The sequence below is a fragment of the Podarcis pityusensis genome (genome assembly GCF_964106645.2).
Source record: "Podarcis pityusensis genome assembly, chromosome: 17".
Lineage (NCBI taxonomy): Eukaryota > Metazoa > Chordata > Lepidosauria > Squamata > Lacertidae > Podarcis > Podarcis pityusensis.
In genome coordinates, this window is record NC_138042.1 from 3,546,132 (window position 1) to 3,833,213 (window position 287,082).

Below are 287,082 nucleotides of genomic sequence, written 5' to 3' on the forward strand. Positions count from 1 at the left end.
TCTTGACCCAAAGTTCAAAACACTGATATGCCTCATGAAGAGTAAAAAAGTCAACTTGGCTGCAACTCATGAACAACAGAGATGCTGGATGCTTCTGTGCGAAAAGCCACACGATGCTTGTTTATAACTGATTTCCAGTAAAGCAGTGGACAGTGAAGAAGCTGCTGAAACTTCTGCATCACCCTTTGCAAAACGTTGTGTACTGTTAAATGAACCCCAATCTCTGAGCAGGAAAAGGTTTCAGGAGTTCCAACATGTCCCTCAGATTTGGTTTCCTTAGAATGAAGGTCACTGGGCTGATGGCATTTCTGTGATTAGAAAGTTTAATTTACACATATACAGACTGAGCACAAACTGGAAGACTCATAGCATTAACATTCCAATAGACGCACGGAGATTTCCCACAGCATTCACTTCTCACAGAGAGCAAATAAGGCCTCTTCTGCCCCCTTTCACAGACACCATGATGACACTGCCTCCAACCAGGGGAGCAGAGAAAGACATTCCCCCAGCAATGTAATTTGTATGGCAACGCATGTGCACTTGGCCCTGTTTTTGTTAAGCAAAGGCCCACAAGGCTCAAACCCATGGCCCTGAGATTAAGAGTCTCATGCTCTACTGACTGAGCTTTGTTTCAACTTGCTCAACGGCAAGAGGTGCGGAATCTCTGGCCCTCAGACATAATCCGTTTGACCCTCAAGCTGTTTTAGGTAAGCCATGGGCATGGATCCCTTGGCTCCATCAGGATCTGGCATGTTTTGGCAGCACTGGAGGAAAGAGAAGGATCAGAGAGTGGGACAGCACAGGGGACACCCAGGGATGGAGGAGGGAAGTTCTCCCTTGATGTCAGAGCAAGTCTGCTGGCAGGAGGGACGTCACAGAACCACAGAGCTGGAAATCGAGTTAGGGAAAGTGGGGGGATGGGAACCTGCTCTGGACCTTAGGTTCTGGGCCAGCAGAGAAAAATGAGAGCCAACATCTGTTAAACCTCCAGCCTGCCACTTCATAATGCATGACCCCTATGGATTCAGAAAGAGACCTCCTTGAATAACCACTGCCTTTCCCTCAGAGGCATCACGTAAGAGCAACTGTAGCCTCTCACTGGGCAGGACACATTGAGGCTCATCCTGACCGCACAGCCTTGTTCGGTCTGTGCAGTAAATGGCTCAGGGTGGGGGTGGGGGCAGGGGTTCGAAGCTTATGATGCAGCCTCCCAAGCTGGTTCTAATTTGCGAGGTCAATTTGTTAGGTCAACCCTGCGTGGGGACTGGAAGGCGTAGCAGGAGCCTGAGCCAAAGCCAGCATTTGCTGCTGGCCCCTCTGACCTTCCCCAAACAGGAAGTGCCTTTGTTGTGATCCAGATCAGGAGGAGATTGTAGCTGCAAGCTGGGCATTAACTGTTCCCTGCTCTTGACGGGTCCCTCATGGGGCCCAGCTGTGGGGAAGGGAGAGGAGCACGTCAGCTGAGAGAAGAAATGCTGTATTGGGGACTGAAGGAACATGGGGCAAGGGCAGAGGATCCCCCTTGCCACATGGGATATGAACAGAGGTTTTGCAACACACACACACACACTTTTCTCTGTCTCAGCAAACCAGAAGCACTATCAAAGTTCAAGGACAAGTTACAGGCAGGGGAAATCACCCAAGGAGAACATGGAGAAGACAGAAGAGCCCATGTGTGGGGTGGGAAGAGAGGGCATGGCCTAGGGAGGGAGAGGCATGGCTTGGTTAGAGTCCTAACAAGGGCCAGAGATAGAGACCTGGAGAGCCACCCTGCCAGTGGGATACAGACAGATCCTTCATCAAATATAAAGCCTCCCTCCACTCTCCATAGGACTGTGGCATATTCCTCATCACAGCAAAGGCAAGTCATGGACGTATGGAGGGTGAGAAGGGAAAAGACAGCAGGGCAGCTAGAACAATGCGCTCAATGCTGAGGAAATACAAATGCAACACAATTATTGTTTGTTTGTTTAGCCAAAGCCATTACAAAAGATAAAATACACAAAACAGGAAAAAATACATTACACAGTTTAAAAAGTTATTAAAACCAGACATTTTATCAGATAAGAGTTGAACTTATGATCCCCACAAGCTTTTCTCCTTAGAATTGCCATTCTAAAGGCAAGGCAGACCACTTTTAAGAGGCGACTTGTCCCCTAATAAAAAGTTAATCAAATATCCAATCGATCTCCCTACTGGGAGATTTAAATCTTTGAACAAGTCTGCTGCTTAGTCCTTGTAGATGGGACAAACAAGCAAGTACTTCCACATGGGCAAACTCTCTCTTCATAGGGGATCTGGTGATAGCATCCATCCAGCTCTGGTTGAGTGCATGGACTGGAGCTGTAGAGCTGTAAAGTTTCTCTTCATTTGACATTTGTGATGCCGGTTAGCTATTGAGGGAGAGGAGTCTGAATGGGTCGTTGGGCATGCCAAAGGGCACATTGAGGCAGACAAATATTCCCTCACATCTTTGGGAGCCCGTTTCTGAGAGCTGTTCAACATTCCATTCCCCAAGGCCTTCTGTTAATACAGAGGAAAGCCTTCACTCCTAGTGGAATCTCAAAAACGGGAAGGTGCCTCGGGAAGATGGAATCACTGGAGAAGTGTAGAAAGCAGCCTGCAATTTCTGGGCCTCTGTCCCTGTAGCTCTGCTACAGAAATTAATAACAGTGGTCACTTCCTTGCTCAGTGGAATATTAGTATAGTCATTCCTATATTTAAGAAAGGCGATCCTAACAAAGCAGCCAATTATGGCCCTATTAGTTTGTTGGATGTATATACCAAAGTATATACCAAATACTTGTTAAAGAAATTACATTATTGGCTGTACTTTAGTGAGATGATAGCAGAAGAACAGGTGGAGCTCTGCTGTAATTGCGGAGGAAATGAGTGTCTCCCCCCTTTCTCAACATGTTCCTCCCTTCCCAGTGCCTTCGCTTCCTGCCATGTGCTGCGGTGCCTGATGTGACCAGCCAAAGCCTTGTCTGCCCCTATTAGCATCACCGACAGAAGCTGCTCCTCTTTCCTCAGGCTTCCTGCCCATCTGCTGCTCCAGGGCAAGGAGTGCTGGAGCAGCAGGGAGAGGCCTCTTCCAGCACCTGCTGTTGCCGCTGCTTTGCCTGTTACCACAGATAAGATGCGATGCAGCACTGAAGGCTGGGTCACCTGTTGGTCAACAGCCCGCAAAGGAGGAACCACCCACGAGACAGCTAGAGCTAATTTTGTGCCAAGACCCTTGCGCTTGTGTGTGCATGTGTGCCAGACAACATAGGGAGGAAGTTAGCAGGGAAGATGGACTCAGGGGCTTTAAACTGGGGGTGGGCAGAATCACAGAATTGTAAGGGATCCCGAGGGTCATCTAGTCCAACCCCCTGAAATGCAGGAATCTCCACTAAAGCATCCCTGACAATTGGCCATCCAATCTCACCTTAAAAACCTCCGAGGAAGGAGAGTCCACCACCTCTTGACGGAGTCTGTTCCAATATTGACTAGGAGTGCATTCTCAGGATCATTTAATATAAACTAGCCATGCCTTAGGATATCCTACAGATGCACTCTTTTTTGTACATTAAAAACAGATTGGAGGGCCATAGGGGATTTTAGTGAAGAAAACAGCAGACCACACAAGAGACTGAAATTAGCCTGGCCCTGTTTAGCGACAATCAGATTAGATGTGCCTGATTCCTGAGAGTGCCATGCCTGATTTCAAGATTCCAGGAAGGCTTAAAGGCCTGCTCTTGGATATAAACAATATTAAATAGCCGAGAGAGAAAAACAGAGTTTTTAAGAGCACTGCTTGGAGCTGCTTTTTAATATTTTGCAATAACTATTTAGTTAAAATCAGCTTTCTTGTTTATTGAAGCGAAGGGATATGTGCCAGCCCAGGCAATTATCCCCCCACCCACCCACTTCCTTGTCCCTTACCATATTTGATTTGAGGAATGCCCCCCAGTTACTGGGATCTGGACCTGATAGAGTTACTGTGAGCATTTTATGTGCATAATATATCTCTAGCTCTATTTATCTCTCTATTCACACATACATACAGAGAGAGAAAGAAGGGGAGGGAATCACTGAAGGCAGCAGGATTGGCACAGCAGCACATGGGGAAAGAAGTTAAGCCTTCCTCTCACACTTTGTTTCTGACTACCATTCTGCCCCCCTTAAGCTGCTATTAGCTCCAGGACAGGGGAGTTTCCACTGGTGTCAAGGGGACCAGATGCAAATAGCAGATTGGGGAGGGCGATTTTCATGGGGACATAAGGAAGGCTCTGCTGGATCTGGCCAAAGCCCATCTAGTCCAACATCCTAGTATCACAGTGGCTGTCCAGGTGCCTAGGGGAAATCTGAAAGCAGAAGCTGAGCGCGACAACACTCTTCCCACCTGCAATTCCGGCCACCAGCACAGTGATCATGGTTAGTAGTCACTGATAACCAGTAATGTCTCCCAGATATAGTTTGGCTCCCAGATATTGGATGTTGGGTCCCAGTAAGGGTAGCAGAATTGTAACAGGAGAGAGGTTGGATAATGGGGAACACTGTGCAGGTAAGTTCTCCCACAGAAGCTCCACAGAAATGAATGCAGGAAAATGAGCACACGATTTGCATACAGAAACTTCCATGTTCAGTCCTTCCTGCTTTGCAGTTGTAGTTGGAACACAAGCAAAACGTCACATGAATCGTGCTCGCTTCGGCAGCACATATACTAAAATTGCAAAACGTCACATGAATCTAAAAGTGAGCAAATGTGAAAACTGAGAATCTGATGGACAATCTCACCCCAAATCACTGCAGCTGTAGTCAGAGAGGAAGATTACTTAACACGGCACAGGAATTGCCTTTGTTCTTTACCAGGAAAACCAGCTTAGAGTGTTATGCAACTGGATGCCTTCAGAATATTTAATATCCAAGTGCACTAAAATATTTGAATTGTTATTCTAAAAACGTACTTGGGCTCAGGGAGACAAAAATGAATGTCTTGTGACAGAATAGAACATTTACACACACGTGTGTTACTTCTTGTTGTAAACCATTCATCACATTTGTTATAAATTTACCGTTCTTTTGGAAGAATGGCTCTTGTAGCTTGATTTTAAAGATTTTTGGAAGGTGCTTAACCAACCCATCCTGTCAGCGCAGGCATTTCCGCCCAGGCAACAGGACTACTTCATATTCTCTCTCTCTCTCTCCCCCACCCCCACTACACCCTGCCTGAATATGTTATAGAGGTAGAAGAAGCCCCTAGAACAGATTTAGGAGGAGCAGGAAGAGAAGGAAAATGTTCAGTTGTACAAGCAGAAATCCTTGTGCAAGCAGAAAGTTCATGAAACACTATGTCGGATACAATCCTTTGTTTTGCGTCTCGCCTGCCTGCCCAATGGGGTCAACAAGGCCACACACACACACACACACACACACACAGAGAGAGAGAGAGAGAGAGAGAGAGAGAGACTTTATTTATACTTTCAAAATTACATCCTAAAGGTTCTGAGTGGCTGAATCCCCAAAGCTCAGAATTTCTTACTGGGAGAAGTGGGTTGCAAGTGCAACTGCTCCACAACCTTTATTCCTCTCTAGCTGGTGGTGACTGGGTTTGTCACAGGTGCAGGAACTGTAGTTCTGTAAGATCAGCACCCTTAACAAACTACAGTTCCCAGGATTCTCCAAGTGCTGTAAAAATGCTTTCAATGTATGGGGCGGATGAGACCCCCCCTAGTCATCAAGTACCCCAGGAAGCCTGAAGCCTGTCCAAACTTCCACAGCCTCAAGAGCTGGAGTGTGTTGTTAACCCCTGTTTCCTGTTCTGACTCCAGCTGGGGAAATTCCATTCTCTTCTCTAAAACCACCCGCCTCCTTCTCTCACCCACTTTCTTGGTCAAGAAATATCCTGCACATCCTGTCCTGAATTCTTTGGGAAACAGAAATTGTGCAACCATGTGCCAGCTGCTTTCTTCTTCCTCACGGTATCCCAACATCTGAAAGGCAAACAAGAGAGAGGGGGATCCACTAGGCAGGGCTGTTTTCATATGCTCAGGTGTTTCTCTCTTAAGAGACGCGGTTTTGAGCTAGATATTACAAGAAATCTAGCTGCTGTTGCTGCTCTTTTCTCTGAAGTACATGCAAGAGCTGATGGGGTGCAGGTGAGGGACTTTAGAATGGAAAACAGCAGGGAGGCAAAGGGTTCTAGTAGCTGCCTTGGGTTTCCTTGTTTGCTTGTAACATGAAGTTGTCTACTTTTAGCCTGGAATCTGATAATGAACAGTCCACTCCTAGAAAGCACAGGTCCAAGCAGTTTCCTGCTTGTCCCATGCCTAGTCTGAGAGGTTTTGGCTACCAATTAGTCTCCGGGCCCAATTCAAAGTGCTGGTTTTGACCTACAAAGCCTTAAACGGCTCAGGTCCACAATACCTCAAGGACCGCCTTTCCTCATATAAACCATCCTGGACTCTGCGTTAATCATCCGAGGCCCTTCGGCGTGTGCTGCCTCCACGTGAGGTCTGGAGGGTGTCAACATGAGAGCAAGCCTTTTCTGCTGTTATACATCTTTAGGTACCTGGCAAAAACATTCCTCTTCAACCAGGCCTTGGGCTGATTAATATTGTACAGCCTTTTAAATGTGTTTGTGGGAGGGTGGATTATGTTTCGTTTTAACTATTTGTTTTGTGCTTTTAACTTGTGTTTTCATATTGTGAACTGCCCTGAGATCTACAGAGGAAGAGTGGTATTGAAATATACTCGGAGTCCTGCAGTGATTTCATGCTCTTTTTTGCAGCTTGTAAAACAGTGATTGAATTGCACCCCCCTCCAACCTCAGGCTTTTATATACATTATTTACACAATGAGTCCCTTCTAATTGGCTGATTCTGCTTCCCTCCTGGAACCTGATTGGTCTTTTCCTGCAAGCCAATCAGTTGTTGCATTCTAGGATCCTACTTGCCTATTGATCTAGGATCCAAGCTTAGTACATAACAGGTATATAAATTTAAATAACAACAACAACATCCCCCTCTCACTCTTTTGTCCTTCACTCCAAATGCAAAAGTCTATCAAACAAGTAAACATTGACAAGGCACACCCACACTCCTTTCTGTTAAGTTGTGGGTGAACATATCAGACGACACAGCGATTCTTCAAACAGCTCTTGTTTATTCACAGGCCAGGACAGAACTGAACTGAAGGGTTCAGTCAGCCTGCTTATATAGAGCTCCACTACAATGCAACAGTAACAACTTTCTAAAACGATCCAATCACTGAACGTCACTTTCGATCCCTTATTTGCATAACTATCTACAGTATCCCCCTGCTGGCCCAGGGTGAGAACTTCAGTACATAACACTTTCCACCTCTTTCCCCCCAGGAAACCCCTGGTTTAGCACTGGATGGGAACAAGCGGCAACAGGATTTCCCACAGGTTGCCATTTGTGGCGATTTAGTGTTTAAGAGCAGATGGGGGGGGTGGCTGGGCAAATTATTTATTATTTATTAATTTATTTATTCAACTCATACACCGCCCTACACCCAGAGGTCTCAGGGCGGTTCACAACAAGACCACAACATATAAAATCAAACCAAAAGCAGTAACCCAATAACCCCCCCCCAAAAGCCACATTCTAAAAGGGTGTTGGATGTCAAACAGATCAACCAAAGGCCTGGCTAAAAAGGAACATTTTTGCCTGGCACCTAAAGGTGTGTAATGAAGGCGCCAGGCGAACTTCCCTGGAGAGAGCATGCCACAGATGGGGAGCCACTGCAGAGAAGGCCTGTTCTCTTTTTGCCACCCTCTGGACCTCTCAAGGAAGAGGCACATGAAGGAGGGCCTCAGAAGATGATCTCAGGGACCGGGTAGGTTCATATGGGGAGAGGCGGTCCTTGAGGTATTGCAGTCCTGAGCTTTATAGGTCAAAACCAGCACTTTGAATTGGGCCCAGAAACTAACTGGCAGCCTGTGCAGTTGGGCCACGACCAGTGCAATCTGCTCAAACTGTCTTGCTCTGGTGAGCAACCTGTCCATCAAATTCTGCACTAGTTGAAGTTTCCAGAGGCAGCCCTACTTATAATGTGTTACAATAATCCAGCCTAGAGGTTACCAGAGCAGAGACAACAGAAGTTCGGTTATCCCTGTCCAGATAAGGGGGCAGCTGAGCCACCAGCCAATCCTGATGGAAGGCTCTCTGCGCCACTGAGGCCTCAAGCAACAGCAAAGGATTCAGGAGGACCCCCAAGCTATGTACCTGCTCCTTCAGAGGGAGTGTAACCCCTCTGAAGAGCAGGCCACCTCCCATCCAGCCAGCCTAGGGAACCTCCACTAACAGTGCCTCTGTCTTGTCTGGATTGAGCTATATGTGTAATGCAAAAGCTCCCGTGCTCCTGAACGGCTGAAGGCATAGCCTGTATATTTGCAGATACATCTGTGAAACCTTGAGAACTTGAAACATTGCCACTTTTTTAAAGTGAGGTTCTCAACTATATGTGTGCCTGTCTATGTATACATATGCCACACGTATTCTTCAGCATGATGAACAACAGGAGACAAATGGCATTGATCACAGCTGGCTGCATCTCAGCCTTGCCCAGACAGCTCTAATTTAAAGGACTGGGAGCATTGTTTCAACAGGTTCCAAAAACTGCAGTCCAGCTGTGCTTCAGCTGAATCAGAAATTGCGTCAAGCCCTCAGCCCTCTCTGCACCTCAGAGAACATGCAATTATTCCATGGAGTACCTGTAGTTCTGACCAGTACACAGATTCTACACATTTACATATCCATAGTTATAAACATGTTAAGGTGCCAGCTTTATGTAGGAGAAGGCTGCAGGGAACGTAAGGAGAGTTTGTTCCAAGAATGTGGACCTGCATGTGGACCTCCGCCCCAAATACGCATGCCAAAAGCCCAGATCCATTTCGGCGGGGAGGGTGGGGTGTGTGCAGACTGGTGTTCATAACATTGCTCTAGAGATTATATGAAGTATAAAAAGGTAACCACAACAAATGCACTTAAAATATACACAGCTCTGGGCAGGAAGCATTTTCATTTTGAATATATCCAAGAAAAGGCTTCCAATCTTTGCTGAGAACCTTGCTCACACCCCTCACTGAAATATGTAATGGTATTCTTGTGTGCAAGAAACATGCCAAGCAATGACAAGAGTGCTTGGGAGCATGTGCAGAGTGCCTGTTAAGTATTTTTGAGCACTCATAGCCAACACACATGCATCTGTGGTTGGGAGATGCAAGGGTTGTTCTTCTATCTAGGCATTTAATTAAGCCACTTTCCTGGCATGTAGTCCAATTTTGTCCAAGATCCGAAAACAGCAGTTGGGGACTCCTCCCCCTGCCAAAGCTCCTAGCCAGCAATATCAAAAGCAACACGATGGCCAGAAACAATTACAATGTGAAAACTTTATGAAATAATTCAAAACATCAAAACTAACAAACTGAAGTCTCTGAAAGTCTCTGAAAGTCCTTAAATGAACCACGGTGCCAGACTTTACCCGGCGGAGAACAAGCTGTGAAGCTTTGTATAATTAGCAAATGCCCAATTCTGATGTCCAACCCTGAACTCTGCTGAACAGTGTTTCCGGATAACAACTACTGTTTCATTGAATTCTTCATCAGCCAGTTAGATCAACATTTGTAAGTAGAAAGATATGTAATTTCTTCATTAACCAATCTTTTTTCGAATAGATATAATATACATGAGAATGAAAAATACTCTGCGATTATGCCAAGCAATGGGGAGGGTACCTCCATTCCAGCTGCAGTGGGGGAGTGAAGAGATAAGCCTCCCCAGATGCTGGCCTTCTTTGGACAAATCGGCTCCCCTTCCCTCCTGTAATTATTTTACCGAAGGACTGATTATGTAGCTGGACTAAAAGGTCATCTAGTTTGAAGGGGAGATTTAAAAGAAAGGAGGGAAATGGCCTGCCAGTTGCTAAAGAAGAAGTTGCTCCACAGCACAGCAAACTTTGTGAAGACAGGCATGGTAAGAGTGAAAAGGCCATTTTCTATAGCAGTTGCCTTTTAATGTGAAGTGAAAGTCAAACCACACCAAGTACAGACCCTCCAAGTGTCCCTATTTTACAGGGACATCCCTGATTTAGAAAAGCCATCCCAGGCCAATAATCATTTAACATGATAACTATACAAAGGTCTGGAAAGAAATTTAAAAAGATCTGCAAATTTGGAGTAGAATGCAATTGTCACTGTTGGGTAAAATCTCAGTTATTAAAATGAATATACGGTACTCCCGAGGATGCTATTTCTGCTTCAGACAGTCCCTATAGTGAATGAAATATGAAACTTTAAAGAATGGCAGAAAGATCTATCTAAGCTTATTTGGCCGGGGAGAAAACCCAGGATAAAACATAAGATTATTATCGATAGCAAAGATTAGTAGTGACAGATTGGTTAAGTTACCATCAATTGCATGCAACTTTAAATTACAGGTAGGTAGCCGCGTTGGTCTGCCGTAGTTGAAACAAAATAAAAAAATTCCTTCCAGTAGCACCTTAGAGACCAACTAAGTTGGTTATTGATATGAACTTTCGTGTGTATCTGAAGAAGTGTGTATGCACACGAAAGCTCATACCAATAACAAACTTAGTTGGTCTCTAAGGTGCTACTGGAAGGAATTTTTTTTATTTTGATGCAACTTTAAAGTTAGACAAAAAATATGGATTTGCGGCACAGAGTTCACAGTTTAAAAAGGTGGTATTAGGGTCCAGGGTCAAAATATTATTAAAAATGTGTAACTTACTACTTGAGTGGGAAACAATGGAGGAAATGGTTAAATCTTCAATGATAAATTGGGCTAGGGACGTGGGACTAAATATTGATTTTGCACTATGGGAACAATTGTGGAAAGTAAATGCAAAGTTTGCAGCATGTTATACACTAAGAGAAAACTTTATGAGGATGCTGGATAGGTGGTACCTGACACCAAACAGACGAGCAAAATGTCAAAATCAATAAAGGACAATTGCTGGAAATATAAGATAGCAGAGGGATCCTTTTACCACATGTGGTGGTCAGGTAGCATAATTAAAAACTACTGGGAAATGATCTATAATGAAATAAAAAAAATGTTTTAAAAAATCCTTCTCTAAAAACCCAAAAGCATTGTTGCTGGGGTTAATAACAACAGAAGTGACTAAAAAAAGAGAGAAACAGCTGCACATGTATTACTAGCCCCAGAAAGGAAAACAGATAAGGTACCAACAAAAGAATAATAATATATTAAACTATTAGAATATGCGGAGTTAGCAGGGATGACCACTAGAATAAGAAATCAAAATGATGAAAGATATAAGGACTGGATATTTTTTATTGACTATATGAAAAAGTATGATAAACACACAATTAACCTAGCAGGATGGTGATATTTTCAGGAGGGTAAGAAAAAACTAAAGTGTAGATAAATAGTTGTGATAGACGGTGAACCAAGAAAATGCGAGAAAAAGAGGAGACAAAAGGAACCATGGAAGGAGAAGGATGGGAAGTTGGTGGAGGAATGCTTTCTGGTTTTCTGTTTATTTTTCGATATCCTAAAATTGTTATTTCTTTTCTATTTCAGAGTTTTCTTTTTTGTGTCCTTTGCATTATTTCCGTTCATTTCTTTGACATGGAATTGTATCAGAAAACAAATAAAAATAAATATCAATTAGAGAGAGAGAGAGGGAGAAACCGTCCCAGATTCAGATTTGATCCCAGAATGTCCCACTTTTACTTAGGATGTCTCTATTTTCATTGGAGAAATGTTGGAAGGTATGGAGTTATCCGACCGAGCCGCCTGAAGGCAATCTTGTATAGGGAAGTTTATTTAATGTTTAATGTTTAATTATGTTTTTACATGTGTTGGAAGCTGCCCAGAGTGGCTAGGACAACCCAGTAAGGTTGTGGGGTATAAATAGTGAAATTATCATGATGGAATGGGACGTCCCTATTTTCATCGGATAAATGTTGGAGGGTAGGCCAGTGTACAGCAGCCCTGTGCAAAATTGGACTCTTAGTCATGGTGCTGGCTGGGAAAACTGGAGAGGTGGAGGAGTGGGGTGGGAGAGGGTGGGAGGGGGAGGTTTGGAAACTCCGGCGTCATCCTTAATCCCGGCCTCACAGCCAAAAAGACAGCAGCACTGTGAGAGCAGGAGGCCAATGACAACTTGGCTCCAAGACTTTGCCACCAGCCAGAGGCCCCAAATGGAACATGGAAAAAATGGCTGGGCTGTCTGCCCCTCCTTGATGCACACAGCTCAATGGGGCCCAGACAGGTTTTCAGTGTTATGTGGGGGTTTTTTGCATCGCATTGCAGACGCCAATGAAAAACCAAGAGGCAGCTGTTCCTGATGCAACAGGGTGCTGCTGAGGAACCCGAAAAACACAAGGAGCTGGTCAGTCTGCCTGGGGGGAAAAGACAAATTTTAAAAAGTATTCAGGCTTGGTTAAACAGTCTTAGGGGCCAACCACAATACATCGTGAAAGGGTTGCATTAATATCCCTTACACCAAAATAAGTTATCAGATGTCCCTATTTTCAGCAGAGAAATGTTAGAGGGTATGAGTTTTGCAGCAGGGATGGGGAAACCTTTTCAACCCGGGGCCACATTTCCTCCTTGGAGACTTTTTGAGGACCACATGCCAGTGGCAGGCAGGGCCAGAGGCAAGAGTGCACCAAGTCACAAATATAAAATTTGCTTTTGGACCATGTGCTAGTTTCTACACATGCTCTCTTATCCTTCACCCAGACTGGCAAGAGGCATCACTAGGGTTCGAGGGCAAAAATATTCAGGGCGCGAAGCAGGCCAGTGAGGGGCGAGGCCTGCGGTGGCACATCTGCCCCCTGGGCTTGACATTCGCCACCCGGTTATACAATTATTGATGGTGCTGAGAACAGCAATTCATGGAGAAGAGGGCGCTGGGAGGCAGCAAGGGTCAGGAAGAAACCAAATTTCTGACTGCTTGTTGTCGGTTGCGGAGAGTGGAGTCGGTCCTTGGAGCCACCCTCTTCCTTTTGTCCGCCTTGACTTGATTCTTGTAACCCAGAAAGCAGCCGTCTCTGGCTTGCATCTCACAGCAGCCCTTGCCATTCCTGCCCCTCACGTCCTGGGGCAGGGTGGGCGATGACGGCTGGGGAGGGGGAAGCAGTAAGGTAATGCCGTTTCCAAGGCACAGGAAGGCTGCAGCTGTGAAAACAGTGCTGCTTGCTAGGCTGGCCAGAGAAAAAGAGAGAGGAGAGCTGTGGGGAGGGAGAAATGCTAGGAGGAGGGGAGGCTGGTTGTAATCTAGTGGGCCTTTGCTCGTCTCTGTTCCTGGTCGTCTATGACCCCACCCCACTGGACTTTTTACTAACAACTCCCCCTCAAAAAAAGCCTGTTATATAACTGGATGGCTGAGCCCCTCCCTCCTTCCTGCAAACCCTTGTAGGCAGCTCAAAGGGCGGGGTCCCCTTACATCCTATTCCCCCCCCCCACCTAGCCTGCAGGTACACTGTCTCCCGCTGGATGCTAATCTCATCAGCCTCAGCTGCTCAGCCAGGTAGAAGAGGGATCTTGAAATATACTCGGAGTCAAGTGTGGATTTCATGCTCTTTATTCAGCTCAGAGTAGTGAGGAATGGAAGTTCCCCCGAAATGTCTGCTTTATATACATTATTTACACAATGGCCCCCACGTGATTGGCTAATTCTGGGATTCTCCTGTAGGCCAATCAGGTTGTGGATTCACTTCCACCCAGAGTTGGATTGGGTGGCTCCTGCGGACCAATCAGACTGCTGCATTCTGAATCCTATTGTTCTAGGACCAATCAGATTGCTGCATTTTGGATCCTATTCAACTCAGTACATAACAGATCTAGAAGAGGGAAGTGAAGCTGGGGCACAAGGGGGTGTATAGGGGTTTGTTTTTTTGTCACTGCCATGAATTGCTCTCTCCCTCTCTAAACTCATTCTCTCTGAGGCTTGGTTATCATAAACAGCCAATGAGGAGGCATTTCCTTCCCTTGCTTCAAGGGGGGGGGGGTGAGTCAGCCCTTCTGTGTTGTACAATGTACAGGCAACTCTCCATTTACGTGGGGGATACATTCCAAGGCACCACACATTCACGTGAAATCACATATACTTGAAACACCTTTGGAAAAGCCTGCCAATGCCCTCTAAACCTCTGCAAACCCTTGAAAATTCCTTTGAAAAATCAGCAGTACTTCCAGACACCAAAACTCCACCACAATTGCTCCCTCCAAACCTCCTTGCTCAAACTTCAACTCTCCCCAGGCCTCAATGGTCAGTGCAAGAGCTCCTGGCGTTGTACTTGCAAAGGCTCGTGGGATTGCTAGGCATTGTTTTCGGACCATTTTGCCATTTTTAAAGTTATTTACTGGTTCGTGCATGGTCAATTGGTCATTGCTTGTATAATAAAAAGAACACAAAAGACAGCAGATGTTTTTATAAAACAAAAACAAAGCAATACAGACTAGGTACCAATGGCAGACATCCATCAAGTTCTAAGTTATGGAAAATCATGAATTGAATATATACAAAATTATTCAGATGCTTATACAATGACATGCAGAAGAGCTTTAAGACCTCAATTAATCAACAGCTGCAAACTGGGCCAGCCCTCCCATGAGGCAAGGTGAAGCAACTGCCTCAGGAGGCAGGTTCCACAAGGGCAGCAAATCCTGATGGAGATATTTATTTTCTCCCTTGTCCCTGATGTAGATCTTCACTCACCCTTTCTTCCCTGGCCAGCAGGGGACACCATTTTTTGGTTCACTTCAGGTGCCAAAATGTATTGGAACAGCCCTGGTGGCAAATTGCAGAAAACAATTCACCAGTGTGATATGCTGTAAATGTGATGTAGTAGTGAATATACTCTGCAGCCTAGAGTCACAGAGAGAATTTGAAACACACGCACAACATTGGTCCAGATGCACATCAAAAGTTGAAGCTCTTCCCCAAAGTAAAAGTATTTGGAAAGCCAAAATTCAGAAACGTACTTTGCAATCCAAATTAAACTGCCATCTTACATAACTATACATGCTGTGAAAATGTGTTTAACAGACAATATTTTACTTTCAAAGCTACTGTGCTGGGGAGAACAGAAATACAAGGCTTGACTTTTTAAAACATTTATGTAAAGCGTAATCTCTCAAACTTTTTTCTCAATTGAAACTGGATGCATACTTCACCTAAGGATGTTTATTTTTTTATAATGTTGGAAGTCCTTATACTTGGAAAGGGACCATATGCTTTGCATGCATAAAACCCCAGGTTCAATTTGGAGCGCATCCCATTCAAAGGACAAGGTAGTAAGTGATGTGAAAGAGTGGAGTTCTTCCCGTTCATGAGATAATCAGATCCAGCCTTTGCAAACCTGGTGTGTCCTCCAGTTGTTTTGGACTACAAGTCCCATCAGCCCAGACTACATGTCTGGAACTTACAGTCATGTTGGCTGGGACTGATGTGAGTTGTAGTCCAAAACACCTGGAGGGCACAAGGTTGTCAAAGGCAGCTTTACTCAAAAACATTCTCCCAGCACACAAGCAATTCTCTTGCATCTGCACCGGGCATCCTAGGGCAGTTGCCAGGGCCTCAGAAGGGCTCCCCAGTGCCAAGGCCTTCCCCGGCAGCTCCACATCATACAGCTGGCTCTGTGAGTATTCATTTACACTTGCCATAAAACTCCCAGAGTGATTTAATACTAGAGTATTAAAACATCAGAGTAGCATTCAAGGACAGAGCCTGCCAACTTTCTACTGGATCCACTATTCTGAAGCCATGGTGACATGAGTTGTGCTACAAGTCCAGGTAGGGACTACCAAGAGTACTCCCCCCATGAACTCAGTGTTTGACCCAGGACATACAGGGTAAGGCCCAACTGAAGGTATCCTGGGCCCAAGCTGTTCAGAGCTTTGAAATGACCCAGCACTGCAGTGGGTGGAAAGCCACTGCCAGCACAGCTGCATTTCAAGCCATGTTTTTCATTGCTGTACACACCAGAGAGGGGTCAGGAAGATGTGCATTACCTGGTTAGTTTCCCTGCAGCTGCAAAACACCCCCCCCCCGCTCCCTTTCAATGAAGCCATTATCTGTGCATGTGCTGCTAACTGTGCATGTCCAATGGATGTTTGGAAGGTATACACCTCAGTGTAACTGCAGCTGACGGTTTCAAATCAGATGGAAGCTGGTTTGGGGGAAAATGCATCAAGCAGCAGTATTTCTCCAGAAACTGCAGGCAACATGTGGAGTGTGGCTAACGTTTTGTATTTTTGGCTCCAAACACCAGCAGTGGGAGTGCACTGGAGCTGAACTCTATTATAAACCCTTCACATTTATTCTAAGCTTTGAAATACAACTTTAATCTCCAACACAGGCATGTTTGATTCCAAGTGCTGACTTTTCAAATGCATCATTTCAAGCAGCAACCCCTCCCCCCAATCTTTTCCCTTCTTCTCCATCCATTCATCTCTCACACAGGTGCCCTTCACAGCTCCCTTTGGTTGCCTTTGAGTGCAATCAAAATGAGAGCCACCCACAGCTGCATCCCGGACTCACCAGGCAGATCTGTGTCCTTGGCAGAGAGGCGCACACTCAAGAGCAGAAAGACCCCAGCCTGAGCAAATGCAGTTGAGGCACATCTGGACACTATTACTGCAGAGGTCTTGTTGGGGGCAGCAGCAGTGCCAGCCTCCCCTTTGGTGCCTCCCACACCCATTGTCCTCTTCACAGCTCAGGATTTTGGTGGAAGCGAAAAGTCTCCCCTTCCTACTCTTCTACCTCTACTTGTGTAAAAGGCCCTTGATCACAAGCACAGAGTCTCAGAAGCCCCCTGACCACAGCCCAGGGGCTTCCCAGCAAAGGTAGCTCAGGAGACAGAGGGACTCTGCTGTTTTGCCCTTCCAGCACAGGAGTGTTTTGCACTTCTCACTTCCTTGTGAGGGAGGCAGGAGCACTAGAGACTCATGGCACATTAGTAGGATCTTTTTATTTACAAATGTATACTAGGTGGTGGTGGCGGCTGGTGGTGTTCCTTGGGACCAGTAGGAAGGCAGAGGCCAGCAGCTGGTGGTGCCAGAACCAGTGACAGAGGGTGGGTCCCTGCTGCAAAGGGGCTTGCAATCTAGAATTCAACAAAGAGAAAATAACTGAGGAAGGGGAGAGAATTAGAAAATGGAGGCAAGGTGGAAAGGAGAAGACTGTACTTCTATGGAACACACAGTTCCCCAACATTTCCAAAGATACAGTGGTACCTCAGATTACAGATGCTTCAGGTTACAGACTCCATTAACCCAGAAATAGTACCTCAGGTTAAGAACTTTGCTTCGGGATGAGAACAGAAATCGTGCTCTGGTGGTGCAGCGGCAGCAGGAGGCCCCATTAGCTAAAGTGGTGCTTCAGGTTACGAACAGTTTCAGGTTAAGAACGGACCTCCGGAACGAATTAAGTACTTAACCCAAGGTACCATTGAAGATGCTTTAGCGCAGGGGTGGTGAATCTGAGGCCCCTCAGGTCTTGTTGGACTACAGCTCCAACTAACCCTCACCATTGGCCATGTTGGCTTCTGGGGCTTCTGGGAAGAGGACTCCAAGAACACCTAGAGGGCCACAAGACCCTATCCTTAGGGCTTATGACTGAGGGGGGGGGGGATGAAGGAAGGATGGACCAGGCAATGAGTTTGTGTTTACTGAACAATAGTCGCCCCCCCCCCACCGTCGCTCTTCCAGCATTGCCCAGCAGATTGCTTTTATATTTGAGTGAGTTTCCAAATTAGTTGGGGGGTTTGGAGAGGGAAAATCTACTCATCAAAGATAAAAAATCCCACTGAGCACAGGGAATGCCCCGAGGCAGCCTAAAGTAGCTCTTTGGGGAGCAGCCAAGATGTGAAGATAATGAGAATGGCGAGTTGTTGCTTAACATTATTGGAGTAATATATGTGCTATTTCTTGCTTTTTAAAGTTTCCCTTAAAACATTCTCAAAAAAGCATTATGAAAAACTGTCTAGCCAAGGGGTTGCCAATGCAGTGCCTGTGGGTCTTCCTTGGCACCCACTGGGTCCCCTCCCTCTCTGAAATTAGGCTCAAGAAAAGCCATAGAACCTGTGTGGCTTGTACTGAGCTAAGCTCTAAGTAGATTCATTGAAAATAATGAAGTTAGGCATGCCCATTAACTTCAACGGAGTTAACTAGCACTGGATACAATTTTTTGTGTGGGCGTGATACCCACAACAGTTCTCCCTGTTTGGAAATGAGCCACAAGCCTTAAAAGGGTGATGGCCTCTGGTTTAGTCTGTTGAAATTGCAATGAGCTGCTCCCAAATCTTTAACTCAGTTATGTGTATCATAACTTCCATGATAAATGAATGCATACGTGATTAGCACTCCTTTTTTGCCTGCTCCCTTTCCAATCACTTCTTCACAAGCTGAAAGCCTTCTTCAAATATTCTTTACTCTCTAATTTTTGTACATCTTTAGCAAAAATTGGAAATGTTTAAAATTTAAATGCTCAGTTCTGGCAAAAGGATATATGGGGATGTATTGGGCAGAGGTGCTGGGTTGCCCCCAAGATTGGGGGGACAAGGTGTGTAACACGTGTGATGTCACACACACATCACGTGACGTCACACACGTCTCCTGACGCTGTGTAAAATGGTGCATATTGAGGAGGCTGAAGACACCTCAACCCCCCAGAGTTGGCACACCTGGTACTGGGGATGGGGATAGTGCTGTGACCCTCATGTTGTTGGTCTATTTTTAATTAATTAATTAATATTATTATTAATAATATAGCACCCTTCATCTGAAAATCTCAGGGTGGTTCACAAAATAAAACCCCCATCACCCTTGACCTTTGGCCATGCTGGCTGAGGCTGATGGGAGATGGGGTCCAGCAACATCCGAAGCAGAAAGATTAAGGAAGAGAGCTGGCTATATGAACCCTCCATATTCAGAGGCATTTACCACTGAATACAATAGCTGGGGAGCAACACCACAGGGGGGCTCTTCCTGTTGGCTTCCCATAGGCATTTTGTTGGGAAACAGGATGCCGACCGGGTCTGATCCATCAGGGCTCACCTTATGCTCGGATTGCTTCCACCCACCCGAATTTAGAGACATTCTATCCAAAATGACATTTCTCTGTAATTACAATGAAACAGTCCTGGCCAAGGCTGTGGGTGCGATTCCTCACGCCTGGTTTCCCAAAAGCAACACCTTCCTTTGAGGCCTCTTGTTTGGACCAAGGCTGTGTTAACCCACCCAAATGCAGCTCTTAGATTTGCGCCGCCAGGGGGGAAAAAGGCAAGAAAAAGCAAGAGAACAAATTTGGAGGAAGCTGGTGCAGCTAATTACCAAGGGGGAAAAAGGGCTGGGGAGGGGCTGAGCACTCCCAGAACGCAAAGAATGCAGAGCTGCTGCTGCTGCTGAGATAGACAGGGAGCAGAACCACACGGAAAGGGATCTGGGTGACTCAGGAGGAGGAGTTCATTTGCAACCTCAAACCAAACTCAGTCACTTGCCACCATAATGGTTAACTCTTTACCAATAGGGCTCGGCCCCAGTATAATCATTGTGCCATCCCAGGTGACAAGAAGTCAAGCAACTAGGTGTCATTTTATTCCATACAATCCCCCTACAGGGTGCTTCAGAGTTGCCAGGGAATTTCACTTATAATGCAATTTCAAGGGAGAATCGGGAAGTTCTTAATTAAAGAAAACATCTGAGGAATTCTGAGGAGAGGAAAAGGAAGGAACATTTCATGTGGGACATGGGGGTGGGGGCGCAGTGTCATTAGTTTGCCTGAGAGAACAGGAATGCCAGGTTTATACCCTGTAGGCTGTTCCTAACCTAAATAAAATTGGAGGGCTAACTCCCAGGCTCCCACCCCATTCGATTTCCAAAGCCCAGGAATAGATTCAAGCCCAGGTTGCATTTCCACAAGGACTTCTGCTTGTGCAATGCAACGTTCTCCGCCTCTTCTCCCTGCTCATGCTCTCTAACTCCATTCTAGGGTTTTCCCCAAACTTATGCAGAGAATATTTGAGAGAACATGGGGTGTGCATGGGGGGGAGAAGAGGAGGAAAGTCCTGTTGCATAAGCAGGATGGGGAGCAGGAGTTGAATACCTCCATATGGGAAGGCCACTCATGTAGGCTCATATGGGGTGGAGGCCCTGGTGGGCGGAAATCTTTATTTTGTCTTTCATTTCTTAGATTAAAATTATTTGCATAATTTATTACTTTTGTTAAATTTTCCTTTGTATTAAATCAATTCAGAATTAGTCATTTCAGATTTCAATCTGTATTTTGTAAATCATTATTTGCAACTGGACATGCACACACCTTACGGTGCCTGTGATTTTTAACTCTGAGTGGAATGATATTGGCAGGCTACAGGCTTTTCTAAGACAATGGTTCCTGAACTCCTCCCCACCCTCCCTAGACCGGTTGAAAATTGCTGATTGCTGAGGATCTTTGCAGACCACTTGGGGCAATTGTGATGCTGTACAATGTACACAATGGAGTTCAGGCTCGTGGACCACTGGTGCTCCCCTGACCACAGCTTGGGAACCCCTGTTCTAAGAGCATCATGCCTACCAAATGGGGCTGGGTAGGGGAGACAAGCTGAGGATGTAAGGAAGTGGTGTGGGTAGTTCCCTTCCTTTACGCCCCTTTTGATATTAAAAATAGACCCCAGCCCTTTATACCCGGAGAAGGCAGACACGTGAGGGGCAAGCGTGGCTGCCACCGTCACGTTTTGTTTGGCCTTGAAGCACCCCAATGCTGTTGTTAGTCTGCTCAACTCAAAACAGCAGTAGATTCATGAGGGATGTTCAGGAGGGGCAAGGCAAGAGGGATAGAGAATATCTTCATAAGAATATGAGATTCCTGGGGAATAAAGCAAAAAACCCTGCAGGGATCAAAGATCACATCAGGAATGTTCCTGCTGGCGTCATGTCCAATCTGGCCTACATTCCTGCAGCTGCTATCCAAACGCAGCTGGAACCAGCTCCCACAGTGAAGAAGAAGAAGAGGCCACCACAATGCATGCAAAGTCCAGAAAATATTGTGAGCTCTTATTATAGCAAGTTTGGGGGTTATAAAGCTATCCAGGGTTAGAATCTAATGAAGCTACTGAGCCTCTTGGGCTTGCTGATTGGAAGGTCGGCAGTTTGAATCCGCGCAACGGGGAGCGCTCCCATTTCTCTGTCCCAGCTTCTGCCAACCTAGCAGTTTGAAAGCACACCAGATAAACAGGTACTGCTGCAGCAGGAAGGTAAACGGCATTTCCGTGCACTCTGGCACTCTTTATGGTGTCCCATTGCGCCAGTCATGCTGGCCACATGACCCGGAAAGCTGTCTGCGGACAAACACCAGCTCCCTCGGCCAGAAAAGCGAGATGAGCACCACAACCCCATAGTCACCTTTGACTGGACTTAACTGCCCAGGGGTCCTTTACCTAATTAGCGCATGTAAAAGATAATTACATGAGGCACATTTCCTGGGTTGTGTATTGGACATGGTAATCCTAGCCAAATCAACAAGTGTCAATAAGTCAAACAAACTTCTTTGTGAGAGGACTGCCTGGGCGGATTAACTGTTAGGAGGGCAAAGCAAAAAGGAAGTAGGTGTCAGAATGCAAATGAATGGAGCCCTCTAGTTCATGGGTAGGCAAACTAAGGCCCAGGGGCTGGGTCCGGCACAATTGCCTTCTAAATCCGACCTGCGGACGGTCTGGGAATCAGCGTGTTTTTACATGAGTAGAATGTGTCCTTTTATTTAAAATGCATCTCTGGGTTATTTGTGGGGCATAGGAATTCGTTCATTTCCTCTCCAAAAAATATAGTCCGGCACCCCACAAGGTCTGAGGGACAGTGGACCGGCCCCCTGCTGAAAAAGTTTGCTGACCCCTGCTTTAGTTCCTCCCTCTGTAGATAAAGAGAGCATAGTTTAGGGAAGGGGAGTGGAAGTGATGTAACCAGGAAGCAGAGAGGAAGAATTTAGCTGGATGTGCCCTGTAGAGCAGGGGTCAGCAACCTAAGGCCCATGGGCCACAGGCCGCCCACGGGGGTCGTTTAACTGGCACAGCACGGCGCGGGGACTCGCTTCCATGGCACTGGAAATTGCGTCTGCGCATGTGCAGATGCCGGAAATCGCGTCTACACAGATGCTGGAAATCACGCGCCCGCAATCCGGCCCACAGAGGGATCTCCGCTGGAGTGAACCGGCCCAGGCAAGGTAAACCTTGTCGACCCCTGCTGTAGAGCAAGAGAGGCTGCAGAGAAGGGATGCTGATGTGATTCTGGAATAAGCTGGCCCTTTTTGGGATGCTGCTGCTGCTGCTGCTGTGAGCCCCTCCATAGGTAGGCTCAAGTTGTATATATGTAAATAAAACCATATATCATAAGGGCACCCTAGTCCCCATTGTGCCTCATTCCCCAAGGAAACACTAGCCCTGGGTAAGCATGCCTGCAACCCCTGGAATCTCAGAGATAAGGGTGGTGGGTAACCATATGTATGGGCAACAGCACACACATACGCATGATTTAGAAGATTGCCAAGGGAGATGTTAATGGGGCTGCTTTAAAAACCGCAAAGCCACCAACAAATCCAAAGCCTTCCCAAAGCCCCATTTCCCAGCCCCCCTTGCCTTGCCTCTGAACCACTCAACCCAGGGCTTCCAGAGATCAAAAGCTCTTGACCAAAAGAGCCCTGAACTCCCAGGCACACGGCTGTTCTAGGAATGCCCTCTTTCCACAAATCAAAATGAACTATAAACAAAGTCACAAAATTAGGGGGAAATGTTCTCAGTGGGGTGAAGAGCTGGTTTGTGAACAACTCATGTCCACAGCATCTCGTAAGACCCAGTGAGGATTTAAAAATTTACACACACACACACACACACACACACACACACACACACACACACACACACTGTAAGAACATCAGCTGAACAGGAGAAGGGGCAATGGGCCAAAATCACTTACGTAAACCTCTCTCACTCTGCACTTGACATTTGGTGGCAGATATTCCCACCCCCCATGGCATGTAGATCTAAATAGATATGGGAAGATAACTTATTTACATTGCATAGGCTTTCCCTGAGTGCATATAGAACTGTTTTATGTGATTCATTTTATTCATATCTATATCTATCTATCTATCATCTATCTATCATCTATCTATCTATCTATCATCTATCATCTATATCTATATAGACATACACACATAGATACATAATCTATTCTTATGTTCTATTTTTGTGTTGTTTGCTGTATTCTTTATTAGGCAGTATATACCTTTGTGTATGAATAAAATAAATATTTTATATTACATGGAGTAAGAGAAAGTATTTTCAACAAATCTGGCATGACACATTAAGGAATTCAGGAATTTAGCATCAAAATGTACAAAATTGCTTTTCTAATCTTCTCTCGGGACCAGTACGCAAACCTAAGCAGCTCCCCACCCCCACCCCCAGTGGCATGTAAACTGTTTCACAGTCTATGGCTGCCTACATACTATGCATTTAAAGCAGAAACTCCTGCAAAGAATCCTGGGAACTGGAGGTTAAGGGTGCTGGGAATTGTAGGTCTGTGAAGGGTAAACTACAATTTCCAGGATTCATTGCAGGTGGGAGTGTGCTTTAAGTGTTTGGTATACAGTGGTACCTCGCAAGACGAATGCCTCACAAGACGAATGCCTCGCAAGACGAAAGAGTTTTTCGTTTTTTGAGTTGCTTTGCAAGACGAATTTCCCTATGGGCTTGCTTCGCAAGGCGAAAACGTCTTGCAAGTTTGTTTCCTTTTGGCTTTTCAATGCATTCCTATGGGAAACCGTGCTTCGCAAGACGAAAAATTCGCAAGATGAAAAACCTCGCAGAACGAATTAATTTCGTCTTGCGAGGCACCACTGTATACACAGGGATAACTAGGAGTAGATTTCCATAGGTTCGTAGTAAGTTGCCTTATATTCAAGTCAGACAATTGATCTTTTTGGCTCTGATATGCAAAATAAATCCCTGGGCTCAGGATTATTTACAGTGGTACCTCGGGTTACATACGTTTCAGGTTACAGACTCCGCTAACCCAGAAAGAGTACCTCGGGTTAAGAACTTTGCTTCAGGATGAGAACAGAAATCGGGCTCTGGCGGCACAGCGGCAGAGGGAGGCCCCATTAGCTAAAATGGTGCTTCAGGTTATGAACAGTTTCAGGTTAAGAACGGACCTCCAGAACGAATTAAGTACTTAACCCAAGGTACCACTGTAATTCCAAATCTACTTCTTTTGCAACTAGCTCCAGGTGGTGGATCTTGGAGTTGTAGTAAAGAATAGAAGTAGATCTTGCAGACTTGAAGTTTGCCCACCCCTGGTTTAGATTATATGGGATAAGCAGGGACAAAAAACATAACATTTGCTGCCCTTTTACATTACCTGAGGGGATTCAACCACTGTACCTCATGGGAGGGTTCAGGGAGGACTTGCTTTCCCCTCCACCCTGTGCTATGGTTTGGTTGCTTCCGTCACCTGGAACTAGTTCCTCAGCAAGCATCTCTTAGCAGTTTCATGCCTGCTCTTGTTTAAGGACACCAGAAGGCCTTCTGAGTGGGGGCCTCAGGCTAGAGCACCTGCCCCCAGGTGCATCTGGCTTGATCGTAATATATATTTCAGCCACAGGTTAAGATGAACCTTCTCACCCAGGCCTTTGGGTGGAGGGAGGATACAAGTGTTATTCTCTGATTATAATTTTTTATTATTAAATTTTGATTGTGCTCTAGTACATTTGAATGTAATGTTTATAGTGATTTTGTCTGTCCCTTGTCCTAGGACCATAAGGTGAATTGGTGCATGGTTAGAAATAGAAATAACACATAAATAATACTGTAGTTTATAATGCACAGATTGCAGGGTAGGTGGGGGTGTGTGAGTAATTGCAGCGAGGGAATATATTATTTGGTCTCTTGATCTATTCTGTCCAGGCTAGGTGCAAGGCAGACTAGCTGGGAAAAGGCGAGCTTTGGGCAGGACTTTAGGAACATGGAGCTGGGATGTTTAGTTTATCAGGAAAAAACCTGACACTGAGCCTTACAGAGCAGCAGCAGCAGCAACAACAACAACTGTATCCTAATTGCTAGCCTTGCCCCCGCTGGGCCTAGCCCACTCTAAGATCTTATCCACGCTTACCTTTCCTCCACTCTTTCCAGCCACAATCTGTGCTTTAAAACTTTGTATCCGAGTGTCCTTTTGTTGCCACAGAGCTTTCCCCATGAAGACTCGCTTTTTAGCATACAATAGGAGCAAGCAGCAATCCACAGAAAACCCAAATTGACATTTGCTCTGATTGAGCACTAAGGTGCGGATTTTTGCGGGGAATGCTTTGTGGCAACAGCAGCAACAACAAAAACTGCTCAGACATGGAGCTTTTAAGCACAGACCTGTACTTGGAAAGAGGGGGAGGTAAAAGTCTCTCACTCTGACCTCTCTGGGTCTTCTGAAATGGAGTCCTCCAAGTTTGAGAATGGCTGTGCCACATCCTTGGGCTGGAGGGGCACTGGCATCAAAGGCTCATCTGATGCAAGCACTTCCATTGACCTGTTGTCTTGCTCCTCTTCAGCTGACAGCAAGCCACAGCGAAAGGTAACCTGAAAGGGCTGCTCTTTCACCCAGACATCAGCCAAATGGCCTGATGTACTCAACTGTAGTTGTACAGTGCCATTTTAGCAGTGATGGACCCAGCAAGAGGCTCTCCCGTGTAAGCCCCATTGAAACAAATGGGAGCTGTGCAAGAGCGCTGGTGTGGGAAGACCTCCTCCTCCTAAGGAAGGAGCAAGAGATTGAAAATAGGCAATTGCCCAAGATGTGGGCAACTTGCAATTGTACTCTTTGGGTCAGCATTGTGGTATGCTATGAACAGGGCAGGAAAATCCTTTAAACCTCCTGATTCTACAGCTTTCCCTGTCCAGTGTGTTCCATTCTTTGGCTGAGTCAGCCTTCTCAGAATTCCAGAATCGTAGAGTTGCAAGGGACCCCCAGGACCATCTAGTGTAACCCCTTGCAATGCAGGATTCACAGCCAAAGTATCCCTGACAGAGGGCCATCCAACCCCTGTTGGATGAAGGATCCCATGAAGGACCCACCACCTTCCAAGGGAGTCTCTTCCACTGCTCTGCTTATGAACTTCCAGATCCTCCAACTGCCCACAACTGGAAAAGGGCGGACACTGGCCCTACACATATTGATGGGAATAAAACTCCCATCTCCCCTAATGACTAGCCATGCTGGCTGGGACTGGCAGTCCAACAATATCTAGAAGGCCATAAATTTCCCATCTCTGGGATTAGACGGATCTGCAAACTGATCCAGCCATTCTTATCTCACATTCTCTCTGTCTCCCTCTAAAGCCATTCATCCATGGGCTATGTAACTGAAGAGCATTCCCCCCTCTCCCCATGTTTATTGATCTCCTTTATCCCCTCCTATCGCAATCTTGTTTCTCTGTCTCTTTGTCTTATTCTGCCCATTGTTTGTTCAGAGGTCTAAAACAGCATATGCCCAGTTCCTTACCAACAAAATGGCTTCCCCCCTTTCATCTTTATCGCTGGTCAGTTTCTTCCACTCAGGGGAAGACAAATATTTTGCATGGCCTTAAACCAACACAAAAGCCCATCCTCTCTGGCGCCACATAGTCAGAGTTTGGTGACCAAATCCTACCCTGCCCCCATTATTATTATTTTTTAGGGGGTGGGATGGGGTGTCAGTTTTGTTTCCTCACCACCCTCCTGGCCCACTCACTCATGTGGCTACTTTGAAAATAAGAACTGACAAGAAAGCCTGCCATTTTGGACAGAGGAGGGGGCGGCTGAAAACTTCCATCCTTGAGGCTGGGTGGTTTTCTCTCTCTTTTAATCCCCCCCCCCATCATTTTGGCAGGTGGTTGATGGAAACCACATGACGGTTCAGCCCCTGAAGTCATTTTTTGGGAGGGAGGGAGTGTTTGTGTGCGTAGAGAGCGTGCTGTACCTCATTGAAACCAGCTTGCCTACAAGGGAAGTCAACTCCTCTCCATTCCCTCCAGCGCAGCGCAGTCTCCTCCAGCCCCGTGAGAAGGGCTTGACACACACAGTTCCCGTCTGCAGCAAGGAAGAAAAAGCAAAACCCACAGAGTCAGGGAAGAGGAAGAAAGAAGAAGGGAATTTAAAGGCAGAAGGAAGCAGGCATTTGGCTAGAGAAGAAAGTCTGCCCCAGGTTGTGACACCCAGGACCACATTCTGACCCAAAGGTACCTTTTCTTTTCATTCTGCACCCCGCTCCCCCCATCCCCAGGGTGTCTGGCAAAGTTTTTCACATGGACTGTCCCTGTGGTGGTTGAGTTAATGAATGGACCACACAGGGATTGCAGTCGGGGGAATGAAAGCCATGAACTTGTGCTCTAGACTCCCTTGCTCTCACTAAACCTTCACTTCCAGGGCTCCCTTGCTCTAACCATTAGAACTTAATTCATGAAATCCCATTCTCCTCTAGGAATGTTGCCTTCTGAGTCTACCCTTACCATATTTACTGTTACTTCATTTACACCTCCCTAAAGCCCCAAAACCTTATACTAGTTTCTTTCTAGTGATGGGGAACAGAACCCAGGAGTCCTGGACGTCCCCTCCAACCACGGGAGAAGTCTTCTTGGCACCCTCCCTCTGCTCTAAGACTCATATAGATATGAATTCCACTGTAGTGTGTTTGTGTGTATCTGTCTGTCTGTCTGTCTATTACAGTGGAATTCTTATCTGCTGCCTGTCGCTGCCACTTCCCTCAACTCTGCTCCCCTTCCCCACAAGCTGATGAGAATTGGGCTGTTAACAGCTTGCTCTTAAACTCTCTAGTTCTCAGGTTTCCATTTGTTACTTTCATCTGCTTGGCAGCTGCCTAACCCTGCAAGAACAAGACAGGATTTCTTGGTTTTCACTCTCGTTCCCTCGAACAATCTTCAGGGTTCCCAGGCTGTTGCTGCTGGCTTTCTTCTCCTTGGTAGCGAAATTAATAGATGCTGGGGCCACATTCTGACCTCAGCCACAACAATCTATTGAGGTCTCCTGTTATTCTTGCACCATTACCAGGGTCTCCAAACTCCTTTGAAGGGGTGGTTCCCTTGGCGGGGTCTTCTCTTCGCTCGATATGCGGAGGGGGTCCTGCCACCATGAGGCATGGGGGGACCTCACACAGTGGATTTCCCCATCATTAAGGCTGGTGGAATGAGATCCAATATGCAGGGCCCAATCCACTGGAGAGCTCTCTTGCACAAAGCCCCATTGACGGGAACACTGGTGGTGCAAGAAGACAGTAGTGGGTTGGGCAACATTCCAGAGCCAGAAGGGTCCTTGGAGGTCATAAAGGAGGACTGTGTGTGTGTGTGTGTGTGTGTGTGTGTGTGTTTGGATTTTTTGCCAGCAACTGTGCCAGTCCTGTGAATATTCCTTAGGGTCCCTAGGTACATCTTTGTCAGGAGGACAAATGTAAACGTGCGAACTGGGTGATAATGGGCAATGCCCTTGGTCACAGCATTTGGCAGTATGGGAATTGTATCAGGGGTGCTGTTGCATGTTTCATGTGCCCAAGGAAACTTGAACCTGCTAGTGGGCAGAGAGGAAAATGTTTATTGTGTGCACGTTCCTAACGGATGGCTCGGTGCACTTCTACTCCTGCCTACCACAAATTAAAAAATATTGGGGTTAAAAAAAGGAGAAGCGAAGGTCAAGATTCTTAGGAAGCTCAATGCCACCAGACCCCCATCCCTCTGCTCCATGGACCTGTGGCACACACACAGCCCTCCTCCTCGACTCCTGCATCCTCAGCATCAACCTGGTATCACAAAAGATCATCATAAACAGAAGCTTGCTGGCTCAGGCTGGGTGGATCTAATCTAGCATCCTGTGGTCAGCCAAATCCCACATGAAGTCCATATCTCATATTCAGAGGTATGTTGCCTCTGGATGTGGAGGTTTCACTCATCTCTTGTGGCTCATTGCCACTAGTACCCTACATCGTGCATTTGTTTAATCCCCTTGTAAAGCTGTCTGAGCCATCACCACCACACTTCATGGGAGCAAATGCCTTAAGTTAACCAGAGGTTGTGCAGAAAAGTACTTCTGGTTCTGCCCATTCTGAACCTACCGCCTATCAGTTTTTTTGCATTGTCCTTTGTCCCAGGACTGTGCCTCGTTTTCCCATCCTATACTGCTAGACACTATCTCCTCTTTCAGAAGCTTTCATTCTCCTATTTCCCTTGTTGTTGACTATGGGGAATCCACCTCTCTCCCCTAGCTAGAGATAGAATCCTGAGGCATTTACAGCCCCTCCCCAATTCCCACCCCTCTTCTCAGTCTGCTAGCCTCAAAGACCCTCAAGTTCCTCATTCGATTGGATCTGGTGCCCACTGAAATCTGTGCCTGTGGCCCAGCAAGCCAACATTGCATTATTTTATCTTATTTTTATCTGAGCAAAGCTGTTAGTTATGGATGGCATAAGGTACTTGGTTGGCTTGTTTGTCCAAAGTGAGAATGAAACATGAGCAGAGCAGACTGGAAGAGCTTTTCATTCAAAGCCAGCATAAATGTTTGCAAACCGGGACAGCAAATCCTGCAACGTCTCCAGGAGCATCCAATCCCACCCTTGGAAGCAATTATATGGGGAGGCCCCAAGGGGGATAGGAAACCACAAAAACCGGCTAGTTTAAGCAAAGCCTCCTTGATCCTTTCAAAGAGTCCTGCGAAAGAGAAGATGCTAAATGCAAAAAAGAGGAGGAAGCTGGGTTATCAAAGGCTTATGCTTGTTAGGGAGAGGCATCCAACTAAACGGTATTATGAGAGAGTTGGTGGCTATCATCGAGTGGAGGAAACTGGCACTGGAGGTCAGAATTTTGCAAGGAATGGGGGGGGGCAATGGAAAGGGTTAAGCAGTCAATGTAAATGAGAGGCATCATGGTTCCTAACTTCATATCTGAGAGAGGAGGTCCAGCAGGCTAGGGCAGGGAGGGCTGGGAGAAAAACCCACACATGCTCATCAACTCTACCTCCTTGTGCCAGCCCCTGCCTGTGGAGCGTGCAGATTTCTTGGCACGCTGGCTGCTGAGCTGGCAGGCATGGCGCACTGCCGGCCACAGAACCACCAGCTTGGCTCCACATAGCCACAGATGCCCAAGACCCACAGGCTGCTCCCAGCCACGGAACATGGCATTCAGGCACAACCTCTCCTCACCACCCCATCTCTGAGCTGAGCTCAAATGCTTCTTAACCCTCCATTAGACATATGGCACGCTGTTGGCAAAAGCTTTGTCTGCGTTCTACCAACACCATGTGTGCAATCTATGTCACACTAGTGATACAGATATATCACACAGGGTCAGACAACCTGCTGATTGAGCTTCATCCTGATTTGTCTGCAGGGAGATTGGACAACATTGCTTTTAAATGAGCACCCATTTTGATTTGTTTGTGCGAAAGTCACATGACGTCGCATCAAAGCAAATGTTACCTCACACTTCCCAGCATTTTCCTGTCATTTTTAATATTGCAAAATGTTTGATCTTTTGGGGAAGTAGGTTTGTTGAATGAGACCTCCCAATCAACTGTAATTGTGCAACCCAAATTTGTTGGGACGTGACTGCACCTGAAAGCAGGGACAGTCTGGAAGTGCCTTAACGGCTGGTTTCATTAGCATCACAACTCTCAGTCGGCCTCTAGAGAGGCAGAATACCTATATGAACCCCACAGTCCACTGCACTTTGATGGGCCCTTTTGTCTGTTGTGAATCTGAGCTCCCTTGATTGCACTGGCTCCCCTGTTTCATACTTAATCAAATATACCAGGAAATACTATACACGAGGGAGGGCAGAACATCTGTCAAATAAAGGGGTCCTACTTCCACATGTGTGTTTATGTGTATGATTATGTAATCATGTTTTATTTCTAGGGCTTCTAAAATTTGCTACTAACAGTAACCGTTTGTACTGTGGTTTAGGATGTTCAAAGCGCATACATTGTATTGTAACATTTACAACAATCCAGTATGGCAGGTTGATATTGTGGGTGGCTAAATCTGAGCAACAGTGGCAAAGGCAAAGTTTGAACCAAAAGCTTCCCACCTCAAAATTGGAAGATGCAGTAGGCAAGCTGTCACTCAGGCTGTCACTCTTATTGGTGTTATCATTGAGGAATCCCTGATAAGCTTCCTGGGAACCACATGACTCTCTGAAACATAGACTCAGGGGACTGCCCACAGTGGAGTTTACTGTGTGTTTGCAGCTCTTTGTGTTCCCATTTAATTTGGATAGCCCACATGAAATTATTCTCAAACGACACCAATCTCATGCTTCCCACCTGAACATTAGGGTTTACCTGATATGGGGGTAATCCAATAAGTTGGGGAAAAGCAGGCGCCAAACCACGTCACTTGGGTTTTTCCAGTCTTTTGGGGTGAAAGGCTCAGTTGCCACTTTCTGCTATTCCCCTTTCCATGCCCACACCTTCCTCAATGCTTTCATTTCTTTTTTGGCTGTACTTGTAACTATTTCAGGGGTGCTATTGAATGGAGGAATAATTTTATTTTGGTCTGTCAGATTTGCACACAACCAGAAAACTGCACAAGCAAATTTACAGCTGTGTGTTTTTGCCTGCTTCTTGGGTGGGCTTTTTTTTTAAAACAACAACAACAACAACAGGGCACATCTGCAGGTCTCTATGTACATGCCCTGTTGGTACTTAATTGGCACAACAGAATCTAATTAGAAGGCAGGGACAAACACAAAAGGGAATGCCTGCTGGCATGAACGGGGAAGGCTATGCAAATTCAAATATACAAATTCTAATATGTGAGGGTGTGGACAACTTTGGTCTAATCTGAATGTGGGAAAAGTGGATTAACAGCTTGTTGTAGTTTAGTTGTTTAGTCATGTCCGACTCTTCATGACCCCTTGGACCAGAGCACGCCAGGCTCTCCTGTCTTCCACTGCCTCCCACAGCTTGGTCAAACTCATGCTGGTAGCTTCGAGAACACTGTCCCACCATCTCGTCCTCTGTCATCCCCTTCTCCTTGTGCCCTCCATCTTTCCCAACATCAGGGTCTTTTCCAGGGAGTCTTCTCTTCTCATGAGGTGGCCAAGGTATTGGAGTCTCAGCTTCAGGATCTGTCTTTCCAGTGAGCACTCAGGGCTGATTTCCTTCAGAATGGATAGGTTTGATCTTCTTGCAGTCCATGGGACTCTCAAGAGTCTCCTCCAGCACCAGAATTCAAAACCATCCATTCTTCGGCGATCAGCCTTCTTTATGGTCCAGCTCTCACTTCCATACATCACTACTGGGAAACCCATAGCTTTAACTATACGGACCTTTGTTGGCAAGGTGATATCTCTGCTTTTTAAGATGCTGTGTAGGTTTGTCATTGCTTTTCTCCCAAGAAGCAGGCGTCTTGTAATTTCGTGACTGCTGTCACCACCTGCAGTGATCATGGAACCCAAGACAGTAAAATCACTGCCTCCATTTCTTCCCCTCCTATTTGCCAGGAGGTGATGGGACCATGATCTTAGTTTTTTTGATGTTGAGCTTCAGACAATTTTTTCGCTCTCCTATTTCAGCTTCATTAAAAGGTTCTATAATTCCTCCTCACTTTCTGCCATCAAGGTTGTGTCCTCTGCGTATCTGAGGTTGATATTTCTTCTGGCTAATTTGAATGTGGGAAAAGTAGATTAACAGCTAAGTAATGCTTAAAGGTGAGCAAGCCCCAGGTCAGACTACTGTTCCATTAACTTCAGTATCGCCTGCTTTGAATGCCAGCTGCATGATAGGGGCTGCATCTAGACAAAGCATGTACAGTACTAGGTAGGAATGGGTGAGTTGGTCAATGTCAACATTCTCTCATTTGCTAATATTGAATTTGGTTCCCCATATTTCCACTGAAATTGCATTCTTTTGGGTGTGGGATTGTCAGCATTTCAGTGTGACCATCTCCTAAAAAACACATATTTGTATGCAGTTGTGACTAATAAAACACATTATTTCAAGTAATTCCCCCTGATATAATGTTTTTTGTATGCTATTTTCATGAATACATGCATTTTGATGCATACCTTCCCCTAATATAATGTATTTCTGTTGGAGATTTGCAGCTCCAAATTTGGACAAGTGCAAATTTTGAAGGCTAGTTGTGTTCGATTCACTTATCATTTCAAGAAATGCAAATTACATAGTTTCTTTTTAAAAGGCAAACAAAACTGAACCCCCCCCCCCCCAATATTGAGCAGTCATACTGATTTTTCACAATATTGGAGGTTATGCAATGTCACCATCAAACTACTTTCCATTGTAGTTATAGGAGCAGGAAGCAGATTTATTGTGAAAGAGTACTATTTAGTCATTATTATTTATTGCAGTGTACTCACTTCCTTTGTAGTGGATTAGGAAGATGAACTGCTATAGCTCAAAGTGCATATAATGGCATCTTCTCAAATGTGTGCAGAAATGGCCCAAAAGTTAAAATGTGAAATAGTAAAGTGAAAAATGGTCAGAGCTCCAGTAGAGCTCTAGCAGAAGTATCTCCTGTTCATTTTAAAACTGGAGATATCAGGAAATGAATCCAGCATCTTCTACATGCAAAACATGTGCCCTACAGTCGCTCCCCATTGTACTACATCACAGTCGCCAGGTTCATGTAGCACAGTAAGGCAAACTATGGTTTATTGGAAATGTTAAAACATGCTGGTTCCCATCAGGCAGCTTGCAGCGCAGCAGCTAAGCCAAGGTTCCTTAAGCATTGTCTGCAGCCAAGAATAAGCCTTGGCTATAGATGGCGGTTAGGGATGTGGGTGGCACTGTGGTCTAAACCACAGAGCCTAGGGCTTGCCGATCGGAAGGTCAGTGGTTCGAATCCCTGCGACAGGGTGAGCTCCTGTTACTCGGTCCCAGCTCCTGCCAACCTAGCAGTTTGAAAGGACATCAAAGTGCAAGTAGATAAATAGGTACCACTCCGACGGGAAGGTAAATGGCGTTTCTGTGCACTGCTCTGGTTCGCCAGAAGCGGCTTAGTTATGCTGGCCACATGACCTGGAAAAACTGTCTGCGGACAAACGTCGGCTCCCTCGGCCAGTAAAGCGAGGTGAGCGCCGCAACACCATAGTCGTTCTTGAGTGGACTTAACTGTCAGGTGTCCTTTACCTTTACCTTTTATAGATGGTGGTTAATGAGGAGAGAGCTTAAACATGATCTGAGGCTCTGATGACATGCTAAGCAAGCCTTGGCTTACTTAGCTGCTATGCTCCTCCAGCACATTCCTTTAAGGGCTCGCCCACTCTTTGCTTGTTCTGTGCCTAGAAAGCACAGCTCTGGGTGGCTTCCCACTTGTCCTTGGGTCCAATAGGTTTTCCATTTGCCGTAGCCCCAAGAAAACCTTCTCTCTACTGCAGAATCGGGTAAACTTCAATCTGACATTTGCTGTGATTCAACAGTAAAGAGCAGGACAAGTGGAAGTGTGAACAAGCCCCAGGTCATAATTTGGCTTAGTTTTATGTGAAAACGTGGCTATTGACTCTTAAATCTGAGATTTATATGATCATGGAACATTTTTAATTAGATTCCTCCTCTTATAAAAGAAATTTGATTCAGGAGATCTGAAATAGCAAACTTGACTTGGGCTTTCTTTGATAGCTTTTAGCCATCACAACCATGAGGGCTGGAAACCTACTTTCGAAAATATTGAAAGCTGGAATATTTAGGACTCTATTGTAGACAGAATCACTCAGAACTGCTCTTGGGATCTAGAGGGTTGCTTGATTGCAGGCTTATGTTGCACAATGTCCTCTCATTGGCATTGCTGTTAAAAATATAATCCCGTCCCAAAATGGTTACATGTTCGGACAGAAGCCAAATTACTTGCGGTTTAGAGACAAATGTAAGGCGTGGAGTTTTGATGCCTCCCTTTGGTAAAGGGGAGTGCAGTTTGGTGAGCTGAAAGAGTACGGATGACTGAAAGCCTGGTCTCCTACGTTTGTTTCATAAACAGCAAAATCTGGCTGGGTCCCAGTGCATGGGAGAATGCTGTAACACAGAGGGAGCTGTGTGGAGCTGTGCAGTTACATTTCGGGTAACTGTAAAAGTGCCAGGATAGGAGCACGGTCAGGGGTGGCGCAATACTTTTTTGTGGCAAGAAATCTAAATCTAGCCACAAAAGTTCTGCTGTGCCTCCGTGGTCAGAGATGATACGGTTCTGCATACCAGTTGGTAGGCAGGCTGGACAGCCTCTATGGACAGCCACTGTGAGAACAGACGGCTGGACTAGATGGGCCTTTAGCCTGATCTAGCAAGGCTCTTCCTAAATGCCACCCGCCTCTCTATTTACCATGAGGGCACAACCCATTAAGAAGTTCTGCAGAGCAAGTCTCATTGGGATGCAGTGGAGCTGTGAATGGGCACTGCTGTGGAAAATTAACGGGGTTAGATTGCAGGCTGTGAGTTAGGTCTCCCTCTTAGCCCAGGCTAAAAGTCAGAGAAACTTAATTCATATTTCTGCACAGCACAGTCTTTTAACATTCATCCATATTACTTTTCAGGTCAGAAGTAAAGCAAGCAAAAATGTGGAGAATTTTATATTGACAGTCATCAAGGCTGAAAAGAAGTTTCAGATCTTATTTGGTTTCACTTTGATTTTGTGGATGTAAAATGTATATTCTCAACATGCAGCCCGTATGGTTTGTTAGCTAATACACAAACCAGCTGAGTTCTTGCAGGGAGTTTCTAGACGAATGCAGCTGCTTCAAACCCTTAACTGCTGAATGGTAGCACTTGGGAAATTTCAAGGCCAAAATAAACACTGAGCAGATTGGGGAAGAAAAACAGGGGAGCAGAAAAGCAATCCTGCAAAAAGGTAGATAAATTAAGAGTTGCATAGTGCTTTGGATGGTAGAACTGGCAGGTTTTGTGGCTAACAGAGATAGGTGATATAGAAAAAATTAAGTGGGCCTCTGAGCATGTGTAGAGTGCCTTTCCTTCACTTCTGGTTACTTGCAGCCAGTGGTTAAAAACAGAGGTGCCCAGGCTACATGCTGCCCAGAACCTAATTCCTCTGATAACACTGCCCCACTCTCATTCCAGAGTGTATATAAATATGATATAAATATGATGAACAATGGGGGTGTTGTGGAAGCACATCAAAACACAGTGTATCACATGTACTTTCTCTTCTCCAGGACTGAGTTCAGGGAAAACCAAGTGAGCATGCTTGCAGCATGAGCCAACTGAGGGCTGCCCTGATTGATTAGAGCCTGTGATGTCATGAAAGCACTTCCTCCTGCCCCATCTTGGAGCAGTGTGATGTTGTAGCTGCATTGTCAGATTAGGACTGGGGAACCTGGGGCTCTTCCAGACTCACTATTTTTTAGTAGTATGCAATCACATACTGGCAAAGTCACGTGGCACTGTTATAGCTGATTGGGTGGTCTTGCGCAATACATCTGCTTCCTCCAAAAGATCAGTCTTTTTGGGGATAAGATGGGAGGGAGGGAGACCCATGTATGCTGCCTTGAGCTCCTTGGAGGAAAGATGTAAATGTATTCCAGAAAGAAAATAATAAATAAGTTGCAGGGCTGAAAGTTCTGGCACCGAAAACAGACTGGGGCAGGTGAGCCCTAATTTCTGTTATGCCCCGGATAGTGCTTTTTTCCTAGAAAAAACGGTGCAGGAATGCTGTCCTGTCCCTCCTGTTTCCGGCCAGCGGAAGAAGGAGGGCTGCTTTGTGAACAGCACAGCTAATGCGCATAGAAGCTTTTTCCCTGCATGTCTGCCCTGCAAGCTGCCCTCTCCCTTCTGCTCACTTGCACAAGCCAGAGAGAGAGAGAGAGCGTCTTACAGAGCAGAGGCAGGGGAAGCTTTCCCCGCACACCAGCTGTTAGCCCAGGAAGAGCCTCATTAAAGCCCTGGTGCGCCTCTGGCTCACCAGAAGACCCTCTCCAGTGCCCACAGAGGATGTCCTCTTTGCGCTCCAGGGAGAATCTTAATGTGAACCAGAGGCATGGGGAGAGGTGCTGGAACACAGTTCCGATGCGTTCCGGCTGAAAAAAAGGCCTGGCCCTGGAACAAAGTTCTACATTTCTAGGATTATTAGGTTGCTGGAGGGCATGAGAGGCACACTGGCTTCAGTCCCAACTGGAGTCGGTCTTTTTAGAAGTTTGTTTGGGTTTAAAGCTTATTTACCACATCCTGGGTGTTGGAGGTGGGTAACAAAAGCATACCTCCCAACAAGACGGAATAAAATATAATCACATTTAAATGCTTGGAAAGTCTCCCATCACCTCTCGGCATAAGCCCCTGACCCCCCCCCCAACCAGCCTCAAAATGCAGGAAGTGCTTCTAACTCTTCCAAAAGGTGCTCAGGCCTGGACTCTAGCCAGGCCTCTGGGGGGGGGGGTGAATTGCACAGCCTCGTAAGGCAGATGGAGGAGGCCATTTCAAGCAGCAAATGGCAGAGTAGCTGTTCCACCCCAGCCATTCCCCTCTGTTGGAAGGCAGAGTTGCGCATGCCACATGGCCAGTCCTCTGCACTCTAAGCCAACCTGTTGCCTCAAATGCAATGGAAGACCAGCGGCAGAGTGTCCCCTGCTTGCACCTGGGGATCAGGGCGCACTGGGGGCAGGTCGCGCAGCAGGAGCGACCCCTGCCCACTGCTGCAAAGCGAGGCATGTTCAGGGTGCCCCATGAGCCTTGTCGCTTTGCAGCGCTGCTTTTGGAAGGGGCGCAGGGCTCGCAAGGAGGGCACCGTGAGAAGGACGTAACAGCCCACGGTGCCCTCCCTGCAAGCAGTGCCCCTCGGAGAAGCAGCGCTGGGGTCACAGGCCAGGGGGCACGCCTGCTGCGTCCTTCTCACCTGCTCGCCAACTGGAGGGAGCTGAGGATGCAGCTGCTCATGAAGGGTGTAATAAACGAAAATCTGCCCTTGTTCCCTTATGGAGGACACAAGAGCCCTTTTAGAGTCCTTTGCAGGTTCTCCATCGGTCGGAGAAAATAACAGAGGCCGACCAGAGACTATTGAGAAGCAAAGCAGCTAGTAAGCGTGATCTTTATTGAACTGTTGCAACAGGGTGTCTCCTTCACACGCAGGAGGAGGAGGACCCAGAACCCAGGTGTGCACGCCCTTATATAGACATTTTAAATTGCCCGCCTTGGAGTCCAAGACCACCCCCAGAAACATCATACCTACATCACAGAAGGGGTGTAGCTCAAGACACCCCCCCCCCCCCGGATACATCATTCCTACATCACAGAAAGGGTGGGCTACAGCAGAAATCCGAGTGGGTTGTTTACCTCCTGTCTGCCAAGTTACCTGTTAATGCTTACTTGATTGGATACCCTGGGGAGCCTGGCCAGTCTTTTGTAATGATAAATATTTAGTTCCTGAGCCAAGTCACAGGCTCGCCCAATTCATACACAGACATACCCTTAAGACAGGATTTGTGAAGGAAACGACAACGGGGAGGCTTTTCCATTGGACTTTGCGGAGAAATCATTTGGTCAGTTTGGGAGTGAAAATGGCTCCAGGGCTGTTTTCCTGTGCTGCTTCAGACATGTGGTTTATATATTTATGTACGTGTTTGCTTGGTACATTTATGAACCTTATTATATACATACATAAGACCTTAATTTTTTTATTTCAAGGGGCAGGGTGCCTTGATGCACCCCCCCGAAAACTCTGCCCGGGGTGATGGCCCTCTCAGTCCCCCCCACTACCTCACTGTGGAGGACACCATCCCATCACCATTGTAGAAGCAAGGCCCCACCCATACTTCTGCTTGCCCCTGGAAAAACCCACGGTTTACTGCAGTTTACATCAATCAGAGTTTTTTCAGGGGAGGAAACCCTGCTTCAAATGCGCTTTAAATGTATAGTGTGTACACAGCATAGAAGCTGCCTTCTTGACCCAGTACTGGTCTCGTGGACTCAATCTGCCGGAGTCTGTCTTTGTATGCAGGGAAAGTCCCTGACTCATTGGCGACTCTCACCTGGTTTAGCTGGGATTTTGGCCACTGTCACACGCTGACAGCTTCTAGGCACCACAGGTGAGAGCTGAGGTGAGAGTGGGGACTAAAGGTAGACAAACTACCCCAGAAGGAGCATGACCTGTTCTCCACCAGAGGTATTATCCCTTCCCCTAACACCCCATATGCCCAGGCTTGTGTCCTGGGAAGGTCACTTTGGTGTTGCTAATGCAGCAGTTGCCTCTTGGGACGGATGAGTGCTAATAGTACACAGCTTGAGTTTGTCTTTCCGAACCAAGACCAAAACTGACCAAGACTAAAAAATGAGTAAGGGACATAGGTGGCGCTGTGGTCTAAACCACAGAGCCTAGGGCTTGCCTAGGTTGGCGATTCGAATCCCCGTGACGATGTGAGCTCCCGTTGCTCGGTCCCTGCTCCTGCCAACCTAGCAGTTTGAAAGCACGTCAAAGTGCAAGTAGATAAATAGGTACCGCTCCTGCAGGAAGGTAAATGGCCTTTCCGTGCACTGTTCTGGTTCACCAGAAGCGGCTTCGTCATGCTGGCCACATGACCCTGAAGCTGTACGCCGGCTCCCTTGGCCAGTAAAGTGAGATGAGTACCGCAACCCCAGAGTCGTCCGTGACTGGGCCTAACAGTCAGGGGTATCTTTACCTTTACGTAAAAAATTAGTAATTGTTTGCTAGCATCTTCAGCTCAGTGCTTGTAGCACTCACAGATAGCCTCAGATATTTACTTCACAAATTACTGCCAGTGGTCTCGACTGCAGACACATCCATGTTACAGCAAAGACCTGAGGTGATGGATGGGAGTATTAGCTTGGATAAAGCCATCCAACATTTTGGCTGCTCCCGTGCCTTTAACAGCAGCTTAACATGCAAAAAATAAGCATCATGTTATATGTATGCCAATAAAATATTAATGGGCTTAAAAGTTAACGCTTCAGATTGTGAAAGGGACTGGGGCAGGTCAACGCCCCTCCCTGCAACAAATTTTGCAGCCCTAGCAGAAAAAGGCCACAGTGGCTCAGAGCAGGAGTTGGGGACCTTCTGAGGAAGAACCATATTTGGTGCACAAGAGTGAAGCAACAGGATATCATGGCTGTATGGTTCAAAGTGAGCCCCTTGTAGGTTAAGAAGAAGACTTGATTCATTCAGTTGAGCTCTAAGACCTTTGCTCAACTTCCTTCGCAACCTCTGATACCCGGTAAATAAGTAACTTTCTCTAAAACTAAATTGCTTATCTGTAAAACAAGAATATTAATTAATTTCTACTTCATGGGTCTGTTGTAACAACAGGCCAAGATAGTAGGGTGCTCTGCATTTTTTAAGTGTCAAGTAAATGCTTAACAATAATACAGTAATGACAAGCATATTCAGAATTTTTGTGTTTGTTTATTGGTGGACTCATATTGCAGCTGAAATCTTTGATTTATGTAAACTGTGTAAGTTGAGTTCCACAGGTTTTCTTACTCTGTACAAATAACTAAATCATGCTCTCATGACACTCCCCATGTCAGTCAGGCTTGCATAGGAGAACTTCCTGACGAACCCTGCCCCACGTTAATGAATGGAAGAGAGATGATGGCATTGGGATTTTCTGCCGCAGTGATCAAGGCATCTGGGCCAGCCTGCTACTCCCTCACCTAGTATCCTCTCTCTCTCTCTCTCTCTCTCTCTCTCTCTCTCTCTCTCTCTCTCTCTCCCCCCCCCAAACTCCACTGGTCAGTCCTGCTTGTGTTTTGTCTCTGCCTAGTGCTGCATGAGCAGACCCAGATGCCAGGGAGGGAGAGTTTTCCACCATCCTGGCGTCTGCTCCAAAACTGGAATGGAGAACTGGGTGTGACCCCGCCTGTAATCGCAAACACTCGGATCTTGGGATATAAAGGCTTCTATTGTGGGCTCTGAGGGGGCTGTGGATTTGGAAGGGATGTGAAGCGCTTCGGCAGAGACGCCAGCCTCCTGTAATTGTTGGCTGTGGCCTGTGCGGAGAGCAGCTTTTACTGGAAGCAGCTCTTTTCTTACAAGGAAAGGCCATAATTCAAATTCTGGGCTGCTCCAAGAGAGACAATCTGCTGTGCTGAGTGCGTGGACACCTTTCCCCCCATTGCCCTGCTCCTGTGCCCACAACAGTAGCATGACTTAAAAGAAATAAAAACCAAGCCCCCTTTCGCAGCATGAAGGTAAAATGGGGGGTGGGAAGTGTACCTGAGCTGTTATGGCAGGCTGCAGTTGAGAGCATAGAAGAATAGTGTGTCCTTCCAGGTAAAAGAAGGAAAGGAACTTCCAGGTGTGCAAAATACTATTATGTTGAGTCCCAACATCCTGAGGGGCCCTCTTCAGCACAACCAGTTTGAGTCGTAAGTCTCATCACGCTTTTGCAAAATAACAAGTGGGTGAGAGAGGGAGGCTGACTGAGAGAGAAGGCCTCTTTCTAAAGTTATAACTTCTAGAAAAGTCACCTCCAACAATTTTGGAAAAGCAGGATACAAATTTATAATAAAAATAATCTGAGCACAGGGATGGCCCAAGACATTTTAATTCCCAAGGCAGATGACTCAAATATAAGCCCCTCACCTCCACTGCTTACTTCAGATTCATAACTGGAAGGGATTAAAGGTTCATCCGTATCTAATGGCCACTCCACACATTGTGGGCTCATGGTGTGTGTATGTGCACACGCTTGAGATGACCTCCTGAGATGACCATGCTGTAAGATCTGGACTCTCTCCATCTAAATTCAGGTGTAAATATGTGAATAAACCATATTTCTTAAAGCTACAACAGCCTCCGCTGCAACTTTAATTTTCCAAAGGAGCACACACCCGGGTTGAGGGTCAGGACCCCTGGAATTCTGTGCATGGCTCGGCAGAGATTGAGGTAGCCTGTAATAAATGCAAAGAATAAAATACCATGGATTTTAAACAAACAAAAACAGCTCTGAACAGCAAAACAAAACAATAACCAGCTTACAAGTAAGACCTTCCTATGATTAATTGTTCATCCCAAGTGTGGAACAGCAAAAGGCTGAGTGTGTGCGTGAGTTTCTAAGGGGCAGGAGGTGACATTTGTGCCGAGGGGCTTCAGGATCACCCTGTTCATCGGGAGAGCCTTCATAGTTTTTTGCTGGGCCTGCAAAACACCTAAGGACCTCGCCCTCTGCTAGAACATGCTGCTTGAGCCCTTTCCCTTCTTACTGCACCCAGAGGCAGAGAGGAATGGCAGGGGCAAGTCAGTCCTGTCAGGCCCTAGTACCTGGCTGATCCAACCAGCCACAAACCCTGGAAGGAGGACACCAATAGCAACCGAGTAAGCCTACCAGTGGGGGAAGGGAGTCTTTAGCGCACAAGCTCAGCCCTCTGCGGCTTCTGCTGATCCAAGTGGGCCATCCTAATTCCCAACAATAATTTTCAAATAGTGTTCCAGGGAAATCTTGGATTTTTTCCCAAAAGATTTTTAAAATAGGTCATTATTTCAATTACGCGTGATGAAAAAATTAGTAATGGCGGACAAGTTGATGACAGTGGCTTGACTCTAGTTTGTTGTGATGTTTGAATGTGGCCACTTTATTTGTGTATTGTGGGGATGGGGAAATTGTGGCCCTCCAGATGTTGTTGGACTCCAACTCCCATCAGTCTCAGTCAGCATGGCTAACTGTCAAAGATGGTGGAAGTTGTAGTCCAACAACAACTGGAAGACCACACAAGTTCTCCACCTCTGGTGTAACGCATTTCCAAAGGAGAGCTGTGACAGTTTCCCCAAAAGCAGCCCAAGCCATCTCATGCATGTACACGTGACCTTTGAAATATGACATTTGATGTCACTTTTGACATCTTCTTTGTCACCCTGTGTACAATTTATCTGGCATGCCTGCTTGCTTTTAATATGCCAATACATGTAAAAGTGAGGTGGCTGGCCTAAAATTTAAAACTCTTGAGTTATAATGGGGGAAATAATTTGCACTAGACATGTCTGCGAACGGGAAGTGGCAGTGTTAACTTTCCATGTACAGTGATTGACATGTGGAGGAGCATTCAGGCATGTGACGTTCTCCCTGCCATCTGAGAACATCCCTGAGGAGGAGGAGATCAAGCTGGGGCATGCAGGAAGACTCTCCTTAGTGGCTTCAGTGAGCAGGGTGGGTGGGGCTCGTGATGAGTGTCAACAGAAGGCTTCTTATAAAAGGATCAAAGGTATGCTTCTGTGCACTAAATTTGTAGACTGGGATGCACGGTTCCCTCCTGACACACCGGCAGTACAGGGCAGGACTCGCTTGTGCTGCCCTTGCAAGACCTTCACCCTCCCTGCATGCCTTCTTTGCACAAATGAGAGAGGAGGAGTGTCTGGATACCACCAATGTGTAATTAGAATGAGCATTTTGGCCAGTTAAGAGTTGCCTGGCAATAGGGATGCAGGATAATTCTGAAAAAAACAGAAAAGGGAGTGGAAATTGCCAACATTCACTTTTTTCTCCCATGTCCAGAACCTAAATCAATCCAGCGAATACAATCGGGATCCACTGCTCTTGTTGCCTTTGGTCTGAAAATGAAAATTAACTATGTTTTCTTCCCAATTTGTGTTGCATTTTCGTTGCATTGAAATGAATGGGATAGAATAATGAGATGACAATGTTACTTATGTAATTAATTATGTAAACTGCACAAGTTAAGTTATTTTGGCACAGCAGACAGCAAGTCAAATAACATAGTTTCTGGTGGAAGACAAACTGTAGCAGAACAGAGATGTGCTGCATGCGATGAAGGGCAGAACAGAAGATGTTCCCCATCTCCAGGTTCAAACCAAATATGTTTCCCAAAGTACATTCAGATCAGCTCTGTTTTCAAATGCCTCCAAACCCTGTATTCTGAGTCATATCCATTAAATTTGGAAGCTGCTCAGTTTCATGTGATATTTTGTATTTAGAAAGGTGTTTGTTCAGCTGTAGTCCATAACAAAATTGTCAGAAATCATACTTAAATAAAGCAGGCAAGATAAAATTGAACAGATCCATAACTGCACAAACCATAATATAATTGATCCAAAGTATACACAAGGAAAGAGGTATAGCTGTTAAATGTTCCCTTTGGTTTCATCAAGGCTAACACAAAATTAGCCACTTTGTTGACAATCTCTTGAAAACAGAAAGATCTATTTTCTGTTTCTCTTTGAAAACAGAAAATCAATTTTCTGCAAATTGGACCCAAACTCTCACTCCTCATAATCCTCACACATAGGACAATGAAATAATTCTGTGAATACCTACTTGATTTATCCTGTTCTGCAATTGCAGCCCTACTGATTCTCTGATGAGATTCCTGCATTGCAGGGAGTTGGGCTAGAAAATACTCAGGGTCGCTTCCAACTCTACAATTCTATTATTCTGTTGGTAAATCTTCCATCTAAAACAGCAGATTATGTTAACTAAAAGAGGGTATAAGCTTTCCTCAAAGCTATTAAATAATTTTTCAGGCTCTGCTGACATTTAGTTGGGGTGTACCAGGGAGCAATACTGTTTATAGACTTCCTTCAGCTTGTTCTTAAATTCTAGTTTGGCAAACGACCTCTTGACTCCATAGAAGCTGTAAGAATGGATCAGCCAAACCATTCTGTTCTGCAAAATATCAAAGCTGTGCTTGTCCAAGACTTTTTGCTGCCCAAGCAGAACCCAAATGGCACCTTCCTCTATTCTAGAGCCAACATTTTAAATTGGGGGTGGCAAGAACATAGATTGGGATCTACTGGCAGAACTCTGGGTGATTTGCAGTGGATTGACAAGTATTTCTGTCTTCCAATTTTCTAACAATATCAATTAAAAAGATCCCTCCCCAAAAAGAAAGATTATTGAAAAGGAATGCTTGGTTGGAATTTGGTGTGGAAGGATGTGAGTTTGGTTCTGGTACTGATCACAAATTCCTGGCCTGCATATGTGCTCAGTGGTACTATTTTCTTTAATTCTTAATACCCAGCACATTTTTCCATAGGGAAATTTTGTCCTATGCTCCATTTGTAGGACCTTGGGGCTCAGGAAAAAAACCAAGCCAGACCCCGCCAGCCTAAAGTTCAAACTCCTGCTTTCAAGTGTCTTGCTACACCATTCAGACAGCATTTCCTGCCATCATATATCCTCCTAAATCTTGCTGCCTGAAGCAGCCTGCTTCATGGTAGCCTCTGTCCCAAACCAGCTCAGAGTTTGGATAATCTACCTTCCTGGCATAGACATGCGTTTGAGCCAGAAACTAAAAAAGAGACAATTGGCATTTTGTTTCTAGAATATGGGTTTTCAGTTCTAAGAAAAACTGAAGGTATAATTTAGGGGCACCAAATATTGGTAGCAGCGGCGTAGCGTGGGTTGTCAGCACCCGGGGCAAGGCAAGTAATTTGCACCCCCTAACCCGGGGCAAGGCAAGTAATTTGCGCCCCCTAACCCCTAACCTGCCGCCGCTGCCAGCTTCTTCTTGCTGCTGCCTGGTCTGGTCTGGTGTGGTTCTCTCCCGCGCTCAGCGCTGCGCTGGGCGGCCGCTGCACTGTCCCTCCCCCAGATAGTCCCTCGCTCTCTCTCCGCACCGCACGCCTGGCACCCACCCCCTCCACAGTGGGCAGCGACCCAGCGGCTCGGATCGGATTCGCACAGCCAGCACTGCAGTGAGAGAGAGTGAGTGAGCCAGGTAGGGGCAGAGAGCTGCGAGTGCGAGCGCGTCCCCCCAGATGTTGCGCCCGGTGCGGCCGGCCCCCCCTGCACCCCCCACGCTACGCCACTGATTGGTAGTAGCACTATTTAATATGGGAAACCACCTTTCACTAACCTGGTATCCTCCAGATCTTTTGGACTTCAGCTGGTGGGAAACAATCTCTGCCCAGTCTTGAAGCTGAGGATATTGCTCTGATTTGAAGATTTTCTTAGAATGGGCAGGTGCACCAGCATTCTGTTACACTGTCCTCTAAAATCTCAAAACGTCTGCTGAGGCCTGTGTGCAAGAGGACCATCTGGTTCCCCATCCTTGATTTAAGGTGCAGGTGCCTTAAATCTGCTAACCTGCGCAGCTGGTCACTCTCTGTGGGAGCCAAGGTTTAGATTTAGGATTAGGAGGAAAGGGTTAGGGCACAGCCGAGACAAAGAAAAGAGTCCCTTTACGCACTGGGCAATCTCACAACCCAAATTCGCCATACATTTAGGTTTAGGGAAAAGAGCTTCCAGCTTTGAGGCATCCAGGAAACTTTGAGCCTCTGGCTCTGTACAGAAAATTCCCTGTCTCTGGAACCTGTAGTAATGTTGTAAACCTTTGCCTCTTTAAACAGTATTATTATTTTTTAAGGGGGGGTGGAGAAAATAAAAGCACACTTTGCAGAAAGGCAAGTGTCCAAGGAAAAAGGGGATCCATCAGCAGAGCAGTGTATGTTAGCATAGCCTCCTCTCCAAAGGTAACAGCTCCTTGCTCAGACTTTCTGCTAATTTCAGACGCCGGTTCAGGATTTGCAGTTTCCAGGCGTACCTTTGGCTGGGTCTCTACTGTTGGCTCCTGACCCTTCAGCAGTCAGAAAGGAAGCATCGTGAGACAGACAGAGGCCCTAATTGGGAATCGCAGCCCTGAGCAAACCATGCTTTCTCTTACTATACAAGAATCCAGGGACTGAGACAAAACCTTCCTCCTCATTTTTGCTACCTACTTCTGGGTTTATTTCTTTAAAGCACGTTTACCCCATTTTGCAGCTGGAAAACTTCCCAGAGTGGCTTACTGAAATATACTCGGAGTTGAGTGTGAATTTCATGCTCTTTATTCAGCTCATAGTAGCAATGAATGAAACTTTCCCCAAAACTGTCTAGCTAAATATACATTATTTACACAATGGGCCCCGCGTGATTGGCTAATTTCAGGCTGCTCCTGCAGGCCAGTCAGGTTGCTGATTCACTTCATCCAGGTCTCTGATTGGCTGTTCCTGCAGGCCAATCAAGTCGCTGATTCCCTTCCACCTGGAGCTGGATTGGGTGGCTCCTGCGGACCAATCAGACTGCTGCATTCTGGATCCTATTGTTCTAGGATTCAGCTCAGTACATAACACTTACATAACAAACAAGAGAGTCCCTACCTTCATGCTTACAATGTAAAAAACACTACACAAAAGAAAAGAAAAGGGGGAAGGGAACAGAGGAAGAAAATGAGCAACCTGTCACCAGTTCTTAAAACAAAGGTGAAGAATCACTTTTGGTATGAGAGCTAGATCTGAAGGTGACCGGGCCTCCATGGGCCAAACCTGCCAGTCACCTGACATCATGTTGCTTCTTTCCCCATAATGTATTCACTGCGATGGTGAGGATCAAAGAGTTAAGCGGGGAACTCTTGGCTGCTGGAAATCTTAGTCCACCAACTGCCACACACTCTACTTTTTCTGCACCCCTGCAGAGTTGCAGCATTCACACAGCCGGGTCCATGACACAGAGTAATAATAGGGAGGCTCCACCTGGTGAAATCTAGGACCTTGGGCTGGGAAGAATTAATGACCTTTTGCTTGAAGTTTTCAAATCTAGTCTGGAAAAGATACTTCATGAACATGGCTTTTAAGATTAGATCCTAAGTGGTGATCGTCCTCACTGAAAGAACTTCTTGCATCTTAGTCTCCGGTACTGAAGGGAAGCACACAATGTTTCCACTGTCATTTGGAAATTTTGACTGTTTGAAGTATGGCAACCCTAGCCAACCCTGATTATTTAAAAAAATACTCTGAGCATGTGCAGCTTTTGCATTTTAAATTCACTTAAATCATGCTACCATCATGGCTATGTGAATAAAATGGGGTTGGCTTCTGCTGCCCCCCGGCTAAACATGCTTCCTTAAGAATAAGCACAATTTGTTGTGCATTTTAGAAGTAAAAATAATAAAATGAGCACCTGTAACTATGGACAGGCCCAGCTGCCCCCCTTCCCCCACTCTTGGTGCCCCCAACTCCCTGAACTGTGGGACCTGCACTTTGACCAAATACACTGCTGCCTATAAGAGCCAAATATCTTGACATAAAAAATGGGAAACTCTTATCTTTTTGTACTTTTTGGGGGGGCAAACAAAATGAAAAAGAAACGTAATCAGCTCACTTGGGGCAGGGAGCCAGATGCTGTTGGACTACAGTTCCCATCATCCCTGACCACTGTCCCTGCAAGGAGGGGCTGATGGGAGTTGGAGTACAGCAACATCTGGAGAGTGCCACATTGGCTGCCCCTGGCTCACACCCGCAATAGAAATAGTCCTGCAAGAACCAATGATCCCTATATTCTGAACAAAATGCTTGTTTAACCTGGAGGTAGGCTGTATGAATTGCGTATTGCTTTGTAACAATTTGTTGGGTCTCTGGACCGTAATAAAGATTGTTGTTGTTGTTGAAATAGCCCACCAATCCGGGCTTAAAACATAAGCAGCCCCATGTCCAAATAGAAATGAAAAGCAGGCAAGTCTGCTTTGACAGTGGAGAGACTTTGCACAGCACGCTCACTGCATGACATCAGCTCACATGAGTCCTACTTCCTTACAGTAAGAGAGCGGGCGTGGGACCTGCACAAGCTAGTCACAATGATCTCACCTCTCGGCAGGCATTGCTATCTGGAAACCCATGATGACTTGCTATAATTTTCCACATCTAAAGACCTGGGGGAATTGGTAGGGAGTGGGGTGTGGAGAGAGAGAGAGAAGTGCCAACTAAATCGATGGCAGGCTCCCATCGTTTTCCTGCCCATACAGCACAGTCCAAAGAAACCCTCGTGGGGGGTGGGGGTGGGGAGGCAAGGGATGTGTCTCTTTCTGACCACTACAGGCCAGGAGGCAGGCGAAAATAGCTGGTAAATTACAGTCCTGCTATTCTCAGCCCCAGGGAATTACAGGACGCCACAACCTAGGCAAAGGAACTCTCCTTTCTTAAGGACCGGGTGTCTATAAACTTCTATAGCTATAAACAGTGCTGATTTGGCTTGCTATAGGAAACTATATGCAATGGGAAATGCGGACAGGGTGTCTTGTGTGTGCTGCTATACAGAAGACAATCCTCCATTCTGAAGGGCTGCCAGAAGACAGGCCTCTCTTTGAAGGTGTCCTCCTTTGGGAAGACTGTCCTGTCCCAAGTCTGGTTGAAAAGATAAGGAGCAATAAAAAGGGAGCCTTGAAACTTCCTATCAACAGTTAGCAGCACCCGGTCAGCAGAGGAAGCAGGCATATCATCTGGAGTACTGTGTCCAGTTCTGGGCACCACAGTTCAAGAAGGACACTGACAAACTGGAACGTGTCCAGAGGAGGGCAACCAAAATGGTCAAAGGCCTGGAAACAATGCCTTATGAGGAACGGCTAAGGGAGCTGGGCATGTTTAGCCTGGAGAAGAGGAGGTTAAGGGGTGATATGATAGCCATGTTCAAATATATAAAAGGATGTCACATAGAGGAGGGAGAAAGGTTGTTTTCTGCTGCTCCAGAGAAGCGGACACGGAGCAATGGATCCAAACTACAAGAAAGAAGATTCCACCTAAACATTAGGAAGAACTTCCTGCCAGTAAGAGCTGTTTGACAGTGGAATTTGCTGCCAAGGAGTGTGGTGGAGTCTCCTTCTTTGGAGGTCTTTAAGCAGAGGCTTGACAACCATATGTCAGGAGTGCTCTGATGGTGTTTCCTGCTTGGCAGCGGGTTGGACTCGATGGCCCTTGTGGTCTCTTCCAACTCTGATTCTATGATTCTATGATTCTATGATATGATATCAGTTGTGTGGCATCTCCTCTACCATGGTGAGATGTGTTTCTGTTTCAATGACAGCAATCCTTTCCAGATGTACCATATTTTTAGCTCTATAAGACGCACCAGACCATAGGATGCACCTAGTTTTTGGAGAACAAGAAAAAAAATATTTTGAATCCCAGAAGCCAGAACAGCAAGAGGGATTGCTGCTTTCACTGCGCAGTGAAAGCAGCAATCCCTCTTGCTGTTCTGGCTTCTGGGATAGCTGCACAGCCTGCATTCGCTCCATGAGACGCACACACATTTCCCCTTACTTTTTAGGAGGGAAAAAGTTCGGCTTATAGAGTGAAAAATACGGTATTTATTATTACTAAATATTTCTAAATGACCATATGCAAATTTGCACCCTCTTTTTTGGCAATAGTGACCCTAAATATGGATGACTTGCCCACCATTTATCTGTCTGGAGGTGCACCTGCCATACAGAATAGGCATAAGGTGCTTATATGTACTTGGAGGGTGAGGGGAAATCACTGTGCCTGGGTACTGGTAGCAAACACAGGACTGGGAATGTGTGGAAGCGAACTTGCCAAATATGCATACAGGAACAGTGGATCTTTATAAGCCACACAAATATGGAAACAACTTTTATCTGTATGCACTTTGCCTCTCATCTTCAAAAGGTGTACATTTTTGTTTCACACATTTACAGCACATTGGTGAACCACAAGGATTCTAAGATGTTTTAAGCACACACATACACAAAAGAGTAGATTTTGGGGTCAGCAAACTTTTTCAGCAGGGGGCTGGTCCACTATCCCTCAGACCTTGTGTGGGGCCAGACTATATTTTTTTTGGGGGGGGGGAAATGAATTCCTATGCCCCACAAATAACGCAGAGATGCTTTTAAAATAAAAGCACACATTCTACTCATGTAAAAACTCCAGGCAGGCCCCACAAATAACCCAGAGATGCATTATAAATAAAAGGGTACATTCTACTCATGTAAAAACACGCTGATTCCCAGACCATCCGCAGGCTGGATTTAGAAGGCAATTGGGCCGGATCTGGCCCCTGGGCCTTAGTTTGCTTACCCATGGAGTAGAAGATGCAAGCCAGTAACCTCTGGTTTATATGACGCTAGGTAATGCTTCTCTAAGCACCAGCTTGAGTGGTTTCTGATGGAGATAGCTCTGGTAGGAAAAGAGCAAATGTTAACAGCTGAGCCAATGGAAAAAATATTCTATTTAATGCAACCAGGTGGAATTAAGAGTGGAATTAAGAGTGGGAGACAGTGCAAGTCTGACCCATGGGGCACACTATTCAGTGGCTGGGGTAGCTTAGTCAGTAGATCATGAGACTCTTAATCTCAGAGTTGTGGGTTTGAGACCCATGTTCGGCAAATGTTTCCTGAATTGCAGGGGGTTGGATTAGATGACCCTTGTGGTCCCTGCCAACTCTACAATTCTGTGATTCCATTATCTCAGCAAAACCTCATTGGAATTAAACAGGAAAGCTCTTGTGCTGCTCCCAATCATTGACAGAGTTTGTGCAGGGGACTTTCCTGTTGCACCAGGTCCCCTATTAAATAGAAGAAAGGGTATGTGCTGCCATTTCAGGATTTTTCTGCCTCAGCCAACAAAATGTCTTGGGTGGGCCCTCCATATAAAGCTCTCCAAATCCCAGTGCTCAAAATGATTACCAGCCATGGGTACATTAGGTGCTTCCTGGAGCCCTCCCCACCCAGAGGGCTTTTGCAGCCTACATGCCTTGGATAAAGAACAATTTTCAATAATTGACAACAGCGAGGGGAGAGCTGAATGGCAAATGAAGGGGTGGGTGATTTCAGTCATTTATACTCCGTCTGCTTGCCAAAAGGCACTCTGAGCAGACATGCAACCACACAAAATTTAAGAACACAATACAAACCAATTAAAGTTGATTCAGAATTCTTGCATGCACAAAAAATGCTTCCTCCTCCGAAACAAAAAACAGACTTCTTGCAATATGGAAAATGATGGGGAAATATATAGGAATGGATGCTCAATAAGCACCAGTGTCATCTTACCTCTTCACAAACTCTGTATAAACAAATCAGGATGAACACCCAATAAGCAGGTTGTCTCGAAGCAGCCTCTGTTCTAATTTCATTTCCCTCTGATTAAAGAGAAGCAATGTCTCAGTAGTGCCAAAGGGCCATGGAGACAAGCAGTGCTTCTTCCTCTTCTTCTTTTTCAGGGGGTACTCAAGGGTACACAGTACCAGCACATCTTTTTTGTTGTGGTTAAAAAGTGTGACACTTTCTGTAACTAAACTAAACAGTTAGTACCGGCACCTGTTTTTCTAGAAAAGAAAGCACTGGAGACAACTATTCTCAGGGACAGAGAGAGGGTTTTTTTTAAAAAAAGTAAATGTGAGGACTAGAATATTTTTCTCTTACATGTTTATTAAGATTTGAAACACACATGTTACTGAGCTTTAAAGTACAACAATTTCCCCTTCGTTCAGTATCTTCCCTTCTCTCATTCTATAGTTTATCACTGCAAAGGTGTATAACATATCTGAAGGTAAGCAGAATGAAAGTGAAAATCTCTGTAGAAATGCTCTAAAAATAAAGCAAGGAGAGGGCAGAGGAAGGGATGTGGTGCAATCAGTGCTATAAAGAGGTGCCTCCCTTGTTTTCTTATAAAGGCAACGTCACCCACCTGAGAGGTGCCGGAGTTAAGGTCCATCTGGAAAAAAGCCCCGTGTGCAACCCACATTTGGCACTGTCACCCTGAGGACTGGACTCCTGACGTTGACTGGCAGCAAGCGTAAGGATTCAAGGAAAGACATAACATGATGACAGCTGAAGAATAAGAAATATTAGTTTAGCTTCCTGAGCTGACTGCAGAGGGAAGGCCACCAAGGCAGATGATACAGATGTCATAGACCAGATGTGAGATTAGGTCACCACAGTATGGTAGCCACCAGAGAGAGGAAAAATCTGTTTAAAGGTTGCTTGGAGCTGGGAGAAGCGAACTGCAAATATTGTTCTGCTAAGGCAAAACCCCTGATGATACAAGAGCCTTAGAGAAGAACAAAAAGGTAGCCCAGTAGTATACCACGTGGCAACAAACTGCCTTATTTCGGTCACATTATTATTATTATTATTATTATTATTATTATTAAAATTTGTATACTACCCTTCATCTGCAGGTCTCAGGGAAGTTCACAACATAAAAGTTCAACACAAAAATTTTCTATGACCACAAACCAGAGGTGGGGAGTGGAAGACTTGAAGCAAGGGGTCTCCAAAAGCACAGAGAAACAACTGGCGCTAAGGAAGAATCTCAGGGTAGAACGTCCTTCACCAACTTGGTGCTCTGCAGATGTTGTTGAGCTACAGTTCCCATCAGCTGCAGACAGCGTGGCTGTGCTAGTTGAGGCTGTTGGGAGTTGCAGTTCAACAACATCTGGAGGGGTTAGCGAAGGCTGGGGTAGAGATCGAGATAGTGTCCCAAATACAAAGGAAGCCTGGGGGAAAGGTACTCCCTCAAATGTGTTGTTTTCCATGAGAGATATGAGCTTGAGAATTGTAGGAGTGGGCTGTGCATGGCAGTGACCGTAACCTTATTACCTTCCTTTGTTTAGCATATGGTGGGCTATGCATTGAAACCACACACACACACACACACACACACACACAAACCTCCGCAGCTGGCATTTAGCCTTCTCAAGAGGCTCCCCCTCATCACCCCCAGGTCCCAGTAATGTTTCCTGTGCAGTCAGAAAAAGGCAAACCCTCTTATAATGGGTATGGGGTTGCTCGTGCGTAAGTTGCCGCCTCTCCTGGCTATGTTGCCTTGTTAAACCTTTCTGTCTGGACAGCCCTTCAATTCATGGCTGCCTCAGTCGCTAGCAGAATCCGTCAGTGGGCGTTTCTTAAACCTCTTCCAACATAAAAGTTGTTTGACGCCCAGTCTCCTCCTACTCTTCCTGCGTGGAAGTCTTCTGCGCAGGGAGGGCGTGGTTAGCGGAGGACCCGTGCTCTCCCCGCTGGTGTCCAGTGAAGAGTCCTGGAGCCCTCTCGCCGATTCCCCCATCTGCCCCCCTTTATCCCTGGTGTAACGTTGATTTGCTTCCCCCTCTGCTGAACTGCCTCTCTCCCTGCTGGGCCCTTCTCCAGCATCATTTGAGAGCCTTCCCTCCACCTCAGGCTCCAATGTCAGTTCCCTGACACCTCTCTACTAATGTTTTCAAATGCGTCTTGGCAGAAACCAGTTGGCATCCTCAGAGGAGCAATGTTACAGCTGTGGGCTGCCCTGTTCCAAGTCGCAGACTGAATAGAGGGCAACAAAATGCAGCTGCAAACTGCAGGGTCTGACACACACACACACAGAGCCCTGGTGGGCCAGGACCACAGGCAGATTCAAGAGATCTTTGTGCACAGTCAGTTGTGTTGCAACTGGCCACACTCTTACATACACACTTCCTTCCTGTGGATACTTACTCATAGCTCCCTCATCAATCCCTCATGGTTCAGGCACACCCCCACCCTGTTTTTCAATTCCTGACATAGTCAAGTCACTAGGAAGTGCCTCGTTCAATTCATGTCTCCCTCAACCATTTACTTACTGGATTTATATCGTTATATATTCATTAGCAAGCACTGTTATTTACCATACAGCCTAGTCTTGCCTAGAGCATAATCTCCTAGCATGCGCAGGGAGGGTGTGGAACAAGAGGGCCACAAAAATAGAAACAGGGTGCTTTTATTGTGGTGATTCTCATGCATGCAGTTTGTTGCAGCGTCTACACGACGTCATTGTCACCAAAATGCAAGCCTGCATTTTTTCTCATTCTATTTGATCCAAATTTACCATTTCTGGAGCAGATCTGAGAAGCAAACTGCTACCAATGATCCATTTGCAATGTTCCAGTAACAAGTTTACAGTATTGAGGCCTCACTTTGAAGTAAAGGTAAAGGTAAAGGGACCCCTGACCATTAGGTCTAGTCGTGGCCGACTCTGGGGTTGCAGCGCTCATCTTGCTTTATTGGCCAAGGGAGTCATGTGGCCAGCATGACTAAGCCGCTTCTGGCGAATCAGAGCAGCGCATGGAAAGGCCGTTTACCTTCCCGCTGGAGCAGTACCTATTTATCTACTTGCACTTTGATGTGCTTTCAAACTGCTAGGTTGACAGGAGCAGGGACCGAGCAACGGGAGCTTACCCCATCGCGGGGATTCGAACTGCCGGCCTAGGCAAGCCCTAGGCTCTGTGGTTTAGACCACAGCGCCACCCGCGTCCCTTACCACTTTGAAGTACATTTGAAGTACATTATACATACCCCCATCTGGAAACACAGGCAGGCACACACGCATGAACACACACACATGCACACAGGCATGTACACATCCCATCCTTCCTCCAAGCAGTTTGCAGGTCGATATGTGGTACTTTCTATGTTTTTATCTTCACCACAACCTTGTAAAGTAGGTTAGGAAATGGCCAAATTTATGTATATGTGATGCCAGAAGCCATATTTGTGCTGCTTCCATGTAAAACAGAGCAGCAGGTTGACTTACATCCTATGTAAACAGGAGAGGAGCTGAACGCTCTTTTCTGGGCTCATCCACACCTAGCTTCTGGTCTGCACTTTCTAGGCAATTCAGGTTTTCCACAGCTCGGACCCAGAACTTTAAAGCATGGACCTGTGCCTGGAAACGCAGCACAAAAGAAAGTCTGGATGAACCTGTTCTCTCTCATCTTCACATCCATACCCTCTGTTCCTTCTTGAGACATCCCCTGCCCCTCTCACTTCCAGTACCAGAGCAGGAAGTGCCTGTACAAAAGACCAAAGGGAGATAAGGCAGGCCAGGGCACAGCTCTCCACACGTTAACATAGTTTAAGGACAGTTATATGGAGGGTAAGGGTAAGAATTTAAGCAAACCCCTAAATTCATGGGTCTAGTAGGGGTTGGATTTTAAGCCAGTTTTCCTGTGTCCTGGGAACTGCCTGACAGAAGAACCATGACAGGAATGGCCAAGACATTAACCCATTAAGAAAGCCATTAACAGAGATTCTCTGGGTCAGATAGAAAATGGGGAAAGCCCAGTCTGAGGTGACAGAGGGCCAGAGTTTCAGGAGGGAGGGACAGAATTGCAGTGGGCAATGAGGTAAGTGAACAGCAGGGGCCAATTCTGGCCCTGCCGGTTATGAACACTAAGACGCTCTGTGATTCTAAAGGCCTTGTGGATCTCACATCTTCGGTCCCTCACAGCACAATCTGACTTCTGTCATTCTCTCTCTCTTTCATATTCTCGCCTAGCAGCTCCCACTATGGAACACCTTCTTCTGCTGATGCCCCTCTTGGGTCTCGTGAGCGGTGACTTGCCGTTTGTGCAGAGAGGCTTCTGGGACTTTTCCATGGATGATCCTAACGTCCAAGAAGAGGAAGAGGCATCTGGCATCTTCCCTACGTCAGGAGGGGCCGAAGCTGAGGACATCGTGCCCTTCTACCCAGGCCTCTGCCCCTTTGGCTGCCACTGCCATCTCAGGGTGGTACAGTGCTCTGACCTGGGTGAGTAGGAGCATGGGAGCAAAAAAGCGGCTGAGGATTCTGGGGGCCTCAGTTCTGTTGCAAACAGGGAGTCGGTGGTGTGCCACTGGATGATGTAGACAGAGCTAACAAAAGGGCTCAACATATTACTCTGAAAACTATTGTTGGGGAACTTGAAGCGCATGGTCCAAGTTTCAATCACACACTCGGGGCCCAACTGCCTCTTATACACAAGAAAGGGGAGCCTCCAAATCCCGTTGTACTCCAACTTCCATCGGCCCCGGCTAACATGCTCAGGGATGATGGGTGTGGTGGTCAAAGTGCATTTTATTTTACTTATTCATTGCATTTAATAGCCCACCTTTTCCTCCAATGAGCTGAAGGTGGCATACATGGTTCTCCGGCTCCTCATTTGATCCCCACAATAACCCTGAGAGGTAGGTTAGGCTGAGAAGCAGTGACTGGTCCAAGGTCACCCAGTGAGCTCCATGGCTGAGTAGGGATTTTAACTCTGGTCTCCCAGATCTTATTCCAACATGCTAACCACTACACCATACGGAAGGGCCGCAAGACCCCCACTTTGCAGTCTTCAGTTCCACCCTCTTAGGCAGGGGTCAGCAACCTTTTTCAGCCGTGGGCTGGTCCACCGTCCCTCAGGCCATGTGGTGGGCCAGACTATATTTTGGGGGGGGGGGGATGAACGAATTCCTATGCCCCACAAATAACCCAGAGATGCATTTTAAATAAAAAGACACATTCTACTCATGTAAAAACACACTGATGCCTGGACCGTCCGCGGGCCGGATTGAGAAGGCGATTGGGCCGCATCTGGCCCAATCTGCTCTTAGGCTACCCTATATTTTGCAATACATGCCTGGTCTTAATGGTGCTCTATCACCCTCTGTTGGTGGTTATGCAAAATAACAATTAGGAGGCCAACTAAAAGTAAAATGCAAGGTCTTATATAAAAAAGACATATAAAATAAAGGTAACTGATCAACCATTGTAAAAGAAAGAAAGAAAAGAAAAAAGGAACTGAGTATTTGCTGACATTGTTTGGAAGCTGTATGTTGATGGCCTCATTTATCAGGAGTGATTATGGTTTTGGACTTGAGGGTTCTTCTCAAACTTGTGTGTCAGAATATGACAGTATTATATGCTTGAGAGAGACCTACCCTTTGTTTTGGTCCAAATTATTTCTAGCAACCCATATTGGTGCAAACCTGGAGAGCACCAACGGGTGTGTGTGTGTGTGTGTGTGTGTGTGTGTGTGTGTGTGAAACTCTCCATGTGCTTTTTAACAGGAAGGAGGTAAAGGTAAAGGTAAAAGGAAAAGGACCTCTGGATGGTTAAGTCCAGTCAAAGTGACTCTGGGGTTGCAGCACTCATCTCGCTTCAGGCCGAGGGAGCTGGCGTTTGTCCGCAGACAGCTTTCCTGGACATGTGGCCAGCATGACTAAACCGCTTCTGGCACAACGGAACACTGTGATGGAAGCCAGAGCACATTGAAATGCCATTTACCTTCCCGCTGCAGCCATACCTATTTATCTACTTGCACTGGCGTGCTTTTGAACTACTAGGTTGGCAGAAGTGACAGGAAGGAGAATACAAGTTAGAGCAGCGTTCCCAATCCATGCCTAACAAACTCATGTTTAACCCAGAAGTGGTTCTAAGTATTGTTGGGTTTCCAGGCAGGACATGATGGGTGGGCACAGCATCCTCACCCTGCACAGCCTTCTGGAACCCCACATACCTCAAAGGATTAGTGGCTCTGATAGCTCAACAGATTCTGGGCATGGTTCTGCAGGCCTGGGGATCACCCCACACTCTCAAATCTGCCACTGAATCAAAATATGAGGCAGTTTCTCCCACCTTCTATACACATACAATGGCTCTTTTGTCAACCTCCCATCCCACACTCCATAGATGTTGTACAGACTTGTACAGGTGTTTTGCATGGCAGGTGAAAGAGAGGAAGCCCAGGAGAAACTGTGGCTCCCTTGTCTCCCAGTTCAGCAGTGCTTTTAAAATTATGCTGTCTGAGTAGGAAGAGCTGGCAGCAAGGGGACATTGCATTTTTACTTCAAGATGAGGGCCTGGCTAGATGAGAGGCAGCACGTGCGTCCAGACTAGTCAGTTTTCCTCCTGCAGTGGCAACACACCTTAGAATCCTGTTTGCTGCAAAGATGGCATCGCTTTTGCTTTTTGCAGGCCCTTAAATTGGTCATTATGGGACGCAGGTGGTGTTGGGGTCTAAACCACTGAGCCTTGGGCTTGCCGATCAAAAGGTCAGAGGTTCGAATCCCGTGACGGGGTGAGCTCCCGTTGCTTGGTCCCAGCTTCTGCCAACCTAGCAGTTTGAAAGCACACAAAAAAAGTGCAAGTAGATAAATAGGTAACACTCCGGCGGGAAGGTAAATGGCATTTCTGTGTGCTGCTCTGGTGTCAGTGTTCTGTTGTGCCAGAAGCGGCTTAGTCATGCTGGCCACATGACCCAGAGAAACTGTCTGCAGAGCGGACAAACACTGGCTCCCTCAGCCTGTAAAGCAAGATGAGCGCTGCAACCCCAGAGCCGTCTGCGACTGGACTTAACTGTCAGGGGTCCCTTCACCTTTATCTTTAAATTGGTCATTAATTTATCTCTGCAGTGCAAGAGTTTCACCCCCAGAATCCTCTGCAACAGTGCATAGAATTCTGGGACATGCCTGTTTGATTTGCACCATTCTATATCCCTTTGGGCAGTCAATTATCTTGGGCCAGTCCTGGCTCTGTCCTTCTGGGCTGCTTAGCAACTGCCACAATGATTTAACCTGCCCTATTAACTTTTCCTACCCCCTCTATCCATCCTTCTTCACCTGCTTCATCCAGGTCTCAAGGAAGTGCCTAAGGAGATCTCGCCAGATACAAAATTGCTGGATCTGCAGAACAACCACATTACTGAACTACGCAAAGATGACTTTAAGGGGCTGCATCACTTGTATGTAAGTATGGCAAAAGCTTCCTCTCCTCAGCCTATTACCTCAGTCTTTATTGTGAAAGAGGCTTGTGCGAAGGCTTTGATTCCCTGTCTCTCTGCTCTGCCTGTGGAGAGATCGCCACAACTCTCAATGCACTCCTTTAAAGCACATTTTTAAAAAGACAGCATTGATCTCCATCTCCTCCTCCTCACCTTATCTGTGCACTACCCTCTGCTGGTAGAATTAGGGTGTGCACCTGCATTTTTCACCCTTGTCAACACAGGGCTTAGCCACACTTACCTTTCCTCCACTCTTTCCAAGCATGGTTTGCACTTTAAAGCCCCGTGTCCAAACACCCTTGTTTTGCTTTTCCTCCGGAGCTTTCCTCACAAAAACCTGCTCTTTAAAGCTGAATCAGAGCTAACAGCAATTCCAGTTTTAAATTCAGCTTTAAAGAAGTAGGTTTTTTGCAAGGAAAGCTCTGGAGGAAATAAAAGGGCACTTGGACACGGAGCCTTAAAGTGTGGATCTATGCCTGGGAAAAGCAGAGGAAAGGTAAGTGTGGATAAGCGCTGATGGGGAAATGCACTAGAAGGTGTGGGGCAACACTTGCTTCAATGCAACACTTGCTTCAGTGCAACAATGGGGGATGAATGCTCAACAAACAGGTCAGTGCCCCATTATTCCTCCTGCATTTATCCCTCATTGTGAGAATCGAAGTCAGGATCTCCCCACATAAGCACCCACTCTTAAGGATATAAACAGCTGCCTTGCACTGAGCAAGTCCCCTGGGTCAGTAGTACTGTTTATTTTGGCTGGTAGCCGTTCTCCAAGGTCTCAGGCAAGGACCATTTCCCAAGATTCTTGAAGGTGAAATCCAAGGGATTGAGACTGGAACCTCTGTAATGCAAACCTGGGTTTCCCTTCCCTAATACATCCCTTTCTGGACTGAAATGGTGGAAGGTTTCCTTTCTCACTGCCCCATTTCTGGCCACTGGCAAAGTTACCTGGAGGATGGATTCCATTCCCTGTTCTATGCCCATCCACCACCCCCACGTACCTTGTCCCTCATGCAGTTTCTTTCTGTGGATGCAGGCCTTGGTCCTGGTGAACAATAAGATCTCCAAGATCCACCCAAAGGCCTTTAGCCCGCTGCACAAGCTGCAGAAACTCTACATCTCCAAGAACAACCTGGTGGAGATCCCTCCTAACCTGCCCAGCTCCTTGGTTGAACTCCGCATCCATGATAACAAGATCAAGAAGGTCTCCAAGGATGTCTTCAATGGGCTCAACAACATGAATTGCATTGGTGAGACATGGGGGTGAGACATGGGTACTCCACTGGACTAATGCCCACTGGGCCGTTCCTCCCTAGACATGCTTTGTGAGCTGTCCCATTCCATGAGTTTTCTGAGGAATGTCGGAAGCTGGTCAGAATAAGCACTGGTTACTGCTAGGGATGGAAGGACCTGACTCCATCAGGCTCTTGTTCTTTCCCCAATCTTAAATTCAATCCTCCATGTTTCTGCAGCAATTTGCAGTTTCATTTTATTTTATCCTCATCAAAATTTGCCAGCATTTTAGCGCAAATTTCTCTTGATAATCACATTTTGTATGCAGTTTTTACTAATGTACACATTTTTACAAGCCATTTCTGCTAACAGAATGCATTTTTATGTTATTTTCATCAATATATTCATTTTTACACACACTTTCCTCTGATATGTGCATTTTTGTAAACACTGGTTGGTTGGTTGGTTGGTTGGTTGGTTGGTTGATTGATTGGTTAGATTGCAAAATTCAGATAAGTGCAAATTTTGAAGGCTGGCTGGGTTTAGGTTCTCATACTGTTTTGGAAAGTGTGGAATGGATAGATGTGCCTTTAAATGTGATCTGAAATGGATTGCTCCCCCATCCCTAGTTACTGCTTATGGTTTGTATAGAGGAGCAAGGCATATGACAAGCCCAGGTTTAGACTCGTATCTTAAATCAAGCCATGGCTTAGCCCGAGCAGCGTAGCACCAGCAGGTCAGGGGGAGAGCACCATGGCCACGATCTTCCCTCTGGGAGTCTTCACATTCACCAGTTCTCACTAAGCCACAGTTTTGGCTTTTGCATTACTTGCAAACCAGGTCAATATCAGTTTATTTTCTACAGACGCATTTGTGTTCAAAGCAGTTTATAGAAAATAATGTGTTTGCATTCAATAGTACAGTAACCGTATTAAATAAAAATTATATTATAACTAAAATACAACACTAAGAACCCAATAATTCCTTTTAAATATATCAGAGAAAATAATGTGAGCATAAAGCTTATCAACAGGTCGCTTAACAATACTCCTTTGCATCTGGCCACCCTAGAGAGAGAAATGGACATAAAACAATTAAAAAGATGCCAAATGTTGGCATTAAATGTGGGTCTGATAAGAATGGGATGCTTTTGTTCTAGCTGACATGTTTTCTCTCCTCACAGAGATGGGAGGGAATCCCCTGGAGAACAGTGGTTTTGAACCTGGTGCCTTTGATGGTCTCAAGCTGAACTACTTGAGGATCTCAGAAGCAAAGCTCACAGGGGTACCTAAAGGTAATGTGTGACTTCTTTCTCATAGCTTATAGCAATGCCTAGCCACAGCTTTACTTGGCTATTATTAATGTAATTTTCTGGTAGCCAATTGCTCTATAAGACCAATGCATGCTCCTGGCTTTAGGACATGATTTCATAAAAAAACATTGATTTGTGTTGCAGGCAGTGCTTTTTTACTTAAAAAATGTATAGGGGTACTCTCATTTTCCTGCTCTCATTGAAATACTGCCCCTCTATGAGGCCAAACTTAGATTCACAAAATGTTTAGGGGTATGCGTACCCCTGTGTTCCCCCAGAAAAAAAGCACTGGTTGCGGGGATAGGCAAGTGGTACAGAAATGCAATCCTATCAATCTTTCTATACAATACATAGATGTATAAAAATAATCTCTCTCTGCCTCCACAACCAGATCTTCCTGAAACCCTAAATGAGCTACATCTGGACCACAACAAGATCCAGGCAATTGAATTAGAGGATCTGATCCGGTACTCCAAAGTCTACAGGTAGTGTGAGCTGGGCTCCTCCAGATGGCTTGTTTATTATTATTTATTTTATCATTTATTAAATTTATATACCACCCTTCATCTAAGGATCACAGTACAGTTGACAGCGCACTAGGTCCTCAGCTTACGCAACAGTTGCGTTCCAGGAATCATGCCTAAAGCCAAAACCACGTATAGTCAAAACAGATTGGGTTCAGCGGTGGATGGGATTGCCAAAGTAATTTTTCTTGAACTCCACCCCAAATTTATTTTTATTTTTTATTTTCTTCCATGCATGTAAATGCACACAAGTTAAATGTGTGTAACTTGCAGGCTTATTGTAGACAGTTTATTCAGCATCCAACTGGTTTATTCAGCATTCACTCTGTGCCACTGAGGTTACCTGAACCTCAAACAACAGCAATGGATCTAGGAGGATCCCCAAGCTATTTATCCACTGCTTCAGAGGGAATGCAACCCCATCCAAAGCAGGCAGCCTCCCATCTCTGGCCTAGGGAACCACCCACTAACAGGGCCTCAGCCTTCTCTGGATCGAGCTTCAGTTTGTTGGCTCTCATCCAGTCCATTGCCAAGCCAAGACCTCTGAGATGCCTGCAGGACACATGTGGCCCTCACAAGCCTTCCCTGCAGCCGCTCACAGGTTAACAATTCACACTCTGCCCCCACCCTGGCAATTCTCTGTCCTCAGTTAGCTAAACGGCTGCATGGAGGCTTACATGGAGTCTGTTTTACATGGGAAGTAAGGGACATGGGTACATCTGGACCTGTGCACCTTCCTCCCAGCCACAACTGCATTCCCCTCAGTCTGCTAAACAGCTGATTGGAGGTTGGATAGAAATACAATAGCCAGCACCAACCAGCAATCGCATTCCGCCACTCAGCTGTCTCCCCACAGCCTTCCCAGTCCTGCCCAGATGATTTGCTCTGGGAATAGCTGAGGTTTGTGCTGACCAGGTTGCTCCTCCACTCTCCTCCGCAGTCCCATCACACAACTCCCCTTCCCCAGCTGACCGGCACTAGGAACAGGTGAGGAGGGCACAGACGTGCCTGCTGCCCAGTTGTTCCCAGCACCAACCAGCTGGGGAGGCACAATGGGTTCCCAATGTGCCAGAAGAGCGAGTGGGACCTGGAAGCCTGTGTGAGTTTGCAGGTGTGACAGAGAGCAGGTGGAAGATGCACAGACAAAAACATATTGTGTGTATGTTTTTGTCTGTGCATGAGAGAGGGAAAGGAGGTACTTGTGTGTGTTTGTGCCCACACATGAGTGTGTATCCCTCAAGTCGTTGCCACGTGCAGCCCTTGGGGCCAAAAAGATTGCCCACCCCATTCTAAGATTAATAATAATAATAATAATAATAATAATTTATTATTTATACCCGCCCATCTGGCTGGGCTTCCCCAGCCACTCTGGGCAGCTTCCAACAAAATATTAAAATACAGTAATGCATCAAACATTAAAAGCTTCACTAAACAGGGCTGCCTTCAGATGTCTTCTAAAAGTCTAATAGTTGTTGTTCTCTTTGACATCTTGTGGGAGGGCATTCCACAGGGCAGGTGCCACCACCGAGAAGGCCCTCTGCCTGGTTCCCTGTAACTTGGCTTCTCACAGGGAGGGAACCGCCATCAGGCCCTCGGCACTGGACTTCAGTGTCCGGGCTGAACGATGGGGGTGGTGACGCTCCTTCAGGTATACTGGACCGATAAATATTCCTAAAATGGGTTCAACGGTCATGAAGACGGTTTCTGCACATGCTATAGAGGAAAGCGTGGGGCAGATGGGGCTTGTCCACCTGAAAAGGTCGCCCATCTAGGAGAAGGAAAACCTCAGCTGCCTTCTTTGGGAGAAGAAACGGCTAAGGAGTAAACCCTACACAAATCTGGAGTGGAATTCCTAAGGTGGTTGGATGGTGCCTTGTACGCCTCCTTCTGGCAACTCCTGCAGCCAAGCTGGTGCCAAACATATTGCTCTGCTTTCCTTTGGGCCAAGAGTGTGGCCTTGTCATCTGGGTAGCCCAGGACCTCCACACACACTGCCCAGGCTTGTCCCCCAGGGAAGTCACTTTGGTGCTGCTAATCCAGCAGTTTGGCTTTACCCCTGGAGGTGCACTCCATTGTCTCTCAAGATGGATGGACGCCAACAACAATATATTGTCTTGGAGCTAAGTTTGCACTGTGAGAGGCAGCAGGCGTAGATAAAGATCTGTGGCATCTATGTGCAGCACAAACAAAGGGAAATATTCATAGTGAAGTTTAACATTTCCAAAATGTATTTTACCCCTTGCCATTCATACTAGAGGGAGCTAATTGTTCATATAATGTACTCATCAAGGGAAGGTGGGCCAAAGGTTGGGGGGGGGCAGCAGCCCAGAAGGCCAAAGGCAAGGAGGCTTCTTCCAGAGGTGGACAATTGGGAACAGCTGTTCCCTGCTGTCCTGCTTTAGGTGAAATAGCAGCACTGCTTCTAGACTCCTAGCACAGCATAGCCTCCTTTCCTTAGCCCCAAGTGTTGGGTGGGGGCAAGCGTAAATGGGGGGGCCTTGTTGTTAAATATTCCCTCCCCCTTCACTGCACTCGCAGTCCAGACTGCTCCCTTCCCAGCTGAATTTTGGGGAGAGGGCGGTGAAAATAAAGGTGATAGAATGATTCCTATAGAGAATAAACAGACTCTAGAGAAATAAAGTTAGAGCAACCTAGGAAATGGAGTCACCAGCTTTTTTTTGAGCCCCCAGGCACATTTGCAAACTGGCAAAATCACATGCACCCCACCAGAGCCGTAGCTACAGGGGGGCTAGCCAGGTTTCTTTTGCCCCGGGTGAAGCCTCCAGAGGGGCACTCCAGCCTGTGTGTGTTTGTGCATGTATGCAAATGCGCATGGAGGTGTGTGCCAAACTGGGTCTTTGAGCTGGGTGTGGGCACCTGTGTCCCTGCAAGCACCATGTTTATGACTCCTTGGCTAGAACAACATGCACAGACCATTAAGAGCCAGAATAGCCGCATAATATAAGCCATCTGCACCTGCGGAAATTTCACAACTATTGTGTTAAGTTTCCAAAGCTTTCTTTATAAAAAATGTGGTGGGTGGCAGGGATTGCAGGGAGGACAGAAATCAACGAGGGAAAACATCTGAGGCGAATATTTTGTTCATGACATCATGCAGATAGATGACTTTCCCAACTCATTTAGCTTTCAGATATCTAATATTTCCTCCAAAAGATAGAATAGGAACAAAAATGGGAGCCCTATTCATGCATTCAAAAACAAATTAGGAGGTCTTCAACAGGGGAGGGGGAGCAGAAAATTTCAGGATGGAGTGAGCACACCTCACAGGCAAGTAGCCAGGGTTCGCCTCTTTCCCAGTGTAAACCCTTGCCCCTTTTAAAATATATATATATATAAACAGGGCAGGTACAGTTCTTTATAAGGAACAGACACAAGAAAATAGAGGCAGCTGGAGCTTTTTGTAAAGCAGGGTTGAAGCTGGTATGAGTTTGTAGCATTGACTTGCCCTCAGAACCATCAACTCCTAAATAGTCCTGCCATTTCAAGTCTCAGCCAGTAGAGGGATCAGTTACAGATGGGTAGCCGTGTTGGTCTGCCATAGTCGAAGTAAAAAATTCTTTCCTGTAGCACCTTAAAGACCAACTAAGTTAGTTCTTGGTATAAGCTTTCGTGTGCATGCACACTTCTTCAGATACACTTTTCAGTGTATCTGAAGAAGTGTGCATGCACACGAAAGCTTATACCAAGAACTAACTTAGTTGGTCTTTAAGGTGCTACAGGAAAGAATTTTTTACTTCCAGTAGAGGGAGGAAGAGCCATACTTATTAGTCCTGATTCCTAGGCCACTTTTCAGTGTGATGCTCCTCATCACCTTCCTTCTTTGGTTGGCTGGTTGCTTATTAAGCACATTTCTATCCTGTTTTTCTACTACCGTCCTGAAAGCGGCTCTCACACAACAGATGCTCCATGAACCACACTGTTTACCCCAAAGCCACCAGACCCTCTAGAAGAGGCACTTGCACCTGAGGCTCTTTCCCATGGGGCACTCTCTGCCAGAGGACTCTGCGGAGGAAGAGGGCGCAGGCCAGAGCAGGAAGAGAGACTGTTCTCACCCTGGCCTAGCTATAGCCACTTCCCTCTGATCACCACACCTGGAGACCTGCTTGCCACAGCAGGTGGAGGAACAGGGTAGGTGGCGGGAGGGATCAGGCAGGAGGATCTGCAGAGGTCCCACGACAGCTTTATCTCCATTTTCCACACTTAAAGGAATGCTGCCAGGGGCAAACTCTGTCTCTGACTGGAACGTTGAGCCTTGAATTTGCTGGCCTAAACCATAAATGCAAACAAACCAGGATGAATGTTCAATAAACAAGATGGCTTGCTTTTCCCTGATCCCTCTCCACCTCATCCTCTCCTATTTTATAGTTAGGTGGACACTGGCTGACCGCTGCATGTAGCTGTAATGGTTTGTAGTTGCAACTGTTTAAACCCCCATTTTATATCAGCAACACATTTCTCTACACACCTGAACTGTGAAGCTTCCAGCAATCAGAGAAAGAACTGGAGGAAGGATATTAAGGAAGCGGAAAAGAGGCAGAGTGACAGGCAGCCATATTCCAAATCCAGACTTGGCAATGGGGGCTTCCCAACCCCAGGCCCCTACTGGCCAAACGGAAGATACTGTTTAGTTGATTAAGCAAGGAAAGAAGGCCTGGCTAAGCTTGAGGTTTCGTGCTGCCTCTCTGCCAACCACAGGGACCCAATGTTGCACAGCCATACGCTTTGGGGCTTGAATGAGACTCTGCTGGGTCCCACCTTCTGAGTCACAGATGCACAGGGTTCTGGGCTAGGGCAGCCAGTTATGCAACACCAAAAAAGGAGGACAGAAAGGATATAAATTTGCCTACAATGTGCATACAGTAATTTATAGGTATAGATGCAAAACTAGAAATAATTATTAAGCAGAAATACGGTACATCTCACCGTATTGGGAATGACAAGAGGTGTATTGTACGCCTACTTGGACTGCTGACCAGGTGCTGCTAACTGTTGATAAAAACTCCTAGCCCCCCCCCCCCCCGTTTTATGGTTCCTTATTTTTTTAAACAGACTGAGGTCAGCCCTTGAAACAGAGGATCCTTTCAAATAAAGGACTGTCCTCTGGCAGCCCTACAGAACAGAGGACCACCCTGTGTAAAGGAGGGCAGCTGGCCATCCTAATTTTGGCTGTAGCCCTGAACACCCTCCCATCTCCCCCATTACTCTTCAAGAGTCCAGCCTACATCAAACTCCTGCCCTTTTCCAAGAGACAGATTTTGATTCACTTGACCTTGGTGATATTTGGAAGCCGCTGTTGCTTTCCCTGTTTTCTTTGTCACCTCCCCTTCCTTTCCTCCTGCTAGGCTGGGCCTGGGACACAACAACATCCGCATGATTGAGAATGGCAGTCTGGCTTTCCTGCCCAGCCTACGTGAGCTGCACTTGGATAACAACAAGCTGTCACGAGTTCCTCCAGGACTGCCTGGCCTCAAGTTTCTGCAGGTACCAGAGGGGTCGGGGGTGGTTTGTGGCAGAGGTGAGCAAATGCAGGACCAGTTTCAGGAGTAGGCAAGTTTGGGCAGCTGGTAGGACCCTACATTCATGAAGGAACCCACAACTGAGAACCAGGACCATCAGTGTTGCAGATAGGTCATCTTGCAGCTTCCTCTTTAGGCTGGCATGTGTTTTGCTTGAGTTGTGAAATAAACAATTAACATTTTTCTCTTCCCCAACCATCAGTTCATGCTTTGGAACTGCTTCTACATTCCTGATATATTAACAGTAGGGGTGGACTAGATCTGGCCAGATCCTTTTCTTCCCAACTGCCTGTGGGCCAAGTTTGATCAGTGGGCGAGGCCACCCATCAGTTAAATCACTTGATCTCACAATGACATCGGGAGAACTATTTCTACCCGTGCAGACACAAAGTTGGCACAAAGTGTCTTGTACAGAGCTATGCAAGTCGCAGCACTGCACATCAGCTGCGCATCAGCTAAGTGTTGGGGCTTGCAAAGCACAAGGCTTTACAGGGGCTGCAGATCAATCATTAATGCCTGCACTGGGCTCCCTTTGGCCCAACTGGATCTTTACCTGCCCCACAACTGATGTTATATATGGTGTCAGGCAAGTGAGCATGGCTTGGTCAAAACAGGCAAATGTGGAGGCCTGGTGGGTTTACATAGGCCTGAAGGCAAGAGGTTTCCAAACAAATACAGTTTGCCGACCCTGATAATTATAATTTTTTAAAAACACCATCTGAGCATGTGAAGTTTTGCAATTTAAAAACTCATTTAAATCACAGCACCGTCATTGCTCGGTAAATAAAATGGGGGTTTCTTTTGCTGTCCGGAAGTTAAACACATTCACTTCTTTAAATAGAAAAGAAAATCAACAGTAGAGATTCTCATGATGCTAAAAAAATGTAGGCCAACAGCTCATTCAGCAAATTGTCTGCAGTCCTACGAAACCACAGCACACAGCTGAGCTTACCTTGAGGAGCCTTGCAGGATCTGAGTTGCCATATCAAAGCTCTTGCCCAGGTCTCAGCTGCCTCACAAGCTGACAAACGCAAACTCAGCGGATCTTCCACCTCTGGGTAACTTAGTCTCACTTCTCCCTCCACAGGTTGTGTACCTTCACTCCAACAACATCACTCACATTGGTGTGAACGACTTCTGTCCCGTAGGCTTTGGGGTAAAGCGGGCTTCGTACCACGGCATCAGCCTCTTTTCCAACCCTGTGCCCTACTGGGAGGTCCAACCAGCTACTTTCCGCTGCGCTACGAATCGCTTGGCTATCCAGTTCGGAAACTACAAGAAGTAAAAAAGTTAGAGGAGGGTGATGGGGAGGGAGGGTGGGATGAAGGGACAGAGAAAGCCAATGGGAAAACTGGGGGTAGGGGTGGGGGGTGAGCAAGGGAATGTGGAAAAGCAAAGGCCATTCTGGGGAGGAGGGAGCCAGTGGGGAGGACACAGTCAGGGTAATTAAAGAGACCTGGCTGAATACCAGCCAATGCCCAAGGAAGAGAAAGGGATGGGATGGGAAGGGAAGGGAAGTGAAGGGAAGAGTTGACATGTGGAGGGAAAGAGGTACAGATCTTACAACTTGACCAGCTTTGACCATCAGCCCATACAATAACGCTGCATTTTCAATGAATTCGTTTTCAATGAATTCATTGCATTTTCAATGAATTCCCCATCACTTGGTTGTTCCTTTGGGAAGGATCACTACTGCTGCCCTGGGGTGGGGCAGGATGTGAGGGATGCAGAGGATTCTCCACCACCAGAAGTTGCCGTCGTTGGAGAAGGGCTGCAGCTTGGTTTTAGGGCCCATGCTCTGCATCCAGAAGATCCCAAGTTCAACCCCTGGCACTTCCATGTCGGTTTAGGCATGTCCCCTGTCTGAAATACTGGAGAGCCACTGCCAGTCGGTGCAGACAAAAGATGGATCAATGGTCTGGTTCGGTATATGGCAGTTTCCTGTGCTTCTTTCTATCAGACGCTCTTAAGGCAGATTCACAAATTACAGCTTTTTACGCTCAAGTCCATGAATCCATGGGGTCACATGTATTGGTAAACAAGGCAATGGCCATATCAGTGCATTCCCCACACCCCATACATTGAGGTGAACCTTTCCCAATCCACTACAGACATTCCTACATTACAGAGTGCATGCATCTCAACATACAAGTATAGGCCTGTATGTGCACAATAATGTAACATGGGAATGTTGCCTGAATTTCATGCACAGATTTAGTCCTTTGCCGACTACCCAAATGGCTGTGGGTGCTCTTGGCAAATATCTGTGTGAGAATATCCCCCCCCCCGCCCCTGTAAAGCAGTTGTACCATCCAGTTTCCAGAGGGGATGCCATTTTCCAGACTCCAACCTGTAGATCTGGGCAGCCGTGCACATTATAGGAAGTGCTGAAAACTGAGTGCCTATGTGAATTCTGCATATCTTTTACTGCATTTGCTCAAAATTCCAAAACAGCCTCTGTGTATTAAACAGGGAAACACTGCTGATGTTACAAATGTATACCAATTTTATACCAGCTTAGTCATGGTGGTTTCCTCTGACACAATCCTGGAAAGTGAAGTTTGGTGAGCAAAACTGAAAATTCTCTGCTCCCTCCTCCTATACATTTCCCAGGGGAGAGGAAATGACCATAAAATCAGCTTCAAACTGTAGTGTAGCCATTTTAAATCTGAGTGGCAGCCCCAAGCAATTTGGCTTCCAAATCAGAGTGATCCGAGACACCCATTATTCTGCTCCCATTGAGATCTTTATTGTAGAAAAATGTCTACAACAGGGCTATTCTGCTGGGTGTGCATGGCACCTGAAAATGGCGGGTGTAGAAGAATGTTAAGATTGGAACAAACCTTTTGCGGCCTTCCAAGTGTGAACGCAGCCCCTGCAACACTCCCCCCCAACCCCATGTGACGACAGAGCATCATTTCAGCTCAAACCCACAGCTCCTCCTCCAGTCTAGCTCCTAACTGCCACATCTGGCCCCACGTTTGTGGTAGGGTTGGGCAGATGCTGGGAGCCAGCAGCTGAGCATCACCGCTCCAATTTTTACTCCCTTTTGCAATGAGGAAAGCCCAGCCAAGTGAGTGACAGCATGTCTGCCTTCAACCTGGTCAGGCTCTGCATGGAGGGGGCGGCTGCCCTGGAGTCCCCTGCGGTGGGATAGGGCAGGAGCAGGGAACCTTTTCAGCCCAGGGGCTGCCTTCCCATTCTGGGGGCCACATGCCAGTGCCAGTCGGGGCCAGAGGCAAAAACCGGCCAAGCAACGAATGTAGGCTAGACATGTATGCTTTGCACAGTATGCTTTGCACAGAATGTTTCCTTTGCACAGTTGGCTAGACACCTCCTCCAACCACCATCCAGGCAAACAAGAGCCGTTGCAGCCAGGGCACATTACAGCCAGACCAAGACGCTGTGGCCTGGGGAGGGTCCCAGGGGTCTGGGGCAGGGGGAAGGGAGATGCTCCCTCAGTCCCCAAGCCCTCCTTAGCCTTGTCTTTGCTTACCTGGGTACCTGAGGGGCTCTCAAAGGCCAACTTCCCTGAGCCATTCCAAAATGCAGAAGCTGGCTGTGCTGATCGCCTTGAAGACCCAAACCCCAAGGACAGTGTCCAGGCTCCCTGAGGCTCAGGGGGTGGTGCCAGGTAGACGGGAGGTGGGTGTAGCCTGATAAGGTGGAGGTGGGGTCTAGTAGTGCTTGCTGGGGCCACAGAGGACAACAGTGCTTGCCTGTGCAGCCCTGGTGCCTCAGGAGGGAAGCCTGCCTGAAGGGCAAGGGGGAAGGGGGTGGGGGGCAGCCCACCTTCCTCTCTGAATGCTGTCCCTGAGACCCAGAGAAGGAAGCTGAAGACCCTGACATTTCAAGTCAACTCTCAGACACCAAGCAACCCCAAATCAGATTCAGAGCACAGATTTCAGACCCAAACACTAATCGCTGCTGGCTGTGGCCGAGGCACCCCTGGAGATGATGCTGAAGTTGGTTAGGGACGACTGGAGATAACAAATAAAACAAATGAATTTCCCCGTCCAAGTTCTGCAGGGGGTGGGAGGAAATCAATGTGGGAGAACACATGACACCCCCTGGAGAAAAGGGTGTGTGTGGCAACAAAGCTTGTCTGAAGCCGTTTGTATTTTTAAATATATATAGAAGGAATGTTCTTAGAAGAGTGAGGCTAGATTTTAAGGCAAGATCCAGCAGCTCCAGAATAGAAGGGAAAGGGTGTGTTCATGTGCATATATATATATATATATATATATATATATATATATATGCCCCACCAATGAAGGAACTTATGTCACAGCCACCTTTTTTGCATGGCTTCTTATATCTGTTTTTGACCCAGCAAAAGTGATGCCTGTGTATACAAAGAATGACAGTTGATTGGGGCTACAGGAGAATAATTTTGGAGATGAAAAGCCCAGTTTATGCTCACTTCCTTTAGTCCAGTATTGCATGGTGGAATTCTCTCTTTAATTAAAGGAACTCCAGTTTTGGTTCCACTTGCTCTCCCTGTGCACTGCAGTGCCTCTCCTTTGCACAGCCACCTGGCAGCCCCTGTGGCTTCTTCCCTAGTGCCTTAAAATTAACTTCGCACCACCACAATGCCTTTGATTGCATTTCCTAAGCCGTCAGCAGGTGGATCTGTTGCTTTGCTTAGCCATTTGGTTAAAGTGAGGAGGGGGACGAAACTTGGAAGGTCGGGAAGGTGGTTGCTCTTACAGATAACTTGCATTCCCACAGTGACCTATTTAGAAAATAAAAACCGTTTTAATGGATAATGGTACCCATTTCCCTCAGAATCTTGAGGCTGGAACCTCTGGCCTTCTTGTGAATTTGACTTCTAAGCCTTTGGCTCTCTATCTGGATGTAGGGAATGTCTTTGTAAGACTGTCTTTGCTCTCTTTTTAAAAACATCTCTTTGGGTTGTTGTTTTTTAAACGCTCTCTTAAACCATGTGCAATATTAACTTCTGTAAAGGTGTCCAATAAAGTTAGTGATAATTGCTAACCTTTAATGGCTGTGGATCATTTTGTGAAGGTGAATAGAGTCTTTCCTACTTGGAAACGTCTGTTCTGGACTGATTTGGGTACAGATCACCACCTTCTGAGGGAGTCCAATCCACTGTTAAACAACTGTCAGAAAGTTCTTACTGATGTTTAAGGTAACACCTCCTATTATAGAAACCATTCAATATTTCTGTGATATTGTAATAGAAAACCTTTGACTTCACAATTATTGCTAAATGCAAATCTATTTTCTTCCATAAATGTACAAATTATTACTAAAATCTCAATATCAAATATTTAAATATTTAAGTGTTTTCTTCTAAAAATGTGTATATGTGTATTCATTTCCTTATTAGAAGCAAATCTGTTACACCTGCTTCTTATATACACACAGGTCCCTCTTTACAAACTTTTTCTATGCAAAAATTCACTTATCCAAACATGAGGAATTAGTACCCACACTGCAGGGTAGTAACCATAGATTCAGATATCCAAACAGAGAGCATTATTTTTCTTTCTTATTTGCTTTTTGCTGGTTGGTTGAGGAATGGAGGGAGGGATTGGACAAATGAGCATTTCCCCCCTAAGTTTTCTTGGGTTGGGAAGACTTTTCAGGGACAAAATGCCACAGTCAGAAACGCATTAGAAATTTCCCTATAGGAATCAATGGAAATTGTCAACTCGTTATGTGAACAATTGCCAAACAAATGATTTCCAGGCAGGGGTGCCAAGCTGAATGAAATATTGGAGGCGAGGGTGGCAGGTAAGCCCTGCCCTTCATAATCAATCACATGACACAGTGCGCGCACACACACTATTTGAATGGCAATGCCCATCAACTTTGGGAGGACAGCCCCCTCAAATATTTTGCAGGGGGGGGCTGAAGACCCCTCAAGCCCCTAGGAGTTGGCTCCTATGTTTCCAGGGAGTGCACCGTGTTCAGTAAGTGGGACCAGCATGTGCGTGTGTCAAATTTCATTTCCTCATTTTCTCCCTTACTGTTATGATGGACATATCATCCCAGTTAACTTTATGATTTCCACTTGTTCCCATATCAAATTAATTATTGCTTTCTTGGAACCCAATTCTTCTATCATGATTATGAAAATATTATCCTTGCTATAAATATATACGAAATCTGTGTTTGATACATTCTGGCTATACATATTGTGTGCAGAGTTTTGAAGACATAATAGGAGTTCTGCCCTTATCTGGACCTGGAACCAAAATAAGCATTCTGAATGTGGATATGTTAGGATAGGCTAGTTCACGTTGCCTGCTCAGCATGTAATGCTGGGTGAAAGAACTTAAAGCTTCTCATAAACTGAATTCTGAGGTTGCCTCTTCGATCTGCTTTAGCCAGGGCCAGCCCACCCATGAGGCAAGGTGAGGCAACCCCCTCAGGTGGCAGGATCCACAGGGGCAGCAGGTCCCAATGTAGATATTTACTCCCACCTTGTTCCTGATGTAGATCTTCACCCACTCAGCCCCTCCAGGTGTCCCTATTTTCCAAGGACATCCCTGATTTAGAGAAGCCGTCCCAGTTTCTGATTTGATCCTCGAATGTCCCACTTTTCCTTAGGATGTCCCTATTTTCACTGGAGAAATGTTGGAGGGTATGGAGTTATCTGACCCCTGAGCCATCTGAAGGGAAGTTTTTTTTTTTAAATGTTTAATGTTTTATTATGTTTTATGTATGTTAGAAGCTGCCTAGAGTGGCTGGGGCAACCCAGGAAGATGTGTGGGGTATAAATAGAAAAATTATCATTATGTAATGGGATGTTCCTATTTTCATCGAATAAATGTTGGAGGGTATGCTCCTGGCAGGGAGGAAGATACCATTTTGCCTCAGGTACCAAAATGTCTTGGGCCAGCCCTGACATTATCAAAGACCATAATCCACAGCAGGGCTCTTGATCAGCTCAGCTCCTCTTTTGTTCCAGTGGAGTTTGTGCAGGAGAATGTGCCAGCAGGCCCTATAGGTTGGCTCTTTCTTGCTCCCAGACAGGAAAGCCTCTACTATGTCAGCTGCGATAGGGAAATTAGCTAGACTAGAATGGGATATGGCTTGGGTTATTGCCTAGTATCCTGGGGCTCAGGCCCTAAGAGACAAAAAGCTTGGGTAGTGTCTGTCACAAGGGGGCAGACTCAGAGACTGAAGATACATTTGCACACAAGAAATATCTGAAGTCTTTACAGTCAACTAGAATTGTGCAACCTGAATTTGCCAGAGTGAGTCCACTTGGTCCAACATTCCCTTTTACAAGAAGAGGAGTCTATAATTTAAAGCATGTAGCTAATGCCTTCCAGGGTGCTTTTTAGACAGAAGCAAGTGGAAGGATTTGAGCCAGTGCCTTCACAGGGCTGGGGAAGGGGATTTTTATTGCCTGCCAAAGGGAAAAGCATTGTTGGGAGCAGTCCATTCTAGGATAGAGGATAATTGTTTTCTCCCCTCCCCCTCCCTGGACTCAGACTGGCTCTAACAGCATCACCAAGAAAGACAGCAGCAGCAGTAAGTGGTGATGCTGACATGAAGCGGTGGGAGGAATGTGGGTCCAGGAGGCCATTCTGGAGGGTGGGGGGGGGGGTTTGCATAATTACAGCAAGGGTGTGGAACAGGACCTCTGATGCCTTGTGTGGATTCTGTGCGGAGGAGAGGGGGCAGCCAAGCTGCAGGACTTATTATCACTGCAGCATCTCAGCTTTCAAAGGGCATCACAGAATATCAGTGCACACTGCCCACTTCTCTGAGCGGTGAGGTGTTCCAGGGACAAGGCTACAGTTTGGATATGAGAGGGGGGGAGAGAGAGAGGACTTGTAGTTATTTAATCATGGTGCCTTTATAATTTTCAAATACACGAGGAAGCAGTCTCCTAAAAACAGACAGCAGAAAACCCAGTTCCCACTTGCTCTGATTGAGCACATCAGGAGAAGAGGAAGTGGGGGAGGGATAAGCCCTCAGGCTCTACCTCTGCAGGAAACTCCCCAGGGGCATTAAGAAGAAGCATCAAGGTTATTTTGGCAATTCCCGAGCCATTAATTCACACTTACCTTTTGCTCCGCTCTTTCCAGGGACAGACTTTGGTAATCTTTGGTAGTGTGGCACCCTGAGCGAGGCCAAAATTTGCTGCCCCAAAATGGATCTTCCCAATTATGGCTACCCCCTCAGCTCAGCATCCTGTGCAAGGGAACCACCGTCACTCCCCAAATTGGGCATTGGTTCCGTGCTTTAAAGCTTCGTGTCTGAGCACTTTTTTTGCCCTGGAAAACCTGCTCTTTGAACAACATTTTGGGAGCAAAATAAAAGGGTGCTTTAAAGCGCAGGCTGTGCCTGTAACGTGCAGAGGAAAGGTACGTGTTGATATGCCCACTCACAGGAAGAAGAGCAAAGAAAGATGGCGGTATTGTGGGGCCTTACATCATGGGAGGAGGCCATGTGACCCTCCAGAAGTTGCTGAACTACAACTCCCATCATTCCTGACCATTGGACATGTTTGCTGGGGGTAATGTGAGTTGGAGTCCAACAACATCTAGAGGGCAAAAGATTCTCCACCCTTTCTTTGGAGATAGGAGGACTTTGGCTGCATCCATACCAAACAGTAAAAGCACATTATTTCCCCCCAAGAACACCTGTTCCAGAATTCATTTTGATTTTTGGTACTTTAAGAAGGAGATCATGAGTTCCCTAAGGTAAAGGTACCCCTGCCCGTACGGGCCAGTTGTGTCCGACTCTAGGGTTGTGCGCCCATCTCACTTAAGAGGCTGGGGGCCAGCGCTGTCCGGAGACACTTCCGGGTCACGTGGCCAGCGTGACGAAGCTGCTCTGGCAAGCCTGCACCAGCGCAGCACACGGAAATGCCGTTTACCTTCCCACTAGAAAGTGGTACCTATTTATCTACTTGCACTTAGGGGTGCTTTCGAACTGCTAGGTGGGCAGGAGCTGGGACCGAAAGACAGGAGCTCACCCCGCCGCGGGGATTCGAACCACTGACCATGCGATCGGCAAGCCCTAGGCGCTGAGGTTTTACCCACAGCGCCACCTGCGTCCCTCATGAGTTCCCTAGAGGCAGGCAAATATAAAGGTCAAGGTTGAGGGGTGTGACTTGGTCCACTGACCTTTGTGACAGGAAGAGGTCCATTCTCCAGCACCTGCAGCTCTGAGTGGACCCCATCCTGCCTGGAAAGGAGACTGTCTGGGATGTCTAAGTGCTGCAGGTGACACCAGACACCTTTTTCTCCAGGCCACCTGGCAAGTGAGAAGGGAGACAGGGCAACCAAAATGTAAAAAGACTGGGAGCAATCACCCTGTTAGGAAGGCTACGGTGCTTCGGTTATTGTAGTGGGGGAGGGGGGAGGGGGAGTCAGTGTGTATGTGGTGTGCATAAAACGAGGCATGGATTGAGTAAAGTGGCTAGAGAGATGCTTGTGTTGTCATCCCTGAGGGAGGTTGGCAGGAGATTCGGGACAGACCAAAGAAAGTGCTTCTTCACGCTGCACATAAAGGGGGTCAGAGCAAGACACTCAGCAAGGTTCAAAGGTCTGCGCCCACATTCAAGATAGGTTAATTGCAAAAAGACAAATTTAGGATGGTAACAAATAAATAAATAATATAAAAACTGAAGCGCTGCTATCAACATAGGACTAACTACTTACTTTATTAATGAAACTGTATCTATAAGCATGTAAACACTTCTTACAATAATCTCTCAGTGTGCAAAGTCTAGTGATGGCTATACAAATAATGTTCTTAAGGAATAACCACAGTCATCTGTACTGGGTTGTAAAACTTTTGAACTGGTCCCCTTAGCTATGCTTTTAAGAACCATTTGACCTGCAGCAATTTTATCATCTTCCCCATCTGACAAAGAAAGGAAATCTGAGCCTCTCACAGAATCACAGCATCCACACAGCTCTGGTGTTAGTTTGTGATAAACTTCCTTGGTGCCAAATCAGCCTCCTTCCTGTCTTTCTCTCTTTATCCCTTATCTCTCCAGTCCATCCCACCATCCCAAACTAGAAAACTTTTGTTGCCATGGCAACGTGACCCAACTACTCAAGTCTCCATCTGCCTTAGGAGCTGTTTTAAATTTAGATGTGCGTGTCTCCCTGCTTCCCTGCCCCCTCTGACACAGTGCAGCAAGCAGAGCAAACATGAGAGGCCGGGTTCTGCTGGGGTGGCTGCATGTGCCTTTGCTACTGAGAGGGGTAGGGCAACTACCCTAAGAAGGAACAGCTGTAGCTCAAGGGCAGAGCATCAGCTTCACATGGAAAAGGTCCAAGGTTCAATCCCCAGCATCTCTAGGTAGGGCTGCGAAAGACCCTCTCCCAAAACCCTGGAGAGGCAACCACTGTGGCAGGCAACACTGAACTAGGTGGAATGATAGAGCAATACGACACATTCCCATGTCCCTATTTTCTTCTGTGACTGGGCCTTTGACAGAAGCTGCAGACATTAGCAAGAGGTGTTCCTCTTCATGATGTGAAAAGGGTTGCTTGCTGCTTTCTGCACTTCACGCTGCTGTCTAAAAGCACAAGAGCAGGGCATGCTATTGTTTTCTGGACCATTGGCAACTCTTGCACACTAGTGATATGTGGACAGAATGGCCTTCTCTTCACCTGTGAGTCTGCGTGCAATGCAATTCGTGCAGAAGTCATGTGGAACAATATACCTAGTACAAAACATTGATTCTTCAGACTTTAAATTGCATGTGTATCATATTTTATATCCAGTGGGGGGTATAAACTTGCTGGCCCTCTTATTTGATGGGGAGGCCATTTAAAGCTAAAATGCTAATAGTGTCAAAAAAAGGCTTCAGTGTTCAGACAGAGACATTTATGGGTCCCTATAACTACCAGTCTCTTCCTTGTGGCCCCAGGATAGAATCCAAGTGCACACAACTCTACTGCTCATCATTTGACACTACTGCCATTCCTGTTACCACCCCATTATTTGCCAGAACAATATCCCAAATTCTATACACACACACACACACACACACACACACAAATGAAACAAGACTCAAAACTTGAGCAAAGCTGACACATGCTAAAATAAAGAGTATAGAGGTCATGGCTCACAGGATCTCTCACAGAGTGCACAGATATTGGTGCAGAATTAAAACAGTGCTAAATCTGAGCCATCTCACAAGTGCCCTTCAAAGTCACAACTGTGGGCAAAGGAATGTGGTGCAACGTTAGGCAATTGACACATTAGGGACTCCTGGACAGCATCACGGATATATGCGTATTTCTCCTGGGAGGCAATTCATTAACAAGAAGTATGCTACCCTTCACCAGACAGCTTAAAATGTCTGGTCATGTTGTACACCCGTGGTTCTGTATCCCTTTGTGTCCAGGCTCTTGCTGTCCAGTGAGGAAGTAGAACTCATGACTCCAGTTTTGCCAAAGGCTTTTGTTGTCTGTCAGATTGGAATGGTACATAAGGAAAGTCACAGGTTGCAAGGATCAGCAGTTACATGAGAGGTCAGAGGCATGGTTAGGTACAAGTTAAGAACCAAAGCCTTCCTTCCTTTTGAAGCATGGGTTGGGCACAGCATTTAGTGTGGCAAGTGGCTAAAGCAGGGGCCAGCAACCTTTTTCATCCGTGGGCCAGTCCACCGTCCCTCAGAGCATGTGGTGGGCCGGACTAGATTTTTTTTTGAGGGGGGGGGAATGAACGAATTCCTATACCCCACAAATAACCCAGAGATGCATTTTAAACAAAAGGACACATTATACTCATGGAAAAACACGCTGATTCCCGGACCATCCTCGGGCTAGATTGAGAAGGCAACTGGGCTGCATCCAGCCCACGGGCCTTAGGTTGCCTACCCCTGGGCTAAAGTCTCCAGACTGGGCGAGCAAACAGACACTCCTTTCCAGTGGGCTGGCTAGGCAAGGACTGTGTACACCAGTGCTGGTGTCTCTGTGTCTTTTGTAAATCATTTCAACCTAAAAGTTCACTTTGCAAACTCTCCTGCAGCACTAGCTAGTAGCACCCAACAATTCTATGATTCTATGATTCTAATTCACTACCACCGCCTACAGTGGTTGTGCTCACCAATGTATATAATGTATATAATGTACTATCTTCCAACACAATATTGGCAGCTATGTTATCATCTGCACCTGCTAAAGAATCTACTACTGTAACACTATTGTTGCACCACTAATGATCAAATATGAGTCTTCCCCCATCAGCAATCAGGAGGAAGTTGAAGACACTGAAAGCACTATGTCCAAGTCAACCACATCTGGTAGAACATCAGGACATAAGGACTTTATGAAGCTTTCTTCCAAGTTCATAAACCATGACCCAAATGACAATGACTTAGAACATTTTCATCAAAATAGCTGACAATATGTTAAACATAGAACATGTTTTATGTTTCCAGGATATTTTCAGCTATTACTAAAGTGCCCCCTACGGCAAAAGAACGTAGAACTATTTACTGGAAAAAGCCAAATAAGAAGCATTTGGAGCAATCCTTTCACTGTAGACGTGCTATTGGGGGAACTACTCAACATCTACTTTGCCTCTGCCTTCAATGCCCAGCCTTGTGATAATAGAATAAATGATGCAAGGAGCAAGCTGTAGCCCAAGATAGAAAAAGAGTTGGTAAAGGATCACTTAGCTACTTTAAATGAATTCAAATCTCCAGGGCCTGATGAGCTGCACCCAAGAGGACTAATGGAGCTTGTGGATGTACTCAGAGCCTCTGTCTATAATATTTGAGAATTCTTGAAGAACAGGTGAGGTCCTTGCAGACTGGAGGTGGGCAGATGTTTCCAACTTCAAAGGGGGTGGGGAGAAGGAGACCCAGGCAACTACCGACCGGACAGCTTGACATTGATACCAGGAAAGGTCCTAGAACAGATACTTAAACAGTCAGTCTGTGAGCACTTAGAAAAGGATGCTGTGGTTACCTATGTGGTTACATAGGTTTCTCAAAAACAAGTCATGCTAGAAAACTTTGATCTCTTTTTTGATAGCATTACAAGCTTGGTGGATCAGGCGGGTTGCTGTGGACATAGTGTATCTTGATTTCAGTAAGACTTTTGACGAAGTCCGCCATTATATTCTTGTAGAGAAGCTGGTGAAATAGGGGCTGGATGAGGTAGTTGTTGGGTGGATTTGTAGCTGGTTCCTTGTCATCCTGGGAAAAAGTGACAAGTGGGGTGCCATCAGGTACTGTCCTGGGCCTGTTGTTGTTCAATATCTTTATAAATGACTTGGATGAAGGTATTGAGGGGGTGCTCATCAATTTTGCAGATGACACCAAACTGGGACTGGTAGCTAATGCTGCAGAAGACAGAATCAGGATTCAAAATGACCTTAAGAGTTTGGATTTTATATCCCGCTTTATCACTACCCTAAGGAGTCTCAAAGCGGCTAACATTCTCCTTTCTCTTCCTCCGCCACAACAAACACTCTGTAAGGTGAGTGGGGCTGAGAGACTTAAAGAAATGTGACAAGCCCAAGGTCACCCAGCAGCCGCATGTGGAGGAGAGGAGATGCAAACCTGGTTCACCAGATTACGAGTCTACCACTCTTAACCACTACACCACACTGGCTTTGGAGAACAAAATGAATTTCAATAGGACAAATGTAAGATTCTGCAAATAGGCAGGAAGAACAGGCAGCTGCACAAATATAAGCACATATGAAAAGTATCTAGATAGGTCTTAGTAGCCCACAAGCTGAACATGTGCCAACATTGTGATGTGGGGGGGGGGGGAATAAAAATGCTAAAGCTGTTCTAGGCTGCATCAGCATAAGTATAGTATCCCACTCTATTATACACCTGAAATACTGTGTCCAGTTCTGGGCACCACAATTTAAGAAGGATATTGACAAGCTGGAACATGTACAGAGGAGGGCAACCAAGATGATCAAGGGTCTGGAAACCAAGCCTTATGAGGAACAGCTGTGGGAGTTAACTGAGAGGAGATATGATAGCCATCTTCCAATATCTAAGGGGCTGTCACATGGAAAATGGAGAAAGCTTGTTTTCTCCTGCTCTGGAGGGTAGGACTGGAACCAATGGCTTCAAGTTACAAGAAAGGAGATTCCAACTAAACATCAGGAAGAACCTTCTGAAAGTAAGACCTGTTTGACAGTGGAACGGATTCCCTCAGAAGGTGGTGGACTCTCCTTCCTTGGTGGTTTTTAAGCAGAAGTTGTCTGGCCATCCATCTGGTACAGAGAATGCTCTGCGACTACTTTGTGGTGAATGCTTTGGGACTGATTTTAGGGATCGAAGAAAGGGGGCGCAACTATTATGCAGTGGCGACCATTATGTGGTGAAATACAGTACTTTAAGTTGAGATTCCTGCATTGCAGGGGCTTGGACTAGGGACTCTTGGAGTCCCTTCCAACATTACAATTTTATGATTCTATGATGCTATGAAAGTACTAGAGAACTTTGACTGACAAACTGTGGAAACTGCTGACTTCTTCTATGGGAAAAGCAATATCCAAGGCAAATGAAAACTGTGCAAAGTTCACAGCCTCCTGCTGCATGCAGATGCAAAGAAGCGGACTGTGAGTGCCTGCTCATTTCCTGCAATAGTGGTTTTGAATAAAGCAGCATATTATTTTTCTTTAAACAGCACACAGTCAGTATGTGGGCCCAAGATGGACTTTCAGTACTTGACTCCAGCTGCCCACAAAGAATTTATGCAGTGCACTTAATTGCTGGCACTTTGGCATTGTCCATGAGATGTGATAGTGTGGAGCAAACCAGAAATTATACAATTTATCTAATGGCAAAATTCATCACAAACTCTGATGATGAGAAGCTGTACTTTCTATGTGCCAATGAACCCTGTGGCCATGGTGCGAAATGAATACTGGGGACGGCCAAAGATCCCTGCAGCAAGACAGTTGGAACTGCAGTAGCTAGGCATATCTTCATGTATGCATCCTCCTTGGTTACAGACAGCGCATCCATCAATGCAGGAGAAAAGTCAGGTGAGGGTTATCTTCCACTCCAAAATCAGGGGTGATGATCAACAATTTTCTGTCCCCCTGTTGACGATCTGATGTGGAGTTCACAGATCTAATCTTACGTAGAGATGAACGCTTAACTCAGTCAGGGAAGCTGAGTACATGCTCCCGCAGCTTGTAGGGCTGAGCACATCAGCCCTGAGGTCCAGAGACCGTCAAGACATTGCAGAAGCCAGCCACTGCCCTCTCATTGTATTCCCCAAGCTTTTTGAGGTCGGGTGGGTGGAGGTTTCCTTCTCTCTAGTGAGTTCAGTACTAGAGCATGGGCATTTTCTCACTCTTAAAGAAGTCTGAGGAGGAGGGAGCAAGTGGGTTTCTTGCATTCGTCCTTGACGTAAGTAAAGGACCCCTGGATGGTTAAGTCCAGTGAAAGGCATTAGGAAGATCTCAAACTCAGGTCTTTTCTGGATGATGTACTTGTGATCTTTAGTAGGTACCAGAAGCATCTACAAGGAGATGGGATCACCATCCTTGACACAGAGAAGCTACATCAGTAAAATCAAAGCTCTCAGCACTGAAAGAACAGCTGCTGGATCAATGCTTTCAAGGATGAAGCTCATGAGAAAATGCTCAATGCTTCAAAGAATTCAGCTCCTGAGAACAAACTAATGCAAGGAACACCACCAGTAGGCATCTGAAAGGAGAGGTGTTGGCGTTGCCTGTAATGAAGTGGTTGACTGAACTGTTTTGAAGTTGATGCTGAACTGCTGTTCAGCATGAAGCCTTTTGCCACTTTGCAAACTTCAGTAAACCTGGAAGAGGTTCACAAGGTGCTAGATGCTGACCTTGATCTGACAGAACTTTCTCTAGATTATATTAAATTATTATTATCAATTAGAATTGTATACTGCATTTCATCACAAGATATCAGGGTAGTTCACAGGATAAAAATACAAGGTAAAAATACAAGTAAACAGTTAAAACAAAAACAACAAAACAATAACTCCCTCCCACAAACACATTTAAAAGGCTGTAGAATATTAATCAGCCTTATAATGCCAAGGATACAAATACAAAATACAAATTAACATATGACACTTAAGAACAATTTAAAACAACCCCACACACCTCACAAAGAAGCAACACCCACCCAAGTTAAAACCCCATCCCCATTAAAACCATAATTTTAGCACAAGGAGGATGGCCCACATCCTTGTTCCACCCCCAAAGTACCACTCCCAAAGGGAAGATCCCACCCTTAGGGCAGGCAGGCTTTATAGAGCTGCCCCAGCAACTGGTGCATGCCTGGCTGGGCAGCACGTGTTTCCAATGCTGCCTGCCTGTCCAGGGTCCTGGCCCTTGCCCTACTAGCACAGCTGCTGGCAGGTCCTGGTCTGGAAATCCAGTAGAGGCCACACGGAGATAACAGGGAGATACTTCAGCTTGACAACATTAGTGATCTTCACACAATGATATCACCCCTTTTGGTTTACTTCCTTGCATTATCTGATGCATACAGAAAAGTCACAATGTGTATGGTTGTCTTCTGGCAGCTAAGCCCCATGAGCACAAGCATCACCGTGAAGTCAGTTAACAGAAACAGACTCTAAGTTGATTCAGAAAATAAATACATATATAACTATCACTATGTGTCATCAAAATGTATCTTAATTTCTTGAGATTAAGAAAGGTTATACATGGATAAGGGCACTATGGTTGTTAAGAATCTTCATTTTATATTACTTTTAACTCTCCACCCTGCTTGTGAAGTGCTGGCTTTAAAAGGAAAATGGCAAAGGAATGCACTTTTTTCTTAAAGGGACAGACTTACTCAAGGCAAAGACTGTTAAAGGGGAGACTATCAGAACGCAATACAGCAAAGGTACTGCTGAACACCCCACTGACTGTTGGTATCATGCAGCAATTACTGGATGAGCAATTAAAAGAGCTCAGAACTGAGATACGTAAAATGGTGAATAAAAATGGATCAAAGAAAGATCAAACCAAAGAATACACAGGAACTTTGCGGGGAAATACTCATCAAGATCTGCCTGAATATGAGAGTGGAACGGTAAAGCAGGAGGCAACAGATGATGGAATGGAGAGGACCTCCAGACAGGTGCCTGGAAGAATGAAACAGACAAACGATGGAGCTGTGATGTTGGAGGAGTGGAAGGAAACCACTGATAGAGACATTAAGAAACATATTGAGATGGCAGAGATGGAGGTGAGAGATAAATGATCCTGTGTACAAGTTGGAGTGAATTCAGAGGGAAAAGCCACCAAGCCCCTAGTGGTTCTTCTGGGGAAAGACTGTAAGAAGCAGAAATGGAAGAAACTTTCTTTCTAAATTAAGGTGGAAAATCATGGTCAACAGGAAATGGGATCATAAGATATGGAGCTAGGTATGAATTAATGAATATACACCAAGTAAACATTATGGGTTATTATTCTAATAATGGATGTTGGAATTCCTTGGAGATAAAGTTGCTATACCAAACCAGAGAAAAACTATTCTTGACATATAGTGGTAATAACAATTGAAGAGCCCCTTTTGGGCCTTTTGTGTGGAAAAGAACAAAACCCTTGAGATATCTAGGGTTGAAGATTTGGAAAAAACCACTTTGAGGAACAGCAGGCTATTACCCTGGAATATAGCTGGATACCACCCAAGAGTGAATACTGAATATTTTGAATAATCTTTATACAGTATACATAAGTCCCCCCCCCCTTTTTCATATTATCTTTATTTCCTGTTTCCCTCTTTTTCTTTCTTCTTCTATTCACTTTACTCTTGCCTATGTTTTGTTTTTTGATGTTCTCTGTTCTGCTTTAATGAGGGTAAGCACAGGAAGGTGATGGATGGTTGCTGAAGGACCCTGTGTGAGAGGCAGGGAAGATCTACCAGGGTTGGAGCTAGGAGAAGGAAGGGACGCTCTCAGGTGAGAGATGAGAGGGTTTAACCGCTTTTGTGTGAGACAAGATTACCTCTGATGGAGGGCTTGTATTCTTTTCTTTTCTTTTCTTTTCTTTTCTTTTCTTTTCTTTTCTTTTCTTTTCTTTTCTTTTCTTTTCCCTTCCTCTTCCTCTTTTGTTTTCTTTTTTCTTATTTTTTATTTAGATTTCTTTGTTTTTTTATTGCCTTGTATGTTGAAAAGTTTTAATATATTAAAAAGTTTCAATTAAAAAATGACAAAACATAAGGGCACAAAACCAAAGACACAGTTAAGAGAGCAGATGTGGCTTAAGGGGTTTCCGCCCCCCAAAGGCTTGCAAGCGAAACTGCTCATAACACCCAGAGCCAGATGATGGCAATCTGACCATTTTGAAATACAGTGGTACCTCGGGTTACAGACTCTTCAGGTTACATACGCTTCAGGTTACAGACTCTGTTAACCCAGAAATAGTCCCTCGGGTTAAGAACTTTGCTTCAGGATGAGAACAGAAATTGCGTGGTGGTGGCGCAGCAGCAGTGGGAGGCCCCATTAGCTAAAGTGGTGCTTCAGGTTAAGAACAGTTTCAGGTTAAGAACGGACCTCTGGAACAAATTAAGTACTTAACCCGAGGTACCACTGTAGAAGAAATGTGAACGTGCACACCATAATGTGAGAGGAGGCACAATGGCACAACTGTGAAATCTTCTGTTCTGTGTTTCTTCGTACTGATATGTGACAATTGTACACTTACACACACTGTTTAAGTAGAGTTCAATATAAGTCAATAAATGCATTTGACTAATCAAGTAATCAATCCCATAATATAAATGGTTATGAAGTTTAGAAATGAAGTTGTATTCATCTTCATTTTCTATTTCTTCTTATCATTTCTCATCTATTTCTTTTTTTAGAATGTACCTAGTTCTTTATTAAATCCCATATAGTCAACTGCACAAAAGCATATTTCACATTGCACAGTTTTTTAGACTGAGCACAAAATGTGTCTCACTGCCATTAGAATAATGGTAATAAATCATCCCCCATCCTGGCAGGGACCTGTCTGTGTTTCATTCTCTGTACAACACTTAGTAGCATTTTAAGCACTTGATAATCATAATTTATTTATCACTTTTTATTATTATGTTGACCTTCCTCCAAGGAACTCCTGCTGGACTTATGTGGGTTTATCCCATTTTTTATTGGAACAACCCTGGGAGGTACATTAGCCCAAGTGACTTGTGAGTCGCCCAAGATCACATTATCCAGGGAGCTTTGTGGTTGTGTGTGGATTTGAACACAGATCTGCACCATTCCAGGTTGAACGATTTTAACAGCAACAGCAGTGGAGCTTCCCCGCTCCCAAGATCAGCTTCATTTTTGGGTGCCACCTTAAATCTCTGTAATGACACATTCATATATTTTTCGAACAGTGAATGTACAATGGTACCTCTGGTTAAGAACTTAATTCATTCTGGAGGTCTGTTCTTAACCTGAAACTGTTCTTAACCCGAGGTACTACTTCCGGGTTAGCGGAGTCTGTAACCTGAAGCGTTTGTAACCCGAGGTACCACTGTACATGTATTTGTGGCCAGGCCTTCCCAGCCATCCACCCCAATCAGTGCATCTGAGTGGTCTTTCTGCTTGATCCGGAGCCATGAGCATAAGACCTGGGTGTGCACCGAAGTGCCGATGCTGCGTGCATGCACTGCGTTTTTAAAATGGGACATGCATTTCTGCATGCATATCCCAGAAGTCGGTCCCCATCCACATGTTATATATGGCACGACTGGTCACATGCAAAGACCTTTCAAAAGCATGCCCAGAGTCGAGTGGGGTGTCGTGCATTTAAAATAAAAACAATTGTAGGCACAGAACAGATTTCAAGAGCCACCCTCCCTTCTCCCAGGGGTAGCAGCAGGGTGCAGAAGCCAGGGGTGAAGGTGTGGCAGCGGGTGAAGGGAGAATGTTGCAAAGCAATGGGATTAGCTAATGCGGGAAGACACCCTCCTCCTCCCTTCAGTGCATAACTTTGGTCAAGCACAACGAGACCAGCAGAAAACAGGTTGGGTGAATGGGAGCTGGGTGCTGTGGAGAGGCAGAGGAGGGAGTTGTCCTGTCCTGGAAATCAATTTTCCTTCCAGCTACCTTTCTTCCTATACCTTCACTCGCAATTTACCAGTATTTTCCTCCAGTCATCTGGAGGATGGTTTTTTTAAAAAAATATCTAGTTAGTTAGTTAGTTAGTTAGCAAATAAATAAATAAATAAATAAATAAATAAATAAATAAATAAATGTCAAGCTGCCCAGTCATTTCACAGTCTTTGTTCCATAACATTTGCATTTGAATGGATATACATATCATGTGTGTGTTTGAGAAAACTGCCCCAAGTAATCCTGGCTTATGTGATCGAGAAGGTTACTGCCAGTCCTGTCAGGATGCAACTTGTAATGAGTCTCTGCTGCTTTTAGCACATCAATGTCATCACCAAACACCAGAACAATCTCATTCATTTGTCCAAATATTGTCCTCTGCGGAGAACGCAGGCCTCCATAGAGCACCTGCTAACTGAAACCGTCGTTATACACACTGCACAACTTTGTAAAGGTTTGGTATGGAGTCAGCTCAACATTAGACAAATAATAGCTTCGTTCACCTGCCTTTACATTTCAAGAAGCCTCATTTATGGCTGTCAGTGGCATCACTTTTTAACTCCTCCCCCCCCCCCCCACTTTCTCACCAAAGCAGACTGAGTGCCGCTGCTCCTTCCCTTTTCATCACTGTCAAGAGTGGACTGGGGCTGTGAGACGAAGGATGCACAGTCCAACTCTAAAGTGAAGGCATTATCACAGGGCAGGGCAGCGGTTGGGATTGTGGGATGTGAAATACAGAGCAGTCAAATACAACATTCCTAGAGTGGACATGTTTAGACATGAAGAGGGATGTTTATCCAGCCAGTAGATAAACTTCCTGTTTCCTCCTGGGCTGGGACAAACTTCCTCTACATTTGACCAGAGGTGGGCGTGACCTCACCTGTGCAGGTAACAAAAGCACAGGGCTGGCCACCACATCTCTCTCTTCTCCATTTTGCTTTCATCGAAGAAGCATCAGCCTGAGAAGCCGTGAGAGGACAAAGGAACTACAGTGGTACCTTGGGTTACATACGCTTCAGGTTACAGACTCCACTAACCCAGAAATAGTACCTCGGGTTAAGAACTTTGCTTCAGGATGAGAACAGAAATCATGCTCCAGCAGCGCGGCGGCAGCAGAAGGCCCCATTAGCTAAAGTGGTGCTTCAGGTTAAGAACAGTTTCAGGTTAAGAACGGACCTCTGGAACGAATTAAGTACTTAACCCGAGGTACCACTGTATCTCCTTGGGATAGATTCCAAATGTATATATTTTGTAATTTAAGTCTGCCTTCTGGGATCCATCTGTAAACAGAATGTGTGAGTAAACTATTTTATACTTTTTATACAAGACTGTGTCGTGTCTATTCTTTTTTAGGAGGGAATAAAGGGAAATTACCAGGAAACTTATTTTCGAGGCTTATACAAGCCTAGCAAGAAGTTATCCGCTGTGTAAGTTTAAAAGGGAATGTTACTCTGCTAAATTATAGAACTTGCCAACACAAGTTGGGAAAGATATTATTAATCAATATATCCTCTCCTGCCTCCCTGAACATTCCCACAGGGACGAGGGTGCTGGTGCTCTTTCTTCCGGACAAAGGTAGTGCATAGCAAGGAGAGGGCATGATGCTCACTTGCTCAGGGATCCATAACAATCCAACAAGTTTTTATCTTAAGACTTAGACACAGTTAAAGAGGGCAGGTCCATCAACAGGGAGGGCTGTACAAAATGGAGGAGTAATGAAATCCCCTCTATACAAGATTGGATCCAAAAGCTGACAGAATATGCCGAATTAGATGGTTTATCAGAAAAAATAAAGAATAAATCAAAACAGGAATTTGTTTCTAAATGGGAGGTTTTTAAAGAATATCTGAAAAATAAATATAGTAGTTTAAATTCTGTTGCAGCATTCGAGGAACTTCAGTAATAGTTGCAAGGAAGATGTAAGAAATTAGATTTAATGAGAATAAGTTTAATTATGAAAAAAATGTGTATTGGCAAAAAGTACGGTAATATGAATTTGAAGTATGGAATAGACGGGAGGTTGGGTCTTTAGTGTTAAGACCAATAGATGTTTTATTGTTTCCTAAGAAAATTATGTGTCTATGGTTATTTTTGTAATTTGTGTGTAATTTGGTATTTGTGTTTTTTGTTTGTTTGTTTTTCTTGTTGTATAAATAAAAAACTTTAAAAAAAACAAAACAGGGAGGGCTGTAACTTTCAGGCCCTGCTTGTGGCCTTCCAAGAGTCACCGTGTTGGCTGCTAAAGGAAACAGGGTGCTGGTCAAATGCATGGGCATAGCCAGGATTCTTGTTGGGCTTTTGCGGGGGGGGGGGGCAGAATGTCAGATTTGTATTGCTTTTTATTTGTTATGGGGGGAAGCTCCCCCCCCCTTGGCTACACCCATGTCTAGGTGGCTCCTTGGTCTGACCCAGCAGGACTCACCTTATATTCCTTATTCTTAACCTTCCACCAATCCTGGAGAAGAGATAGACTTGTCTGGGGAATGCAGGTGTTTTGCTGTGTTTCCCACCCTCACTCTCTCCATCCTCCTCCTCTGCTGTCACTTGCTATTTAAAGACCTCTTTAAGAGTCATGATTTCCCCCAAAGAATCCTGGGAACTGTAGTTTGTTAAGGGTGCTGAAACTGCAGCTCTGTGGGGGAGTCTCTCACCAGCTCTCAGCATCCTTGGCAGACTACGGTTCTCAGGATTCTTTGATTGTTAAAGTAGCATAAGAGTGCTTTAAATGTTTGGTGTGGGTGTGACTTGAGTCACAGGGTTTGCGCTGGCATGGCTCATCTTTTCCTTGCTTTCAATAGATCTAAGGTCACATCTACCACACACCTTAACAGGCAAGGTTCTCTCCAAACAGTCCTTGGAAATGTAGTATACACACCCACAGAGCTACTGTACAATTCGCAGCATCCTCAACAAACTACGGTTTCCAGGTTTCTTTGGGGTACGCAGTGCTCTTTGAGAGTATGATGTGGATGTGATCTAAACTCCCATGTGCAACAGCATAAAAATGAGCCAATTGATAGCAGAAGGCAGGGAGAACCCAAACCAATCTATTCCCTTCTTCCTGAGCCACCTCTCTGTCATCTCCCAGGCCCCCAAGAGCACAGGACTTGCTGTGTTTATGTTAGAGAAGGTGCCTGGTGATGAGGCAATTCCCAGATTTTAAGCATTTGGAGCAGGTGAAACCACACAGGTGGCAACCCAGTTTATGGTCCAATTTATTGGGGGGGGGGGATAGGAAAAGGTGATCTCGAGGCTGAGCTTCACAGCAAAGGTTAAAGGCCTGCTCTTGTATATGTTTCAAGACTAAATTGAAACACACACACATCTCACACTGAAGTTCCACACTGCTCCCTACCAGTAACTTGTGTCAGGGCCGTTGCTAGGATATCAGCAAGGGGGAGGCAGAGCAGGCTGGTTATAAGGGGCACAACTGTATTTGTCTTCATAGGCACTTGGGATTTTAAAAAAAACCTCTACTCAATCAAAAGGCTTTTCTAAAGTGCTTTTTTCCTTAATCGAAGAAAAAGCAAGATACATATTTGACAGACATTGTACTACTCCTTGAGAGTTTCCACGCAACCACAAAAACCTCAAACTAAGAAACGTGTGCAGGCAGAATCATGCACACCTTATTTTTACATGGGGGTGGGAATTAAATGTACCCAGGAAGGCAGTGACCCACCCCACTCCCTACTTAGCTATAGGCCTGCCTTGTGCCATCCTGAGGCATTGGCTGACAGATGAGAAAGTGCCATTTTCTGAGCTTCCAGCAAATACCCCCATCCATTGCAGTGCCCCCACCACCACCATCACTGATGCTGACAGTCTCATTTCCCTCTCTTCAGCTGCCTCGTCTCTGCTCTGCTGCAGGAAAAGTATTCTGAGTCAAGCCTTTCCCAACATGGTGCCCCCAAACGTTGTTGGAGCACAACTCCCATCATCCCCAACTGCTGGCTGTGCCGGGTGGGGCTGGCAGCAGTTGTAGTTCAAAACATCTGGAGGGCACCAGGTTGGGGAAGGCTGGTGAAGACAAGCGTGGTCTCTGCCAGTTGGGAATGCCAAAGAGCGGAAACCAAGGGTGCATCCATAATTCATGGTGCAAGTAAGTGCTGCTGACAGTGGGCTCTTGGAGTGGGGATCATGCTTGCCTTGCCAGCTGGCCAGCAGTGCCCATTAGCTGATAGCTTTGCTCAAAACAACCTGCTTGGCAAGGCAAAAAATTAATAAATCATTATGCTTTGGGGACTGGGGGAAGCACTCCTGCTTGAGCATTTGCCAGCCTGCTTTGAGGGAGGGCGTGTGGAGCTGCCCAAAGTATCTATCTATCATCTATCTATCTAGCACATATTGTTTGTTAGGGCAGGTGCTTAAATCAGATGACACACAGGTAAGCTAGAGACTGCTGGCTGCCTTCTTCCATTTACGTATCAATGTCAGATACATTGTCAGATACAATGTCAGATATCAATGCCTGTATCAATGCTATTTCATCAATGCTATTTCCATATTCTCAATTATGGAATTCTCTCAATTATGGAATTCTCTGTATTGAGAATATGGAATTCTCAATTCCATATTCTCAATTCAGTGTCCATTTTCTTTAAATTATTGCTTCCTGATTTGTTTCCTAGTTCTTTGTAATAAATTTGTTTATGATTTTTTAAAAGAGAGATTGCCTTTCCCCACAGTCATCTAACAAACAACTTGCGTGCCACAGTTTGCAGAAGTTTGCTTGCCCCTTGTGGTGGCCGCTGTGTTAAAGAATGACCCTCCCCTGTGAGACACATGCAACATTTAAAGCGCATTGCACCTACCCAAAGAATCATGGGAACTGTAGTTCACCCCCTCACAAAGCTACAATTCCCAGCACCCATAAGAAAACACAGTTTCCTGGCTTTTTCAATGTGTTTCAGACATGTGATATGAATGTCTACTTGATAATCCAGGCTAATGACTTTAATGGTTGATTTGATTTTGTTAGTCACCTTTGGGGGCAATTTTTAAGCTGAAACATGGGATATACATTAATATATTATTTTAATTATATGTTTATTTAGACATTTTTAGACCACCTTTTAGGACAAAATGGCAATTTAATTTCCATGCTCGGGGTGACTTGTTCTTATTACATTTGCATTACCGGGGGGGGGGGGAGGGAGGAGGAGGCTCAGGCATTGGGTTGATCTCCATAGCCTGGGGATTTTTAGTTTGGGGAAATAGCTCCTAGAATGCACCTTCCTTTGGCCTTGCTAACACACACAGAGCCCATAGGCATCACAATGGAATTGCAGAAAAATTATTAACTGGTGTGGAGGGAGGGAGGGAGGGAGGGAGGGAGGGAGGGAGGGAGGAAGGAAGGAAGGAAGGAAGGAAGGAAGGAAGGAGGGAAGGAAGGGAGGGAGGGAGGGAAAGGCAACTTCTTTGCAGAGTGAAGGGATAACTGTTGAACCTTTCTTGGCTCTGGCAAGTCTTGAATGAGAGGATAATGAGTCTTTCCAGTTTGTTTGTAAAAGATTAGCACAGAAGAAGTCAGATAATCAGGAAAATAAATAAAGCAGAGGCTGGATACTTCTTTCCTTTTCTTCGAGGCAATTTTAAAGGTAACACTTCTTTACGAGATCGCTTGCCTTTTGAATTAAAAGCAAAAGGCTGCATTTCAACTCACTGAAGATCCTTCGGTAAGAAAACTCTATATGCTTTGAAAGTTGAACCTTCGTAGTCTGAAGGAAGCACCACTGAACACCACTGAGTTCAATGCAGTTACTCCCAGGAAACTGTGCTTATGATTGCGCTAATGCTAGGTCTAATAAATTGAGTTCTGTGCTCTGTACTGCTGCTTGATTATAATAGAGACTAATAGTGACAAGTGATGAATTTCTAGGCCTCATTGAGAATTGAAGATTGTCAAACTACTGGGTCTGAATGGCATCCACACAACCAATCCAGCTGACAATGTGTACTTCAGCTTTCAAAACACTTTTAATAAAGTACCTCACTGAAGACTCCTGATTAAGCTTAACAGTCATGGGAGAAGAGGAGAGGTCCTGGTTAAGAAACAGGAAGCAGAGAGGAGAAATGGACAGTATTTCAAAGGGTTGTGGAAAGCAGAGTCCACCAAGGATCAGTGCTAGGGACCAGCAATTTTTAATTTGTTCATTAATTATCTAGATTTGGAGGTAAACAGTGAGATAGCAAAGTTTGCAGATGATACCAGCCTCTGCAGGATTGATAAAACAAAGGGAAATTGCGAATAACTCCAAAAGGATCTCTCCAAATTGGGTAAATAGACAGTAATATGACAGATGGAATTCAGTGTAAACAAGTTAACAGTGAAGTACATCAGGGCAAAAAAACATAACTTCCCATAGCTAGGGGTCTGAATTGACAGTGACTGAGCAGGAATGAGACCTTGGCCTTGATGAACGTGTCAGCTCAGTGCATAGCTGTCAACCTTTCCCTTTTCTTGTGAGGAATCCTATTTGGAATAAGGAAATTTCCCTTAAAAAAGGAAAACATTGACAGCTATGGCTCAGTGTGTGGCAGTTGTGAAAAAAGCAAATTCCATGTTAGGAATCCCTAGGAAAGGCATTGAAAATAAAAGTGTCAATATTATAATGTCATAATACAAATCTGTGGTGAGACTGCACCTGAGCACTGTGTACAGTTCTGGGTGCCTCATCTCAATAAGGTTCTCAGAAAGCTGGGGGGGGGGGGATAAGAAAAGAGTAACCAAGATGATGAAGGGCTTTGAGCATGCCTCTGAACAGCAGCTGCTGGGTAGCAGAAGTGCAAAGAGCGCTGTTGTACTCTGGTCTGCTTGCAAACTTCCCACTGGCATCTGGCTGGTCCCCTGGTGGGAACAGGATTCTGGAGTATGATAGATAGATTTTGAACCTGATCCAAATACGTAGATCAATATATCTGCCTGCATTTTTGGACTTTCCTGGGGTGTGTGGCTAGAAAGGCTCTCATGATGTCAGCCTGAGACCACTGGTTGCCTCAAAGAAATGAAAATCTGGGCTCTTTCGGTAGTTATATGCCAACGCCATCATCAGGCAACAGTTTGTAGGAAGGTTTGGAGGGGACCCCAAATTTTAGGGTTCATAGTCAATGTTAAGTACAAACCCCATGTTTGGTGTATCAATTGCTCAGTTTGTGGGGTGCTGCAAAGTGCAGGGTTATCTCCAGTGCTTTTTTTTCTTTAAAAATGTTTGGGGTACTCTCATTTTGATTCAAGAAAATCACCATTTTATAGTTCAAATCCGGAAAAATAAATGCAGTAAATGGACAAAAGTACAAAGATTCACAAAATGTTTAGGCGTATGCGTACCCCTGCGTCCCCCCAGAAAAAAGCACTGGTTATCTCTGCAAGATGCTGCAAATCAACTGGTTTGAAGGGGATCCCATATTTTGGGGTTCGTAGTTAATGGCACTGATTGTAGGCAATGAAAAAGCAGCGACACCGGGGCATCCACTCTGCACTTGGTAACCTCTGTCAGACCACTATGAATTGCATCAGTTGCAGCCTTCATCAATAGCTCCACAGCAACCCTTGGTAAGTGCAATGTTTACACCACCACACCCACCAAACCAGTTGCTTTGTATGAGTGTCCATGAAGAAGAACTTGATAAACCTCCTGTTTTCATTGCCAGCCTAGAACTGCAAACTGCTCCATAAATCGCAACAGCAACACACAGGATTTCTCAAGCATCCGGAAGACCTGTGTTCATCTCAATGGGTCATAACATGCTAGATGTGGCAACATAAACCTGTACAAAACGAAGGACAATAATATTTCTATGGTAGCAAATGCTGATCTCTTAGATTTCTGTTTTGCAGAAGATAGCTGCTCAGAGTGTCAATTTTGGGGGCAAATCTTTGTGCCTAGTGAAGTGAATCACCTCTTATTTGTGGACAAAGAAATTGGAGGTAGAAGCTGAAGACCATTTCACTAAGTGGGGTGAAATTCTCTTGCAGTTTCTCAGAGGTGAGACTTATTATAAGCAGTGACAGTAGCATAGTTTTATCCCCCCCCACCACCACCACAACCCTCTGATTAGTTATTGTAGCTCTTGCAAGTGGCAACAGCAGCAACTGTGTACCTGGTCACTCTTTTGCATCCTTCTCAATACTTGGAGTCCTTCCAGGGCATTGAGGAGGGTGCAGTGGCATCACACACACACACACACACACTGGAGAATATTTGAAAACAATCCTGCAAAGTGGCCTACTTTTTCTAGGGGACGGTGAGAGAAAAGGATGGGATTAGTCTTCTGATACATTTCTGTTCAGTTCTAACACAAATTGGTTTTGGTGACAGATGTAATCTGTCTGACTAGTTTATTCTGTCATCAGAGAATGCAAGCTTCAAGTTACAGAATGCTTCATCAGGCAGTATGGAAAAGTAGCTGAACATCAGGAATGTTTGTTTTCAACCACTTCATTATTTAGATGGGCTTGAACATGCGTAACCAAGCGCTGAGGTGGATTGTGACCCTGTTCATGAAGTTTTCAGCAGTCAGAAGGAGAGAGAAAATGAGAATAGTTGACTGGAAGAGATATCACAGACAGTTGTAATGACCCAAAACCTGGCAGGGATTATAGCACTGCACAAACAAGAGGATAGAAAGAAGATAGGCACAGGAGATCAGCTAGATTGATCCAAATTCACCCAGGTGTCTTTCTGTTCGATAGCTGCAGGATCCAGCAAAAGCACCAGGTGCAAGTGCAATAGGCTCTGAGTAGAGGAAAGGGGTAAAGGGCTCCTCCTTTTTACCCTTCATAATAGTAGTGGTGTTGGGTGACATGGTGGCAAGGGCAGTTTTCCTGACTCTCCACAGCACCCTGCCAAAATGGCTGAAAAAGCCCTCTCTTCTGTTGTGTGTGGCACCCTTAGCTGGGTCCTGCCACTCTGTGTCTGCGTCGCTAGAATGCAATGGATAAGAGTTTGAGGCTTGGCTGTGGCAGGCCCAGGTTCAAATCACCACTTGGCTATGAAGCTCCGTGGATGAGCTTGGGAAAGGCACTCCCTCTCAGCCCATCCACCGCCACCAGCACCACTCAGGCATCCGGAGCTGCCCACTTGGCCAAGGACTCTGTGGCTGTGGCTGGGATTCTACAGGGGCAGGTACGATCTGCACCAAGCAGATGGTCCTTCCATCGCTGCATCCCTGCATCCTTTCCATCAGTGACGGAGAGGCTGCTTGGAACGTACCATCACCGGGACTGGAGTGGGGGGAGGAAGCAGCCATCTGTGAGTTCCAGCAATACATCTATGGGTGTCTCTTGATTTGGGGAGGTGTGGAGAACAAGGAGGAGTTGGGGGGATGGACCTGGCTGCGTGAAGTGGGGGAGGGGGGTGCAGGAGGCTAGAACTGCGATTGGTTCTCGGCCTCCAGTCACATCTCCCTCCCCCCCGCTTGCACCACAGTTCCCCTCCTCCCCTCGTCTCCCCCTCCCCGCTCTGCTGAGATTTGCAGCTGGACCAGCGCTCAGCGAGCTCTCTCCATCCTTGCAGGATGTAGCCGCTGCGATGCCAGCCGCAGCATCCCCGGGGCTGTAGACAACCGGCTCCCCCCACCCTTGCCCTGACCCTCCCCTTCCCTCCGATCCCCTCCTGAGGGGGGCAAATCAGGCCGAGGAAGCTCCCCCTCCTTCTCCTCCTCCTCTCGACTGGATCCGGGCCAAGAGAGAGAGAGAGAGAGAGAGAGAGAGAGAGAGAGAGACCCGCAGTTCCACCCCACGCTTCATCTTCTCCCCGCAGCGGATTCCCTCACCTGCCTCCCTCCTCCCCACCTCAGTCTCTCCTGGGTTCTAGCATGGCCTGGTAAGTAGCTCCTCTTGAGGAGACTTTCTATTTTGGAGGGGAGTTGAGGGAATAAAGAGAGATGGAAAAGACTGTCGGTCAAAACATAAAAATAAAAGAGCCTGGGGGTTTTTTCCGGAGGGGGGATATGGATGAAAGACGCCCCCTTCCTCCTCCTGCGGAGGGGACTCCGGGCAGCCTCCGTCATCTGTAACGCAGAGATGCGCGGAGCTGGGGGTGGGCGCGCGGGGAGGGAGGGCAATGCGGTCGGGATGGCGTGCGGACAAGTCACTGCAGAAAAAAAGGTTGGGTGGTCGGGTGGGATTTAAAAAGAAAAAAATGACCTTACTAGACTTTCCCTGCAACCTTTAATTTAGGGATGAGGGAAGAGAGGAGAGGCGTTGAGCAGAAGACCTGGAGGAGGAGGAGGAGGAGGCAGAATTCGAAAGCGGCTCCAGCTTTAGGGAGGGAGAAGTGGCAAAATGTGCATGGGGAGGGCAGGGGAGGGGGGGAGAGCGTCCCGTGTCTCGCGCGTGGCCCCGCTCCCACCTCCTCTACTGCCCCTTCCCATCATTTTCGCCTTGGCGTCTATTTCTCCGCCGGTGCACCTTGCAATGCCTGCCTGCATCTCAAGGTGACAGCGACATGTTCCTGTGGTGACCGTGTGTGTGTGTGTGAGAGAGAGAGAGAGAGAGAGCGCTGAGCGCGCACACACACACGGAGCGAAAAGGGAGCGCGAGAGAGGAGGCAGCGCCGGTGACGTACCTGGCCAGATCAGCAAAGGGGGTGTGGGTGGGGGCGTACTTCAAGCCCAATAGGGATCTCCCACCCACCCACCCACTGCAGCGATGTACCTGCATTAAACGGAGGGCAGCAGGAGGAGGGGGCAGCCACTTAAGCTTCTGACAGCTCCAAGCCTCCCCCATCCCTGCTGTCGTATGTGGGGGAGGGGAACACTCCTTCTCCCTCCCCAAAATGTCTTGGCTGATGGAAGAACATGTGAATGTGGGAACGAATCTCTCGGGATCCTTTGGGGGCAGCTTCTTTCAGTGGCTTGGGCTGGATAATGAAAGGAAACGGAGGGGCCGAGGGATTGGCTAGGGAGACTGCGAACGAAGAAAGGAGACGAAATGATCGCTGTATCACTTGGCGGGATGGCGAGAGAGAAAACCGAGGGCAAAGGGCTGAAGTACGCGGGGATGGGTCGAGAAAGGCCCGAGACAGCAGGGAGATGGGGGGGGGGGGGTATTCTGCGGGGTGTTCCATCTCAGAGCCCGGCTGATCTCGCTCAGCTCCAAAGGTCCCTTCGGTCCCGGGAGAGGCTAGCCTAGCCAGACGCCCCATGGTAGCGCAAAAGCGGCGCTGGAAGGATGCGAGGGGATGTGAGCCTCCCTTTGGGGTTTATCCCCCCGAGATACACTGCTTCTTGTCCCGCAGGCTCCCTGTCTTTCTTGGCCTTCTCCCCCGCCCGCTCCGCCCCGGGCCAGCCAACGGGCCTCACGGCGACCTCAGCTCGTTGCGAGGGCGGACGGCTCCGGAGAAGGACGTCTTGGGAAGGAGACCAGGCGGCCGGCGCCGAGGGCGGGGGGAGGAGAGCCTGCCTGCGCGGCCGCCGAGTCCGCCGGCAGCTCGCCAAGGGCACCGAGCGAGCGAGCGCCTTCTCCGCGCTCTCCTTTGGCGCATTGCTCGGGATGGCAAGGCGGGCGGGCGGGCGCGCTCCGGCGCTTGCTTTTTTCCAGGCAACTGCAGGGGAGGGGGCGGGCTCCACAGGCTGCCGGGGCTGGCTTTCTCTGTTCCTGATTGGCCGAGCAGTCCTGATTGGCAGCGCGTGGGGGGCGGTGGGGAAGAGTCTGGCGGAGGCGGGGCGGGCAGGGCGAGGGGGCCTTGGCGGGGAGGGGGCTCTGCCGTGGGCTCCCACGCGGGGGGCGGAAGCGCAGGAATCTCTGGGCCCGGCAGCAGGTGGCAAATGGGGGCGGGGGCGGCAGGAAGGTTGGCAAGACCGGGATGGCCCCCCGCAGCCCCACCTGGCCTTTGCCTTTGCTTCCCGGGGTGGGGAGGGAACTCCTTCCCTTTGAGGGTCATCCTCTTGTCTCCCTCCCTCTGCCTCTGCTGCTGCCAGAACTTCACGACCCCTCGGTGCAACGGAGTGACGGGCACTTCTGCGCTCTGTGCAGAATGAACTGGTGGAATTCGCTGCCCGCGCAAGATGTCTGGGGCCCTGGCTGCTGCTGAGTGGGCTGCAGAAGGGGATTGGACAAAGGCGCGAAGGATGAGAGGCCTCCCAGTGGCTTGTAGCCAGACTGGAGCCTCCACGTTCAGAGGCAGAATACCTTTGGGTACCATATGTTGTGAGAACAAGCAGCGAAGGATCCAAGGGTCGCCTGTGCTCTGCTTCCCCGAGGCGTCTGTATGGCCACTGTGGGAAAGAGGAGGCTTGGGCAAGATGGTGCCGCAACCATCTCTTGGAGTCGAGGAGGGGAGGAGGGAAAGAGTAAAGCATGAGAGAGAAAGGGAAAGAGAGAGCAGAGATCAAGAGAAGGAGAAAGCCTGGCAGAGAAATAGGACAAAAGAAGGGAAGCGAGAAAATATCCGGCCTGGATAAAGTGAGCAAGTAAAAGGTTACGGTACCCTAACTATGTGAGATAAAAATCATGGATCCCAAGTCACAGCTTAAAAGTGAGACCTGGACTTAGGAAGGGTGATGTCCACTACGGCCTAAAAGGGGCCTTGCCTTCCTCTCCCTTGGTTCATGCCCTTCCCAGGCAGGCATTCCTTCTTGTCTCGTGGGAAAGAGCAGGGTCCCCTCGACCCCACACATGTTGGGTGTTCCAGGGGGAGACCCAACTCTCACAATGCACAAGTAACACCCTCAAACAAATTGGACATATGATTACCCCACACAAAAATTTCATGCTTGTGTGGTGGAGAGGAATGATAGTCAGCCTGGTGACAACTTCCAGAGAGATAACTGAGTTTGCGGCAGCAAAGACAGCAGAGAGTCAGATGGCCTCTGGGAGGCTGAGAAATTTAATGTGGCAGCAGCTTTTGTGGGCTGGAGTCTCCTCCGTCAGTTCAGTCAGCGTGCAAGTCAGGCTCTATTCGCTCCCTTTCTCCTCCTTACTATATATATATATTCTTCTTTGCTTCTGTCATTGACACTGTGTACAACTTGTTTTTAGAAATTCTGCTTATCCAACCACATACCCACACTTCACAAGTCTATCATATTTACACAGCTCTTAGCCGACCCATCTATTTCCCTTCACCTGCTCACATGGGTCTGTGGTACCCACAGAGCTGTGCCTGGGTTCATTCATCCAGCCATCTTGAATGTTCCTCATGCTTGTTATTTTCTACACACATCTATCTTCAACGCAGCAAATTATATGGTGTGTGGAATCTCCTTCAGAACTGCAGGGACCCCGCAGCCCTTCACTGCTAAAATGGGGAAATCTGTGCTGCATCTATCTTCTCTAGTTAGACCTTGTGCTTATGATGGATGCTGTTTTAAGATTAATGACCTCCAGGAAATTTCCAGCCTTGGAAATTTAGCTTTCTCCTCAGATTCCTCCATAATTTAGCTTTCTCTTTAGCTTTCTCCACAAGAACCATGGTTAGCTCCAGTAACTAAGCATCCACCTACACCCCCCCCCCTTCTCTGCTTATATAATCCTGTATTAAGTGACCTACTCCAGTGTTTCCCCTTCTTGCGGTCGCCCTTGTCATGTCTCCGCCACTCCCCACCCTGCCCCATCTCTGGTCCCAGACCAGCCAGACAAACTTCTCCCCTCCCCCCTTAGAGAAGGCTACAGCTTTTCTGTAACAACAACTGGGGTGTCATTTTCAGATTTGGGGGCTGGGAATAAGAGTGATATTTTTCACTTGCTTTTGTAAAGAACAGAAGTGTGGAAAGGGACATTTTAAGAGCATTCTCTGTGGTTTCTTTCTGTGCTGCCTTTTAATCTCTGTAAAACTTTTAGAAAATATTTGTAAGTTGTTATTTATCCTTTAAAAATAAAAGTAAAGGGATTTGTGCTTTTGGTGTGCATACTATGTAAATTAGTTCATTTGTATGTTCGGAACAACAGGCTTTCAATATGCAGAGTTCTATCATGGAGATAGTAAGAAGTAATAAGGCCAATAAACACCTGTAGTTTGAAGAACAGGATGCCCAGGCCCATGAATGACACCTCTGATTGAATGGTTGTATCTCCATTGATAGCAAATTCTCCTAGCTTTATTTAGCATAGTATGTTATTTGTCTGTATTTGCTATTTGGTCTGTATGATCTGTCCTGCCCAGAGTCTATTATGTAAACAATTGTGGGTGGAGGAGAGAGATGTGTGCACTAGTATTTTTTGGATAATTCAACCCCAGAAATTCTTCTTGGGGCATTTTCTGCACCTTTGGCTTTCCACATCTTCTATGGAATATCTCTACAGATACATATTTAATGTACCTTATTAGGATATCAGATGCTTAAACCAGAAACTTAATGAATATTCACGTTTGGGATCTAGCCTAGGAAAGGGACTTCAGGCGTAGCAGGGAATTGCATAGCACAACACCAGCTGCTGTGATTGGAAGGCAATATGAATCCTCTGGATTGGCCAGATCTGATGGAAATACTAGGAAGGTGAGCTCCAGGGCTCCTGCTAAAACCACTGAGTGTGTGTTTCTTTCCAAACTTTTGTCTGCCAAGATAATGCACAATTCCTGTGTGTGTGTGTGTGTAGGGGCAACTGCAGAGGAGAATGCATAGATGAGAATGATGCTTAATCCCCTGCCTTCAATTTATTTCTCCTAGTGTGTCTCTGCCCCCCCCCCCCGCCTGCCTCCTCCAGATGAGCTTATTTCCAATTTCTGAACCTGGCTGGGGGAACGCAATGTACAATGGCCTGGGGGAAGGGGGCATTTTCAGGGGGAAATTGAGAAGTAGTTTTCCTAGTCCTTGAAAGTTCATTTCAGGCAAGAGATCAATGCCAGGTTTGGTTTCAGACACTTCCACTCATAGCTCCATCCAGGCCCTAATCCAGCCTTTGCCAACCTGGTGCCCTCCAGATGTTTCAGACTATAATTGGCTGGAGCTGGTTGTCCAAAACATCTGGAGGGTGCCCAAGGCTGCCATAATGCATTGATTTTCTGCTACTCATTCATTCTCTTTCATTTGTCATCCGATTACATGCTTTCTATCCATCTGTGCATTAATCCACTGGTGGGATATTGAGAAGCCCGTAAACCTGGCCCCTGGCAGAAGTTGCATTTTGAAAGGCCTTCAGTCTGTAACAATAAGTGAAAACAATCGTATTAATACCTCACAAAGATGCCAAATATTTTTACTAGGCCAAGAAACCCACTAGTAGCCCACTCTCTGTATATTATTATATAAATGAGAAAATTTTGGTATACATTGGAATGTGGCTCATGATCATGAGTGCTCATGATTTGACTGACTGATTATCTTTGGGAAGGGAATTTTTTTTTTTTAACTGAACATGATGATTTGTGGTTCAGGCAGGGCTTTTTTCAGCTCTCAGCCTCTCAGGTGGCACCATTACCATTCTAAGATAACAAGGGAGGTGTTCATGGTGAGTTCCAGCACTTCTTTTTCTAGAAAAATAGCACTGGGTTCAGGGACAAAAAACCTCAAATCCTCAAGCAGCAGAATTCTGTTACCTGTATAAAATATGCGAAATATTATTTTGCATAATTTTTGCTGCTTTTATTTAACCAGAAGGTTAAGAAATCTGCCCAAATGAAAGATGATTCAGCAGTTTTTCTGATTTCCAAGAAAACTTTGCTAGACTTAGCACTCAACATAGCTTTGTTTCCATTAGGGAAAGGACCTTGCTTTTCATACATTAAAGGAAACTGAATACTGTGCCCAGTATTGGTTCACCTTGCTTCACTTTCAAAGAATCAACATGTGTACAGCCCTCATCATAGCAAATGGCTCTGCTTGGTATGCAGGGGGGCTTCAGCATGGTGTTCTCCATTTGAGATTCACCAAGATTATGGTGGTCATAATCTTATGATTATGTGTTGAATTTGATGGCTCCTTTGTCCAACGCATCTGTGACCCACCATCTGCACTGGGCCACAGGCAGTGAAGCACATGGAGTTGAAGTAGGAGCCCTGGAAGGATTAGGACCAGAGTTTGCTGGCATCCTGGAGCAGATCCGCAGGCCAGCCAACCTAGAAGCTGAGCTAATGGTATGCCAGGATTTGAGCTCTGCTAAGCTCACCCGAAGGAGGGCTGAAATGAAGGCCAGAATCAAGCAGCAGGGAGATGGGGAGGAATAGGCAGGCAGAGATCTGGCGAGCCATACAAGCAAGGCCAAAGTCAGGAAGAGATTCTTAAATGCAGATCTGATTAGATGGGAGCAAGGGGTTGCCTTTGATGGAGCTATGCTAAGACTGGAGTTGCAGGGCAGGGAGAGAATAGAATCACAGAAGTGTGGAGTCGGAAGGGACCATGAGGTTGATCTAGTCCAACCCCCTGCAATGGAGGAATCTTTTGACCAATGGGCAGCGGCGTAGCTAGCTGCTCCAGCACCCGGAGCGGCAGGGGCGCCTGCAGGGGCGCCATAGTGATCCACACACGGGGGTGCTGCGGCAATCCATGCACGGGGGCGCTGCGGCGATCTGCCCAGGGGGGCGGTGCAGCAAGCTGCCCAAGGAGTCCGCCTGGTGGACGCAAGCCCCACGGTGCCATTTTGGGCAGCGTGGGGCCCGGATCCACTGCGTTACTCCCAGGAGAGATTTGTGTCTCAGGCGCACTGCAGGCCAGCCCCCGCAGTAAGTGTCGACCCCCGCAGTGTGCGCTTTTGTCACCCCCCTCAAGGATGACACCCAGGGTGGGTCACACACCACTTCCTATGCCCCTGCCAATGGGGAGCTCAAACCCATGAACCTGAGATTAAGAGTCTCATGCTCTACCAACTGAGCTATGTTTCACTTACATCAAATTCATTTTCCCTCTCCCCCTCTGTGATCTCAAGTGGATGGGGGCGCTACTAGCCCACAGACCAAGGAGACTCCTGGTTTGAGTCCCAGCAGGTGGATGCTGACCTCCTACTCAAGCTCCTTCCTCCTCTTTTCATCCAGGTTTCTTCATCCATCCTTACAGATACTTCCCTTAAAACACTGTGAACCATCCATTTCAACTGAAGCCTGCCTGCCTCTCTCTGTGTGTCTGTGTCTCACTTCTCCTGCTTGGCCCTTGCCAGGGGTCAGTGCATTACTGATCAGCCTTGGTCTCCTACCCCTTTGGCCGAACGCAGCCAGCCGGGCCTCTCTGCTATCAACAGCTTATACATTATTTAGGCAGCCAGTACCCATTTCAATCAGACAATGGAGTGTAGCTCCTGCCTCAGAAACACTGCAGGCAGAATTTATGGGTGAAGATGGATGCAAAGCTGCTGGGGCAGGGGGGGAATACTGGTTCTGCAAGGTTGGAGGCAGAGGCTGGTTCAGGGTGCTGAGTGGCCCACAGCCTTTACATCAGTGAAATGCTTGGGGGGAAACTCCAATAACAAGACTTCAGTTTCTTTAAAAGAAAAAATTAATAACACAACAAATTAACAGATAAGTGCAAGAATGTTCACATAGTGCTTGTGAAAATAAAAGGGCAAACCACTTGTTTCAGTGGGTGAGAGGGACAGCACCAGTGAGCCATCATTTTGGTCTGCGGACTTGCCTACCTGTCATTTCAGTTAGGAACTTGGGAATAAGCTGGAGCTGATCCTACAGCGGAGGGGTGTGCTGTGAGCACTCAGTTTACGTTGCATTTCTTCCCCTTCTGTTTGTTGCTTGCCCTGTTAGGTGGACTAGAAATTCAGGGCCACACTGCAAGAAATCTGTGGCAAATGTGAACAGGCACCCAGCCATTCACCATAATACATGGCAACACGCTCTGGTTGGCCAGCAGTCCAGCATACCCTCAACACACTTCTTTTGTCACATCCAGCCTTGACATTTTCAAGTGCACACCACAGAGTTTAATGGGGTTTATTCAAGATAAATGGGCATTGGATTGAAGATTTAGTCATATATGAAAAAACTTATGGAGTGAAAAAGAATTCAAAGGTGGTGTACACAGGTATAAGATTTAGCAGTGTTTTGAGAGCACATAACCTAGAACCGTAATGTCCCTCCGGAAGTTAACAGACTACAGTACCCATCATTCCTGTCCTCTGGCCATGCTGATTAGTAAGGCTGGGTGATACATCGATGTATCATCACAAACTGATTTGAAGTCCATATTGTCATATCAGTTTCATTTCTTTTAAAGAGAGAGATTAGGGTTCAGGCAGAGATAGCAACCCTGCCATTTGACCTGGAAGGAAGCTCTGATAACTAACTCTAAGTGAGCAAGTGACTGGCTGCAATTGCTTTTGTGCAGCATTTCCCAACCTGGTGCCCTCCAGATATTTGACTCTGAATGCCCATCAGCCCCAATGGACAGGGAAGATGGAAACTGTCTTCTAGCAGCGTCTGGGAGGCGGGCTGCTCAGGGTGCGGAAGCTGCTTGAGTGGTAAATAAGAGGTACCTTGCTGCACATGTTCAGACATGTTTGGCCTGTAGCACTTTTTACTTTGCTTAGTATCTTTCATTAAAGTAGCGCCAGGGTTGCAGATGGAAGGCAGTACAGCTAAATGAGAGTGGCTGAAACAGGAGACTGTGAGAAAGGTTCTTATGCAAGAGTATTGGCAATAGAGGTTTTTGGGGTGCTGTTTTTAAAAACATTTTTTAATTTTTTATTTATAAAATTAGTTTTACAGCATCAAAACCCCCCTAAAAACCATACGATTTATTAAGTATATATAATTTCGACTCCCCTCCCCCTCTTTCTGCAGTTCCTTATTTTTATAATATTTTACTGCATTTCCAAATTTAATTTAATTTAATTTAATTTTTAATTTAATTATTTAATTTAACTTTTAAAAAACATTATTGAGAAAAATCCAGTGTTCCTGAATCGCAGACCCGACCCTGGACCTTTGCTCAATAAAAATAAAAGGTGGAGGGGCTGATGAATGTGCCCCCACACCAATTATCCATAGCAACCTAACTTCAAGAATCTGCACTTGCAATTTGGGCGAGGCTCCAGCTTGAGGCTTGCAGTCAAGATTTGAGTGGTCAGATGGAAAAGAGGACCAGGGTCTTCCTGCCTTTTTAATGGTCGTGTAGAAGGAATTTCAGCCTCTTGAGTGGAACGTCTTCTGCACAACTGTTAACTGTGCCGGACACACCTCGTCCTCCTTGAAAAGTGGCAGCCCCTCTAGGGTGCAGGATAAGACACCTGGTCTAGGTGGAATCTTGGTTTTTATTCCATGTGGGGCAACGTGTAATCTGACTCCCTCCCTTGAGCATAGTTGTGGCCTGTTCTTTTCCTTGTCTGATCTGGTGCCTTTTCACACATTTCAAGTACTGTATCTGTGTCCAAGTGTGGTTTTTTTCTCTCCACTGCTTTCTCTGCAAAAACCCACTCTTTACCGCCAAATTGGAGCAAATGGCAATCCGTAGAAAAGCTGAATTGCCCATTGCTCTGATTAAGCAGTAACAAGCATGTTTCTCTGGGGAAAGTGATGTGGTAAAATAAAACAACAACACTCAAGATACAGGCCAGGAAAGCACAGGGCAAAAGTTGCTGCATCTAATGCAAAGAGCATCATCAGTCAGGGCCTTGTGGTATGAGCAGCTGCCGTATTTCAACAGGAAGCTACAGGGCATGAACTGATAGGAAATGAAGCAGAATGTCCACCCCTAAACTTACAATATTGAAAGCGGCCTTGTGTATAACTGCTCTGATAGCATCATGAGCACAGATCATTATGAAGGCACAATAAAAGGATGACTGGAAGGGCCCTGAACTGGTTATAAGGCAACGTTTCATGTTCCTCTGGAAATTTTCAGGTGCACATTAATCCAGCGTTCTAGGGCCTTTCCCTTGCTTTCTGGGCAGAATTCAAGATGATGAGTTTCCTGAAGCCCTCAGTTTGCTTGGCCTCATCATGCTCTATTGAAGGCTACCTTTTGTTCCAGGCCCCCATCACAATCTCTGCAGGCTCCGCTCCTCTAACTGCACCCACAATGTGGCAAATCCATGTGGTGCTATAGGTAATAATTCTCTAAAGCAGCTCCACAATTATGGCGCACTTCACCGAGCATGGACAGAATCCAGAAATGCTATGACACTTTTTCATTTGGACCAGCGTTGTTTGCTAATGTTAACCCAGGAAGGTTATCTTGCCCTTTTTGTATTTGGCGTGATTTTGGAGAGACATGTAATTATCTGGGATCCTGAGGGAGTATGGACTTAAAAAACAAAAATCAAAGCCCACCACTACCAAAACGAATTTCAACCCTCTTTGCACATTCTTGCTCATATTGAAATGTGAAGGCATGATGGAAAGCTGGCAGGGGTCATTTTTAAACCAGATGTAATACAGTTTGTACACTTGGCTTTTAGCATTGTGTGTGAAAACACCTTTGGTGCTGAAATAAACAGGAATATTAATAAAATAAATAAAATGCTGCTGTTAACTCAGTTGGAGATCTGCAGAAGATATACTGTATTTTTCCATCTATAGGACATCCCCATGTATAAGATGCCCTCTATTTTGGGGGACTCAGATTTAAGAAAATGGGGGGAGATATATCCATGTATGACACCCCCTAATTTTTGACATTATTTTTTAGGAAAAATACCTAGTCTTATACACGGAAAAATACAGTATATTTTCTTTTGCAAGAGAAAACATCACTATAGTATTTGACAATACAGTGGTACCTCGGGTTACAGACGCTTCAGGTTACAGACTCTGCTAACCCAGAAATAGTACCTCAGGTTAAGAACTTTGCTTCATGATGCGAACAGAAATCGTGAGGCGGTGGCATGGCGGCAGCGGGAGGCCCCATTAGCTAAAGTGGCACATCAGGTTAAGAACAGTTTCAGGTTAAGAACGGACCTCCAGAACAAATTAAGTTCTTAACCCGAGTTACCATTGTAACACAAACAAAAATATTCTTATTGTTAACAGCCTGATCCTATGAATATTTCCTCTGATATAGTCCCAGTGTTTTCAGTGGAGCTTATTATTCCTATTCCTGTTCCTGTTCCTGTTCCTGTTCCTGTTCCTGTTCCTGTTCCTGTTCCTGTTCCTGTTCCTGTTCCTATTCCTATTCCTATCCTATTCCTATTATTGAAACGACATTTCTGTGCGCTTTGGTTTCCATAAAGGTGTTCCTTTGCACCAGAAGTGGTTTAGTCATGCTGGCCACATGACCTGGAAAGCTGACTGTGGACAAACGCCGGCTCCTTTGGCCTGAAAGGGAGATGAGCACCGCAACCTTATAGTTGCCTTTGACTGGACTTAACCATCAAATTTGCAGATGACACCAAACTGGGAGGGGTGGCTAACACCCCAGAGGACAGGATCACACTTCAAAACGACCTTGACAGATTAGAGAACTGAGCCAAAACAAACAAGATGAATTTTAACAGGGAGAAATGTAAAGTATTGCACTTGGGCAAAAAAAATGAGAGGCACAAATACAAGATGGGGGACACCTGGCTTGAGAGCAGTACATGTGAAAAGGATCTAGGAGTCTTGGTTGACCACAAACTTGACATGAGCCAACAGTGTGACGCGGCAGCTAAAAAAGCCAATGCAATTCTGGGCTGCATCAATAGGAGTACAGCATCTAGATCAAGGGAAGTAATAGTGTCACTGTATTCTGCTCTGGTCAGACCTCACCTGGAGTACTGTGTCCAGTTCTGGGCACCACAGTTCAAGAAGGACACTGACAAACTGGAATGTGTCCAGAGGAGGGCAACCAAAATGGTCAAAGGCCTGGAAACGATGCCTTATGAGGAACGGCTAAGGGAGCTGGGCATGTTTAGCCTGGAGAAGAGGAGGTTAAGGGATGATATGATAGCCATGTTCAAATATATCAAAGGATGTCACATAGAGGAGGGAGAAAGGTTGTTTTCTGCTGCTCCAGAGAAGCGGACACGGAGCAATGGATCCAAACTACAAGAAAGAAGATTCCACCTAAACATTAGGAAGAACTTCCTGACAGTAAGAGCTGTTCGACAGTGGAATTTGCTGCCAAGGAGTGTGGTGGAGTCTCCTTCTTTGGAGGTCTTTAAGCAGAGGCTTGACAACCATATGTCAGGAGTGCTCTGATGGTGTTTCCTGCTTGGCAGGGGGTTGGACTCGATGGCCCTTGTGGTCTCTTCCAACTCTATGATTCTATGATTCTATGATTCTATCAAAGGGTCCTTTACTTTTACCTTTTTTATTATACACATAATGAGAGTTAAGAGTGAAGTGTGATGCTTGTATTATTTCTGCATCCAGTGAGGCTTACTCATAAGTAAGGAAAGCTATCTCAAATAACAATAATTTAATTGCATGTTCTGATTTCTGATTTCTTTACAAAAATACTTGATAGCAGACCAGGTCTTTGGAGAGCACTAGAATTGTGTTGGCTTTGAATCTGGATTAGTGGCAGCTCAGATATTTTGCAGAATATTTGCCTTGCAGAGCTCTGGTGGTGCCTTAAGGCAGGATTCTAGTGGTAAAGCTGAGGTTGTAGATTTCCTCCTCCTCCATGATATTTTGCTTTGCTTTAAGCCTGAAGGCACTCTATGCAGCAATCTCATTGAAGCTGAGCAAGTTCTGGTCCGTATCTGGATGGGAGATCACTTAGGATGCTTGCCTCCTTGAATTCCATGGAAGGATGGCAGGATATAAATTTCACCAATTAATCAATAATGTCTTGTGAACTTGCTGCAGTGGATTTCCTTGCTCTTATGTTCTAGCATTTTCCATAGTGGGTGGTGATGGAGAGAAGTAAGTAAGAAGTAGTAGTAGCCTCTCAAACGAGAAGATGACATGCCTCTTCCAAATAAAGGCAATGCAAGGAAACGCTCTCCAAGGTGCTGAACCTTGGGAGCATTGATTCCCTAACTATGTTGGCACACACTGATGTTACCGTCAGAGGCCCAGATTTTTGCACCTTGAAAAGTCAGGTCATCAAGTTGGATACAGCCATCAGTTCTGGGGGTAGGGAGTCCTTTTGCATTATTGACAGTCTTCCCTCGGTGCCAGTATTTGGGCATTAACATCATCTTGAAGAAAGCAGCAAGGACACTCTGGGATTCCCAGATGCAGCCCGGCCTCCAGCCCCTGACAGGTGCAGGGGAACCCCAGAAGCACCACTGATGCCCAGAGAGCACTGCTCCATCTCTCTGGACCCTGAAGTGACTAAGCAAACGGCAGGGTGGGAAACTCCAGAGACACGAGGCACTGGGCTGCTACCCTCCAGTTTCTGGAGGATACCCACCCATTGTTCCACAAACTGATTGAAAGAATATGTAGTTGTTGTTGTTGTTGTTGTTGTTGTGCATAGGATGATGTGTCCCTCCAGTTTTAACAACCACCACTCTGTGCTCCAGCTGTCAAAAGTCAAAGAAACAACAACAACAACAATTTATTTGTACCCCACCCATCTGGCTGGGTTTCCCCAGCCACTCTGGGTGGCTTCCAACAAAGATCAAAAATACATTAAAATGTCACACATTAAAAACTTCCCTAAACAGGGCTGCCTTCAGATGTCTTCCAAATGTCAGGTAGTTGTTTATCTCTTTGACATCTGATGGGAGGGCATTCCACAGGGCGGGCGCCACTACCGAGAAGGCCCTTTGCCTGGTTCCCTGTAGCTTTGCTTCTCACAGTGAGGGAACCGCCAGAAGGCCCTCAGCACTGGACCTCAGTGTCCAGGTAGAACGATGGGGGTGGAGATGCACCTTCAGATATACTGGACCGAGGCTGTTTAGGGCTTTAAAGGTCAGCACCAACACTTTGAATTGTGCTTGGAAATGTACTGGGAGCCGATGTAGGTCTTTCAGAACTGGTGTTCAGAATTGGCAACTGAATCCTGTTTGTCCCAAGACCTTGAAGATTAAAGCATTCCCACAGACAACCAGATTCTTTGAGTTGTAAATTAACAAGATAACCCATTCACACTGAATCCATGCCTGTCCGGGACAGCCAGGTGTCAAGAACCACAAATCAGCTAGAAACTCCCTTTCCTACAGATGGAGAAGATAACTTACTCACACTCTTAAAGACAGAAAGTCTGCATTTAAAGAAACAAATACACATTCCCAGGATTCTTTTTCCCCCCCGTTTTTTTTAAAATGATATTTCTTAAGATTTCAAAAAGAAGAATTACATAAGTAAAGAAAAGGAGAAAAAACAAAACAAAAGACAAAAGACAAAAGTAAAAATACAAGAAAAATACAAAATACAGGGAAAAAAGAATAAAAAACACTTTAAAATACATCAGTCTTTCCATGCCTTACATTCATTTCCTTACTTCCCTGACCTCCTCATACCTCCCTTTTTTGTATTCCAATTCAGTTAGTTAATTCAGCAATTTCTTTCCCTCTTTATTTTCTCTTAGTCCTTTAACTTAATATACTATAACTTGGGATTTTCACCTGTTAACAGTCCATTTTTACATACGCCTTTATAACATTGCTGCTTAAACCACTTAACTTCATTCTAACATCATTCTAACATTCATTAATTTTACAATATTTCTGTAGATAGTCTTTAAATTTCTTCCAGTCTTCTTCCACCGACTCTTCTCCCTGGTCTCGGATTCTGCCAGTCATTTCGGCCAATTCCATGTAGTCCATCACCTTCATCTGCCATTCTTCCAGATACACATTCCCAGGATTCTACAGCACCTGGCTCTCCCACAATGCTCTTCTTTAACATGAGTTTTAGCCTGCTAAGATTTCCCAACATCACTACACCCCCCCCTCTTTGCATGTAGGTGAAGTCTCTAACTCACCAAGGGCTTGAGACCCATCAGCTCCCTTCACCTGGTTTATCTGGCCAGTCGAAGCTATTTCCCAGGGTGTGGCCACTGCCACATGCTGACAGCTTCTAGGAGCCACAGGTGAGAGCTGAGTGCAGGGTTGGGACCAAAGGTGGGCAAACAAACCCAGAAGGAGCATGACATGTCCTACACTGGAGGTACTACCCCTCCCCTAACACTCCATACAGCCCAACAAGAATCATATTATAGTTGTGAATATATGTTACTGTTGGTTCCCAGCTTTCTGCTATTCTTCTGCAGTCTCTTATATGCCCTTGATATGCTGTCAGTTTTCTTAAATTAATAATCTCCCTTATACATATTGGTGTATCTCACTGGGGGCCTTCACCCCTCTGTAAGCCTCACTGGAAAGGATTATGTGCTGTCGCAATCATTCCATTTGCCTCAATGTGGTTTGGCACAATAGCATCTGAGTTACTTGGAAACTGAATTTCACAACTTTACGAACACACCGAATTTCTGGCAGATTTAAGCATTTGGAGAAGAAGGTGTGTTTGCAGTAGAACACAAACACTTTCTTTTTAAAGTCCCCTTTCAATTTTATAACACCGTAAAGTGAAAATGTGTTTATCAAGTAGTAGGGAAATGTAAACCCCAAATTTTATTTTTCACAGTTGCTTTTGCAGGACATGGCATCTAAGATCACAGTCTACAAAAATGGTACACTCATTTGGCTTGCTGAATATATAAAATAAATGCAATTGTTTTCCTATGTCAGGTTTTGAAGGATGTGCCATCTGGTTGCCATCTGGCTACCCATCTGACTAGGGAGGTGGGTCACAGCTGAGGCCTGAATCTGAATTCCTTCATTTTCCAAGGTTGCCAGCCATTAACTTGGATGTTCTGCCTTCCTTAGAAGCCTTAAAGGGAACAGTGGAAGGCCTGATAGTCAGAACTGCTGGTTAATTTTCATGTCTTTATCTTATCTTTATACTTACTGAATACACCCACCCACACCTCTGTCAATCTGTCTATCATCTATCTATCATCTATCTATCTATCTATCTATCTATCTATCTATCTATCTATTGTTGTAAATAAAAATATGCCCTTTTCCCTTATGGGGTATCCAAGAACCCATATAGAGTCCTTACATAGGTTCCCTATTGGTAGGAGAGAATAACAGAGGCCAACCAGAGCATATTGAGAAGCAAAGCAGCTAGTAAGCTTGATCTTTATTGATCTGTTGCAACAGGGTGCTCCCCTCACACACAGGAGAGGAGGAGGACCCACAAAAATGCTGTGCAAGGGCTTATAAAGACTTTTGAAATTCCCATCCTGTAGATCAAGACCACCCCCAGAAACATTATGCATACATCACAGAAGGGGTGTAACCTAAGACCACCCCTCAGATACATCACAGAAAAGGTGGTCTTAAAACAGAAATTTCATTATTGTTTTTCTCTTATCCTTGTTTATTTCCTGTCTGGCAGGTTACTTGATTGGATTGCCTGCGGAGCCTGGCCAGTCTTTTGTAGTGATAAATAGTTCCTGGGCCAGGTCACAGGCTCACACCCTTATTCAAACACAGACATACCCTTAAGACAGGATTTGTGAAGGAAAAGACAATGGGGAGGCTTTTCCATTTTGACCTTGCAGAGAAAACATTTGGTCAGTTTAGGAATCAAAATGGTTCCAGGTTGGCCTTCCTGTGCTGATCCATGTATGTGCGGTTATGAACATTACCATATATCTAAGACCATAAAATTCCTATCACATTATCCCCCCTTTGGGGCTAGAATTTTTCTTAAAAACCTTTGTCCCACAAATAATATCATATGTTGTAAATGGATGCCTTGTGTAAATATATCGTATAAAAATAACATATGTTGCGTTTTGTTACTAAATTACTTGTGGCATGGTTCCAGGTTGGCCTTCCTGTGCTGATCCATGTATGTGCGGTTATGAACATTACCATATATCTAAGACCATAAAATTCCTATCACACTATCTATCATCATCTATCTATCTCAATCTATCTATCATCATCTATATCTATCTATCATCTATCTAGCTAGCTATCTAGCTATCTAGCTATCTAGCTATCTATCATCATACATCTCTATATCTACCTCCCATTACTGGGTCCAATCAGAAGTTGTAGCCCATCTTTTCCACCTATTTCTGTTCTCCTCCACCTAAGCCTAGTTCACACATATATTTACATTGTTTCTTTCTGTGGTGCTAGATATGCAATAGTCCATTCATACATGTAGGTAACCCCTTCACGTGGCAGTAATTGATAGTAACATGCATGCATGAGACCCAAGTTCCAAAAACATATTACCAGGCCATCCAACACCAACTAGGCGAGGGGTGGGTAGTGCATAGCAACATGCAGGCCATTTCACATTTTGAATCTGTTCGTCCTCTTAGCCAATGGGGAAGGCAAAAGATTGTGTCTTTCTCTAAGGCTACCATTTGAGCTCATATGGAGACTGAAATCTATGGGATGCTTCACACATACCTCTGTCTGCCTCTTTGATTTGTCTTCTCTTGGTTGCACAATGCTTCATGTGTGAGCTGAAGCCACTGACAAGCCTTGTCTGCCATTGAGAGAAGGTGGGCATTCCCTCCATGGTGATGATGGCTCTTTCACACAAGCAAGTCACTCTTTGATGCTGTGGTTATCAAGTGGCAAGTTTTCAGGTGGGAAGTAGTCCACTGAGGTGAGACATCATTTGTTCTTCTCCTTTCAACAACTAAATGTTCTTCCAGTCACCATGATTTTTAAATGCATTTTTCACAATTCACATTTTTATAAGATAAAAATGAGACATGCATTTCGTCATTTAGGATGGACAAATATTTCAATCATTCCAAAAGTAGCAAGTGATAGACATATAAGAATTCCACTCATGTAAACCAATGTGCAGCCTGATTCTATGCATGTTTACTCAGAAGTGAGCCCCACAAATTCGAACGGGGCTTACTCCAAATATGCATAGAAATGCAGCCAAGAAAGTGAGAGAAAGCTTCAGTGGGGCTTACTCTCAAGTAAATACTCATTGTGTTGCAACCAAGAAAATGAAGGGCTCATTTATCAGCACCACGCTCTAACCAAGTGAGCTATCCAGGCTCTCCCTAAAGGACTCATTATGGACAGGAAATGCCAACAGATAGATACCAAAAATTAAAAGAGTTGTACCTACAGAGTTGTACCTACCTTCTATTTTCTGTTTGAAAGCTGTCATCTGTAAGAAAGGAGTTCATGCAAAAGGGAGAAACTACTCTGGTGCTTTGTAAATCTCCTACTCGCTCCTACCCACTGGTTGCCCTGAATTTCAAATGGGAACCAGAAGTCTTTGGTTTCATTGAATTGAAGACCCCTTGATCCCATTTCCCTTGCTTACAGGCTTCAGTCAAATCTAGCACTTCCTGACTGCCCTAAGCAGAGCTCATGGAAGGAATGTGGATTGGGGCTGCGCCCAGCTCAGTACCAGGTTGGGCTAGCTTGTGGCTCAGGACTGAATGACCCTGACAGGGCTAGGAGCAGAAGCCTGAATTTCCTCCCACTTCCTCCGCCACCTTCCCTCTCCGCCAACAAGGCTTTGAAAACAAAATGCTGCTTTTATATCAATCTGTTTGGGATGCTGTAGGCAATGCTCTTCAGGCCGCCTCAAAATGGGGGTCATACAGCCAAGGTGTTGAAGAGGGCACCTGAAGCAGTGGGGAAAGGGATGGAGCAGACCTCGCCAATCCCAAGTAGCTGGGGCAGACAGGAGTTGTAGTTCAAAACATCAGGAGGACACTAGGTTGCCGAAATATGGGAGAAAGCAGGGTGAGCCCAAGGCATTCTGGCACCTGAGATGAACCACGAAATGGCCCCCTTCACTCGAGGGAAAAAGGGATGAGTGAAGTTCTATATCAGGAACAAGGCAGGAGGAAATAAAATTCTGCATTGTGATCTGCTGCCTTTGTGGATCCTGCTGCCCAAGGCAGTTCTCGCAATGTACTTTGTGGGTGGGCCGGCCCTGGGATGATGATGATGATGATGATAATGATAATAATGATAACAACAACAACAACAACAACAACAACAATTTATTTATACCCCACCCATCTGGCTGGGTTTCCCCAGCCACTCTGGGCAGCTTCCAACACAATATTAAAATACAATAGTCCTTCAGATATTGAAAGCTTCCCTATACAGGGCTGCCTTCAGATGTCTTCTAAAAGTCTGGTAGTTGTTTTTTCCTTTGACATCTGGTGGGAGGGTGTTCCACAGGGTGGGTGCCACTACTGAGAAGTCATCCTTGCAAAGCAAAGCTCTAAATGTTGCAACTGTTTAGAAAAAGAAAAAGCTGAGAGGGTTTGATGCATGTGAGCAAAACATGATGGAGATTTATAAAATTATGAGTGTCGTGGAGAGAGGTGTCTTCTCCATTCCCAACCACTCTCAGAACTTTTGAACTCAAGATCATGAAGTGGAATTGAGGCAAAGGTGGAAATATTTCATGCAATGCACAATTGCCTCAAGGTGTCTTATAGCCACACACATATATGGCTTTCCAAAAAGATGGGGGATTGTGAAGGAAATATCTAAAAATGGAGCCTCTGTGTCCAAAGGCAGCATACCTCGGAATGCTAAACAGGGGTGGCCATCTCCATCGTGCTTCCAGTGGCCCCTGCCCAGCTGCTGTGTGAGGCTGACCTGATCAGCAAGACAATGCTGATGTTCCTGGGAATACTTACCGCAGCCCCTAAGCTCCCTTCCACTCTTATTCCCTGCAATGGGCTTGTGCCAAGTTAGGGAACGTGGCAAAGCTGGAAACAGGCGGCTGCACCTCCCATCGCTTGGCAACAGATGGTAAAAATAGCACAGGCTTTGGAAGAATTTGGCTGTACTGATGCTGCAGTCTTAGAGGACCAGGACCAGGCACTCGGTGACAGGCCTGGGGCAAAGAGATAGTCTTTGGGGCAAGCTCAGCATGCTGTTATGCGGGGTTTCTCAAACTTTTTGACCTCAGATCTTCCCACCATGGGCTTGACTGATAAGGGCTGGAAGGCTCAAGCCCAGATCTTTTTCCTGGAATTTTGCACTCTCTCTTCCAGGTGTCCAGTGCCCCACAAGGGAGCCCCTTTTCTAGAGTTGGGGAAGGGCTGTTGCACAGGGGCAGAGCACTTGCTTTGCAAGGAGAGGGTTCGAGGTTCAATCCCAGGCATCTCCAAGAGAGACTGCTGTTGGAAATGCTGCTTTAAAAATTCCATTCTAGTTAGTGGCTTTTCTTCTTCTAGGGCTTGCCCAGATGGCAGTCGTTAGGGGGATTTGGAGAGGTTCTCCTGAAACACCCCCCCCCCCACACACACACTGATAGGAGTGCAAAGTGACTGGAGGCTTCAACCTGGTTTAGGCATAAGGGGAAGCCACAGTCTCCCCACTATCCGAACAAATATCCTGAAAGCCTTGCATGCAGATGGACTCAGGTTCAGTCCCCAATGGCATCCCCAGGTAGGGCTGAGAAAGCCACCTGTCTGAAACCCTGCAGAAGCACTGGCCATCATCGTAGACTATAATGAGCTAAAATGGGCCAATGAGCTGATTTGGTGCAAGAAGGGATGCGATGCTGCTGAACAACGAATGATCCTCCCACCCCCTGCCCTACTCAGAGGAGAGTTGGGTGCTAGGTCAGCCTCCAACCACATGCTGTCTCCTAAAATGTGCCCTGTCCCCACAATAATTCAATAAGTTAGCAGACAACTGTAGCCAAGAACTTGTGTTCCAGAGCACTGCATACCTGGGATTTGCTCCCCCCTCACCATCACCAAAGCCTCTTGATATCTCCCTCTTCAGCATGGGTCATTATGTTTTGCCACCCTAATCCATGGCACTCACAGCCTGAACACTGGAAACAGAAGGGATGGTCCTGCGTATAAATGTGGAGGTGTGCATGCAGATGTACTGCAGTCAAACACTGGCAGAACTGGTAGCTTTAGACAGGGCTGCATGCATGCTGAGATCTCCACTGGTGTACAGAAAAAGAGGAGAAATTGCTATTAAGCTATGAATGTGGTTTCCAGAGAACCCCAGCCTACACACACACACACACAGAGAGAGAGAGAGAGAGAGAGAGAGAGAGAGAGAGAGAGAGAGTGTTTCTAGGCCTTATGGCTGTGAAGCTGTGCCTGAAAGTGTGTGGGTGAAACACTTGCTGAAATCTGGGAAGTGAGAGGGGTGGCCAAAATAGATTTTCAGAGGACTGAGGGGTGGGGAGGTTTTCAGCACTCTGCATAGCTCATTCCCTTGCCATCCCTGCCTCCCGCACTTGCGATTAGTGCAACAAGACTTTGGCAAAAATAGTAACCAAAATTGCAAAATGCATTATGCAAAGAAAGAAAAAAGAAATGTGCAAATGTGCTCAATTTGCACAATTTTATATAGGTTACAGAATTCAGCCCTGTATAAATATTAGTGCTGAGCAATGGAGGCTGGTCCATTAGGGGAATGGGGCACTGACCCAACAACCCCAGTCTGCCCTTAGCCAGTCTCCACCTGCCTGCCTTCTCCCTTCCAACCATTGTGTTGGGGATGGCAGTGCTGCCTGCCAGGTTTCACCTCCTTAGTCTCAGTGTTGCTCCTTGTGGAACTTAGCAGGGGGGGGGGGCGATGGAGCAATACTAGACTCAGTCCATTTCACTCGTCATTGGCTCTGGCTCCAACCAACGGTAGGGTGCCCTGCCTTGGGCCCCACCAGACCCTATTGGCACCAGCTGCCACTGGTGCCAAGTATGTTTTTGTTGTTGTTGGCGTCCGTCTGCCTTGAGAGACAATGGAGTACACCTCGGGGGGGGGGTGAAGTCAAACTGCTGCCCTAGCAGCACCGAAGTGACCTCCCTGAGGCGCAAGCCAAACCACTGTGTTAACAGCACTGGTGGCCTTTTTGGGGCCCAAGCCCACCAGAGACACGACCCCTACCCTTGCACCGCATATACCCCCCCCCCATGTACAGTCTTGTTTTCAGATTATTTCAGAAAGGTCTTAAATCACATGTAATAGGGAAAGCTGAAAAAGAAAAACACTCTTTAGAATTATTAGCCAATCTGACCTGGGGTTGAGGAGACCTTCCTGACCCCAAGTCAGGAAGGCCAGGGAGGCGGGTGTCAATAACCAGATCGGATGCATAAGTGGGCCCAATTTAAATAGTGATAAATCCCAATGAGTTAAAGTAAGGACTTTGGTCTGGATTTGAATGTCTCACCCACCATTTCCCACTTTCTCCCCCTCTTCCCCTACCCTGCCTTGCCCTCGGGGACCCTCTTTCGGGCACCAGAGCCAGTGCATTAAGCTGCTTTGGCCTTCCACCAAAGATCTGCTCTCAGCCTAACAAGCAGCTAATGGCTCCATTAGAAGCCGGGCCTGGAGTGCACATCGTCCTTCCCAGCACCTGCTGGAACTGCTCAGGGCCTGAGTAATGACCTAAATGGGGAAGAGAAGTTTGAGTCACTCCCCCGACCTCACCCCTTCAATCTCCCTTGGCCAGACACAGAGACGGCTGCATCGGTCAATATAGCAACGGTATATATCTCGGCTCTGACGTGGTAATTGGGCTGAGAGTGGCTGGTGCGTTGAGCTAGGAGGGATCTGTGGCTTGGAAATGAGAGGCCGGTGGAGAGACAGGCCTCAAGGGGAATAGGCTGCCTGGCACTGGCAGGCAGGGCACTGCAGCATCAAGAGGCAGGGGCAACTCTGCCACTAGGCAGACACCTGGAGCACCTGCTCAGCAGCTGGAGATCAAAGGCGTTTTCCCCTCCCCCAGCATGGCACTGCCCTCAATGCTACACAGGGATGGCAGCAGGCAGGCAGATGGTCCAACACTATACCAATGGGGCAAGGAAGGGCCAGGCAAGAGGAACGGGACCCCAGTGGGAGAAAAGAGGCTGAGCAGTGATTCCTAAGATAGGGGCCAGTGGTTAGAAGCAGACAGGGGCAGGGCAAGAGTGACAGAACACAAGAAGCTACCAGTGGCTGCCAGCCACAATGGCTGTGTCCCTCCTCCACTGTCAGGGCCATTGTGAGAAGGGGATGTTGGACCTTGCTGTGCCCTTGCTCTGACCCAGCAGGGCTCTTCTTATGCTGAGTATTAGGGGCGAGAAAGATGCCACTGGAGAGGGACTGCCAACTGGGCTGGATGGACCCAGCGCAAGGTCATCTCACAGCTGAAAACAGGGCCACTGCAACGGTGTACTTCCACCACCCCGCCCTCACACCCAGTATCATTTTGCCAGGCCACTTGTCCACCTAGCTCAGTACTGCCAACACTGAATGGCAGCAGCAATCCAGGGTTTCAGGCAGTAGTCTCTGGCTGCCCTACCTGGAAATGCTGAGGATTGAACCCGGGACCTTCTGCATGCAGAGCCTGTGCCTGCCCCCGAGCAGTGGCCCTTCAGCCTAGATAGCTCAGCTGGTGCTGATAACGCCAAGGTTGCAGGTTCGATCCCCGTATGGGACAGCTATATATTCCTGCATTGCAGGGGCTTGGATTAGAACGATCCTCAGGGTTCCTTCCAACCCTACAGTTCTATGATTCACCTCTTCTGTCATGGCAAATTGCTGAAGGCCCACGTGCTCTGTCTGCTGTAGGTGTAGTCGGGTTGGCAACAGGAAAAGCCTTTTTGCAGCATGGAGAGAAATGTCATCACCTGCTCACTGCTGCAGATCAAGCTGCTGTTCAACACGCAGGAGGAAGTGTTGGCAATCCTAGGTGTAGGTTAGTCGTTTTACTCCGCAAGTAGTCTGCCTTTTGCACTGGCTCCTGCACACGGCTTGTTAAAAAAAGCAGGCCTCACAGTTTCCTGTTTGTGGCTGCTGTACTAGTGCAGCAGAAGCGAAGGAAGTGCAAAATTCTTTTTCTTTTTTTTAAGAAGTATTCTCCAAAAGCTAAAACAGGGCAGTGGTTTGCCAAGGACGAGCACCAGAAAACATGGCCCTGCCCCTAGGAAATGGAGACATTTGGAAGTTGTCTCCTGCTTGCACAGTCCTGCCCTCGTCTCTCTCGGTCGGGGCAGGGATGCCCTTTCCAGGGGGCTCCTGCTATTGCTGCTCCTGGAAGCTGCATCACATCCCATTGGGGACTTGGCTTGGTGGGCTGAGTGAGAAGTTTTGGGTTCTGATGTGGGCAAGATCAGAATACCAGCCAGAGCTGAGATGGACAGAACTTGCTGTTTTCCCCAGAGATTGTTGCCTCGGGAAAGAAGGTTTTCACCTCCACTGCATTTAAATTTTCCTTTGCTGGGTTGCTTGGGAGAAATATCTGGCCCTCTGCACAATCAGCCCACCATGTCTGTGCCTCTTTCCCTTCTGCTTTTTTCTCCTTCATTTCCATAGGTGCCTGGGCTGCATCTTATGCACACAACATTTCTCCTACACAAAAGGCTAAGAGTCAGTGGGTACATTATGTATAGCAGAAGAGCTGGTAGGACTCTGGACTGTACCACTTCAGACTGCAGGTGGGAGGAGCCATGCGCTGCTGTTTCTAACATGGAAAAAGCTCTATGGGATGTTTTCAATATGGAAAAAATTATCCATCAGATCAAATCACCTCAGAGCAGAGCAAGTGCAAGATTTCTATTGCTTAGAAATCTAGCATCTCTTTATACAGTTTCCTGAGAACCAGGACATTCCTTCTACAGTAAGAGCTGTTTGACAGTAGAGCCTTTCTGGGAAGATGGTGGACTCTCCTTCCTTGGGGGTTTTTAAGCCAAGGTTGGCTGGCCATCTGCCATGCATGCTTTAAATTGAGATTCCTGCATCGCAGGGGTTGGACTAGATGACCCTCAGGGTACCTTCCAGTTCTACAATTTTATGTAGAATAGGAGTGAAGAAATCTGTCAATTTCAATGGCCCTCTGTTTCTTATTTTTCCAATTTTAAGTTGAGTTCACCCCATTTCCACATCAGTTTGCAATCTTGCTCCCCCCCCCCCCAAATACCAACACAATAATTTGTACGCATTTCGTGGTCACTTCTAATATACAGTGGTACCTCGGGTTAAGAACTTAATTCATTCTGGAGGTCCGTTCTTAACCTGAAACTGTTCTTAACCTGAGGTTAACCTTTAGCTAATGGGGCCTCCCGCTGCTGCCGCTCCACCAGCACGCAATTTCTTTTCTCATCCTGGGGCAAAGTTCTTAACCCGAGGTACTATTTCTGGGTTAGCGGAGTCTGTAACCTGAAGCATATGTAACCCAAGGTACATATTTTGGTTTCAAATTGTACGTGATACACACATTATTGCAAATGATTTCTTTTAATACAATGCATCATGGTGTGGCTGCTCCCTAATATATGCATTTGTTCAGAGAAGCGCAAACGTTGAAGGATAGCTGCATTCCGCTATGAGGGCCTTTGGCCCGTGAGAGGATTGTGGGGAAGCACCAAAGCTCAGTGGTGCAGCAGTGCACACTTTGGAGGCAGAAGGCTCCTGGTTCAGTCCACACCTGACTGTTACTTTTAACTAGAGGACAGGCTACGCTGTGCTGGTCCGCTGTAGCAAAATGCCACGTGGGTGGGAGAGACTTTGAGGGACAAATCCAGGCCCCACTGAGCAAGAGGGCCTCTCGAGGCAGCAGAAGTGGCTTGCTGCATTGTGAAGCCAGTGAGGTATTACAGAGTCTAAAATTGCCTTACTGCACCGCAGGTCTTGAAGGCTAGACTAGCAAATTGATTATGGCATCATAATCTGGTCCATCTGCAACTGGTGAAAGCGTTCTCTAGTCCATGAAAGCTTTTGCTGTAATTAGCCTCAAAGGTGGTGGTTGCTGCTGCTGCTGCTGTTTCTAGTTAAGAGCCATCAGGTAACAGAGCTGGGAACGGCCTTTTCCTGGGAACCCTGGGGAGCTCCTGCTGCCAACAGCACATGAAATGTGCAGCTCGATGGCCTAACTACATATAACTCTGCTGCTTATGGAGATGGTGGGCCAGCACTGCCAGCAGGGCCGGGCTACACTTGAAACAAGGAGACGTGGGTCACCCAAATCCTTGCTCAGCTATGGCGCTCCCATTGGGCAAGTCACCCTCACCTAACTTGTGGGGTTGTTGTTGCTGCTGCTTTGGAACTAGCTGGGGGTGGAGAGAGAGAGAGAGACAGAGACAGAGACAGTCTCATTAATATTTCACAGGCAGCATCACTGCAGCTTCCACTCACTGCTCCAGTCCTGGCACTAGATGGGGAGGAGAGAGAGAGAGAGTGCAGAACAATCAGAAGCCCCAAAAATCCTGCAAATTTTGGAACACGGCAAAGAGAATGCAGGGCTCGGAGCCTGAATGACACTGAGGGATTTCAGTGGACTAGAGCAGTGATGATGTACACCATGGGTAGGCAAACTAAGGCCCGGGGGCCGGATCCGGCCCAATCACCTAAATCCGGCCCATAAACGGTCCGGGAATCGGCATGTTTTTACATGAGTAGAATGTGTCCTTTTATTTAAAATGCACCTCTGGGTTATTTGTGGGGCATAGGAATTCGTTCATTTTTTTTCCTTTCAAAATATAGTCCAGCCCCCCACAAGGTCTGAGGGACAGTGGACCGGCCCCCTGCTGAAAAAGCTTGCTGACCCATTGCGCCTGAGCATCCTCTCTTGCTCTGGGAAGAGAAGGACCATTTCCTCTTGCTTTACGGCAGGGATGGAGAACCTGAGGCCCCCCAGATGATGCTGAAATACAATTCCCATCACCCTGACTGTTGGCCATTGCTGGCTGGGGCTGATGGATAACTCAGTTGGTTATAGCATGGTGCTGATAATGCCAAGGTTGCAGGTTCTAGCCCTGTATGGGACAGCTGCATATTCCTGCATTGCAGGGGGTTGGACTAGATGATCCTCAGGGTCCCTTCCAACTGTACAATTCTATTATGCTATGCTTCTGTAATCACCAGCTGACTGAACCTGGGTTATAGAAGTTCATTCTACTGGAGGTCTGTTCATCCCATTAATTCATACCCTCCAACATTTCTCCGATGAAAATAGGGATGTCCCATTCAATTATTATTGCTATTATTGTTATTGTTGTTGTTGTTGTTGTTGTTGTTGTTGTTATACCTCTCTCATCTGACTGTGTTGCCCCAGCCACTCTGGGCGGCTTCCAAAATATATAAAAACAGAATAAAACTGAATAAAACAAGAATAAAATAAAACCGAATAAAACAAAATAAAAACATTAAAAACTTCCCTATACAGGGCTGCCTTCAGATGTCTTATAAAGATTGTTTAGCTACTTATCTCCTTGGCTCTGGGGTCATATAGCTCTATACCCTCCAACATTTCTTCAATGAAAACAGGGACATCCTAAGGAAAAGTGGGACATTCCACGGATCAAATCAGAACCAGGATGGCTCCTGTAAATCCGTGACTGTCCCTGGAAAATAGGGACAGTTGAAGGGTCTGATTAATTATATTGGGGGGATTCAATGTCACACTATGACAAGCATTCTTCCTGCGCAAGCACTGCAGCTTGACGGACGCCCTCCTCCTTCACCTGTACGCAGTTCTTAGGGTTCTCCTGACCCCTCCCAAGTCAGTTTTTTCTCTCCTTCAGAAATTTAATATGTGGAACAAGCTTGTTCCTTCATCATAATATGCCCCCACTCTTTATTTGTTTATTTTGCCCTGGCCTGCATGCATTTCTGTACAGTACTGCAGGGGTGTGAAAGGTCATCTCTTTAAGCTCTAGGTAGCAAAGCACAGGCAGATTTACAAGTTCTTGTCTGAGTGTCATGCAGCCAAAACAGTGTCATCAACAGGCAAGGAGAGTTTACATGGTTTGCTGAAGTATCTTTAGAAAAGGAAATAAAAACCCTATATGATCCAGCATGGACTGGGCATGCTCAGTGCCCACAGAATGCTGACTGTTGTGTTAGGGGGCCAGGGAAGAGGGAGGTGGAATGGAATAGACCCTGAAGTATAGCCACATGCAATGGTATAGCTTGGAAGGGGAGCTTGGCTGGCTGGCTCACTGGAATGTGGAACAGGAGTACTCAGCAGCACGGCAACATTTTGTTTTTCTAAACCACCACCATCAAAACGAGTCTTGTGTCTCACGGGGCAGGGGGACGGGGCGGGGACGGGACAAACCAATTCTCTGACTGAAGCACAGGGGCAGAGTTAAGGTTATTTCTACTGCTAACTTCCCTGCCGCACTCCCCATTTTGTTTGATGGCCAACCTGAATGTTCTCCTGGGAAAGGAGATGCTGTTCATTCATTCTCTTTCACTCTCACAAGGTGTTTGGCTAATAATAGCATGGTTCAAGATTAAAAGCACCTCAGTCAAAGTTGGCTTTGTCACCGTCAGACAAAGGTCAGCTGTGTCATCTTCTCTCTCAGTATCTCACTTTGTCCTAGCTGTAAAGGAAACAGAGGAGCCCAGGGCTACTGAACTGCAGGGCCTGGAAAACTCAACTGGGTCATTTGAATCCGGAAAACCCAGGAGAAACAGCTTCCCTTACAGACAGCTTTCCATCAAGTCCCCCCACCCACCCACCCACCGCACATGATGATGGCGCTCTGAAATCTGCAAAAGATGAGACGACTAGAGAGATTACTCACAGATACATGTCACATTCTTCTGACTTTAATTTTCTTAATGCAAAGCGGCCTCAGAGGCTGCAATCTTGAGTGAGGAGTGACTGGTCAGAAGCTGTAAGAGGAGTACTTAACCTGCTGTGTGTTTTTCCTCTTGAATTTTCCACCCTCTCCTGTTGTTTTTCTCCACCTGGGGCTGCCTTACAGTTGCTTTTTAAAACTGAGAAAAATATTACACCCTTGGAGCCTTAATGAGACAGACCACTTGCCAGCTTCAGAGAGCAGGAATAGACTGGATCTTGGTGGTGGCTGTTCTCTGTTTGAGATACTCATTCCCACTGCAGATTCAGTCCAACCTTGATGAAATTTCATAAGAATGGTAAAGCCTGCTGGTTTGGGCTGACTGAGGCTCAGAGTGGGTTTAAGCAAATTAGGCTCAAGGTTAATCTGACCTCTGTGTGGGGCTAGGTGGGGGCATACTCTTGATTCTGTGAGCCATCAGGAGAGGCATGTAGGGGGTGGGTGGATGGATGGGTGGATGAGCCTCTTAGCAGCTTTTGACACTATTGGTGTTCTGGAACTTCTCAGATAGAAGTTGGAAGGACTGTATTACAGTTGTTCTACTCCTACTTGCAGAATCACTACCAGAAAGTAGCACTAGGAGAACATTGCTCACTTCCTTGGCTTTGGGGGCTGTGGGTTTCCCCCAAAGGTCCATTCTGTCTCCTATGATATTTAATATCCATATGAAAATGTTGGGAACTCTCATCCTGGGACTCAGCTGCATTAGTAAATAAATATGTGTTATAACACTGTGGCACCAGATGGTGCTGTGGAGTTCCATCTTTCACCAACGTGATTTCCCGCTTTGAGGTTTGCAACGTGTTTTTCTGAAACGCTTGTTTTTATGTGTCTAGATCCAGCCCTGGGCTTTGGAAGTACAGTGACGTTGGTCTCTCCTTGTCTCTGGAATCAGGAGAAGCTGTGAAGGTGTTGGGCAGGTGTCTAGAGGCAGTGGTGGACTGGATGGTAGCCAATAAATACTGAGTCTGACGGAAGTGCTGTTGGTCGATGGTTCCCATGTCTGGGAATTAGGTGCACCACTTCTTCTGTGAGGGACTGCCCTCCCGCTGAAGGAACAGGTTCATGGTCTGGATTCCAACTAGTCACAGGAGTAAAATGTGGCTAGGAGGGCTTATGCCCAGCTTAAACTGGTTCACCAGCCATGGCCATTCCTATACTGGGATAGAGTGGTCTCAGTTGTCCATGCCCTGGTGACTTCCTTCCATGCACTGCATGTGGGGCTGCCCTTGTAGACAGTCTGCAGGCTGCCGCTAGTGCAGAATGTGAGTGCTAGTAAGCACTGTTGCCTGGTGGGACCCTGTGTCTGGAATGTACTGTGTTGGCTGACAAGGAGCTACTGGGCCAAATTCAAGGTGCTAGCACTAGCATATATTGGGACCCAGTACCTAAAAGCAGGCCTCCCCCAATGTCAACCAGCTCAAGCCTTCTGATAGTGGTTCCAAGTTTGGGACCTTCAAAAGTGAGGTGTGTCTGCCACCTTCACTATTGTCAGGAGAAATTTATAAATGTTCCTGTTTACCTAGGCATTGGTTACCAAAAGGTGCTGTTCCTGGCAAATCTGAATTAACTGTTTTACTTACAATATGAAGCTATAGTGTTGTATGTATTTTTGCAACTGAAAATTAAAGAATTTTTTTTATGTCCTTATAATGTTTTTTTAAACTCTCTTCAAAATGCCTTTAACTGTTTTCAGAATTTTTAACAAAGTTTGTCATTGCTGTGTCTGCTGCCCTGGGCTCCTTGGGGAGGAAGGGCAAGCTATAAATCGAAATAATCATGATCATAATGTCTGGGAAGTGAGCCTGCCACCAGCTTCCCTTCGCCAGGGCATGGAATGAAAAGTCACCCCTTTGCCTGGCCAGGGACTTTGCCTTGCCAGACAGGACAGACAAAGCTCTGCAGTCTTCCATCCCAGCAGGTCTCCTCTGCAACCCCGGAGCCTCCCTGTGCTGCGGAAAGACTCCTCAACCGGCAGTTTCCCTGAGTCGATATCTGCTCCTACCTACTGGGCTGCTCCACTTGTCATAGGAAGCCAGATGTCCCACTTTGGGAAACACCCTTCTGCAAATATAGAGATATGGGGCGGCGGGTGGGGTGGGGGAGGGAGAGGGTGAGTGGCACCAGCACAGGAATCTTCTGCATGCCCTATTTATTTCAAGCGCTGGAGGGCGGGGAAACTGCAGGAGAAACGTCCAGTCATTTCTGCTCCGAGCGCCTTCTCCAAGTGAATTCCTGCTCTGTTTTATGTGCTCAGCTTGCCAGAATTGTCTCAGGGATGCTGAGACATTATTCAGCATGATGCAGTGTTGCTTGTTCTGGACCCCCACCCCTGTTACCTGAATTGCCCTTGTTTATGAGACCAAGGTCACCCACGACAATATATTTTATTATGGAAAAACTGTCAAAGAAATGTTCAGAGATTTCTCGAACACTTGCTAATATATATCTGTAAAAGGCGAAAGATTTATACGAACACTTGCTAATATATATCTGGTCGTGATAACTATTTGCATAAAAACCGTTCAGTCATCTACTGAGAAATCCAAATCTGATGTGAATGAGTCATGTAAATAAAATAAGGCACAACAGCAGTGCACTCTCTTGATTTCCCTGCGTTAATCCGATTGGACAGTGTACTTTGGGATGGGGCATCTTTGGCAGGGAACAGCGTTGTCCCGGGGTTATTTCCATCTCTCCCCCAGCCCACGGACTTTAGGAAGAAAGGCAAGGCAACAAACACAGAGACTCAAATGGGCAGAGATGGGAGGCCACAGTGAGTGGCTGTGGCCCTGGTGGTGGAGCAACAATGCTTGCTTGAACCAGAGCTTGCCACATCTCAGCTCCAGAACCTATTTCAAATGATAAGGCTCAGTAAAGTTGCCACCTGTATTTCTTGCAGAGATTCTGTGGCCCTCCAGATGTTGCTGAACCACAGCTATCAGCCCAGCCAGCATGGCCAATGGCCACTGAGGATGGGAGTTGTAGTTCAGCAACATATAGAGGGCTACAGGTCAGGCACCCCAGTTTAATGGGTAGAAAGACCTGCCTGCCAGGTAGAAATCCCATAGGTGAAGCTTTCCTGTGAATCCTTGATCATTGACCATCCTGGCTTAGGCTGATGGGAGTTGGAACTGAATAATATCTAGATAGCCACATGTTCCTAATCTCTGGTATAGTGAGCAGAGTGCTGGACTAGGACTGGATTCAGTCCTCCCTCGGCTACAAAGCTCACTGGGTGACCATGTGCCAGGGACTTAAGTCTCAGCCTAACCTAAAGGTAAGGCAAAGGACCCTGGGATGGTACAGTCCCTGAAGTACAGTCAAAGGCGACTATGGGTCATCCCGCTATACAGGATTGTTTTGTTTTGTTTTGCATTCACATAAACAATGCTCTTCTGTATTTATCACAGTATCAAATATTTCTCTCGCACATAAACACATAAAGTACAACAAAGTAAACAGAAGACCCAATAGATCAGTTCATGCATAGAGTCCAAATATTTGCTAGTTTCTGTTCCACATATGCCTTTGCATGTTCATAAAATCCAAATGGGAGCTTACTACAGTTCCACAGAATCTTGACAAGGATTTCCAGAATAATTCCTTGTTTCGCCCTCCTTACTGCTATACAGGATTGTTGAGAGGATCAGAAGGCAGGAACCATGTCTGCCCGCTTAATCTCCATGGAGGAAAAGTTGGGATTTAAATTTAATAAATCAACGAATGTGCCCCCAACTTCACTCCCCTCCCCTCCCCTTGCTTTGTTTCAGGGCTTCCTCGGCTGAGCTATATCTGACATGGTGGCATCCTCCCTGGTCAGAGTCGTAGTGACATTCCAGCATGACAGATTCCAAGCTGTGCCTGTTTGGAAACTTGTGCTAGCTAGCCTTTTAATTCAGAAAAGCAATATTCTAGAGAATACCCCCCCCCCACTTTCACATTCACACACCCTTGGGAGTCCTCCATCCACTGCTTGATTCTTGAGGTTTTTTCCCTTTGCATAATTATTTTTACAAGCTTCTGAGAAGGTGGCCAAGGAAATAGAGCTCATAGGAACAGATGAGCGGAATTTCCAGCTGGCTGAAGTTAATTATAGCAAGAGCTCCCTGGGAGTACAGGGGTTGTGGAACAGGAGGCCCCAGCAGGGAATGGAGTGCCAAGTGCCCTCACTGCCCTCATCTGAAGCCCATTTAGCCAACGGCCCTCCTAAGGACACCTTTACCCCCCTGCCTCAGAATCTAGGAGAGCCGTAAAGTGTGAAGTCAAATGTAAAGGCCTCAGCCCCGAAGAAAGATTCTAAAAGAAATCTGCATTAGGGCAATTTCATCAGCATCAGATTTTATTTGTCAACCAAATACAGGTTATAGCCAAAAACAAACATAAAACAGACAGATCTCCAAAAAACATATTATATCACCTATAATTAAAACATTATAATACACAACACAGATATACACACTGTCTTTCTTAGACCAGCCGAAATGCCACAAAACAATACTGCAAGCTGTACAGGACTCCACTGTCTGCAGATCTTGCAGCTCAGGCGAATGAGATTGGAAGAAGTGCTTACATTTACACCAGGTCAGATGAGGGGTAGCCCTCCGGGTGTTGCCAGACTACAACTTCCATCATCCCTGCCTAGTGGCCATTCTGACCGAGGCTGATCAAAGTTGTAGTTGAACAGCATCTGGCTACCAAGCAAGGTTGTTTGGTGTAGTGGTGGTAGAGGAGAGAAGGCATGGTATATATTCTTTCTTTCTTTCTTTCTTTCTTTCTTTCTTTCTTTCTTTCTTTCTTCATATGCTTAGATACTGCTAAATACCAGTACTGTCTCTTAAGTGGTGTTACTTTTGGGGAGATGATGTTCCTTTAACAACTATAACTTTCTGTCTTGTTCTCTGCCTGCTTCTTCCAGAATGTAAACCAGATAGGGGGTCACTTGGAGACTTTTTATTGACTGAATAATAGGAGTTGTTGTTGTTGTTGTTGTTGTTGTTGTTGTTGTTGTTGTTGTTGTTACAAGAATCAAAGCAGCCATGTTGGTCCATAAGAAAACTTTCAAGATCTATAGTGTGTTATGCCTTTTTTAGAACTGACTAAAACGTCACAAAATGCTGAGCATGCTTTTCAGATGATGTGGCAAAAGCACTAGAAATCTGCAGCACTCTTCTTCTTTCCAAGGACACTATAAAGGGCTCTCCTGGAATTTCCTTTCAATGAGCATTGCTGGTGTTCTATCTATAGCCTAAACGAAACAGAACGAGGGTCCCTGGAGGCAATTCTTGCTCTCCACTTGCAATCATTTGTTTGGGGTTTTTTGCCTCCCACATAAGTCTCTTATATGTGTGGTGTAGTGATGTACATGGGGTTGTATTCTTGAGGCTGCATATCCTCACATACGTATATTTTTCACCCTAAGTCATGCTCAGCCACAGGATCTGTAGTCTCAAAGCATATGTAATTTTGTGATTCCCACTGAGGCATATTTTGCTGTAGATCATGTCATATTTGGGACGGGGCACTTCCAGACAACCTGTTTAATGAGCTTTTATCCTGATTTGTGTACAGGGAGATCAGGCAATGTTGGTTATTTAATGAATGTTCATTCTGATCTGTTTGTGAGAAGGTTAAATGGTGCTGCATCAAAGCCAGTCTTAGCTCACACTTTCCAACAAGTTTCTCTGTCACTTTCCAGATTGCAAAAAGTCCTGTGTTTGGGGGAAGGGGGTTCACAGTCCGATACAAGCGTACAACCTGCATTTGTCATTATGTGATTGAATCCCACCTGAAAACAGTCTGGAAGAGCCATGGGTTATAAGAATCTAAAAATCAAACCTGACAAATGCAGCAATATTAACCGTTATTAAGAAGGAGGGTTAAAATAAATAACAGAGACTAAGAGAGTGTGTTGTATAAACAGCTCTCGGGGTTGTGGGGGAATCTATGCTTGACAGAATAGGCTAAAAGTCAGGGCTGCAAATCACTGGTGGTCCACCATCAATGATGGGCCATACCTGACTTGCTGGCTTGCTTCAGCTTTTTCTCAGTCTCGCCCCCGCCCCCCTTCAGCCTTTCCTTTGACTCTGTTTCAGGCTGCTCACCATGGTTACCAAATAACTGTGTGAGCATCTTTCATTGGAATACCTACTTGCAAATCTGCCATTTTAGATTTCATTTGTAAGCAAAGGTGAGATTTTAAAAGCAGTGGTGAGATTTTCAACCAAGTTTAAAGGCCCTTTCTTGTATATATTCAAGAACAAATGGCAAATAATATTTTAACAGTGTGCAGTGTGTTAATATATACAGTAGATGCTGGGCAGATAAACAGGGAGATAGGTAGGCAGCAATGTTATTTGTACATTGTAGTCAAGAAGAGGGATATGTGTCTTTTGCATGGAGGGGGGTACCTGCCAAGGGTGCAGGCCCAGAGCCGGTGCAAAAATCGCACCTCTCCAGAGGGGCTAGGAGTATGCTATCTGCACACTTCCCAGGCTGCCCCTCCCCAGGCACAAGGGATGGGGGTGAGGTACCAATACAGCTCCTTGCCACGGGGGCCCAGGTATGCCTCTGTTTGCATGCATGCCTAGTGCATATGCCCATTTAATTGTTCCCATGCATCGGTGTGTGCACAACTAGTGAGTTTCCAGAACTGGCAGCACTCCGAAGAAATAAACTATATGTTGTTCTTAAACCTGCAGGAGTACTTTAAAAGCTTAGTGAATGTACACTTTCTTATTCGCCAGGTGTAGCTGGTGTTCAGAGCAAGCTAAGCAAGCTAAAGTATATCTCCACATTTGGCCTGGCAGATGGTCGTACCTGGCTGTGGTCTGAGAACAAAGGAAGCAACCACAGGGTGAACAGGGAGCTCACACAGATCCCAGCTCTGGTAACTTTTGCAGTCCGGAAGGTGCTGTGGGGATGTTGGCTGACCATCCTTTATTACTTACTAATGATCATTTTTCATCAGTGAAAGCGAACTGCAGGAGATGCGTTCCTGATAACTAAGACCCTCTCTCCAGTTTTTGGAATGTAACACCCATTGGAGTTTGTCTCTTTAGCCCTTGAGCTAGGCAGCAGGGATGGCAGAAAAATGTGGAGCCAATGTGCAGTTTGGCTCAGAGAGAGAAATAGTGAGCTGGAAGGCTGCACCAGGGGATTCAATTCTAGGCCATTCTCTGGGAATCTGAGGTGGTGTTAGTCATTGCCAGTTGCAGCAGTGCTGCTTTGCTCCATGGCAGAGTGCCATTCAAACATTTAACATCCTTCTTATCCTCCACCCCACCCCACCCATAATCTTAATTGGTAGACTTCTGGAAAAAGTTTTTCTGCCTCTTTCAGTTGACTGTGTTAACTAAACCTGAGGATAAATGAGGGCAAGACTTGAGCGAACCCTGCCAAATTGCTCACAGGCCTTCCTAGGGCATTATGCCCTTCCAACTACCCCTTTACCAGTTTAGGGGTTGCAATGTCTTTCGCTAAAACTATTCCTTACAGCAGAATGGTTTAGCAATCATACGATAATAATTAAAAGAAATACTCACATGATGCCCATGAATGCAATTTAGTACTTTAGCAATTTAAGCTATTGCATTGAATAAGCTATTGCAGTTTGAATAAGAACAGGAGTTACCGTAACTGGAATCCTTAAATAAACCTGGTGTTGTTACTGTAAGAATGTGGTGCTTCTCCTCACCCGGGGTCTGCAGAGGTTGCTGAACTATATCTCTCATCAGCTTGGCCAGTCTGTCAAGGATGATGGGAGCTGAAGTCCAGGACAGCTGGAGAGCACCATGTTTACTTTCTCTCCTGTAAGGTTTGTGGAAGAAGCATCCCTTAAAGTGTTAATGGCCTGTTAATGGCTCTGCTAGTGGTGTGGACAGTTGCCTAAGGGAGCTGGATGTGCAAGCCCTGTGGTGTGGAAGGAGAAGGCATGGAAGCCAAGCTAAGTCCCCGTTCTGGAAACAGCTGCCTCATGATAGTTGAAGGATATACGGTACCTGCATCTGGACTTTTGTCACTTCAGACTGCAGGTTCTCACAATGGAGGGCTTTTTCATACAAATATATTCCCTTCTCCCTGACAGGCTAGTTGGAGGAGCCTCCCAACATGTGAGTTGTGGCGCTTTAGCAAAAAAAAAAAATTAAGGGCGGGGGGGGGAGGACATGCCTTGTGGGGAGTGACTTCTCGCCCTCGCTCCTCCTCTCTCAAATATCATGCAGATCGCATTCAGAACTGGGGCTTCTGAGCTACAGTGACACAAAACTGTTTGTTTCTAGAGACTCAGAACCTGTTGCTCTCTGAGGGACTGGGCCCAGCACTTCCAGGCTGCAGCTCTGTGGATGGTCTCCTTAGCCCAGCCAAAGCAGCAGGAACTGGAAGGGGCAACAAAAAAGCCTTGCTCTCCTCCTCCTTGCGGGATGAGGAGAGGGAGCAAGGAGAAAAAAGGAAAGATGCAGGGGCGGGGGCGGGGGGGGGGAGGAAGAGGTAGTGCAGAGGAAGTAGGGGAAATATAAACTGCATCCTGTATTGAATCAGTACAGGATATAGCATTTTACATTGAAATAAGGGACAATTCTGTCTTATACAGGTTGGGTGCCAACCCTAATTAAGGACCCACACTCTCACCTCTAGACTTCAGAAACAGGGCAAAGGCTGACTGGTCACTCACACCTTGATGTGGATAGAAATCAGGCAGAAAGCAGTATAATGGATATATTTAGACAAGATTGCCAAATTTAATTTTGAAAAGCCCCCAGCAGAAGCAGTGAATTCTGAGCCAGTGTGGAGTAGCGTATGGTAGTGAGTCAGCTCTGAGGCCCTGATTCACGCATGTCTGCTGCGCCATAAAGCTTGTTGGGTCCGCCTGAGCAGTCCTGACCTCTCCGATTCATCTGCTTCGCAGGGTTGTTGTGTGCCTATAAAGGGGGAGGGGAGGCCATGGGAACCACCATCAATGCTGCTGGATATAAATAGGGTAGCCAGTTGACCAGAAGGGGGTGAGGGAGAGAACAGCCTGGCTAATCCTTATGCCATTACAAGCCTGGGAAGCTGCCTTAGGCTTTTCCACATTTTCTCTCATCCCACTGTTTTCCCTGGGGAAACTGCTCTTTAGTGCTCAGATGGATCAAACAGCAACAAAAGTGTATTGGGCTCCCTTGCGCCCTTGGCAAGGAGGTGTATCAGTGCCCCCAAAGCCGGGAGAGACCATGGACCAGAAACTCAAAAAGTTTGCTTTTCATCACTTTTCACACTCCACCAGTGACTTCTTATGTGGCCATTGGGGTCAGGTCTGCTCTGCTGCTCCTCCTCCATTGGTCCATCTGTCTGCCTCCCTCCCTCCCTTTTTCCTCCTCCTGTATCTCTTGCCCACTCTCTCCATCTTCTGGGTTCTCCACTCACACCTCTAATAGCGCCACTTCCTGACAGGGGAGGGAGCCCCACAGGGCTGCTGTGACAGCCCACACCAATGACCGGATTCCTCCACTGAGGTGCCCAGAAGAGCTGGCCACACAATATTTATTTATCTATAACATTTTGGGACTGCTCTTTGGCCATAAGGCTCCTCAAGGTGATGCACAAAGCAGGCATTGATTGGTATCAAATCTATTCTAATTGCAAAAGATTCATTTGCACGCACACCTGTGCATCAAAATACACCTGTGCAGATACCTACAAACCTTTTGTTCTATAGAAAAATCCTGCAGGCTGCAACCTAGCAAGAGCCACAGCTGAGTGGCAAGGCATATCAGGTTGCATGCAAAAGGTCTCAGGATTGACCCCCAGCAACATCCCCATTTATTTGCATGTTGCTTTCCCATTGTATACCATGCTAAAGGTGGTTTACAACAAGGGGAGGGGGGGAATTACATGATTCGCAATTACAAAATATAGCAACATTTAAATATTCAAATAATATGTTAATGAAAACATCTCATTGAGAATTATATAATAAAATCAAACAAATCTCTCATCATTCATAGTAAACCTTAACAATACAAAAACATAATTCAAATAACAGCAACAAAAACTTCTCAACACCCCTCTCCCCAATATTCTCTGAGACATTTTGGCACGTGAGGCAAACAACAAAATGCCTGTGCACACCCTGCTAGAGAAGAAGTGGGGAGTGAAGGTCTACATCAGGAACAAGAGGGGAAAGAAAGATCTGCATTGGGATCTGCTGCCCCTGTGGATCCTGTCACCTGAGGCAGTTGCCTCACCTTGCCTCATGGGTGGGCCGGCCCTGCATCCTGAGCAGCACCCCCCCCCCTTCCCACTGACACCCCAGAGCAACCTTTGCCAACCAGACTACCCTAGAGAGCCCATGGGAATCCCTGTAGAACAATTCACCTGAATATGGGGTTGGGAAAATTTGAATGCTTAAAATAGTTGTTTTAATGGTTTTTATTGGTAATTTCATTGTTTGTTTTTCTTGTTATAAAGTGCTTTGAGGGTTAGGGTTTTTTGTTTTTTTTAACAGTCAAGTGGTATATAAATTTTATGAAATACAATAAATAATATTTCACTAGTCTCATGTTCAAGCCATTTCTAATCCTTTGCTGCTAACACAAATAATCTCAAATTTGCTTATTTGCTCCTTAAATTATGTTGATCAAAACAGATGCGATAGTCCAGCTAAGCCCTAAATGGTGCTCATATTTCCTTGTAGCTTACATATGATATTCCACAGCAGCTCCTAAGCCAAGATAACTGTCGCTCATTTTGTTTTTATTTCTCATATGTAATGGTTTGAATGTGCTCAATTTAATTTTATTGCTTCCAGCCTGGTACTCAAATAAGCAAAATCATTTTAGATTTAAAATCACATCCTCTGCAGTCATTGCAACTAGCAACATTTATATGTTTTAATTATCTGAAAGATCAGATGAGTTTCCTTCACTCAAGTCATTACGAAATGGTGCCCATTCTAGTGGAATGCTGCCTGTTACCTCCTCTCAGCAAGTTGCAGAGATTATTGATCTATTGGTTCCAAAGAAAGAGATGAGGAAAGAGATTTGTTTTGCTGGACAAACTTCTTTTGGTGTATGTGTGTGAAAGTTGGTCCAATAAAAGGTATCAGGTTACCCGTTCTGTGTCTCTGCAGTTTGACACTGAGCCGTGACACATTCACTTTATGGATGTGCCTTCTAATCTGCCTTGCTGCTGCTGCTGCTGCTGATAATAATAGGAACAAATGATTACCACTAGTAAAACTTTAAATAGTTTGTTATTATTTCATAGCACATATATGTCACATCATTTTTCATATGTCACATCATTTTTCAAAGTGAAAACAACAGTTTCAAAGATGGCTAAATGCTTCTTCACGCAGTGCTTAATTTGTCCTGAGGAACACAGGCCCACATGGCATTGTGATGGCTTTAAAGCAGAATTGGTAAACGAAGATAGGTTTATGAAAGGTATTCAGAGATAGTATGCCTCTGAATACCAGGGAGCAGAGACTAATAACAGGGAAGGGGTCCAATTTGAGAAGCTTGCCTTGCTTGAGAGTCCGCCTGTCATCTCTGTGTGGACCCTGTCAATAGACAACAGGGTTAACTAGGCCACTGGTCTGACTAGTATGGCCATTTTCACGAGTGTAAGAATGACCCTTGGTGATGATGGCAAAGAGTTTTCTCTTAAGCAGAAAAGCAGAAGCTCATGTGAAACAGAAATCTAGGCTGGATATCCTAGCTGCAGACATGGTTAGGAAATAGCAGCCTCTTTGTGTGCAGGGATAAGGGAGAATTTTAAGTGAACTGAGCCCATTTGCACATGGTGGACGGGAACATGTTTGCCTTTCACATTTTGCACTTCTCCAAATTTTGTGATATACAATTCCCATCTCAAATAATGGATCAAAATGCATTAAAAAGATACACAATTTAGCATAAAACACATTTGGAAATTCAAATATTGACATGAATTACACATTTCAATACCTGTTTTGTGGTAAAATTTAAATTAATAATAATAATAATAATAATAATAAATTTTTATTTATACCCCGCCCTCCCCAGCCAAGACCGGGCTCGGGGAAGCTAATGTTAAACATGTACTGAAACTGGATTTTTTTAAAAAAACCACACAGGTTTAATACCAACAACAATCCACTACCCAGAATGGCAGAGCAGATAAAATATGAATAATAACAGCACTTATTGCCTTTAAGACTGTAGGACAGGAGTGGGGATCCTGTGGCCTTCGGGATGCTGCAGGACTCAAACTCCCATCAGCCTCAGCCAGTGGGGATTATGGGAATTGTAGTCCTGCAACATCTGGAGAGCCAAGGGTTCCCCATCCTTGCTGTGCAGAATATTTCCTTCCTTCTGCCGTAATCCTGTCTGAATTAACATCTTTTTAAAGCCTTGGCATACAACTACATCTTAAGTTAGAACAAAGAAAGGCAGAGTCAGCAACAACTGTACCTCAGTGCGTGACATAAACAGGGCATCGCCACAGAGAAGGCCCCTTCCCACACCACAATATAAAGATCTTAAACATGGGAAGTCTAGTTCTGGGAGGGGCGCTCCTTTCGCTGTCCAGGTCCCGAGTCATTCAGGGCTTTATAAGTCATCACTAACACCTTGACCTAGAAGTGTATAGGTAACCAGTACAAGTATTCCAGAATGATTCCAGAATGCTCTGCCCCATGAGACTAGGGCCCTTCAGGATTTAACCTCCTTCCGCCAGGCCTGTAAGACAGAGCTATTCCACCTGGCCTTTAATTTGGATTCAGCCTGATCTTTTATTTCCCTTCTCTTCCCTCTCCCTCCCCTTTTATGAAGATCACCCGCTCTGAGACCCCACAGCTAATTCTCCCCTGGCCTCCTCGCTGGCCCAAGTAGGACTAATTCAGCCAGCTAGCCCTAGTGATTATCTAATGCTTATTAAATGGATTTCCCCTGAATTCCCCTGAATTGATTTCTGAACTTTGAATTTTATTGTTATTCATGTTTTATACTGTATTTTATGCTGCTTTTACAATCAAGTGTTTTAAATTTGTTGTTAGCTGCCCTGAGCCCGGTTTTTGAACCAGGAAGGGTGGGGTATAAATAAAAATTTATTATTATTATTACTATTATTATTATTATTATTATTACTGCACCAGTTGAAGTTTCAAGGCCATTTTCAAGGGTTAGGGTTAAGTAATGTGGGGGCAGGTGTGTGCATAAATTGCCAGAGCATGAGTTAGCTCTGCATTCAAGTCACACCTGTCCAGGAATTCAGGATTTCCTGGTACTAGTGCAGCAGCAAAAATTTAGTTGTTTGTAAATGGATGCTAAAAATTCAGAATTATTCAGGTGTGGCTGTTTTCAAGAGGATGCTTTGTGAATGTTATATGATGGGGCTGAATCCAGAAGCAGTTGGGCACTCAACGAACAGAAGTGAGAGAGCATCTCTATATACTGTATCTTTAGGGGGCACTTTAGGATTTAATGTTTGTCCTTGTAACAGATTCAGGCATGAGCTGCAGGCCTTAAAAGTCCACATTCCCTGTATCCCTCATTGCTCCCAGCTGCCTACTGCACATTCTTTATTTAGCTCAGCCTTGTAAATAGGTTTGCAAAAAGTTACTAGTCCATTCATACCTTCAGTTGATACTGATGTATTTTATTTTAGGCACTTATGGCCCAGCCTTCATTAGGGACTGAAAGATAGCCACAAAAGCGGGGAAGCTCTCCTCAACTCTCTTCCTAGTTACATAAGTTCCCCTACTTTTGGAACAAGGAACATGGAATACTAGCGTTGTTTATTCATTCACCACATTTTTATCTGTTTCTCCAAGGAGTTCAGGGCAGCTGAATAGCAATTTTCTCCATTTTATTCCCTACTGTTTGGCGGAGTTCAGCAGCTGCCTTAGGCAGAAGAGTCTGGGTGCCATGAAAAACTAGCCAATGTTACTTTTTCGTTTATTGCTCTATTTTTACTCCCATGGAATGAATGGCACTTATGGGAATTTCTGCCGTGCGTGCCAAAATAACTTGGCCAGTTAGGGTCCTATACACCTGGACTTGGGGAGTAGGTACTGTTTGCTGTTCTGCCCCAGGTAGAAAAATGTGTTGGGCTGGCTGTGATGCTCTTAACAATCCTTCAGGGCAGGGTAGATGGAGAGGATAATGACTGATCCAAAGTCACTGAGAGAGATTCCTGGTTAAGATTTGAAAACAATTTCCCCCAGGACTGAATTCAGCACCCTGTTCTCTAAACCACCTTGGCAGGCTACCATCTGGAATATTGTTCCTCATCAGTTGTTTAGGCTTTTAAAAAGGTATATTTGAAATCCATTATCAATGGTAGTTGAGCCCATATAAGATCAATAAAATATGCTAGAAATTGCTACATAACTTTTGAAGTCGTAATGAAGGAAAAGACTGTTTCATTAGTATTTGTTTGCAGTATTAAAGATGTATTATTGAAAGAATTTCTTAGGTATTATTACAGAAATGTCCAGCTATTTAATCCCTTTATATCTATTGGTAGTATTTTGGGAGCTCAGCAGCTGAAATGTGTATCACCCACTCTCAGAAAAGAAATATGCACCTTATAATATAATTGGGTTCTTAAAAAACCTGAGCAATAACAAATAGAAAGCAATTAACAAAATGATGTACGTGTAATTGTAAGGTAGATGACTTTATGCTAAATTCGTTACAAACTGATCACTGTGTATGCTTTTTGTTGGGATGGTAAATCTGTGGTCCTCCAGATATTGTTGGACTCCAACTCCCATCATCCCTAGCCAGCATGGCCAATGGTCAGGGATTATGGGAATTGTAGTCCAGTGCAGGTCTAGAGGCTCCCAATTTAAGCATCTTTTGATACCTGGTTGATTAGTTACTGAGCCTTGGCTCATTACTAGGGTATGAGGAGATCTGCATACATGCCAATGAGCAATTGCTGTTTTTCTATCTCTGGCAGAAACTGCAACACTAGGGGAGAAGCCTTGTATGGTTTCTTAGCAACGGCAGGATGCACTCCCACCCATTTGGGGCTGATCTGGAAGTGGTTAAGGAGCATGTCATCCAGTTACTAGGCAGCTGCAAAGGACTTTGTTTAAAGATTCGAATTCCCATTCAGTCAACTCCACCAACCAGAAGCAAGAGAAGGGAGGAGATCCAAGTGCAAGCATGACCAGGGCTGTGTGTGCTAAAATAAGCAAAATTCTGCATCCAGGTAACCCCAGTTCTGTGCCAAGAAAAGCTGATATCTGCAATCTGTGTAAATTAAGCACCTTTACATGGTTTCTTTTATTTTGTGTCATTTGTATATCTACTTCTGGAAGTGACGGGGAAGAGTGATAGCAACCTGTGTGGTGGGACAGGACTACAGAACAGCCATCCCATCACCAGCATCGGTGTAGCTTCGCTGAACGCGGCTCTGGTGGAGCAGCATTGTGGTGAGGTCTGGGCTGTGCAGATGCACTGGCAGAGCCAAACCAGCACCCCTGTCAGTGCACCCACACAGCTGCGATCTCCCCACCACCCCGCCCCAGCCCTGCCCATGTGAACTGCGGTAATGCTGGTGGCAGGAGGGTTGCCCCTCCCCACCACACTGGCTGCTACTGGGAAGGAGCAAAGAGATATGCAAAGGAGACTGAAGCTCCACCCAATGATCACTAAAGAGCTCTATCAGCCGCTCCAATTGGTATCCAATAGCCAGCTCTGCACAGTTCCTCTCATTACGCAGAATAGCAGTGTTCCTGCAGCCCTGGCCATGGCTTTGGAATCTGTCCCCTGAATTAGGCCTCCTTCAGACACTCATCCAGTCATGCAGGCAACCCATGCGACTGGCCTTGCCCAAGTGGTTCCTGGAGTTTGCACACATAGCACACCTGTGGGGGGGGCACACCTTAACAAATGAGCTCCCACATGCCTGGTTGAGTATGTGAAGACAGCTCAGTTTCCACGAATTTTGGGGAAATAGGAAGGGATTAGGTTTACCCCATCTTACGTATTGGATCGAAGTAATTGCTATATATTTTTGTAAATTTGAGTGTTTGGGCATACCATGTGGGGGTTTTCACTTCCCCCCACCTTGAACAGTGGTAATTCCCTCCTGTCCAATGTCACAAGCTGCTTTTGCAATTCCCTTCGGTTTTTAAGCAGTTTGCTTTGTGGCATTCTGCTGATGGCAATGCTTGTTCAACAATCCCAAGCGCAAAGCCCTGTTGAGTGTGCATAACACAACACCCAGTTACTTAACTCTTGGCTGATGATTACAATTACAAGAGCAGAGATAAGGTTGATTCTAGTGGGGACGGGGGGGGGGGGTCAGGTGGATGGGAACGTGTCTGTTCTGGGAAAACACACACACCTGAATCACTTGGCACAAGACATTCAGCAACATGCTTCCCTCAAAAACAATTCATTTTAGGAAGGATTGGTTTGTCTTATGGTCTTCAGAGCATTTTATAATTTTGCATGGTTACAGTGCCATTGTTGACTCCTCATCTCCTACAAAAGGGAACGTCTTCATGCATCAGATCTTCCAGAACAGAAATTAACACATGCAGAGCATTCTAACAGATTATAGCTGAGTTCAGGGGGTTCTCCTTGCTAAAATGAGACAAGATTATGAAATGAGACAAGGTCATAAAAACAGGGCTAGGCGGTAATGGTAGAACCAGTGGAGATGCCAGGTTTATGAACAGTGACGGATGAGATACAGATTATAGAGTCAGCAGATTCAGGGGTAAACATTTCCTGGACTGTATCTTACAGAAAAGAAATAGCATGTTTGGTCCTATCTTGGGGCGGGGATGGGAACTCCCTGCACATACAAAAACTGAAGTGATTAAAGTGTTTAAGACAAAGAAAGATAAATCTTTGCTGTAGATCTGGGTTCTCAAAACTTTTTCAAAGAGAACTTTCTTAAAGCAGAGGTTAACCAATGTATTAACAGGCAAGCAGTATATGTCCAAAACACCCCATATTTCAGAGGAATTTCAGGAGGAGATGAGCTGCAATTTCACTACTTGTCTGTGACATGTTACTATATTTACATAAGTAATAGTCACACAGAAGTTCCATTGTGGGAATACTAGTACAGTCATCATAAAATATTGTCTAAATTCCTCCGCATCAGCACCAAGCACAGCTTTGGGCTGAGGAGCCTGCTTCAGGACCCTGGACAGCTCTCCATCCTTTCCAACAGCTTATTGCGCCATACTCATTCAGGATCTTGGAGGTGAAGTAAATAAAGTAAAATATATTAATAAATGCAGATTTATTTTATTTTGCTATCACATCCTGCGAGCAGCATTGGATTGGGAGGCCCCAGACAGTGTACATCTTGTTTATAGCCTTAGACACTGGTGGGTACATTGATTGTTTGGTATCTCAAAGCTTTAATTTAGGAGTGTCAGTTACCCAGCTGTTAAAATATGCATTCATACATGCATTCAGCGAGCATTCATGCAGTATATTCCTTAATCAATATGTAACAATTAAAGTTTAATATTGTGCTTAACTTCTTAAAGCATGGGGGGGGGGGCGGACTGGAGACGTCCCCTTGTTACTCAGCCCCAGGCAGCACTTATGCAAACCTACAGACTCCCCATGAGGCTTGCTGTCTGAGCTGGGGACAAAGTCGTGTCCTGGACCCCAGCAGTTGTTCCCCATCCTGCTCTAAACACTATGTAAAGGAATCCTCCCTCAGAATCAGGAATAAGCATGTAGTCCCCACCTGTTTATGGGGAAAGAACACTCTCTGGGACCAGTTTGCTTTACATTTGAGGTCTAATGAGGGCAAGTTCACGCATTCAATGGATTTCCATTGAACTGAGTGATAATTTCATTGGATCACATCACTTCAGCTACAGGTGTGTGTTCATGTTTATGCGTGCCCTCAAAAAACACTCTGCATGCAGAGAAATAGCGTATCAAGGAAAAGGTTTTAGAACAAAGAGTTTTGTAATATTTTTAGAAGTAATAGTATTATTTAATACTGTAAAGACTAACTTTTTCTGGCAGAAACCTTGTAGGCCACAGTTAGTTTGTCAGATGCATGAAGTGAATGAAGTGAATCTCAAGTGAATGGGTTTATCATGAATGGAAAGAGAAGGAGAAAATGTTTGTGTGTGTGTTTTACCAAGCAGAGCAAGAGATAGCAGGCAAGTGTGTTACAGTATCTGAAGGAGCGTCTCCACCTCCATTATTCTGCCTAGATGCTGAGGTCCAGCACCTAGGGCCTTCTGGTGGTTCCGTCACTGCGAGAAGCCAAGTTACAGGGAACCAGGCAGAGGGCCTTCTCCATAGTGGCGCCCACCCTGTGGAACGCCCTCCCACCAGATGTCAAAGAGAACAACAACTACCAGACTTTTAGAAGACATCTGAAGGCAGCCCTGTTTAGGGAAGCTTTTAATGTTTGATGTATTATAGTATTTTAATATTTTTTTGGAAGCCGCCCAGAGTGGCTGGGGAAACCCAGCCAGATGGGCGGGGTATAAATAAATTATTATTATTATTATTATTATTATTATTATTATTATTATATCACAGAATTGACTCAAATGAATATAAGTTGTTATGAACATGGATGTGACCTACTGTCAACTACTGACCACTGGTGATGAATTGACCTAGCAAGAGCAGTGCATGAGAGAGAGAGAAAGTATCTCAGGTGTATTACAGGAAATGGGAGAAAATATTAAAGATGGCCATTCCTTTTATAAAGTAGTAGCTTTTGTTTATTAAACTGTTATTTGTATATTTACTTATCACATTTTTATCCCACCTTTCCTCCAAGGTGCTCAAAGTGGCATGCACGGTCCCCTTCCTCCCTGTTTTATTCTCACAACAATTCTGTGATGTACTTCAGGCTGAGAGACTGTGACTGGTCCAATGAGCTTCATGGTCATGGGGAGATTCGAACCCAGGACTCTACACCTTGGGTTGTAGAGGGCGATACTGGAAACAAACAAACAAACAAACAAGGGATTAATAAATGAAAGGGGCTGCGGGGGTGGGGGAGAGAAACATCCAGGTTATGTTTGCGCAGATGTATGTATGTGGCAAGGTTGTCTTTTTAATTTTCTGCTAACACCCATGTTGCCTTTCTGACAGGTTCTCTTTCTGCAGTGGGGAGACCTGTGGCGCCACACTCTGACAAGGACTTCTCCTCTGCCTCTTCCATGGCTTGGTCCCCTGGCTGGCCTCTATAACATTTTGTGGCCCCTCCATCTGGGGCTCTGTAGGATGAACAGAGGACACCACTGTGACTGAGCAGGTAAGCAGGGAAGCTGAGCAGGTTACTATCCGGGGCATGGGGGGGGAATCAAAGTTATTTCCTGGAATTACTTCCTTTCCTTCCAATGAACGGCTTTTCCTGTTCCATCCCCACAGGTTTCTCCTTCTGTCTACCAGGCTGACCTAGCCCAAGGCAACTCTTCACCCCCTGCCCCCTTTCCCCACACCTTTGCCCAGCGTAGCTCAGCTCAGCTGCAGCTTCACCTCCACCATGGGAGACATGGCCAACAGCTCCGTGGATTTCTACCCCAAAAGCCAACGGCGAGAGTTGAACCATGCGGGCGGCTTTGGCTGCACCCTGGCGGAGTTGCGCTCCCTCATGGAGCTGCGTGGGGCCGAGGCAATCCAGAAAGTCCAGGAGACCTACACCGATGTCAATGGGCTCTGCAGGAGACTCAAGACCTCCCCCACTGAAGGTACCAGGCTTTGGGTAGGGCTGGGTGGGCAGAATAGGCAGGCAGTCCCCACAGTCTCCCATGCATAAGAACAGAAGGAGAGAGTCTGCTGGCTCAGGGAATCAAATCCAGGATCCTGTTCTCAGTGGCCAACCAGATTCGTGCGGGGATCTGGCAAGCAGGACCCAAGCACAAGAGCCCTCACCCTTTCTGTGGTTTCCAGGAACTGGTATTCAGAAGCATTACTGTTGTTGTTTAGTCATTTAGTCGTGTCCGTCTCTTCATGACCCCCTGGACCAGAGCACGCCAGGCCCTCCTGTCTTCCACTGCCTCCCGCAGTTTGGTCAAACTCATGCTAGTAGCTTCGAGAACACTGTCCAACCATCTCACCCTCTGTCATCCCCTTCTCCTTGTGCCCTCCATCTTTCCCAACATCAGGGTCTTTTCCAGGGAGTCTTCTCTTCTCATGAGGTGGCCAAAGTTTTGGAGCCTCAGCTTCAGGATCTGTCCTTCCAGTGAGCACTCAGGGCTGATTTCCTTCAGAATGGATAGGTTTGATCTTCTTGCAGTCCATGGGACTCTCCAGAGTCTCCTCCAGCACCAGAATTCAAAAGCATCAATTCTTCGGCGATCAGCCTTCTTTATGGTCCAGCTCTCACTTCCATACATCACTACTGGGAAAACCATAGCTTTAACTATATGGACCTTTGTCGGCAAGGTGATGTCTCTGCTTCTTCTTTTTTACTACTTCTGACATTTATGACATTTGTTCACACAACCCTTACACACCAGTCCAAAGCCACAGCTACAGTGAGAGCTTGAAAACTTCTGGCCAGATTCGGAATGTTTCAGCAGGCTACTTCCTTGAATTTTGGGCTTTGTCGTTTTGTTTTATTTATTGCTTTTAGCCCTTTTATTTTGGCTGCACACACCCCATGCCTTTAAAGTGCATTTAAAGTGCATGATTTCTCCCAATCCTGGGAATTGTAGTTTGTGAAGGGTGATGGGGGGGTTGCAGGGATAAACTACAGTTATTGGACTACCCACATTTAGCTTTCTTTGCTTTCTTTGACTCATGCAGTTTAAACTTAAACCCCAGATCGCAAAATGTCTGTTCTCTTACTTGTTAAGAAACCTGTATCTCTCAACCCGAATTGCCCCCAATCTGTAGAGCTGGGGATACAACCTCAGAGCCTCCAGATTGTCCTGCTCTGTGAGAACAGGACCCAGGAGCACTGGCTCTTAAACTTGCCAATTTTTGAGACTGCCGGCTTTTTAACATGCTTCTGACCCTTTAGTGGCAGCTCTGCAGCAAACAAGCAAGTGATAATATTTGCCTCCAGTGTCTTTTTAAAACTCCACTTGCTGATTTCTCATTATCATACTTTCATTAGAGGAATGGAACAGTCCAGTCTGTCCCATCTCAACCTAATTTTACATGTTTTGAAATGTGTTGAATGTGCTTTTATTTTATTTTTGATCCTTTTATGTTTGCCACTCTGGGCTCCTTTGGGTGGAAGAGAAGGATATAAATTTAATTAATTTATTAATAACAATGGTGTTGTTGTTGTTGTTGTTGTTGTTGTTGTTGATGATGATGATACTTTTTATTATCACCAGCAAATCTTATTTTTATCCCAGAATTAATAGGAGCCAATGATCCTGGCTCCTAGAGTGCCATAGTCCAAAGGTGGGGGATGTTGGATGTTGTTGGAATGCAACTCCCTGTCCTCCTGGCATTTGTCCCTGCTGGCTGGGGCTGGTGGGACTTGGAATCCCCAAAACAGGAAGGATTAAACTATGCTATGTGCATGGAATGAGGTTCACTTGCACCTTGGAGTGCAAAAAGCATGCATGGCGTGGGGAAGTGGATTGAGAGAAGTTTTTTCTCCATCTCTCACAGTACTAGATCCCCGGGTCACCCAATGAAGCTGAACTATGAGAAGTTTAGAGCAGGCAAAGAGGACTTCTCCACGATAGTTAAAACAATGAAATGTTCTGAGATGTGGTGATGGCCAGCGGTTCCGCTTTGAAATGAAATTAGACCGATACTTGGAAGACAAGGCCCTCTATGGTTCTTTGCCATGATGGCTTTATATTACCGCAGGGGCAGTCTGCCTCGTGAATACCAGCAGCAGGAGAAGGCTATTGGCCTCGTGTGCCTGAGCTTCCCATAGACATGCAGTTGGCTCCTTTGGTCTGATCCCTCTTCTTATGATGCTGAGATGCAGCTACTTCTCAGTTGTGGAACAAGACCAGCTGTTTATTACAGTTTGTTTTAGTCTTAGACTGACAGGCATATCTTCATGGCAATTTCTAGGTTTAAGTATAGTGAATCACTTTGGCATGATTATTACTATTATTGTTATTGTTATTGTTATTTATAATCTAACTGATGTTCATCTGTTTAGTCAATTCTGCTGCCGCGTTTGCGACTCAGAAGCAAAATTGGCTGATGGATTGCTGGAGGCATAAATGCTGAAAATTGATTCGTGTTTTGCAGACTTCCAATTCAGACTTTGGAAGTGTTGTTTCCTTCAGAGATAATAGGGTCAGGGCCAAGGTACTGCTAAAAAGCAAGCATTAGTCATCCTCTGCAAACACTTGGAAATAAGTCCAGTTGAACGCAATCCGAGGTTTGGTCTATGGGCACAAGGATGAGGTGAGGATGAATCAGCTGAGCCATGAAAACAACGCAGCATAGAAAGTTGTCTTACTCTGAGTCAGACCATTGGTCCACCTTGCTCAGTATCAACCAGTCCTACCTGGAGATGTCAGGGACTGAACCTGGGACCTTCTGCATGCTAAGCTACGACCCGTCCCCAGGCAGCAGAATGGTCAGTACCCCCTTTAGCTTTTGAGCAGACGAGACATTCTTCCTAGTAAATGTGTTTAGGATGTGTTAAGGGAGTGAAGGCAAAGGCTGAGCAAAGCTTGTGAGGTTTCACTCCCAGTATAAATGGATAGAAGTGGAGCTGTGCCACCTTTAGCTTCCAGCTTCTGCTTCCCTTGACACAGCAAGGGAACTGGGCTGGTTGGCCATCAAAGGTTAATACAGACAGGCGCTAATAGCCAACTGGGTTTGATTTGGTAGTCCATGAAAAGAAGGAAGCGCACCCCTCCTGCGGGCAGCTTGACCCAAAGCTTGCTATCCTTCTTTGATGGTTGCATAAACCAGTGTCTTTGCCTAGGCCACGGTTCATCAAAGGGAGAAAGTGAGCTCTGCCTTTCCTTTTTGATCCTCTGTGCCATTCAGCATTGACATTTAAAAGCTCTGGTGTCAGAAATGGATCCCCTCCTGCTTCATCATCTGTTCAGTTCTGACTTCGTGGCAAGGGAAGAGAGAAGGGGCAGAGTATCTGTTGTGCATGCAGAAGGCCCCAGGGGAAACCCCTGCCAGAAACTCTTGAGAGCTGCTGCCAGCCAGTGTAGACAATACTGACTAGGTGGACCAACGGCCTGACTCCATATAAAATGGAATTCTATGTTCCTAAGACTTGACAGTAAGTTTATGGTGAGAAAGTGGAAAAGAAACTTCACTCACAGAGCTTCACTCACAGTAAAACCATGGCACTCAAAGAACTAGCCAGGGTTCCCTGAGGATAGTGCAGACACTGATTCCTCCCTGATCCCATCTCATCCAGTTGTTTTGCAACAAGTTTTCAGACCCATGTTCAAACTTCCCCTCTCCTTACCACTGTGACTTACAGGGGCAACCATGTGGGCCGGTCAGTGGGTGTGGTTCCAGAGGCAGAAGGGAAGATTTAGCTCTTATACCTGAGGACCCCCACATTGCTTTCCCCTCCTACCCCACCTTGGCACTGCAATCTCTGCTGTGATTCCAAATACTGTCTCCCATATCTAAAGGAACTATACCTCCAGTTACCAGATGTTGGGGGGAAACAACAAAGAATTGCCCCTAACTGTCTTGTTCATTTGTGAGTTTTCCGGAGCAGTGTTCAAATGGGGGGGAGGGAGAGAAAGGGAAAACAAAGGCCAGTGCCCTACCTTTTCAGACAGCCACTTGGCTCCTGTCTGAGAAGATTAAGGGGCATGATTTGGCTAACAATGGGGGGAAATAATTCACAATTTCATTAAAAGCCCCCTTTCTCCCCACTACAACCCATTTGAACACTCTCCAAGATGCACCCAGTTGCTGGATAGAGCACTAGACTAGATGAACTCAACATAGGCAGCTCTAACACTATGAGGACCTTTGGCATTTGTGACTCATTCACTGGCTATTTCTGTCTGGGTTGAAGATTTTCATAAAACCCGGGTCACTGAAAGGTGGAAGAAGAGAATAGTCAGAGGAGACATGCCCCAGCTGCATTGTTAAAGCTAAGTGGGTGGGGTTGTGACTTAAATCACTCTGAGCAGATGTAAGTAAGATAGCAGGTGAGTGAATGGGTAGGTTAGTGTATGTCTGAATTAACAGCTATGTATGAATGCGTGTGTGTAAGGGTGGGTGTGGATGTGTGCTTAATCTGCCTGTTGGTCTGCCCCTCAGCACAGTGAAGGGTGTGAAAAGAAAGAGTGCCTCAGAACACATGGAGAATATATTTCATTTAGCAGCTAGTGAGTGACCAAAGACAGCCCTCACACCTCTGGGTTTAGGGGCAGGATATCCAGTCTATCGAAGGCATTTCTCTGAGGTGTGGGGGTGGTTTGTTTTTAAAGACCTGCCCCTGACCATGGTTAATGGCCAGCATCTGCTATAGGTTCAAATCTTGGCATGCCCATGTTCGCATCCCTCTTCCCTTTGTCTGTGTGTGGGGAGGCAGTGGGGGCTTGCTCTGCTCAGGCGGTCCCCTCTTAGCCCCCTGTAAGGCTCCTTCCTCTGAGGGCAATGATGCCTGGCGAGGAGACCTTCGGAAACTGCCAGAAGATTCATGGCAGACTGGTCCAGCCGCCTGCCTGCCTCTCTCCCTTTGCCGGTTTCCCCTTGAATTGTCCTTGAGGTTGCGGCAGCAGCAGCCGGTACTGTCTCTCTGCTGCAGGGAGCTAAAGGCTTCTTTCCCCATCACACAGAGAGGAGAAGGGAAGGAGAAATCAGGCAAATGAGGAGGGCAGCAGGTGCCTGCAACTGAGGAGGAGCAGGGGAGGGAGCGGGAGCTGTCTGAGCAAGGCTTTGGGGAGGAGGAAGTGGGGAGAGAAACAGGGAGCATTCCAAATGCAATGGTTGCTGGCAGGTTGTCTGGATGAGGGGATGCAAAGGAAGGCTCCAGGGCTCCTGCACTTTTACTTCATGGGTCCAGATTTGGATGGTGTCACTTCCCCCCCCCCCCATCCCATGCAGCAAGCCACACCTGCTGATAGTTCCTCTTCCATCCATCCATCACTGATAACAGGAGTCCTATCTTTAGGCACTTCCAGCCTGTCACTATTTCGGGGTGGGATTCAATCACACACTGGCAAATTCAGGACTTCTCCACACTTACATTTCCTCCGCGCTCTCCAGCAGAAAACCCAAACTGCCATTTGTTGTGTGTCAGCTTTAAAAAGCAGGTTTTCACAGGGAAAGCAAAAAAAAAAAAAAAAAAAAAAAGGTGCTCAGACATGGAGCTTTAAAGCTGTGCCTGGAAAGAGCAGGGATAAAGGGGAGTATGGATAAGCCCCCACGATGTGCATTTGCAGCTGATTGGGGAAACTTCTGCAAAAAATATCAGGCTTCCTGCATGAGGAAAGTGGTGGGAAAATGCACTGGGAAGTGTGGGACAACACTTGCCTTGATGCATCTGTCTTCCTGCCTCCCCACAAACCAATCAGAATGAACAGTCAGTAAACAGTCAGCACCATCTAATCTCCCTGCAGACAAATCAGGCTGAACACTCAACAAGCAGGTCTTCTAGAAGTGAAACCCCCCCCCCCCCCGCCTCTGGCCACTGCACTGTTTTTCTGACCAAAATCCACACACACCCAGGCTGCTATTTCCCCAAGAGGAAAAAATAGGAGGTAGAAGTGCAGCTCGGGGAGGGGGAATATTGGTCAGGAAAATGGCCTGAGGGGAAAGGGTTAAACACACACACACACACACACACACACACACACAGAGTTCTTTCCCTCCTTCCCCAAACTGCTTCTCCAGTCAAAGTCACTTGCCCACCCCTTGAGGCTGGATTTCAGGGAACAGGCAGGGGTCCAGTTCAGGGAACTGTTTGTGGGCATTGCATGTCACCTCTGATTGGTGTTTTTATAAACGAGGCTTCAGTCTCATTTATAAGAGGTGCTATACCGTCCTACATCACAGGGTGCTAGTTTAAGAATTCCTGATAATAATGTGTGTACAGTGCTTTGGAAACTTTGCATGTTGTAAATCGAAGTAGTGTGCGCACACACAAAATCCTCCAGATTAAACAGAACAACAAAGTCAAAAGAGACCCAAAGGCCAAGTGGTTAAGTGTCACCCCAGCTCAGCCACTCTGTGTTAGAGGCCTCACTGCCAGGACCAGCTCCGGACATTTTGCTGCAAACGCAACCCAAGTCAAAGTGCCTTGTACCTAGGCTGGTTGATTGCTGTTGGCAGCTAAGGCACAACATCTTACGAGCTCCTCTCCCTGGGAGCAAAAAACAAATAATAATAAATTTAAAAGTCACATGGTGCTGTCTTGCTGTGGCTTTCAAAATCAGCTGTGTGAGATAGTTTCCTCACTCTGCCTAATAGTAGGGCCAGCCCTGTTCATGGCCACAAGTGGAATATAATATGGGCTGAAGGTAGAATTGCTCTAAGCATCAAGTGTGACTGAAAAAAGTCATCCTTTTTCACCAGGGGGAAGTCCCCATCCCGTACTTGGAGTTTCTCAATGTGTGAGAGGGAGCAAACAATTTGATTGGAGGGAGTGGTGGTGATTGAGATCTGCCTGCAGCACTACAAAATCCAAGTTGAATGTTCAGGGGGAGAGAAGCAATAGCATCAGAGACAGGAAAATGTCAGTAGATCCCTTCTTGGCCTCAAACTTCTCAGGCATCTGTGCCATCTTGTCCATCAAACAGCAACTCTCTCCTTGACTCTCTTTATTACAATCACCCCCAAAATACTTTGGGCACAGTTCCCCTGCATGCTTACCCAAACAGGTCACACTGTGTTCAGGAGAGCTTACACCTTAGCAAATGCATTTAGAATTGCAGCTTTATTATGTAGCACCATCAAGGTTTATGGCATTTTGTTTTCTAATCTAAGGAGAAAAGACTGGCCCTTGTTTTCCACCTGTGGGCAGAGGGTCACTTCTGGACAACCTATTTATTAAGTGTTCATCTCGATATGTTTGCACAAAGTTTGTGGAGAGGTTACATGACGGCCGCTTCCTGACTGTCACTATATTTTGATGGGATTCAGCCACAAAGCAGCAAATTCTGGCACGGCTGGGAAGCCTCTCACAAGCCCACATTCTCCAAAGGTTGAAAAATGCACTGGAACGCAACAGCATCTAATATCCCTACAAACAAACAAACAAACAAACAAACAAGCATATTAAATAGCCAATGTTGTCTAATCTCCCTGCCAACAAATCAGGATGGATTGCTCAGTAACTAGGTTGTCTGGAAGCTCCTGGTGTTGGCTGTTTATTCAGCTTTCATTCTGATTTGTTTGAGATGGGGCGGGGGGAGATGCAGGTTTAACCCTTTCCCCAGAGGAGCAGTGGGAGGCACCAGTCGGGAGGAGTCCCCAGAGTCAAAGGATTGGTGGTGGGATGACAGTGAGTGGTCAGAGCAAAGCTGTAGCCCCGGGTGAAGCCTCCAGAGGGGCACCAATGAGGCTTGCAGCCTGTGTGTGTTTGTGTGCTGGGAATGCCAAACTGGGTTTTTGATCTGGGTGAAATAAAGCCTCATTTCACCCTTGGGTCAGAGGGAGAAGGAGCAGATTGGGAGGCAGTGGCAGTGGAATCTGAATCCCTGGCTTTGGGAAGGTAGTCACACCTAGTCAGAGGGACTCAGGGTTGCTGTGATCTGCTGGCCGGTCTCTTTCATGGCCAGCTGTGGAGGGGATCTGACAACAGACCCTGAGTTGTGGTTCCTGCTGGCTGCCTGGGTCTCTGACATTTTTAATATTTCACAAAGCCCTCCCACCCTGAGTCCAAGGCTAAGCAAAGGAAGAGAGAACGACTGCAGTGCTATCCTGGGGCTCTTTCATCTCACAGGAGTGGGATCCGGGCCTGGGGCGAAGGCCTCCTCCATCGCCACAGGTGTTAACTCTTTGAAATGTCTATAACACAGGTGTACAGCAGTTCAGGACAAATTTTGCTGCGTGACAACAGTGCTTTTGGCATTGTTGTCTGTTTCTTGAGAATACTTGGGATGTCCATGCTTTCCAGAATTTTGCAGTTGAAAATAGTAACACTCTTGAGTGATAAATTCTTATTAGCATGAGAAAGGATCACTGTCTTGACCTCACATTGTTAAAGTCTCTTCCCCGCTTGCTCTATGAAATTAAACTGGCCATCATGGCTGCATGCACACCAGGCATTTAAAGCACATTTCCCCACCCCAAAGAATCCTGGAAGCTGTAATTTGTTAATGGTGCTATGAATTGTAGCTCGCTGGGGGGTAAACTACAGTTTCCAGAATTCTTTGAAGTGTGCGCTCTCAATGTGCTTTAAATGTGTGGTGTGTATACAGCTGATAATATTTACTTGAAACAAAAGAAAATACCGTATTTTTCCTTGTAGAAGACAATGCTTTTTGCTAAAAAGGTTTAGACAAAATTTGGGGGTCGTCTTATACATGGATGGTGAATGCACAGGGGTTAAAAAAACAAAACACTACTTATGGTACCTTCCTGTGGCTGCCATGAAGAAGCTGCCAGAAGCTGCCACTGACCTTCCCAGGTGCTTGGCTTGGCCGATCTCCCCCCAAAAAGCACAACAACTTTGGGCGATCTCGGGTGTTGGGGGGCAGGCTATGCTGCTACCCACGAGCGAGCACCCCCACCACCCCAGGAACCAGCAGGAGTTGTTACACCGGTGCTTTAATAAAATATCAAAGTTGTTCTGCTTGATGTTTAAAATATTGATTTCTTAATTTAGGGTTCAAAAAAATAGGGGGCATCTTATATATGGAAAAATATGGTAATACTTTAGAATGTGTTCACTGAATGTTTGATATCACAGCAGATCAGGTGAGAGATCAGCTGTGAGTTCAAACACATTCAGAGCATTCTGTCCTTTGTGTATAGGAGAGTATAGAGCAAGGGTTGCCACACACTGGCATTTTGTGGCCAATATCAGTGTTCGAAATCAACCAGTAGCCAGGTGCGTTTTTCCACCTGGCTGTCAATCACTTGCAGCCAAGTGAAGATGCCTAGGCAACAGGCTGGCACCTGAGATCTCCACCATCTGGAGCTGCATGTATGGGGACCATTGGATCTTGACTGTTTTCACACACTAACACCACATCCTATAGAATTCTATTAGTTATATTTTATCTACACGATCAGAATGAATTTCAGGAACCAAAAGGCTTTTTCTGTGCAGCCTGAGCAGGAGCAGTCACCATTAAGAAAAAGAAGGAGGAATAGGCCAATATATACAGTATGTGGACTGTCCCTGGATCAAGGGACTTTTCTGTTTTGAGAAGAACTTCTTCTCAAAGTTCTTAGCCTAGCCCAAGGTTGTCATCTCAGCTAGCCAGATGTTTAACTGAGAATCAATCACAGTCAGTCCCTCATTTGGAAAATAAGACTTTAGAGCCGTCTTGCCCCAAAATGGCAACTAGACATCCTGTTTTGGTGACTGCGACCTTTGTTGCATTTAGCGCCTAGTTTCTATACCTAAGTTTCTAACGCTGGTTGACATCCACGTTCACCACAGTCCAGATGCATCTGCCCCCACTCAGATGTGTAGCTGGTCCTCCTAATATTTCCCCACCAGTGTAAGAAGAGGGAGTACTAAACAGATAAGGTTGGAGAGTATTGGGGGTATTTTTTAATTCTGTATTTATTTATTTATTTAATTTATATTCTGTCCTTCATCTGAGGATCTCAGGGCAGTTTATAATATAAAAGCACAAAAATACACACCACAGTAATAAACAAAAACAATAACATCCCCCCCCCATTGTTTAATTAGCCAAAGGCCTGGGAGAAGAGGAATGTTTGTCCCTGACACCTAAATATATGTAACAAAGACACCAATCAGGCCTCCTTGGGGAGCATGTTCCACAAACAAGGAGCCACTGCAGAAAAGGCCTATTTTTATGTTTCCAGCCTCAAGACCCCTCGTGGAGGAGGCACAGAAGAAGGGCCTCAGATGATGATTACAGGGTTCAGACAGGTTCATCTGAGGAGAGGCGGTCCTTAAGTGTTGCTGTTCTGAGCCATAAGGCTTTATAGGTCAAAACCAGCACATTGAATTGGGCCCGGAAACTATTTGGCAGCCAGTGCAGTCAGACCAGGATCGGTGTTATATGCTCAAACTGTCTTGCCCCGGTGAGCAACCTGGCCGCTGAATTCTACACCATCTGAAGTTTGTGAACGGTCTTCATCGACAGCCCCATGTATTGCAGGGTCCGGGTCAGTTCATATGGGGAGAGGCAGTCCTTGAGCACCTTTAACCAAATGAGCAAATTCCTCTTTGTGGGTCCTCATGTGACCAAGCCCAAGCTGTGGTGAAGCAGGTTCTACAATTCTATGATTCTGGGTGAAATACCCAAATGCCAGTGCACAACTTCCATTCCATCACCCTTTCCTCCCAAAAGAAATACATCCTGTTGTTGTGGAAAGCTAAGGGCAGGATGTGGGGAACCTGTGGCCTTCAAGATATTTGTTGGACTACAATTCCCATCATTCCTGACCATTGCCTTTGCTGCCTGAGGCTGATGAGTCTAGCAGCATCTAGAGGGCCAGAGATTCCCCATCCCCGGCTTAGAGGACGCACTAGTCAGGAAGCCAGGCAATGACTTGATTGGACCTCTCTTTGGCTGCTTCCAGACAACCTGTTTACAGTGGTACCTCAGGTTAAGAACTTAATTTGTTCTGGAGGTCCATTCTTAACCTGAAACTGTTCGTAACCTGAGGTACCACTTTAGCTAATGGGGCCTCCCGCTGCCAATGCACCGCCGCCACGCAATTTCTGTTCTCATCCTGAAGCAAACTTCTTAATCTGAGGTACTATTTCTGGGTTGGCGGAGTCTGTAACCTGAAGCATCTGTAACCTGAAGCATCTGTAACCCGAGGTACCACTGTATTGAGCATTCATCCTGAGTTGTTTCCAGGGAGATTAGAGGAGGTTGAAACTACAAGAAAGAAGATTCCACCTAAACATTAGGAAGAACTTCCTGACAGTAAGAGCTGTTCGACAGTGGAATTTGCTGCCAAGGAGTGTGGTGGAGTCTCCTTCTTTGGAGGTCTTTAAGCAGAGGCTTGACAACCATATGTCAGGAGTGCTCTGATGGTGTTTCCTGCTTGGCAGGGGGTTGGACTTGATGGCCCTTGTGGTCTCTTCCAACTCTATGATTCTATGATTCTGTGATATATAATGAGCATTTGTTCTGATTTGCTTGCGAGGTAAAATTATGTTGCACCAAAACAAGTGTTCCCCAACCTTTCCACTGCATTTCACTTTCACTTTCCCTCACTTTGGGGGGAAGTGGGTTTATTGCAGAAGACCTCTCAATCAACTATAGCTGTACAGCCTGAATTTGCCAGTACAGTAGTACCTCGCGTTACAAACACTTCAGGTTACAAACACTTCAGTTTACAAACTCCACTAATCCGGAAGTAGTACCTCAGGTTGAGACCTTTGCCCCAAGATGAGAACGGAAATGGTGCGGCGACGGCGCGGCAGGAGCGGGAGGCCCCATTAGCTAAAGTTAAGGTTAAGAACGGTTTTCGGTTAAGAACGGACCTCCAGAACGGATTAAGTTCATAACCCGAGGTACTACTGTATATGATTGAATCCCACTCCAAAATGGCAATAGACTGGAGGTGCTCCCTGTCTCTCTTAAACCAAAACAACAGCAACAGGGAGCTCCTGATTCCATCCATGACATTTCATAGTCTAGGTCATGCATGGGGAACCTGCTGGACTCAAGTCCCAGTCAGCATGGCTAATGATCAGGAAAGATGGAGTCCAACAACACCTGAGGGCCACAGGTTCCCCATCCCAGGTCTAGGCACCTGTAGTCAGGAATTTCTCACTGGGATAGTTAGCCTGTGTCTGGGCTGTACCATTTCAAAGTACAAGGGGATGGGTTCACATAACTGGATGCTCCTCCACGCTAAAAGAAAATAGCTTGCATATGGAAGAGTAGCGTATCAAGGGCAAGTTTTTAAGCCTAGGCCACAGGGAGAAAGGATGTTGGGAACTGGAAATTACACAAAGAGACACTAGAGATGGAAGGGACCTTCAAAAGCCATCTACCCAACCCCTCACCAATTCAGGAAATCCACTCTTTGTTTTTTTAATATATTTTTTCCTATTACATTTGAACTTTACATACCACTTGGAGCATTTGTATGGAAAAGCAGGCAACAGTCCTCCATAAATCACCTAGTTTTGGAATTACAACTTGTACAGCTTGTTGTCATCTGCTCTCTCTTCTTCCCCCCTCCACCCCCGCAGGCCTCTCGGACAACGCAGCTGACCTGGAAAAGCGAAGGCAGATCTACGGACAGAACTTCATCCCCCCAAAGAAGCCTAAGACCTTCCTGCAGTTAGTATGGGAGGCGCTCCAAGATGTGACACTGATCATTCTTGAAATTGCTGCCATAATCTCCCTGGGGTTGTCTTTTTATGCTCCACCAGGTGAAGAAAGCGAAGGTGAGATGTGTTCCTTATAGAGTCATTAGATCTGTTGGAGAGCAGAACTCCCTTCTCAAGGAGGCCATGGCCTGCTAGTCTTGGAATTAAAGGAAGAAGGTGGGCTCTGAGCCAACCTATCTAGGATATTGCCTTTCCCATAAGACCCTGCAGGAGGGCTGGCAGCCTGTGGCCCTCCAGAAGATGTTAAGCTGTATCATCCTTCACCATTGGCTGTGAGGGCCTGGGCTGATGGGAGTTGGAAGTCCAACAACACCTGAAGAGCCATAGGTTCCCCCATTAGCTAGCTAGCTGGTCACCTTATGTCCCACCTGAAGATAAGAGCCCAGGACAGCTAGCATTCATTAAACAACAATATAAGGTCTTAAGCAGGCATTTGAAGGAAAGTGCTGAAGTGCTTGCTTAATATTACAAGGCAAGGTGTCCCACAGCCTAGGTGCTAACAGACTTGAATGCCCTTCTATCTTGTAGAAGCAAGGTGAGCTTCACATGTTGGGGATCCCAGGCCTGATCCCAGGCCCACACAGACTGCCTTTGGCTTCACGATGCTGAGGTCAAAACTAAGATCTGTCTTTCAACAGAAGATCAATGTGCCTTCTTGAAACATCCATCGAATCAACAACTATTTCTGCTTTCCAGTCTTCTGAAATTTATCGAGTTCTCCATCACTTTCCACTAACTGCTCCATTTATCTACTCTGCTGACTCATTCGTTTTCCTGTTCCTATGAAGTACTTTTAATGTACAAAGAGTATTATGTGATTCTCTACTTCTTTCAGCTGCATAACAACCCTAGAGGTAGAGGACTGCTATTCTCATAGTCCTCCTGCACAAGTCCATGTCTGAACTGGGCTTTGCACTCCAAGCGTACCCATGCAATGACCCATTTAGGGTAGCCTTTGGCAACCATCCAGATCCATGTAGTTGTGGTTGGTAGTTAACAACAAGCAAATTCACCAAGATAAATTTATATTTATGGAACATACTTGAAGGTTGTGAGATGTTCAGGACATATGTACACCAGAAAATTAACTTGCCTCATTCACAGAATGGGAACTGACAATCTGGAAGAAGGACTAGGGATAGGTGATTTAGGTAATTTCAGACTCTGGACTTCATGATCTTACTGTCTACCCCCCACCCCTGCGGTAGATGGCAAAGTGATCTGCTGAGCAGGGCCCCAGACCTCTGCCTTTAATAAAAATTCTGTACCACTTGATTGTAAGAAAAGACCTCAAAGACTTAAGGCAGGTATGGGGAAATGGTGGCCTTCTAGAGGCTGTTGTACCCCAACTCCCACCATCCCCACTCAGTGGCTAAGAATGATGGGAGTTGTCATCCAGTGTCTTCTGGAGGTACCCTGACTGAAGGATGACGTGGTCATAATGATAGTAGTCTCCTCCCTCTCCAACACCTTCTTTTTCTCCCCATTTTCCTAGTCTGCGGGAACGTGGCAGCCAGCGCAGAAGATGAGGGTGAGTCAGAAGCTGGTTGGATTGAGGGTGCTGCCATCCTGCTCTCGGTGATCTGTGTAGTGTTGGTCACAGCCTTCAATGACTGGAGTAAGGAGAAGCAGTTCCGAGGTCTGCAGAGCCGCATAGAGCAGGAGCAGAAGTTTGCCGTCATCCGCAATGGGCAACAGGTCCAGATCCCTGTGGCTGAACTGGTTGCCGGGGACATTGCTCAAATCAAATATGGTAAGGGACGAGGAAGGGTCTGGGCGGGCTGGGCTGGATACATTACTGGGGGCCTGCTGAAGGCGTGGCTGTTACGGGGAGAGCCTGGGTGATGATACCAAGATAAACTTTTGGGATTTGATCTGTGACAGCCCTGAGATCTAACATCTGCTGAGGAATCCTTGAGATCCTTGCTGCATGAAGGGTGCCTGTGGCATCAGATGGGGCTGGTTCACAGCTGTGGAGCAGTTACCAAGAGCCTACCTCTATGTGAGGTTCCCTTGCAGATGTGATGCATGGGTGCGCTGTCAAGAGATTTGCAGTGGCGCATGGGGGAGAAGGCATCCTCATAATTCCAGGTTCAGAAAGCTCTGCAGTGGTAGAACAAACATTGAGAGCATCCTTCTAGCAGACCACATTTTCCAAACATAGTATATGGACTGGGTAATTAAATGGGCACCCCTGCTAGCGCTAAGAAACTGAGATGGGATAGAGGACAGAAGGTGGTATTTGGAGACGAACAGCACTATCCCTGTGCATGTCTCCTGAGATGCACTGAGTCCTGTGGGAATTACTCCTCTTAGGTAAGTGTTTATAGGATTGCAGCCTAAGCAGAGTTGCTCTTTGAGACCATGGCTCTGACCTGCTTCTTTCTCCAGGTGACTTGCTTCCTGCAGATGGGGTGCTTATCCAGGGGAACGATCTCAAGATTGATGAGAGCTCCTTGACGGGGGAGTCGGATCACGTGCGCAAATCAGTGGAAAAGGATCCCATGCTGCTGTCAGGTGAGCGAACAAGAAAGAAAGGGATGCAGTTCAGGAAAGCCAGAAGGATCATGTGCTGATTTGGTTGCTGTGCACTGACAGTAGCCAGAGGCGGAACTAGCTGCCCCTGTGCACCCAGTGTCCCATGGGGCGGGGCCAGTGTCTCGGGGGCGAGACGCCCATGGGGCAGAGTGAGCCACCCATGGCAGGCTGTTTCCTGGGCGGGGGGGGGGGGGAGGGAGCCACGCTGCTTTGCCAGTAGCCTTCCTCCCTTCCCCATTCCTTTTGACAGCTCAGGGGAGGCTTCCCTCCCCCAGGAAGCAGCCCGGGAGTGGGGGGCAATGGCACGCCACCCACCCATGACTCCCAAGCCTCCCCCAAGCTGTCAAAATGAAGGAGGAAGGGGGAAAGGCCGCTGGCAAGGTGGCACAGCTCCACCCCTTCCCCCGACAGCTCAGGGTAGGCTTGGGAGTCATAGGCCGAATGTCACCCCCCTCAGTGATGACACCTGGGCGCACCGCCCCCACCACACACCCCTTCCTCCGCCCCTGACAGTAGCCTCCAAATTCTCTGGTTTCAGGAAACCCTTTCCACTGTGGTGCATCTGCAAGGAACGAGTGTGGCTGCCATAGGGCCCCCTTTGGTTTAAGGAGCTGGGGGCATACTTGCCTCACACAAACTGAGTCTTAAAGCACCACCCACCACTTCACCTGTAGCTGCTGTCACCACTGCTGATCTTCTCCTTGCAAAGCCCCGGATAAACTTCCCTCGGAGCTCCCTGGAACACAACTTGAAAACCTCTCCTGTAGGAGAGCTTGTGAATGCTGCTATGGCGCCCATGGTGACTTTGGCATATGCCGAAGGATGTCGGAATGGGTGTCAGGAGCAGAAGTGCGCCCCCGTTGCCTCGGCGACTGGGCCAGTTCCCCTTTTGCCTGCCATCAGTTCCAGCTCCTGTTGCAAAACCATACTCCGTTCACAATAAGTGTGACAGTCACCCTTGCAACAATATTTTAAAACAAAGTGCAACTGCAAAATGCAACTTATTATTATTATTTATTAGATTTATTGCTCGGCCTTCACCATAAGGGTGTGTTACAACAATTGAAAAACACAATATTAAAATAAGTTAAAACAATTTATAACTGAAATAATAGGGTGCGGTCTTCAGCGTAGGGCAAAAGCTATACAATGAAGGGGCCAGATGTATGGACCTCTGTGAGAAGGGGTGTTTTCTTATGCTTTTATATTTGTTGGAAGCCACCCAGAGTAGTTGGAGCAACCCAGTCAGATGGCAGGGTACCAATAAAAAAATTATTGTTGTTGCTATTCAGTAGCTTAGAAGGCTCTCTCTGCTGATCTTAACACCATTTAGCTTGCAGTAGCACATCTGAAGCACGTTGGGAGCTGTTGCAGGAGCTACTACAGGAGCCTAGAGGGTTTGGAGGAGATTCTGAAGAGGCTGGGAGAGAACTAGAGAAGATTCTAAGGAGAGTTGAAATTTGGAGAGAGAGCAGGGAGACTAAAGCCTAGCACAGTGAAAGGGAGGGAGAAGGACACATCCAGAGACAGCCATGGAGGAGAAAAAAGCCACTGCCATCCCCACCCCAAAGTCCCAAAAGCACAGAGCTTTGGGAAGGAGGAAGGAGGGCTCCAGCATCCTGTCACAGGCCTGGCGCCCCCTTCCCAAAGCCCGGGAAGCTTCTGCCCAGCTTAGGGAGGGAGGCGCAATGCTCCGACAAGGTCCAAGAGCCCTCCCACCATCTTCCCAAAGCCCACCCATCTCTGGCTCCTCCCAACATCTTGACGTCACATGTGCAACACTGGGACATCACAACATCACACACATGACATAGGGGCCCCCAATCACCCTTGAGAGCTGGCGCCTTGCAAGCACCAAGCTAGCACCAAGGCCCATTATTTTTACTATTCTACTAAATTGCATTTTTGCCACCTCCTTTCAGGAAATATGGGGCTGGAGGCACCTCACACTGCTTGAGGACCCTGACAATCTTCCTCCTCATCCATCTACTACAGTTGGCACCCAGGTCCCATAATTCCTGTACAACAAGGGGCTGAAGCTGGGAGAAGTGGGGCTACCCAAGTGATCATTTACTCAACTGTAGGGTGGTATTCAACTAAGTTTTACTCAGAACAGACCCACTGAAATGAATGACTCTTGCTAAGTTAGTTTGTTCATTTCAATTGGTCTACTCTGAGCAACACTTAGTAGGCTACCATCGCATGGTTTTCAAACTTTCTACCTTCAGGAAACCTTCTGCACATCATTTTGTCTGTCAAAACACTCATGAACATTTACAAAAGATCTTGGAGGGTGGTCTAGGGGGCATATGCAGAGTGTTGGCCAGAACTTTCAGGCTCACCAATGTCCCACATAAACATCATGTACCTAAAAATCACCCAGTACTTTCCTGTGGCTGCAGATCATGAAGGAAAATTGTTAGTGGCTGGCAAATTACCTTTCAGGGGAGTTGTTTGCCTTTATTGGTCTTCTCATCAAGAAATTCCTGTTAAGCTTCCATGGAACCCCAGTGTTCCCCACTGGCCTATGGGATCTTGTAGTGACTCCACGGGATCTGAGCCTTCTGCTCCTGGCTTGGTTTCCAACTTTCTTCTGATACCCTACTGACTCTCCCTTTGTTTTCCCAGGCACCCACGTCATGGAAGGCTCTGGGCGAATGGTTGTTACAGCCGTTGGGGTCAACTCACAGACTGGGATTATCTTCACTTTGCTGGGTGCTGGTGGAGAAGAAGAGGAAAAGAAAGACAAAAAAGGTAAGGTATTCCCTCCGGCCTGGGTAAGCCATTCCCCAGTGCATATCTGTAGCCTTTGTGACACATTCCAAGTCTTCATGTTCAGGTCAGCCATTTGTTTACCAATGCAGGAGTGACATGATCAGTCTCTCTCGGGTCTGTCTTTCAACAATGTTTTCAAAATTGGCCAGCTTTTGTCCACAATGTCTCTCATCTGTGTAGTATTAAGTCAGTGCACACAATCATGGTTACAACATAATAGGACCTCACTACTTAGATATTGCCTCCAAGGTCATCAAATTCATTCAAGTGCCCTCAAGTTTAGCATCATCCTGCTGTCCTTGGTTATACAAGCAGTGCTGTGCCTTCAGGCATTCCTTCCCTAAAGAATTCTGGGCACTGTCGTTTACCTTTCACAAACAATTTCCAGCCCTTAACAAACTACAATGCCCAGAATTATTTGAGGGAAATGATGTGATTCTAAAGTGCTGCAAAAGTAGAATGTGGACAGAGTCAGTATCTCACACAGTACTGCCCAGATCTTTCCCTGAATCGGCTGTTTAACTATTAAACATGTTTGCCACGTAGTATAACTCAGCTCATTTGTATGGGCTCTGTAGCACTGGATACCAAATAAGGATTTTGTGGGCTGTAGATGTTGACCTGTTGTTCCTGGATAGCAGTTTAGGGGGTTTCTTACAGTGGTGGAGAGCAGACTCAAACTTGAGGGCTGAGACAGAGCTGCACCTCTGTTGGGCTCATTAAATCTCCTGGGCCCACCAGCTTTTCTGGCTCTGTCCCTCACTTTACCACCTTCCCTATCTGGATTGGATCGTGCCTCTTTCAGTCCCTACTACCTTTTCCTGTGACTTCTCCATCCGTGAAACCAGATACATTTGTTACAGACCTTGCTCATCATTCCTTCTTTTGTCTAACATTCTTCACTTCTTGGCAGTCTGAGCCTCTCTTCAGCTTACCCAGTTCCCACATATTAGGCAAAATGGCATACAAAAATGTGTATATTTGAAGAAATCCACACTAAAATACTGATGAACTTTCACAAGAACTTGTGTGTTTTCAAAAAAAGAAAATCAAAAATTGAAACAGAAATGCTTGACCAGCCAGCTCTACTGCCAGCCCTCCTCTCAATTTCCCCATCATCCCTTTGCCCTATTGATCCAGATCCAGGTGCAGGTGCAGGTCACCTCTTTTCCCTGCCGTAAAACAGTCCCATCCAGCTGTCCTTTGGCACAAGTGTCCTTTCAATGTTCTTGTAGTGACATAGGAGCTGCTTATTCATAGGCAGCTGCTCATGCAACTGGAGCATTTAAATAGCCCAGTCACATGCACAGAGGTAAACCACGAGGGTCCTTCGCACTGAAAAGGTGCTGCTCCTGGAGCAGGGAGAGGGTTTGCTGATTCCATGGGAAAGGCCCGTGTGATTGGGCCATTTAAATGTTCTCTCAGTTGCACATGGATAAGTGACTCCCACACAGCCAGGAGAACATCTAAAGGGCATCACAGTGTAATTGCATTTGACTCGGCACTCTTGCTCAACATTGTTGACTCATCTGCCGAATTATGGCTCATCATTTTTGGAGTCTGATTCAGAAAAGAGACTGGTCATGACTCAAAGCCTTCGGCGTTTGTCTCTTTATTGTTGGGCCTTCAGTACAAGAAGGGTTCAACTCATTAACTACCTCAGACCCACATAAGGTGTAGAAACACTGAAGTCACTCCACTCAATCACTCCCAGCACAACAAGGTTCCAGTTTTCAAGGAAAATAGCTCCATAGGACGAAATCTTTTTCACTCCTCCCAGTCTTCTCCTTCTGTTGTTTCCAACAGGCAGCCTAATTCTATGAACATATCTTAATCCAGGAATGTCCAACCAGTCGATCACGGGCCATTCCTTGTCGATCCTTGTTGCCCCCCCCCCCAAAAAAGCTCAACAACTCTGCTGGTCTATCGTTCCCAAAAACCGTGGAAGGGTTGGGAGCTGGGGACACTGCTATGCAGTGGTTCTGCTCCTTCTTCCTGGGCCATGTCCAGAAAGTGGTGTTGGGGTGAGTGTTTGGACTCCTGGGTGCTTACTTGTGGGGTGACTCAGGACTCCGTCCACTCTGCTGTGCTTTTTATATAAAGCAACTGGGAGAGATCATCAGGCGGTTGAGTGTTCACCAATATGTGGATGATACCCAGCTCTACCTCTTGTTTAAATTGGAACCAGTGAAGGCAGTGAATGTCCTGTGTGCCTGTCTGGAGGCAGTTGGAAGATGGATGGCAGTCAATGTATTGAGGTTGAATCCCGACAAGTACTATTTATGGGGGACAGGGGGTGAGTAGGTGTGGGGGACTCCCTGGTCCTAAATGAGGTAACTGTGTCCCTAAAGAACCAGGTGTACTGCCTGGGAGTCATTTTGGACTCACAGCTGTCCATGGAGGCCAGATTAATTCTGCATTCAGGACAGCTGTTTACCAGCTCCTTTTAATATGCCTGCTGAGACTCTACCTGCCCGTGGACTGTCTCACCAGAGTGGTTCATGTTCTGGTTATCTCCCACTTGGATTGCAATGCGTTCTACGTGGGACTACCTTTGAAGATGACTCAGAAACTACAATTAATCCAGAATGTGGATGCTAGACTGGTGACTGGGAGTGGCCGATGGGAACATACAACACTGGTCCAAAGACCTACATTGGCTTCCAGTATGTTTAAGAGTGCTTGTGCTAACCTCTAAAGCCCTAAATGGCCTCAACCCTGTACACCTGAAGAAGCATCTCCACCCCCATCATTCAGCCCAAATGCTGAGATCCAGCACCAAGGGTCTTCTGATGGTTCCCTCACTGTGAGAACTTAAGCTACAGGGAACCAGGCAGAAGGCCTTATCAGTAGTGGCACCCAACCGTGTGGAACACCCTCCCATCAGATGTCAAGGAAGTAAACAACTATCTGACTTTTAAAAGACATCTGGAAGCAGCCCTGTAGACGGACGTTTTTAATGTTTGATATTTTACTGTGTTTTTGTATTTTATTCGAAGCTGCCCAGAGTGGCTGGGGCAATCCAGTCAGATGGGTGAGGTACACATAATAAAATCATCATTGTTATTGTTATTGTTAGTACAGTGGAACCTTGGTTCCCGAATGACTTAGTGGCCGAACAAATTGGCTCCCAAATGCCGCAAACCCACACGTAAGTGTTCCGGTTTGCAAACGTTTTTTGGAAGCCAAACATCTGATGCTGCTTCTGCATGAGTGCAGGAAGCTCCTCCAGCCAATTGGAAGCCACGCCTTGGTTTTCAAATGGTTTCAGGAGTTGAACAGACTACCTGAATGGATTACGTTTGAGAACCAAGGTATCACTGTGGTAGTATATAGATCCGTTCCAATCTGGGTTCAGGCCTGCTCATGGAACTGAGTTGGCCTTTGTCAGATGGATAACCTCTGCAGAGAGCAGGACAGCTGGAGTGTGTCCTTGCTCCTGCTTCCTGATCTCTTGTTGGCATTTGATACCATCAACAAGGGCTGGGCAATATCTGGTTTTCAGCATTGTGAACGAGCTAACCATTGCAATATAGTGAAATATCACAGTGTCTGAAATAACGCAGGAAAAGGCTGAAAAAGCAGCTGGGCTGTGGAGGGAGAGAGGAGCAACCAGGAGGAAGGGAAGTAGGCTGCCCGCTTGCTTGGGCAAAGGAGTTCCTGCCCCTGCCCTCCCTCCCTCCCTCCCTCCCTCTGCAACCCATCCTCAGCAGAGAGAGCTTGAGAAGGTCTCCATCTGCCTGCCTGCCTGCCTGCCTGCCTGCCTGTGTGCTGGCCTTTGCCAAGCGGAGCAGACTGCCTCTTTCCTCCTGACCAACCCAGCTTGCTCGGGCGAAGGCAAACATACAGGGAGTAAAATGCCCTGTGCTGGTGGCAGCCAGGGAGCCACAATGTATTGCCAGCTCAAAAATTCTGAAGCCAGTATCAGGATTTGAACTTCATACCAGTTTCAGACTGTTATTGAACTGAAATATCACCCAGGTCTACCATCAGCCTTCATATCCTCCTGGATCAGCTCTGGGGAGTAGGAATTTGGAGCACTGTGTTACGTTGGTTCTGAACCTGCCTTCAGGAACCAAGCCCAGAAAGGAGCATTGGGAGAGGGCCTTTTGGCCCCCTGGCGGCTGCGTTCTGTCAGTTCACCCTGAAAAAATATTTATTAATGTTTTGTTTTTCTTTTCCCTGATCCCCACCACGTCTGACCCCTGTTGCACTTCCCCTCCTCTTGCACTCCAACCTCCTCTTTCCCATGGTCCCTTCTTTCATTCATTTCCCCTAGACGCTAATGCAGAGACTTCCGAAACTGAGAACAAGGGGGGTATGTGCAGAAGGGCATATATCTGCGTCTCTAGAGTACATGCATACGCTCCCAGACAGGCCAACCATGCATGCTAGACATGCATCCATGACATGTATGTCCCCACCAGTGAGAACATTAGAACAGCCTGGCTGGTTCTGGCCCAGAGGTCCACCTAAGTCATCAATCTTGTTCCTCTCAGTGTCCAGCCAGATGCCCCTCAGAAGCTCACAAGCAGGGCATGAGGACAGCATCCCTAACACCACCGTCCTCTTTGCCCTCCTAGCAGCTGTCAATCAGAGGCATGCTGCTGCCACCTCACTATGTGACACTGACAACGTGCATTTCTAAGCATTCCCCTTCATCCTGGCATATTCTTAGAAGGCAGCCATTCCTCCACACACATAGCGATGCACACACTAGGCCACAGCTGCCTTGAAGGGGCACTCCTGTCAGCTGTGATTGCAACACAGACAACCCACACTGCTGCCATTTAGGTTATTTGCTTGCTTGCTTGTTCATTACCTGCCATCCAACTTGCCGGAGGCACACCAGGGTGGTTTGTTGCAACATTGCAACAGCAGCACAATCAATCCTTTTTAAAGCAGCACCATTAAAACCAAAAAGGAAAGCCTGGCAGGAGAGCCCAGGGAATGTAGTTGATGCTGTCAAAGCCACAGCAGTTTATTATATATATATGGGTAGGAATGGAGGAGGAAGCAGCAGTGCTTGGATCTCACCTGATGTGAGCCATCATCATGGATCATCAAGGATCATCATGACCAGATCACGGAGCCCACTTTAGAACTCACAATCCTACCAATTTGAGGGCCCAGCGATGCCTGCCTTGGTCCTCTGCCAAAAGCCCCTCCCGTCTTTATAAAGCTGCGAAGAATTCTGGAGCAGCTGATGTGACAGATCTTCTTGCTGCTGCTGCTGCTGCTGCTGCTGCTGCTGCTGCTGCTGCTTTCAGTGGAACAAAGCAAGTCCCCCTAGAAATAGCAGTATCTGGTGACCTTCTGTCACTCTCTGAGGGAATTGTATTGGGGGGGGGGACCGTGGCTGCCTCCATGGAAACACTGGGTTTACACAAAAACAGCACCAACTCCAACAGCCAAACCACAGAATCAGTAGCAAAAGGTCACATATGCACATTCCCATTCTCTCGCAAAATAAGTAACATTTTACCAGCTTTCTAAAGGTCCTCATAGGGCAATATTAATGGGCTTCCCTAAGAAACATCCTCTATAGTAGGAAACATGCTGTTTTTCAGTGCATTTCACTTTAAATAACCAATAAACATATGCATATCTGTTGCTGTATTAGTGCACACTTCATTACATCCATGTATTCTGCATGTACATCCAGGGCTTGCTATGGATTGAGACAGAGTCAGTTGCTACCCCCTCTATTTCAGAGGGATCGGAAGCTATCCCATTTCTTTTCAATGGATGCAGTTCAAGTCCAGCCTAACCGGACACTAAACTGTCCCACTTCCTTTTCTCTCTCACCTTGAGCACTGTGCACTAACAGTAACCTGCCTTAACCAGCTCCCACCCTCTGCACTTCTACAACCAATGAGATATCCTTCTTTATCACACCCAGCCTGGGCTATGTGCGTGGTTTTGTAGTGGGTGGAGCAGGAAATCTGCTAACTGACTCAGAAATGGAGCCCACCAGATTAAGTCCCTTTTCTTTCTCAATAGATGCTCTGCCTGCCCATATGTCCTTGTAAAGTCACCTAGCCAGCTTCTTCCATGGGGCGAAGTGGGATGGGGTGGAATGTCTTGTTTGTCAATGCCCAGGCTGTCTCCATACTGTGTGTTCTGTGCTGGTGCCGTGTTGTCTGTTCTCAAGCGTCCTGTGTTTGCGTTCCCTTCTTCTGTTGTAGGAAAGCAGCAGGATGGGGCAGTGGAGAATAATCAGAACAAAGGTAAAAATCCCGGGACACTCCCCCAACACATTTTGAATGCCTCCCCTGTAGTTCTACATTTAGCTAGAGTAGTATCCATAGTGGAAACAGTTAGTCATCACTAGGCTTTAACAGAGTGATTCTAGATTTCCTAGCAGTATATGTAATTTGCATTCAGAAAACTGACATGTTTAAACAAAGCAAAGCAAGACCTTGTGTGACCAGAGGCAAAAGCCTGCAGGGCTCCTGTTAGGGTTGTCATCTCTGGGGTGGAGAGGTGGAGCTGGGTACTAAGCTTGCTAACTTGGGGAGCAAAGCCCAGAGCCAGCCTGCAATGGAGGCAGGAGCAGAGCCCAGTGAGGTTTGGGTGAGTTGCGGGCAGAGCCCATACGTTCCGAACAAGTCTAGCGGTTGAGACTTTCTCATTTCAAGGCAAACGAGAAACCTCATTGATTTGTGACATGCACCATAACTGCACAAAACAACTTCGATTTAGTACATTACAAGGATGGTATATTCAAATGAAGTACTGTTAAAATGTTCTGACACATGTAATACATTATTTTCTTTCAGTTGGTTCCTTATTTTGGAGGTCTTCAGATGGTAACCCTTTGTAGCACCCAGCACAAAATCTTTGTATTCATCCAAGCTGTGCAGCTTAAAACACACACGTGTGAATGTTGATTGAGTGGTAGAGTGATTTTGCCCCTTGTTTTTCTGGCAACTGGCCTATAAATCATAAAAGGTAGCCAAGCTGTATTTATCCTGGTCAGTTGGCAAGCGGCTACAATTTTCCCAACTTTTCCATGCCAAGCTGCACCTCTCCACATTCTTCCTTCTGTGCAATTATGAAAGCAAGAGGGTTTCTGCCTCTGGTCACACTAAGAGAGTCCTTGGCCTGCCATGTGCTGCTCAGAATAAGCAGAGCCGACACAACCAGAAAAGTTCCTGTAGTTGTTGCAAAAGAATAAAAATATTCCCTGTTTACAGACAGGGGTGTACCAAAGTGCAGAGATTGCATATATTTGTCAGTTACTCAGCTGGAATATAAACTCAGAGATTTTGGAACTCCAGTATTGGACCTGACATTCCTATGGTTCATAGGAAATAAGCATCTTGTACAAAGGCTAGTGGGAGAGTGTTATCAAAATACATGTTGGCATGTCAGACAGTGTTGGGTATTTAGAATCACAAGGGATAGGAGTGGTGTGCATGTGTGCGCACACATGCACGCCTGTGTTTCTCTTCTCTTCCCATGTATGTAAGTATTAGAAAATGCTGTCCAACTGAGCACAAGCTTTTTTGAGCCTACCATGTAAAGAATTGTTCACCTGAATTGTGCACTAGAAGGACTTTCCTATAAAGGACTCTAGAAATTGTAGTTTTGTGTGAAGGTGCTGAGATTTTTGTCAGAAAGATCTCATTCAGGGAACCACAATTCGCAGAGTTCACTGGGAGAAACTATGACAATTAAACCACATTTAGTTCCACTTTCTCTACATGGGAGATATTCCTGTGATAAGACTGCACTAGAGTGGCTGTATATATTTTTGCACAGCTGGGGTGTATTGTGGGTTGAGAGACAATGTGAAAGAGGCAACAAGAGACAGTGTGGATGCCTGTGTGTGCTGCCTTCTGCAGACAGATCTGAAACTGGTCCTCGACTTTACCCTAGGAGGAGGCAAATTCCTATTTCCCCCAAGGAAGCATCTGGAACAGGGGAATGGAACATCAGGCCAGGGGCCAAATCTAGCTTTCCACTCCTCTGTGTCTGGCCCTCAGCAGGACTCTCCCCAGGCCACACTCCTCGCTACTGCACCCCCTCCTCAAGTGCATTGGCTGCTTGAATGTGTCCATGAACTCTTGCTTGCCTCTTGCTTGCTTTGGGGGGGGGGTATGAGAGAGAGGCGGGGACTCCTGGGTGGTTGTTGCTGTTCTTTTTTGCATGGCTGGAAAGTGGCATATTGTACAAAGTCACGCCTTTTGCCCCATGGGCTTTTTTCTTTGGCCCCGATCATCACCAGGATGCAGCCCCCAGAAGGGGAAGGCTTCCCCATCCCTGATGGCACCAGATGTGCTGCAGGGAATGGAGCCCCACTAGAGCAGTCAGGGGATGGGGCTGCCACTTTTTCTGTGACCCAGACCTTTGTTGACATCAGCATGTGACACAGAAATTCAGCTGGTGGGGGTTTTTTTTGGGGGGGGATATATGTGGAAAACCTCATCTGCCATAGAATTTAGAGTTGGAAAGGGCCTTGGAAGTCATTAGAGGACCCTAAGGGAAGGGCTGTAGCTCAGTGATAGAGCATGCAAGAAGGTCCCAGGTTCAGTCCCCACTGGCATCTCCAGGCAGGGCTGAGAGAGACTCCTGCCTGAAATCCTGGAGAGCTGCTGCCAGCCAGTGTAGACAATATTGAGCTAGATGGACCAAGGGTAGAAGGCAGCTTCCTGTATCATCTTATCCAACCCTCTTGCAATGGCAGCGCCCCTGACAGATGGCTGCCCAGCTCCTGCTTCAGGACCTTATTTCTAGCGCCTCAGGACGCTGTTTAACAGCACAAGAGCAGGGTGGCTTTTCTGTTTGTTTGTTTTTGTTTTGTTTTGTGTCAATCTTAGCTGTAGGGTTAATATGAAATTAGGGTGGGACAGATATTCTTCCCTTATGGGTGAACCAGTGTTTTGCTCCCCCCCTCTCTCTCTGCAGCCAAAAAGCAGGATGGGGCAGTTGCCATGGAGATGCAACCCCTGAAAAGTGCAGAGGGTGGTGAGATGGAAGAGCGAGAGAAGAAGAAAGCCAGTGTGCCCAAAAAAGAGAAATCTGTCCTGCAAGGGAAGCTCACCAAACTGGCTGTGCAGATTGGGAAAGCAGGTATGTTGGGATGCCGTCTCACAGGACCAAGCAGAGCGACCCATGTTGAGAAATAGCAGGAGGGTGGCCTCCTTTCTTAGAGGATGAGAAACAAGATGTAGATAGAACTTTGTGCTTCATGACAAAAAGAAATGAATTCCTCTTCTCCTTCCCGCCCCTCAAAAAAGAAGAAGAAAAGCAAGTTCTGCATGAATTTATTTCCTTTTATTTTGAACGATTTATTTCTCTCTTTTTACACTTTTGATCATTCAGGTTTTATCAATGTTTAGGGGGGACAATTAAATGAAATGTCTTGGTTATTGGAGCCCCAACCAGAAGCAGTGAAAACCATATTCAGTCTCCCCTCCATCTTCTGAGGTTTCATCAGGCATTGACCACTTTGAGGCATATCCTCATAACCATAACAAGGACTAGAAACAGAGATTCTCAGGAAGCTGAATTTGACACGCAGCCTTTTCCCAAAGGGACTGGAGGTGGTGATGCCCAATGCATCATTGACCTGCCCCATTTTGGAGAACTCTTTCAATTAGTAATGTTGTGTGACCCAGTCCCCACTCTGCTCTGCGGAGAAATGGGTCTCTCCTTAAGCCTTGCATGGTCTGGTCCAGTGGTGGACCTACATTTTGGAGGCCCTGAAGCTTGAACTATTGGGGGGGCCTTCACAACCAGCAACAAGGTAACCACTGCTATCTTCTTCAATGGGGTTGTTCCGTGGCAGATCTCCACAAATCTTCTGTGAGTGTGATTTTTGGTATCTGCTTAAGTACTTTCATGAACTCATTGTTATTCATCTCAGCGGTCTTGGCCTGTGCTAAAAAGGGGAAAGAATTACATTAACCACAGCAGACCAGCCAACTTAACACAATCCTCCACCTTTGCAACATCCGTGCTATAGACTCAAACTTTGGGATTTTTGAAATATATACAACAAAAAATTAATTTGAGTTGTACTAGACCCATTTTTAAAAAAGCAATCTGGACTAAAGTCGCTTCTGGGGCCCCTCAGAGATTAGGGCCCCTGGAGCTTAAGCTTCATTAGTTTCATAGTAGATCTGCCTGGTCTGGTCATTGAGAGGCGGCAATGGGCGCTTGGCTGCCTCAATTATCTAGAATGGAAATCACACCTAACTCGCTAAGGTGAAGGTGGGAAATCAGTTTTTTCTGATCTGAGGAAGGTCAAAAGAACTTTGTGAACAAAGAGAACTGAATAGTGTTTAGTTTGAATTTGGGTAGCAAAAAAGTGGTTAAAAACTCAGTTGTTGCAGCGAGGCAGCACTGATCACCTTTTTGCTTCCTCTGGCACCTCCATAAATCAATTTGCATATTTGTAAATAACAAGTCTCCAGTGCTCAGTTCTCCAAAAATATCTGTAAACTGTGAAGGCTGCCCCCAATTTCTCACTGCTCAACTTAGAAATGAAACAATATAAAAGAGGTTACCCATTGATCCTCTTTCTCTTCCACCCCATCACCTTGCAAGTTTCTGAACATTTTAATTCCTTTGCCTTTCTAGATAGCCTGCTCCTATCAACCCTTGTCTTAGCAGAAAATACCTGACGTGGCTTTGGGGACTGAATGAGTAATGTGCAAAGGGGCCTTGCAAAGGAGACTTAGGATGTGGACACACTTCCTATCTGTAGTGCAAAAATGTAGTTTTTTTGAATATGGAATCATTCATGCTAATCCTCAACATAAATTCTAGAATGATCCTGCTGCCCACAAGGGTAGGTGGGATTCCTTGATAATGTGCTTGAAATCCCTCAGTTAGGTTATCTACACCTTTTCCTTCCTGCACATGCCCCAGGTGAATGAAGAATTGGTAACTGTGACCTTGTTAGGCCCACAACATTGTTAGGCAGGTGTGGATACACCCTCATTACTGGGACTGACTCCGTCCATTTTCAAATGGACATGGGAGGGGCGAGGTGTATTGCAAAATCAATTTTCATTGAGCCTTTATTTTTGGAATTGTGAAAAGCTATTTTCAGGGGCATAAAATGTGCAATATGTCCTGAATGTGTATAGACTAGATAGAAAAAAACAAGATCTCAGTGAGCATTGAATATAATGTTGTGTGTACGCAGCCTTACAGTAGTTTCAATTCCTCATGTTCTGGCTTTAGAGCCAGAATATTCTTAAAGTGTGGAACTTGGGGTAGGTGGGTGATCACAGGTACTCAGGCTTAGGTCTAATTGTCATACCTGATTGTCCGTTTCTCTTTCTTTCTCTTACTCCTGCCAGGGCTGGTGATGTCAGCCATCACTGTCATCATCCTGGTTCTGTATTTTGTTATTGAGACATTTGTAATCGATGGGAAGGCATGGTTGGCTGAGTGCACCCCTGTCTATGTGCAATACTTTGTCAAGTTCTTCATTATTGGTGTCACTGTCCTGGTCGTGGCCGTCCCAGAAGGCCTCCCATTGGCCGTCACTATCTCCTTAGCCTATTCTGTGAAGGTAAGAATCAAATTTTCAGTGTCTGGCATACATCACAGGGTTGGTATCCTTCTCGTGTGAGAGACTGTCTCTGAAATACCAGGTTGGCAAAAGTAGTGCCCTCTGATAGTCGTCTCTTACAAATTAAGGTATAGCATTGATTTGATAGACTTCAATGGGAGTTAGATGCATGGTGTTTTAGATCCTTCTATGTTTTGTTTCTGCTCTGCCCTCAGTACAATGTCTGTTAGATTCAGTCAAGAAGAGTGCCAGGCCTGGGGCCTAGCTTACAGCAGAATCCGGGCCTGACCTTGATAAGGCCATAGACATGCTAGACAGGAGGCATAGTCATGAACAGGCTACAGGTCAGGAAAATAGGAGTGTCCATTTCCCCAGGTCAGGAAGGCTGCAGCTTAGATGGGTCTTGTTGCTTCAGCAATGCAGCCGCTCAAACTGGAAGCTTGTATAGGAGCTGGAGGCTGACCAGGCCCTGGTCCAAGCAGTTGTCTCCTTGCACTTCCCCTTCCCCTAGATAGCCTCATGTGCAAGCATTTCAGCAGCATCTCTGAAGTTCCTGCCCAGCTCTCTGTCTCCATTGCTCCTTGACCCTAGGGTGAGAAATAAGGGGCAGAATGGCAACTGGTGTAAGGTATCTCTAGTCCTGGGACAAATATGTTGGTTTGTCGGGGTCATTGGTAGTATGAGGATCGTTGGAGGGACCATTGGTCCTCATCAGGTTCAAGGTCTGTGTCGGCTGAACCATGACACAGAAGCAGAAGAGGCTGGAGATCAAATACTGCATTAAATATACAGTGGTACCTCAGGTTAAGTACTTAATTCATTCCGGAGGTCCGTACTTAACCTGAAACTGTTCTTAACCTGAAGCACCACTTTATCTAATGGGGTCTCCTGCTGCCGCCGCGCCGCTGGACCCGATTTCTGTTCTCATCCTGAAGCAAAGTTCTTAACCTGAAGCACTATTTCTGGATTAGCGGAGTCTGTAACCTGAAGCGTATGTAACCTGAAGCGTATGTAACCTGAGGTACCACTGTATGATGTAAAGTGAGGTGGTTCAGGGCTAGTATGATGTAAGGCAAAGCAAGAGAGAGTCTGCATTGCTGGCTGAAGGGAAGCATTTTTCAGATGACTTGACATGCTTAGAAGGAATGGCTGGTGCCTCTGCATATTTTGGGATGTCAGCTGACTGTGGGGTCTTCTGTGGGGTCAGCTGACAGCCTAGATGGTAGCTGACTGTGGGAGGTCCTGGTTCAACACACCCCTCAGCACCTTAGAGGAAGACACTGGGGTGCAGCTAAACTCCTGATCTCATTCTTTGACTGCAGAAAATGATGAAGGACAATAATCTGGTTCGACACCTGGATGCCTGTGAGACCATGGGCAATGCCACCGCCATCTGCTCTGACAAGACAGGCACCTTGACCACCAATCGCATGACCGTTGTGCAGTCCTACATGGGTGACACTCACTACAGGGAGACCCCTGACCCCAGCAACCTTACACCCAAGAATCTGGATCTGCTTGTGCACGCCATCGCCATCAACAGTGCCTACACCACCAAGATACTAGTGAGTGGGGGCCAGGGATGCCCCACTGCATCCTCAGGCTAGATAGGCCAATGCTGCAACACTACCTTTGGGTGCCATTTGAATGTTAAAAGGTAAAGGTAAAGGTACCCCTGCCCGTACGGGCCAGTCTTGACAGACTCTAGGGTTGTGCGCTCATCTCACTCTAGAGGCCGGGAGCCAGCGCTGTCCACAGACACTTCCGGGTCACGTGGCCAGCGAGACGAAGCTACTCTGGTGAGCCAGAGCCGCACACGGAAACGCTGTTTACCTTCCCGCTAGTAAGCGGTCCCTATTTATCTACTTGCACCCGGGGGTGCTTTCGAACTGCTAGGTTGGCAGGCGCTGGGACCGAGCAGCGGGAGCGCACCCCGCAGCGGGGATTCGAACCGCCGACCATGCGATCGGCAAGTCCTAGGCGCTGAGGTTTTACCCACAGCGCCACCCGCGGGCAGCTCAAAGGGATGGAACTCATAAATGTTGTGGAAGACTCTGGCATATTCTCTTGGTCCACTGTAAATGTTATTTTGCCCCCGTCATTTATAAATCAAGGGAGAAATATCAGTTTTAAGAGCTGGTATGGCATATGAGGATGTGGGTGGCGCTGTGGGTTAAACCACAGAGCCTAGGACTTGCCGATCAGAAGGTTGGCGGTTCGAATCCCCACGACGGGGTGAGCTCCTGTTGCTCGGTCCCAGCTCCTGCCCACCTAGCAGTTTGAAAGCAGGTCAAAGTGCAAGTAGATAAATAGGTACCCCTCCGGTGAGAAGGTAAACGGCATTTCCGTGCGCTGCTCTGGTTCGCCGGAAGCGGCTTAGTCATGCTGGCCACATGACCTGGAAGCTGTACGCCAGCTCCCTCAGCCAATAAAGTGAGATGAGCGCCGCAACCCTAGAGTTGGCCACGACTGGCCCTAATGGTCAGGGGTCCCTTTACCTTTATGGCATATGAGTGAGAGAGGATCTGAACCCTCCTGATTCCTTGGGTTTACCTCCTTGCAATCTGCTTCCCAGACACTTTTCCCCCCAGCAAGGCTCCAGTACAGGATATAAACCCAGTTAGAATAAAAAGTGTCTAGTAGATTGGCATAGGATTTTTCCTTTTTATGTTATTGCAGGATGAACAATAATGCTCTTTTAACTTTTTGATGTGTTTTTACTTTTGTATTACACACGCTTTCCTAATTGTAAGTAACTTTGAGATATTTTATGTAGTAAGCAATGAATAAATGCAATGATAATCATAAACATAAATAAAATAAGGAAGCGAGCCTGCAGGAAGATAGACAGAGGATTTGGGGAGGATTCAACTCTCCTCACCTGCGTTCTGCATACTTACGTTGGTTACACAGCTGTATTTCTGCTGCTGTGCTCCCCAAGTAACCCTGGGAATTGTAGTTTGAGGACACTAAGAACTTTTGATCAGAAAGTTGTAATCCACTACAGTTCCCAAAAATCCATGTGGAGAGGAAGCCACGGTATGAATGTATAGTATAGATATGCCTCCAGATTCAAGGCCTGTTGCAGGGCTGCGGTTGTGGGATCCCAAAACTTTTAGTTCAGCCCATAGGCGGAGGAAACGGATGAGGTTTGGAGAACTGAAGAATGAGGTTCTCCTTTCTTATTCTCTGCTTCCTTCAGCCTCCAGAGAAAGAAGGGGGCTTGCCACGCCAGGTCGGCAACAAGACAGAGTGTTCACTGCTGGGCTTTGTGCTCGACCTGCGGCGTGACTACCAGCCTGTGCGTGAACAGATCCCTGAGGAGAAGCTCTACAAGGTTTACACCTTTAATTCTGTCCGCAAATCCATGAGCACCGTCATCTGCATGCCTGATGGCGGCTACCGCCTCTTCAGCAAAGGCGCTTCTGAAATCGTCCTTAAAAAGTGAGTCTGCGCTCCCTTGTATGAGGTTAAATGATGCCCACACAAGTTGTTGCTACTGCCCCGGAATTAACTGAGTGCTCATTCTGGCTCTGAAATTTGCACCAGCGTAACAACAACACTTGAGAATACACGATAATGTATGTACAGTATCTCTGCCCTGCTCTTCAACTCCAAAAACGCTTTCAGAGTTGCTCACAATTTAAAACCAATGAAAAGAGCAAATTTTACTAAAACAAGAAAGCCGCAGAGAAGTATACAACACTAATGGCGGTGATGTTAGGGGACACAAAAAACTCAGTAAGTTCAAACAGTTTCAAATTATATTTTAAGAAGTAAGGCACATAAAAAGGTCTTCACATGGGGAAAGGAAATTTCAGGGCACTTTTGGACTACTGGATGTCGGTACTGTACTGAGAAGGTTGCCTTACTTCAGAAGGCAGTGAGACCATTGAGAATGTCCAGAAGCCAGAGCCTGGTCTCTGCAGCCACAGCAGGTGCTGTGATTCTCCAGTGGCTTGACTTCATCCTTGGAGGTGTACTCCATTGTCTATTGCAACAGATGGATGCCAGCAAAAGTAATCACAGTGGAAGTGTTCCCCGTCTTATATTTGTGCATCTGGTTATTCCTGCCTCAGTGTAAAACCTTACATTTGGCCCTATGTTGCAATTCCTATTGTTAGTTTTGGCCCAATTCTCCAGTCTGTTAAGGTTGTTTTGAATCCTGATGCTGTCTTCTGTGGCATTAACTATCCCGCCCCCAGTTGGAGGTCATCTGCAAATTTGAGGAGCATCACCTCAATTCCTCTATCCAAGTTGTTTATTAAGATGTAGAACAACAACAGGCCTAGGACAGAACCCTGCGGCACCCCTTCAGGCACAAGTAATAAGGAGCCTGGTGGAGCAAGCCGCTGCATATCATGTGTGGCAAAGCTGCATATTCAAGAGAAAAGAATCCTCTGTAAACTGTTCCTCTTTACCCCTTTTCCAGGTGCACAAACATTCTCAACAGTAATGGGGAGTTGCGCACCTTCCGGCCCCGTGACCGAGATGACATGGTGAAGAAGGTGATAGAGCCCATGGCATGTGATGGACTGAGGACTATCTGCATAGCCTACCGCGATTTCCCAGCAGGGAAGGAGCCCGAATGGGACAGTGAGAACGATATTGTAATAGACTTGACGTGCATTGCTGTGGTGGGAATTGAGGATCCCGTGCGGCCTGAGGTAACAGCTAAACTAGGGTGCCTTTTCTGTGAACAAATCCCTGTCTGTCCTTTGGGACTCACAGCCCATCCTGGGTGTTTTCTGGGTGAGGAGAATTGATTCCAGTTCTAAGATCTCAAACAGACAGGACCCCTGCTAATAACAATGACAAAAATATGGATTCAACCACCTGCATGATACAGTATATAGTATGTTGGACTTGGACCCAGAGAGAACTTGGCTAATGCTCCATGAATGCTGCAATTCTGCTGAATGGCACAACAACAACAACAACCCAGAATTTGTTGCAGAATTCAGTGTCCTAAGAATTTCTGCTTTTATATTTTTAGGCAAAATGGGCATCATGTTTCTAGCTCTCATGGCAGCAAAGGCATAACTAGCAATGCCTACTGAAATTTTAGAAGCCAGAGAAATGGCTAACTGATTTCCAGTAGTTGGAGAAGGAATTCCCATGATTAGCAAAATTAGCAGAATAACTTGCAAATGTAAGAAAATTTGTGCCCGTTTCCTTCATTTGAGTAATATATAGAAGTCAGCTTTACATGGCTTCTTGTTTGTTCCAGGAAGCACCAAGAGAAAAGACCCAGAAGGGGGTTGGGGAGAGACTGATCCTCTCTGGTAACTTGAGCTCAGGGCTCAGGTTAACCCTTTCATGCATGTGAGGGAGTCAATAACTGTATATTACAACAAAACCAGCTAGCAGTTTCAATATGGGGGCAAGTGATCGCTCAGCAAACATGTTGAATTGCAGAAAATCAACGTGAGCCCTGTGCCTCCTTTGCAGGTGCCAGAAGCCATTCGCAAATGCCAACGTGCCGGCATCACAGTTCGCATGGTGACAGGAGACAACATAAACACAGCCCGGGCCATTGCCGCCAAGTGTGGCATAATCCAGCCAGGGGAGGACTTCTTGTGCCTAGAAGGAAAGGAGTTCAACCGGCGGATCCGCAATGAAAAGGGAGAGGTGACTGAATAAATTATTTTAAGTGTCTGGAAAGGTGCTGCTCCTAAAATTCCAGGGTGATTCTATCAATAGCAGTGCAAAGTGATAGCAGATTTGAGCCTTCATTTCTAGACCATTGATCATCTTGGTTGCCCTCCTCTGCACATGTTCCAGCTTGTAAACATCCTTCCTAAATTGTGGTGCCCAGAATTGGACACAGTATTCCATCATCATCACTTTTACTTTGTATACCATCTTTCTATCTTACAATAGCCAAAACCAGGCGGTTTACAAGCTGAAGAAACAAAGAATGTACACCTTATAACAATCCAATGCAATACAATACAAAAATGTGATAATAAAACATAACTTTAAAACACGCAATAAAATATTCCAGGTGTGGTCTGACCAAGGCAGAATACAATCGTGCTATTATTCCCCTTGATCTGGTCACTAGACTTCTGTTGATGCCACCTAAAATAGCACTTCTTCTTCTTCTTCTTCTTCTTCTTCTTCTTCTTCTTCTTCTTCTTCTTCTTCTTCTTTGCTGCTGTTGACTCATGTTAAGCTTGTGGTTCACTAAGATCCCTAGGACCTTTTTCACATTCTCTCCTGGTCAACCTTATGAGGGCCACATGCCAATGGTGGGCAGGGCCAGAGGCAAAAGTCGGGCAAGTATTAACTGTGACTTTTACTTTTGCACAGCAGGCTAGTTTCTTCATGGTCACACACCCCTCACCATCCTCTATCCAGGCAAGCAAGTAGCATTGTCAGAGTTCAAGGACAAATTGCAGCCAGGCAAAAACACTCAGTGAGGGCTGGTGAAGGATGTGGCCTGGAGAGAGTCTTGAGGGTCAGGTACAGACGTTTGGTGGGCTCCAGACCTGAGGCTTCTATTCCCTGATGCAGACAGCACTGAGCTAAAGCATTGGTCAGACTTAGTGAGGCAGCTTCCTGTGTTCCTTTTTCTCTCCTCCTTTTTTGCACACCAGAAGAGGAAGTCAGAAGCTTTTGCATTCCGTTTTTCAGTTTTGAACAAACCACAGGGAAGTTTTCCCAGCTCTGCAGTCTACTTTTCCCGCAGGGAGGAACATTTAAAAGAATTGAATTCTTCTTCCAAAATCGACAGACTTTTACATTGTTTTGTTATATTATTAGCTGCCCTGATAGGTCATACTTAAGGGTGGTGTATAGATCCTTCTATTAGTGAATGAAATATGCAACAGTGCAGCCCAGTCTACTGCCTTATTTCTGCCTCAGTCTGCAACAAGTGTGGTCCATGTCTGGGAAGGTCCAGGGTCTCAGGAGCAGAGCACGTGCTTTACATGAAAAGGGTTCTGGGTTCAGTCTTTAGCGACTCCAGGTAGGACTGGGAAGACCCTGTCTGAAACCCTGGAGAGTCACTGCCAGTTGGTCCAATCAATACCAAACTCTATGGACTCAATAGAAGGCAGCTCATTTCGCTTTATTAGTGAATAGTTCTTACTTTAGGGTTACCAGACGTCCCTGGTTCCCGGGGACAGTCCTCGGATTTGCAAATCTGTCCCTGGACAAATTCCATCCCGGAATGTCCCTAGAGTTGCAAATCTGTCCCCGGGAAACATGGCAGCGGCAGCCTCAGCAGCCCAGAGCCAGTCTGGTAGCGCAGTTGGCTCTAGCTGGCTTCAGGAGCTGCCTGCTGCCATCACCACTGCCAAAGGTGAACCGGGGACATCCAGTGGTACAGATCTCCTGCCCCCTTCCCCCTTTGTTTTGACAAATCGGGGGAGGCTCAGGAGTTGCAGGCTGCTGGCCGTTGTCCAGCAAGGCACATGTTTTCTGTGCCAGGCAAGGTGCAAAGCCCTTCTTTTGCACCCTGCGAAACATAAATGCGCAGAGTTTTTAAAAAACTGGGCAACGGCCAACCACCCGCGACTCCCAAGCCTCCCATGACCTGTCAAAACAAAGGGAGAAGGGGGGCAAGAGATCAGGGAAGGCTTGGGAGTCACTGGCAGGCAGCATGCCGTTGCCCAGTTTTTTAAAAACTGCGCATTTATGTTTTATAGGGTGCGAAAGAAGGGCTTTGCACCTTTATACAATATGCATGTGTGCTTGGGCCCAGGGTCTTTTGCCTCACCATCCCCACTACCTGTTGCTACTCAGCTTCAAAAAAAAAAGTGTCCCCAGATTCATTGAAAAAAATCTGGTAGCCATATCTTACTTGTCTCTGCCTCTCTGCCCTGCAGATAGAACAAGAACGCCTTGATAAAATCTGGCCAAAACTGAGGGTTCTGGCTCGATCGTCACCCACCGACAAACACACCTTGGTGAAAGGTAAGAGATTGCCAGTCTCTTTGCCCTTTGTCAATGCAGGGGAGAACAACATGGGGTGGTGGGAGTCAGGACTTTCATGGGGTCTGGTTGTCATTTTCAGCCAGTGAACTCCAAATATGCAGATCAGGTTATCTAAGTCTTACCCATATATGGATGCAAACTTCTCTGTAAAGTCACTGGTATTTATTTGGATGTGTAGCTCACTCACTACTAGCTAACCCACATTCTTGCCCTTGAAGGCATAATCGACAGCACTATCGGGGACCAGCGCCAGGTGGTTGCTGTCACTGGTGATGGGACGAATGATGGACCAGCACTCAAGAAGGCCGATGTGGGTTTTGCCATGGTAAGAGATGCTGAACTGAGTTCCCTGTGTCCACAGGGACATTTCCTTCACATATCATTTGTCTGTGGGGTCTGCAGACAGGGAGGGAAATGCTTGCCCACGTAGAGTGAGGACAGTTTGCCTGCCCTCGCTCTGAATTGGCATCACATAGCCAGATCCCATTGGCTACATGTTGATGTTTTGTCACTGTCATGCTAGTTCTTTGATCTCCTATTAGCTGGAATCTCATAGCCAGGAAGAAGCCCTTGTGTTGTATCCAGCTAACCTTTCTTCAGAGTAGACCTGGTGAAATCAATAGTTTTTAGTTAGTTAGTTAGTTAGTCAGAGTAAAAGTTCATTGAACACAACCCCTACTATTGAAAATAAGCAAGTAATGGTGCAGAACAAACAGCTAATTGAAAAGTGAACAGACCTCAAACAAGAGTGAAAATGGAGTTTGAGGATTCAGGCTGGTGGTTATTCTAGCCCTTAAAAGCACTATTTTTACATCAAAAATGTTCAAACATGAAAATTCAGCACATCCCTAATTTTAACCTTGTTAATCTTTAAATTTATCATACAGCACAGGCTATTGAATTCAATCTCTTCCTTGTGAGTGGACATGTATAGGAGTGCTTTGAAAGCCAATGAAATGGACTCCATCAGATTGTACAAGAACTGAGTAAGATTTGGATGAGTGGTAACAGCCCTGCTTGAAGGGCCAGCAGCACTGACTGCAAAGTTTCAATCTTGCAGATTGAAACTCCTGTGATTTTTAAACTAGTAAAGAGGAATAGTCCCAGTTATACATATTCTCTCTCCAATATGGAAATATCTCAGGATCTAAGAATTTCTACAAAAACCTGTGTTTGTGAATCCTGTATGTATAACAGTGCAATGGTATTAATCGTGAAACTAATGTCCTTTTGTTTCTGGAGTTGCAACAAAAATGTGCACTCCCTATATTTGCATTCTGGCAATATATTCAATTGATGCAACTTTTATTTAAACTTTGTGGTCCAGGAACCTGCTCCATAAATATGTATGATCCTGAAAACAGCAAACATTCAGAATAAAGGTACAATATTAGTTTACGAAATTTTAAACTCTGATGCTGAATTCACTTTACAGGACCTGAAATATGGAATCAGGCTACCCAAGTATCCAATCCAAAAATATATCAAAGAAATCTCACTAGATAGCCATGTGCATTTTTCTGCTGCAGAAGATGTCTCAGAGCCTACTGGTCTCAATATAGACTGACAAAAAAGTGAATCCCAAGTGCAGGTGCAAAAGCAAAATGCTGGGGGCAACTGTTTAATTATTTATTTGAAGCTTTTTTTACCCTGCTCTTCAGCTGAAAAGGCTTCCAACGCAGCTTACATAAACTCAGTAATGATAAGACAGCTCCTGCCCTCAATCTAAAAGACAGGACACAAAAGGGAAAAGGGGTGAGGATGGAAGAGGACAACAAGCAAACTCAGGCACCAGTTCTTAAAGTTGCAAAGTTCTCAAAATGACCAGCTGAGGTGGAAACAGTTGAGAGGAACCACATGGAGCTGGTCTCCCAGCAGAGCTGATGGAGTGGCCCTGTAGTCTCGTCTCTCCTTCTGCTGCAACCTGATGGAATGGCTGCTTCTAGTCCGCATGTTGTGGGACATGTTCAGTCATTGCTCCTTCGGAGGACAATTTCTATATAACAAATCAGTGCAGTGAGCAATTTCACCTTTACACTTGCCAAATATTTTGTCATAACCCAGAAATTTGCACAATGAGTGAATCACAAGAAGCCTGTCCTGGAAGAACTTGTGTAACTGCCAAACAATTTCTCTGAAAATTCACTAAATTCCATTCCATTTGTTAGTGCGAGGGAAAAAATCAGTATATACAAAAGAGAATTCCCGGATCCAAATTTGGGGCAAGTACTCTTTGGTGAGAGAACCCCAATACTGTAGAGATTTTGCATGCACAAAACATGCAACAAAGTAAAGTGTGGAAATATAAACTGTAAAACCTTAAGATGTGCCCTATTAAAGTGAGTTCCGAAGTTTCCCTCTTCCCCTAGCACAGAAAAATACCACACATTTGGAAAATTAAAAATGGTGTACTTATAAAGTCTCCCATGATCAGATTCATGTGCTTTATCCATACAGCATTCAGAAAAAGTTGCACAGGCAGTAAAACTTGGCTTAGTTACAAAGTGGTATAAGTTTCTAAATTATTTGTATAGGAACTAAAGTGGCTTGGTGTGCAGTCTGAGCTGGAGCAACCAGCTTAAACCTCTTCACACCCTGAGCTTCTCAGGTAGACTGGAGAAGAACAATAGGACTGATTACCTATTTCCTCCCAAGGTAAGGGAAGTGGACATAGCTAAACCTGGCAGGACAGCTTACTCTATGGTATTAACCCTTTCAGGCATTAATTAGACTTAAGCATGTTGATTATATGAGGCTGGTTATCCCACACCAGTCATAGATAGAAGAACAAAACAGCAAACATTGGTTGGTTGGTTGGTTGGTTGGTTGGTTTTTTAAAGACAGATAATTTGGGGAAAATATGAATACCATTCTGGAATGCTTTGGTGGTGAAATACTGCAGGGCTCTCTTATATCTCCCATTAGGTAGAATGCGTCACACCCTTTATTTTAACATTTGTTTTTTATGTTGTTTTAAATTTAAAATCGATCAAACTAAGATAATACACATGCCTAGTGTATTATGGGAATAATGTTGATGACCAAAACATGTGGGATGTAGAGGGAAATGAGAGGTTACTGTCAGAGTGATGGTTAGGCAGGCTTCTAGGTTGGCAGGAGAAAGGAGAGGTTAAAATATGTTCCATAGACATTTCTTTGCCAGCGCAGGCACATATTGGAAACTGGTATTGTGTTGAATTGGGCCACAACTTTGATTACAGGAAAGATTACCGCAGCTGCTGAAAGAAAAGAAAGGGGCGAGCATGGGCTGCCCCAACCTTAAATGCCCCCTACTGGTCCCGCCCCTGCTGCCAGCCAATTGGCTGGCGCGGTGAATGATGAATGCTAATGAATCCTGGGATTCCCCAAGTCCGCGGGGCTGCAGCCAGCCCCGCGAGGGTGTGAATGGGGCGTGAGCCCGCAACCCCCCCCCCCCGTATGTCGGGAGTGGCTTTGTGTTGAATTGGGCCACAACTTTGATTACAGGAAAGAGTAGGTTTGGCTCAAGCATTGGGCATGTATAGGAACCTGGTGGGGTCAGCCTGTGTTGGGGAGTTGCCCCCAACATGGATTGGGTGCCATGACCCCACACGGGCCACCATGGGGCAAAGTGTATTGGCCCATTGGGCCCCCTGTGGACTGCTGGCAGAGTCACCCCTCCTGGACCCCTCTAACGGGGTACTCCAGTGACTAAGGATCCAGTCCAATGCCTTATCTGCCAAAGTTGTTACTGTTGCTATGAGGTAGGCAAAAACCTGCAAGCCGGCCAATTTGCTTGCCCAGGAGAAAATTCCTTCCTGGCCCTGAATATGGAAAGTGAGTAAACCATAGCAAGGTCCATACACCACACGCCTGCTCCTCACTTGATCAGGCCCTAACAGACAGGGTGGGTGGCTGGGGAAATCCAGCCTGCCCCTTGCCACTCCTTTAAATAGGCAAGGAGTGGGCTAGGTGCAGCCCCCAAGCCCCTGCCCCTGATTGGCCTTTTGGGCATTGCCTGCCCATACCTGATAGACTGTCGCAGCCAGAGGAGGGGTGGCACCAGGTGACCAACCCCTCCCCTTGTCTGCGGAAGAAGATGGCGGCTTCTCTGGACCCACCACAGCCATGCCATGTGGCAGATGTTGCCCACCCAGAGCCCCAGGTGAGCAGTTATTCTTTGTTAACATCGTTGCTATCCCTTCAGTTTACGGATATGTTCTGCAGATGTGTGATAAATGTAAATGAAGACTTAATATTGAATATGCAGTTAAAATGCAGCTACCTGATGAAACACAAATACCGCAATCCGATTAATTATGTAAAGCAAATAAAACTGTATGCTTCAAATTGCAAAGGGATGGATGCAGACTAACCAGTTAGTTGAACACAGATCCCACTGAAATCAATTGAAGAAGTTAGTTGTGTGACATATTTTAAGCCTCATTTATTTTCCTGGGGGAAATGCAACTACAGTCATAACTCGAGTTGAATGTGCTTCAGGTTGAGTGCTTTTGGGTTGCGTTCCCCGGCAACCTGGAAGTAACAGAGCACGTTACTTCCGAGTTTCGCCGCTTGCGCATGCGCAGACACTCAAAATGATGTCATGCGCATGCGTGGAAACGGCAAAATGCAACCCGCGCATGCGCAGATGTGCCGTCTTGTCTTACGTTCCATTCAGGATGCGAACGGGGCTCCAGAACAGATCCCGTTCACATCCCAAGATACCACTGTAATTTACCTGCCTGGTTACCACCCATAATGTTTTATATTCCCAGCAGTCAAGTTTTGAAAGCGTTCAGAGTTTTCTGGCAAGGTAAATCTTGACATCCAAGAGGAGGAAGTGGTGGAGAAAGGCATGAAATTTGTGGTTGTGTTGGTGGCAGAAAAACTTAACAGGTTACATCTTTTCCAACAAGAGACGATGAAGGCAGAATCAATTCAAGCTCCTGCAGAAGAAGTCCTTCTCTGAATTGCTGGCTTGGTCCTTTGTGCATCAGTGAGGCTAAAGTGCTATTATAAAGTTGACCCACTGGGCCCAAGGGAGAGAGTCGGTTGAGGATTCTTGTCATAAAGTACCCTTCATTTTGTCCCATTCCCAGGGCATAGCAGGCACTGATGTGGCAAAGGAGGCCTCTGACATCATCTTGACTGACGACAACTTCTCCAGCATCGTGAAGGCAGTGATGTGGGGGCGCAACGTTTATGACAGCATATCCAAATTCCTGCAGTTCCAGCTCACAGTCAATGTGGTGGCAGTCATTGTGGCCTTCACTGGCGCCTGCATCACACAGGTAGGCTTCATTGCTGTGCAGTAGTGGCAAAGCCTAGAGGAGGCTGGCCCATGAGGAGGAAGAGGACACTTGCCCCATCGACCTCAGCCTGCCCTCAGCCAGCCCCGGGAGAGGATTTCTGAGTGTGTTTGATGCAATGTGCTTAGAAACTTCCCCACAAGTAGGAGCCAGCCATATCAGGCTTCCTGATTGTGGGGACCATTTCTGAGGTGTGTAAACCCTCTTCACCAACCTGCATAGAGATCTGACATGTGTGCCCTGGGACATTGGGGGTGGGGTACTTGCATGTCCCTTGTATGTTTGTTCCCATCCCTGTTCAACTGCACATTTAAGCAAATGCCTGCTGAACATAGCTAAGGTTGCCCGAAAATTAGGAAATTATACATTTGGGAGTTGTAGGTGCATCTCATAGCCTTGCTGGAAAAGAGTAGCCATATGGGGAGAATCATGGAAAGGTGCGTGGAAAATGAATGTTTGAGGAGCAGAGAGGTTATGCTGACATGAGAGAAATGCTGAATACAGCTGCTCTATTATATATGGCTCTTGGAGAATATCAAGTCAGGCTCTCCTATAAGAACATACTTGAGAACCACACAGGAAGCAGATTTGAGGCCCAGCTCCATGTTCTGAGCAGAATGTTGAGAAAGTGGGGAGAATTCTGGGGATGAGTAAATTCGTCCTTTAGGAGTAGTTGCTCACCAGGCTCCAAAGATAATCTGTGAGGTAAGGCCCATTTGTCTTGAAGGATAAAGGTAAAGAGAACCACTGCTTTGTGGTTTTGAATCAGGAATATTTCAGAGACATAAAAAACCCCAGCACCCTTAACAGGGGTGTTTTTAGCAGACAGGAACAGCGTGAAGAAACACCTCCAAATTTGATCTGTAAATTCTCTCTGGATTGAACTAATCCTGTAGATGATTTAATACCGGTCCAGTTCATTGCTTTCCATGCCCTAACAAACCTTTGCAAAGTGGATTGAACCAAAATAAATGCAAGCATATGAGGCTCCCTTAGATCATTGGCCCGTCTAGTCTAAGGACTTCCTGAGCCAATGACTACTCTGACTTCCAACAGATCTCCAAACCCTCAGGGCAGAACTACCTATTTCAAGACAAATATTGAGTTCCCATCCCATTCACCCTATGGCACTGGATACTTCCAGATAGAGGAGCTTATTTATTGTGGAACTGATGTATGCATGCTTTTTCACAGCATCCGTACAATGTCATTGCCTTCAAAATGGCCATCCCTGCCCATCAAATACCTGACGTTCCAATGCCGCAATGCCCCTTCATCTCCACTTCTCTTGCAGGACTCTCCACTCAAAGCAGTTCAGATGCTGTGGGTTAACCTGATCATGGACACTTTTGCTTCCCTGGCTCTGGCCACCGAGCCCCCGACAGAGGCCCTGCTGCTGCGCAAGCCGTACGGACGGAACAAACCCCTCATATCCCGCACCATGATGAAGAATATTTTGGGCCATGCTGTCTACCAGCTTGTTATCATCTTCACCCTCCTCTTTGTGGGTGGGTTCTTAGGACACTGAGCTGGAGTTGGGAGGGGCAGGGGTGGGTCTGGGTCCATGGTTCAGAGAGGGAGGAGGGAGAGGCTTGGTTTGCTGGGCGTGGTGTCTTCTCTGGGATGCACTGCTTTACACACAACCCTTCCTCACCCGCAGGTGAGGTTTTCTTTGACATTGACAGCGGCCGCAATGCGCCCCTGCACTCCCCGCCCTCAGAACATTACACCATCATCTTCAACACCTTTGTCATGATGCAACTCTTCAATGAGATCAACGCCCGCAAAATTCACGGCGAGCGCAATGTATTTGATGGCATTTTTGGCAACCCCATTTTCTGCAGTATTGTGCTGGGAACCTTTGGCATACAGGTACAGGCCTGGTCTAAATGGATGTGAAGAACCAAATTGAGTTGGAGCGGGAGGGAAAGACAAGATGGATGGATGAATACATGGATGGAAATGTGTATTGGTGGCTGGCTGGCTGGCTGGCTGGCTGGCTGGCTAGTTTGTTTGTTTTTTTAAGAAACTGGGCTTTTCATACACTCTTGCTTTAATAATAAATTTTATCATACAGTATTGCTTGTGCACATCGTGTCTTATGAGGTTTCATAGGCCCCTGGCTCCATAGGCTGTTGTTGCTATTATATCATTATATCAGGCATCTTAACTGAGGTTGTGTACACACTAAACCTTTAAAGCATATCCGAAGCACATTTCCACTTCAAAGAATTCTGGACACTGTCATTTGTTGAGGGTTGCTGGCAGTGCTATTTTTCTAGAAAAAGAGGTGCCAGGACTCAATGCCTCCCTTGTTCTCTTAGAATGGCAAGGGCACCCACCTGAGAAGTGCCGGAAGTGAGCTCTGGTGAGTTCCAGCTTGGGGGGGGGGGAGCCCTGGTTGCTGAACATTGTAACTCCATGCGGGGTAAATGAGTGTCCAGAATTCTTTGAGGGAAAGTATGTGTTTTGAATATGCTTTAAAGGTGTGGTGTGTATACACAGCCTCAAGTAACAAAAGGGGAAATAGACAGGTCCCTGCCCCAAGGAGCTTACTGTATAAATGTTGAAAGTGAGGAAGATGAGAGAGGAAGGGAAAGGGGGAGGCAACGTTAACAGAAGGCAGGTGTGTGCAATTGCATATATATGTATTTAGGCTTCACTTTCTCTTGTGGGGTGAGGAATGAGGCACAGCTGGAATAAACATCTGTTGCTCTAGCCCCATATCCCAGCAGCCCTTGAAAAAGTCAGGACAAGACTGTGGGCATTCTGGTTAAGAACATGAGAAGAGCAAATTCCATAGCTCTGCCTCAGAGCTGTATGGCTGCCTCAGAGAGAGCTCTGGCTCCTTGTATCTTCATGGTTGTCTTCTTCAGACCTCTGGTTCTCCTTGCCCTGCTGTTACATTTGTGACTCTTTCCTTCAACTTGGGGTGCTTCCAGACATGTTTTTGTTGTGGGATTGGTTCTCATGCATGCAAGTTTTTTTGCAGTGTCCACACAGTGTTATTGTCATCAGTATTCCAGCCCATATTTTTTGTTATTTATTTAATGTATTTGTATCCCACCTTTCTCTCAAGCTGGGAACCAAAGTGACTCTTAATCCAGATTAGCCCTTTATGGGGAAGTCCAATATAATAACAACAGCTTTGTTGCCAATGACCCACTGACAGTATTAAGCACCCTTGCTTGTGTGCTCTCCGTTCCCATTGTCAGTATTGCCCACTCTGATCTTCCTGGATCCAGTCTTTTATCTCCTCTTGTCTATGTGCAGTCCTGCCTGGGCACCAGCTCCCATGAGCCCAACCTTTCCCAACAGCATGTATAGATACGGAGGGTGGGTGTGTATAGCGTGTATAGATACGGACAGGAGTTTGTCTCACTCTGCCTCTCCCCCCCCCCCAGATCGTCATTGTGCAGTTTGGGGGGAAACCGTTCAGTTGTTCGCCGCTGAATGCGCAGCAATGGCTCTGGTGTCTCTTTGTGGGCTTTGGGGAGCTTGTCTGGGGACAGGTAAGAAAACCCTTCTTCTGACATCTTCATTTGTGCTCATCATTGGATGGTTTTGGAGTGTAGGATAGGATATTACTTATTATTTATCCTTCCTCTTCCTCACTTGTGTGAGTTTAATGTCTGGTTAGCAGAGTGCAGCATAAAATGCAGAAACTTCTGGAACAAGGTTGCTTAACCTTGTTAATAATTATCCAGGACGGATAATATTTTAGCAGGCTGGGCCTTCCCCCTTTTCATCCCTCTAAACAAAAGAATCACACAGAAGCCATGTCAGGATAAAATATTTGTTTGCTTACATAAAGTTTCAGACTTGGTTACAGCAGTGAAAACAAGACAGGCAGAATATACTTCTATGCTATAAAATGTATGGTTGAGATAAAAAATGAAATGTGCTCTCAGGAGAACACAGAACAAGCATCCTTTCTCTTCAGTTCCATGGCAAAACGAGACTGAACTCTGAGGAGAGAGGAAGTGGTAAGGATTCTTTTCCTTTGTTCCCACTGGGGCAAGCAGGAGATGAGACCTCACAGAGTGTCCTCTCTGGGAATTTACAGAGGAACTCCATGTGTCTTTTAACCTTTAATTATCTAGCAAAATTTGAAATATTATTTTGTCTCAAGATTATTTCCCACACTCGCGTAGCATTTAAACTTCCCAGCCGGGCTGGAACACTGCACTATCCCAAACAAGTACAGAAAAACTGCTGGGTGCAGAGTGCAGAACTCAGCTTCCTAAGAATCTTTGCCTTCATTTTTTTAAAACAAAAATCAAGTTCCTAGCCCTTGTGGCTGCAAAGATGGCACTGAAATGCACAGTAAAATCTCAGAAGCCATGAGTATGGTTTCAGTGTCCTGATTGTATCCTGCCTCTTTCCTATGACTTGGAGAAACAGAATACATCTTGCGAACTCAGCACAAATATATGAAAATATGCTTACTTTGCATAATGTACATATGTTACAGACTCTAGCTTTTCTATGCACAGAATTTTGGCTACCTTGGGCCTATGGTGTTTTGCTGCCCTGGGCAATGGAAGATGCCATTGCATGCATGTGCTGCCACCTGAGGCAGCCTGAGGAGTAAAAGGAGGCAGGCAGCTGGGCTTATGCACTGCCTGAGGCAACTGCCTCATGGGTTGGGTGGGCTGGCCCTGGCTTGGGAACAAAATGCTGATCTGGCTGACTAATGTTTAGGAAGGACTGTGCACAGAGGCAGCATATGTAGGTACTTCTTTCTTGCTGTCCTGAGAAATTGCAAGCCACTGAATCCTGCCCACTGGCACAACAACCGCGTAGGATTAGAAGATCGAGCTTATTATACCTCCTCTTTTATTGTGAGTTGTCAGAGTGCACCATATAGTCAGATACTAAAGACAGGCATGCCATGTTCTCTTGAAACTGGGGAAGTACCAATCAACACCCTTGTTTAGCTCTAGTATGTCCAGTTAATGAGCTGACTCATTAACTGGACATACTAGAGCTGTGGGGTGGTCACTTTTGGAGCTCTGGCATATGATCCTCAGTGGGCTCCCCATAAAGCAATGGAGCCCTCAGGCCCTACCTACTGTCGGCAGTAGGTGGAGCAGAGTGGAGGGGCTTCTCACCTGACCCCTCTGGCAGGGGTCACTGAGAGAGGGGCAAGGCGCTGGGGAGTCTGTCTAGTGCTCCCACAGATATGTTTGCAGAATGCTGGCCTTGCCCCTCGTATCCTCTGGGTAAATTGCAGCGACTCCAGTGCTGTGAGGTCAAGGTGATCCACCACTGTCTGAAACCCATGGCCTCACCTGAAGAGCTAGAATCTTTTTGTAAAATAAATAAAATAATGCTGTGAATCTTGGGAATTGTAACCAAACATTGCACACAAACGCATGCAATCAAGCAAATTTATACTTGTAAAAAAACCCTCGTTTTGCTGCTTCTGGAGGTGATGGTGCTAGAGAGTTTGGGCAGATTCTGGGGATCTTGATAGGGATGAAAATCACATGGTAAATGGTTGAGTGCTCCTTTTCTGCTCTGCTAATACTTCTCTCCAAATTCCCCACTCCTAAAGTGGCTTTTCATTTAATGTAATTTAGTAAATGGCATTGAGATCAAGTAGCATGCATTCGTAAGAAACACGTAATTAGCCGAGCAGATTCAGCTCTTGCCATGGGTAGGCAAACTAAGGCCTGGGGACCAGATCCGGCCCAATTGCCTTCTCAATCTGGCCCGTGGACGGTCCAGGAATCAGCATGTTTTTACATGAGTAGAATGTGTCCTTTTATTTAAAATGCATCTCTGGGTTATTTATGGGGCATAGGAATTAGTTCATTATTTTCTTCAAAATATAGTCTGGCCCCCTACATGGTCTGAGGGACAGTGGACTGGCCTCCTGCTGACAAAGTTTGCTGACCCCTGGTTTAAGCTATGCAGTCACATAGGGGCTCCTAGCCTACTGGTGCAACAGACATCTGCTCCCTTCTGCAGGTCATTGCCACCATCCCCACCAGCCACCTGAAATGCCTGAAGGAGGCAGGGCACGGCCCCGGGAAGGATGAGATCACTGATGAGGAAATGGCGGAGGACGAGGAGGAAATTGACCATGCTGAGCGGGAACTCCGTCGTGGCCAGATCCTTTGGTTCCGTGGCCTCAACCGTATCCAGACCCAGGTATGAGATAATGGGGAGGCGCCTCCCGCCAGGGCTTCCCTCACCCTTGCCCAACCCTTCCTTTGCTTTAGCAGTTGACTTGACGATAAACCTTTCATCTGGTTATCTCCTACCCCATCCCAAGACACCTGATGCTCATGCCTGGGGGAGAGAGAGAGAGACCTCCAATGCTGGTCTAAGCATTTCATTTCCCCGCTGCCTTGTTTCAGCAGAAAGAACTAATGAATGCAGTGCTTGGATGCATGAACAGAGGCAGCCTATAGAAGCAGAAATGGGATGACGAGTTGCTGGGTAGTTTGGAAATGCCCAGAAAAATGAGAACAAAATATGTGGCTGAGATGGTAGCAGCAGAAGTGGTGGTGGTGGAAGTAGCAGTAGCAGTAACAGCAGTCATAGAGTAGTCCTTTCTATAGTTATCAGGTATTATTTGAATTCCCATATTACTTTTAGGGAATGGAGGATAAGAGATGGTGACTTGTCCAAGGCCATCCAGTGTGGCTGTAGCTAAAGACGAACTCAGTTCTGACCTCTCTGATAGTAGCAAGGATCCCTGCAAAGCCACATGCTCCCTGAGCTGAGCCCATATTCTGTGCTCTTGCCCCATTTGAAGGGCAGAAGGCAGCCATAGTAAGGCCAGCAGAACATGCACTGTCTAAATCACCCAATATGTTATGCTCCATGCTCCATTGCTCCTGTTTTTTCAGGAACCCAGTGTGGTATTAAAGCTGGGGCATCAAACATAAGATCCTGCAGTGCTTTCACCCTACTATAGTCTACACAATCTGAACATTTCCAGGGCCACAAAGCCACAGGCTGGTGTACTTACTCTCAAACCAAGCCACTGTTGGCAATAGTCCAAGCTATTTACATTAAATTGGTATCTGTGCCTAAGACACACTTGCAAATCTCTGTGTGCTTCTTTGTACTGGGGAGGTGCAGCAAGCAGATTCCAGGAAGCAGACTTTTGTTATGAACCCTCTTTCAAAGCCTCTTTTCTTCCCTGCCTGGAATATATTTTAGAAAGTGAAGCACTTGCAGTGGGTGGTGGACAAATGGAATATAGGTTTGGGGGAAATGATATTTGTCAAATTGAAGGAGAATGGGCATTTCGGTGGTGGAGTGATGAGGAATTTGGCCCTTCAAGTCATTTGGGTTTTATATCCCTTCATCTTACTAGTGGCAGGAACATACCTCCCTGTAGATTAATGATGTCTATAGTCCCCATATGGTGGTGACTGCACTGAGTAGCATCTAGAGCCTCAAAGTATGAACATGCACCTTGTTTCCTCTGGAAGACAGTCCTTGCTTTCCTTATAGCCAGATTTTACAAGTTTGCCACAAGAAGAATAAACTATGGAGATCAAATTCTGCAAATATGCTTAATTGACTGGGTAGTTAGTTTTCTACCACACCCATAAATCATTCAAATGTGATTTATTAGACACAAGTTTCATTTGGCACCTACAACAGTGACACGGTGGATGTTTTCATCCAAGTTTTTTCTCAGAGTAGACCTATATAAGTTAATGAACATGACTAAGGGCTCATCCACACTTCCACTTTTCTCATGCCCAGAAAGCAGTTTTCTGCTTAACCCACTTTCTAGGCATGGGTCCAAGCAGTTCCCCCCTTGACTTGCTCCTTTCCCAGGGAAAATCCCCTCTTTAGCTGTAAATCTGATGACAATCTACAGAAAACCTAATTGCTGTTTGCTCTGATGGAGCGCTAAAGAGCAGTTTTCCCCAGGGAAAAGCAACAGGACAACAGGAAGTATGGGTAAGCCCTAAGTCAGATCCATTAATTTCAGTAGGCCTATCCTGAGTAAATCTTAGTTGAATACCACCCAGTGACACTGATATTATCCCAGTTATAAGGAAAAGAGGTATTCACAGAAAATAGGCACTGTGACACACAGAAAAGAACTCCTTCCATAGTCACTGGAAACCTTGCAACTTTCCTCCAAGTCTCAGGCTGCTTCCACACTAGGGGTTTATTCTGGAACTGCCATTCTTTGTCCACTTACTCTTTTAAGGGACATCTACATGACATTGTCATTAAACTGCATCTGCCCTATATTTTCCCTGTACTTTTTTCAACTTCTTTTGAGAGCCCACAAATGCCAACATTGTTTGAATAGAATGGAACTGCTGCAGAGGCATGTTAACTCTACTCTTCTGTCCTTCTTTTTATCTTTTTAAGAAATGTGGTTTTGATGTGTGCAGTGACATTTGGGGCAACTGAGCCCTAATCTGCCACACCTTTTCACCTTAGAACACTCATTATTACCTTTCCATCTGGCTCCATTTTAGCAGTGTGTTGATTATTTTAAGCTTTACTTTTAGATTTGTGTTAAAATGCTTTGTCACATTAACAAAACAATAAGAGCAGCGACACTATAACACTTCAGTGAAAAAGCATTCTACTGCAAATGTTAAAATTAACAAATAAAATAAACATGCTGCTGAAATGCATTTTTACACTGCTTCCACGTGGCAGTTTATTGTAGCAGGCTTGGTGCTGCTCATACATACAAGTTTTGTGCAGCACCCACTCAAAGTCGTCTTCATCAAAAGGGAACCTGTGAAAATGATAAATAGGGATTAAATGGGGGGGTGTATGGGACATCTTTTTGATGATGATGATGTTGTTGTTGTGTGGATGCTGTGAAAAACTTGGAAGCATGAGCAGAACAGTGGGCTTATCCACACTAAAGAGTGGGGCAAAATGCAAGTGTGGCTAAGCCCAGTGTCCACAATAACCTGCCTTACTTTCTTACCCATAATGCTATGTTACGCCCTTTAATATGGGCAGAACAGAATAAGATGTACATACTCCAAAAGTGCAATGCTGAGTGAAGTATGGGAAGTCCATTTCAGTTTCACATGTTGTTTAAAGCAGAAGAGCAATGTCTGGGTAGCTCTAATAGCCTACAGTCTGGAAGCACCCTCAGGCAACCACTTTTACTTCATCAGGCTTGTAAACAGCCATGAGGTCCAGAAACTTGTGTCTTATTTCTAAAAGGCAAATCAAATCTAGGATTATCTGGTATCTGACATCAGCACTGAAGATCAAGTACCACAGTCTTAGCTCTGCAATAAAAGAATGCAAGATTATACTCGGACATAAAACCCACCTGGGGGCAGGTTGTACCACCTCTAGCCATTGTGGGGCTTCTGTGCCACACACTTCAAACTAGGTCCATGTGAGAGGAATGATTTCAAGACAACCATGTCTAGCTTCTATGTTCTAACAACATGCTTTCTGATTGCAGCCCTTCCCCACCCCCCTCCTCCCTTCCCACTTCCTCAAACTGCCTTAAAGAGGGGGTGGGACATGTGCCTGGCAATTTTTCTTTCCCTTTAGCAAGTCAAACAAAAGGTGGTTTGTTCTTGCCTTAAGACTTGATGCTCATGGGATCTCAGAAGTTCTCAGGTCTGGAGCATGATGAGGAATGACCAGTGGCATGTTGCATAGCAAAGTTGTTGCTTAATGGATGAAATAAAATGAATAGAACCTGGAATCCCAAATCTTCTCCTGCACCAGCTCCATTCCATGTAAATATGGCTGATTCCAAGGCATCCCAAAGTGAGGGAGACTGCTCAGCTGTCCCCATCCTCTTGTTTCCCTTTTCTAAGAAGAAAAGAACACACACTCATATGCAGCATGTGTCAGCAATGCAATGCAACCCAGGGATCCTGGTTTTGCTCCATACGGTAAACTTCACAAGACGTTCTCCTACAGGAATGAAGGAGCAGGGCTTCCAGAATGGAGTGTAGGGCTTCCAGGCAGGCCCAAGCCCCAGCTCTTTCATTTTTAAGCACTGTGCCTTATCCCCAGCCTGCTAAACCGGCTTTATCCTGTGAGATGGTGGCAAAGCATGGCAGCAACCTGGTGTTAATACCAATCTGCATCAACTTGCAAGGTGGAAGCATTTCCCAAGAGGCCGGCTAGCTGTTAAAGAGGTAGGATGACCATGTGTCTTGCTCTGCAGGGGATAATCCTGTACCTGAAGGGCTGTCTGTCTGGTCCAGACCCTGTTTAAAGAGCCCTGTCTTGAAGTTGCCCATCAATAGTTAGCATATAGACTGTGCAGACACACAGAGCTCAGCTAGTCATGGTTTTCTTCCCTGCTATGGTGAGATGTGTTGTATTTTGACTTAAATTATAGTAATTATTTCTAAACTTGCACCTATACATATAAACTAGCATATACAAATTGTATGCAATCTGTGTCCTCCTTTGTCCTCCTTTTTGGCTGATGCGTTTGCTTTTTTTGTGGTGCCAGCCTAGGAAGAAGGGAGCAGGGTGCTTCCTGTGGTTCAGAATACGCCTTGCATAAAAAGATGACTGGCCTCAGAACGATGGAGGCGCTCCTGCATCCAGCTGCTCATCCCATTTGCACCAGCAGGAGATCAAGAATTCCTAACTGGTCCATGGCCTTCCCTCCATTCCCTGATGGATTCATTTGGTTTTATAATAATATACACAACCTTTGCTACAACCTAATGAGGACAAGTTCCCCATTGCACAACTGGGGGGAAGTGCAGCCAAGAGAGTGACTTGCCAAAGGCCACCTCAGTGAGTCCATGTCTGAGCTAAAACTCTCACACTTAATTTATTTTCCCTGGCTTTGCGCCACTGCTCACATGTTGCTGGTAGTCATAAAAAAGTGAAGGTGCAATGAAGGTGAGCTTGCAGTGTGACTGAAATACTCCACAAGACTGAGAATTGAGAGAATTGTGATTTCTGCAACAGAAGAAATTCATCACATGTTCCATACAACTGCCTATATTTGAGAACTGCTAACGGCAGTCAGATTTTTGTTTCTTATTCTGGTACTTCAGATGGCCACCTGTCATGGATGCTCTTGTTGAGATTCCTGGGGGGTTGGACTAGGTGATCCTTGGGATCCCTTCCAACTCCTATATTCTATGGTTCAGTTATTTATGCATGGTTCACTGAAGGGCTCTTTCCCTTCCCCACCATCCCTTTCCCCTGTGGCATCACTGAGCCCCCTAGACATAGTTCTCAGTCGGATGCATGGGACACACCTTGTTCATACATTCAGTGCAATTCAAATGGTAAGTCTTTCTATGGACTATCACTATACCATTTCCTATTGCAGGTGTTGTTTACATACTGGAATGATTCCTCCTACAATAAAAATAAAAATAAATGACACATCCTTGCATTTAGAAAAATGGCATATCAAGGCATGTTTTCCCTGACATACTAGTTTTCTACTTGTGCAAGTTTGTTTCTGGAGAACATTCCGCAAAGTGCTAGGAAAAGCTTCGCTGGTTAATTCTGCTGAATCTATCAATAGCTTTAATACCTCATTATGCTTTTTTGGGTGGGAAGGAGATGAGATGAGATGATTAGTGGCTAAGGGCTGGCTTAAAGAGAACCCTGGCATGCAGGTGACACATGCAGTCAAGTGTGTTTTTACCTCTGTCAAAAACTTTGAACCAGGGTCTAGAAACATAAATGCCTATGGGAGCAGGCTTGTCCATAGGATGCCTGCACTCCTTTTTCTCAATGGGCAAATATGTGAGCATACTCACTTAGGCATTTACAGAAATAGATGACACCACTATCCATCCCAATTCTGTGTAAAGTGGTCCCATAACCCTGCTGCATGAATTAGCTATGTGTGTTTCAGAAGTACCAAATACAACTGCTATATTTGGGTGGGGGAAATGCCCCCCCCCCCCGTTAAATCTGGGGAGGGGGGTGTCTTCCTAACCATGTGACTATGACTCGCTTGCTTGAGTCTTCGATAAACATCTTGGCCTGTTTGCTTTCACACTCTGGTATATTAGTGAACTATATCAAAGAAGAATTCAAGGAGGGTAATTTGCAGGATTGGGAGGTAGATGCTCTGTGATTTTTTGTTCAGGTAGACAGCCTTTTCTACACAGTAATATTCTAATATTAGTCCTCTGATTCATTACTTATAAGGCATGGCACGGCATGCTTCAATGTAAAGGTAAAGGTAAAGGTACCCCTGCCCGTACGGGCCAGTCGTGACAGACTCTGGGGTTGCGTGCCCATCTCGCTTAAGAGGCCGGGGGCCAGCGCTGTCCGAAGACACTTCCGGGTCACGTGGCCAGCGTGACGAAGCTGCTCTGGTGAGCCAGCACCAGCGCAGCACACAGAAACGCCGTTTACCTTCCCGCTATAAAGCGGTACCTATTTATCTACTTGCACTTAAGGGTGCTTTCGAAGCTCAATTTTAAAGCAAAAAAGTGGCAAATGTAGGTAGCAAACGTCTCCGCTCACACACGACCGAGCAATTTAATGATAATTTACTATTCTTTTTGTTCTTTTATTTATCTCTTGGGCAGCAGTGTGTTCCCTTTCTATACAGACCAACGCTGGAGCACTCATCTAGCTAGCTGCACAACAGCACACTCTTCATTTTTTTCCCATAAGGCGTATGCAACAGGAAGGCAGGGGTGCTACTTTGCTCTTCCATCCCAGACGTAATATTGCCCTAGCCATGCCAGCAGTGGGGGACCTCGGGGTCTCAAATTTCCCCAGCGCCCTGGGCAGGGCCAAAATCCAGTGCCTGCCCCCTCTTCATTCTGAAGTATAGTTCTGACATCCCCTGTGGCTCTGCGCCCAGTGCGCACAAACCGGCCACACTCCCAGCACTCGGCTGCCAGACATTTTATTTTATACTTAATTTTGCCAACAATTTTTATTTGAAACCTAAAGATTAAACAAAACAAAATAAGTTCCTAGCCAGCCTCCAACAATGAGATAGGCTACAGAATGAAAAGCTACTCATAATCAACCTTCAACAATAAATAGGGATGGTTTTTATATACAATATTTAGGCTGCAATTCTAAGTGCGTTAGCAGGAAATAAAAACAACAGAACAAAATAGCACTTTGTTCTGAGTAAGCCCACCGTGTTCATGTTGTTTCAACAAATCAGAAGTGGAGAATCAGTTTTCTTTGGCAACTTCAACAGTATAAAAGAAATAGAATCTCATTGTATGAATGTGTGAATTAGCCTTATATTTATAATTTGTCTCAGATTTATTTAGAAAATATTTATATGCTGCTTATCCACAAGAAGATCTCAAAGTGGTTGACATAACATAATGGGACCTACAACTATGTTTCATTTGTTTATAGCTCCTGGTGGGCTTCCACACATGTGGAAAGTTTCATGGAGCTGGGTATATTCTTACAGCGACTTCTCATGCAATCAACTGTGCTTGGGTTCAGGACAATCTTGCTCAAAACATACATAGTATCCCCCAAGTTTCAGAGCAGGGGAACTGTAAAATGCACCGTTTAGAGACTGCACTTGCTTCTGTCGGAGTCCTGCCAAGGAAGGCCAGGCACTAGGGAGCAGATTTTGCCATGACAGCAACCGTGACCTCAAGGGCAGTCCTTTTCTTTTCCCCTTAGGAATTAATGCCAGCTGTTCACATGCACAAGAGGAAGTGAAACGGTATACACTGGGACACAATTATAAGTGGAGGTAACCCTACTCCCTATCGCTGGTCACCCCAGTCCTCAAGGATCCAGCCACCTGTTCTACAAAACCCCACCCCTTCATGTGTAAAATCCTATCTTGGGTTCAGTTCCTTGGGCATGCTAGAATGTGGCCATATGTTGAGAAGGAACAGACTTTTCTTGAATGAGAGATTTGTATTACTGCTCAGTTATACAGTGGTACCTCGGGTTAAGTACTTAATTTGTTCCGGAGGTCCGTTCTTAACCTGAAACTGTTCTTAACCTGAAGCACCACTTTGGCTAATGGGGCCTCCTGCTGCTGTCGCACCGCCGGAGCACAATTTCTGTTCTCATCCTGAAGCAAAGTTCTTAACCTGAGGTACTATTTCTGGGTTAGCGGAATCTGTAACCTGAAGCGTATATAACCTGAAGCGTATGTAACCCAAGGTACCACTGTATAGCAATTTGAAATGTGCAAATGTTTTATGACCATCCTCTTGTTTGAGGCTATAGTCTTTGCCCCTTGGTGATGGCTAATGATGAACCTATTGTCCATGATTCTTGTCTTTTAATTATTTTATTATTTCCCCCAACGAAGCTGTAACACTGGTCTTCACAAACATCTTGTAGCAACGAGTTCCTCAGGTCAGTTGTGCCTTGCACTCTGTTCTTAATGGATTGGCTACAGCCATTTGTGTCTTGCTGGATTTCCCCCCAACAATTCTGGTATAATGTGCTGCTAAGGGTTTGTACTTCATGTAAACTCTTTAGAAATGGAGCCTTCAAGTGTGACCAGTTGCCTCGATCTTCTGCTGGTGCAATTTGCTCTTTCCATAAAAGAACATCAGTGTGGTGCCAACTCCCACTAGCTGGCCTCTGGTGCATAATGCTTCATAGACTGTGGCAGGAGGCCAAACCCCCAGCATGGCCAATTCTGGCTGGTATGCGCTGTTCCACTGCAGCCGCTGCCCGCTGCCATCCAAATTTTCTATCTCATTTTCTCTCCCGCAGATGGAGGTAGTTAGCACCTTCAAGAGAAGTGGCTCCTTTCAGGGGGCTGTCCGACGCCGCTCTTCCGTCCTCAGCCAACTGCACGATGTAACCAATATTTCTACCCCCACTCACGTAATTCTCTCCGCCGCAAATGCCAGCGCCGGTGCCGGGAGTGAGTCTTGATTTCCTCTTACTGCTTGTGATTTTTAAAAAAAAAAACCAAACCAAACAAAGACAAAAAACCCCCCCATCCTATTGCTGCCCTCCTCCAGTATCCCCTCCCTTCTCTTCTATCCACCCCACCCACCCACCCCCTTGGCCCCTCGTTGCTGCAATCACTGTTGCAATATTATTTATTTCAGTTTTTTCTCTGTCCGGTCTCAGTCATGCCGGATTTACAACTTATATAAAGCCATACAATTTCTGCGCTTTGCCCCTCCTTCTTTAGCCACCTGCACCCCTTTTCTCCTTCGTTTGCTCACCTCTTTCACCTTCTCTATCAGTGGCTGCTGGTTTTTAATGGACTGGAGTCAGATCCCCAGCTGGTGAGGTCATGGGCACAGAGGGAGGGGTCTGCATGGGCAGGGGGTTCTGTTTCAGTCAAAGGAACTGAAGCACCGTAGAGCACTACCAGCTGGGGATCCAGCTTCTTTTCTCGGCCTAGCCACACATCTTGATGGTGATTGGTGTTTATTGTGGTGTTTGGTGTGTGTCACTCACTGTTGCACGTCAGAGTTTTGCTGGGGTGGGGTGGATGGGTGTTGCATAGAGGAGAGCAAAAGATTGGGTACCAGACCCCACAACATCAAACTTTTGGACAATAACAGTGCATCACCATTCCTGGGATAAATATGAAGTCATCTGTTGATCATAGTGAGGATCAAGGCAATTCTGGTGTAGATTAAATCTGTAGGAAGTCAGTACCAAAAAGAAAAAGAAATGCAGTTTTTTGCATAGAACCAATCAACCAACACAGGAGAAGTTCTTCCTTCTAACAGTGACTTCATGCCCCTGACTAGAGAGGACACTAGAATGAGCTGGCAGGTCAGACTCGCATTGTTACCTCTAAACATCAGATGAGGCTGATTCAGGCCACTAATAGCTGTAGTGCAATTTACATTGGAATAAAGAGGCTTTGCTCAACAGCAGCTGCAAACATCTTCACTTACATGATTCCAAATATCATCTTCCACCTACACTTCACATTTAAACCAGTGCGGACAGGTTTAGTGTCAGGCTTGCCCATCAAAAATCCAGGGTGTTGAGTAGATTTGTGGTTTTTTTTTTGTTTTGTTTTGTTTTTTGTAAGATAGCTATCAGAAATCTATGATTCCAGGCACATTTGCACTAGAGACAAACTGCTTTAACAGTTCCTCCTTCTTCCTTGGGAACCCTGGGAACTGCAGTTCTGTGTGGAGGAGCAGGGCAAGGATCTCGAACAGAATTCTCAGCATCCTCAGCAAACTACATTTATTTGTATGTTAGATCAGCCCTGTCTTGGTTCCTAGACTGGGAGCCAAAGCAGCGCAGCAGGTTTGAAACTGGTTTAAATATGCATGGTAGACAGCATATGGGGTCCAGAGAAGATGTCATAGCAGCTCTTGTTCACCCCCCACTCAAAGTGAATTTATTATAGAAAGCCTCTGAATAAACAAATACTTTGAAAGAGATTGTGTGAGAAAACAACAATCCTTGCTCTGAAGGCTCAAGGCATTACAAGAGTGAAAAGCATGTTTATGAAAAGGACTGAAACTCTGGGGTCTGGGATGTGTCAGGAAAGGGGAGCCTTTCACTTTGCTCAGAAGCAAAAGGTGAGAATATGCCTCTTGAAGGCACCCACAGGGGTGTCATGGACCAGTTCCTCCATATGTTAATGAAAAAAGTGGTTCCCTTGCTCCTTTTTTCCTCCTCAGTCTCCTTCCTGTGCCTCACCTATCCTTCCCTCTTCAGAAACTATGCTATGCCAATGCTTTCTTGGAGGGGAGGCACAAAACCCCTCTTTATTTTTCATTTTTTGCACGACAGTGAAAGAACCAAAGAGGTAAGCTGTCCACTCCCTGAACTCCAGCTCTCGGATTAGGTCTCAGGTATTCTCAGCAAGTTGGTTTGTTTAGAATATTTCAACAGTCTCTTTTCTTTTCTTTTAACCAATCAAAGCCATGCTGGTGGTCATGCCAGCGCTGTGGTGTGGCAGTTTCATGGTACCTTTTGGTATGACATGTACTGGCCTTGCTTTTCAAAGGGTGTGCACCCTACCATGTAAACCTTCGAGTATGGCCTCGTAATCTTTGCTGCAATTTCAGCAGTTGTTTCTCTCTCTCTCTCTCTCTTTTTCTCTTTAAATGCTGCCTTTATATTAAACTCTCTTCCTCCCTTCCAGCGAACTGCTGTTGCTCCTTGGGAAATTGATATCCATTAATGGCCTTTGGTCTTTCCCCCACCTCTTGCATCTTGGAAGTGCTGTGTCAGTTATTTTGGTTTATTTTGTTTTGATGATGATTATGTTTCTTTTTTAGGAACCATGTTGTGGATGGCAAATGGGTTTCTCCACCCTAATTTTTCCAAAGGGGAGTTTGTCATTTCAGGCTCACAGAATAAACAGGGACCACCTGAAACATTTTGGTGCATGAAACAGAAAATCCAAACTGCACTTTCCACCCTCCCTCTTCCCTGCCCCTAATTAGCACATGGCACAAAATACTGAGCAGCTCCCCTGATCAAGTCATAATGAAATGAATAAACCCATGTAACAGTTCATTTCAAAGTGGCAGCTGCACAAGAACGTCCCGGTGGATTGTGTCCTGCAACTGTTAATGACACCTAAAATCACTGCCGCAGGCAGCTATCTCACCTCACCTCTTGGAATAAAGCCTGATAGATTCCAATGTAACCTTCCTCCTCTTATCATGGTGGCACAAATGCTTCTGTCTTAAGAGTGCTTCTACACTAAATGATTAGGGTGAAATTGACATGAACAGAATAGTGACACAATTTCCACAAATGTAGATGTATTTACTTAAAGAGGTGTATAGTCCTATACACCAGGAATCCTTTTTGGCCACTGCCGTTAACCATGTTGATAAAATGGATGACATCCCAAAAGTTTATTACATCTTTTTTAAATAAAGAATTAGCATCGGTAGTAGGCAGAGCTGTAAAAAAACAACAACACCATTTGACACCAGCATTGCTGCAGCTTACCTAGACTGGGCTGTGGCAGGGTGGCAACAAATTACTAGTTAGCATTATTATTTTACAGTGTTTTAGCACTATAACACCTTAATACAGAAAGACACTTAACAGCATTTTCCTGTTGCATAACTGTCTTTCATTAAAGAAAATAAAGGTGGAATAACATTTCAGATCTAATCTAAAATGATTTTTTGAAAAAGTGGTGTCATAAAACGCCACTCACTGCATGGGTTATAGTGAATGAATTTCAGATTGCTTCAACCACAGCAGGTTGGGATAGAACACAACAGGATGCCTGCACAGAAAACTACACATATACCTCTTGATAGTGTGGAAAGTCAATTGCAATTCCCCTTGTAGCTTAGGGCTTGTCCACACTTCCGCTTGTCCCACCACTTTCCCCTGGGAAAACCCACTGCTGTGAATTATGACAAACATCAATCTGCAGAAAAACAGGTTTGTTCTGATTCAGTGGTAAACAGCAGCTTTCCCCGGTGGAAAAGCAGTGGAACAAGTGGAAGTGCGGACGAGCCCTTAACATCATATCTCATACACATGAGCTGAGCAGTTATTGGCAAGACGTCTGTGCCATTCATAGCAGACTCTGACATCCAAATTGGTGACAAGTGAAAGTTCCTTCAAGGCTGCAGCTGCCTGCTTGGAAAAACCTTGACTGCTCAAGTGCTCATCTGTTTTGATATACAGGCGACTCTCAACTTACACTGGCTTACATTCTGCGTATAGTCAAAGCACATTTTTTGCCAAGCATGTAAAACTGAATGCACACAAGTTAAATGTGTGTAAGTTGTGAGTTACCTGTACTCTTAAAGATGTGCCAGGTATTGTAGAGCCTACGTAAGAATCATATCTGGATGTGGGTGTACATTTCATTATTTGCTAGGGCTAGTGTTTAAATAAGAGTGGGGCGGAGTTTTAATATTTATTTTAAGAAAATTTATTCAATTTAAATGTTTGCTTATATGTTTTTATCATAGCGTTACTTTCCCTGACCATAAGCTAGAAAGACAAAATTAGTTGTGTTTATCATGAACAGCAGTGACACTGTCAGGGCAGGATTCTGGGGCAGATGTCCAAGGTCCTACTCAGTAGAATGATCAGGAGAGCCCCCAAACTCAGAAGGACTGGCTAGCTACATATTGAAATAATCAGATATTCTAAAGACATCTCTCACACATAAGACCATTAGTCAGAATCTAAAATTACCCAAGTGCTCCACTGCTGAGGTAAACGTATCCACTACAGCAGTCCTGGTCATACATTCAGGAATTTGTTACATTGCAAAATCAAATTGGCCAATACTGTGAGAGCAGTCGCACATACACACAAAAAGGGGTTCATGTATTATAAGCATTGTATGACCTCTACAATACCACCTCCATGGATCTGGAAAGCTATAATCTGTACACAATTTGCCAGCTCAGCCATGACGTGAGGCATCCAGGAGTGCATAATCAGAATCACAACTTGCAACTTTCACTGCAAGCCTAAACCTCTCTGCTCAGAAATAAGCTGAATTCAATGGGACTTGCTCCCAGATAAGCATGTATAAGATAACACAAACTTTGTTGCCCACTAATAGCCATCCTGCTGTCGTAATAACAAGGGCTAGTAAAGACTTGGGCTCTGATTCATGTTTGTAAATCTGGAACCAGAATGTGGTAGTTGAAGTCTGTACTAATAACGTTATCAAGGTATAATTGGTTGTAGTTGACAATAGGAAGTATTAGGGAGACACTCCCAGTTCCGCTAACACCTTCCCAGGGAGGCTGAGTTCATATTACATACACAAAGCACAATATGCATGACAAAAACAACATAAAACAAAACCCAATATTCGATACCCAAGTCTAAGATCTATTGGATACCTAAGTAGAAGGTTGCAGCCTCCCACAGGCTGCTGCCCAATATTCACTAGACCAGACTTCCCTAACCTGGTCCCCTCTAGGAGTTTAGAAAACATCTCCCATCGGCCTCAGAACTCAGTAGCTAAGGCTGATGGGAGCAGTAATCCAAAATAGGTGGATGGAAGCAGGTGAGGGAAGGCTGCATTGGACTTTTTTGGAACCTATTTTTGGAACCCCTTTTCACTAGAGCCTGACATGAACCCCCTGCCCTCTTCCTTCTCCCTTGCACCTTTCCCTTACAAACTTTCCCTTCCTATTCTCTCCCCTTTGCAGCTGCCGAGATATCATGGATGGAACCACCTCAGTATCAGCCGGGGATTTCCTGTAGTGTTTTTGTAATAAAAGAAAGAAAGAAAGAAAAAATAGACACAAAAAACAATAACCCCAAACAATAAACCAGCCAAAGTGTTCCCTTCTCCCTCCCCCAACTCCCTTTCCTCGTTTTCTCTTCACCTGCCACCTTCATCTCATCACTGCTGCTTTCTGCTTTCTCATGGGGACTTGGGTCATCACATGCAGGTATAGGATGCAGCCTGCCTTCCCAGGAACCCTTGCCACCTCACCAAACAAAGAAAGAATGAAAAAGATAGGAAGACCCTCAGCTATTTTAGCATAGCCCAGTAAGGTTCAGATTTTCTATAGTGGCTGCTTCTTTAGGATCAACGAAGAGAGAGATGCCTGCTAAACCAGCACCATCAGTTTTAGAATGCTGTTTCTATCTGACCGTGTAAAGGGCATTTTAGAAAGCTGAGAGTGAGGCTCACCAGGCATTTGGGCCTCTTAATGAAGGAGAAAGCAGATCTGAAATCCAGAGGCCCCACATGGTTGATCTAGTTGGAAAAATCCCCAATCAGAAGTTAGAATAAAGTAAATGCTAAAATCCAGAACAGTGTTGAGAGGAAGAAGACCCACTGGATTCACCTATCCATGTGGTATTCCTGAATACATGCCTTTACTTCCACCCATGTATGTGAGTGGTGTCATTCATTCTTGGAGGGGAGGAGCTTCTACTTCTCCAGCCCCCATTAATATAAGAAGGCTCTCTTGCAAGGGGTGCCTACAGTAGCTCAATCAGAGGCGGGTTTAGGGCAGCACAACCATTTCCACTGCACCAGGCATTCAGCCTTGGGGGGGGCAGCACAGGGCACCACAACTATGAAGTAGTGAATTGAGCAGAAAGGAAGGCAAGGGTCAGGTGCCAGATTTTTGCCTTGCATAGGGTGCTGCTGAAATTTGAAGGACCGAAGTCCTCCCCTGGCTGAATGAGTTCGCTAAGGTTGGAGACACAAGAGGGCTGGAGTTTAGATCTGGCATCTAAATTTCATCTTATAAAAGCCAGTGGTTCTGTCACACAGGCTGGGGGAACCTCTAGCCCTCCAAATGTTGCAATTCCCATTATCCTTGACCACTGGGTATGCTGGGTTGGGACTGATGGGAGCTGGAGCTCAACAACATTTGGAGACTACCAGGTTCTCCACCCCTGCTCTAACATGACCACAATATGGAACCTAGAGGCAGGCTCTGCTGAGGAAGAAGTGCCGAGACGAAGGGATGGCAGGCAATTTCAGGAATCAGTGGTTTCATCTGAGTTCTAGAATACAAAGTAAAATCTGTAAAATCTGGAACACTTGAAGCTTCAGCCTGTTAGTGGGGCAGGCCCAGGTCAGTTTCCGCTTGGGAAACCTGGGAACTGTAGTTTGGTAAGGGTGGTGAGAATTCTCCATTACAGAAGCATAGCTCCTGTCAGAGAACTGCAGTTTCCCAGAAGCAGAACTGCTACTTGATCAGTTTATGGCTGGAATTCAGACATGTCGGGGGGGGGGGAGTGTTAGCAGTGGGTTTTGTAACCTTTCCTGAACTGCTAGTGCAGAGCCAATGCTGAATCATATGTGTTTCCACTATATGCCCAGTGTCTTGAGCCCTTATGTTCCAAGAGGGTCCTATCCTGCCCCCCTCACCTGCTGCTTTCCCTCAACCTGCTGGCTCATCTTTCTTTTCTGTGTCTTACCATCCGCTTTGGGGCAGGGGCAAGAGGGTAGCCTGTGGGGCATGGACGGAGGCACCAGTGGCACAGCATGAACTCATAATCCTCCCTTCCCTTGTCTCCTCCCCAAAACAGCAAGGATGGGCCTCAATACTCGAAAGTTTACCGTACTGTTGCAGCAATGCATGGGTCTTTCTTCACTTCGTGTCCTGAGGCTGTGATTGGAGGCATCTTTCACTGTCTGTCTGTCTGTCTGTGCTGTTTTGCTTCTCTGAAGTCACAGTTTGGGGTTTTCTGCCCTGGTTTTCTTGCAGCATGAAAGCAACCCCTCCTTCCTCATCTCCACTTCCTCCATCCAAAACTTGCACTCTCCCAGTGGTGCATTGGGGGGGGGCGTTGCTATATGTACCAGCAGCTGCAAACCATCCACCAACTTGCATTCCCATCTGCACAGCACAACACTGCGACCTTTTCCTAAGAGGGCAGCACTCCAAGTGGGTCCATGGCTTGGTTAGGAATGTAGTCTGATGGCATCACCAGCTTCCTTTAAACAAAACCCCCCGACCAATATCCCTATTTCAAATCTCAAATTGTTTTAGTTGATTCCCTTCCTGCCCCAGTAATAATCCTGTGTTTCCATCCCTTCTTAAGAGGGAAAAAGCACTATGGGACCATTTCATTCAGCTCTGCGAAGCCTTTGGCCCTGCAAATTGAATGTAGCCCACCAGCTGTGTAGATACCACCAGTTGGTAGATACTTGACACAAACAGGCAGATACCAAAAACAGGAAGCTCGTGGGCTGGCTTGGTGAATTACAAATTATGTAGGTCTCATTGAATGCATCCTCTCAACTCTCCTGTGAGCTACATACAGTCTGGTTACAATACCCATTTATGACAATTTGAACCGGACAGAGAAAAGGTGATGCATCCCTGCTCCACCTTCAGGTTTTAGAGACAAACTGCACATGAAGACATGCTGCATGTAGGGCTGTTTTATTTTTGCTTTTTACCCTTTGCCCCTTAGGTCTTTATCTACTAAAAAGAACCCCCCCCCCAGCCCCCCAAAAGCTTTTTGCCTCTCGTGGGATACTGCCTAAGGAACTCTGAGAAATGTAGTTCTGAGAGTGATTTAGGTCTTTCCAGTATGATGATTGGCAATCTACCTTCTTTGACAGGCGGAACCCTAACAATCACCAGTTAATAATAAATAATAATAATAATAATAATAATAATAATAATAATAATAATAATTTATTATTTATACCCCGCCCATCTGGCTGGGTTTTCCCCAGCCACTCTGGGCAGCTTCCAACAGAACACTAAAATACAATAACCTATTAAACATTAAAAGCTTCCCTAAACAGGGCTGCCTTCAGATGTCTTCTAAAAGTCTGGTAGTTGTTGTTCACTTTGACATCTGGTGGGAGGGCGTTCCACAGGGCGGGCGCCACTACCGAGAAGGCCCTCTGCCTGGTTCCCTACAACTTGGCTTCTCATAGCGAGGGAACCGCCAGAAGGCCCTCGGCGCTGGACCTCAGTGTCCGGGCAGAACGATGGAGGTGGAGACGCTCCTTCAGGTATACTGGACCGAGGCTGTTTAGGGCTTTAAAGGTCAGCACCAACACTTTGAATTGTGCTCAGAAACGTTTAAAACTTGCCCTGTAGATGGCGATATGCTGAGAGGTCACTGGTCCAAGATAGTCAACTGCCAACAGTTCAGGGAGCAAGAAAGAGCCAGGAAACCAAAAAGGAGAGCAATGTTTAAGGTAGACAAGGCTGACCAAAGACATATTGAGATGGAAAAACAACATGGCCTCCCTCCTGCTAACTAACCTTGAAAATGTCTCATATTCACACCCTTTTGAAATGAACCATTGTGTCATCATGAAGCAGTTGTTCATTTTAGTGGGACTTGTGCATGAGAACATCCTGGTAGATTGAGCTTCATGCGTTGGATTGGTCTCCAACTCTGCTGCCCTTAATGGTGCACAAAATCTGCCTGAGGTAACAAGCTCACTTTACCTCCTGGCAGGGGCACAGTGTTACCCTGAGGGGGGAAAGGCTCAACAGATAATGTCAAGTTAAACACGTAATGCAGCAACCAAGATACCTGGGACTGAAACATGATATAACCCAGGGTGATATAATTACCTTATTTGACTAATCAGAGGCCAGGGTTGAAGAGCAAAGTAATGACATTGCCAGCATGGAACAGAGTAAACTGAACATATTCCTAGTCTTTTAGATTTATTATATGATGCTAAGACAAATCTTTCCACTCCCAGTCCCAGAGGGGCCTAAGTAGAATGTAGCACCTGCTACATTCATGACTACACAATTGCATAGGAACTTGCCCCCTTTCCCTTCATGTAGCTGACCATTTACTAGCTGGTAATTTACCAGTGTACATGTAACCACTTGTTAAGCCAGCATGGTTTTATCATGTGCTAACACAAATTTTACTTCTCCCCTTATTTCCTGGGTTTCTGATAAGTATGAAGATTTTCCTCACAACCTGGCAGAACAATAGAAACAATGGGCTTACCAAATGGTTGTGTGCACCATCTAGTATCTTACCACCCAGCAACAAAATTGTGTGTATTCACTAAAAGTTTACTCCGAGCAGCCACATTAAAATGTTGGGTTCTAGTTTTGTTTTTCACTTTCTGCGCAAAGCTGAAAGTCGGTTGTAGGACTCCTTGCTTTACCATGAACAGCAACAGAACCATATTTTTCTCATTGCTGACTGTAGAACCTAAAATGGTTCTCTTCTCACATAATAGCCGCACACCATTCCCAAAGGAGGAAAGAGCATTTAGGAGCCTCAGACCTTCAAATACCATATTCTCTCTAAGCTCCATTCTTACTTGCTTAGCTACCTTTCAGTATATGACCCAGTATTTCTGCCTTTCCTGCATGCTTCCAAATTGTGCTGGGGTTCTGGGTTTTGCTTTGTTGCTTTTTGTCTTTCTCTTTTAGGCCTTCTCCTCAGCTTGATCCTTCCCACCCCATCTCCTGGGTACAGGAACTGGATTCTGGGCCCCTAAAGCATGATGTGGCATGATGTGGCACCCAACTGCATGTGCTGCCCTAGAATGTTGCGCTTCTGTCCTACTTCTTTTGCTCACTGGGCATGCAGACGAGTCCACATTATGCGTCTCTTGTCCACCACCAGCTTCCTAAGCGCTAATTGAGATGAGCCACTCCTCTCTCATGGGAGAAAAAGTGTTCCCCCTTCTCCCACACCAAAGTGCACCAGAAATTTTGAGCTAGGAGCAGAATGGTTTAGGATTTTTACCCACAAAGCACTGCAGGGCTGATTAAGATGGACATGGCAGTAAGCACACTGCTTGTTTATTTTGGGGCCATTTCCCCCCAGCCCTGCCTTGAAAGAGGCAGCAGGTTCATTCCGTTCGTGAAACCAGACAGGCTGAGAATATTTTAAGCTTTTTCTGAAGCTGGGAAATCAAATGCTACTCCCTTGTCACCTTTGGTAAATTAGCTGCTATGTTCTCAACTCTGAGGAAATTAAGGGGAGCCCAACTGAATTTTAAACGCCTGTGTCAATTGCCAGACTGAGGGGCGAGAAGATGGGGGGAAACAAGCAGCAAAGAAACAGAGCAGGTATGAAATGCTGTACCCCAAAACAAAAAGTTCAGGATTTTTCCTGAGTGTAGAGGATTTTACACACACACACACACACACACACACACACACACACAATTTCTTTTCCGTTCTCTCACTTTCTTTAGATTAAATTCATTTCCACCCTCCACTGTCTGTCCCTTACAAAGCCACTAGATTGTTTCACCCAATGAAAAAATGTTGGCCACATAACACCCTCCCCCATTCCTGTTCTAACCATCCGCACTCGCCATTTTTTCTATTGATTCTTCTTCTCATCCCTTTTAGTTTTTTGAGTTCTTCACTGCTGATGAGGGCTCCTTTAGTCCCCCTCACCTTTCTCCCCAATCACCCCTTCCATCAATGTCCACCAGGAATCATAAATAATATCCCAGGTATGGCGAGGAAATGGAAAATAAAGAACAACAAAACACACGAAAACTGGGCTATAGTTAAGAAAGCAGAGGGGCTGGTTGTCCGCATGGGCGGCCGCTCTTTCCACCAGCTTTGAGTCAGGCCTTGGGACTTAGAAGCCAAAGAAAATGAAGTAGGGCGGTGGGAGGTGATATCAAGAACAGTATAAAGCTGTATAAAGCTGCCCAAGCCTGTCTTTGGCCTCTTTGCTTCTGCTTATAGCCTATGAAAGGTGGGACAGAGCAGAGCTTATGCAGCACACAAAATTTGTATGGCTTACGTCCAAGTTACCATCACCTTAAAATGTACAACATCGCAGACTTATCCTGGCTTAACAGTCATTCCCATGAAATCGTAACTCTTTAATTGGAATTAGGGACATACAGAATTCTTAGCCCCCTCACTGTGCTACAATTTGCTGAGGGAAGCCATGACAGTTAAACTGGTATAAAGCTGATATATGCTGTTTTGTAGCATAGAAGTGCCCTCAATTAGCTAGCAGGGCTGAAAACAAATTCACCTGAGATATTTATGAAACCCTGGAGAACCACTGACAATGCTTGGCCTGCACTGACATGGGCTGAAATGAGGAGGAAAATTAAGTGTTAGGACTGCAAGGTCCTATCCCTTCTCCTCAGCCTTCTCCTTGACCAAGCCAGCTTGGCAAAGGACAAAGTTAGCAAGTCCCACCAATGTGGCCTGGCATCAGTTCCGGCTCTCAAGAGTCAAGCTCTCATTCTCTCTCCTCTCTTTCCTCTTGGCCTTCTCTGCAGATCCGCGTAGTGAAAGCGTTCCGTAGTTCCCTCTACGAAGGGCTGGAGAAGCCAGATACGAAGACCTCCATCCATAACTTCATGACAACGCCCGAGTTCTTGATCAACGACTACATCCACAACATCCCCCTCATTGATGATACAGACGTGGAGGAGAGCGAGGGTCCCCCGAGACGGCGCTTCCGGGCCAGTCCCCCACCATCCCCCAACAAGAACAACAACGCCATTGACAGCGGCATCTACCTAAGCACGGATGCCAGCAAGACACCTACCTCCTCGTCCAGCCCTGTTAGCCCGCTCCACAGCATGGAAACTTCCCTCTAACACAACCCCACCATGCAACCAGTCAAAATGACTTTCTGCACAGCAGGGGTGTTCAGTTCCTCCTGGGAGACAAGGACTAGCTGAGTGAGTCTGGAAAGAAAGCGGGCAGGAGATGGCGTTTCTCCTCTTGACACTGGAGGTTTTTTCTCTTAACGGGGTGGAAATGGACACGGTTTCTGCCACTGGTTGGCTCAGGCAAATGAAGACGAGAAACTGAATGGATGCAATGAAAAGCGATAGACAAACTGTGAAGGGGGAGAAAAGTTTTCTTCAGAATCACCCGTGAGGGGTTTGTGGCTGAGTCCCGGAGGGTGTACAGGAAAAAAAACAACCACCCATTTCTCTAGTCTGTTCTTCGTTTCTCTTTGGACACAAAACACACTCACCGAACCCACGATAATCCCCCGTTTGGGGGTTGCTTTGATTTATTTCTGGGACCTCTTTTCAGGTTTCCCCTCCCCCCCAAAAAAAGTTTAAAAAAGGAACTATATTTGCACCAGAAAAAGAACAAAAAAAAGGAAAAAGGAAAAAAGAGGAATAATCTAGACATCTATTATCCTAAATATATATATATGATACCAACCAACAGATGTATTAACGGACCTTCTGACCATAAACGCATGCCTGTTATCAAACCCTCTTTTCTCCTTTCCCCTCTCCCCCAAGGGAATTTCAGCCTGGGGCAAATCTGTTTTTGTTTTGTTTTTTTAAAAAAAAGATCATTGCTTGCTGTAGCTTGTATTTTATATCAGGGTTTGCCAGGGAAAGAACACTGGTTATTTCCTCTTGGGAGCGGGAATTGACTGTGGGGCAGTTGCTGAGTACAGTAACAGAAGCCCTGGTGGGCTGGGTCTTGCACAGATGCACAGTGGCGGAAATTAAGGGTCTAGTTGCACTGGCACAAATTTGGGCCTTTTCAAGCAGTTATCCAGAACCTGACCCAAAGCAGGCCTCCCTGAAATGGTGTGCTGCCCACCAAGCCCACTCCCTGGAAGTACCCTCAATCCAAATGCTTCCTAAAGCTTCCAATAAATATCTGAGCAAAAGAGACTGCTTAGAAGGGGGGGAAAGATAAAGATTGAACTACTTTTTTTTTAATCTACTAAGAAAGAAAGCAACAACTTTCTTGATATTTGAAATTTCTCATTCAAAGCATTGATCAGACTGGCAAAGAAGTTGTATTTCTGATAATCTTATCAAAATGAAGGAATAGGTTTCTAGCCCTCATGGTTGTGGAAAGACATTTGAAAGCATGCAGGCTTAGTGGCCAGCAGTTAATGACTACTCATCAAGTAGTTCTGGCTTCCACTCATTTTTACTTAATAATGCTGATTTATATTCAGTTTTATTCCAGAGTTTAGTCATGTTATAATGCTTTTCCTTTTACACTGGTTTCAAGGACTGCATATCTCCAGACCCGATGACCTGCAAATGCTGGGCTGGGACAAACAAGGTTTTTAAGAAAATTCCAATTTTCCTTAAGGAGACTTCATGCATATCCATTCTACTTCACTATTTTTTCCTTCACACAGTTGTGTACCATGGGAGCCACAAACCCACAAATTCAGCCTCTGCAATCCCCACAATCAGAAAAGATCCCAAAGGTACCATGGCAGCGAGGACTGGGGTGCCCTTAGGAGCGACAAGGTGGGAGACAGGTCCATGAGGCCCAACGCACCGGGAAGCTGGTCTGCCACACAGAGAAAAGAGAGCACTGCTGCCTTTTCTTGCAGCTCCCATGCATTACTGTTCAGCCTGTTTGGGTGAATGGCCTGGTGGGCTGTGCCTCATACTAGTTAGCGGTAGAGAATGCGTACCATTTGTACACATTTCTGCCTCGTACGCCAAAATCACAAGGCAACCGTTTGAAGGTGGCAGAGATTCCTGCTGCTGAACAGTGTGTATTCCTGGCTCACATACTACCTTGATCCTATGCACAGATAAGTGCTGTGAGGTGGTGGTGAGGAGGTAATGTTTTCTTTGCTCGTTTATATCCCACTCTTCCTCTCGGTTCAGGGTAGCCTATAGCACATTATTCTATATGTTAGTCCTGCAACAATCCTGTCAGGACAGAGAGTTAGAGAATGAGTTCATAGAATCCTAGGGTTGAAAGGTACCATCTAGTCCAAAATTGCAGCAGTCTTTTGCCCAAGGTGGGGCTCAGACCCACAACCCTGAGATCAAGAATCTCATGCCGTATCAGAGGCCACCAAGCAGCTTCCATGGCTGGGTGTGATTTCCCTTGTTTAACTCTGACGCGCTATTGGATGGATGCACTGCATTGGCTTAGAGAACCTTTGGTCTAGCAGGCGAGGGCAGAGAAAGAAAAGTTGAGGTTCACGGCACAGCAGCACATGGTGTCATAAGGTTAGAAAAACGCCTTTATTGCCCAGAGAGAATACTGGCTTCCACCAGGTTAAGCTTGCCTTCATCTTCTTCCAAACCAGCTTATCTTAACCTCAGTTATACAACATTCCTGCCAGAAAGAACCTGCGAAAAGCTCCAAACTGCCACTGGCTCTCCATGGCAGCAAGCACGGATCTGGGCAGAGTGCAACCACTGAACTTAAATGAAGGGCCAGCACCCTTTTGCTGATGCTGAGGGTTTCTTACAAGTATCTGGTGCCGTGGTCTGCACTGATACAGTTCCGCAATGTGGGGCTACATAGAGGCCACCAAAGAACCATTCATAGTTCTGTCACACACGGTGACAAAGGAGCTGCGCCTACAGCAGCCAGGGGGAGATGGGGAAGGAGTCAGGAGTCATGGGTGCTGTCCCTGACCAGACTGTTTTGTCTTTCGCTGCAAAGATGAGTCGCCCTCAACCCCTTGCAGCCCCAGCTTTCTCCGCGTATAAAAAACACGTAACTAAAAGTATGTAATATTTAGAAACTGTGGAGCATACTCTGCATTTTCCCAGGGCAAACCTGCTTGAAAATACCAGCTGCAGCACTGTCAGAAAAGCCATCCCTTCCACGGAAGGGCAAATGCCAAACCCATCTGTAAATCTTTTTGTCGTCATCTTTTCTTTCCAAGAAAAACAACGAAAACAAAAAAAAAGTTTCTTTTTCCTCATCTGAGTGTTTAAAGGGGAAAAAAATAAAAATGGAAATCTTAAGTGTTTAATTTTCAAGTAAACGGAATGGGCCACCAAAGGAAAGCTTTAGTCCCAGTCTGGGCTTATATATGCACACACACACCCCATCTGAACAAAAAAGAGATCACTTTGCTGCTGTACAAATTTGCCAGGTGTTTATCAGTGAGTTTCTGCTATTTCACAAGTGCGGGAGGGTAAGGGCATTCCTTCTAAGGGGGGGGGGGATTGTGTTTCATTGGGGATATTTTTTTTCCTAAATCATAGTAAAAAGGGGGAGAGGGTGAAAGGTTTTTTAAAAATAATAATAAATAATAATAATAAATAAGTAAAAAAAAAAGGCGCTTGTACATTTGTCCAAATGGAAGAGGCCATCCAAAAATCACAACGCCATCAGGCTAAAAGCCCCCAAGATTGCTAAATTGCTTTAATGACTTGATTATTAAAACAAGACCAGGCTGCTACCCAAAGCGAAAGCAGAAAACCAGCCATAGTCCCAGGATAGCAACACTTTCAAGCAAAAATGGGGGAGAAATAAACTACAAGTGCTACAAAATATTGTTTGTAAGCCCAATTTGTTTTGGGCGAAAAAAATTATCAAGAGCATTGTAAATGTACAAGTAATATATAAACCACCGAACTTGGGTATTGGATAAATTTTAACATGCATTTATAATCTATTGCATTTTGTACCAGTTATCCTCCTTGTTATTTGTACATTTACAGTGCCTTTGATAAAGGACTTTTTCTCAAAATGCAATGGGCTGTAATAAATAATATGTAGAGTTTATTTCCTTTCTTTGGCTGCTACCACCATCAGTGTCAAGTGGACCACACTGGGGTCCATCCATAAGGGACCTAGAGTTTGCGTAAGTTTGGTAAACCTTTTTCCCCACTCTCCTCCATCCTAAGGAGTATACACTAATAGTAAGCTCCATCCACTGTCCCAAAAAACTGTAGAAGAAAACCCTAAAAGCGGAAGGGGGTCCCAAAACAATGAAAACTAAGCATGCAGTGTGGGACACAAGATGCTGACTGACAGTGGGGGGGGGGGGGGCTGGCTTGCTAGAACGAAGAGCTGGAGCACGTCTCTCTGCAACACCGTGTGGCTAGTCCAACTTGTTCTAACCAGTAGCAGATGCTTCCTTTGTTACAACTCCACTTCCAGCATCCTCTCCACTTGATGCCTGACAATACTCTCTGTAGATTGTCTCTTAGAGTATGCTGGCTAAGGGTATTGCCAGGTTTGGAAGACACACCACAGGTGGGGGGGGGGCTAAAAGCACACACATCCTCAGTCCTTACGTTCACTTCCGTTTGAAAACTGAACTGGTTTTCCATTCTGCCTTCTAATACGAAGTATAAAGGGCATTCACCCTAGAGATGAAGAAATGCCATTTTTGCTTCCATGGGCCACTGAAGAGTCATTCCTACAAGTTCAGGATGTGTGTCACTAAAGTAGAAATGTCAAGTATATAAAGTAGAAATATACTAAAGTAGAAATATGGCAGACATGCAGGAGCTGAGCTGCAAATGTACTGCAATGAGAGGTCAATCTGGAATAGATCTAGTTAACAAGTGGTGAGCTGGCAGCCCTCAGTGGCACAGGCAGCAGGGGGCTCTGGCGCAAGAGCTATGCCCTAGAAAGGGCTCTCCTGGCATCTGCCTCCGCTCATTCACAGTGGGGTGGGGGCAAAACCACCCCAAACCACAAATGGGGGGGGGGTGACTGTAGTGCACATGGCAGCAGCAGTGGCTCACCATTTCGACCTGACTTGCAGCATGTCCTTGAAAGTTGCCAAAGGCAGGCAGCCTCCCTGAGCTTTCTCTGCCACACTAGGACGGGCTAACAATTGCTATCTGGCCATTATGAAGCATGGAGAATTGACCCCCATCCCAAGTGGAACAGGCAGAGGTATAAGAATGAAACGGCACTCAGAAGGTATGCTGTCTGTGGACACGTTACTTATTATTTTTAATTTTATTTATGAATTACTCCCTGTAAGGCATCCAGTAGCTACCAAGGCTAATAGCAGTGACAGACCAAGGCTTTATGAATTTGCCTAATCCTTTTAAAGAGCCATCACATTCCATGGCAATAAATATCACGTTAATTATTTTGTGCTATCAGCATACAGACTTTGGCATGTCCTGAAGATGCTGCCGTGTAACTGGACGAAACTCGAGTTCTAGAGTTTTGAAAGGGCTAAGGGAAGAACTCAAGGATTGAACTTCTGACTGTTCAATCAGTGCCAAAATTTCAGCTTGTCAGATGGAACTCGGGTCATCTAGTCCAACCCCCTGGTGAAGAGGCATTCTGTTGGGGCAACCGCAACCTGGATTCAAGGTGCCAATTGGCTCCTAGTTTATATGTCTGAGTTTCTAACACTGGGAGGAAAGGACTGCAGGGGGGATGATGAAGCTTGAAATGAGTGGTGCCATTTTTTCTATCCATTGGCAGCCATAGTTCATCCATGAATTTTTCTTACTCTGGAATTAAGGCATTCACAGCAGTGGAGTCTTTGTCAGATGTCATGGAGTCACGGTACTTCATCCAAGATCTATGACTGGTACGTTGAAGCTTTGGGGAACCATTCTAGAAACAGGTGGGGGAAATATCCTGGCAACATGTTTCACCTGTAGTAGGGAGGCAACAGGTTCCTTCCCCATGGTCTTCTTTCCCCATGGGCTCTGAGCTGGCACCAAGTTGGGAGTAGAGGATGGAAGGCTTCAGACTAATTCCAGGCTGGAGGGTGATTCAGGGACCCCACAGAACACAGTCTATCCAGGCACAAACACCAATCCACCCCGTTCTGTTCTACTGGGTCGCTCAAAAAAAAACAGGATACAAATTTGGTGTGTTTTGAGGGGGCAACACTTTCACCTCAACCCCACTTAAAGTGACCAGTCGACTTGGGACGCTGAAGCTTTCTCCTTACTTAATGTACTTAAGAAATTTCTGTATCCAGAGTATAGATCTGGATCAAGCCCAAGACAATCTGGTCAATGACATTCTTGGAGAGATCTTCGCTGAACACCTAGAAGGAGAGAAAACCAGAAGAGAATTGTAGAGTTGGAAGGGACCCCAAGAATCACTTAGTCCAATGAAGGAATCTCAGCTAAAGCATCCATGACAGATGGCCATCTAACCTCTGCTTAAAAACCTGCAAGGAATTAGAGGTCACCACCTCCCACGCGAGCGAGACCACTCTGCTGTCAAACAGCTCTTGCTGTCAGAAAGGTCTTCCTGATACTTAGTCGGAATCTCCTTTCTTGTAACTCAAGTCCATTCTCCTACCTTAGAGCAGGAGAAAATAAGCTTGTTCCCTCTTCCAAGCAACAGCTCTTGAGATATTTGAAGGTGGCTATTATACCTCTCAGAGATGCGGGTGGCGCTGTGGGTTAAACCACTGAGCCTCTTGGGCTTGCCAAACAGAAGGTCGGCGGTTCGAATCCCCGCAATGGGGTGAACTCCCATTGCTCGGTCCCAGCTCCTGCCAACCTAGCAGTTCGAAAGCACATCAAAGTGCAAGTAGATAAATAGGTATCGCTCCGGCAGGCAGGTAAACGGTGTTTCCGTGCGCTGCTCTGGTTCGCCAGAAGCGGCTTAGTCATGCTGGTCACATGACCCAGAAGCTGTACGCCGGCAAGATGAGCGCCGCAACCCCAGAGTCGGCCGCGACTGGACCTAATGGTCAGGGGTCCCTTTACCTTTATTATACCTCTCAAGTCTCCTCTTTTTCGGGCTAAACATACCCAGCTCCTTCAACTGTTCCTCATAAGGAACCAGGTAGGAAGGAAAAGGTTCTGCAGAGAAGGGAAGTCACTAAGGTGGAAACAGACAGTGGTGGTGGTTTTCCAGTTTACAGTGATTAGAAAGGTAGATTGCTGCTTGTGGTACGTTTACTCTGCCTATTTTCAACTCTGCAACAGGCTTTGGATACCTGTTTCACTAGAGGGAACAGGAAGACAAAAGCAATGTGCATATGCACTATGGAAGTGAAGCTTCTCTCTAGTCACCTTCAGCTGCTTATTTATTTTTTAGCTATTTTCTGTCTCCAGCCTTAATTGTCAAGCACGCTGGACCCTGCCTCTCTCGCCTATCCCCTTGAGTTCACAGAAACTCCCGTACCTAGACAGGAGTTCTACCTCCAAGAGGAGCGACTTAATGACATCACTCAAGTTAAAACACCAGGTCTTGATCCAACATCTCCTATCTCAGAGGCTCTGTAGGAGTTCCTCCAAAAGTCTGAGAGGTGGCAAACCATGTCTTTGAAAAGTGAGGTTGAGAGTACCCTTCTCATGCTCACAGTTACACCAGTGCTATGGCAAATCTCATCCTAAGCAGAGAAAACAGAAGGTCCTGACCCTGTTAGAGTGACGATTTGCCACAGCTAATGCTGCCCAACCCGCAAGGAAAGCCGAGATACAGGATTTGTGACTTCAACACACTACTACACTCCGCAAGATGTTCTAGGGAGGAGTTGGGACAGTGCTTTTTTCTGCCAGTACACCATACCTGAACCTCTCCTCCCCCCCCCCCAAAAAAATATTCCACTACATTGCACTAGTCTAATACCAGAACCACTTTTAATGTTTTTTCCTTCAATAATACCACCATTCCCAGAAGAAATAATCCCATAATAACCCTTCCTCTCCCTCACTCCCCACAATGCTTCTGCAGGCTCAAGATGGCAGATTTCTATAGTCCAAGAAAAAAGCACACCAAGAACTCAGGCCAATGTAAGTTTCAATAGTGGGAGTGGTCCCTACTCGCAAATCAATAGTCAATAGTAACAAAAACTAATGGGACGCAGATGGCGCTGTGGGTAAAACCTCAGTGCCTAGGACTTGCTGATCGCAAGGTCGGCGGTTCGAATCCCCGCGGCGGGGTGAGCTCCCATCTTTCGGTCCCAGCTCCTGCCCACCTAGCAGTTCGAAAGCACCCCTAAGTGCAAGTAGATAAATAGGTACCGCTTTATAGCGGGAAGGTAAACGGCTTTTCCGTGTGCTGCGCTGGTGCTGGCTCGCCAGAGCAGCTTCGTCACGCTGGCCACGTGACCCGGAAGTGTCTCCGGACGGCGCTGGCCCCCGGCCTCTTAAGTGAGATGGGCGCACAACCCTAGAGTCGGACACGACTGGCCCATACGGGCAGGGGTACCTTTACCTTTACCTTTACCAAAAACAAATTCATTCAAAAGTATGTATTCTGACAAGGATTACAAACTCAAACAGAGATTACGAACTCAAGCTCAAGATACACGTTGATCTACCCACACTTGTTATCCCTGAGAAATGTAGAAAATAACAGGATATATTTATCTGAGTCTTCAAACTTACACGACCCTTTAAAAATTAGCTGATGAAGGTGACTACATCGAAACAGGGCCCTGTCCTGGTTTCTAATCCATAACTGACTTCTGACTTCTGCTCAATGATTGAAACTAAGACTTCCACGACGAATCTGGACTAACATGAACTTATCTCTACTCATAAACTCTTATCTCTAATTCTGTAATGAATTATTGTGTTATACATATTTTTATAAATTTGAGTTTGTAATCTCTGTTAGAGTTCATAATTTCTATTTGAGTTTGTAATCCTTGTCAGAATACATACTTCTGAATGAATTAGTTTTTGTTACTATTGACTATTGATTTGCGAGTAGGGACCACTCCCACTATTGAAACTTACATTGGCCTGAGTTCTTGGTGTGCTTCTTTCTTGGTATATTTAATAACAAAATTTCTATAGTCTGCACCTTGGTGGCTGCTCTTGCCGCCGTCTATAGTGACGAAGGGAAGTGTTTCATAGCCACAGAAAGCAGCTACTTCCCCACCTCCCCCATGGCAGAAAGGGGAAGGGGGCACTGTGACAACTGTGGTGCTGATGCAGCAGCAGGGAGTGAGTTGAGGAGCCAGTGGCAGTGTGTGCACCCTCTCCGGGCTGCTGCGGTGGTTGTGCTCTGCCTCGCTCCCTTTTTTCTGGGCCGCTCCTTCCTGTGCGCCAGGGGCGGTTGGGCCTAAGCAAAATGTTCTGTGTGGAAGAGGAATGAGTCCGAGAAGGATGACAAAGGGCAAGATGAGGAGTCGCCTAACAGCAGCTGCCGCCGCTGCCAAAATACGAAGGGCCTCCTGGAGAGGCCAACCTGCCGGGTCCAAAGCCGCCGCTCCCGGCAGGTTGCTGTGTCCTCCCAGTCTGCTCCAGTGGCAGCAGAAGCAGCGGCAGCTTTGGTTATGGCAGCACACTTCTGGGTTTGCCACGTTCATAAGCTGAAAGTCCGTAACAAGAGCGGAGCGCAACACAAGGTATGACTGTATAACAGGCAGGGAAGTGGCTGGTGTGAAGCATGGAGTCCATGGACTGCAGAGGCGCAGTAGCCAATGGCTGGCATTTCCTGTACAGTCATACCTCGGGTTGGATGTGCTTCGGGATGAGCGCATTTGAGTTGCACTCCGCGGCAACCCAGAAGTAATGGAGCGCGTTACTTCCGGGTTTCGCCACTTGCCCATGCGCAGACACTCAAAATGACGTCACGCGCATGCGCAGAAGCGCCAAAACTTGACCCGCGCATGCGCAGACATGGGTTACGTTTGCTTCTAGACACGAACGGGGCTCTGGAATGGATCCCGTTCACATCTAGAGGTACCACTGTACTTCTGATTCAGCATAAAAACGGGCCATTAAGAAGGAAGGAGGCTGCTGCGTGGGCCAGCTCCAAGACAAGAGCCTAGGTCCAGGTCGGGCTGAAAGGGGATACCCCACTGCTTGCCCCCTGCCAGCGGCCTGCCCACCTCTCGCTCCCGCGCCCTTACCTGCCACCAAGGCCTCTCTGCTTCAGCATCAGCAGGCACCTCCACCCCGTAACACTGCAGGGCCAGGTAAAGGACGGATGCAGCGAGGTGCTGAGGGGGGTGTTGCAGGCACAGTGGTCCGTGGTAGCTGTCCCGCAGCAAGGCCCAGGCTGCCACGGCCACTGGGGTCCGATCCCAGCTGTGCCGGTTCATCCAGTGCTTCAGGGACAACAAGTAGTGGAGAAGGTACTGCAGAAAGAGAACAGCAAGTGTCAGCGATGGCTGAAAACCCAGGGGCTCAGCTTGTGAGCAGCATCTCTCACAAAAGCTCTTCCTTTCAAAAAGGGGTCAGAGCTTGTGGCAAATCCATGGCAAATGCTCTTCAAAGGCCATGTCCCTTGCTTCAGCCCCACTGGCTTCTGGTCCCATGATTCAGTCCCTTGGAGCTAACAACACAATCTCACAACTTTCCCCCACTATGTCCTCACATGCGTGTGGCTCTCCAGCATGGAGGTCACCTTGGTTTAGGAAAAAACCTGGATGACTCCTGAACACCAGGGACACTGTGGCCCTCAGTGTTGCTGGACTCCCATCAGGCACAACCTGAGCCCAACTAATGATTGAGAACGGTGGAAGCCACAGCTTCCCCAGCCCCACTGAAGACCACCTGGCCACTTGGTAGTGGGAAAATCTCTACACAACTCTTCAAAGCAAAATACGTGTTGTTTTTATTCTCACAATAACCCTGGAAAACAGATGAAGCTGGCAAGTTATTTGCCCAGTGAGCTTCATGACTTGAGGGATTTGAACTCAGGTCTCTCCCGCAAGCCCAGTACTTTATTCATGCCGCCATACTGGTTTTTGCATTCCTACATCCTGCTGCCCCAGGGTGCAATCCTACTGCACCTGCTCTCAACCACAGAGAAGGGCTCCAAAGTCAGGAGTGCTGGCTCCCAGCACTCCTGACTTTCCCAGCACTCATTCCCCCACCACTTGGGGAACGAGTGTTGCTGGGTACCATCTTTCCTCCCCTCTACTATGTCTGCCTTCCCTTCCCTTCTCTGGCCAGAACTGTGACTTCTGATCTGTTCCTCCTAGTCTAACCCTCTGCAGTCTGTTCCCATCTGGAAGGTGGAAGCAGAACCCAGAGGCTTGGGGTGCAAGGAACAGTTCCTCCAGGTGGGAGGAGAGTCGTGAAGGTGTAGCCCTTTGCCTCCCAAGCAAGTCACGCACCCCGTTTGCACCCTAAGCCCCCACCCTGAACAGCCCGCACCTTATGGGGGTGCTGGAAGGAGACACGGAAGCACAGCACCCGCAGCATGAGCAGCTCACACTGGACTATGCTGTCTCTCAGCTCCCAGAAATGCATGTCCAGTTCCAGGGAGTCACTTCGTGGGTGCAAGTACCTGTGGGGGAGAAGAGGAAAAATTCTGGGGGTTTATGGGGTTCCTTCTTGCAGGTGACAAATTAAACTGATTTTTCTCTTTCTCTGAACACCCAAAAAAAGCTACGTGCAAATGTCTTACAGAGGGAGGTGTTCCTTCTAAGCCTGAACAATCTTCTATGGAAATCTTGTGGAAAGCCAAATCCCTTGCCTAGAATTCTGAATGGGGCTACAGCCTTTGTTCCCCATAACTAGTAGATTTATCAGCTACAGCTGTTAGTTGATTAATTGGGGGGGGGGCACTTTTAATCAACCAGGAGAAAACCTAATGGATAAAGCATTTATTTCACTTTTTAAGTCAGTTTTCTCTTTAGTCTGGCTGATGGGTGCAGCAAGGGGTCCTTTTTTGTTTATGCCACATGGGCTGTTCACATTAGGGTTGACCTACAAATTTTACTATACAGGGTAAATGTCTGCACTGCCACTTGTGAATAAACTTTGACATAAGCCAGTCAAGAGGATAACTGGATTTAAGCAGTTCAGAAAAGCAAGTGGGGATATGTATGTCTTTAACCAAATTAAAAGAGGGATGGTTTTGTTATTCCTTGCTCTTGCAAGCACACCCACCCACTGTGGAAAGCGGAGGATACAATGGCAAGATGAGTGAGGAGGGGCACAACTGTATAATCCCTCATACCATACATCCTATTACCTGTGGCTGACATTGATGATGTCCCTTGTCCGCAGGTGCTGCTCTTCTACCTTCCCCGCCAGGTAAAGGGCAGCCATAGCTACCAAGTAGGGATCATACGGTTCCAGAGGCACCTCCATAAAGAACCGGTGGTAAATGGTGCATGCTGTGGCAATGGGGACAGAGCGCAAGCCCAGCTTCACACCTGTCAATCCAAAAGAGAATCAGCAAGGCGAGGACCGGGAGCTGAGGGGGGAAGCAAAGCGCAGGGCCCCTTGACTCACAGATGGCTTGGCCACAAAGCAGGGTGCAGAAGAGGGAGAGGGCAAACTAACAAGGTTGTGGTGAGGGAAAATCCACTGGGAAGTTCTCCTGCGCAAACCTCTCTAAAATGAATGGGAGCTGTGCAAAACCATGCGCAGATCCAATTCCTTTCAGTGATGCAGACTCAGAATTTTTTCCCAGTGGATTACATCCCATTTTAACCATTGGGAGGAAGGGGCTTTCAGATTTTCTGCCTGTAGGCACCTAAATGTCGCTTCCATCCTCAAGATTCCTATGGGCTCCCCCTTCCCTCAATCAGGGCAGATTTCCTCCTAAACAATATTTCTTGATTTTCCTTGACGTTTTAGCTTCCGTTCTAAAATGAGGCAATCAGCCTTTTCCTTTTGGAGATATAAGACAAATTATTCAGACAATGTTTTTACCCCAAGCCTGCCTCCACCACCTTTCAGTATTCCTGTGAGTGGAAAAGTACCGACACTATGCAATTTATTTTTAAAAACAAAATGTCATTGAGCTTAACAATTTATTACAGTTAACTGAAAACAGCATTAATTTTAAAAGAGCATACTGCTTGAATTGTTTTCCTGTTTCTCATTGACCTACAATGACGCCCACCAACGCCTCCATTTCGCAGCTCTGGGCTTGCCTCCAACCCAACCAGACCCTCTACCCGCCAAGCCACAAAGATTGCCACACCTGGTCCTGTGTCTCCTCAAATCGCCTTTCCCCTTCCAACATAACCCTCCTTTCTCACAGGGATTGGGCCACTACTGATCAAGCGTTCCTCAGCTGCACCAACATGCAGAGCCCAGCACCCCTCTCACCTGCCTCCATGATGAACCTGCAGACTTTGAAGTGTGTCCTGGCATCGGCAGATACCTGACCGGCCTCTGACAACCCAGCAGAATCCATGAATGTTGGTGTGTTCCAAAGAGTCTGCAGAAACAAAAAGAACCCAAAACCACCTTAGGACACACCCCTAGGAAACATCCTAGGCAAAGCGCCTTGCTCCCAGTAGGATGCTGCTCTTTGAGTCCCATTCCTTTGACTGACAGTCAGCTGCTACCACCTGCCCCACTCCCTAAGGTCATGGCAGTCTAGCAAGAGTTGCATGCTCATGCTGCACTGAATTAAGGGCAGATATGGAGGGAAGGGACGCAGGTGGCGCTGTGGTGTAAACCACTGAGACTTGGGCTTGCCGGTTAGAAGGTTGGCGGTTCAAATCCCTGCGACGGGGTGAGCTCCTGTTGTTCAGTCCCAGCTTCTACCAACCTAGCAGTTCAAAAGCACGTCAAAGTGCAAGTAGATAAGTAGGTACTGCTCTGGTGGGAAGGTAAACGGCGTTTCCATGCGCTGCTCTAGTTTCACCAAAAGCGGCTTAGTCATACTGGCCACATGACCCAGAAAAACTGTCTGCGGACAAATGTCGGCTCCCTTGGCCAATAAAGCGAGATGAGCACAGCAACCCCCGAGTCGTTTGTGACTGGACATAACTGTCAGGGGTCCTTTACCTTTACCTTTTTATGGAGGGAAGTCCATCTCTGCCTAAAAGCAAAACATTATCTAAAACAGCTGGGGGGCACTATTTATAACTCCTGTCAAGAGGAGCACCTAATACTAGCGCCCATGCTCATAGCAAGTTGTAGTGCAAGGATTAAATGGAAACGGCATCCAGAAAATGTAATGTCCCGCTACTCCTTTGATGCCGCACTACAAGAACGTGCTTGTTCCTAACATATGGTAAGGCAACACTTTATATGCACACTAAGAGAAGGGATGCAGCTCTGGCCAACTTCCACTGAATCAGCGGTGTGGGTGGGAGAGGGTGTTGGAGAACCCCCCAGAACAGCACATGGGAGGAGGAGGGAAGATGAATCTGCCATGCAAGCTGAACTGGAAGAGTGTGACACTGATATTCCTCCCACTGCAAACAAATCAGAGGAGTTCCCAGCAGGACATTGTGAAAGTATCTGTATAGGCCAGTGAGGAAGAACCACTAGGCTACAGGCTGGATCTGGCCCATGGCACCTCTGCCAAGGCCACAGTCCCCCTCCTCCTCCTCAAACGTCAGAAGAGCAGGGAAAACCTCACCCACAGTTCAGCAGAGGCAGGATTCGTGGGTGATGTTCCTCAGGACTGCTGGGGTGGGGGAGTCGTAAGCCTTCACTTCCCCATCCAATAAAAATGAGTTGAGAAAAGCTAATAGCAGTGTGCGTGGGATTTGGGGGGGCGTTAAACCTGCCCTCCCTCCCCATCCTGATGATACATCTTCGTGTCTTGGGGGGGGAGGGTGATGTGTCTTTCTGTGTAAGTGGGGGAGCCCCTGCGAGAGAATATGGCTCTGGAAGGCAAGGGAGGGAGCATGTGCATATATGCACATATATAAGCACACATATATGTGGATATATATATATTGGCAGCCACTCTCCTCCTCCAGCTATCTTTTCTACTCTAGAGGAAGTATGCACACTCAGAATCAACTAACATGAATCAGAACGGAAGAAGAGCTCTGTCGGATCATGTCAGTGGCCTTTCCAACCCAGCATCCTGTTCTCACCTTGACTGACCAGATGCCCCAATGGGAAACCCACAATTCATTAATGCCAGGACTGTTTAAAAACAGGGATGGAGGAACCTGTGGTACTGCTGGGACTCCCAAAAGCCCCAGCCGATTTGAGCAACAGTAAGAGATCAGGGCAGTTGCATCCAGCAACATTCCTTAAGGTATCTCCAAAAATGGGTTCTCCAGTCAGTGAAGGAAGTGGAGTGGAAGGAAGGAGGAACGCAAGAAAGGCACACCATGCCCAGCCCCTGAACCATGGTAGGAAAGTCCCTCTGGCATTACAGTGCCGAGGCCTACGCAGCAGCAGCACCTAGAGTCTGCAAAGTTCAGCCCAGCTGGTGCCAATCCAGTTTGCACACTAGGAAGGCAAAGTATGTCCACCCAATTTTTTTGGTTACTCACCTCGATTTGTCAAAAAATAACATGTCTTGTACAAATTTTAACATCCTTCAAAATATAAAATACAAAAGTAAAATGTTATCAGAACTTTGTAAGATACAGCGAAGGTCTTTCTGCATAAGACTGCGCCCCTCGAGAGGTCTGCGCCCTGGGCGGCTGCCCGGCTGCCCTAAGGAGGGCGCCGGCCCTGCAGAGCCAGCCCCCCCCCCCCCCGCCCGGGGCTCGTCCCGCTCCGGAGCCTCCCTGGTTCCCATCTGCACAAAGGAAAGGAGGGCGCAGCCCCGCCCTCGCCCGCCGCCCCCCTCCGGTGCCCCGACCCACCCCGGGCACTCGCTCGCCCCCGCGGACCTGCTACTGGCGGGAGCCGAGGCGCGCAGCTGCCGGCGCGGGAGGCCGCGGAGCAGGCGCCGCCGCGCGGGGGGAGGAGGAGGAGCCCGGCCCGGCCGCGCGCTGCAGCCGCTGCGTGGCGCCTCCGCGCGTACCAAAGGCAGCCGAGCCGGCGCGCAGCTCCCGGGCCCCGCCGCCCCCAAGCGGAGCCGGGCCGGAGGCGCGCGCCAGGAAACGGCCTCTTGGGCGCGGCGCCGTCTTCCTCCGCGCGCTCCCGCGCTCCGGTGCGCTCTTCCTGCTCTCCGCCCCTCGGCCGGCCTTCCCTTCCTCGCCGGGGCGGAGACTTCTTTCCCGCCGAGGCTTCCCACGCGCCGGGCCCCTTCCAGGCGCAGCGCTGCCCTCGCCGGCTGCTGCCCCGGGCGCGCTTCTTCGGCGCAGCGCTGCAGTGACAGGGCTCCGCGGGGAAACACCTCCGGGGCTCGGGGAAGCAAGGGAAGCGGAGGCCTGAAGCTCCGGCCCGGGCAGGTTTTTCCGCGAACAGCAGGAAAACACAAACGGGGAAATACACCGCGGAAAGAGCTTTTGGAGCCTTCCAGGTTCCGGGAAGGACTCGCGAGGGCTCTGGGAGCAAGGCAGAGCTCTTTCCACGGACAGGTCCCCGTCCCCCCCGCCAACTCTCCCTTTCTTTCTTTATTTCCCCGCCACCCGCATAAACCTGTGGTCGTGCAAATGTAAGATGCGAGTTACCTGTAACTGAAAAGAGCCGTGGCGTGTGTTTTACGACGATTCCCCACGAGGGGGTGCCGGTTCAAAATTCATCTGGAACCAAATGGCCTGACGGATGGATGAGTCCGGAGTTACCCATCGCTAAGGAGGAAGCCTCCCATTGGGCACAGTGGGATTTACTTCTGAGTAAATTGCTAAGCAGCAGCGCACACTAGACCTAAGCCTAAGCGCGTGCAACTGAAACAACATGTTTGCTCTGCCTCCACTCACGTCCTCTTGCTTTCCTTCCCCCCCCCAAAAAAAAAAAATTATTACATTTTCCACAATTATAGCACTTATGGACCAAACAAAACACAAAGAAGAAAAACAAAAAAGACAGTATAAGAAAAAACAATATAGTGCATTACCAAAAAGATATAGCCAACACCACAACATATATAAAAAATAGGAAAAAGAAGACGTCCTCTTGCTTTCCTGTTTATGTTATAATACAAATCATAGCCCAGTTGGTAGAGCGTGAGACTCTCAATCCCAGGGTTTGGGGTTTGAGCCCCACATTGGACAAAATATTCCTACACTGCAGGGGGTAGGACTAGATGACCCTCATGGTTCTTTCCAACTCGACATTTCTGTGATTCATAGAACTCTGCACTTGGAAGGGACACAAAGTATCATCGAGTCCAACCCCTGCAAGCAGGAATCACAGCTAAATAAATATTAGACTGTAAAGCACCATGCACATTGATGACAATTGTTATAAGAATTCTAAGGTCTCAAATACAGAATCAATGTTCATAAATGTACAAGGCAAACATATATAAACCACATCTCTGAAATAGTACAGGAGAGCAATCCTGAAGCCAGTTTGACTCTCCCAAATTGACCTCAAGTATTTCTCTGCAAGGAGGAAGGAAATGGGTAAAGTTTTCCAATTGTTTTTGGACTGTAGGGGCTTACACCTCCCTGCAAAAACAGTCTGGCAAGTATCTGTTAAGATGAGCAAACTATCAATATGTGTAAGAGGTTCAGTAACTAAAGTATTTACCATCTCAAAAGAATGGCCAGGCTACCCAGAAAATGCAATCAAGTAAGGCATTATCTGGTATCCTGGCAGACAGGGGAGAAGCAACACACTCCAATTTCTGCTGAAGACCACCTCTTTCTGTGACGTAGGTATGATGTTTTGGGGGTGGTCTTGGGTTACAGGGTGGGCAATTTCAAAAGTCTTTATAGGGGCTTGCGCACCATTGTTCTGAGTCTCTCCTACCTCCTTGCAAGGGGGGGAGGGAACTTTGTTGCAACAGAAAAATAAAGATCTGCCTTGCTTTCTATGGATCTTGCCTTCATCTCTGATCATGGACTTAGGGGACTCAGTCCCTTGGGAGTTGGGCAGCAAAAGCTAAACCCCTTATTTTTTCTATACCATAATATACATCAGATCTTGGTTTTCTTGATGGCATCTGTCTGTCTCAGGAAGAGTGTGCCATTGGGGGCAAAGTCAACCCGTTGGAGAGTTAACAGCTGCTATGGCTGTTGAGACCAACGCAGGAGAGGCATGTTTTGTTGCAGCTGGGGCAGACGAGGGCATCTAGTTGTGCACAATGGTGTTTCTACAGGAAAACACACGGTGTTTACCCTATTGGAAGCCTCTGGTCAGTTTCAGCACAGTTGTCAGTTTGCAACCCAGAGTTTCCACCTTTAAATTTGAGAATGGGGCTTTTCCTGCCTCTCTTCCATCTGGTGCTGCCATTCACACACTTCTTTGCCAAGCAGGTTGGTAGGGTGGGAGCTGGGAGTTGAGACAAATGATAGAAGCAGGTGGGAAAAAATGGATGGGAGAGCCCACGACTGCCTCACCAGCCCCAACCCCATCCAGCCTCCAGTGGAGTTTTCCAATGAAGCCTGGAAAAAAGGAAATGTCCTGGATTCATGCAGACTGCTCAACTCATGGCTGGTTGCACATTTTCAATGTATGCATTTGTACTGCAGTGACTGGGGGTCTGAAACAACATTTGGGAGGATATCCTTTTTGTTAGAAGGCTGTTGAGGAACATGCCTCCAAGGTTCAAGTCTCTGTCACAGTGAAAAAGTCCTGCGGCATCTGAAAAATCAAGCAGTTTATTGTGACGTGCACTTTCAAATCCATAGTCAAGAGTCAATTTCACACAGTGCAAATTATTAACATATAAATACAAATTTACTAAGCCTAACCTAACTTTCACCAAATACATAGAGTAAATTGGAAGAGCACACTGGGCACTGAGGTACACCAGAAGAAAAAACCCAGTGAACAAGATTTAAAGGTAACAGAAGTGCAAGGAACACGTTCAGATAGCAAGATAAAAGCCACAAACAAAACATGACCTACATTTTCTGGAACATCAGAGCTTGAATACTGTGTGCTACAGCAAATAATGCTGTGGCCTTGGCCTTGTGAAACCTGGTTTCAAAATCCAACTCAGCCGCAAATACTACATATTATCTTGCAATATCTGTAGGTCATGGGGGGGGGATGTACGTAAGTTATTATGATAGTGTAAATTAAGGAAAGGGTTTATTGGCTTGTTGTTATTCTTCGTTTTGCTTTGTGATGTATTCTTGTGTATTTTTATGTTGTGAACTGTCCTGTGATCTGTGGTTGAAGGGCAGTATACTAGTAGTAGTAGTATTACAACAACAACGTTCAAAGGCTGAAGTTGTTTAGAACCTCAGAACAAAATTTTGAAACCAGAAGCAGAAAGTAGCTTAGTTTAGTTTATAATAAATGAAGCTTCCTTAAAGGTGAATTCTAACAAGACTAACATATTCTCAGGTTTTCCTCAATATCACACAGCCCTGATGGTTAACAGTTTATATTCACCTGAGTTATTCCAATAAAGGATGTGAAAATCTTCCACTATATTAAAACCTGTGCTTTGTGTCTTAGATTATATGTTCTAAGTATCTAAGACTTGCAGTAGCTGAAAACCAGTGTTTGATATATGGAGGGGGGGCAGAGGGGATCAGTCCCCCTTGCCTTTTGTGATGGCTTCTTTGGTTGCTTTTAGAAGAGGGGAAATGGTGGTGAGTCAAGGGTGGGGCTCGTGAACTTCTTTAAATCCCCTTTACCTCCCCTCCTCCCATTTGAACATCCTGCTTGAATCTCATTAACACGGGGGGGGGGGGGAGCGGATTAAAACTTCTCTTTAGCACCCTTGCCAGAAGCCACATCATGCCAAGCTGCAGTGTTGTGCGAAGGAGCCATGAGTTGGCACCTGCCCAGTTCCATACTGTTGTACTCCCATCAGTAATTGATACTCGGCAGCTTGCACTGCTGGTGTGCAGAACACTACAACCTTGACAGAAATGTTTCATACACATCATCACCAGCTACTACCTGGGTCAGAAGAGCAGAGGGAGGCGTTGCTTGCAACCTGGCCATCTCCTAGGCTGAACTCCGTCTGAATTCAGTGAGAAAGAGCAGCATGAGCACTTAACACAGGGAAAGCTCTGGGCATGAGACTGCTGCCACAAGCAACAGAATGAATCGACCCTTCAGAGAGATGCATCGTGAGGGTTTTGCTGAGTGCTGAGAAATCAGGATAAACATAGTGGGAGCTACTTTTGCATTTTAGCAGAAATATATTTAATTCTAGGCCAGTGACAGACAATAGTTTTTTAAAACATGAGAGAACCGCACTCATGTGGTGTGCTACTCACATACTCCTTTTGTTCCACAGTAGTCTCTTGTATGCCTCCTTCCGGAAACTCTTGCAGCCAAGCTGGTGCCAAATGTATTGCTCTGCTTTCCTTTGGACCACATCAGTGAGGCCGGGAGAGGGGGTCTTGTTGTCTGGGCTGCCCAGGACCCCCATACACTCTGCCCAAGCGTGCGCCACAGGGAGGTTCCTTTGGTGCTGCTAACACAGCAAAAACAATGCAGGAGGTAGCAGTTACAAGTTACTGGTCTCTGCAGCCACAGCAGGTGCTGTGATTCTCCAGTGGTATTACTTCACACACACCCCCAAGGTGTACTCCATTGTCTCTTAAGACAGGTGGATGCCAACAACAACAAGTCCCTGGTCAAACAAGTTTTGCATGCTTTTGAAACAAGATCAAATCTGCAAAATCTGTTTACCAGGGGGTAGCTAATGAACCTTCATTGCTTTGACAATGGAATGAGGTGGTAAAGAAGATTTCAAGTTTCTTGCAAATTACATAAAGGAAGTCGGAGAAGGATGGGGAATAAACAAGGCAAGGCTGGAGACGGCTTTCTTTTGTTGGGGTTCCTACTTCATGCCCACAACTTAAAATGATAACACCACTTTGCAGAGTTGTTTGCTTTTCTAAGCTACATGTTGTATATCAGTTGGCTGAAGGTGTTCCTGAAAGTTCAGTGTGATTTGCAAGCTGAACCTATGCAGTCAGAAGTAAACACTACTGAGTTCAATGCAGTTCACTGCCAGGAAATTATGCAAAGAACCACAGTTGTGCCTCATGGATGATCAGGGATGTAAATTCATGTCTCCTGGATCAACACAGCTCCCTGGATTTTGGACTTTCCTTGAGGTTGTGGCAATGGGAGCTGCCATGGCATATGTGGTAATGAATTTCCTAAGTGCTGCCTTTGAACAGAGGTCCCACATTGTTCCAGATGCTCAGCCCTACTCTCTTGCCTCAGAGAGAGCTGTTGCCTGGCAACTGCCAGAAAGGGAAGATGCACCTCCATCATGAGCTGAGCAAGCTCCAGCTGTCCAGCACCCGTCCTGTGCCTGGAAGGAGGCTCTGCTACCTACTAGGCAGAAGCCACATGGCAGCCAAAGGGAAGACCAAGGCAGGAAATGCTTGCTGACTAATCCTGGCACCACAGATACACTCTGGCATTAATGTCCCTGATACTAGACCTGGATGTGATTTTTATTGAGATTTTTTTGCAGTTTGACAGACCCTCGGGTTATAAAGTGGCAACAAAACTATTCTAAATTAAATAAAGGCTGAAAATAGAAAGCTGGGGTTCAGCTTTTAACTCTACGACAGAGATGTATTTCCAGATCAAGGAATTTGTTTTACTAGATTATCTTTGTGACTCACTGAGGGGAACAGAGCCACATGCTACTGAAGAAGGCAACCCCCTTCCCTCTGATGGTGGGGGGGTGGGCTTTTAGCGTATCAATAATGTTATTAGAGAGAGAGAGAGAGTGCACACAAATTCATCATTTCAGTGCCAATGCTCATATAGTCAAAGGGGCACCATCCATGCAAAACCCACAGTTCCTTGAAATAGAAACAAAATATTTAGAAAATAATCCAAAAAACAAAGACTGAGCATTCTTAGTGGTCACAGAATGTTGAATGACAGCTGTGGGGGAAATGGAATGGAGTATTTCCCCAAAGGGATGCAGGTGGCGCTGTGGTCTAAACCACTAGGCATAGGGCTTGCCGATCAGAAGGTCGGCGGTTCGAATCCCCGCGACGGGGTGAGCTCCCATTGCTTGGTCCCTGCTCCTGCCAACCTAGCAGTTCGAAAGCATATCAAAGTGCAAGTAGGTAAATACATACTGCTCTGGCGGGAAGATAAAAGGTGTTTCCGTGCGCTGCTCTGGTTCGCCAGAAGCGGCTTAGTCATGCTGGCCACATGACCTGGAAAAACTGTCTGCAGACAAAACGTTGGCTTCCCTCAGCCAGTAAAGCGAGGTGATCACCGCTACCCCAGAGTCATTTGCGACTGGACTTAACTGTCAGGGGTCCTTTACCTTTACCTTTTATTCCCCCCCAAAAGAGCATGGCTGACTGAAGAGGAACCTTTTTGGCCCAGTGGGCCAGATCTTCATCAATCCCTATCCTGTGAGCCAACTTTGACAGATAGGCAGAACCACCCCACCTCTCAGTCATCTGACATCATCTGAGTTCCCACAGGGAACTTGCTCATGCACCTGAACAAAGCAAGACTGAACTCCCTGCCCCTCAGCTGGTGCGCAGGAAGGTCAATCCTGCTTTCCACGGGGTGCAGCTGATCCAGATCCATGCCTGACATCACTTTGACATTAAGGGCGGGGCCTGCAGGGGAAACAACCTTACAGGTCAAATGGGGAGGCCTAGAGGGTCAAAACTGGCCTGTGGGCCAGATGTTCCCCACCTCTGGCCTCTGGAATAGATTAATAATGGCAAAACTTTGCAAAGAGCCCTGAGGAAAGCACCTTGCAAGGCTGGTTTCTAGTTCTAAGGTTTTCTTATTACGTTTGTATATCACCTTTCCTGCAGGGACATTGAGCCGTGTGCTGCTGAAGAAAGCAGCCGGTGTCAGAACTGCGTCTTTACAGCAAGTGTAGGAAACTTTTTCAGCCCAAAGGCCACATTTCCTCATGGAGAGCTTTCTGAGGTCCACACTGCCAATAGCAGCCAAGGCCAAAGAGAAGAGCAGCTGCAGCAATGGATGGGACTCTCACCTTCGTACTGCAGGTTCCATTTCAACCCCATGGAAGCCAGAGTGTTTGCTGCATGTGCCTCTTTCTGAGGCAAGCAAGAAGAATTATCCCAGTCCAAGTGTGGGGCAGATTCAGAGGGAGAAACCCATGTAAAGCCGAGTTTGGTGGGCTTGCAATCTAATGAACAAAAGGGGCATGTGGACAGAGGCTGGTGAGGCATCCCCTTGCCTGCCATGTTTCACAGCCCCTCTCACATGTGGCGTCACAGCTGCTTGGATGCTCAGCCATGTTGGGTTGATCAAAGAAACAAAGCTTTTGAGGTGCATGGAGCTGTTTGGCACGAGGTAGAACACTGTGGCATCCCAAAGCTTGTTAGTGTTTGTTCTCTAGAAGGTTGCTTCCATGTTGTTGCGGAAGCTGCCTATAAATGCAAAAAGGCATCTAGAGCTGAAGCAGTAAGAGGAGATGTAGGCGGCAGCCGTTCTAGACGTATTAAGCCTGGTGAGACTCACTCTGCATTCATGATTCCCAACCTTCATTCCATCTGGCCGTTGCAGCTAAAGCTACCAAGCTCTTTTTTCTGATGTGCTACATTTGCCACAAAGTAATGCACTGTCTGAAGAACCATAGCACTATGTGTGTATGCGCACACACAACAACCACCATAGGGAGGTAAGCTAAAACAGTCTCCCCCCCCCCCCCACTTCCCGTTACCGTGGTTTCCATTCACATGTGAGCCATCAGTTTGTGACTAGAAACTTTTTTTCCCTGGGCTGGGGGAACATGGAGAGAACAACTTATTATTTGCTACTGTTTAGCTAGGATCTATGCTGATTTCCAGCAGCCTTCATGGGGGTGGGGTGGGCAGGGAACAGCCTGAGAATCAATCAGACCCATTAGGAGTATGTCAAGCAGCGAGCCTTTTAAAAGTCTCAGGTATCACATCTCCTTGAAGTCACCGCTGATCATCAGGGAAGCGGGCAGAATGCTAACTGCAAATTGGGTTTGGGGGGGAGGGAGAGAGAAGACATTGCAGGTCATGGGGAAGAGAAGGTGAGGAAGCAGAGACGTTTTCCGACCACCACGTACTCCTCCTATCCATCTCAGGATCATTTGACCAAATTTAACAGGGTCAAACAGCAATCCAGGTGGCCATGGATGAGCCCTCCTTGCCTGACCCAGGCAGGGCCGTCCCTACCATTAGGCACAGTGAGAAAAGCACCTTGAGCAGCACTTATAGTTGGATATATTTCCAAGCTGCCCACAGTCTGGCACCAGTGGGTAGAGAGGGGAAGTAGGTGTCCATTTGACTTACAGTTTCAAATGAGATTGGACCTGGTTTGGTGGGAACTGCAAAATAGACATGTATTGCGGCTAACGCTGTGTGTCTGCAGCCTCACAAGGCAGCAGTGGGAGCGTGCTGGACACAGAGTAAACAGGAATGTGTACACAGCCGCCCTCACATACTCCTTTCCATTTCTTTATCCAAATAAGCAAGGATACATTCTGGTCAGACCAACATATTTGGGCTGTGAAGCAAGGCAAGTGGGAAGTGTGGCCTGGGGACACTTCCAAGGGCCAAACAGAGAGGCGTGGAGGGCCACAGTCTACCCTGTGACTTCTAAGCTAGCCTGCTGCCCTTGTGTGCTAGGGAGGACATCAGCCTAGTCACCAGTGTTGAAGCAAGATTCAACCACCAACGCAGTCAGCTTCTACATCTGGAATGGGGAGGAGCTATCACCTTGTCTTTCACCTCCGGCAGCACAATGTCTTGGGTGGCCCTTGCAAGTAGCTGCCCATCCAAATATAAAAGTCCAAATGGTTTAGAATAGAGGTCAACTATTGGAGGTTCCTAGCTCTTAAAAGAGAAAGAGGTGTGAAGAAATTGGCTTCCTTTGCAATGGGGCTTTTCTGACAGGCCACTGAAGAGGACAGGTGTGTGGGCCTATGGCCCCCCCCCCTCCTTCTAAATGACCCTTCAGGAAAATTAGCTGCTGACCAGAGGTCTACAAAACCATCTTATGCACATCTGAGTTCAATGTGGCTTATTTCAGAGTGGGTAAATGGGTATAAGTGCAGCCTTTTAGAGACTGTACTATCTTTATTTCACAGCAGAACTGAATAATGCAGTGGGCTCTGCAATGGGATGCTGATTCACATGTGCTTGACCTTTTTTTTTTTCTTTCTTTTTTTTGCATGGCTTGGAGATCTGCTCAACCTGTATGTGAATGTATGCATACACAAACCATATAACACAGAATGTCAGTAATTGTCCAGCCAATGGCAGACTTCGCCTCTCATGATCCACTGTGCAGCGCTGTAGTGGCGCCCCCTGCAGCACAGCACCCAGTGTGGCCAAACCGGTCGCACAATTCTCAAACCGCTTCTGGTACAGTGACCTCTTTCCCAAGGAAACCAGACATGGGTGAATGGACTGCAGGGCCAGGACATCTCAGCACTTTGAAAACTGGACAGGAGTCTACACAGCCATTATGATATGTAATATTTCCAGCCTCAAAGGCTTTCAACTATGAATTGACTTTCCCTTGCCAGGAAAAATAAATTTAATAATCTGTGATTCAGAAGTACTGAGACTTTTAAATGAAAATCCCTGCCTATCCCATGTTTGGAGGTTATTTGGGGACATGCTATGTGAGAATGAGAACAGAAAGAGAACTTTTCCAGATATGAAATTAGAAACTGTTGTGCTTATAGAATTAAAGGGGGGGGGGAGGGAACTACGTTGAGCTGTTCTTAAGTACATTTCCTGTCACTGAAAATACTCTGTATTCAAGAAGAGCACCATCTTGGTTAAAATGTCAATTGGGAGCAGGGGGGGAGGAATATAAGCAAGGTAGCCAAGACACCGGGGGGGGGGGGAGCAAGCACTATGGGATGGGATACAGTGTGGTTTACAATTGCATTATGTCTGGCCTCTTAGTTATTGATTTTTCTCCTTTTTCTATTTATAGCAGCCTCACTCAGTGTCAAATCTCTTTCAGCGGTCACAGGCTCCAGCAGAAACAGGGCTGAGAAAGGAGGCAGCAAAGCCAGGCAGCTGGGAGGGGGCCGGGAAGAGACTTGGGCTGTGCAAGGATAGCATAGCTTGTAGTGCCAGCGGGAAAGAGCACCAGCCACAACGATGGCACCATCAGCACCATCATCTTAAATAAGACGGACAGTTCCACCTCCACATTCATACAGGTTCCCTCAAGAGCCAAGATGGCTGCACTCCAGCTAAGTGTATAAACTATAAAATCAAGTATATGAAGCTGAAATCATTGCATCCTGACAAAGCATCTGTGACAATGACCCTTGGCTTGAGGGCAGGGAGACTCCTGGGAAGCATCGGTGGGAAGGAGTCAAAGCACTGGCAGCTCCCCACCAACCTGCCAGGGATGAAGGCCTGTTTGTGGCTAGCATGGCTCTGAGGCCCACCTTTCCTCCTCAACAGCTCCCTCCTCTTCCAGGTACCATCCCCACGGCACTGATTCCACCCCCGTCACCAGAGAGCAGGAGCAGCATGGCTGGGTGTGGACCTGTGGCTATGTGCTTAAGGGCACTGCTCCTGTAATTCCGCTGCACCACCCGCTTGCCCTTTAGAAATTACAGAATGCAATGTAAGCAAAGTCATACTATGACTATGTGACTGAATCCCACCTGAAAATAGCAGCAGTCTGAAGCGCCCTCTGAGAAACAGATGAAAAGCTTTGTCACTTCCAGATGAACATTCATTCTGATTTGTTTGCAGGGAGGTTAGACAATGCCACATCAAGCAAATGTTATCCTACACTTATTCTGTCACTTCCCAGATTGCAAAAAGCCCACTTTGGGAGAGGGGTTATTGGGCAAGAGTTTGAAATCAATCATAACTGTGCAACCTGAATTTGCTGGCATGTGATTGAATCCCACCTAAAAACAGAGACAGCCTGGGAATGCCCTGAATTGGATAAGATTCTCCTGGGCGTAGGTTTTCAGGTTGTATCGAGGGATGCTGAGACTGAAAAACACACAGCAGGTTGAATCCATATATCTATAGCTATAGCTCTATCATCTGTATCTGTATTTATATCTATAGCTATATCAGCTGTATCCAGCCTTAAGCAAAAGCTATAGATAAGGCCCTGTGATTGAACACTCCCCCATGAAGAGGCCTATACAACAAACCAATTGTTTCTCCACAGACCGTATTATGTCATGTTATCTTTCTTTTCTTCACCTTGGTATAGTCTCTTGAATGACTCATGCAACCCTGAATTTAAGATGATGTCATTGCTATTCTATGATGGGAGCTAAATCTTATTTAAAAATCAATGAATTATCTGTTCCTCCAGCCCAACTGAACTATCCGAGCCCAGGAAGAGTTGTCAAATTGTCTCCTTTCCCGCAACATTTTCGATCTTGGGATGGCCATTTCTGCATCATCCAAAAAAGAAAAGGAAATGCAGCAGGCATGCACACACACACACACACACTTTGAAGGGCAACACATATTTATTAACCTATGCCAATTTATATGCCTAGGTGCCATTTTAGAAATTGGTACAACTCAAGTGAGGAAGTCTGTGACCAAGTGACCTGTCGGCCTGCTGAGTCAGCTATCCACACAAACTGTTGATGAGCAGCTCCTGTTCTCCTTCCTTGTGGTCCTGTATCATTAAACCAGACTTGAAGAGAGCTGTCCTCTGCCCATCCCAGTTCTTTGTGCATGGCCTCATGGTCCAGCAGCAACCAAGATTCCAAGTCGGAAACCATGGTGCCACAAGCTGAGGAGGGGGACAAGGTGCCTGGCTCTGGTCCTGATGGTGCTGATCAGGGACTCAGAGAACATGATGCTGGCAGGCTGGTGCAGACTAAACTGGCTCCCACAGGACCATGGCCCATAAAATCAGTGCCAGGACCTTCACAGGCACCTTCCTTTGGGCCCTAGGAATTCAGGGCCTCCCAGACTTCTTCACCAGCCCAAGAGTGCAGTGAACACATCAGGCAAGAGGCCATAGAGAGAAGCAGCAAAGCATCTTCAGGCCAGAAGGTTGCTGCCCTGACTCCCTAGGCATCTTCAGGAGCCTATGCAATCAGGGTCCCTTAAACAGGCTGTTGTGTGGACAGAGCCTTAGTCCACCCCTCCCTCTGTGCATGTGCAGAGAGAACCAGACCAGTGATAGACATGCATTGCAAAGTGCAGTAGAAGAAATGGCTATCCCAGCCTTCATCAGCCTGGGGCTGATGGGAACTGTAGTCCAAAACATCTGGCTGGAGGGCACCAGTTTGGCAAAGGCTGGGTTAAACATTTGTGTCCTGAATACAGGGGCTTCATCAGAACGCAGCTGAGGTTTGTTTAAAGAAACAACCACCAGTTTCTGCATCCTGTTCCATAATGCCTGCCTGTCTTTCACCTGTTAAAAGTAATCCTTCCCAGGAGTATGTAAGAGGGAAGCGCTACCCCAATTTTAATTGAGGAAGAAAATAAAGGTGCTTTTTATATCAGAAGTCTGGGAAGCATTAGGCAACTGTTTCTGATCAGAAGAAAGAAAGAAAGAAAGAAAGAAAGAAAGAAAGAAAGAAAGAAAGAAAGAAAGAAAGATTTAATAAAGGACATGCGACTTCTCTGACATATACCATAAATTGTGCTTTCTTTTCTGCTCTGGCTCAGCTTTGCCGAGAGTACGGGAATCACACACTGGCATCTCTTGAGTGGGTAATGGAGAAACAGAATGAACCAGCCAAGGGATGAGATCATCTGTTTATACTCACTACTTCTTCCATTAAAGTGGGGAGGGGAGCGAGGCTTTTAAGGGCTGATCGCTGGCCTGTGAAACTAGCCCTTTGTTTGTCAGGATGATTCTTGCCGTCTCTCTGCTCCTTTGTGTGTAAGCCTGACTGATGATGTGCTCCTGGCATGTCTCTCCCTTTCAAAAGAGATGGTGTCATCTGAGAGATACACTCAAAGAGACCAGCAGCATTTCAGCAAAGTAAAAGCTGTGGGGAACAGGGGAGTCATGGCTGGCCCACTGACCATTCAGCAAGGTGTTTGCGTTGAGTTGCAGACATAATAAGAACTCTGAGGGATCAGATCAACTTCCTACCTCGTCCAGCATCCAGCTTCCTTGAGTGGTCAGCCAGATGCCTAAGGGACGTCTGCAGGCAGAACATGAGGGCAGCACCCTTCTTCTCCTTCTGTGGTTCCTTAGCGACTGGTGTTTAGAGATGCCACCTCTAATTCTGGGTGAAACAGTTGGCCATTGTGATGACGAGCCATTGACAGCCTTTTCTTCCATGAATCTGTATAATCCCCTTTTAAAACTGTCTTAAGTCCTTGGCCTTCACACTACATTTCATAAGTTATTGCTGCATCTTGGAAGTAAAAGAGAAAAGGAAACAGGGCATTAATAAAGATGTTATGCGGGTTGTTCTCTTGTTCTGTAGGTTGTTCCTGTATTGCTGTGAGCACTGTGAGCTCAGTAAAAAAGTCCATTTCGGTTTCTCTTGGTTTCCTATTTCTCTATTCTAAAGTTTGGTTCACGGGTCATTTTCACACCAGTTTGTGAGTTCTTTTGAAAAAAGTCCTCATGAGAATTCCTCAGAATTTTGGTGCACATTTCCACGTAATATACACATATTTGTACAAATTTTGTGATATACACATTTTTAAATGCATATATTTCATAATTCTACTTACAGTTAGGTAGCCGTGTTGGTCTGCCGTAGTTGAAACAAACAAACAAAAGAAATCCTTCCAGTAGCACCTTAGAGACCAACTAAGTTTGTTATTGGTATGAGCTTTTGTGTGCATGCACACCACACGAAAGTTAATACCAATAACAAACTTAGTTGGTCTCTAAGGTGCTACTGGAAGGAATTTTTTTATTACATTTCATAATATTAGGCTTTAATTCAATGGGACTTACTCTGAGTAGACATGTTTAGGATTGTGCTGCCTGTAAGGCGCACACACACACACACACACACACACACATTGAGCACACACCTGGTCAGCACTCCTGGTGTGAACACAGAGACAAATCTAAAACCAATTATCTGAAATATTGGAATGTGTGAGAGGCCTTGCTTTGCCACACATGGCATCAATAATATGCCTCCTATCCTTAATTTACATCCTGGATGAGATGTATGTCTGGTTTTAATGTTTCACCTGAACAAAGCTTATGGCTTGTTTCTCTCGAAGCAAAACAAACCATGATCAGTAGTTTGGGCATAGCACTAAGCCAACTCCTGCATGGTTGATTCCTTACTGGAGGAAGAAAGGGACCAAGTGGGAGCCCTTAAGCTGCAGATGCTACCATGGTTAAGGCTTAGTACTGCATCCAAACAGTAGGGATTTATTTACACTTAAAGTGAATAGGGAGTGAGGATCTAGGCTGGTGCAGAGTGAGGTAAGGGTGCTTAACCCTTTCCCCTCTGCTATTCTCCTAATCTCAATTGCATTCAGTCCTCTACCTAGCTGATGCTTGTCCCACTAGTGGGGAAAAATGAGCACACATCACCATTTCCATTATTTTGACTTATTCCCCCCCCCCCAAAAAATGGTCTCTAAGTCACTTACAGAAAGGTGACAGACCAAAAAAGTACACCATATAAAACAACAAAACCATTCCAATAACCCGTAAACAAACCCTGCAGATAAAGCAAGGACATTTCATTCAATAGGCACATTGAACCTTTTTGAGTCCATGGCTCCCTTGACCAACTACACACTTTCTGCGGCACCCCTGTGGGGCTCAGGAGCCCAGTTATGTCACCCCTTGCCTGCAGAGATAGCAGCCCCTCACCCCTTTTCGAACACTCTCGCTTGTGGAGGGTTCCCTCAGCCTCTTCTCTTCCCTCTCCTTGGGAGTCCTCTGGGCAGCCACTGCTGCTGCCCCTGGTCTCTGAGTTACCCCCCCCACCCTATAGAGAGATGCCTCCTCACACTGCCCCACAGGGGCCTGGGAAGCTCCCCCTGGCCAGCCCCAGACACACCATTTGCCTGCAAAGCTTGTAGCCAGGGCTGCTGCAACGAACAGCTATGCAAGCCTTGGGGAGGCAGAGACATGAGAGGGCATCAGAGGAGGGAAGGAAAGAGGGACAGAGGCCAGTGTTTCCCACAGCACCCCTGACCATCATTCAAGGCACCCCAGGGTGCCATGGCACACTGGTTGAAAACCACTGCAATAGGTCATCAACCACCTTGTCATAATCCGCCAAAAGCCTAGGAAAACAGTTTAACCTGGCTGGCACCAAAGGATGATAATGATGTCAACCTACAAGAAAATCATGGCTTGGCTTAGCAATGTGTGCAAATCCGCTCTGGGTGTTGGTTTTAAACAGCCCCACGTCACCTGAAGTGCCTGGCAAAGAAGCCACTCATAAATTTTAGAAATGAAAACAAATACTGTACGAGGAATCCCATAGCCCTGCCTTGATGAGAGGGGAAGTAGAATCGGTCTCAGGCCAGAGTGTGCTAGCCAATCCAGCTCATTCAGAGACGGTGGGAGGGCCTAGATTCATTCCACATATTGGCCAAAGAAACGGCTCTCCAGTCCATGAGTGGTATGATTGGGCTTCACAAGTGGGATGAATGGATGCTTTTATTTGCATGAGAGAGAAAAGAGGATGTTTGTGTTCACGCTTGCAGTTGTGTTTTGAAGTGTGCGTGCGTGGGAGGGAGCAAGCAGCATTCCTTTTTGTGTGTGTCTGTCCCTCCACAGGGCGAGTGCTGCGGCTGTTTACATCTGTGGGGTAAATGTACTAGTGGGATGAAAATGAAAATGGCGGTGTGTGTATGGCTGCGAGGGTGTACTCGCCTTCAGTTCCACAGGGCTGGCTGCCAGGTAAGTGTATGTGAGGACTGCAGGCTTAGTCTGCATTGTGTGTGTGGCTATGGGAATGCTCCTTGTGTGCGAGGGAAGAGACAGTTGGGATGATGTGTAGGCAGGCAGTGAGTAATTTGAGGAGGGAGAATTGCCATCAAGGGGAGTCAAGAGAGGTTGATGCTACAATGCCCTTTGGGAATGAACAAACTTCCTAAGGGAAAGTTCCCAACAGCCCTTCACTCTTTGCTTCACGAATAATCAGATGGAAGCATTTGCCATACAACACAACTGCTTGCCTTTGCACCCTTTCTACAGTTTTAATCATAACAAGGGGAGGCAATCGCTAGGGCAGGGGACTCCTTCAAACCTGCTAAAATTATGATTGGGTTGCTGCCAGCCTTTGTATCAGCAGAGTCCTTAACTTCCTAGCCCTCAGGATTTCCAGGAGCAGCTTGAAAATGTATCCTAAAAAACAATATTATCTTTCTCCCACGACCGTGATTATTTTCTGCTGTTGTTGATCAGTTTCACCCAGACTCCACAAGCTTTCCATCACTCTTTTTGGAAGCAAGATGAATTATTTAGAAAGTGCATATGCGTGAAATATATAGTGATTTCCTTTATGTAATCTGTGCAGAGTTTGGCAATGGATACAAACCCACCAGTTGCTTAGCTATGGAACAATATGGACTAAGGCTACCTCTGCCCAGGACCCCTATTGCCACCTTCATTTTAGGGACTGCTTTCTTGCCATCCCCCTAACCAGAGTGTTCATTACAGCAGGGTTAAGTAGCACCACCCGATACAGGTGTGCCAACTCCTAAGAGACAAGGCAGTTTCTGCCCCTTCCCAGTATTTTTGAGGGGGCGGAGGACCCCTCCCCCATATTCAAAGGGCATTCAGCTCTGCCCCCAGACTCCTTGAAGCACTGCAAGGGCACTTTTCCTGGGAGCTCCACAAGCCTGGGAGCACAGATGGGGAGGACTGGAGCAGAGCCCATTTGAACGGGGAGGTGAGTGAGGTGCAGTGGGGGCTTGGTGGGGCTGCATACCTGCAGCTCTACCTTCCAAGGAGCATCCAAGGCGGGGTCGGCTGGGAAGCTCTGGATCCCCTGTGGCCTTTTTTGGGCTGCTGCTGCCAGGCGGCCAGCCAGCCAGAACTCTGCACTCGCCCACCAAAGGCTGCTGAAAGGCAACTGGGCGCCAGTAAGGGTGAGCAGGTGAGGAGAGGCACCAGCACAGGAGCACCAACTCCAAGGCCCAAGACAGTTTCTGCCCCCTGGCTCCTTGCATCGTGCACGGGGCCCCTCAATCCTGTTAAGAAGATGGCACCTCTGACCCAATATCAAATGAAGAAACAACCACCCAGTGGAACTTCACCACACTGCAGTGCCCACCAGTTTTGAATGGTGGGTGGTATATTCATGGCTCTTGGGTTGTCAAAGTGCTGGTAACAACTGCTATAAGGCTTTCTATAATGGAGTAAGAATTGTAATCAAGAACAGGGAGGGAGGCAAGGTGATGCAAAGTTGTTAAATGGACTGAAAGCTCTACTATATATGGCAGGGGCAGAGAAGTACCTTCTGCTTACTGTTTTTTGGTGAATATTCCAAAATCCAGGTATGGAATCTCTGATTTCTGTTTCTGAGGCTGGAGCCTACTCAGGTATGGATTTGGGGGCAGCCACCCTCTCTGCACCTCACAGCACCAGGTTCCTCTCTTGGACAGTGGCCAACAACCAGTTTTTCAAAGGATGTTGCACTCAAAGCAGGGTCACTGCTGGCTTCCCCACCCCTCCCCCCTCTCCCCCATCAACCATCTCTGCCATTTGCTTTTAAGCAAGCTTTAGGAATGCTTGGGTTAAATCAAGTGGTGTCCATGAGCCCTCTTGGCTAATGTAAGAACAGAAAAACCTTACCATGTACCAAGACTTACGGATCATTATTAATAGAGAAAATCACCCACTCATAGCATAGAAACTGGAAAATCCATTTTTGTTTTAGCTCCCCCCCATGCCCCCGCCGCCACAAGATGAACATGGATAGGTTGCTAAGGAGATTAGAACTGGAGGAGGAGGGAAGAACACAGACACGTGTGTGTGTGTTTCATAAAACTATTCTTGGAAATTTACTTTGCCTAGATTCTTTCTTCACTGTGAATCACTGACAGAGCTTCTACCTTGGTCCGTGTTTAGCTAGTTCTCCATGACTGAAACAGGGCTGTAGGCATGTGTTTTCACCTGCACAGTAAGGGCAATAGGAACATTAGGAAAGATGGGATAGAAAAATGCAAAGCACGTCCATCTAGCATTGTTCTTTAAAATCTGCTTATTGCATCCATGTCACAATAGTTCCATGGGCCACCAAGCAAGGGTATTATGCCCATCTCCTTGGTCAGTGCAAGGCTGTAAAGAGCCAGACTTGAAGGAGCAAGTCCCAGAAGAGTGGCAGTGCAGAAATGGGACAGATCCGCAAGAGGGCCAATCCAGAGACAGAATTGATTCTGATGAAATCTGTGTGCACACCATGCATTTAAAGTGCATGACTTTCCCCAAAGAATCCTGGGAACTGCAGCTTGTTAAGGGGGCTGGGAATTGTTGTTCTGTGAGAGGTCAATTACAGTTCCCAGGATTCTCTGGGGGAAGGCAAGTGCTTTAAATGTATTGAAGCTGGACTGCTGTGCTGATCACCTTTTAGGGAGCTGGGTTAGGCCCTGTCCTTCCTACTGTGTTGTTGGATGAGTATTCTAGAAATTTTGTACAGTGGTACCTCGGGTTAAGTACTTAATTCTTTACGGAGGTCTGTTCTTAACCTGAAACTGTTCTTAACCTGAAGCACCACTTTAGCTAATGGGGCCTCCTGCTGCTGCCGCGCCACCGTAGCACGATTTCTGTTTTCATCCTGAAGCAAAGTTCTTAACCCGAGGTACTATTTCTGGGTTAGCAGAGTCTGTAACCTGAAGCTTATGTAACCTGAAGCGTATGTAACCTGAAGCATATGTAACCCGAGATACCACTGTATTGTACACTTTTTAAAAAATTGCTTCTAACTGATTTTATATGTTTCTATTTTATCTTCTTAAGTTGCTTTGAGACTTAAAAAAAAACCTCACAAAATAAATAGTGACAAACAAACAAACAAGCAAACAAACAAACAAACAAACAAACAAACAAACAAACAAACAGATAATAGGCCATGCAAGCAAGGCCAGCATCTGGCTTCTGCTAAGGTAAAAAACTAGAACTATTTATGGGTTAGCTATTTTGAAATGGCTGGGAAGGTGGCTGGGAGGTGAGGTGGATAACTTTGCAGGGACTGGTTTGAGAAGGGGGGCAGAATACTGCCACTTTCTTCCTCCAGCTCCAGCAGCTCCCTTCAAGAGGAGATTAGGAAGCTCTGAATCCTGGCTGACTCTGATACCCTTGTGGCACCTGCGCACTTGCTTGAGTCACCTACCAATGCCCGCTCACCCCCATCTGTTCTAAGCCCCAGCTGCTTGCTCACTGGCAATACCACAGTGGAAAGGTAGTCGTGGCAGCAGTCAAGGAGGGCGGCTTCTGTTGCTAGTGGGTTCCTCAGATTCTGTTGCTAGTGGGTTCCTCAGATTCTTAGCGCAGACAGATTTCATCCATTGTCATCACTTATCACACCTCTTGTGCTTTTTACTTTGTTTTGCTTTAAAGGCGGCCCTAATCCACAAATCATCTTTGTTGTCTCTGACCTAAAATTGAAAACTGGTTTTTCATTCTAACTTTAAGGCAAGCTATATAAATTTTCACCAAGGTGCAGAGTGATGTCTCTCTGCACCTGTCATGGCCAATGAAACTTTTGAGTTTTTCCTGCAGGGATAGGACTATGTCAACTGAATTGTTTTCTATTTCAATGCCATAACCTGCATTACATAACATTATACCTGTCCCAAGAAACTGAAACAGCTCTCTCAGACAAATGTTTCTTTATTGTCAGTTTACTACATGATAATTTTCTACTTTTACAAAAATATTGTATAGCATTTTGAACTCAATTTTGATGAAAGGCGGTGTACAAATATGTTTTAAATAAAGACGAGCACTATCCTGGAGAGAATTCTCCTTTGCAGTCTCCATTGAAATATGACACAGTTGTATAAAGCACTTGTGCATGCTTTTACACCAGACATGGGGTACTTGCAGTCTTCCAGATGCTGTTGGACTCCAACTCCTATCAGCCCTGGCCAGCACAGTCATAGGCCAGGGATGCTGGGAGTCAGAGCACAGCAGCACCCGGAAGGCCACAAGTTCCCCATTCCTGTTTGTAAGGAAACCCCTTCTTGCCAAAGCTGCCACCCCCGTTATACAGAATCTCACAGAATATCCTAATCTGCCACAGCCACAGAACTATGGCTGTTAAAGCATATACGCCACAGTTAAAGGACCTCTCCCTCCCTCCCCACAAGAATCCTGGGAACTGTAGTTTGTTACAGGTGCTGGAAAATGTAGCTCAGAGTTGGGTAAGCTACAGTTCCCGGGATTTGGGGGTGGGGTGGGGGCTGTGTTTTAAATGCCTTGTTACAAAAGCTGGACGCCACCCCCAATCTCTGTCAAGCTATGTCAAGATTCCAGGAGGTTCCAGGTGCTCACCCACAGTCTATGCTCCAGTGAGAATAAGACACAGCAGAGACTGTCATCCTTTTATAATTATGGTTAAATTACATATATTTACACCATTAGTCTACATAGAGGAAGTCCAGTATGGTCACCTCAAGAGGGGCTTGTTCCCCACAGCAGTGCAGCACTGGAGCCCACGGCATCTCTCTCCCAGCCTGCCTTCAGCCAGCCTGCCAAGATGGCTCTGCCCTTTGTTCTCAGCTACTCCAAGGCTCCTTCCAAAGGCCCCCCAACTCTTCCTGTGACAACGCACCCCGTTATCCTGGCAACCTTCCGAATCCCCTGTCTCTGTTCACATCTCAGGACAGGGGACAGTTCTCCTGCATTGCCAATGGCCCTCAATGGCTCTGTACTGGTTCTCAACGGCCAGAGCTTGCCAGGTCGTCTTCCTTAGGCTAGCCAAGGAATCCCTCTGCAGCTGGTATTTTCCCTTCATATCTCAGATAATCAAAACCCTACCATTTATTACCTTCTACTATTCACTAATAGGCAGGACGCGGGTGGCGTTGTGGGTTAAACCACAGAGCCTAGGACTTGCCGATCAGAAGGTTGGCGGTTCGAATCCCCGCAACGGGGTGAGCTCCCATTGCCCGGTCCCTGCTCCTGCCAACCTAGCAGTTTGAAAGCACGTCAAAGTGCAAGTAGATAAATAGGTACCGCTCTGGCAGGAAGGTAAACGGCGTTTCCGTGCGCTGCTCTGGTTCGCCAGAAGCGGCTTAGTCATGCTAGCCACATGACCCGGAAGCTGTACGCCGGCTCCCTCGGCCAGTAAAGTGAGATGAGCGCCGCAACTCCAGAGTTGTTCACAATTGGACCTAATGGTCAGGGGTCCCTTTACTTTTTCCTTACTATTCACTAATAGGCTCTGTTACCTCATATCCGTAACAGAATGATGCCGACGCAGCCAAAAGCCCACACAGTCGCCGTTCTGGCACAGGGAGAGGACCAAGCGTGTTAAAACCCCAATGATGGCAGGCTGCCATTAATTATTATTTTTTATAAGATATTTATTGAAGTTTTCAAGATATTACAAAACACACACAAAAAAAAGAAAATACAAAGTAAAAATATTTAAAAACAATTCATTCCTTCCATTACTTAACCTTCATTTGCTTAGTTCCAGGACCTCCTCACACCTCCCTTTTTTGTATTCCAGTTCAATTATTTCGTTCAGCAAATCCCTCCCCTCTTTATGTATCCTAATCATTAATCATAAAGTATTGTAATTTTAGATTTTTACATATTAATAATCCATTTTTTCATATTCCTTGTAACCTTTCAGCTAAAGTTCACTTAGTTTCTATCCAACATCATTCTAGCATTCATTAATTTTACAATATTTCTGTAGATAGTCTTTAAACTTTTTCCAATCTTCCTCCATCGACTCTTCTCCCTGGTCTCGGATTCTGCCAGTCATTTCCGCCAATTCCATATAGTCCATCACCTTCATCTGCCATTCTTCCAAGGTGGGTAGATCTTGCGTCTTCCAATACTTAGCAATGAGTATTCTTGCTGCTGTTGTGGCATACATAAAGAAAGTTCTGTCCCTCTTTGGCACCAATTGGCTGACTATGCCCAGGAGAAAGGCCTCTGGTTTCTTCAAGAAGGTATATTTAAATACCTTTTTCAATTCATTATATATCATCTCCCAGAAAGCCTTAATCTTTGGGCACGTCCACCAAAAGTGAAAGAAAGTACCTTCATTTTCTTTACATTTCCAACATTTATTATCGGGCGCATGGTAAATTTTTGCAAGCTTGACTGGTGTCATGTACCACCTGTATATCATTTTCATAATATTCTCTCTTAGGGCATTACATGCCATAAATTTCATGCCTGTGGTCCACAACTGTTCCCAGTCAGCAAACATAATGTTGTATCCTAGATCTTGTGCCCATTTAATCATAGCAGATTTCACGGTTTCATCCTGAGTATTCCATTTCAACAACAAGTTATACATTTTTGACAAAATCTTAGTATTGGGTTCTAACAATTCTGTTTCCAATTTTGATTTTTCCACCTGGAAGCCAATTTTCTTATCCAAATTATATGCCTCCATTATCTGATAAACGCCAGGCTGCCATTAAGAGCCCGAGGAAGCAGAGCCCTGGCCCAAGGCGCCCACCTGACCCGTCCTTGTCCGGCTGGATGGATGGATGCGCAAGTGCGCGCGTGTGCGCGCCCGGCCGCCTTGCTGAGCGGCTCCGCCTTCCCGGGGCGGCGCCTCCGGCCAATGGCGGGGCGGCGGGCGGGGCGGGGCTCCGGGCTGTACACAGCCACCACGTGGAGCCGGGGTGGGGACGCGCCTGGCCGAGCGGGCAGAGAGAGGCGGAGAGAGGCTGGCCGGCCGCGCGGCGCTGGAGACGGTGCCTGGAGGCCGCCTCGCCCGGCCGGGCTTCCCCTCCCGCCGACCTGTTTCCCTCGGGCATCTTACCAAAGAAGTGTCTCCCCGGGGTCTCTCTCCGTCCCGCGCTGCCGCCCGCCCAGCCCCGCGCGGAACTTGCTCGCAGCCTCGCTCCCTGGGCGCGCGCCCCGCCGCCCTGCAGATGGAGGCGGCCGAGGACTCCGTCGCTCCTCCCGCTGCCGCAGCGGCGAGTCGCCTTTCTCGCGGCGACGGAAGCGCAGGAGCCGCATCAGGCGACTGAGCCGAAGCCCAGCCAAGCAGCCGAGCTGGCGGCGGCGGCGGCGGCGGAGCGCTTGGCCTCGAGAGCCGCCTTGGCGCAGGAGTCCTCCCCGCCCGCTTCGCTCTTCTGCCGAGGCCGAAGGAGACGCGCTGAGGGCGCCTCGGCGTCGGGCTCGCTCCCAAAACCGCGGCCGGCGGGATGGCCGCGCTCCGCGAGGCGTCCGCCAAGCGCGGCGAGCGCCGCAGGGTAAGAGGAACGCGCGCCTTGGGCTCCGCTTTTACGCAGCGTTGACGCGGCCAGGGCTCAGCCCCGGGACCTCTGCTTTTCCGTGCCTAGCTTGAAGCTGCGCAAAGTTCGTGGGAAGTCCTAATCCTAAAGACACCAGCCTGAAGCTCGATCCCGTTCGTTCAACTCAGGAGGGCGGGCTAGTTGACTCCAGCCCTGAGAAGATGGGAGGCGGATTCAAGAGAAATCGGGGCTTCTGGGCACGCGCGAAGTACTTTTGCTTTAGCTACAAGCCCTAAGTAAACTTGCATAGCGGTACAAGGTAAATGGTGCTTTTGAGCATGTGTAAAGTGCCATCACTAAGGCCAGCCTTCCCGTGCACGTTAGAGGTTAAGAGAAGGGCTACTAGGCAAAGCAGAATATTATTATTATTTTGTTTTGAGGGGGAGGGTGTTATTCCACTGGACACTCCTAGGGATGGATATTAGCAGTCTTCAGAATGCCCTTTCTGTACACACCTTGCAATCCTTGCCTCCACTCTTTAAGAAAGGTCGTTATTAATATCTTCATTGCTAGCGTGAGATCAAGAGAGTGGAGGCTTGTCTGTGAAGTGGGATCATGGCAGAGGCAAGACTCAAACAATAGACTTTTTGATGAAAAGTTTAGTCTTGGTTGGCTTCAACTGCAGCAGGAAAGAGGTTGCCCTAGCACAGGGAGCTATAGTTGGTGGGAGTTATAGTTCAACATCTGAGAATCCAACGCTGAAGAGCACTGATGAAAGGGATAGATGGAGCAAGCCCAAGACAGGCCTGAGGCAGAACAGCCAAATGGCACCATCATCACTACTACCCTCTCAGTACTTGACCTGGTGCAATCTCCCCCCGCCCAGGACTTGCACAGGAGAACTCCAGTCATCCGCTCCATTACCTTTTATGCCTCCCAAAGCTCACTGTATCTAAAGCAGGTGTGGAGAACCTGTAGCCCTCCAGAGGTTGCTGAACTACAACTCCCATCACCCCTGGCCATTGGTCATGCTTGCCGGGGTAGATGGGAGTTGTAGTTTGGTTATGTTTGGAGGGCCCAAGGTTTCCCCACACCTGATCTAAGTCAACCTTGACTCGTTTCACCTCTTGCTATAGGCAAACTGCATGTGAACTTTGTCTGTTTCAGCGGTGTCCTACTTGGCAGCAGTGTTGTGAAGACAAAGCCTGCAAAATTATTACCGAATGAAACTTTCCAAATAAATTATAAACTGTAACTAGTCTGAGTTGTGGCTGGTGCAGGTGGGACTCCCTTGTTCTCCTGAGTTACTGGGAAGGAGGGTAGACAGGCACAGGGAACTAGGCGGGATGGCACATGGCAGTGCAGCTGATCCAGCGTTCTTGCCACTGCAAGCCACACCATACTCCCTGCACCTCAACCCTCTCTGAAAGCAGCAGCAACCTGCGGTGTTGGAGAGCCACTTGTACCACCTCACCAGCCACTACTGACGTGGCTCCAGCAAGCTCAGCATGCTCTCCACATTGGGCGCCCCTCCAGACACCCTTTCGGGGGGGATTTTGTGATGATTTGTGCTCATGAGACTATTGGGGTGGTTATATGGGACCCTGCTTTCCATACTGTTTGTGCCTGCTAAAGATTTGAGGTGGGCATCCTGCTTTCTTTCCAGTTGATACATTCCCCATAACCTCCTGCTGGAGCACTGTAAGTTTTTACAGAATAAAATGTTTCAATTTGCTTTTTATTATTAGATTTATTTATTTATTTATAGCTCATCTTCCTCCCTGACGGGACTCGAGGCAGTTTACAGATAAAAACAAGTCATTAAAAACATGGGGGGGGGGACCACAGTCTTTTAAATCCAGTTAAACATTAATGGAATTTAAACTGTATACGTATATAAAATTTGTTTAAAACATACAAATAATTACAATAAAAAGCACAGCACCAGCCTTTTCACTAAAAGCAGTCAATTCCCAAAAGCCTGTTGGAACAAGAGTCTTGTCCCACTTGTGTTGACTATAGCGCAGTGGTGCCCCTCTAGACGGCAGTAATGTGGCAACATGTGGAAAGCATCACAGAACAGCTCATAAAGCAGAATGATGTGTAAACGGTCCAGTATAAATCCAGGACAAGTGCTCCGTTATTGCCTGAATGTCATGTTGCAGAATAGACCTGCAGAAAAAAGCCTTGGGGGGGGGGGCTAAACCATGCTCTGTAGGGCTGCAAATCTATGCATCCTAACTCAAAGGAAAGCCCCACCAAATTTATCTTGGATCTTAGAAGAGGAAGAGTTGTCTGTTATCACTATCTGAGGGTCTTTGTGTGTCCCCTCCAGGAGAGATCCTCAGGATGGCTACACGAGAAGGGGCCTTTTCTGCAGTGGCTCCCCACGTGGGAAATGTTCTTCCCAGGAAGGCTTGCCTGGAGCCTTCATTATATGTCTTTAGGTGCCAGATGAAAATGTTCCTCTACAACCAGGCCTTTGACTGTTTAAACAATCTGGGGCCTTTTCAGTGTGCTTGTGGGAGAGGGGTTATTGATTTGTTTGTTTTTGTTTGTTATGTCTTTTGTGTTCTCATTTTGTATTTTTATGCTGTAAGCCTCCCTGTGATTTTTAGATGAAGGGCAGTACAGGCAACTCCCAATTTACGTGGGTGGTACATTCCAAGGCACCGCACGTTTAAGTGAAATATTGTATATTTGAAACACCATTGAAAAAGCCTGCAAACACCCCGTTCCAGCCCCATCCCTCCCTTTTTTCTGATATTTTCAGGTTACTTCCAAGTTCAGCATGGTCACGCACATATCGGATGTGCCTAAAACACTGCTGCCTGTATATAAATTTAATAAATGCCACTACTACTACTACTGCTGCTGCTGCTGCTAATAATAATAATACTAGGAACCTGTAAAATGCTGATTAATTTCTCCTGCTTGTGTTCATTATATTGTAGAATAGATGTGTGCTTTTCTGTTTTGCTGAGTGGAAGCTTTAATCTTTCTCAGCTATAGGTTGGCCAACTTTTCAACCAGCTCTTGCACCTGCATGTTTAGCAGAAGCACTTGATCTGCAGACATTAGCCTGTGATGTTTATTTCCAGGCCTCAAAAAGCTTTTTTTCCCTGCTGATTTTCTGCAGATCAATCGCCTCTTAAAGGGAAAAGAGCAGGCCAGGTTATGGGGCAGGGTTTTTTAGGGGTGGGGTTAGGTGTTGACAACCCTAAATACGACTGAGCATTATGGAGCCAAGGGTGGTGATTATTCCGGATTGATTAAATACAATAAATTAATTGTATGTGCCACTGATTCATAATCTGTAACTGGACATAGAGATTTGCACAATAGTTTTGAAAAGCATGAATAAGGAAATTGCCAACTTCCTCCTTTTGAAACCCTAAAGTATAAGAAACGCAAGAAGCCGCTGTCCTGAGTCAGCCTGGGTCCCTTTGTCTCAGCACTGCCTGGCCGTGACTGTCCTGTGTCTCAGACAGAGCCCTTTCCCCATTAGGTAGACGAGCCAAGAGTTGAACCTGGGACCTTTGCTCAGGCGCAAAGCACGTGCTCTTACCACTGAAGCTATGGCCCTTAGAGGGTGCTTATGAGCTCGTCTGGAGTGCCTTTTCCCCTCCTGCACCCACGCCGACTGCCTTTAGTCACCCCACACACATCTGGGATTCAGAGCGAAAAGCTTCCTGGGTGTGCAAAATGTGGCTGGTTTGAAATTAAGGAATGAAAGCCCCGGGTGCCTGCAGTGTGTACACAGCCTATGTTGTCATCCGACTCTTGGCAGTTACTGCCGTCTTCCCTCTGGTTGCCAGGAAGTCTCTCGTCAGCATCTGGCCAGGATGGAGGGGACAGCAAGGTGCCAGGAAGGGAACACGCACTTCCCATGTTTCCCTTAGCCTGCTGCCTGTGTGCTCCCTCTCCCTCACTCCCCAGCCTCACTCTCCCATTTTGCTTTCCCACTGCAGGTTCCTCCAGGATCTGTGCTAGCATCCCCTTCTTCTCTGGAAGCCTGAGGTGCTGTTCTTGGTACCCAGAGCCTGCATCTCTCTCTCTCTCTCCTTCTCTCCCTCCTTCATTTTCTACCTCCTCCTCCCCCCCACTGGCTTACCTGGATGCCTGCTTACCACAGACCCACGCCTCCCTGGCCTCTGCTTCAGCACATCCTCTCCAGCGACATTGGATAGACTTCAGCTGGCAGGAGGATCGAGGGATTTTTCTTCAGGCTGGGACACAAGTTGTGGCTCTCCTCAACTGGCAGAGATCTACTCCCAGGGCAGCAACGGCAGAGGAACAATATTAGCTGGATTCACACGCAGAGACAGGGGAGGCTAATCTGGCACAACTTGCGATCCTAATTTTGGTTGGCTGCAGCTGACCCTGATTTGGAAGATCTCCCCTTGCGTGGCAGCACTAGGGAAACCACAGCGGTAAGGCAGGTCAGGATCCTGAGCGGAGTGTCCAAGAAGCCACTCCCCCCCCCCCCCGCGAGAATCCTCTGTAGCCTCTTCTCCTCCAGCTGTCACAAAGCCCAGGGACCCATCTCTCCTTTTCTACTTTCACCTCTTGAGAGGCTGGGTACCGTACCGTTCCTTTCCCTTCTCCCCCCTTCGAAAAAAGAGACTGAAGGATGATTTCCACGCATGGAGGCACCCCTCATTGTACCCTCCTCTTGCTTTGCTAGCCCAGGCTGTTTGGATTGCAATGGATGGGGTGAGACCTGTGCTGGCAACATGATGTAGCAATTCCTTCAGGGCAAAGGCACCTGGGACTTTGGATCCTGAGTTTGGAACAATCTGCCAATTGGACAAAACCTTTCCCTGCAGACTCCCTTTTTCAGGTCCTGGAAGTGGCAAGCTTCTGGGTGCAGCCATTGCATCATCGCGAGTGGGGAAAATCCAGGCAGCGCACTGAGATTTTGGCAGGGTTGGCTTGGGCAATCTTGACCGTGAAGATTCTCATCTTCCAGACCGTGGCTTGTAGCCACATGGAAGACCTGGGAAAGTCCACGTCGTGGCTGCGGGCTGAGCTGGCCTCCCCGTCTCCGTGCCTCCACATCCTGGACTGCCGCAGCCGGGAGCTGTACGACTCGTCCCACGTGGAGCGGGCCCTGAGCGTGGCCCTCCCAGGGCTGCTCCTACGTCGTCTCCGGAAGGGGAATCTTTCAGTCCGGTCCTTGCTGCCGGGGCCTCCCCAGGCCCTCAGGGATAGCACGGTGCTCCTATATGACGAGGGAACGCTCCAGCTGCCCCCATCAGGGAGCCAGGAGGAGGATGAAGGGTCAGTGCTGGTGACGCTTCTGCAGAAGCTGCGGGAGGAAGGTTGCCCCGCCTACTACCTGCAAGGTGGGTGTGCTGAGGAAAGCGGGATTTGTGAAGGTGGGAGATGGGGCCGGGCTACCCGACATATGGAAACTTATCTCTTTCCTAGGGGGCTGCCCTATGTTGAGTCCACCCCATCAGTCTCAGGACAAGCCACACTGACTGGCAAAGGTTCTCTGGGGTTTTGGGGGGCGGGCGTTCCCAGCCCTACCTGAAAATACTGGTGACTGGACCTGGGACCTTCTGCATGCAAAGCAGGTGCTCTACCTGTGAGTTGTGGCCCTTCCCCTAACCAATCCATTCTCCAGGCAGATTCAGGAATATTGTTGCCAGATTTCAAGCCAGAGATTTCCTCTGTTTTTAAATTTGCTGCTGAATCAGGAGAGCAGATAACCACAATTGCTTGCACCTATTGCACCCCTCCCTGTACTGCCATGTCCCCCCCCCCAGCTGTTCTAATCAGCAGTTTTTCAGCTGTGGCAACGGGGCAGAGCAGGTTTCCAGCATCTGGAACTCAGAAGAATCGCTGCCTCTGACAGCAGAGGTGAAACCTGGCCATCAGGGTTAGACCTGGGGTTTGACTTGGCATAAGGGTGTGTCCATATTAGCACCATAGAGTTCAATTTGTTTTTGTTTGTGCAACACACAGGGAACACTCATGGGTGGGGGTTGGGGGACAAGGCAGCGGATGATTTCACCCTGCAACACATTGGCTAGAGATGAATTACAGAATGGTTTCCATCAGTGTGAAGCTAGTTTGAGAAACAGTGCCTCAAACAGTAGCATCTGATAACAAAGTGCAGGATACGTATGTATTTTGGATAACGCTGTGGGAACATGGATTACAAACCCAGCCCTGGAAGTGCAGTGAGGACACAGTAAATTGGGGTGTGGACACAGCCTTGGTCTTGTTACACATCCCTTCCTTGTGACCTTAGCCAGGAATATTATCCTGTATCAGAGATGGAGGAACCTGTATCCCTCTGGTGGACTCCAACTCCCATCGGCTCCTGTCAACATGGCCAAGGCTTGGGGGATGGTGGGAGCTGGAGTCCAGGAACATCTGGAAGGTACCACTGGTTCCTCACACCTGCCTGAGATTTTAAGTCTCTTCCTAGGGAGGTTCACCTGGCGCCTTCATTGCATATCTTTAGGCGCCTGGCAAAAGCATCTCCCAGGCCTTTTAAATTGATGGGGTACTGTGTTCGTTTGTTATTGTGACTTTAAAAAAAGGAAGTCCTGAAGTACAGAAACTCAGAAAGTGAAGTGTTTTCCCCTGGCTACATCTGCATGCTTTCAAGGTCTTCTTTATCACCCAGCTCTTAAATGTACAAGAGGGACTGCCAGGGTGGGGGGTGGGGGGGTTGGATGGCAACGCAGCACAGGCCTGCCCTGGGAAACTTCCCTGGCCACTGCCCAAGCCTGTTAAGTGTCACCCTAGGCCTGACCCATCAGAGCAACCGGGCCGGGAGCCAGAATAGAAGAACAGTAGTGAATAAGGCTGCCAGCTTTTCAACTGGCCATTGTAGCTGTGCTTTTAACAAAAGTTTGATTTGCAGACCCTTAGCAAATGGTGATTCTCTGCAATGCTGTGAAAAGCTTCACTTGCAGATTTCTGCACAACATGCTGCTGCTAAATGCAAAAGAGTTGCCAATCCCCCCCCCCCATCAGTTTGCGACTCTAAATCTCAGCAAGCCTTTTGGCAAGTGTGCCACCAGTGCAGTCCAAACTATGAGAATGCCACTTTAGCTCCTACAGCAGGGTATATGAAGCTCCCACTTTGTGCATGGAGCTTTGCTGTGATTCAAACCTTGGCTACCCCTTAGCTAGACCACGGGACACCCTCCAGATTATGGACTACAAGGCCCATCAGTCCCTGTCAGCATGGTCAGGGATGATGGGAGTTGTAATTCGACAACATTTTGAGGGCGCCAGGTTGGCTACCCTTAATCCAGGTCCACCTATTGATTGACTAATTGTAGGGTTGCCAAACTACAACTTGAACGTTCAAGACCAAACTGCACACTGTGCACAGTTCTGTGTAACTTTGATACTCTTTATTTATTTATTTTGACTGTAGCTTTTCAGCAAAGTTTGGTAGAGGGACTACTTAACCTTTCCACCAGCAGCAGTGGTTGTCTCTTCAAAATCACCCCTTCATCTGTTTTTCTCCACATCAGGGAAAATATTCTTGAACCTGTGTTTTTCCCTCCATGGAGAGAAATGTAGTTGCGAGTGATTTTCAGCATGAAAGCAATGTAGGTAAAGCTGCTCCTTCCCACCCACAGATCTTCCACTCACGATTGCACCTCTCTCTGCGGCTACCTTTTCATGTGAGATGGTCTTAAAAATATATTGAGGCAAAGCTACACCCAGCAGCATTTAACATGTAGTTCGCTGCTCACTTTGTCCTTTGGAAACAGTGATTAAGTGAAAGATGAAAACAGGTTTTTTCCCCACACAGTGCAAGCTGCTCTGAAATTCTCTCTTGTGCACAACTATTAAAAGTGCAGAAGCACTGCCCTTTTTCACCAGGTCTCCCTAATTCTCCTCACCCCTGCTCCCACAACACTGAAGACTGCCAGGATTGCAGGTTTCGGGACAGCTGCACATTCCTGCATTGCAAGGGGTTGGCGCTAGACGATCCTCAAGGTCCCTTTAACACTGCAGTTCAACGATTCTGTGCTCTTTTTAAAAATGTAAAAAGCCTGGAATGGTAGCAGTTAAAGCATTTTGTTATGTAATCTATGATAAACATGCCCTGTAGATTTCTGCAATCAAAAGGTAATATCACCAAGGCAACAGTCTGTAAACAAACAATCTCCCAGCACAACACTTTGCAGCAGCATCTGTAAGCAAGGGGGGCGTGTTAAAGTGGGGGCAAGAGGTCTGGGCTCCAACAGAAAGGATTCAGGACTTGGAGCTCCTGACTGCCTCTTAACTGTACAGAAAGTCATGCATATGGGTAGAGCAAAAGTACTGCTTCAGGGGGGCAGGTGTGGGGGACTGCTTGGTTCCAAATGGAGTAACTGTGCCCCTAAAGGACCAGGTGTGCAGGACTCACAGCGGCCCATGGAGACACAGGTCTGTCCAGGGCGGCTGTCTATCAGTTCCATCTGGTACATTGGCTGAGACCCTGCCTCCTGCAGACTGTCTCGCCAGAGTGGTGCATGCTCTAGTTATCTCCCACTTGGACTACTACTACTACACGCTCTACATGGGGCTGCCTTTGACCTGGAAACTACAACTAATCCAGAATGCAGCAGATAGATTGGTGACTCGGAGTGGCTGCCGGGACCATATAACACTGGTCCTGAAAGACCTACACTGACTCCCAGTACATTTCTGAGCACAATTCCAGGTGTTGGTGCTGACCTTGAAAGACCTAAACGTCCTCGGTCCTGTATACCCGAAGGAGCATCTCCACCCCCGTCGTCCAGCCCAGACACTGAGGTCCAGCACTGAGGGCCTTCTGGCAGTTCCCTTGCTATAAGAAGTGAGGTTACAGGGAATCAGGCAGAGGGCCTTCTTGGTAGTGGCGCCCACCCTGTGGAATGCCCTCCCATTAGATGTTAAGGAGATGAGTAATTATATAATCTTTAGGAGACATCTGAACTGATTTTTTTTAATGTTTAATGTCTTATGTGTTTAATATTCTGTTGGAAGCTGCCCAGAGTGGCTGGTGCAACTCAGGACAGGGTACAAATAATAAATTATTATTGTTAATAATTATTATAGGAAAGGGTGTCCCCACTATGACAGGGGAACCTCCAGTGTCAGTGCTTTAATTCTGCATGTAACAACTGTGGCTGTGCTGCTGCTGAGTCATCTCTTGGCTTTCTCCTTCCTTCAGGAGGCTTCCATAAATTTCAGGCTGAATGGCCGCACCTCTGTGAGACCAACCTGGACACAGCCAGTGCCAGTAGCTCACCTGTGCCCCCGGCAGCTCCTGTGGTGGGACTGGGCGGCCTGAGCCTCAGCTCCGACTGCTCCGATGCAGAGTCGGGGCCCCTCAGCAGCGGGATGGAGTCGGAAGGGGCGAGCCCCCCCTCCTTCCCCGTGCAGATTCTACCCAACCTCTACCTGGGCAGCGCCCGTGACTCTGCCAACATGGACACCCTGGCCAAGCTGGGCATCCGCTACATCCTCAACGTCACCCCCAACCTGCCCAACCTCTTTGAGAAGAACGGCGACTTCCATTACAAGCAGATCCCTATCTCGGACCACTGGAGCCAGAACCTCTCTCAGTTCTTCCCTGAGGCCATTGAGTTCATTGGTGAGTGAAGGGAAAGGCAGGCAGAAAACCCCACCCTTGGCCTCCTGCTTGCGTTTTCCTGTGGCTGTTGTCTGCTGGCCATCGGAGGACCCATTCACATGACCCCTGCAAAGCATTTGAGGGAATATGGCTTGTGTCCCTGAGACAGTCATCTGAGTCCATTGAGAGGCAACTGGCTCTCACTGCAGCTCACAGCTGACGTGACTACTAGTTGGGCCCCGTCACTCACCTTTGTGTCTTCATGTTGGCGGGGGGGGCAGACTTATGGACCTTCGGGGTCCCTTCCAACTCTGCAATTCTGTGATTCATGATTGATTCATAAGGAGGCGGAGAACCTAGAAACACTGTGTCTACCGCAGTTTTTTGTAACATACCACTTGGGAACTTTCAGTACCCTGGGGCTTGCAAGCGAGTAAGGAGCTGGGACCAACACCCCAGAGATTGTCCCACTAGTGCAGGCATCCCCAAACTTGGCCCTCCAGATGTTTTTGGACTACAACTCCCATCATCCCTAGCTAACAGGACCAGTGGTCAGGGATGATGGGAATTGTAGTCCCAAAACATCTGGAGGGCCGAGTTTGGGGATGCCTGCACTAGTGCATCTAGTTTTGGGGGCCAGTGGGCAGGTAGATATACTTGAAAATGGGTGGTTTTCCAAGCCAGGGTCCCCATAGTGAGTTGCTGGTGGTTGAACTAAGGTCAGGTAGGACCAAGGAAGGGCAGGAGGCCTGGCTTCCAGTATTCATCCCTGGCTTGGGTGATCCAAAGGCCTCGCCCAAAGTCAGTGGGGCCAGAGCTTTGCCTCCTAGTTTCTTCCTGTGCATCACCTGTGGATGAACCTTTGCCCTCCACCCCCACCCACAAGATGTTGCTGCACTACAACTGCCATCATCCCTGGCCATTGGCTATGCTTGCTGGGACTGAGGGGAGTTGTAGTTTGGTGACATCTGGAGAAACAAAAGTTCCCCATACCTGCTGTACAGGAATAAGGCTCATGGGTCCTCAGGCAGCTTACTAGGCAAAGTCCTTAGAACTTGTGGGGCTCCCAGTTGATCTGCATCTTTAGTGATGAGGTACAGTAATTAAGCATCCCAGGGAGAAGGCAACACGATGGTGTGCCATTCCATTCTGGTTTGTCCTCATGACACTCTCAGCAGGCACAGTTTTCAAGCAGCCCCATACTGATCTGTTTTGAATTTTGTGCTGTTGGAGAGTAGGAGTCCTTTACCTGCTGAGGGCATCAGGTTAGCCCTGGATGGTTGTGAGCAATGTGGATCACCCTTTGGATCACCCTTGCTCAGTGTATCTACTACATGGGCTGGGTTAACTGACCCCTCCAGCCATCCCATGTCTTTTAGGGACCTCACTCTTCCTTTGCGTTACAGACCTGCAATCTTCCCTGACGTTAAGTCTCCTACACTCCCAAACTGATTCTTTGCTGTTGGCCAGTCTCCCCCTTTTCTTTCTCATTGAGCAGCTTCAGTGTGTGCACACAGTGAGGTCTGTGGTCTGTGCATCCTCAGATTGGTTCTGTTCCTGCATCATCTGTAGAGTACCCTACAGAATATGATGCCTGGGTACCAACTAGGCCTGCAATGGTTCATTGATGAATTTGCCAGATTAATTATTTTAAAATATTTTGTTCGGGTGCCTCTGATTGATAAAACAGAGAATTCTTATTTTAAAAGTTTACAGTTTTAAACCAAACATTTCCAAAACTTGTGGCACGTAGACCGCATCTTCAAAGAGAGGCATTTTCCCTTCTCTCTCTGTTCAACAGAGTTAATGCATTCTCATAAACTGACTTATTTGCATTCCTCATTCTAATCACTTTGCTTGGCCACTCAAATTTTCACAAAGTGCTTCTTGCAAGCGGGGCCTTGCAACAAAATGTTGCAGTGTTGAGTGTTGCTGTTCAGGATTCCAGCAACTCCATTCCACTTCCCCTCCCTTCCAGTGGTTAGGAAGGGGGTGCCTGCCCCTCCCCCAAACTCCCTACCTTTGTCCCTTATCATGGGCCACAACTATTTTTTTAGCTTTCTCCCCTGATCCTCTAATGTCAGCTCGAATGCCCTTTTCCTCATTGTTTCATTCTCTCTTTTGCTGCCCACTTCCTTTTGCCCCCAAACTTCCAAATTCTTTGCAAGCCTTTCTGGAACTGGAGCCAGAAGAGAACAATTTGCGCACTCTTTTCTAAACCTAGATTTTGTGTTTCTTTGGCACAGTTTGAAATATGCTGTTGCAGTGCACGCAATCATGGACATACAATTCTCAGACTTTTCCTTTGGAAAATTCAGCATAAAATCTTCCATTTAAAAAAGAATTAGAGTGATGGAAGAATAGTCTCTGGGACAGTTTAGGAGAGATGACGCCCACCAAGGACCTTTTGTCAAAGTTGTCTCCATCTGGATGTAAAGGGCCGTTGCCCTGCTGCGGTGGTCCTTAGGCAAGCCTGTCGGTGTGAAAAGTCAAAGCAAGATCACTTTTATTCGGGGGGGGGAGGGAGCAAAGCAATTCGGTGACATGTATAAATTATGTGACCAAGCATATCTACATCTTTCTTAGTTGCTTCATATAGTTGGAGGAACATGGCAGTATGTGGGGCACTTAAGTCCTATTGAATCACTGGGAGCTTTACTCAGCCCCACCTCTGGCTAGTGAAATCTCAACAGTCAATGTCTATATACAGTCTGCCCTGAGGACTAGAAACTTGCTTGTTGATATATATATATATATAAAGTTACTATAGATCCTTAGGAAGCTGAGTTCTTCACTGGTGAAGTTGCAGGATATCCTCAGCGCTGCTCTTAACCTGAACATTCACACACACCCATGGGTTCTTCCCCACCTGCCTCCCTTGTCCTGCCACCCTTCCCTCATCCCCACTTGTTTCTCTGCCCCAGCCCTTACAGCCCCAGTTTTGTTGTTGTTTAGTCATGTCCGACTCTTCATGACCCCATGGACCAGAGCACGCCAGGCACTCCTGTCTTCCACTGCCTCCCGCAGTTTGGTCAGACTCATGCTGGTAGCTTTGAGAACACTGTCCCACCATCTCGTCCTCTGTCGTCCCCTTCTCCTTGTGCCCTCCATCTTTCCCAACATCAGGGTCTTTTCCAGGGAGTCTTCTCGTGAGGTGGCCAAAGTATTGGAGCCTCAGCTTCAGGATCTGTCCTTCCAGTGAGCCCTCAGGGCTGATTTCCTTAAGAATGGAGAGGTTTGATCTTCTTGCAGTCCATGGGACTCTCAAGAGTCTCATCCAGCACCATATCTCAAAAGCATCAATTCTTCAGCGATCAGCCTTCTTTATGGTCCAGCTCTCACTTCCATACATCACTACTGGGAAAATCATAGCTTTAACTATACGGACCTTTGTTGGCAAGGTGATGCCTCTGCTTTTTTTTTTTCCCCCAGTGCAGCCATATTCATGCGCCCGACCTGTTCTTTCCCTTTTCCCTTTCTCGTTCCCTCTCTGTCCCAGATGAGGCCCTGTCCCGGAACTGTGGCATTCTGGTGCACTGCTTGGCGGGGATCAGCCGCTCGGTGACCGTCACTGTAGCCTACCTCATGCAGAAGCTCAACCTGTCCCTCAACGACGCCTACGATCTGGTGAAGCGGAAGAAGTCCAACATCTCGCCCAACTTCAACTTCATGGGACAGCTGCTGGACTTTGAGAAGTCGCTGGGGCTCAGCAGGGCCAGCCGGCGCCCCCCCTCTGGCCAGAGCTGCTTCTTCACCTCGCCAACAGATGACAGCGTCTTTGAGCTGGATCCCACGTAGGGCCAAAACAGGGCGGTGGCCTCTCTTCTTGTCATCGTCGTTGGCCTCCTCCTCCTCCTCTTCAGTGTTACCTGCCTGCCCTGGTGGCAGAGTCCCTTTGGGGACCAACTGAATACCTCACGCCAGAGAGGAAGGCACCTCTTACAGCTGCCTTTGTTGCTGTGGATGCTGCACACCTTCCCAAACATGCAGCTCATCTGATGGGGCCAGATCCATAACCAAAGACCCTCCCTGCCCCCACAACCCTTCCACCTGCCTCTCCATTCCCCAAGATCCCTGGTCAAATGTTGAGTGTTTCCTCTGGACACACAGACCGTGTGGTCCAGACCAGCCTGTCAGATTTTAAAAGATTTGGAATGGGCCGTTTTCAGGGCTGGAACCTGCTGGTTGCTAAAATGCCCATCCTATATAGGACGTTTCCCATTCTACAGCCATAATCTAGAAACTGGTTAGGTTGCAGACCTTCGGCTCCCATGAGAATCCTCTCTCCCCAGGACTTCTGGTTCTAGAGCGACATCATTCAGTTTAAGGGGGGAAATGGGGGGGATATGAAAGAGAGAAACAAGTCTCCTGTGGCAGTTCTGTAATGAATAAAGGGATAATCCAGATTAGAAACCTCTATCTCAAAGGTGAAAGGTTCCCCAACTATCTATCTTGTTCTTGGTTCTAGAACCATGAACCACAGAATCCAAAACGTTGTCACAGCATGTATAGTCTGAGACTCTAGAATTGCCTTAAGGAGCCCCTGCCAGGAATGGTACAAGACACCAAACAAAAGAATCTACACCCTTTTAAGCCTTTGGCCTCCGGTTCTAGGAATTAATCCTATCATGCCTGATGCAAGAACTGCAGCTCTGGAACTGGGACAGTTAAGGAATCTCTGGGTCAAGAACCTACGAGCTTTGGATGCAGATTCAGAAGCCTGTATCATTCATCATACCTCAACCATCATCTGCCCCACAACTTCCCATCCCAAAAGCAGGCCGGCCAGCCACTCTGGAATTAATCAAGCTATTTCGGAAAAGCAGAAGGAAAATGTGTGGGGTCGAAGCTTTGGAGCAGATTTGCATCAGGGAGCCAGGAAGACCTAGATAGTAGGGGGCATGGTGATCAGTTCCTGCACAGAGGTGGAGAAAGTGGAGCAGCTTTGAATTTCATGTCTGTGTGTGTACAAATTTTGAATGTGTGTATGCCTTAATGCCTGCTTGTAAGCAGCCAGAGCTGTGTATGTGAGTACTAGACAGCGTCTGCTTAGCCTGCATGCAGGGCTTAATTTGTGGCCAGAACATAGGGCTGAAACTTGCTTTCAGTGTCAGGTGCTCCGTCCAGGCACAAGTTAAGTAGTAACAAAGAAGAGAGCACCTCTGAGCATGGGCAGAAAAACAATCAAAGAAGTAGTAGGTAAATGGGCAGACTGCTGGCCACAGACTGCTCCCCTGCAATAGGCTACAGTTCTTGGGTAAAAGGATGTGACTTGTACTAAGTAGGCATGCACTCAGCACTTCCTTTAAAAAATGAATTAACTTAACCATTGCCTGTAAGTGGGTGTAGTCAGATAACAGATTGTGCCTGTATGTTCTAAACTATGTCCAGGGCATTCTGGTGCCCCCTGCTTAATGATAAGTTCCCTAGGTTTCTTCACTGTGGATCTGCTGGGCTGTGGATCTGCTGCAATTCCATAAGTTGGTATTTTTGCAGGATTGGCTCTCTCCTGATCCCACCTTTCTTTCTTGATCTTTTTTTAAAGCAACTTTCTTAGCCCTTTTGGCTATGAAGATATGCTTAAAAGTGCTTGCAGGCAAAGCTTGCTGAAATAATCTCGAGCAGCTGCAGAATGAGGGGCTCCAGGGGTCAAAGTGGGTGGGCTTCAGGGTCCTGCATAGTGGACCTCCTTATGATTGGCAAAAGCAAGATAAAGGATGCAGAGTTGTAAGCAAAAATTTGCAGAGTGACAGTGCAATCTTACATGTGTCTGCATAGAATTAAGTCCTATGATGTCCAATGAGACTTATTCCTAGGTAAAGGTGTAGAGGACTGCAGCTTAGGTTGTGCAAAATACAAGCAATTACGCAAATTTGCTCATCTAGTACCATTCATGTGGGTTGCAGAATTCAGCTTTGGGCAGGGGGGAATTTGGACTGCCTGGACACAACCTTTAATTTTATTTGGCTGTAGACTTCAGTCCTGTGTACCTGTATGTGAAAAATGCAGGTCTGTCATTTTCTCTTTTCCTCTTTTCTTCATGGCAGCTAAGAGAACTGCCTTAGGATGGTCATTTTTTAATAATAATAATAATAATAGTTAATAATAATAATGGTTGGCATCCTGGTCTCTTTGTTTTTCACATGAATGTATATGGCTCCGGAGCCAACTGCAGAGACAGGCAAGGACTGTCATTGCCATGGGCAACACAGTCACTTCAATAAAAACAGGCCTTTAAACAATACGAAGGAGTGTGGATTTGTTTGGTGTTGATGCTGATGAAAAGCAGCTGATGGTGAACCACTTCACATGCACAAGACCAATCCAAAGAAAGCCACTAACCCAGCTGTGAGGAACCTCTGGCCCTGGAGTTGTTTGCTGAACTACAACTCCCATCTTTCTTGGCTATTGGCCAAGCTTGCTGGGACTATTGGGAGCTGCAGTTCAGTAACATCTGGAGGGCAAAAGGTTCCCCACATCTGCCATAACCCTAATGACTATGATCACTGAGATCATCTGGATTTTTAAATAAAAAACAGAATGGTGTTTTATAGTGTACACCATCTTTATAATTTAAAATGTGGCTGTATAGACATACTCAGAAATAAATAAAAACCTCACTCATTCATGTTTTGAGTAGAAGACAACTTACTGTTTAACCTTCCCCTGACACTAAGTATGTGGGGAGAAGCAAAAGAGGTGGGTCTCTGCAGAATTTACCATTTATATTATCATTTCTTAGATACAGAGAATCAGAATTAGTTGGAGGAGACCCTGAGGATCCTTTGTCCAACCCGCTGCAATGCAGGACTGTGCAGATGTCCCTTATGGGGAGAAATCCTGCAACCTTGGCATTTTCACCTCCATGCTCTAACCACCTGCACTCTTCTCCACCAGTGGCCTTCACTGTGGCTGATCAGAAGTCAGAGCAAAAGCTGGTGGGTGATGGCAGGAACCAGAGAGTCAGTCTTGGGTCCCAGAATTTCAATGGACTGCAGCTCCCATCATCTCCAGGCTACTTAGCCAATGCTCAGGGGTGATGGGGTCCTAGTAGTCCAACAACATCTGGGGAACCAATGTAAGAAAACAAGAATGTCAGCAAACAGCTTCTCTTTCAGAGTAATCTGTGTTAAGTGACATTAAGTGTGTGCCGCTAGCCTGGATTAGGATGGGAGGGTTGGATGGGGCTGGGAGGGGGAATGGAGAGATTTGTGGTTTTGACTGCTGCTCAGGGAGGAGAGATATTCCCAGGAAGGGAGAAGAAGCCTGAGATGAGGTGATTTTAGGAGCTGTCTTACACAGAGTCAGACCACTTGCTCAGAATCCTCTACACCTGCAGCCCCTTAACCTCTACCTCCTTAGCTGCCAGGTTTCCTTGAATTCCTCGATTTTCCAGGCTTTTAAAATAGTTTCTTCCCTCTTGTGTAGGTTCTGGAAAATTGGTACAGTATTTTGCTTGATTCCGCCCCAACTCCCACTTTTATGCCTTGGAAAAATGAGTCCACCTGCCAGCTATCTGAGAATAATTAGGTAGGCATCTGCTCTCCATGTGTGGCACTAAAATTGGGAGTTACTTTCACTTGCTTTGCAGAACAGCAGCTGTGTTGGTCTGCTGTACTACAGCACCAACAAAAAAAACCCTCCTCCTAATTAGGTGAGAGTAACCCCATCAAACCCAGTAGGTTTTACTTCTGAGAAGACCTGCACAGGATTGGCGTTCTAATCTGAGGAAGACTGAAGCATGAGGGTCTTTAATCTAGATGATTAATTCAGGACACTGTCTCTCACTTCACCCATCTTCAACTCTGTCTCTGCTCACTGCTTCTGTTCTGTCCCCACAAATTACTCCTGAGTCAATGTGCCCCTACATAGGAGAAAAGGGTTGCCCATTCCTGGTCTGCACTGACCGTGACTGGATTTCCAGGGCTGCTGGCTGCTCTAGCTGGAGATGCCTGGGACAAAGCTATGGATGTAGGCAACATGTTTTCCCTGTATAACACACTTCTCTTTTCCTGCCCCCCTGCATCCCAGGATGTTGTTGTTTAGTCGTTTAGTCGTGTCCGACTCTTCGTGACCCCATGGACCAGAGCACGCCAGGCACTCCTGTCTTCCACTGCCTCCCGCAGTTTGGTCAGACTCATGTTTGTAGCTTCGAGAACACTGTCCAACCATCTCATCCTCTGTCGTCCCCTTCTTCTTGTGCCCTCCATCTTTCCCAACATCAGGGTCTTTTCCAGGGAGTCTTCTCTTCTCATGAGGTGGCCAAAGTATTGGAGCCTCAGCTTCAGGATCTGTCCTTCCAGTGAGCGCTCAGGGCTGATTTCCTTAAGAATGGATGCGTTTGATCTTCTTGCAGTCCATGGGACTCTCAAGAGTCTCCTCCAGCACCATAATTCAAAAGCATAAATTCTTCGGCGATCAGCCTTCTTGATGGTCCAGCTCTCACTTCCATACATCACTACTGGGAAAACCATAGCTTTAACTATACGGACCTTTGTTGGCATCCCAGGATGGTTGTGGTTAATTACTGACTATAAGAGGAGCAGAGGGTCTTTGATTAACAGCTACTCTTTCTTCCAGAGGATGTGTGTAAGTGAAAGCAGATCATAAGCAAAGAAAGATCTTCAGATCTGCAACACGTGCCAAATACAATGATGATAGGAACGAAATTGCTCTGCGAGTGGACAGAACTGAGTTCTGGGAAGCACTAACAGAGACCTGAAGCCTAGAGTGGCAACCATTTCAAAACTAATTGTAACCGAAATTGCCTGGTGTTTCACAGTTTGTGATGATGGGCTATGGCAGAGGTGGAGAACCAACTCCTGTCAGCCCCAGCCAGTGTGGTCACTGGCCATGGATGATGGGAGTAGTCCAGCAACTTTTGGGAGGTTCCCATCCCTTTGGCTATGCTATTGACCAGTGAAGGAAGAGTTGGTAGGCCAGCCTGACAGTATTTAAACCAGACCTGGCAAATCCAGGAGTTTCATATTTTAGGCCACTTACAGCAGGTAAAAAAAAAAAGGTAAAGGACCCCTGGATGGTTAAGTCCAGTCAAAGGTGACTATGGGGTTGCATTGCTCATCTCCCTTTTAGGCCAAGGGAGCTGGCATTTGTCCACAGACAGCTTTCCGGGTCATGTGGCCAGCATGACTAAACCGCTTCTGGCACAACGGAACACCATGACAGAAACCAGAGCACACGGAAACACTGTTTACCTTCCCACCACAGTGATACCTATTTATCTACTAGCACTGGCGTGCTTATGAACTGCTAGGTAGGCAGGAGCTGGGACAGAGCAACAGGAGCTCATTCCATTGTGCAGATTCGAACCGCCAACCTTCTGATTGGCAAGCCCAAGAGGCTCAGTGGTTTAGACCACAGCGCCACCCGCATCCTGCAACCACTTACAGCAGCCAAGTGTTGCATCACACACATTTCCTTTTATGTCCCGCAATGTATTTGGGGGCTGCACATGCAGAGTTCCAAAGACAGTTGCTATTGCTATTTATGATTGCCTTGCAAATATACCTATATACCTATATTCTGCCTTTTAGGACAATGTCCTCCTAAGGTCACTTACCCCTCAAAGCATTTAAACCACATTTCATTCTAACCTTTTATGTGTGCTTGTTCGTCATCTCACTGTCCTCTTCCTTCTGTTTCTGGACTAAAATCCCTCTGTCATCCCTGGCCATGTTTTACCAGGCTCGCCCAGATACTGCAACAACTCCAGCTATAACCCAACCATTACAGGATGACATTGGTCAATATTTTAGTGCAGTGCAGCTGAATGAAAAAGAGGTTCAGAATTCAGAAATGTAACACAGAAAACGAAGGCCAGCAGGCCAAAGGGGGAGAGTTGGATGTCACTCTGTGGGGCAGGAATCGCCACTCACAAGCAGATACATACCGGTAGTTTTCTGTAAGCTAGTTCTATAACTGGGTGAATTTCAGGCCAAAACAACCTGACCAGAAGCCTAGCTGCACTCCACAGCCTGGAAGGAAAATGCTAGTGTCTCAGTGGCATCCTCAACATTTGCTTCCTCACATGGCAGCCTCTTTCGGTCACATCCAAGATGGTCCTGGCTGCTCTAGGAAGTTTCTGCCACCTTGCTAAAGTGGGCGAAAGGGCAAGGGTGCCCGTGTTGATGATGGGCAGCAAAGAACTCAGATGGAGATCTCCACACATCTAATGGTACTTCTTTTTTTCAGCCCACCCGCAAATCCGTGCCCTTTTGCACTGGGCTGCATGTTCCTGTTTCATGCTTCAAATATAATATGTGGTTCCCTTTTTCAGCATGGTGGCTGGTTCAGCTTTAATACAAGATTCCTCCCTTGGCGCTCTCTGCACTCTTCCCATCTGTGTCTGTTTTGTGTCTTTTCATTTCGTTGTGTTTTTTAAAAACTCTTCTACTCAGTTGCCTGGTAACCAGCCTCTTTTCTGTTCTGAGAAGAGGGTGGAGTGGGAGGGAAACTAGCTGTAATCCTGGGGGATGCCCATATTGGACTTTCCCTTCCACCAGTTGGCTGTGTGTGTGGTGTGTGTGTGCATACAAACACACTTTCACTTCCCCAGGGGGCAGAGTGGCACACTGCAATGCATGCGTGGCCTGTGTCACTGGCATCCACAACATAAAAGGGTTCCTGGGAATGTCACACTGCTGACAGTTGCACCAGATTTTAGAGGGACAAATTTATCCCATTTTAAAAAAGAAAAGAGTGTGGGAGAAACCTGCCAATTAGACGTCACAAGCAGGCCCACCACCAGGCAGGTATCATCCGAATGCCAGATTGAGCCGTGGGGAGGTCCAGACCTGCTATCATTTCTGGGCCTAAAGGACGGAGGCACCTGAGGACAAAAATAAATGGTTGCAACACGAGAAGACAGAAATATATACACATGTGACAAACTCTTTCTACCACTTTAATCCAGCTTTCATCTTCCCCACGCCACCCAATAGGCTGGGCCTTCAAAAGCTGCCCAAAGGCAGGCATTCAAGAAAGGAAAAATACTCCATTTAAAAGTCAGAGTAGGTAAGTGGACATGGATTGCATCCTGGTTTGGTCTTGAGGAGTGACTCATTTCTTTCTCAGCCTTGTTTACCTTAGAAGAGAATGGAGATGGAAGGGTTATAATGTTATTCCTTGGAGAGCTGGGTTCAAGCTCCCACTCAGATATGACATTCTCTCTTGCCAGCCATTCTCTCTCTTTCTCGGCCTAATCTACCTGAAAGAGTTGTTGTAGGGATGAAGGGTTGTGTGGAGAAAACCACGTGTGTGACTTTGCGCTTCTTGTATGGCTGGTCTGGGGAACCATTGGTTTGCCAGAGGTTGCTGAACTACATCTCCCATCAGCCCCAGCAATGGCCGGGAGTGATGGGAGTTATAGTTCAGCAGCATCAGGGGGACAGGCAAAGGTTCTCCACACCTTGTGGTGGAGCAAGAGGTTATTGCTAAATAAAAATGCTTTCTCCATGCCAGGAAACAGTTCTGTCATTGTGTTAAAGGGATGGGAGGGGGGATATGTCACAGTCCTATAGGGAGAACTGGCTGCCCCGGTGTGTCTTGGTCTCTCTTCCACAGGCGCAGTTTTGGTTCTCTGGTTGTGAGCTTCCGTTCCCACCACCACCCTTCCCCTGTTTGCAGCCATTTCCTGCAAGCTGTTTCCGAGGGATTATTTTCACCCAGTTTTCTTCCTGTCAGAGGACAGGAAGGGCAACTTCCTATGCAGAGGAGATTGCTGTCGCCTGAACAGTCATTCTTGTCCTCATTGTGTTGTGCTATGTGCTTTACAGTCCTTATTGTGTCCACACACAAAAAACGCCACAAGACAGGACGTTAAATGCTTTGTGGGTGGGAAAATGACAAAAGATAATCTGTGGCACCAGAACGATCAAAGAACATATTGTGGCAAAAGTTTTTGTGGACTAGAGAGCCCACTTGGTCGAACCAAGGACCAAATCATATCCCACCCTCTTCCACCCTGCTCTTCCTCCAAGGAACAGAGGGTGGAATAAGATGCCTCTGCACTTTTTATCCTCACAACAACCTTGTGAAGTAGGTTGGGTGGGAATCCGGGCGGCAGCATAGTGTCTTTTATTGTCTCTGGTCTAAGGTCACCCAGTGTGTCTCATGACTCAGAGAGAAACTGAAACCAGGGCAGCTCATTCATCCTGAATGGTTTGCATGAAGTTTGCGGGGACATTAAGTGACGTCAGTTGTTTCTTAAGCACTCATTCTGATTGGCTTGTGGGGAGGTTATACAACATCATCAAGCAAGTGCTATCCCACACTTTTCTATTGTAGCATCACTGGCATACCCACCAACATTTCCCCAATGAAAAAAGGGACATCCCATTCCATAAAGATAATTTTACTATTTATACCCCACACATCTGACTGGGCGGCTTCCAACATATATGAAACATATATGAAAACATAACAAAACATTAAATATTAAAAAACTTCCCTATACAGGATTACCTTCAGACTGCTCGGGGATCGGGTAACTCCATACCTTCCAACATTTCTCCAATGAAAATTGAGACATCCTAAGGAAAAGCAGGACATCTTGGGATGAAATCAGAAACCAGGACAGCTTCTCTAAATCAGGGATGTCCCTGGAAAATAGGGACACTTGGAGGTTTTGCATTGGTCACATGCAGACCATACATTTCAAGCACTCTTACAACCACTTTAACAGTCACTGTTTCTCCCAAAGAATCCTGGGAACTGTAGTTTTTTTAGGTTACTAGGAACTGTAGCTCTGTGAGGTGTCTCCTAACAGCACTCCAACAAACTACAGTTCTCCAGGATTCTTTGGAAGAAACTATGATTATTCAATGGGTATAAGAATGTGCTAAATGCACAGTGTGGCTGAGGTCACTTTCCTTATCACAAAAGCTTTGATTTTGCTCATGTAGAGGAGCACTGGGCTGGGCCACGCTGGGGGTGCCAGCATGGAGATGCCTGGTTGGCACCCACCAAGGGCCACATCATCTGGCCAGACTCCCCCCTGCAAGGGTGGGCAGGTGGCACAGCGCAGCCCTGCTTGGCTCTGGGGTGGGGTCGCTCCAGTGGGGTCTGCGGTGTGGGCTGGGTGCCCCGGTGGGCTGCTTCACCCTCCATGCCCCACCTCCAGCACAGGCCTGCCCCGGGTGCTGTGAGCTTATGCAACTCCGCTGCCCTGTGCTCAACCCTTGAAAGGAAAGGCATGCAGAGAGTAAACCAAAGCTTACCATACTTTTCATGTTGGTGACACACTTTTTAGACTTGCATCATTTTGCAACACAGTAATTTAGTTTCACTAGCAAACCAGAGGTTAAACTAACCCCTTTCCAGCCCTGAGAGGAGAGCAGGGAGTGTTCACGCGACACATCTACACACTGCAGCCGACACACTAACATGTCGCAACGCACAGTTTAGAAAACTCTGGACTAAACCATAGCATAGTAAGGATGCTTTTCAGTGGCAGCACCATATAACAAATTATGTGGAGGCAAAGTATATTTCTAGGTGGGCGAAAAAGAAAAATAACAGCATGTGTGAACGACAGAAGTTCAGAAATGGAGGGTGGGCTCCTCTCTCGGGGAGCACATAGCCCCATGCCCCCACCTCTGGTGCCACCTATTATCATCCTCAAAACAGGCCACTACTTGCACTGAAAATGCTGTTTCTGTTTTCATGATGGCTTTTGCCCCAGACCAAAAGGCCTTCCTGCCAGCCTGATCTTGGAGCCTGATCTGGCTTCCTTCTTTGAGAGAAGGGGAAGTGCCGCTTCCGCTGAAGCGCTTGCCCTTCCTAAGAAAGAAAGCCATTCTCAGCTCTGGCAAAAAACAGGGTGGGGCAACATGAAACAGGATCATAGGAAAGTTCTGTTGGACAGGGTTTCATATTTATAAGGCAGGGTGGACTCCTACAAACACACACACTTCATTGTTTACAAAGGTGCGTAATTTGGACCTTCAACATTTCAGAAATCACACAAAGGAGGAGAAAAATATATCTGACTAAAGTCAACCATCGCAATGTGACACCTTAAAAACTTGACCATTTTTACTGAGGCATGAGGTTCCATTGGCTACTTTACCAGGCACGTGCTTTGAGAGTCGGGAGGAAGGTTTTCATGTGTCAGAGTGCATAGGGCCTGTGCCACAGACTCTTGATAACAGGGACTTCAGCACAGGCAGTGTTGCCCACTTTATAACTCCTCCCCCCCAGTCCTTTCCTTTAATGGCCACTTTATCTGAAGGTGTGAACAGGTAGGATGGCCAGGTTCAAAGGAGGACAGGGCTACGTTGGCATAGAAAAGGAAACCACAGCAGAGGCAGCTTTTCATGCAAGGGAGAAAAGCACTCCGCCTGTTAAAGGCACAGGCGTCCCTCCAAACTTGGCCCTCCAGCTGTTTTGGAACTACAATTCCCATCATTCCTGACCACTGGTCCTGTTAACTAGGGGTGATGGGAGTTGTAGTCCCAAAACAGCTGGAGGGCCAAGTTTGGCCATGCCTGCTAGTGGCAGGTGATATCACCATCACCCTCCATGCTGTGGGCAGGGAAAGGCTTCACATGCTCATTGCTGCGCATCATGTTGGCACCAGAGCAGGCCTAGCTGTTTTGTCCCCGCCCCCATCCTGCTTAGCTGCCAACCCTGCCCCCAGATTTGCTCATGGCACCAGCTTCCCCTCTGCCATGCAAACGCTGCAGAGGGAGAGGAACAGTGGTGCAGCTACAGATACCAGTGGCCAGGAATCGCAGGTGGGGAGAATGCAATCACGTCAGGGTCCTGTTTGTGGCCTTCTCATTGGCACCCTGTGAGAACAGGATGCTAGGAGATTGGCCATGGACCTGATCCAGAAGGACTCTCCTTATTTTCTTATGTGTGGTGAGCTAGACCTGCTCTGTGTTTGGGAGCCCTACTGCTCATTCGATCCCTGGAAATCTCCCCCCTCCCCAAACTGCAAGCCCTGTCCTGCTGTCAGCACTGGTGAGGAGGGAAGGAGCCATGGCAAGAGGCCCTGGATGGCTCCCGCTAAGTCTTCCTCCTCTTGCTCCTCCTTCCTGTGCTACATAATCCCTCTCAGTTCTCTCTGGGTTGCAGCAGCATCTCCAGGGGCAAGAACCCCCAATCCCGGCTCACACAGCACAAAAGGGCCACCGAGATCAGCTGTGCACTTGGATGAGGAGGAGGGCTCTGAGAGGCTGCGTTGATGTGTGGGGGGAGGTGTGATTCAGCCAGGAGGCAGGAGGGATTCGTCATTGGTGGTTGCATAATCCTGGCAGCAGCCTCAAAACACCCACCAAGTTCGCATGTGATGCCAAGAGGCGAACTGACTCTGAGGCGGGGTGTGCCTGCCATCTGCTGCGAGTCAAGGGAACTGCATGGGCAAAAGAGCCTCTTCTCCATCCTTGCATCTTGGGGTGGGGAACATTTTTCAGCCCAAGAGCCCCGCTCCCTTGTGGACAACCTTCCAGGAGCCACGCTCCAAGAGGGAAAAGGCACGGGCGGCACAAGGACGTGGCTTTTCTTTGCACAAAAGGCCACACGCAGAGCCCCCTTCTCGTGTATCTAGGCTCATCAAAGTCTAGTCAGGCAGAAGCAGCCCAGGAGGACGTGGAGTGGGAGCCGAGAGCATGTGGCCTGCAGAAGGTGCCAAGGGCCAGAGAGTAAGGCTCAGAGGAGGGCAGGTGGCCCCTGGGCCTGACATACCCCAGCCTCCTTCAAGGAGCCAGGTTTTGCCATGTTGTCTCTCTAGAGAAGGGAAAGGTTTGCCCAGTATGTTTCCCGTCCAGGACTGCAGGAATGTAAGAAGCAGGCAGGGATTTTTACCTTCTATGTAAAAATGCAGGAAGCGAGCTCTGGCGTTAGGAAGCAATAGGGCTCTTGCCGATTTAGTAGTGTAGAAGACAGAACTGAGGCAAGAGCAGCACATCATGCAGGGCTGAGGAAAAGCTGCATCTGCTAAAATTCCCTCTCATGCTCCCTATTGTCACACTTTGAAGCAAGGTGTAGCTGAATGAATATCCCATCTAGTTAAGAGTGACCACATTCCAAAAGGGACAAGACTCATGTTTAGTGGGGCTTCTGGTTCAGCGCTGCCTTAATGGAGGCAGCCCCCATGACAGCGGGAGATCGTAGGCGAAGGAAAAACAAGGATGATTGAGGGTAAGCCATCCTTGTAAATCCCCCCCCCCCCCCCCAGGGACAGTGGGAACTGGCTTCACTTGGTACCTGGCACTCACTCCTGTATGGAATGCGGGGGGCAAGGAGGCGCTGAGGGCAAAAGCCCTTTGCCTGGCAAAAACACTCCAACGCTGCCATTAAGAAGCAGAGCTACTCCTGCTAATTAGAGCTTAATTGGACTAAAGTACAGGTGCATGTAGGGACGCGGGTGGCGCTGTGGGTTAAACCACAGAGCCTAGGACTTGCCGATCAGAAGGTTGGCGGTTCGAATCCCCACGACGGGGTGAGCTCCCGTTGCTCGGTCCCTGCTCCTGCCAACCTAGCAGTTCAAAAGCACGTCGAAGTGCAAGTAGATAAATAGGTACCACTCCAGCGGGAAGGTAAATGGCGTTTCCGTGCGCTGCTCTGGTTCGGCAGAAACGGCTTAGTCATGCTGGCCACATGACCCGGAAGCTGTACGCCAGCTCCCTCAGCCAATAAAGCGAGATGAGCGCTGCAACCCCAGAGTCGGTCACGACTGGACCTAATGGTCGGGGGTCCCTTTACCTTTACTTTACCTTACAGGTGCATGCTAGAAGAGATGAGTTCACAAACTGCAGAACAAACCAAGTGCAGACTTTAAGGTTTGAATTTGAGATAAGACTTCATTCGGTGCAAAAAATGGGGGGAGGGGAGCCTACGATTTCTTTATTTAAAGTTTCCTTCTCTACAATTAGGATTTGGCAACCCTCCACTGAATGCTAGTTCAAATTATATTTGTACAAGTGAGGATGGAAGAAATTGGATTATAAATTTGGAATATAACATCAAACAGAACTGTGTGTGTAAAAATAAGGGAAAAGGGAGGGAAGCTTTATTTTGCAAAAGGTTTACGATGGAAGAAGAAAAGAAGAAGAGTTTGGATTTGATATCCCGCTTTATTACTACCCTAAGGAATCTCAAAACGGTTAACAATCTCCTTTCCCTTCCTCTCCCACAACAAACACTCTGTGAGGTGAGTGGGGCTGAGAGACTTCAGAGAAGTGTGACTGGTCCAAGGTCACCCAGCAGCTGCATGTGAAGGAGCGGGGAAGCGAACCCGGTTCACCAGATTACGAGTCTACCACTCTTAACCACTAAACCACACTGGCTCACTTAGAAACTTAGAAACTTTATTATCTATGAAATGAACTGAATAACGCTAAGAGGGCTTGGAATTTAATTTAATTGGAAGGATAACTGGCCATATATCTTCAGCTGGAAGGAAGGATAAAAGGAGTCTGTGAGCTGCCAAGGAATTGATAAAGTTCTTTATTGAGTCATCTGCAATTCAACAGACCACTCTTCTTCCCAGGCTGAGAGGGGAAATGGTGAAAACAGTTTATTTACTGGGACAGAGCAACTTTTGCATTTGTTGTTAAAGCTCATGGTGCAAAACAATGAAACATGAGCCAGAGCAATGGAGAATTTTCTGGATATCAGCTCCATCCAAGGCATGATGAATAACAGCAACAACTGAGAGAAAGACATAACACCTTACAAGGACAGGAAGAAATACCATGGACAGAATAATTGCCACACACAGGATGAGAAAGAATATAGTTTGAGTTGAGGTCCAGCTCCCAGGGCCTTCTGGCGGTTCCCTCCCTGTGAGAAGTGAGGTTACAGGCAAAGGGCCTTCTCAGTAGTGGCGCCCGCCTTGTGGAACGCTCTCCCATCAGATGTCAAGGAAATAAACAACTACCTGACATTTAGAAGACATCTGAAGGCAGCCCTGTTTAGGGAAGTTTTTAATGTTTGATGTTTTATCATGTTTTTAATATTCTATTGGGAGCCACCCAGAGTGGCTGGGGAGACCCGGCCAGATGGGTGGAGTATAAGTAATTATTATTATTATTATTATTATTATTATTACTCACTTGAAGCTTTATAAATCATTCAATGTGTCAACACAAATAGAAGTTATTAATATTATAGTTGTTGTATAAGAGATTATTATTATGAAACTAATAAGATTTTGGAACACAGAATTAAAGATTATGAAATCATCAAACCTAGCACATGGGGGGTAACATTAACGAAATTATTTAATTCAGTATTTGAATGATTAATATTAATAATTGTATTATAAATTGGTATTGTTATACTGAGGCTATTATTGGTATTGTTATACTGGCCTATAACTGAAAACTAACAAAAATTTATTACATATAAAAAAGACTCACGTTCAGTGGGACAGTTGGGTAATTTTGCACTCTGGACTTAATGGTATTACAGAACCTCCTATCCCCACCTCTTTAGTTGGTGATTTGTGCATTGTTTCACTTGCTTCAAATTGTGGTAAGCCAACCCTGCTGCCTGGGGTGGCAGCGGCGGCTCATACCCATTTGTAGGAGGGAAGTTGCCTTCCACTGAGTCAGACCCTTGGCCCATCTAGCTCAGTATTGTCCACACTGACTGGCAGCTGCTCTCCAGGATTTCAGGCAGGGGTCTCTCCCAGCCATACGTGGATATGCCAGTGGGCCTTGAACCCGGGACCTTCTGCATGGAAAGCAGATGCTCTACCAATGAACTGTGGACCTTCCCTGTTCTGCCTAGTGGTGCCCCACACTTCTGCCTTGCGCTGGCAACACTATTGCTGAAGCTCCTTTCAAAATTCAGAGGAAACTCTATTGGTGCTGCACTTCCTGAATGCTGCCTAACATCGGAGCTTTTAGAGAGACGAGAACCAGTTGCCAGCATTTAGAAATGATCACAACCCTTGTGCATTCAGAAGCAGCCCACCGCGCACCAGTTTAGGAAGCGACGCTTTTCCTGGCATGAAGAAGTGATGATGGGGAAAGCATCGCCTTTTTGATTTCTTCTTGTCCTACCGTCATTGAAGACCACATTTGTGCAAGCAAATGTCAGTCTAAAACTGGCATTCATTTGAAGTGCAGAGAGAACACAAATGGAAAGGGGTGGGTGTTTGCCAGGTCAATTTGCTATATGCTTTTAAAACGACCAACGAAATGAGCCATGGCTTCTCTTGCCTGTTCCTTCTCTCGTCCTTTTGCCCTCCATCCGTCTCCCCTTGGTCTAGCAAGCAAGGTACCAGGTGCACCGCACAGCAGGGAGGAGGGCACACAAGGGTGGAAGGAATGGCGTAGAGGCACAGAGAGACCCTCCAGGTTGCAACCTGGCAACCACATACTATAAAGGCAGAAGAACAGGTAGGGGGAAGAGCGCTTGCAGCAAGAGAGAGATAGAGAGAGACATCTACAGCTCTCAGCCAGCACAAACACAGCTTACATAACCAGCGAGCTCGTCCAAGCAGGAAGATGCATTTTCACACATGTGGTTTCAAGTAGCAAGGGCAGTAGTCTGCAAGGGGCCAGGAGTGCTCATTCGGATTACAAATGCCTCCCTTCGACTTTGCATTATATATTAACAACTGGGCATTTTCACATATAAGGTGTAGGGCTTAACTATTAAAGAGACAAAGGCTTGGCTGCATCTGGGCAGTATCACCTCATATTGCAGGTGGGAGCCTGTAGGATAAATCGCTCCTCCATTTTAGAAGGGAAGAAAACTCCATGCAGAAAACTAGGGTGGCATACACAGCATGCATTTCCCCACAAAGAATCCTGGAAACTGTAGTTTACCCCTCACAAAGCTACAATTCACAGGACCCTTAAAATAAGATGTTGTAAACAAAATCTGTCCTTATTCCCTTATGGGGGACACAAGAGCCCTTATAGAGTCCTTTGTAGGTTCTCCATCGGTAGGCCAACCAGAGAATATTGAGATATAAGCAGCTAGTAAGCCTGATCTTTATTGAACTGTTGCAACAGGGTGCTCCCCTCACAGGAGAAGGAGGAGGAACCCAGAACAAAGGTGTGCCTGCCCTTATACAGACATTTTAAATTCCCTGCCCTGGAGCTCAAGACCACCCCTCCATACATCATACCTACATCACAGAAAAGGCGGTCTACAACAGAAATTTGAAAGTTGTTGTTTTTCCTGTCTGCCAGGTTATCTGATAATGCCTTATCTGATTGCCTTTCCTGGTAGTCTGCCCATTCCTTTGAGATGGTGATTACCCAATTCCTGAGACAATGGGAAGGTTCCCTCACCCCCTCCCTCCTTGCAGAGAAAACATTTGGTCAGTTTGGGAGTCAGAATGGTTTCAGGGTTTCCTGTGCTGCTCCAGACATGTGGTCCACATATCTATGTACGTGTTTGGTTGGTACATTTATGAACATTTATTATATATATATAAGACCTTAAATTTTTTATTACAGGATTCTTTGGGAGAAGTCACATGCTTTAAATGCATGCTGTCTACACAGCCCAGGTGTCAGAAAAAAAAATATGGTTCTAGCTTAGCCTTCTCCCCACCTTGCTCATTTTCTATGTGAGGGGTTTTGGTTTGCAAGGTCATGCGACCAAATGCTTACCTACCTGTGTCTGAAGTAGTACAACACAGAGGCAGGTCTACCACCTCTGCGAGGCATCAGCATCTCTGACAGGGAGGATCGGCAGCACTGAGTCTCTTTTAATGTAGAGTTTGGCTCTTGCTCAGTTTTTGCTCAAAAATCAGTTTGCAATGTACATTCAAAACTTGTATTCAGAATTTCTTCACTTCAGTTCTGCACAGGAACAGAAGTGTTTCCAGTGCCAGCTCCAACTGCTGCTTAGTGGGCAGGTGGAGGGGTGGTCTGAATTTTCTGCAATTCAGTGGTAGGAAGATGACACCATATAACTGTCTTGGTCTCCTGTACTCCGAAAGCAACCAAAGCTAAATTACTGTGCTGAAAGCAGAGAATCTGCTCGAAGTAAACCACAGGCTTCAGCTTTGCTTTTGGAGTCAATTATAAGATAAATATTCCCTCCAATGATATACACAGAATTATTTTTTTAAACTTTGCTTTAAGCAGAAAGAATAGCACTTTTAGAAGAGTCACATGACTCCCAAATTTGTCACATATACCGTATTTTTCGCTCTATAACACGCACCCCACCATAGCACGCACGTAGTTTTTAGAGGAGGAAAATCCGTAGGCATGCCACCCGTAGGCATTTCCTCCATAACACGCACAGACATTTCCCCTTACTTTCTAGGAGGAAAAAAGTGAGTGTTATGGTGCAAAAAATACGGTATTTTGGTTCAATGTAGCCCCCTCTCCTGGTGAAGTTATTTCTGGTTTATGCAATAGGGTACTTGGCTTGCTGAGGTTTGCTGGGTCTTGAGTAGGGGGAGGGGAGAAGTTCGTCAGTTTTGCATTTAAAGGCAAACTTACAAAAATCACACTTTCCACAACAATGTGCAAATTGTTGACTGAGAGCCTTCTTTCCATAGTTGCTCTTCTTTGAATTTTGAAATGTAGTTATCTAGTTAAGCAATGTGTACAAAAATGCAAACAAACAACAAACAACAAATTTATTAAATTTGTGAGGTCCATGCCTTTACACAAAATACCATAAAACATTATTAAAAGATAAACAAAAAGATTATAAAAGTAAGCTAAAATTCATGCTATGCTGTCCCAGCAAGGAAACTACCCAATAAACCCCACCATTCAGGGAAGAAGATACAACAACAGGTTAGGAGAGCAATGGGAGGGACCTCACCGTTTCATCCAGGAACCATACCCTAGTTTTCATAGCCTTCACCACAAAGACCGCTACCACGTGAGAAATCCGTGGATCAGCGTCCACCAGTAAAAACTTTACTTGGTCCTCAGAGTTGACTATTGATTTGGGAATAGTTTGTAACATCGCATCCCTGAAGGCCGAATAGATGGGGCAATACAACATGTAATGTATGAGATCCTCTTTGGTTCTCATATAACAAGGACATATCCGCTGCTCTACTGGGATTTTTGCATATCTGCCTGACAGATAGGCCGTAGGAATGGTTTGAAAACGGGCCATAGTAAAGGCTCTCCGAAGAGTGGGATTGGTGATATTCGCCAAGTAATTGGCGCAGATTTTGACTGCTTTCAGTCGGGGAAACCAGTGGGAGGACCCTGGGATCTGTATTTTTGTGGTATCTAACAGAGCGTCTCTCTCCAGGATCCATTTCCGGAGTTTGTCCGGGCTCCACCGTTTGAGGATATTAAACTCCGGTAGGGTGTATCTAACCAGGATCTCAGATAAGTTTTGGCGCCAAGTGGTGTTCTTTTGAAAAGATACAAAGGCTTGTTTGGCCAATAAGGTGTTTGAAGTGTTTGCAAGGTTGATGTAAAATCGTAGGAATCTTAAGTGGGCCCTGGCAGACACAGAGGGTAAACCAACCTCCACCCTCAAGAAAGCTGCTGGGGTTCCTTGAGGAAGGCCTAGAATCCTCTTGAGATAGTAGTTTTGCAAAATTTCAAGCCGTTCCAACAGCCTCTGGTTCCACCCCCAGAGTTCTATCCCATATAACATCTGGGGAATAGCTTTCCCAACAAAAGCTCTTAATGCCGGGATCACCAATTGTCCTCCCCTGGTATGGAAGAAACTAAGCAAAACACCAATTGTTCTTCGTGTTAGGATGGTTACAGCCTTAAAGTGGGCTAGCCAGCTAGATGTAGCCTGGAATGTAACACCCAGATATTTAAAAAAAGGGCACTGTTCAATCACATGTTCATCTAAAGACCATCTAAAGGTGTGGCGAGCTCTAGTGAACACCACAATTTTTGTTTTGTCATGGTTTATCTTTAGTGAATTATGGGAACAGTAGGCTGCGATCCCCTCCAGCATGCTGCGTAAGCCTCTTCGGGTGAGTGCCATTAAAACCATGTCATCGGCATATAGCAAAATATTCAGGCGTTTACCTTCAAGGGCTGGAGCCGATGACTTGTACTTTGCCATGTACTGAACA

At 46.5% G+C, this 287,082-nt stretch overlaps 5 protein-coding genes and 1 long non-coding RNA gene across 19 annotated transcripts; 3 read left to right on the forward strand and 3 right to left on the reverse strand.

The window, feature by feature from the left end:
• Positions 1–4,698: 4,698 nt before the first annotated feature.
• On the reverse strand, positions 4,699–28,327 carry LOC308466599 (uncharacterized protein). Of its 4 annotated transcripts, XM_080987469.1 has the most exons (5): positions 28,091–28,327; positions 27,006–27,115; positions 16,986–17,113; positions 5,870–5,981; positions 4,719–4,737 (listed from the first exon to the last, which is right to left on the reverse strand). In XM_080987469.1, the coding sequence occupies exons 1-4, from the start codon at positions 28,173–28,175 to the stop codon at positions 5,882–5,884; spliced, it is 423 nt and encodes a 140-aa protein (XP_080843595.1). In that variant the 5' UTR covers positions 28,176–28,327; the 3' UTR covers positions 4,719–4,737; positions 5,870–5,881. The 4 variants fall into 4 exon arrangements, with proteins under 4 accessions (XP_080843596.1, XP_080843595.1, XP_080843594.1 ...); XM_080987470.1 differs by lacking the exon at positions 16,986–17,113 and having other exon boundaries at positions 4,699–4,737; XM_080987468.1 differs by lacking the exon at positions 4,719–4,737 and having other exon boundaries at positions 5,804–5,981.
• Positions 27,111–72,876, forward strand: BGN (biglycan). The gene is made up of 8 exons (XM_080987451.1): positions 27,111–27,264; positions 56,022–56,270; positions 59,118–59,230; positions 60,302–60,515; positions 61,682–61,792; positions 62,202–62,295; positions 67,698–67,836; positions 68,959–72,876. The coding sequence occupies exons 2-8, from the start codon at positions 56,030–56,032 to the stop codon at positions 69,154–69,156; spliced, it is 1,110 nt and encodes a 369-aa protein (XP_080843577.1). The 5' UTR covers positions 27,111–27,264; positions 56,022–56,029; the 3' UTR covers positions 69,157–72,876.
• A 24,485-nt stretch (positions 72,877–97,361) lies between these two features.
• On the forward strand, positions 97,362–218,636 carry ATP2B3 (ATPase plasma membrane Ca2+ transporting 3). 8 transcript variants are annotated; one of them, XM_080987434.1, is made up of 24 exons: positions 97,362–97,731; positions 145,300–145,462; positions 145,579–145,898; positions 158,435–158,632; positions 160,071–160,328; positions 160,967–161,092; positions 163,742–163,867; positions 168,168–168,206; positions 170,077–170,118; positions 172,802–172,966; positions 175,207–175,421; positions 176,744–176,986; positions 178,624–178,865; positions 179,854–180,088; positions 180,873–181,052; positions 183,257–183,344; positions 183,584–183,690; positions 188,447–188,638; positions 189,951–190,164; positions 190,317–190,528; positions 192,061–192,168; positions 194,633–194,815; positions 203,300–203,386; positions 215,196–218,636. In XM_080987434.1, the coding sequence occupies exons 3-24, from the start codon at positions 145,694–145,696 to the stop codon at positions 215,517–215,519; spliced, it is 3,789 nt and encodes a 1,262-aa protein (XP_080843560.1). In that variant the 5' UTR covers positions 97,362–97,731; positions 145,300–145,462; positions 145,579–145,693; the 3' UTR covers positions 215,520–218,636. The 8 variants fall into 8 exon arrangements, with proteins under 8 accessions (XP_080843560.1, XP_080843557.1, XP_080843558.1 ...); XM_080987431.1 differs by having other exon boundaries at positions 203,300–203,453; positions 215,196–215,336; XM_080987428.1 differs by lacking the exon at positions 203,300–203,386 and adding an exon at positions 141,155–141,409 and having other exon boundaries at positions 97,363–97,731.
• A 1,921-nt stretch (positions 218,637–220,557) lies between these two features.
• On the reverse strand, positions 220,558–231,184 carry CCNQ (cyclin Q). Of its 2 annotated transcripts, none has more exons than XM_080987465.1 (6): positions 231,077–231,184; positions 228,591–228,702; positions 227,503–227,686; positions 226,680–226,812; positions 225,428–225,655; positions 220,558–221,650 (listed from the first exon to the last, which is right to left on the reverse strand). In XM_080987465.1, the coding sequence occupies exons 2-6, from the start codon at positions 228,676–228,678 to the stop codon at positions 221,561–221,563; spliced, it is 723 nt and encodes a 240-aa protein (XP_080843591.1). In that variant the 5' UTR covers positions 228,679–228,702; positions 231,077–231,184; the 3' UTR covers positions 220,558–221,560. The 2 variants fall into 2 exon arrangements, with proteins under 2 accessions (XP_080843591.1, XP_080843592.1); XM_080987466.1 differs by lacking the exon at positions 231,077–231,184 and adding an exon at positions 230,732–230,880.
• A 2,035-nt stretch (positions 231,185–233,219) lies between these two features.
• LOC308466603 lies at positions 233,220–235,788 on the reverse strand. The gene is made up of 3 exons (XR_013980908.1): positions 235,481–235,788; positions 235,158–235,221; positions 233,220–233,882 (listed from the first exon to the last, which is right to left on the reverse strand). It is a non-coding gene; the product is annotated as an uncharacterized lncRNA (long non-coding RNA).
• Positions 235,789–246,945: 11,157 nt separating this feature from the next.
• Positions 246,946–270,318, forward strand: DUSP9 (dual specificity phosphatase 9). Of its 3 annotated transcripts, none has more exons than XM_080987454.1 (4): positions 246,946–247,016; positions 258,466–259,842; positions 263,673–264,095; positions 267,574–270,318. In XM_080987454.1, the coding sequence occupies exons 2-4, from the start codon at positions 259,485–259,487 to the stop codon at positions 267,870–267,872; spliced, it is 1,080 nt and encodes a 359-aa protein (XP_080843580.1). In that variant the 5' UTR covers positions 246,946–247,016; positions 258,466–259,484; the 3' UTR covers positions 267,873–270,318. The 3 variants fall into 3 exon arrangements, with proteins under 3 accessions (XP_080843580.1, XP_080843579.1, XP_080843578.1); XM_080987453.1 differs by lacking the exon at positions 246,946–247,016 and adding an exon at positions 254,389–254,512; XM_080987452.1 differs by lacking the exon at positions 246,946–247,016 and adding an exon at positions 254,527–254,813.
• Positions 270,319–287,082: the final 16,764 nt, after the last annotated feature.

Bases quoted from the DNA above. Each gene is read 5' to 3' on its own strand.
- LOC308466599 (XM_080987469.1), bottom strand. From the start codon at position 28,175: ATGGTGGCAGGACCCCCTCCGCATATCGAGCGAAGAGAAGACCCCGCC. The intron at 27,116-28,090 runs GTAATGGTGCAA...TCCTTGCTGCAG, and splicing joins AAAGGAGTTTGGAGACCCTG to ACGGGAACTGTGTGTGTCAA. The intron at 17,114-27,005 runs GTACAGCACGCT...GTTGAATTCTAG, and splicing joins GGCAAGCTGGTTTCAATGAG to ATTGCAAGCCCCTTTGCAGC.
- BGN (XM_080987451.1), top strand. From the start codon at position 56,030: ATGGAACACCTTCTTCTGCTGATGCCCCTCTTGGGTCTCGTGAGCGGT. The intron at 56,271-59,117 runs GTGAGTAGGAGC...TGCTTCATCCAG, and splicing joins GGTACAGTGCTCTGACCTGG to GTCTCAAGGAAGTGCCTAAG. The intron at 59,231-60,301 runs GTAAGTATGGCA...CTGTGGATGCAG, and splicing joins AGGGGCTGCATCACTTGTAT to GCCTTGGTCCTGGTGAACAA.
- ATP2B3 (XM_080987434.1), top strand. From the start codon at position 145,694: ATGGGAGACATGGCCAACAGCTCCGTGGATTTCTACCCCAAAAGCCAA. The intron at 180,089-180,872 runs GTAACAGCTAAA...CCTCCTTTGCAG, and splicing joins AGGATCCCGTGCGGCCTGAG to GTGCCAGAAGCCATTCGCAA. The intron at 181,053-183,256 runs GTGACTGAATAA...TCTGCCCTGCAG, and splicing joins TCCGCAATGAAAAGGGAGAG to ATAGAACAAGAACGCCTTGA.
- CCNQ (XM_080987465.1), bottom strand. From the start codon at position 228,678: ATGGATTCTGCTGGGTTGTCAGAGGCCGGTCAGGTATCTGCCGATGCC. The intron at 226,813-227,502 runs GTAATAGGATGT...TCTCCCCCACAG, and splicing joins ATCATCAATGTCAGCCACAG to GTACTTGCACCCACGAAGTG. The intron at 221,651-225,427 runs GTAAGGGCGCGG...CTCTCCTTCTAG, and splicing joins CAGAGAGGCCTTGGTGGCAG to GTGTTCAGCGAAGATCTCTC.
- DUSP9 (XM_080987454.1), top strand. From the start codon at position 259,485: ATGGAAGACCTGGGAAAGTCCACGTCGTGGCTGCGGGCTGAGCTGGCC. The intron at 259,843-263,672 runs GTGGGTGTGCTG...TCCTTCCTTCAG, and splicing joins CCCCGCCTACTACCTGCAAG to GAGGCTTCCATAAATTTCAG. The intron at 264,096-267,573 runs GTGAGTGAAGGG...TCTCTGTCCCAG, and splicing joins TGAGGCCATTGAGTTCATTG to ATGAGGCCCTGTCCCGGAAC.